Genomic DNA, 215,893 nt, shown 5'->3' with positions numbered 1-215,893 from the left:
GTGCGAGATCGTGTGTATTTGCTTGGTTTCCGCACAAAATCAGTCCGCTGAAAGTCTAAAATTCCACATTCAGTATTCCCAACCTAACACACATAACAATATCCTTCTCCTTACCGTTTAAGTGACATATTGATTTTAATGCTTTAGGCTTTTAATATATTATTTTTAGAGACGTTCAATATAGTAATAATTATAAATTGGAAACTTACCACTGCAATTTCACCTAAATTGCACTGTTAATTATTGTTTTTAAATATTTGCAAACATTAAGTAAACTCTACAACTCCACTAAAGTTACTGCATTCCTGATGTCAAAGATATTTTCCATTTCTAAACATCTCCTTGACCGGCAAAATTAAACTTGCCGATGTTATTACTGCAATATGTTATATAAATAATAATGTTAAAATATTAAAATGAAAAATAAATCATTACATAACCTTACCGTTTGTTTTAAGTTCGCATTTATAGACTGGGGAAAAAAAAAGACAGACGTATATCACGGCCTGCTGGAGTATAGTAAACACAGAAAACATTTTAAAGCAACAATGTTGAAGATAGATATTTTTGTTTTGCAAAATTGCCGTCATTGAACAGAAACCAAGATGGAGATTTCATTGCAACTAATTGGAAATTCCTCTTTCAGGTATGTAATAAACGATCTCTGCACAAAATAATGTACGATACACGAGCGGTATGTTTTCTTTCAATTCTCGGAAATTAAAAAAAAATCAACTACGTTTCGCTTTTTCAAACTTTTCCTCGAACATGAAAACTTCAACATACCGCTCTTGTAACGCATATTACTATTCCAGTAGGCTTACTATACTAGGCGGTCGATTTCACCACACTTGTATAACTTTAATTGCCACTTAAAATCCTTTTAATTGACACTTAGGGGAACAATGAATTTAATCCACATAAATTGGAGTTTAATCTGTCATTAAACTACGTTAAAGTTAATTGGTCAATATTTTGTTATTTAAATAATTAATCCTACATTAACAACAACAATTTTTATCATGGCGAGGAGAATGATGCACTTGATATTCGAAAATGGTGATTTCTCATCAAGACGTGAGAGGATAACTTTCGAAAGAGAAGATTATTTTAATACAATGGACGAAAAAGATTTGCAAATGCGGTTTAAGAAAAGCAAAACTTACGCATAGGACAGACAGGCAGATCATTTTAAACACGTTACAAAGAACACATCACAGCCATAACAAAATTACAAACCACCTCCACATATGCAGAACACATCACAAATGCCAACCACACCTACAGAGACATCAGCACAGACATGGAAATACTGCACATCCAACCAAAAAGCCAGAATCTCAACACACTAGAACAATATGAAATATACAGACACATGAAAACACACAGCTCAATTTCAAAACACATACACTCTTTGACTCTACACTACGAACGCACCCTCACAGGAAATAAGAAGTCCAACAACGACCAGTTCTGAAGATGATCCAAAATAGGTCGAAACACGTTAACAAGGTATGTTAAAATTTAACACAAGAAAGTTCTTATCATACATATTCCGAAGTGATACTTACTTACTTACAAATGGCTTTTAAGGAACCCGAAGGTTCACTGCCGCCCTCACATAAGCCCGCCAGCGGTCCCTATCCTGTGCAAGATTAATCCAGTCTCTATCATCATATCCCACCTCCCTCAAATCCATTTTAATATTATCCTCCCATCTACGTCTCGGCCTCCCTAAAGGTCTTTTTCCCTCCGGTCTCCCAACTAACACTCTATATGCATTTCTGGATTCGCCCATACGTGCTACATGCCCTGCCCATCTCAAACGTCTGGATTTAATGTTCCTAATTATGTCAGGTGAAGAATACAATGCGTGCAGTTCTGTGTTGTGTAACTTTCTCCATTCTCCTGTAACTTCATCCCGCTTAGCCCCAAATATTTTCCTAAGCACCTTATTCTCAAACACCCTGAACCTATGTTCCTCTCTCAGAGTGAGAGTCCAAGTTTCACAACCATACAGAAGAACCGGTAATATAACTGTTTTATAAATTCTAACTTTCAGATTTTTGGACAGCAGACTGGATGATAAGAGCTTCTCAACCGAATAATAACACGCATTTCCCATATATTCCGAAGTGATACAGTGTTAAAAGTTGTGTAGTCAAGATGTAAAAACATAAGCATAGTATATTTTGAATAGTTTAGCAAGCGATTCAAAATTTCCAACTGGTAGCTAAGTACTTCATAATATTATTTAAATAATATAATTGTTGAAGAAATGTTTAATCAGAATTTCAGTGATGTCCAAAGAGAATTCGCTTCCAGCTACACGTAAACAATCCTATGTGAATTAGTTATTCGCAAGCTTGCCTTGTTCTTGAGGTATTTCATAAGTGAGAAAGTTTTTTTCACTTAGATACGTCAGACGTTTGAGAGAAACAATCCGCAGTATTTGAAGCCTTTTATATCTACTGCTCCCCAAAGGCTATGTATGAAGTTCTCCTTTTAAAACATCGCTGAGGACTGGAGATGTATCAACTGAAGTTCCACAGGAACAGTCATATTATTCTCTTGAATAATTTTTATTTTTCTGATTAAGTCCACAATGGATTTGAATGGGTTATACAACATGAAATACGAGAAAGCCTGTCAGGTTTCTAACATAATATAATGGATAAATAGAAACACTATTTGTTCCGGCACTTACAACAAAGTTTGGATTGAAACCACAAACTCAGGAGCATTCGTGCTCGAGAACACATTTTAACTCCCTTGACGAAGGCACGAAATGTCATTAAAAGAGCACCAGGTTGAGAACGCCTGATTTAGCGGAAAGGACTGGACACTGCTGAAGATTATGTTGATCCATTTCTTCCTCAAGACTGCATAATGGACAAAATGGTGAAGAAACGATTCCAGTTTTGTTAGTTTTTACAAACAGCCATGCCCTGTGAGTAATAGAAAGGATTCAACAGCACGTTTCCTTGGATACTCAGGAATTATATTTTATTGCACCTTGAGACACTCCCATCTTTTATTATTTGAAATTTAATGGAAAAGGTGCGATACTAAATCTTGATATTTTGATAATTTGCAATTCATGTTGGAAAATGTTCAGCTAACCCTCGTGTTATAACATATATCAAAATATGATTAATTATTATTCAGTCAATATGGCTTAAGCATTGAATTACATATAAAAGAAAAAACATATGAGAAAAAATATTGATGTGTTACATCCTATTTAATCTTGATACAAACGTTTTCACCCCTAATGGGGCATCTTCAGGTACAAATATAAGTACCATCTAAAATAAATTACAATACAAGCTTTACATTTGAAACTGCCTTGACTAGAATAAAATATGACATAGTGACAATATTATCTATACCAACATTAAATGTCCTGCCAAAATATTAAAAACAAATTTATTTTAAAACAATGTGAATGTGCTTAGCTATACGAAGTAGATCCCCTTGTATGGTATCTCAAATGTATTGTGTTGTCAATAGAATCATTAAAAATACTAAAACTATACAAATTAAAATCTAATATTATCAAATGTGGAGTCATAAAGCATGTATAACTAATTTCGTGGAGCAATTGGAATTCTCGTAAAATGTTCAATGTCCTCGTATCTGAAAACAAACATATATCTGTGATAGATGATCTACTTCGTATAGCTAAGCACATTCACATTGTTTTAAAATAAATTTGTTTTTAATATTCTAATGTTGATATAGATAATATTGTCACTATGTCATATTTTATTCTAGTCAAGGCAGTTTCAAATGTAAAGCTTGTATTGTAATTGATTTTATGCTCGACCATGCCGAAATGTAGTAATTATACACCTGGTAGTAGCCCTTTAATGCACCTCATTAAAGTACACCTATTCATTAAAGTTCAGATGTTCAGCCAATGACAAATAACTTTTGTACCGTTATAAAATCGCAGGTATCGATTATTCTCGGATATGCAATCGAAAGACAATTAACGAAAAGTCACGGAGGCTGGAAATCCAATACTGTTGCAGAAGGTTATGTTCTGTTACTATAATAATTAGCGTTAATTGTAAATAATATTCAAATAAATTCCATTTGCCATCTCGTTTTTCAATTCTAAATCAATTTCCAGGTTATATCAAGACTAATCTTCATCTTATTCTCTATCAAGGTCAATGACATTCGGCCTCGGAAAAAATCAATACCTTCGCGTCTGCGCACATCTCACAATTAAGATCAGTTCGCTACTGACTTACATAACCATAACATAACTTTTGAATAATTTCAAGTTAGAAATATGGTCGAGCATAAAAAGTCGTATGAAACTCGCCTATAATGGTAATTAAGACGCTCGTATGAAAATTATGAAACTCGCTTGCGCTCGTTTCATAAACAAACATACTTGCGTCTTAATTATTACCATTATAGGCTCGTTGCATAATGTACTATTAGATGATATCTATATTTGTACCTGAAGATGCCCCATTAGGTGCGAAAATGTGTGTATCAAGATTAAATAGGATGTAACACATCAATATTTTCTTTCATATGTTTTTTTTCATGAGTAATTCAATGCTTAAGCCATATTGACTGAATAATGATTAATCATATTTTGATATATGTTATTGATATTTTGAGTTGATTAATCTGTTAACTGTTTTTATTGCTTTATTTTTACTACATTTTTATCAACTGGGATGGTTATCTGTCACCTAAGTGAAATGAAGGTGATAATGCCACCGAAATGAGACCAGGTTTCAACCAACATTTGCTCTTATTGGGTTGAAAGAAAACCCTGAAAAAAACCCTCAACCACGTAACTTGTCCCAACCAGGATTTGAACCCGGGCTCGCTCGTTTCACGGTCAGGCATGTTAACTGTTACTCCACAGCGGTGGACTTTATTAATTGTTGAAAATAATACAGTTGATAGAGTTTTGTAAGATTTTACTTCCTTCTTAGCAAAGCGGTCAACATCTTCATTACAAAATAAATTAAAGGTGGCTAGTAATAAAAGTGAATATAAATAAGAGTGGACATAAATACGAGTGTACATAAAGAAAAATGGACGTAAATTAGTGTCGACATAAATAAATGTGGACATAAATAATTCTGGACATAATTAAGACTGGAAATAAATAAGACCGAACATAAGACCGTTTTGGGGGTCAAAAAGGTATTCACTCATTCATAATGTTCTGTCCAAGGGCAGATCTTTCACTGCAAAACCCAGCGTTCTCCAGTCTTTCCTATTTTCTACCTTCCTCTTTGTCTCTTTATATGATCCATATATCTTAATGTCGTCTATCATCTGTCTCGAACTCTTCTCCCGTTCACCATTCCTTCCAGTGCAACCTTCAGAACGCAGTTTCTTCTCAGTCAGTGACCCAACCAATTCCTTTTCCTCTTTCTGAAAAGTTTATTGTTGTTTAGTCAACTGTCCGAAGACAGGTCTGATCCTCATAAGTGATACCAAGAGGGCACCACTTGTGAGGCAACTAGGTCAGGAGATAATGAGGTAGGGTGACCAATTCCTTTCCCCCTCCACTGCATATATCGTCGACTAGCTACATATTACACTAATCAGACTTCAGATGCGTATAAACAATTGTTCTTCCTCCAACACATATCATCAAGTGAGATGTACTGCCTGAATATACAGATGTAATGTACCCAAAATTGTACAATTAAAAAGTGAACATAAATAAAAATGGACTTAAACGTGTGTGGATCTAGTTACATGGACATGGTATCAATGAACATATACTAGAACTTTACTGAGAATGGAACCGTCCCAGATCATGGTGCTCGAATTTAATGAAAATGCATATTTAAGCTAATTTTCTTTCGTTAAGAAATGTGGTGATAGTCGTTCGCTTCGCTTTTTACTCGTTTACGAAATATAATGACTTGAAAATCCATGCTACTTATGCCGCTTCTTGCGCGCAATCGGACCCTCATAGCTCCGCAACACCGTATCACAGCTCCCGCATTAATGCTCTGTCAATTTTTTTTTCTCTTAACTCACATTAATACAGTAGAAGTGCATGGCATGTCACTCACACGTACACCGCCCAAATCCTTAGGTATGCAGTTGAAAGTCTAGGAACACGCCGTACATATGCTTTCAAGAACCGAAAGGGGACTTCAAGAACCGAAAGGGGAATTTGGACCTAAAGTAAAACAACGTGTAGACAAAGATAAGTCAGTTAATGTCGTGATCGATGCAAGCAGTTCCGATAAACTGTCAAAAAATCACGTCAGAATATGGTTAAGAGATGTATATCTTCCGGATGTTAAGACAGTCACACTACTACTTCTGACATTATATTTACTGATGAAGAAGTAAACAACACTTTACATGTTAAGACAATTAAAACACAAATTATCCCTCCAAAAACTACAAGATTTGTGTAACTCTTGGATGTTTATTTTTTTGGGCAATATAAAATTGTAATTCGGAGACAAGAAGACTATTTCAGACAAAATTATCTGTGAAAACAATCCAGATACATTCCTACATTCCACGAAAGGGGCTTCATAATGACATTACATTCTGTTGTGTATCACTAGTTTTATTCTCCTGTCCTCAAAGACATTCCAATATTGGCCTACGCGTGGTAGAGGTGTGGATATGTGACGGAGAAACATGCGAGAAAGTTTGATAACGTTCTTGCAACAATGTTGCATGTTGGAAACTGTGTGTTTGTTACAGAAGAAATCAGGCTATACTGTTCAATGGCTCTTTGTCCTACCATTTCATTTCGAATCCACACACTATCATATTTAAGGTGAGTCACAAAGTTAATAAATATTTTAAATTCAAATTGAATTTATTTTTCTGCAAGATTACTTTATTAATCTGAGTTAAGACAAAAAAGAAAATAGACTAGAGCATTAATGCGTGAGCTGTGATGCGGTGTCGTGGAACTATGAGGATCAGAGTGCGCGCAAGAAGCGGTATAAGTAGCACTTTATTTCGATTTTAACATTTTAAAATTGGAGCAGATATATAAATATACATTATTAATCTTATTTCACAACTTACTTACAAATGGCTTTTAAGGAACCCGAAGGTTCATTGCCGCCCTCACATAAGCCCGCCAGCGGTCCCTATCCTGAGCAAGATTAATCCAGTCCCTATCATCATATCCCACCTCCCTGAAATCCACTTTAATATTATCCTCCCATCTACGTCTCGGCCTCCCTAAAGGTCTTTTTCCCTCCGGTCTCCCAACTAACACTCTATATGCATTCCTGGACTCGCCCATACGTGCTACATGCCCTGCCCATCTCAAACGTCTGGATTTTGTGTTCCTAATTATGTCAGGTGAAGAATACAATGCGTGCAGTTCTGCGTTGTGTAACTTTCTCCATTCTCCTGTAACTTCATCCCTCTTAGCCCCAAATATTTTCCTAAGCACCTTTTTCTCAAACACCTTAACCTATGTTCCTCTCTCAAAGTGAGACTCCAAGTTTCACAACCATATAGAACAATCGGTAATATAACTGTTTTATAAATACTAACTTTCAGATTTTTTGACAGCAGACTGGATGGTAAAAGCTTCTCAACCGAATAATAACGCGCATTTCCCATATTTATTCTGTGTTTAATTTCCACCCGCGTGTCATTTATATTTGTTACTGTTGCTTCAAGATATTTGAATTTTTCCACACCTTCGAAGGATAAATCTCCAAATTTTTATATTTCCATTTCGTACAATATTCTCGTCACGAGACATAATCATATGCTTAGTCTTTTCGGGATTTACTTCCAAACCGATCGCTCTACTTGCTTCAAGTAAAATTTCCGTGTTTTCCGTAATCGTTTGTGGATTTTCTCCTAACATATTCACGTCATCCGCATAGACAAGAAGCTGATGTAACCCGTTCAATTCCAAACCCTGCCTGTTTTCCTGAACTTTCCTAATGGCCATAGGAAACTTTCTAATTTTCTAACTTTCCTAATTCCTTTCCTTTCAAGGAGGCCATAGAGATCAAGCTGGAGAAAAACAACTTTAACAGAGACAGTGGACTCCAGCTCAGTCAGGCATGGACACCGGCCTTAGACCAACTCAGGCCCTCTTACAATCAAGGTCATGAAGATCACGGACCGAGGACGGCAACCGATTCCAACCGGCGGAACAGGGCTCGCCGCCCGCCAAACTTCACGCAGTAATCCCGGGAGGGGCGGAGCTTACGAGCGATGACAATTCCCGGCCCCGGATTGGCCGATCCGCCAACCAATCCCGTTTCACCTGAGACAGCCACATCTATATAACCTTTCGACTTTCTGTTCGGACATCACTTCCCTGAAGATGGCTGCAGAGATAGCAGTCGAAAGCTTGGAGTATTCCAAAATCTTAACTCGGCTGATATCCCGCGAAAACATATTAGCGAACCAACGCCGAGAAAGCCTCAAATCATACATACTTTCCTAATGGCATATTCTAAAGCGAAGTTAAAAAGTAAAGGTGATAGTGCATCTCCCTGCTTTAGCCTGCAGTGAATTGGAAAGCATCAGATAGAAACTGACCTATACGGACTCTGCTGTATGTTTCACTGAGACACATTTTAATTAATCGAACTAGTTTCTTGGGAATGCCAAATTCAATAAGAATATCATATAATACTTCTCTCTTAACCGAGTCATATGCCTTTTTGAAATCTATGAATAAGTGATGTACTGTACCCTTATACTCCCATTTTTTTTTTCCATTATCTGTCGAATACAAAAAATCTGATCAATAGTCGATCTATTACGCCTAAAACCACACTGATGATCCCCAATAATTTCATCTACGTACGGAGTTAATAATCTTCTTTCATAAGAACAAGAAAAATTTCAACACATATTGGCATAATTATAATACGAGAAGAAACATATATTTCATTTTAGAGAATCCAAAAGTTCAACGGTTGCTGGTGTGAAACATGGCTTCAACTATGGCTTAAAACTTTACAACAAATTAATTTCTGAGTAACCTGTTTTAGCTGGCATAAGTATGATTAAATTTAAACTAAAATTAAATAAATTATTAAGAGAACTTAACACAGAGTTAGATAATTAATTGGTAAATATTAGTCTTATATTATTATACTTGTGAATATTGGTTATAAACATTTTCAATTGTGATTGTTCTTTATCATGTAAGATTTTGTTTTTGTGATGTGTGCTATTTTATTGCTTATATTAATTAGTTTATTTTGTCTTCTTTCTGCTTATCTACAGGTCAGTTTATTCCCGACCACGAGCATTTGCTCATACGGGGGTAAATCCCTTAATTTGTATTTCTGTTTAATAGTTTCTTAATGTATCTTTTTAATGTAAATAAATAAATAAATAAATTGTTCTTGTTAAACAAACAGTTCGAAAAAAGTGTTTTTTATGTATCTACGTACATTATTAGATTTCAGGAAGTTACATGTCAGCACTTTTACCTCAAATACACTCAGGGACAAAAAAAACCGGACACTTCTATATTTGCTTGTATTTTGTTACCAATTATTTCAAAATGAAACAAAACCCATTTAAACAAAATAATGTTTCATTTAGCACCTTATACGACAACATTTGAAAAAAAATCTCTGATGAGAAAATTTACAAAAAAATACAAAGGGCGTATAACTATGGCATCGTTTGGTCTAACTGTTTTTTTTCATTTTATGGTGCCTTAAACATTAAAAACTCTTTTTTTAGTAACGGGTATTACCCCGTCTGGCTTGAATAACTGCATCCATACGTCTTGGCATGCTCTCAATTTGGTTAACAATGTCTTCTTGAGGAATAAATTCCCATTCTTCGCCAAGTGCTCGCCTCAACTCTTGTAACGATTCTGGTCTCGGTCGTCTATTCTTAACACGCCGTCCCAGCATGTCCCACACGTGTTCAATTGGGTTCATGTCTGGACTCCTTGCTGGCCATGGAAGAACATGGATTCCCACTTCTTGGAGATAATCTCCAACCGCATGGGCAATATGCGGCCGTGCATTATCATGCATTAAAACAAAATTATCGTCTACAAATTGGCCAAATGGCACAACATGATCAGCCAAACATTCATTTATATACCTATCAGCTGTTAGTCTTCCATTTTCAACAAAAACCAACTCTGTACGAGCATCCGTACACACTCCTGCCCAAACCATCACTCCACCACCTCCATATGGCACATTTTCGGAAATGCAACACTATGAAAATCGTTCTCCTCTCCTTCTCCATACTCTTTCACGTCCATCAGGTTAGCACAGTTTGAAACGGGACTCATCGGTGAACAGAACACAGTTCCACTGTCCATTTCTCCAGTCCCTGTGATCATTTGCAAAACGCAGTCGTTCAACTCGATGCATCTTGAGAAGTCTGGGACCAGTTGCAGGTATACTTGATATCAGTCCACTTGCTTTCAACCTCCTTCTAACTGTTTTGGCCGAAATTGGGCGTCCATGCATGTTAACAAATTGCTGGGCTACACTAGTAGCTGGCAGGTTGTGCTCCCTAAGAACTCTCAACACCATATACCTGTCTTCATTTGGATTTGTAGCTCTTGGACGACCCGAACCTGGTCTTCTGGTATATTCTAGGGTCTCTCTATACCGTTTTATGGCATCATGGGTTGTGCTTCTAGCCATATTCATAACATTTGCAATGTAACGTACACTGCGTCCATCATCGTAAAGGGCTACAGCTCGAGCCACATCTTCAGGTCGCATCTTGTTTTAAGACAAATGTTACAACCCCACTTAAACTCAGAAAAATAAAGAAATAACGAATGATAACGATAATGAAGCACAAAATGGTTGAGACAAAATTGTTATAGCTGAGACTCCGAAAGGAAAATTGGAATATTTGGTTGTAAAGGCTTGTTTATAAAACAAAAAACAATCAGCAATGTATACACGTCTCCATAACAACAGATGGCTACCATAATATTGTATGAGAAGATAATGTTTTGCAAAATACCAGCAAATATTAAAGTGTCCGGTTTTTTTTGTCCCTGAGTGTATATACAATAGTTAAAACAAGCAAATACAAATAAATAAAAATTTAGCATTGGTATAATTTCATGATAGTACATGGGAATTTTCGATCAGTCCTTAAATTCAAAATATTGAAAAACATTCAGTCAAAATTTAAATTCCTCAGTCAGATTCATATCTACAACCCAAACAATTGAAGTTCTTTCGGTAAAGTTTGAAAATGTCATTCTCCTTGACTGCTGCTTTGGTCCCTTATGGTCCTTGTCGAACTTTCCAAGAAAAAGAAGAGGTTTCTCTCTAGCAGTTTTCCTTTCTTTAAGGGGAGAGGATGGTATTTTTGGTGAAGAATGAGTAAATTTAAAAAAACAAAATCTTTAAAATACCCTCTGATATGTGTGGAATGCATAGCGTAACATTTTGTGGGTATTTGTGCCGTTATTGGATGTTGAGTCGCCATTTTTAAACTTCCTGCGTTATGGATTTTTAAATCACTCGCTCACTTTTATTGTTGTTTCCGGTAAATTAAATTTTCAAAATTTTTTTTTCCTTTAAAATACCCTTTGATGTGTGTGGAATGCATTGCATAACATTTTGTGGGTATTTGTGCCCTTATCGGATGTTGAGACGTCATTTTTAAACTTCCTGCGCTATGGATTTTTAAATCACACGCCCGTTTTACGGTTTTCAGTAATTTTTTTTTATGCTACATTGCCAGAGAAAATGGATATAATTTCTGAACTATTAAAAATACATGCATGAAATATAGGACACACATTCTTCAGACTATTAGGAAACTTTTCTCTGTAACAGAATTTTGTTACTTGATTTCATTTAAAAAAATACGTCCGTTTGTTTGCAAGAAAGGAAATCAGAAAATTGTTATTCAATTTTAATTGTTTATTTCACAAACGTAGGGATTAATATCACAATTCTGTTACAGACAGTTTGTAGAACATGCTTTTGCAAATACATTGCAAAAAATTGTTTGAATCTATCTTTAAAAACGGTTTAGATATATCGGTTTTAGTACAATCCTGCATTGGGTATATTTTTTTCAAATTTGGGCCCCCAAATAATTTTTTTTCAAAATAATTTTATTTGGTTGAGTTGCCGCAGCTATGAGCTCTACATACAAAAAATTAATATTTTACACCAAATAGGAAAAAAGTTTTAAAAAATACCATCCTCTCCCCTTAAGACACAATCATCTGCCTCTTTCATTTATCTTTTACATTGCATTTTCTTTCCACATTTGTCTCTGCGATTATTTGACACCTACAACATGCACGACATACACAATATATATCAGATGCTATGAATAAACACAAAAAATTTTGCACGTTTAATGTATTTGATATTTCTTCCACTAGAGAGTGTTGTTATATCACAGACAAAATTTAAAGAGAAAACAATTGCCTCGTGGAATGGGAAAAACGCTAAGAAAATAACCTCTCAAGATTAGGCTCTGTTACAAATCAGTGCGATAAGCATATATTTTTCCCCCCAAGTACTTAACATTGAAAACAATTTGGACCACAAAACACAACAAAGACTCTTCATTTAACAAAGGAAAAGTGTGATATACAGGATGATTCAGACCACCCGTAACAGTCACTTATTTCGAAAACTAGTGCATGAAAATTTTTGAGACAAAAATATTTATAACTAAGCCACATGTGAACTTTCACTTGAGCTTGATTTCATCAATCAGCTCTAACAGGAAGTAGGGTCAGTGGCGTATCACTTTAAAATTTCAAATGGCAGTCGGGGTCAAATAAGGTACCATTTGATAGAGCTCTTCAAAACAAACAACTTTCATAGGAAACGTTTTTATTAATTCCTATTCATTCAATGAGAAAACGTACGAAAAGGCAATGAGTGATTCGGACCACACTTAAGTCATTTATTTCGGAATCTAGTGCATTAAAATTTTCGAGACAAAAATATTTATCACTAAACCACATGTGAACTTTCACTTGAGCTTGATTTCATTAATCAGCTCTAACAGGAAGTAGGGCCAGTGGCGTATCACTTTAAAATTTCAAATGGGAGTCGGGTCAAATAAGGTACCATTTGATAGAGCTCTTCAAAACAAACAACTTTCAAAGGAAACGTTTTTATCAATTCCTATTTTTTCAATGAGAAAACGCACAAAAAGACAATGTCATGAATATTGAGAAATGTTACAAGACGAAAATGTAAACAAGACAATCAATGTTGACATGTTACTGAAAGGCTTGACAATTCCATTAATTTTTTATAAATTTTCAAACTATCTGCCGTTCTGAGCAGCACACACCTGTACTCTTCTTCTGACACTGTCAGTGACTCCTAATACTTAGGCGTGGTCAAGTGACTGGCAGAGTGGGAATTAATTAAAACGTTTCCTATGAAAGTTGTTTGTTTTGAAAAGCTCTATCAAAAGGTGTCCTGTTTGACCCGACTCCCATTTGAAATGTTAAAGTGATACGCCACTGACCCTACTTTGTTAGACCTGATTGATGAAATCAAGTTCTAGTGAAAGTTCATATGTGGTTTAGTCATAAATACTTTTGTCTCAAAATTTTCATGCACTAGTTTCCGAAATAAATGACTTACGGGTGATCCGAATCACTTCGTACGTTTTCTCATTGAAAAAATAGAAATTAATAAAAATGTTTCCTATGAAAGTTGTTTGTTTTGAAGAGCTCTATCAAATAGTACCTTATTTGACACCGACTCCCATTTGAATTTTAAATTAATACGCCACTGACCCTACTTCCTGTTAGAGCTGATTCATGAAATCAAGCTCAAGTGAAAGTTCACATGTGGTTTAGTTATAAATATTTTTGTCTCCAAAATTTCCATGCACTAGTTTCCGAAATAAATTACTGTTACGGGTGGTCTGAATCACCCTGTATTCACTCACAGATTCAAAGCTGTAGGTAGATCTCACAACTCTTCAAGTAGTTTCCAAAAAAATCCGCTCACCTTACTTCAAGAGCGTAATAAACAAAATCTGTGTTATAGTACATTTTCTGCCATTTATACTACTGGGTGTTCATTTCAAAGTGTGTCATGACGTCACTGTTGTTAGGTCACCGATTTGAAGCGAGTTTCAGTTTATATGTTAGAGAAGTTGCCTATTATTTAAGGCGTTCTTCAATCTGAACTTGAGAACGTGTACGGTATAACTTGAACGTCGTAGCAACAGATGGCGGTCTGTACGGTCTGTGTGCTACCATAACCTCTTTCGAACTGTGTTTTGCGCCGGCAAGTCGTACGCAGGGTATTTGTTATCATCGGTTGCGTACGGTAACATTCCACAACACAAATCAAATGCTCCGTGTCCATGTTGACCGTCGAAGTTAATGTAAAGAAATACGTAAGTAATCGTCTTAACCCTCTCCCCATATCCCGACAGTACGTATTTCCAAACAGTTCACATTCCTGCCACTACTGGCGTTACCGTACGTATCGGCACGTAGTCTTCAGAATGAACGCCGTACTTGCTAGCCAACTTCTCTGCCTCTTAGATTATACACCTGAGCTGCGGAAGTGTAGGAAGATTGAATTCTCTAGGCTCATCAACTAGCCACATGACGGCATACAGCGAGCCAAGACACATTTTGAACTGAACACCCAGTATATCTTCAGAATTAAATTTGTCGCGGATATAATTTCGTGGTAAATTTAAAAAGAAATATCACAAAATTAGCCGAGTTTGCCCTAGATAATAAATGCTTACAAACTGCATCGTACTATCTCTCTTATTTTTATTGTAGTAAATTAGAAGTACCAAGAGAACTTCGTGGTCTCATTATGTGTCCTAGTTTAAATAGAAATGAAAATTTAAGAATTTAAGATTAATAAAAATCTATGCACGTACGTATTTCTCTCTCTCCTTTTAAATTACTAGTTTATCATGTTTTCCAACTTTCTACTCTAACATATTATCTTTAATATTTATTACTTAGATGAATTGTCGTGTCTCTCATAACGTGACAACAAAATATAGGTTCCATACTTTACCTGCTAGTTTACGTAAAAAAAAAAAAAAAAAAAAAAAAAAAAAAAAAAAAAAAAAAAAACTACAAGTCTGATGTTATAAGAGGCTTTGAAACAGAATAATACGTATTGTATACATGAAAGATTATTGTACGCGTAATTCTTAAGTTGTAGCTATAAAAGAAATGTTGGGAACATTTGGAAGAAATGTTTCTGTATTTCGAAAAATAAAGTGTCAAGATATTCGTAAAGCGATTGGTGAAAAATGTTTTTCTGTTAAAAGCAATCGATGTACACTACTTCTAAGAAATTGCAAGAAGAATGTTCAGTCATGTAATGTATCACGATATAACAGTAACCAGATCAGGTATGTGGATAATCTTATTTAAATACGGACAAACTACTTTATTTATTTTATCCTTGCATCTATTCCAGCATTACTTGAGTCACAATTGTTGGACAATACTATAAAATGAATCAACATTGTCAAATCTTATTATACAGAGTGGCTAGTAGTGTTTGTCGCCGACAGAACGTGCATTCTTGCTATGAGGGTTCAAATGCATTGCGGAGTGAAATAGACACCGTGAGGCCCTGAGTCACGCCAGTCAGTTAGTTTAGACTTTACTAGAGAGTCCACGTGCAAGTTCTGTGTTAAAATGTTTGTCACTGTGCATTTGTTTTGAACTTTTTTAGTTGTGTTACAAAGTTATGTGTTAAAATTGTTACCATTGAGCGTGTTACATTATTCATTGTTGTTAGCGTGATCAGATTGGCATCGATAAAAAGAGGATACAAAGATTAAAAAAAAGAAGAACATTGTTCGAAAAAAGAGGACAGAAAGTATGTACTCAGATTTAGACTTAGGCCTATATTATACTTTAAACTACGTCAATATATATTTTATTACAAAATATATATATGATAAAACCAGAGTCCACCAGATCGCGGAAATAGTTCTGGTCCTTAGAGAAATCTTCCCAGGTAACCAGAACTTGATCCCAGAACTGATCTGGATTTTGAGGTGGGATGTCTCGATATTTGTCAATCCTCTTTTTCATGCTTTTCTGTGAACCGTCTTTGAACGTTTATGGCGGTGTGCGCGGGGTGATTATCCTGCTGGAAAATTAAATTTCCATCGGAAAGAAAACGATTATAAATTCCAAGAATCCAGCTCTTTCGCTTCTGTTTTAAAGCCATTGCAAACATATCTTATCGCTAGCTATAATATAATTCTAATAAATGAAAGTTAATATATCAATTATGATAAAACTTAATAATGATTTTGCAGTTAGCTACATATGGAAGTTAAGAAACTATAATATTAAAGAGGACAGATAATATGTATTTAGATTTAGGCTTAAACCTTTATTATACTTTAAACTGCGTCAAAATATATTTTATTACAAAATAATTATGATAACAGTTAATAATATAAAATGATTTTACAGTTAGCTGCATATGAAAGCAACGACCATAACAAGTAGGAGCAAATAGAGTTATGATCGTTGGCAAAGAGTATATGCTATCGATGCTGCTACCATACAGGCAAATTGCTTGAAAAAGGCGTCAAATCAGATAATTTCAAAATATCAGGCATACAAGTTACGAAAAGGAGGACATTTCTTGATTTTTTTTAATCCCATCGGACCCTGGACAAAGGCCTAATAAGGAGGACATGTCCGAACAAAAGAGGACATCTGGGAACCTTAATTGTTGTTTGTGCCATGACATACGTATAGTCCTCATCCTCCTCACCATCATCATCATCATCATCATCATCATCACTCTCACCCTCACCACCGTCATCATCATCGTCATCAGTCAAGAAACTTGTCCCTATCTCATTGTCCTCTCAGTATTCTTCTAATAGGGCTCCGTTTTCCTGTTGGTTAGTATTTCGAAATTAAGTTCAGTAGACTAACCTCACTTTAGCAATTTTGTTTTTACATGTAGACTTCATCTATTCCTGAAAAGGTGGATTTTATATAAAAAAAAACTGGATCAAATTTAAGATCCAATAATATTTCTGTGTTTGTTTTCTTATCCTGCCGTAGCCTATGTATTTTGCTGTTAGCTTTATGAATTTAATTTCTGCTGCAGTGATACGGGATGTCTGTTTTTTCCCCCTTTTTCATGGCACCGGTCTTACATCCGTACACTGGTTTAGGTATTACCAATGTGTTATACAGGGTGTTTCCAGGTTAGTGTTACAAACTTTCAGAAATGATGGGGAAGGGCACATGCATCAATTTGAGATAATGAACCCTGGTTCGGAAATGACTGAGCCGAAAGTTATAAGCAAAAATAGTTGTGTGGAAATGGAATTGTAATTTAGCATTACGTGCCCTCCTTCCCTTAACCTTTGGAACAGTTGTGGAAAGATGGTATAGGTCGGATGTCTCCTACGTGGGTACTGGTGTCGATACAATCTGTGAGCTTGTCTACTGTTCCCATTGGCTCATCCGTATTCGAAAATCATGTCTGCATATTCCGCTTTCGTGTACTCCTCCATTTCACTAGGACTTTTCGACTGGACACTGCAACTTGTACACATACACTGCTGTCTACAGACGTGCATATCAGGACCGACAATGTCCGTTACACATTACGCTATCTGCATTGCTTTAGTGTAGTTTTCTGCCATCATCCCTCAGACAGCGCACTGAATGGAATACTGTAAGTAGACAACATAAACAACGTCAGATGAATACAGTATGTGTAAGATGTGCAGATAAAATACACATAAATAAGGTGTACAGAGGAATAAAATTATTTCATTTCCACACAACTATTTTTGCTTGTAACTTTTGACTGTCATTTCCAAACCAGGGTTCCTTATCTCAAATTGATATACTAGGGCTGGATAAAAAGCAATGGCAACAGTTCGATATTTCTGACATGGCTTTATTCACAGGGGTACAACATTTACGTACCTTTTATACAGTCGGCCCCGTTATTTATTACCTTTTGCCAAATGTTTGGAAGGCGTCGTACACCATTAGCGCGTCCATCTTTGTTGATGTTCCGTATTGACCGCCCTATAGCACGGATAAGTTCATCTCTGGTATTGTACCAGGTCCCTCGCAGTGGTTCTTTCACTTTGCTGAAAAGATCGTAATCGCATGGACTCATATCGGGTGAGTACGATGGATGTTCCAGAATATCCCTTTGCCAGCGGCGCAAGAGGTCCTTGACGGCAGCAGCGGTGTGACTCCTTGCATTATCATGAAGAATGATGGGATCCTGTATCTCCAAGTGTCGTCGTTTTCTCCTGAGGGCTGGACGAAGGTGGTGCTGCAGGAACCTGCAGTACTAGTCCGAGTTTGCCGTCTGCCTTGGAGGTACAGCGTGGTCAGTATTACCCCATCAATGTCATACGCCACAATGAACATCACCTTCACAGCACTTTGTGTAGGGCGCACTTTCTTCGGACGAGAAGACCCTGGATGCTTCCATTCATTTGATTGACATTTCAAGTTTGGTTGGTTCGTATGAGCCAGCCCAGCTTTCGTCCATAGCGACGATTCGTCCAAGAAAGTCGTCATCTTTCCTTTGGTACCGGTCCAACAAGGCCTGTGCGACAGCATAGCGGTGCCATTGTTAAATCTCGGAAATTTCATGAGGTATCCAACGCCCTGTAATTTTGTGGTAATCCAGAATGTCTTGCAGAATGTGGAGCACAGTTTTGTGACATACTCAGACTTCCGCTCCTAACTCACGCGCAGTCCATCGGCGATCAGCATCCAACAGGGAAGCAAGGAGTTGAACTGTGTTTCCCTCCACGCGGGGTCGTCCTGTACGGAGGTTGTCCTGAAAGGCATTCCTGCCTTCCCGGAACGCTTTAACCCATCGTGCCACTGTGCGATATGGCAACGCTGCATCGGCACATGCTTCACACAGTCCCTGAAAACATTCTTGTGGACTACGACCTCGTGTCACTTTATTTTGATCCAGGAAAGTTGCTCTAGTTTTGTAAACGTGGACTTAGGGCGCTCGCACTATCCCTATGAAAGTCAACGTTCTACACACTGCAGTAGATTGACAGAGTACTGTCGCCGCTGGTTGCACTAACTCATCTAACAGTCCTTGTTCATGTCCACACAGCTGGCATCTCTCGAATGCACCATCGTCACGTGACAGCAGTGTTGCCATGACTTTTTATCAAACCTATATATGTGCCCTTCGCCATCATCCCTGAAAGTTTGTAACACTAGCCCGGAAATACCCTGTATGTTTTCAATCTTGTTTATTTCTGGACTTGGGAGGGTTTTAAGACATTATTTATTAGTCAGTTTATTTAAAAAAAAAAAACTTTATGGGTCTTGGAAGCAATATCCTTTTCATTCTGATAACTGAAGATATTGGACATCCCAGGTAATTAAAAGTATTTATCTACTCCTATTGCTTCTTATTTATTACCGTTTTGCTCCTGATTGGGTCTCTTTTTTTAAGGTAATTGTTTTAGTTTTAGTATTGGATATGCTTAATTCATATTTCGTTGTATGTAATTAATTGTAATTATATACAGTACAGTATAGATTCTTTCAATGTGTCTACTAAATCTACTATTACGACTTGATTCTCAGCATATAAAATACCCTAAGGGAATAATGTCATATAACATACTCTAACAAGAGAATAATGTTTCGAATGGTAACAATATTAATGAACATCTGAAAATCAATTACGTACATTTTCAGCATTAAATTTAACTCAATGCTGTAAACACGTTCCTTACCAGATATTGATCCTAATGTAGGAGCACAATAATTATCTGCCAGTCTACATATATTGGCATTCACTCAAAGGAACCCACAGGTGAAATTCCTAAATCATGCAATTGTCAAGCAAATTTGTCCAAAGTTTTACCACAGACTATTTCAATACTATGATGTGCATACACAAGATTTCATGTTTACTGTCTACTGTATAATAGATTTTGAAAAAACTACTTTTACGCAAATTAGCTAAATAATCCACACGACGGAGGATTAATCGTTTTGTCAAATAAAAATACTGTGACTTCAAGCACATCATAATAAAAACGTCATTACGGATTTTTGTACCATCCTTATTGCTTCAAAAAAAAAAATTCTGAACTTTAAATATTTTTTCTTACATATATTTTTCTTTTTTGTATTTGTTTACAGTAATCTCACTAGAGGTTTTGATTTATCTAGAGAAAATTAGAACTCGAGTGGGATTTAATTGACTAATTTACAAGATTAGAAGAAAGTGGCCTATATAAAGATTAAAAGAAATAAACTACTCTAATATAATAAAATATTAATTGACGTACTAAAATACTAAACTGTACTGAAAATGTATTATTGTACCATCTCATCATTACAAATATTCCGTTAGATGACAGTAGTGTGTTATGAACAACTGTTCTCTTGTTACTAGTTGTGTCAACTATATACTCTTCATTGAGCTCTACGGACGATTACTAGTCAAGAAGGCTTTGTTGATTCAGTTTCATTTTTATTAAAACAGTTGCATTGCACTTCAATTATCAATATATATTAAACAATCTCTGATACGTGACTATCCATAATCTCATACAGCAGTAATCTAAATAATACAGGGCTCCTACAAAAGACCTTTCAGGTTTCGAACATATGTAATTTACGTTCTATGAATCTGAGGGGCATGAAAATAGTACCAATGGAAAGAGAAACTCAAAAACTGTTCCGGGTATCGATCCCGGGACCTTTGTCTGAGCACATCAATGCTCTACCGACTGAGCTACCCGGGAACTTCACCTGACACCGTATCAATTTTTCCCTTTATATCCACATATCTCGAATGGGTTGACAAGACACTAGAAACCCAATCGAGTGCAAAATATATGAAGAGTCCACTGCAAGAATGATGGATGTCACTTTCTTATCGAAAATAAACCAAGACTGTCAACGCATAGCTTAAGACATATAGAATGTACATACAGAGTTTTATGGCTTTAACACTGATAGTCATTGTCCAGTAATGATCGGAAAATCACAGTTAAGCTTTGAGCGCTAAGCATTTCAAACTTTCAATTGCTTCTCCTGCAAAATGTATTCCAAATGACATCCATCATTCTTGCAGTGGACTCTTCATATACAGGGACATCATTTTATTTTTACTAACATTTTTAATATTAACCTGGCTATACCTTTCTATTAACGATTGAAACAGGAAACACCGTTTGCTACCCCTTCCACGACTGGAGTTCGATGATACTGGCGTAAAATACAAATCACTCTACTAGGTACAGGAGGGAGGAAAAGTAGTTCATCCATTTATGAAAACTAGGAAATATCGAAATTTTGAGTTTGATAATTTTCATTAGGTTTTTGTTTAATCAAAATACAGTACTATATTAACAATAAGTGTTTTTACTCACGAATTGAGCTGTCCATTCGGACGTATTAATTATGCAGTGTATATTGTACTGTTACAGCACATTAGCGTACAATATATAGAAAGAAGTTAAATTGAAAAATAATCATAATATTGATATTTCAACACATTTTTGAAAATGGTGGCCGTTCATTTCGATACAGGCTTCAGTTCTTTTGTGCATATTATCGCACTATAGACTATTGTACCTAATTCCAATTACCAGTTTCGTCCTTCGTACGAGTAACTCATGTTGAAATAATTCTGTACCTACTCTATAAAAGAGTACCTTACATACTGTAAATTTAATCTTCACTTCTGCCCGATCCGAAAAGATAAAACTACTCAGAAATGCTATCTACTGTCCGTCCAAGAGGTTTTGTCGCAGGGTCGTAGAAAGGGGGGGGGATCACGTTACAGTTAATTACTTAACGAGGCCCTTTTATTCAAGTTATTTTAAACACTTATATTATTACGTAGACGTCCAATTCCTAACAGAAATTAATGTTTTCAGAAAAGAGCTAAGAAAGCCCAGCTACTAGACTTTACAGAGAGGCGAACAGAAGCAGGTGAGGGAAACCGGGATGCGACGTAGGCAAATGGACGACAGTGCCTGTACGAAAATATGATTCAATATTGAAAGCTCTTTCGTCACTGGAAAACGCGAACATATTTCTGAAACGTACTATACTCAGTAACTCAGTACTGCTTACGCGCCCTCGGCTCTGTGTCGTGAACGGTTGGAAGTTTACCAGTAGAAGGGGTGGGCGTGAAGTACATTCAAAAACTCAGGTAAAATAAAAATTGAAGTAAAAATAAAATGATGTCCCTGTATATACGTTGCTGTAGATACGTTATCAGAAAACCACAATTTCAAGTCTCACAGAGTTTGTGTGCACTCTATGTTGGTTTCTGGCGTCTTGGCAGCCCACTCGAGGTATGTGGATATAAAGGGAAAAATTGAGACGGTGTCAGGTGAAGTTCCTGGGTAGGTCAGTCGGTAGAGCGTTGGCGCGCTCAGCTAAAGGTCCCGGGTTCGATACCCGACCCCGGAATAAGTTTTCCTTTGAAATTATTCAAGTCTGCTGCACAGGGAGCTTTACCTGAAAGCTAGATTTGCAGAAACTCAGAAAGTTTAGTTCCTTACCTTGAAGATGTTCAATGTGTCCCTCCTTGGTAACACGGCACACATCAAGCCTATAGTCAAGTTCCACGTAGGTACGCGGATTTTCCGACCTTCAGATTCTCGAGGTTACATCATCTGTTCACCTTACTTCGTCAGAAAACACCACGGAACGAATAAATTCATCATCGTTTTCAATTAACGTCTGCATACTTATGCATAAATTTCTTCGTAGCACTTTGTCCTCTGGTTTTAGGGCTTGCAACATAGTCGGTACGGATGAAATCACAACCGCTTGCGAAGAATCTTGCCTTAACATCAGTGTATTTACGGATTGTAAGCCCACTGGGTGGATCTGCATCAAACTTTGTTCGGTAATACCGTTGCACATTAATAACCGACTGGTTCAGATGAAAATCAAGCACACAAAGAAATCTTTTCTATCCTCTATAGGAGCCATTTCTCCTCAACAATGAACAAATTTGTTTATATGCGCTTTTATGAGACAGTTTTACCAACTAGGAAAACAATGTTGCCACAACTAAACTTTTTGAGTTTCTCTTTCCATTGGTGCTATTTTCATGTACCTTAAATTCATAGAACGTAAATTTACATGTATTCGTGACCGGAGAGGTCTTTTGTAGGAGCCCTGTGTAAACAAGATAAATGATAGAAAAGTTTTAATTGATGATGAAATAAACATGAATTATTTTAAAATGTAGGCTACAATAATTATTATTGAAAGTACAATGTTGGCAAACAAAGAAACAAATACTAGGGAGGTGATAAAAGCAAATGTTAGAGGGGTGACAAAAATTGTAGGATAAGTAGCCATGATTGGTTGAAACTCGTCGTTCCGTACCGTTTTATTGGTCAAAAACAATATGACGTAGTAAAAGTGCAATAGTCACATTAATAAATTAAAATAATAAAAAATATGTGGAATTTTTTTCTTCATATTTTCTGAAGTTATGTCGAAAATTTGAAGAAAATTTAATAAAGATTGCATCATGTGGAAAATTTAGAATGCGGTACAAAATGTAAGAAAAACTAAATGCGGAAAAAATGTATTTAACGTGTAAAAAAAAATAAATGCGAAAAAAAAAATATTTAGAGGGTTACATAAAACGTGCTAACGAACATTTAAAAGGTTACGTGACTTTTTAAAAATGCGTCTCAGATAAAAAAAAAAAAGCATTACGAATTATGAAACTTTAAAGTCCATTCATATTTATAAACAAACACAAAAACATTTATTCTACAAAGATTTTTGGCAAATTTTACCAGTGTATTCCCTCAAGTCATTAATTAATTTATATTAATCATAACAATTGTTTGTATATTTCAGTCAATCAAGAATTGAATCTTTCTACGACCCATCAGCGACAGTAATGAATGAAAGTGAACGAAAAGAATTTATGGTTGTTTTTGAAGATATTTTAGGAGACATGGTAATAAAACAAGATGATCAATACACTTCCGATGTTGTTGATCGGTTTCAAAAAGTGAGTTCAAGCTTCACGATTGTAGGTAATATATTGTCGTATTTTAAACTTTGATTTTCAAATTATTACTATTACTATCATTATTACTGTTATTACTATCATATTATTATTATTATTATTATTATTATTATTATTATTATTATTATTATTATTGGGTAGTAAGAATAAAGCTTACGTATTTTTTCAAGGTTTATACTTATGAGTATGAGCACTTCCTGTGATTATATACTCGTAATCACTAGAACATACTCATTTTCGTAAGAATAAAGACATTCTACCTAACGCAAATATATACTCATCTCTACAGGCTTCTTGATCGTTTAAAAGTTAGTATATACTCATGTTACCTATCTCTTTGACCACATCGTACCGTGATGCTCAGTTTTTTTATAGACTTTCACATGCTATCTGCATGTTGTAGTGGTTTATGTTTTGTTTTTTGTAAATTTTAATAATGGATAAATAAATAAATAAATAAATTAATAAATTAATTAATTAATTAAATAAATAAAATTAATTAATCAAGTAAATACATAAGTAAACAAATTAAATAAATTAAATAAATAAGTAAATTAAATAAATAAAGAGATAAATAAATAAAATAAAATAAATAAATTAAATAAATGAATAAATAAATAAATAAATAAGTAAATAAATATGAAAGAGAGAGTGAATCAGATAAGTGACGTTAATAAAGCAGGAAACAATAAAATACTACTGGGAAGTCGTCATTACGGGATGTTGGATAGAGATTACAATCTATTTCTAGAATTCCAGTTATGCTAATTGTATTTTTTATTATGGAGCAGTTATATATAATTTTAAAGTTACAAGTAATTGCATTTTGCAATTCAAATTTTACAAAATAAACTGTAATTGTTAATTATATTTAACAATAAACTACAACCTAATCTTATAATTTGATAGCCATTCATATACTTATAGGTTATGTTTTTTTTATGAAGAACAAATACGTATTTAGCCAATTTCACATTCACTTTTGTGAACCGTTAAAGGCTTCTGAAGTTCACGTCTTTTTCTATATTTTTCCATGAGGCACTACAACGTTCATAAATTATGCCATTTCTTTTTAATTTAACTTCAAACTGAACACAAATCAATAAATACTCAGAATTGAGCCTTCTACAAACCATACTCAGAATAACATGAGAACGAACTTATAAATATGAGAATATACTAGCTTTTATTCTTATCAAGCATGAGTATATATTCTGTACAAGATGGACGCTTGAGTATATTCTACTATGCTTCCATGTTATGAGTATGTAATCAAAAATGAGTAGGTACTCAAATGTTTTTATTCTTACTAACAAGAGTATTTACTAAAAAAAGTCCAGTATATACTATATACTCATGTTTATTCTTACCACCGATTAAATAGAACTATCATTTTTAAATATAACTATAAATGATTGGAATGACATACCTGCAACGGTCTTTGAGGGCCGTCCTTCTTTAAGGAGATTCAAGAATAACTTCAACGTTGCGCATAAAGTGTACAATAAATTAAAATTAAGGTGACATTTATTTTTTTAAGGTGACGTGTATTTATTTAGCCTGACGAGTTACTCCCTTGGTTTGAATTGTAAATTATTTAAAAATAGTTGGTATGAAGGTCTTAGACTAGAAATGTTTAGTTTAAATATAATTCTGTTTATAAGTTAAATATTGTTTTATTTAACGACGCTCGCAACTGCAGAGGTTATATCAGCGTCGCCGGATGTGCCGGAATTTTGTCCCACAGGAGTTCTTTTACATGCCAGTAAATCTACTGACATGAGCCTGTCGCATTTAAGCACACTTAAATGCCATCGACCTGGCCCGGGATCGAACTGTTTATAAGTATGAATAAGGGTGTAATTGTTTGTCTTATTTGAACTGTTGTATTGGTGAAGCGTGGTGAGTCAGTGAAGTTATGGTTTTACAGTGCAGTGAATAGTTTCGATCAGTGATAATTTATAGTGTCAATGAAATGTGTTCTATAGTGTCTGTGAAATGTGTTCTAAAATGTCAGTGAAATGTGTCATAGTACCAGTACAGTGAGCGAGATGGGATTAAAGTGAAAGATTATTATCAGTACCAGTAGGGCCTATATATATGTAGGTTGTAATGTAAAATTAGGTTCACGTATTAATTAGGTTATTTGATGTGTTATTATTAATTGTATTATTGCGTATAATTGTATTGTGTATTGTAATTTTATTGTATATTATTTTTATAGTTTGTACGACTGCCACCGGGTGCTTGCCCACTTGCAGTGTAAATAAATAAATAAATTATTATTATTATTATTATTATTATTATATTCTTTTCAGATAGTCAAATACACTATCCCTGGACAAAAATTCACTCGAGCAGCAGCATTGATGAAAGCATACAGAACTCTAGCTTCGGAACAAGAACGAACACCAGAGAACATTCGATTGTCAATCATAATGGCTCTCTGTGTACAAATGGTTGGTAAACATTTATCATACTTATGAACTAAAGGAAATAACTTTTCTGAGACAGTATCAGGAGTGTAGCAATCTCTGTGGGCAGGAAGGTAATATTTCCAGTGTTCCTTTCCCAGGTTTACGAGATGGATATAAAATATCTAAGCTCAAGGTATCCTTGGAAGAAACCGGATGTACACTGACGTTCAAAAAGGTATCCGACCTACGATTTTTTGATCGTGTAAGCGAACTTTCTAACAACGGGATAAAAGGTAAAAAGGTAAAGGTATCCCCGTAACATGCCATGAAGGCACTTGGGGGGCATGGAGGTAGAGCCCCTTGCTTTCCATGACCTCGGCACTAGAATGAGGTGGTGTGGTCGGCACCACGCTCTGATCGCCTTTTACCCCCGGGAAGGACCCGGTACTCAATTTTATAGGAGGCTGAGCGAACCTCGGGACCGTTCTGAAAGTTTTGGCAACGAGAAAAAATCCTGTCACTACCTGGGATCGAACCCCGGATCTTCCAGTCCGTAGCCAGCTGCTCTACCAACTGAGCTAGCCGGCCGCCAACAACGGGATAAGTCGGATATTAAAAATTGACAAACTTTGAAAGAGTTCCGCTGCTTCTAAATAGGTGGCACCATTATTGAGAGACGTTAAAAAGTGTCAGGGAAAATGAATATGTAGGTTAAGCATACACTATTCTTCTAATAGACAATATCAGCGGTTTCCACCCAAACTCAGTGTTGTTTTGAAATGAATATAGTGAAATAAAACATTTGATTTTTATAACACGGGTATATTTATCTACGATTTGCAAAACTATTATCTTCGCCATATATTCATAGAAGTAATAACTAAATAATCCACACTTACACCAACAAATTTTCAATCACTATCGATTAGTAGTGTCATATCTTTGAACGTCAGTGTACCTGTAATTTATAAGCGAATAGATCAAAGCGGTGAATTGAACATTGGTATAGATGTTGCTAGTTTAATTGATTGCGAATAAAGCCACGAATTTTGTTTGGTAATCCAGTATGTTCCTGCCTATAATGTCTGTAGCCTACACACTTTATTCATACTTCTTAATTTCAATTCAGGAATCCGCCCCTGAGCACGAGTTCTACTCTTTCAGGGGCGAGCTATAGTTTTTCTGTATATATTATATTTTATGTTACAATTATTATAAAAATAAATAAATAAACAAATAAATAAAACTAATTGAATGAATGAATCAATAAATAAATAATTAAATACATACTTAAATAAAGAAATAAATAAATTAATTAATTAATTTCAGCTCAGTCACTTACACCCATAGCAAATGTGAAGTTCTACAACGTATTAAAAAGTTTCTATGATTGGTTTTTTTTAGTTGGTTATTTAACGGCGCTATATCAACTACTAGATTAATTAGCGTCGACGGAATTTGTGATAGCGACGTGATATTTGGCGAGATGAGCCGAGGATTCGACATACATTAGGCCTATCTGACATTTACCTTACGGTTGGAAAAAACCTCGGAAAAAGCCTCAGGTAATCACCTCAAACGGGAATCGAACTCACGCCCGGACGTAACTCCGTACCGGCAGGCAAGTGCCACAGTCGACTGAGCTACGCCGGTGGCCCCCCTCTATGATTGTTTCGTGTTGTTAATTTGCACATGTCAGAAGTCCGAAGAGTTGTTGGAATCTAATTAACACCATGAGGGCACCATTCAAGAGGCAACTCAGATAGGAGATAATGGAAGAGGGTGGCTAGTTTCTTTCCCCCTTCATCGCATACTCGCTGACTGTTGACGTATTACACCAACCATGGGGAAAAATGGCTGCGAAGGGCCACTGCACTCAAAGCCGCCTTACCCCACTCCACCGGCCCTCTCCTCCGCCTGGTGCTTCTCTAGACACGCTTCATTCAGTGGCGGGTATGGCTTCGATCTCGGGACGTCAGTTTCAGGAAGAGCGGCAGAAAGAATTTTTTGTTACTTACAAAAAGAAGAAAGTCTGTTGCTTAATATGCGAGTTTAAAATTGCGCATATAAAACGCTTGAATATTAAACGCCACTTTAATCGGAAGCATAAAGCGGACTTCGGTGATCTTACAAGTATTTATTTACAATTTTAAAAGCTATTTTCGTAATATTTGTGGAAAGATACAAAACAAGATGTTTATGGTATTTTCAGGATTTAGATAGTTATTATTTTATTAAGTATCTGGAACTGAACTTATTTAAAACTTTGAGTGCATATTAGGCCTACTTGATGCGTTCTCTTTCCAAGAAAGATTTTCAGAAGTAACTGTAATGGACATGGAGATGTTTCTGTTCAATAATCCATTTGTATTTGATGTTACCCAAGCATCAGAGCCACTATAGAGATGCAAAAGAGCACGCCACTAAAGTGTTTAGGAAAAAATTGATTAGATCTCTTTAAATACCTACCAGAGGAGCAATTCCATAATCTGCGCGCATTTTCAATGCGTATGGTATCTATGTTTGGCTCAAATTACTGTTGTGAGCTGTTTTTTCTTTTCAAAATGAATATGACCAAAAGTATCTCCAGGTCTAGAATCACAGACATGAGTTTAGTTTCAGTATTGTGGTTGAGTTGTTCTATTTTAGAGCCAAATATATCCTATCCTTTTTAGTTAATAACAAGAAATTTCGAGGGCAATCAACAACAAAAAAAATGAAAACCAGCAGTATAGGCCTACAGTAGTATTTCGTTTCATTCATATCTCATATATTTTGTTTAATATGTTTTAAAGTTAAATTACAGTGGGGCTTAGTTTTACTTTCTTTAGTATTTATAAAAAGAAGCAATTGATTTTGTTGATCATTATATTGTGTTTAATATGTTTTCAAGTTGAATGACAATGGAGCTTAGTTACTTTATTGGTTTTAAAAAGAAACAATTTATTATGTTGATCATTGTATCTTTTAATATATTGTGCAGTTAAATGACAATGGAGCTTTGCTTTTTTCTTTATTGTTTTTAAAAAAGAAATACTTCATTATGTCGATCACAAGGCAGTTCAAGAATTTTTCTTGCACATGATAAAGGAATAGTTATACAATTGAAAAATATATAATTTGCCTAATGACAGTAGGTGGCCGTCATAATTTATTATTGTATGATACGTGTACTTCCTATAAACAAAATACTGTAAAGGTTTTGAAACAAGAAATAAGAGCGGAGAAATTACTGATGCGCAAGGTGTGTCGAATCCACCACTGCACTTGCCTTAGCAAAACAGCTGCTTTACTCCTCGCCTGTCAATCAAACGAATGAGGGACGAGTAGGAATGTTCCCTCCCTACTTTGCTTATAGTCCCCATCAGGGGCGGTTATTCAGGTGAAGTAGGTGAAGTACTACTTCACCTATTTATGTGTAAAACGCAATTTTATCTCGTGTTAATAATTAATTCTAGTTACTACCGGTACCGTATTTCTAAAATAAGTTTTTTTTTTCAGTCGTTCTGAACAGTGTTTAGTTGTATAAATTGTACCTGTAACCGTCCGCTGAATAGAGTAATGTCAACTGTTACGAGCGCCGAGCGGTGTCTATTGGAACTTACAATACTGTTGAGGTGAAATTATTTTGGCTCCCATTCTCATACAGCACTTGGTTTCCATGGTAACGTGACGTCACGCACTAAAGAAAGATTGTAGGCTATGAGTGAAATGCGTTTCTGAGTCTTTCAGTTACGGAGAATTGTCAGATTTGTAGGAAGAGTAACCAGTTTGCAGATCTATCAGTACTAATAATAGAGAAGGGTTGAAGATGGTCTCCAAGGCCAGGGGCTATTGTTCAAGGGCTGTGAAATTTTACAGTATGTACTACCTGACTCGAGAACAGTATTCTCATTCTCTGTGTCTTAGCAGCCATCCCTGCAGTGGTAAATTAGCTGGCTCTATGTTATTTTATCAGGAATACACCCCACATGCATTCGTCAAGTTTAAAAGTTGTTTTCATGAGCTCGCCAGTTTTGTTCCAGCTCTTGTATTTCAAAGTTTAACGCGCGCGTAAATGTACACATGTAGTTTAATATTGAGTACGTATTATATTAACTTATTTAATATATTTAGGGTATATTAGTGATAAGTGTATATTGTGTATTAATCCTACATGTAAGTATATATTATATGTTTAATCACTATAGCTATCATACAAATACGAGTACCAGCACATAGAAAATGTTGATAAATGAGTGCGAAATATTTATCCCGAAAATGACACAGTTTGTAATTTATTAGAAATGTTGTTTTGTAGACTTAAATATGAGGATAAAAAGATGTTTTAAATTCTTGACGATCTACAGTTCCATTATTTTCTTTGTTTTAAAAAGTGCTAAGAAAATAGAGAAGTTGTATAAAATAACTTTAAAAATTCTTCCGATGAAAGAAGCTTTTCTGTTTGAAAATATTGAAAATTTCACTCGGAATGTTACATCACAGGAGAGACTTTCATCATTAGCTCCATAGCTTTGCATAGAGATATACTGTCCACCGTCAGTTAAACTCAGACATTTTATGAAGATATCATCGACGGTTTGCTGCTTTAAAAGATGGGAGGAGTTACTTTGTATGCAAGAAATTGGGTGAGTCCTGAATAAATTAGTTTTCCTGCTTGCATGTGTTCTAAAACTATTAAAATTGTACGTAGTTTACGAATAGTAGGCCTACTCATTATATTGGTGAAACTGTTCATGCATTTGTTTATGTGAAAAGCACTTCACCTATTTTCTTGGCGGCGAGCCGCTACTGGTCCCCATAGCTGTATTACATTAATCAGATTCAGATGTTTTCAAACAATTTATTGTTCTTCCTCTGACACACATCGTCAAGTGAAATGTACTGCCTGATAATACTTGTAGCGGAGACGGTAAATTCTCTCTCCAGGTCGATAAATTAGGTACGTAAATTACCTCCTGTTTACATGAGTTACGGTACTAGTCGACACAGCGGAAAAGCGTACGGCTTGGAAGCTCTCATGTCGTTATGTTTATACAGGGACGTCATTTTATTTTTACTTCAATTTTTATTGTACCTGAGTTTTTGAATGTGCTTCACTCTCAACCCTTCTACTAATGAAGTTACAACTGTCCTCCACACAGAATCAAGGCCTCATATAGTAAACAGCACTGAATTAGTGAGTATAGTACGTTCCAGAAATATGTTCGCGTTTTTCCAGTGATGAAAGAGCTTTCAATATTGAGTCATATTTTCGCACAGGTAGGGCTTACTGTCAGTTTGCCTACGTCGCATCCCGGTTTTCCCCCACCTGCTTCTGCTCGCCCCTCTGTAAAAGCTGGGCTGTCTTAGCTTTTTTCTGAAAACATTAATTTCTGTTAGGAATTGGACATCTACGTAATATTATACAACTATTTAAAATAAGTTAAATAAAAGGGCCTCGTTAAGTAATTAACTATCACGTGATTTCCCCTCTTTCTACGATCCTGCAGCATAACCACTTGGACGGACAGTAGATAGCATGTCTGAGTAATTTTATCTGTGCGGGTCGGGTAGAAGTGAAGATTGAATTTACAGTACGTAAGGCACTCTTTTATAGAGTAGGTACAGAATTATTTCAACATGAGTTACTAGTACGAAGGACGAAACTGGCAATTGGAATTAGATGCAATAGTCTATAGTGCGATAATGTGCACAAAAGAACTGAAGCCTGTATCGAAATGAACGGCCATCATTTTCAAAAATGTGTTTAAATATTAATATTATGATTATTTTTCAATTTAACTTCTTTCTCTATATTGTATGCTAATGTACTGTAGACAGTATACTGTACACTGCATAATGAATACGTTCACATGGATAACTCAGTTCGTGAGTAAAAACACTTATTCTTAATACAGTACTGTATTTTGATTAAACAAAAACCTAATGAAAATTATCGAACTCAAAATCGCGATATTTCCTAGTTTACGTAAATGGATTAACTACTTTTTTTCCCTCCTATACCTAGTAAAGTGATGTGTTTGTGTTTTACGCCAGTATCATCGAACTCCAGTCGTGGAAGGGGATAGCAAACTGTGTTTCCGGTTCTCTAAAGGTATAGCCAGGTTAATATTAAAAATGTTAGTAAAAATAAAATGATGTCCCTGTATATTCTCCTGCAGAAATAAGTGTATAGTCCGCACCATATACAAACTGGAACACATAAGTGGATCCGTAAAAATGTTTGCAAAGCTATACACATTGTTAATGAGTCTATTATTATCACCATTATTATCATTGCCATTATTTTTATTATTAATAATTATGATTATTAGCAGGCTTAGGATCCGAGACAACTTAATAATGAAGTTACAGTGCAACGGAGTACAGGTGGAGTGAGGTCGTGAGTTGAGTTTTGTTTACCTGTACGTTAGTATACAATCCGGTTCGTGATCAGTTGTACAGTATTCTTCCGTCTCTCCCTACGAAACGAACTCAGGCCATCACAGTGCATTTTAAATTAATAGTGATGTTTTTTCGAACTACAGTAGTTGCAATTATGTACAATGTACAGGGACATCATTTTATTTTTACTTCAATTTTTATTGTACCTGAGTTTTTTAATGTACTTCACTCCCACCCCTTCTACTAAGGAAGTTCCAACTCCACACAGAAACAAGACCGCAGATAGTAAGCAGTACTGAGTTAGTGAGTATAGTACGTTCCAGAAATATGTTCGCGTTTTCCAGTGACGAAAGAGCTTTCAATATTGAATCATATTTTCGCACAGGTACTGTCCGTTTGCCTACGTCGCATCCCGATTTCCCCCACCTGCTTCTGCTCGCCCCTCTGTAATAGCTGGGCTGTCTTAGCTCTTTTCTGAAAACATTAATTTCTCTTAGGAATTGGAAGTTTACGTAATATTATACAGCTGTTTAATTTAACTTAAATAAAAGGGCCTCGTTAAGTAATTAACTGTCACGTGATTTCCTCCCTTTCTACAATCCTGCGGCATAACCACTTGGACGGACAACAGATAGCATGTCTGAGTAATTTTATATTTTCGGGTCGGGCAGAAGTGAAGATTGAATTTACAGTACGTAGAGTAGGTACAGAATTATTTCAACATGAGTTACTAGTACGAAGGACGAAACTGGCAATTGGAATTAGATGCAATAGTCTATAGTGCGATAATATGCACAAAAGAACTGAAGCCTGTATCGAAATGAACGGCCACCATTTTCAAAATTGTGTTTAAATATTCATATTATGATTATTTTTCAATTTAACTTCATTCTCTATATTGTACGCTAATGTGCTGTAGACAGTATAATATACACTGCATAATGAATACGTTCGCATGGATAACTCAGTTCGTGAGTAAAAACACTTATTCTTAATACAGTACTGTACTTTGATTAAAGACAAACCTAATGAAAATTATCAAACTCAAAATCGCGATATTTCCTACAGTCGAGCCGTTCTTATTTCCGGCAGCGAATCACACGACAGCTTCTGGTCAGCTGACACGCTGCTTCACTGGCAGTGGTTGTCGTCAAGGTTATGCAGACGACATACCGCTTCCCGCTCACGGTGGATGTTACTGTGTTGTCAAGTCTACCTTTGTACTCTTAACGAAGTTTTAGCACATGTGTAGTCTTAAACATCGAACGAAAAATTATTTCCTACGATAAATAATTAGTAATATATGAATATATAGTATTATATATTATTGTTATTGTTGATCCTAGCATCCCAGGACACAGAAGACTTACCATGCTGTGCTATAATTGGTTTTTACGACCATTTGAAGTAACGATTTTCGTAAATACAGAAACAATATTAGAAATTACTAAAATGGGACAAAGCTCTAAAATATAATAAATAAACATTTTTTATGTGAATGAATAACTAAAACCACACATCCTGTAAATTAAGTAAAATATGTTAGCATTAAAAATTTTGTCATGATAAGTCATTGCTACATAAAAAAATTACACGAAGAACCTTGCCTAACGGTATTGTTCAATTTAGAGGTGCTACGCCTAGATCGCTACAATCATTGTTAGTACTGCCGCCGCCATAGTTCTCAGTTTATTTTCTTCTTTGCCGGATTGTCCGTACTTCTCTGTCGTTATTTGAGAAACCGTGAACTTGTTCACATCACACGCATCAGCTGTTCATTGCATCACTTGCATTAAAGGCAATAAACTACTCTTATATTACGTTCATTTTCGAAATAATCTCCAATGCTAAGAATCATTTCTCTGCTTTGCGAATTGATGGTCTTCCGACTCCTCCGCGGCATTGTGATGCTGAAAACTCAGCGATAACACAGCACTAACAACAATACCGACTGATTGTTCGACAACCAGCTATTAGAACTGCGTTCGTTCACTATTGGCTTGACAGAGATTTAGCAACACCGCTATTGCCTACCTTCTTCGCGCCAAAAGTCGAGAAGGCGTGGCCACGCCGGAAATAAGAACGGATCGACTGTAGTTTACGTAAATGTATGAACTACTTTTCTTCCTTCCTATACCTAGTAGAGTGATTTGTGTTTTACGCCAGTATCATCGAACTCCAGTCTTGGAGGGGGGAGCAAGCGGTGTTTCCGGTTCTCTAAAGGTATAGACAGGTTAATATTAAAGATGTTAGTAAAAATAAAATGATGTCCCTGTACATGGTTGTTCATTGTAACGCTAACGCCTTCAACGTCCATGAGGGAATTGAAAACTTGTGAGGTATCTATCCTTCTTCATTTTCCACAGTCACTAGATTGTACTATTAACAGTAGAATATAAGGCAGCACATTGCCGTCGTTGTTTACATTCACAGTATGTCTGTCTACTATGTTCAAGGAACTCTACAGTCAAATACATTGGTTGCTAAAGTGTCCCGGATTCTAAGCCTGATTATTAGAGTCTGTTTCTTTACTTTGTTTGGAACTTTAAAACATACGGTACTGATTATAACACTTAAACGTAACCTAGTAAACATACTAAATAACGAAATCTGCTTATTCAACTCATTCAACCATATATCCTGTGGAAATGTTGGCGGTGTCAAAAGCTACACTAATGTCAGTAAGCCACTGATGCATAGGCTACTACTTTTTAATGAGTTGCGTGTTGGAGGTCTGTTGTCTTTATTATTATTATTATTATTATTATTATTATTATTATTATTATTATTATTATTATTGTAGGCCATCTACCCCGGAAAAATGCTGGCCATCTCTCCTTTTTTTACGGGAGAGATGGCCATACCGCGTAATAAAAACTGGCTGCAGTGAAGAGAACAAATACAGTCAAGATAGAATGTTTAAATATGCCTTACCTCTTTAATAATGATTCCAGCAAATTTCCTCACAAAATGCAGTATTTCTCTATTGTTATTTCAGAAGGTGAAAAATTATTGCTTGCTCACAGATTCACGAACGGCTACAAAACGCGAAAATAATAACCTTCCTTTTTCGCAGGTGCAACAATCACTTCGTTTAATTAACATCTGGCGGCAAACCGATTTTCATTGGAAACAGATGATTAGAATAAAAAATAAGAGCGGTTGGTCGTCTCACCCGCATGGCTATCTCCGCGGAATTACCCTACTACTTTTTAATGAGTTGCGTGTTGGAGGTCTGTTGTCTTGATTATTATTATTATTATTATTATTATTATTATTATTATTATTATTATTATTATTATTGTAGGCCATCTATCCCGGAAAAATGCTGGCCATCTCTCCTTTTTTTACGGGAGAGATGGCCATACCGCGTAATAAAAACTGGCAGCAGTGAAGAGAACAAATACAGTTAAGATAGAATGTTTAAATATGCCTTATCTCTTTAATAATGATTCCAGCAAATTTCCTCACAAAATGCAGTATTTCTCTATTGTTATTTCAGAAGGTGAAAAATTATTGCTTGCTCACAGATTCACGAACGGCTACAAAACGCGGAAATAATAACCTTCCGTTTTCGCAGGTGCAACAATCACTTCGTTTAATTAACATCTGGCGGCAAACCGATTTTCATTCGAAACAGATGATTAGAATAAAAATAAGAGCGGTTGGTCGTCTCACTCGCATGGCTATCTCCACCGGAATTACCCTACTACTTTTTAATAAGTTGCATGTTGGAGGTCTGTTGTCTTGATTATTATTATTATTATTATTATTATTATTATTATTATTATTATTATTATAAACATTATCCATAACTTCAATGTTCCGCACAGTCGATCCTGTGATTAACTATGTAGTTAATCATTTTCCATAATTTTCAATATTCATTATGATAGTCACCGTAATTTAATTTGGCATGTTACATTTGTTTCTTTGTTTGCCAACATTTCAAACTGCAAATTCTTTACGGTACTATAAAACATGCTTTGCGATCGTCATTTGTTTACAGCATAGACAGCAGTGGCGTATACTGGTTAAAGGGTTTGGGCTACCATTGACCCTATTATTACACAAAATATATTTTAAAATCCCTATAATCAAATTCCTTACATATTTATGTGAATTCCAGACGTCTTGATTGGAACGAAAATACGTTGATGACTTCGTCCTTGAAATTACAGTTGGGCCACTTGCAAAGTTTCTGTAGAAATGACTTTTCAATGGATATTAGTGCCAAGCCGGATAAACGTTCTTGTGTGTGAGTTGATCTACAGTAGGATTTTATTCTCTTCAACGCAGAAAATGTTCTTTCTACCGATGCTGACTTAGCTGGTATTGTCACAATTAATGTTGCCAATTTAAGGACTTCAGGAATAACTTGGTTCAGCTGGTTTTCATATATGGCAGATAATATTTCATGGATAGGTTTGTTCGAAAAATCAAAGACTTCTGCTGAATATATTACACTTAATTCATTTTTCAAACGTACTTGATCAAAGTGACTGTTATAGGACTGAAATAATTTGTTTAGTGCCTCATTCGGGAAGTTTTCTCTATAAGCAGAAAATTTTTGAGAATCTAGAAGATGTGTGAACTGAAGCTTTCCATAATCAGAAAATCTGTCAGTAATTTCCATGTGCATACGATCTAGTATGCTGTAGTACAGCTGCCTGTATTTCAATTCATCATCTCCTTTTCTTCGCTTTAATGGTGGTTCCATTGTATTGGCTGTAGAATTTTCATTTTCCATATTACTCCGTATGGACGGAAACCCACTACGTCTGAACTCGAATATAGTATTTTTTAACTTTGATACCTCTTGCAAGCAGTATGCTATGTCTAGACTTTTTGTCTGAAGAATATTGTAGAGCACATCTGTATGTGCGAACACTCTAGCATAGACTTCAAGAAGAAATATATTCTGAAACTGTGTGAAAAAATTCAAATATCCTTGAGCCTGCACATTTACAGCATCATCCCAGTTTTCTTCAGAGTCATTACAAATGATATTTTTAAAGAAAGCAGTCCGTTTTTCTCTGTATTCCTTTACTGTATTTACAAGCCGAGATGTAAAATTCAATCTACTTTTGGGAGTTTCTTGTTCATAAATTCCTTGAGTTTTCTGATCTTTTAGGAGATGATGAGAAAAATGCAGCTAAACCCGACAGTGTTTTGAAAAAAAAAATGCGGCATTCTGGAATGGATGAAGTAGTTTGTTGCAAAACTAAATTGAGAACATGGCTGTAACAATAAACAAATAGTGCTTGAGGATACTTTTCTTGAACTTTTGTTTTTAAGCCATTAATATTTCCCGCCATAACTGAAGCACCATCGTATGTCTGTGCAATTAACTTATTGCCGACATTGTATTCTGCTATAACACCTTCCACATGCTGAAACAAAGCAGCAGCAGTTTTGTCCGAACTGACATTTGTGAATCCTATAAACCGTTCTTGAACATTGGCAGTACTGTCTTAAAACAGTGGACAATTGACTCTGATTAGAGCAGTCACTTGTTTCATCAACAACAATGGCCACAAAAGGTTTTATGTTCTTTATCATAACCCCACTTATAGCAAATATTAAGTCATTCTGAATTGCGAGAGAAGTACCACGAAATACTGTTGAACTCTCAAGATGATTGGCCAGTAAATGGTCAAATTCACTTAAGGAACTTAAATATTCAATACAATTTCCTATAATGTCTGATTCCACACTCTCGTTATGACCCCGAAAAGCCAATTCTTGTTTTCCTAGAAAGCAAACTGCGTTAATAAGATGCAGTAAAATCTCCCGATTTTTTTTTCACAAGAGCACTGTGTTGGTTGATGTGTAGAGCTTTTCGCTTATCTAGCTGTAAATCAATTCTTGTCTTCCCAAAATTTGCAAAGTTCATGCTACTACAAATATGAGCTTTTGATTTGTCGTATTCTAGGACCGCCGTTCGAAGGGAGTTCATATTAGAAAACCCCTCTTTTGACCACACATTAGTTTCGCGACTAAATAACAAACATGGCCAGCAAAATAGTTTAGACAGTTTAGAAGTACCACACGACCAATTCCACTTACCATATGATGTTGAAGTGAAATGGCGTGTGTACTCTCGCTGTTTTTCTTTTACGTCCATGGACAAATTTAACTCAGGAGTTGGTCTTTCCATTTTCACAATTTCAACTTTCTCGTTGTTATGTACGACGGTTAAAAGGCACTTTTAATAAACCTTCTATTACACAGTCATTTTCAACACAAACCTCTCCAGAAACTTGTTCTGCCATATTTTTCACAATATCACTTAATTGGGAAATTAAAAACTTAATAATTCACAATTAATATAACTCTTAGACACTCGAACAAATCACAGATTTAAAATAATGCACTGCAAGAACACAATCACATTCAATTGCTAGCGTACTAAGCGTATTGCTGCTTCGCGCCTGCGAAGAAACCGATCATGAGAGCGGCAACTCGCCCGCCTACAGTGCACGATGGAAACAGGAGGGAGCGGGGGGGACGGGCAGTTGTGCGAAGGACAGCGTGAGCGAAACTGTCACAGGCTACCTCACGTAGCAAGCGGTTTCTCCAGCGATGCCGCCTTGACAACTTGTTTCTTTTCGAGAGCAGAGAGCGCATATAAATCTAACAATTACTTTAATTTTAATTACTATGGTAAAACTAATAATACAAAATTATTACATTATGTTATATTATAAACTTTTTCTTTTGTAATTTCCTTGGGCTACCGCCGGTAGCCCCGGTAGTCCGCAAAATACGCCCCTGATAGACAGTCAACTGAAAATGGCGCCTCCGTCCAAACGTTTTGGTGAAGCTAACATTAGTGAATTATTTCGAGCAACAGTAAAGGCCAGACGTGTTTTTGTATCGCTCCCAGAGTGTCATAAAAGTGAAAATGGTTAGGAAGCAAACAGGGAACAACAAAAGTGACGCGTCAACATCCGAGAAAAAAAAAAGTGGCGGACGATCATAGTGTTGTCATCACTACTATGAAGAAAATGTTTGAGGAGTTTAAAGCTTTCATTAACGCGGAAGTGAGTGACCTGAAGAAATCTGTAGAATTTATTTCGAATAAATTTGATGTCTTTAGCGGGGAGCTGAAGTCAGCAAAAGAAGAAATCAAGAATCTAACGAAGGAGAACGAATTGTTGAAGCAGGAGATAGGTGAACTACAACAGTACTCACGTAGCGACAATGTCATTGTTTTTGGAGTGCCAGAAGCTCCAAATGAAAACGTATATGAAGTGATAGACAATGTGTCACTAGCCATTGGAGGCAGTCAATACGTCCCGGATATCAGTGTAGCGCATCGACTGCCATCCAAGCCAGGTAAACCCCGACCCATTGTCATCCGTTTCATGAGGAGAAGCAGCAACGACGAGCACAGAATGCATATAGTAGACATGAACAGCTTGGAGGTGAAGCCGCTTTTGTAGACCGTCGCCATTATGGTGCTACCAAAACATTGGGCTCCCGGTTAGCACATGGACAGTTGATTGTGATGTTGCATCGTTGTTTTAATTAATAAATGAAGTAATTTCAATATGCCTACATGTACTGCGTATGGCTGCACAAACAGGTTTTCAAAAAAATTCCTGGAATAACTTTTCACAGGTAAATATGCATGTGTGAAATGTACTTATTACCGGTAGATAATGAATGATTTAGCCTAGGTTAGTCGGTTAGATTCGTATTGTTCACGTATTTGTTTGATTAAGAGAAAGGATTAGTGTATTGATATTATTGTAATTAATTTTCATAATCACTAAATCAGACACGCTTTGTAGACTTAGCATTTACGAGCGAAGCTAACCTAACAACCCAAGTTGGAAGTTTATGTCGCGTGCTATAGAAAATGGGTGTACCGAGGTTTCTCTTCAACCGAATGCACGTATTCGTTTGATGAAAAAGAAATGTAGTGTATTAATATTATTGTAATTAATTTTTATAATCACGAAATCAGATATGCTTTGCAGACTTAGCATTTACGAGCGAAGCTAACCTAACAACCCATGTTGGAAGTTTGTATCGAGTGCTATAGAAAATGGGTGTACCGAGGTCTCTCTTAAACCGAATGCACGTATTCGTTTGATGAAGAAAAAGAAATAGTGTATTAATATTATTGTAATTAATTTTTATAATCACGAAATCAGACTTATGCTTTGCAGACTTAGTAGCTTCATTAACTCGGTCGTGAACTAACTTGACCCACTTGGTAATAAAACTTCACTTTTGTTCGCCGTTATAATCTAATTATATACTATAAACGAAGAGCCTATCAAATATTATATGGTTAAGAGCATTCCACTTTTTCTCTAAACAAAATCGGGACATCTATACGAAATACAGGCAAAAGGAAGAGAATGATAATTTGCGTTAAGAAGCAAGTTGCATTATTAAATCGAAGCAAATGGATCAACCTATAAAAGTAATTATTATAGGGCAGCATTTTTATTGGACTAGTAGCAAAATAAGGTCAAACTGTTAACGTCCTTTTTTTATCATTATTGTTTGTTTAACCTTCCAGATTACCTATTAAATACCATACTGCAATTTGAAGAGCTGTCAATTTAAATAACCTGTATATATATGTGATTTATCGATGACAGTTTTGTAATTTTTGCTAAAAATACGTGCCTAGCGATTCTGTATTACGAAACAAACAAGAAAGTGTGAGTCCTCCAGGAAATTAGGAACATATGGAATTCTTATTATCATAAGATCTTCTGTAACGTAATAGCTATTTTGCAATGTTTTGGTAGCAACAAGATGGCGTCAGGTCCATCAAAGCTGCTTCACTCCGTCCAATGGTATTAAGATGCTAGTGTCTACTCCATGTATTCTGTGCTCGTTGAGGAGCAAGGATGAATGGTTGCAGTGCTACAAGAACGAGGAGCGAAAGGACAACAACGGACCCGGCATACTACTACAGAAGCTGAACGAGAATCTACCTACCGGAAGGTTCTCAGCAGGGGATCATTTAACAGCCGCGACTAAAATCTGCTGAATAGCGCAAGAGATGCCGCCAGGAACAAAGGGTACCAATTCGTCTGGACAAGGGATGGGAAAGTACTGGTTCGCAGAGATGAAAGAAGTCCGGTTATTAAGATAAGTAGTACATATGACATAAATAACCTGTAAAATCTTGCACATTATTCCAAACATTTACTTTATAGTATTTTCTTAATGCTAACTAACAATGGAACACAATAATATTATAAATAAACTTAACCAGCACTACCACGAAAACAACAACGCCACAGAAAATTTCGAAGACCTCTCTCTCTGCAACAGTTATATTAGCACTAGTCTATCTTACTTACTTACTTACAAATGGCTTTTAAGTAACCCGAAGGTTCATTGCCGCCCTCACATAAGCCCGCCAGCGGTCCCTATCCTGTGCAAGATTAATCCAGTCTCTATCATCATACCCCACCTCCCTCAAATCCATTTTAATATTATCCTGCCATCTACGTCTCGGCCTCCCTAAAGGTCTTTTTCCCTCCGGTCTCCCAACTAACACTCTATATGCATTTCTGGATTCGCCCATACGTGCTACATGCCCTGCCCATCTCAAACGTCTGGATTTAATGTTCCTAATTATGTCAGGTGAAGAATACAATGCGTGCAGTTCTGTGTTGTGTAACTTTCTCCATTCTCCTGTAACTTCATCCCGCTTAGCCCCAAATATTTTCCTAAGCACCTTATTCTCAAACACCCTTAACCTATGTTCCTCTCTCAAAGTGAGAGTCCAAGTTACACAACCATAAAGAACAACCAGTAATATAACTGTTTTATAAATTCTAACTTTCAGATTTCTGGACAGCAGACTGGATGGTAAGAGCTTCTCAACCGAATAATAACACGCATTTCCCATATTTATTCTGCGTTTAATTTCCTCCCGAGTGTCATTTATATTTGTTACTGTTGCTCCAAGATATTTGAATTTTTCCACCTCTTCGAAGGATAAATCTCCAATTTTTATATTTCCATTTCGTACAATATTCTGGTCACGAGACATAATCATATACTTTGTCTTTTCGGGATTTACTTCCAAACCGATCGCTCTACTTGCTTCAAGTAAAATTTCCGTGTTTTCCCTAATCGTTTGTGTATTTTCTCCTAACATATTCACGTCATCCGCATAGACAAGAAGCTGATGTAACCCGTTCAATTCCAAACCCTGCCTGTTATCCTGAACTTTCCTAATGGCATATTCTAGAGCGAAGTTAAAAAGTAAAGGTGATAGTGCATCTCCCTGCTTTAGCCCGCAGTGAATTGGAAAGGTTAGATCACATTTAAAAATTCTTCATCTAAATATTCGTAGTATAAATAAAAATTATGATGAATTTTGTGTATTACTAGAAAATTTCACTTTCTTTTTCGATATAATAGTTCTTACTGAAGCCTGGATCGATCATGATAACGGTTTTGACTTACATGACTATAAAAATACGTTAAAATAAATAAATATAATAAATGTGATGGAATAGTGGTATATGTAGATGTAGAATTTAATCACTGTAACTCTATTCATTTTGACTTTTCTATAGGCAATATTCCATTTTCTCTAACAGCAATTTACAGATCTCCAAATAACTGCAAAATTGATTTCCTGGATAGCTTTGAACAATCTCTGTATGAACTAAAAGACGTTAAAAATCATATTATTTTAGGTGAAATTAATATTCAAATCTTAGAACACAATTTACTGTAGATAACTCTGGCAACAGATATTTGAATATTATGCATGAATATGGTTTTTTGAAATACTTAAATGCTCCTACTCGATATAATGCATGCCTTGATCATATATTCTTCAAAACATCTATTAACTTAGATTTCAAATCTGGAGTATATAATAGTGCAATTACAGACCTTTATATGGTATTTGGACTAGTCACTTTCACTACTAAAAATATTATTAGGGATCCCATAATAAATTCACATAATAATTGCAAGCAACATGTTAATTAAAAAGACTTGGTCTCAAATATTAGCTCAGAGACCTGGGAAACTGTTTTTGATTGCCAAAACGCTGAAGTTAGTTTTCAAAATTTTTACAAAATACTCCGCGATCTAATAACTAAATATACCTTTCATACTTGTAATAATGTACCAAGTAAATATAAAATAATAAAACCCTGGATCACTTCGGGTATTGTTAAATCAATCCGCACAAGAGACAGACTAGCCAAAAAAGTAAAACGTGATCCTTTGAATGAAGATTTATCAAAAAAATATAAAACTTACAGAAATATCTTAACTTGCGTTATAAGAAATATGAAAGTTAGTTACTACTCAAAGAAATTTATCAACAATAGGAATGACCCCAAAAGATTTTGGCAGACTATTAACGAAGCTACTAACGTTTCAACAAATAAAAGCTGCAGTATTATGGAAATAGTAAATAAAGATGGCTTAATTATTAAGAATCATTATGATATTGCAAACGAATTTAATGCTCATTTTACAAACATAGGACACAATATAGCATCAAAAATAAACAAAAACACAAGACTCTCTTCTTCCTTTTCTTATCCATCATCATCATCATCATCATCATCATCATCATCATCATCATCACCATCACCATCACCATCACCATCATCATCACCACCATCATCATCACCATCATCAATGTTCATGTTTCCCGTAAGTGATAAAGAAATTATAACTATTGCTAAAACTTAAAAAAATAATGTGGCTCCGGTGTTGATGGTATCACTACTAGAACACTCAAAATGATTTTTGAACCTATATCGAAACCACTAACCCATGTCTTTAATTTGTGCCTATCACAAGGTGTATTTCCAACTGATCTTAAATGTGCTGTAGTAATACCTATATACAAATCTGGTGACAGAAACAATCTCAGTAACTACAAACCCATCTCACTCTTACCAAGTCTCTCTAAACTATTAGAAAAATGTATTAAAAGCAGGCTAATTAATTTCTTAGAAAAAAAACAGTCTATTAAGTCAAAAGCAGTTTGGCTTCCGTACTAACATGAGCACGGACGACGCTATTATGAACGTAACATCAAGGATTATCAAAGAATTAGACTCGGGTAAAAAATGTTTAGGAATTTTTCTAGATATTCAAAAAGCCTTCGATACTGTAGACCATAATATACTCACTTCTAAACTTTATGCCTACGGTATTAAAGGAATCGCTTTAAATTTATTTAAGTCATACTTAAGCAACAGATTACAATTAACGAAATTTAACGACCGACACAGTGAAATTCGTAATATAAATATAGGTGTGCCACAAGGTACAGTTTTAGGCCCACCACTACTTTTATATATACATCAATGACTTGCTAAATATTGATATAGGAAACACATCTGGAGATATATTTGCATATGCCGATGATACAGCCGTAATTTTTAGTGGATCGAATTGGAATGATGCCTACCTAAATGCTAATAGAGGTATAAGTATAATTAAGAAATGGTTAGATGAAAATTTACTCTCATTGAATATTTCAAAAACAACTGCAGTTCCTTTTACATTAACGGCTTCTAGTCTGAGAGAAATCAAACTCGATAAGGACAGGAATTTAAAAATACACAATTGCAGTAACATAAACTTGATTGATTGCAATTGCTCTACCTTGACAGAATCCACGCAAGTAAAATACTTAAGTGTTGTCATTGATCAACATTTAAGATGGAATAAACATGACGTAACATATTTATGTAATAGGTTACGGAAAACAATTCACAAATTTGTAACCCTTCGTGCATATATGCCTATCTATGTTCTCGGTGTTGTTTATCTAGCATTGTTTCAATCTGTCATTCAATACGGAATAATAGGATGGGGTGGAATGACAAAGACTATCTTAACTCCATTAATATTACTACAAAAACGTATCATCAAAATTTGTCTGCATAAACCACTGGATTATCCGACAAAATTTATTTATACTGAATTCCAAGTACCTACTAAAAATTGAGCAAATATATAAACATACATTACTAACTTATTTTCACAAAAATCGAATGAATTTTATAACTGAAAAACATATACATAACATCAGAAGAAATGTCCTAACTCTTTTGGCAGAACCTAAATGCCACACTACAGCTGGATTAAGACACAGTAGGAATTATGGACCAAGACTATACAATTCAGTATTGAAAAATAATCCAGACCTAAGCAATTTACACATTCTTAAGTTTAAAAATAAAGTGAAAATGTTTGTATGATATTTGATAAATTTTATTATTATTATTATTATTATTATTATTATTATTATTATTTTTATAAGTGTTACTAGCATTATATGGTACTAATTTTTATTGTATTTATCTGATGCATGTAACTTATAAGATAAAACATTGTAATAAATATAAATTAGATCATTTTTTTAATTAATAACAGTGTATATCTTCAATAAATGATTCTTTAGCATCGCCACAGATACACTTGAATGTACTTGTCTCTATATCTTGTCACTAGAAAGCTATTGAAATTTATATTTTCCCCGCCATTCATAAAATATTTTGATACGATATCTCTTGCACAAAAGGAAAGATCTATAACTGAAACTTGATTAATATAATTCAGTATTATTCGTATTTATCCTGGTAATAATGAACAGTTTGACTCGTAGACATTTTGTTTTTGCAGCATTAACTTCCCATGATTGTACGAGAAGATTCGAAGCGAACGGCTGTTACATAGACTTTCAGCTCCCCCCTACTACCATTAATGCACAACACAATGTCAATATGGCGGTTGCTGTCGTCTGCGATACAACGAACTTTTCTGTTGATTTTCGAGTTCGTCATTTTTTCCGGTTTTATTATATGCTTATTTAAGTTGTGTTAACTCTCGCTAGTGGTTTTATATTTTATTTTATCCGTCTTAGTATTTATTTTATTATTGTAAATATATTTGTTTTATCACTGTTATTATTATTATTATTATTATTATTATTAATGAATTATTTTGTATTACTATCTTTGTATCATTTCTGTCACGATTATTCTATTATTATTATTATTATTATTATTATTATTATTATTATTATTTATATCATCAGCATTATTATTTGAACCCTGTAAAATTTATGTTGACTACTGGACTGTACCCGAGCACGAGCATATGCTCATTTCGGGTATTCATATGTATTCAATTCAAATGTAAATTGTAAATAAATTTGAAAAATTGAAATTTGAAATTTGAAAATTTGAATTTCAATAAGTCAATTAATATTTTATTGTATTAGAGTACTTTAGTTCTTCTAATCTTTGTATACTTTCTTCTAAGCGTGTAATAGCAAATTAAATCCCACTCGAGTTTTGATTTTCTCTAGATCATACCTGCACAAACAGCGCGCGCTCTTTCGGAGCGGGAGAGCGGTGTTTACCGCTCGCCGAAACGGAGAGGAAGATACGTCAGAATGACATAGACTTGCTGTAGGTAGAGGAGAGGGAAACGACCACTCGGTTATCTAGTGGAGTGCAGTGTGTAAGCCTATTCTCAGTAACTGTTTCACGTTGCTTATCTACTGCTACAGTACAGTATGGAGGAATCTAAAAGACGGAACATAACATTTTAACATTTAACGATTTACAGCTCGAACTTATTGGTCTTCATGTGACCTAAGGGCTAAAGATCGTTTGAATAATACTACTAGCCTGGCTGAGTTTTACAAGATTAAACATTAGCAATAATATCCACGACTACGCAGGCTGGCTGTGAAAATGATGCTGTTTGCCTCAACATTTATATTTGTGAGCAACTGTTTTCTATAATCAACTTTAATAAAGGCAGGCATCGAACATCTGTAACTGATGTTTCATTACGATCAGTAGGTTACTGTTCTTTCAGCTGCCAACAACATAAAACCTCGTTTTGATGTACTGATAAATAAAAATATAACAAAATGATATTGTACATTTAAGTAGCTATAGAATTTCTATTATTCCTGTAAAATAAATTTTTTATTTATTAATTAATAATAGTCCAAGATAGTTTTGCAAAAACTGAACGGGAATTCATTTCATAAACACTCGTAATAGTACTTCCTTTTGTGTACATTTTGTACGAGATCACCCCTTCTTCCAATCCACCCTTATACAGAGCGCAGCTAATATCTGCATTCCGCTCATGAACTGTGAGCCGGCTCGGAGATCGCAAACCTTGTGCAGGCCTGCTCTAGATAAATCAAAACCTGTAGTGAGATTACTGTTGATAATTATAGCCTAAGTTTTTGGATAATCAGGTTAAGTATGAATCATGTCGTATTTATTTACAGATGGAATCAAGTTTTCAGATAATAGACGATATAATGGTTGGTTCTACAATGAAAAAAACTCGACCTCCTTGGTGCTGTTTTAGTAACATTGGAGAGGCTGCCGTATATGATGCAGATCTCGTAGAGGGTGGAGTATATGAAATACTGAAAAAATACTTCAGTGATAAGCCATATTATTTGGACACGATTGAATTGTTTCATGACGTAAGTTACACTTGAAATATTTTAAATACAGAAAGAGTGATTAAAGAAAGTGTTATATTTTTAAGGTCATTAATTTCAACTCGCAACATATTGTGAATATTGATTAATATAGGCAGAATTTGTGTAAAAACAGCATACATTATGTAGGCTATGTAATATCTTGAAATGTACAGAATCCAGAAGAATTGCGATTCCTTGTTTCGAAAATAAATAACCTTTGTTATTTACATACGTACCTAAATACCCAAAGTTACAAAATTTTCTCAGAATTATAGATTAAAATTTAGGTATGTCAACACTCAATGTTCATTAATGTTGCTTTCTCCAGGAGTTTTATTACTCTAGCTATGATTTTTGGTTGAAAGGTTGAATTATGGCAAGAATTTATATTTCGATTGCACTTATTCTATTTCACCCAACATGTTATATAACCTACAATTATTACCATTTAATACGAGAAAAATTCGTACTGGCACCGGGAATCGAACCCAGCTCTGCGCGCTGAGCGCTCTTTCCAACTGAGCTATGCCGGAACACGATCCACAGCGCCGGCCGAACCCGGTGCCGGTACGAATTTTTCTCGTATTAAATGGTAATAATACACATTGGCTACTTCATAGTAGACGTGTAATATTCAATGAGGTGGGCGAGACCTCATACTTAATGAATATTGATGTTATATACAAATTATTAAATTTTCAGGTTACGTTCAAAGATGCTCTTGGTCAAACGTTGGACATCAATGTCGCAGCGAAAGGCTCTGGAAAAGTTCCCGATTTAAGCACATACACTATGGAGCGTTACCGTACTATAGTAAAATATAAAATATGCAATTTTGAATGTTGTTTTCCGTTTACCCTCGCTATGTATATGGTATGTATTGATTCCAATATATTTGTTGAAGTTTATTATTAAACCTAGGTCGACCAATCTGCCAAAATAGTTTTTGCCTTCCTTTTTACTGTACATCGTAATGTCCATGTTTCTGCTCCATACAATGCAACACTCTACACAAAGCACTTCACTAGTCTCTTCCTTAGTTCTTTTTATAGAGGTCCGTAGAAGTTGCTTCTTTTTCTATTAAAAGGTTCCTCTACCATTGCTATCCTCCTTTTGACTTCCTGGCTGCAGCTCGTGTTACTGCTTATAGGAATATGAGACTCATTAACAATAGAAATTTAAGAAAATGAAAACGTAAAATGTAGATGTGGCTTACATATTATAATGTATCAGTACTGACAAAAAATCAGAAATTTAATAAATCTTTAATACATTATAGGTGGTCTTAATTTATAGCAGGACGAAACCACGATAAAATGAGTTATTCCAGGAAAAATAAAACTAAATGTGCTATGATATGAGTGACATAGATAATTCTTTTATAAATTTGGTTTCTGAATAACTTTTCTGTACTGAAAAACAGCTGAATTTCTTCACTCAACCAGTAATTTGAAGATGCTCAACATTTCAACAATTAATAGTCAGATAATATGAAATATGTTTCTCGCTATTGGGATATTAAATAACAAATTTCTTCTACATGTATTCGGTGGCGAATATAACAATTGGAATGACTGAGTATTTCAGCGCAATCAACATTATAAAATTTGTTAATATTCTTCTTAGAAATATAATTCAGTCAGTGGGTTTTTCTGTCATTGAACGTACGCAAACCAAAAACTGATTTCAATAATCTAGTTGGATATTGGAACGGACGATCTAATTTGGATGTATCAACTCAATTGAATGATTGTTTTTGAAAGGCATGTTGGTCCGACAAGTTAACAAGTAAATGAAGATAAATATCACAGGTCCTACATTAAATGATTTTTGTTCTTGCAACAAGGATACCAAATTAATGAAGGACATTTCAACTTGCTCTTAAGTGATTATCAGGTACAATAAAAACAAAACCTTGCGTCGATAATTTCGAATTATAAATCCCAGTGAATTGTAAACAATATTAATAATTGTTATAATGTGAGTTTTGAAAGTTAAATTATTGTCCAATTCTGTACCTAAATCTTTTATTCTTGAAATAGTTTTAATCCAATAGCTACCGGCACTAAAAGTATTAAAATGTAGCAGTGCATAATTTTAACTATACAGGGTGTTTCAGAAATACTTTGACAAACTTTGGGGGCATGTTCCTCACAACAAAACAATAAAAAATGGTTATATAAGCATATGTCCGAAAATCCTTAGTTTTTTAGTTATTAATGAAAGAACATAATGAAAAATCTGCTAGATATTGTCACCTTGGCAGCAAGTATTGCAACCTGAATTGATTAAAGCAGCAACATTTGCTACCAAGCTGACAATATCTAACAGATGTTTCAGTATGTTCTTTCATTAATAACTAAAACACAAAAGATTTTCGGACATATGTTTATATCAACTTTTTTTCTTGTTTTGGTGTGGGGAACATGCCCCCAAGATTTGTCAAATATTTTTTGAAACACACTGTATAATTTTCTTCAGGCAGGTTTGAAGAATGAAGAATTACTTCGCCAGGGTAAAAACATTTTAATGGAGATCGGTCAATTTGCACAAGTACAGGCAAGTAATTATTTACTTTATTATAACACTTTACTAAAGCATGTAAGCCTACACCTACAGGTAATCATCATTTTAACACCTCTCTAACCAGAAGAACAAAGATGACAAAATGGGAATTATTTATTTATTTATTTATTTATTCTGGTGTAGTTAAGGCCATCAGGCCTTCTCTTCCACAACACCAGGAATACAAATACAATAACAGAAATAAAAAGGAAAAAAAAACACTATAAACGAAGTAAAGTCACACAAAAATATACACAGGTTGCAGTCACACAAACTTTAAATGAGTGATTAAGTATAATTAATTGTATCCTAATTAACTAACATAAACAAGAAACTTGCGATTTTAATCTGGATTAAAAAAAACACAAATCAACACTTCTAGCAATATCTAAAAAGCATTAAACAAGACAAAATTTTTCAATTTAATTTTGAATTGTGATAAAGTCCGGCAGTCCCTGACATCATTAGGTAGCAAATTCCAGAGACAATAGGAATCCAGGGAATCAATAGGGAAAGAAGAGGAACGTTTTGTTTCAGCGGTTATTCATCAACATCGTATCAAATGGAATGAGTATATTTATGCTTTTTTTTTACTGTGTATACTTTAACTATTTTATTAGACAAAATTACTGTATTTGCTAAACAAAACTAACACTGAAAACTACGTCAATGAAAACACAACTCAACTGACTTTTTAACTGTAACAATCAAGACTGAAAATTAAGGTGATTTAAATTTCCACCAATCAAGATTGATTGGCAGATCACCAAACTTCGAGGACAGAACTACCTTAAATGATCTTAGAAAGCATGGTGAAAAAGATATTCAGATAGTCAATATAATATAATATAATATAATATAATATAATATAATATAATTATAATATAATTATAATATAATTATAATATAATAATAATATTATAATATAATTATAATATAATAATAATATTATAATATAATTATAATATAATAATAATATTATAATATAATTATAATATAATAATAATATTATAATATAATTATAATATAATAATAATATTATAATATAATTATAATATAATAATAATAATATAATAATAATAATAATAATAATAATAATAATAATAATAATAATAATAATAATAATAATAATAATATAATAATATAATAATAATATAATATAATATAATATAGTTTTATTTGAAGTTCAGTCTAATTGACATATCACAAGTTTAAAATCAATGACATTTACATGTGTAAATGATCATTGTGTATTATGAAAATTAAAGCAAACGTTTTCGCCCTTCGGGCATCATCAGGCATTTTACATACAATATATTGTACATTTTTTTATGTCTTTGTTGTGGAATGTGTACAAACTGATTAAACACAACCTTTATATAATAATTAAACAACTATTTATGATTGACTTATGTTGTTAATTTAAATTATAACATTAAGACCAACAGTTCAGCCACAATTTTATTACATATTAAATTTTATACCTGTATTTTACGTTTTAGATCGTTAAGCAACATAAGTCAATCATAAATAGTTGTTTAATTATTATATAAAGGTTGTGTTTAATCAGTTTGTACACATTCCACAACAAAGACATAAAAAAATGTACAATATACATATTGCATGTAAAATGCCTGATGATGCCCGAAGGGCGAAAACGCTTGCTTTAATTTTAATAATACACAATGATCATTTACATATGTAAATGCCATTGATTTTAAACTTGTGATCTGTCAATTAAACTGAACTTCAAATAAAACTATATTATGTTATATTACCTTAAATGAATTTGAGTTACTAAAAAGTAATGTCAAATTGAAATATGATATTATATCAAATATATTTAGTGTAAAAAAATCTCAAATCTCCGGTGGGACATCCTCGAATTCTGGGGGGGGGGAGAGAAAGGAGAGAAAACTCCCCCCCCCCCCGGGCACCCCTTGAATTTATCACTGCACAAGAATGTTAAGTTATAGTAGTAGGTAATCATATTCCGAAATATTGAAAGTATCACCATTTGAATTTTGAAAATTATACTACTTTTGTTATTTTTATTTCCAAAGGATGACTACTTGGACTGCTTCGGAGATCCAGCTGTCACCGGCAAGATCGGCACCGACATTGAAACAAGGAAATGCACTTGGTTAATAGCCACAGCGATGCAACGAGCCACTCCTGAACAGAAGGCTGTATTAGAGGTGAGGTTCGACTTCATTTTATGAACTTAATACCTCAATTAAGAATTATTTGCGCCTTGTGCATTTAAAATCCACACTGTTCTTAATGTAAGACAGGCGTACCTATGTAAGTGCCGATGTGTCTCCTGATACAGCGCAGAATTTTCTTATTTCAACTTTTATGGAGGATGAAAACGGAATGAGATGGTAGGGTCGGTACTAGAGATGAACAAATCTAACTGCCGCTCTCGCTCGCTGTCTCCTTTGCACTTGTCTTTCGAGTCTCGTATCGTAACTCTCGTGCGCTTCGAGTCTCGCTCATCGTTCTCGAAATAGCATTTGGTCGGCGTGGAAAGATTTCGTAACTTTGAATAACATACATCATTGAAATAAATAGCATTAGAGATGTTTAAATGATACAAAAATACAAAACAAAACAGTATCATAGTTATCAAAATGTTCTGGTTGTATTATCAGATATTGCCTATGGTGACATTAATAAAAAGAAAATCCCAAATAAAATTGAATTTCTAAGAAACATAAAACATAACAATGATTATTAGAAGAGAAAAATTCGTTCCGGTGCCGGGGATCGAACCTGGGTCCTTGGTTCTACGTACCAAATTCTCTAACCATTATGGATCGAACTTCAGAGTAGCTCAGTGGTTAGAGCACTTGGTACGTAGAATCAAAGATCCGGGTTCGATCTCCGGTGTCGGAATGAATTTTTCTTGTCTAATTCTTCTATGTTACCATAACACATATTATATTCTGTAGGACCAAAATTTAACCTTTACATAGTTTCTTCTCCCAACAGTGCATAATACTGTGAAATCCCAGCCACCAAGTCACTCAATTGAGTGTGCTCCTTGTGTAATGGCAGTTGACTTAATATACATGTCAATATATATGTCAAACTTGGAGTCTGGCCAGAAAGGAAAAAACACTAGAGGAGAGGTGATATGGATCAAACTTCGGCGTAGCTCAGTGGTTAGAGCACTTTGTATGTAGAACTAAGGACCCGGGTTCGAACCCGGTATCGGAACGAATTTTTCTCTTCTAATAACCATTGTTACCATATATTAGATACATTCTGTAGGGCCAAAAATTAATCTTTACGTAGATAGAACATAATGTTAAATAAAGCGTTAGTATTTTTATTTGAGATTCTACACTTGATCTCAAACATAAGAAAAAAATTCCTAGCCTTTTAATAAGGATCTAGTAATTAAATAAAGATTGGTGAACGGATTATTATACACTGAAAGGTAGAGATGATGTTTCAAATAGGTTACTTGATTGTTTATAAGTATATAACACTTGCCAAAACAGATAAAAGTTCAGTCTGGTATACACAACTGTGACGATTCAAGAATTCTTCACGTTCGAGAGCTGACCCCTCCCGATGTCTTGAAAGTTCGCTTAAGGGGTTAGGTACAGCTTACAGCAGCAAATTTTTGGAAATATTCAAAATTTTTGCCCTCCATTACTGTATTGGTATGTGTAAAACACTGTCCTTCTGCTATATGAAAAAAAAAATGTTTAAGATTTAAAAAATCATTTATATATATATATATATATATATATATATATATATATATATATATATTCTTTTACAAATTCGAAATGGTGGCAGTTCACTGTGCAGTGATGAAGCGTTCCTTCATAATTCATGAACTTGTTAACTTTTCATGTTCTCTCTCTTTTATTTTATTACTGAAACTCATGTTTGCAATATCATACTCTTTCAACTACATTTCTTAATAATTTTATTCATTTTGTGTTAGAAGAAAGTACTGATATTTGATCATTCTGTAAATGAATTATTTCTTTTATCAGACAATCTATCAAAGATAGAGATGTGATCTTGCATCATATTGTACATATGATATTGTGACAGCGACGTGAGATTCGAACTCACGACCAGCGTCCCGCAAGAGAGAAGATCGCGCGGAGCACTTTGGGACGGCGCGCGGCGGAGAGAAGAGAGGGGGTGTATTACGTCAAAGCGACGAGAGTGCGCGCGCATCTGGTGCTGGTAGAGAGGAGAGGGCTCTGGATTTTTCTGGAGTGCAATCTCTGGAGACGCGTCGAACTTTCGAGGCTACGTCGCTGTGATTATAAAAGAAGAAACGCCAGCGAACTCGAGCAGTTTTCAGTTTATTCAGCCATTCAGTGAGTAAGCCAGAGCAATCAAGCAAGCCAGTCTTGTGTACTGGAGTTCGACTCGAGTGTGCGTCCGCAACTGTATCAGCATCCGAAGGCCTGAGTTCGAGTGCAGTGGACTGCAGTTGGAGGGACCTGAGTTCGAGTGCAGTGGACCGCAGTTGGAGGGACCTGAGTTCGAGTACAGTGAACTGTCTCTGAAGATCTGTGGTTCGAGATACTGTGAACTCGAGTGACTGAGCTAGAAGAACTGTGAACTGAGAACGTATAGTTCCGATTTGTAAATATTAGTTAAGATTAACAGTTCACTGTTGTTCGTAATAGTCCAAGTAAATTGTCATTGCCGTAAGTGGAGTGCTATAACGGATACTGTGTTGAGTGAAAATCCAATTGTTGACGAGAGCGTTTAAGGTGAATTGTAGAAAGGAATTATTGTTGGAAGAATAAAATCCTATTGTTGAGAGGAAATAAACTCACATTGGTGTCAGAATCGGGACATTATCGACAATGGAGAACCTACAGCAGATCCTGCAAGCCATTGCAGAAATGAAAGCAGAAATGAACATGCACATCAGTGAGGTTAAGAACGACATAAGTGAAGTGAAAACGGAGATGAAAAGTGATATAAGTGAGTGAAAACAGAGATGAAAAGTGACATAAGCGGAGTGAAAGATGACGTCACTACGCAAATTGAAAGCGTTTCGGCCTACGTAGATGGAATTGTCGCCATCGTGAAAGACGAACTTAAGGCCGATTTGGATAAACTAAACCAGAATTTTACAACTATAAACGAGACAGTAGCCGAGTTGAGACAGGATGTAGACCATTTTGACGGCAAAATTCGCGCTCTCGAACGTCGTCAAGAGGAAACGAGTGTGCTGATGGACCAACATGCTGTAGAAAACAAGCACATCCTCGCGTTGCTGGGTCGCCAGGCTAGAGAACAGAAACAGATAATTGCCGAGGAAGTTCAACGGGCCGTGGAAAGATCGACGACAGAATTGAGGACCTTATTTAGTGGCCATGTGGAACCATCGCCCTCAGCCAGACATTGCAACGTCAAGACGCCGAAGTTCGACGGTACGACGTCTTGGGCGATATTCCGTCGCCAGTTCGAGGCCACGGCGGCACATAATGAGTGGACGCCAGTGGAGAAGACTACTCAGCTGTTGACCGCGCTTCAGGGGCAGGCGTCGGAGATTCTTCACAGCGTTCCAGAAGATGGGACAGCCGCTGAGATAATGGCGGCCTTGGAGGGACGTTATGGTGACCATCAACTTGCTGCAGCATTCAGGACCCAACTGAAAACGAGGGTCCAACAGTCAGGCGAGTCCCTGCAAGAATTCGCGATGGCGGTGGAACAACTTGCCCATAAGGTCCTCAGGGGCCTGCCTACTGACTTCATCGCTGGAGAGGCGGCCTACACCTTCGGCAGCGGAGTTCGAGACCCGGAAATAAGACAACAGCTACTCTTAGCAGAGCATCGCACCACCAACGCAGCTCTGGCAGCGGCCCTCAGGATGGAAGCAGCAAAGTTGACGGCGAATGTCTCGGCCTCGCACCGGATTAGGAGCGTCGCGGCGGCCGACGTCGAGGAGAGTCAACCGAAGTCACCTCAGCGACGAAGACGAGGAGTGCCCACTGCTGGTCCTGCGGCGAACCTGGACACCTGAGGAGGGACTGTGACCGATCTGGTCACAAACAGGAAAACTAAAAAGGGCCGATGCGATGAGGGGCACGTCGGCGCCGTCATCAGTGCATAAATACACACAAAAAATTCCATCACAGAATGTTGGATAGTTTTTGAGTTATGTGGAAAATGCTTCATCACTGCACAGTGAAATTAATTTTGAAAAAAAAAAAAAAAAATGTAAATAACTTTTTTAAATCGTAAAAATATTTTTTCATACAGCAGAAGAACAGTGTTTTACACATACCGGTACCACATTGTACAAGATACAATAATGGAGGGAAAAAATGTTAAATATTTAAAAAATTTTACTGCTGTAAGCTGTACCTAACCCCTTAGGCAGTCAACGACGTGGGAAATACTGTCGTGCAGGTTTTCGGCTTTGCGGACGCTGTTACTTTTGCTCTCTCGATCGTTGTTCAACTCTAGTCGGTATATGTTGAAGAAAAGGTGTACAGAAAGTTCTTGGGTGCTTACAGACGGCAAAATTGTAAAGCCGCCACTGGTGTTATACACATTACACAAGCAGGGAAATAAGCTGCGCTGGAGTTTTTCTCTAGTTCGGCTAATCTTACGTCAACATATATTTTAATGTAAGAGTTCTGAATTGTGCATCAGATGTACCTATAGGGCATTCAGTATCTCGTGAAACTTACCTGCGCGTCAGGGGAAGAAGAATGTGGACTGATAAGCTTCCCTCCCTCGCTACGCTTCTACTCGTAGCAAGCGCGCTCACTTACCTCCACCAAGGTTCTTACTATGTGCTACGGCGCACCCAACCATTTGGTTTCACGGGATAACGAATTATCTATTCCCATCCTACAGGTACCCCATTTCAGAAAAAGCGTAAATATTCAGACTAACAGAGTCCTAAGAAATATGGATCATTATGATTTACTCATACGGTCTTACTAATAAAATCTCTTATACAGACGTTTAACTGTCTTATACAATGAGTAGCTCGATTATAAGTCGTGTGTAAATTCCTTACTAATAATCACTACATACGTCTTGTATAACAGCATAACTGTTACACAGCTACGTCATTGTTTCGTCATTACTTTGTTACGAAAGGTAATAGAATATCTGAGGTACTCTACTGCATCCGGTAGAACTCTCTAGTGTGCCGTGTTAAGTATCGATAGTACAACTGGCTCTGATCGATTACCACACTATATTTTGGTCAAAGAGTACAAGCTATAGCAATATTATTATAATTATTTTATGTTCTTTGGTTTGTTCTTCTGTGGTTACAAGGCAACCATAATCATAAAATGACAGTCGATACGAACAGCTGTTAGAAGGGCGGCCATTTTTTCTCTATACAGAACTCTTAAACAAGCGGTTTTGTGTATATAACTACTGCAAAGCAGTGCCCATGTATAGTTACAGGCTGTTTATACATCCACGCTTATGCATGGTTTATTAGTAACGTTTTCTGTCTCAACTGTGCATAAGTCTCGTATAAGAACTATACACGGTTTATTAGTAAGACCGATATTGCATAATTACCCTATTTGATTCTATGTCATTTATTTTCAGAACGTTACACTTCATTTTCTTCAGATAACAAAAAAATACTATTACAATTATGCTGGTTTAATTTCACATTGTATTAAAATCCAGTTTTCTTATTTTTTATCAGGATTGTTATGGCTGTAAGGATCCACTCAAAGTCGCGAAAGTGAAGGAAGTTTATGAAGAACTTGATTTACATTCTGCTTTCAATACTTTTGTGCAAGACAGAAAGGTTGTAATCAGCAGTCTCATCCACCAACTTCCAAATGAGCTACCGAAGCAGCTTTTCTACGACTTCATGCTGATGTTGAGAATGTAAAAGAAAAGTCTGTTGAAGACGATTTGTGCTAATGATACTGTTGTGATACAGAGTCTTCAAATAGACGTTCATCCGTGAGTGTGCGGCCGCGCGTACCGGTTTGAAGCACGCTGTTTGCCGGCAGAGTTGGCTAATCATAGTCCCTTAAGTCAAGAGCATAGACTGCTCGTTCAAATTACAATAACCTTTGTCATAGACGATGTTACAAATGATGTCCTTGTGCTGCCACATATCTCTCACACCTTTTAAGAAAATTTTTATTAACACGCATTAGTTCTTCTTCTGAAATTGTTGCAATTTCCCTTCTTATATTGTCTTTCAGTTATTCCGTACTACAGAGTAACAAAAGTTTCTGGTACAGTGAAAAGTTTAGTTTTTTTTTTTTCAAATATTTGATGGTAAATGTCACATTTTCAGCCAAATTAACAGTAAAGGATTGCATCACACTACAATCAAGTAGTACCAACTCCTACACCATAAAATTTGGTCATGGTTCCTGAGAAAATGGAAATGAATAGAGAATAATTTTAACATACTGTTACAGAAACTTTTGTTACACTCTGTATAAGTGAACTACAGAATATGTTACGCTTTGAAAAGCATTAGTTTTTAATTAAGAATAAAAATAGAAGAAATAAAAAATACTACCTATTTACTTGTAGTTTAAAGTAACTCCTGAGTATCCAATACCATCATCTTCTGAAGAGCCGATTTTATTAATTATGAACCTATCTGTTACTCTGTTCCTGATACAGAATCAGAAGTCTGGAACCATATAAATATCTTCCATATGCTTGATTTTCGATTACTGTAGGTGTTACCAGTATTTGTAAGACCAAATGCTCTACCAGTGATACATTCGATTCTAGCACTCAGCTATCTCAAAAACCGCCATTTTGGATGTAACTTTGAAGTTTTAAATGGAAAGAGGGTCATGTAGGTACTCAAAATCATGTGAAATTTTCTGAAAGAAAATGGTGCAATTCGTTTTGAGATATCTCTAATCGTTTTCAAATTATTTAAAGATAACCGTCATAATGACACAAACATTAGTTACTGCAACTACAGATATTTTGTACATGGTACAGTACTAAGTAGGCTTTATGCAATTCTGGTAATTAACTTTTCCTGCTTTACTCTTTGATTAACCTGTGACAGTTTCAATGCATTGTTGTGATTATTTGAAGCTTTCCTATAACAAATTTCTTGATTTTCGTAATGGAATTATCGAAAGAGGGAAGAATTGATATCAGTCTTCATTCTGGTGGATTAAGCCACATAAATGTTGCAGCAAACAGTTCCCTGAACATTGGATTGGTCTGCGTGGACCAGCAGACTGGTCGGACAGGTCTCCAGATTTAATACCTCTTGATTTTTTTCTTTTGGAGTTATATAAAGAGCTTGATATATGAAGAGACAATTGACAATGTGGAACTTCTAAAGAACCGTATCATTGAAGCCTGTTCTAAAGTCACCCCGGAAATGCTACAAAATGTTCCCTCCACATTCTCACATTATAAGTTGGACATTAATAATTTCGGGTAGTATTCTCTGAGAAAAGATTCTACACGTTAACTTTAGGCAGACAGACATGTGCTATACTTGAAAATGTCGAAACAAAAGTCTCAGTTATACCGAAACACTTCTCCCTGAAGACAAAACAATATTCGGAGACTTAATAAGAGTGAAGAAGAACGGGAGAATCGTTTACAAAATAATTATGTAAACATATCAGCCGTTCGAGCAAGAGAAACTAGCATCGAACGCTTTGAGCGACTTGCCAATAAGAAAGTTTGAACTTACCATGCTCGAGAAACAGAAATCAGCGCTGAACGTTCTCAGAGAATTAACGAACGAGTTCTTTTCCTGAGATTCAAGTGCCCCCACAACCAATTAAAACTTGCTTATAGAAGTACATCCATTACCAACACACGTTTTAAACAATAGGAAGACAGTACAACACTTTATTCCAAATGATATCGTTTGGTGACGAAGCCTTCTTCCAGCTGAGCGTAACAACCATCAGTTCTTATAAAATTCTGTTTCAGAACATAGTACAAAGCTTAAAAGTAGAATAAATTGAACAACTTCAGAAAGAATTGTATGGTAATAACAGCTACATTCAAAGTTCTAAGTAGAACTTTGAAAATAATTCAACAACAAACATCTTATAATTTATAATAAGGTAATTATTCACTAATAATAACAAAACTATATTTGAAAATATAATAGATTTAAGCCAATGAAATTTATTTGTAAAAAGTGCAGCGAAGTGCAAGGATATAGATAGTAAATTATATTTTTCGAAATAATCAAACAAATATAACACCATTCCGAAAAATCTCTGTAAAGTGGAGGGAAAAATACAAGCTGAAGAGAGATCTTCAAGATGCCATCGTCATCACCATAATAAAATTTTCTGTAGCGATATTTCGCCACCATCTTTATGGTGTACAATCAATTTAAATTCTATTAGGTTCTATTTTTTTCTTATGTCTTAATGTCTTTTGTTTGAAACCTGGTTATATAATTTTTCATTTTAAATTTTATTGTGAGCCATTCTGTGTCGCAGAGCAAACCCAATTTTTTTAAATTTATTTAACCTGGTAGAGATAAGGCCATTAGGCCTTCTCTTCCCCTCTACCAAGGGATTACAACTACAATATAAAAATACAATTACAATTATAATTACAATTAATATTGAATTTACAAATACAATAAAAATCAAAGTACTAGAAGAATTAACAGACTAATAAAAGCTAGACAGTTCATTGTAAAAATTAAGAAGAGAGAAAAATATTGGGTCAGACCAATAAATTAAATTAAATCTATAAAAATCTATAGGGTCTCACTACCAGTTGCCACCGGGTTGTTTTCATAGGTAGTGTAAAGCAAGCAATCGCATGTTTAGTACTACCGGTGTACTTATTCGGCGAAAGAGAGGAAGATATAGATGCCCGCGAGCTCGACCATTTACACGGCGGGCGACGTACTCATAGTGAGCTGATGCTGACGTGACTGCTCTAAGGGCATGTTAAAGTCGTATGCACAGAATCGCTATTATTAACATAGGCCTAACTGTTCTTCGCGCCAGGATAACTGCAGTGATTGACAGTGATCAATGATGGGCTGGAGAATTCCCGATAAAAGGTAGAATATCGGGTTTAGATAATAAGATCTTTCGGTGCACATATTGAAATCCAGTGAGGTATACATAAACTTTTAGGACTGAGTAACAAATAGTTAAAAACTGCATTTTCCCTCTATTTAATTTCCATTGTAATTAATTTTAGTGTTCAAATAGTGTGGACTCCCTGTACATGTCCTAGTTAAACAGGACTGAGAAGTTAAGAAATTACGACTGCACAAATCTTTATCTATTTTTTTTTAATTACTAGTCGAAATGTTTCACAACTTTCCACACTTGCATAAATATAATATTCGTTATCTAGCCTGGAGATATCGTACTTCTTATGACGTGATCAAAAATATGCTTTCCACATTTTATCTATTTTACTGCATATCATAGATAACAGCAGTTCTGGTGTTATAAAAAGCTCAAACAGAATGCTAGATCAGTCGGATATTGTAGGCAATACTGTAGGTTAATAGTGGTTGTGTACACAATTCCCAAGTTATAGCAACAAAAGAAATGTTGAGGACATTTGGAAGAAGTTTATCTATATTTGGAAAGATACAATTTCAAAATATTGGTGGAAAATGCTATTCTGTTAAAAGCAATCAGTGTACGCTACATGGAAGAAATTATAATAAGAATGTGTTCACAAGTATTATGTCACGACGTAATGGTCACATCAGGTACGTAGTAAATAGTGTTATTAATATGGATATACTACTCTTATAATTGTATCCTTGGCTCTATGCTATCATGACTTTGATAACTATTTTAATGATGACCAATATGGTTAAGTGAGATATGGTCCACTTTGCAATAGGTCCTCGCTACGAAAATGTCCAACGTTTAGAAATGTCCATATAAAAAATTCGTCCATGCCATAAAATGTCCTTACCTGAAAAGGTCCACTGTCAGCAAGTCCTCTTCTTGAAAATGTCCTACACTTAAAAATGTCCAGAAATAAATTCGTCCATTTCTCTAAAATGTCCGACAAGGAAAACTACAAGGAAAGTGCCGAGAAATTTATTGTCATTTCAATTATGTTATACATATTACTTATTACAAAAGATACATCTATTGTTCATCTTGAGGGTCACTATATAATTTCAAATGGTTTGATATCACTCTAAGATATCGAAAAATTTCATTTCTATCTTTGTAATCTTGGTAATTAACGACAATGTTGAAAATTCTCGTTTGATTATTAAAGATATACCGGTACCGTTTATTTACTGGCCGCTTAATATTTGTATGCCCACCAAGGAAGGACCTGGGTTACTAAATGTTCTGTTTCCGCTTACTGTTGTTGCAAATGGCTAATGAATCTCCAAATGTTCAAGTGATATGCCTCCACAAGTCGTTGGAATTGAGAGTGGAATCCCATCAGATTATTACAGTTAGTAACTCATCTCTGTTGAACAACTTTGTATGTGGACCTTTTTGTACGGACCTTTTCGTATGACGGGCTTTATAAAATGGTGGACCACATAGATGTTGGGCATTTTCACTTCTTGGACAAATTGTATGTAGGACTTTAAATGTTGGACTATTTAGTTTGTGGACATTTTTATGTGGACCTTTTGTACTTGTGGACATTTTGTTATGGACCTTATAACCTGGAAGCACCAATATAACTCGTTGCACTGATGATAGCTGATTTCGAGAGAGACGTACGATACGATCCAGTGTTTATGCTTTAGTTCGCCTTCTGGCCGCCGGCAATCATTCGTGCAACGAGTAATACTAGAGTAGAGTCAGGTTTGACCTTGATGAAGGACTCAACATTGAGAAGTCATATACAAAGTCATTAAGCTACGCAATAGAAAGCAAACCAGCAGCGTACCAACATCCATCGATTCTCTCGTTAATTAAAAATGATTACTGTGCCATGTAAGACCATTATGCAGTATTTCAATTGCATTTTATAGAAAAAATTCCGTCGTATTAAGGATACTATGTGATTTTTTTAGTTAATTAGTATCAACTACTAGATTATTTAGCGTCGATGAGATTGGTGATAGCGAGATGAGGCCGAGGATTCGCCATTAAATACCTCGCATTCACCTTACGGTTGGGTAAAACCTCGGAAAAACCCAACCAGGTAATCAGCCCAAGCGGGGATCGAGCCCGTGCCCGAGCGCAACTTCAGACCGGCAGGCAAGCGCCTTAACCGACCGAGCCACACCAGTGACTCACTGGGTGGTAATTCAGTAGTATTTTATAGACAAAATTGTGCCACATTAAGAATACTGGGTAGTAATTCAGTTGTATTTACTGAAAAGAATTGTGCCACATAAGCCATTAGATAGTAATTCAATTGTATTTTATAGAAAAAATTGTGTCGTATTAAAAAAAATTGGGTGATAATTCAGTAGTATTTTATAGGAAAAATTGTGCAGTATTAAGAACTCTGAGTAGTAATTCAGTTGTATTTTCTACAAAAAAAAAAGTTGTGCCACATTAAGGACACTGGGGAGTAACTGAGTTGTATTTTCTAGGAAAATTGTACCATATTAAGGACACTGGGGAGTAATTGAGTTGTATTTTCTAGGAAAATTGTACCATATTAAGGACACTGGGGAGTAATTGAGTTGTATTTTCTGGCAAAATTGTACCATATTAAGGACACTGGGGAGTAACTGAGTTGTATTTTCTAGGAAAATTGCACCATATTAAGGACACTGGGGAGTAATTGAGTTGTATTTTCTGGAAAAATTGTACCATATTAAGGACACTGGGAGTAATTGAGTTGTATTTTCTAGGAAAATTGTACCATATTAAGGCCACTGGGGAGTAATTGAATTGTATTTTCTAGGAAAGTTGTACCATATTAAGGACACTGGGGAGTAATTGAGTTGTATTTTCTAGAAAAATTGTACCATATTAAGGACACTGGGGAGTAATTGAATTGTATTTTCTAGGAAAATTGTACCATATTAAGGACACTGCGGAGTAATTGAGTTGTATTTTCTAGAAAAAAATACCATATTAAGGACACTGGGGAGTAATTGAGTTGTATTTTCTAGGAAAATTGTACCATATTAAGGACACTGGGGAGTAATTGAATTGTATTTTCTAGAAGAATTGTACCATATTAAGGACACTGGGGAGTAGCCTAATTGAATTGTATTTTCTAGGAAAATTGTACCATATTAAGGACACTGGGGAGTAATTGAATTTTATTTTCTAGAAAAATTGTACCATATTAAGGACACTGGGGAGTAATTGAATTCTATTTTCTAGAAAAATTGTACCATATTAAGAATACTGGGGAGTAATTGAGTTGTATTTTCTAGGAAAATTGTACCATATTAAGGACACTGGGGAGTAATTGAATTGTATTTTCTAGGAAAATTGAACCATATTAAGGACACTGGGGAGTAATTGAGTTATATTTTCTGGAATGAATTGTGCCATATCAGGCCATTAGACAGTAATTCAATAATTGTATTCTCTAGAAAAAATTGTGTCTTATTAATGACATTGGGTACTAATTCAGTTTTATTTTCTATAAAAAAAATTGTGTCACATTAAGGACACTGCGGAGTAACTGAGTTGTATTTTCTGGAAATAATTTTGCCATATAAGGCCATTAGGCAGTGACTCAATTGTATATTCTAGAAAAAAATTGTGTCGTATTAAGGGCATTAGGTGGTAATTCAATAGTATTTTATGAAAAAAAAAAAATTGTGCCATATTAAGAAAATTGGGTAGTAATTAAGTTGCATTTTCTATAAAAAGAATTGTACCACATTAAGGACACTGGGTAATAATTGAGCTGTATATTCTGGAAATAATTGTGACATACAAGGCCATTAGGCATTTTCTAGAAAAAAAAAATGTGTCGTATTAAGGACATTGGGTGGTATTTCAGTAGTATTTTATAGAAAAAAATTGTGCCATATTATGGACACTGGATATGACTGTTTCGAGCGCTTGTAAATTAAAACATTTAAATCTTTTTATTTGTATTACTACTAGACGTAAATAACTGCGCGTATTGTATTCTTTACTCGACATAATTAGGAACATTAAATCCAGACGTTTGAGATCGGCAGGGCGTGTAACACATGTGGGTGAATCGAGAAATACATAGAGAGTGTTAGTTGGAAGACCTGAGAGGAAAAACACCTTTGTGGAGAGCGAGATGTAGACCGGAAGATATTAAAACGGAGTTGAGGGAGATGGGGCATGATGCTAGGGACTGGATTAATCTTGCTCAGGATAGGGACCGATGACGGGCTTATGTGAGGGGAGCAATGAACATCCGGTTCTCTAAAAGCTGTTTGTAAGTAAGAAAACTTTATCACACCATAAAGCAATTCAACAATCATTTAATGTATACTGTTGTTTAGTCAACTGTCCGAAGACAGGTCTGAACCTCACAAGTAATACCAAGAAGGCACCACTTATGAGGCAACTAGGCCAGGAGATAATAGGGTAGGGTGGCCAGCTTCTTTCCCCCTCCAATGCATACATCGCCCACTAGCTATATATTATACTAGTCAGCCTTCAGATGCTAATGTATATTGTAAGCAATATTTTTTTACAGGTTAATTTATAATTTTTTTTTCAGTTTGCACATATTGAGGTGTACATTTGTCAGGAACTATTTATCATGCCTTAATGGAACTTTTACTGTAAATTTTCAAAGACAAATTATTGTTCTACACCGTGGTTACAAATTGTTGGACAAATCTGCTTTACAGGGAGCTCTACCTGAAAAACTAGATTTGCATAATATATACGTTACTGGAGGCACGTTAACAGAAAACCACAATTCCAAGTCACACAGAGTTTGTGTGCACTCGATGTGGGTCTCTGGCGTCTCGTCAGGCCACGCGAGTTGTGCGGATATAAAGGGAAAAATTGAGACTGTGTCGGGTGGAGTTCCTGGGTAGTTCAGTTGGTGGAGCGCTGGTACGTTCAACCAGAGGTCCCGTGATTGATACACGGCCCCGAAACAATTTTTCCCTTGAAATTATTCAAATCTGCTTTACAGGGAGCTTTACCTGAAGAACTAGATTTGCATAAATTATTGGACGAATTCATAAGGCTACATTTTCACAAATATTGAACATAAATATATGATCTTATAAGCATCTGAAAGTTTGAATTTTATACTGACCTTAGATGCATTCGATGTGAGCCCCACGTGTAATACAGCAGACGTCCTGCCGATGACTGTGATTCCATTCTTGCCAAACCCTCTAAAACATGTCTTGTGTGACGTTCCTGATAGCTGTGCTAATGCGCCTTCTCAATTTGGCCAACGTCACTGGAAGTGTACATATGTAAACACTGTCCTTGACGAAATTCCACAGAAAGAAATCACACACTGTGAAATCCTGTGAACATGTTCAGAAGGTGCTGTCTGCGTCCGTTGCACGACCAATCCATCGACCTGGCAGGTATTGATTTAGGTACCTCCGGACCTCCGTATGCCAATGTGGAGGGGTTCCATCTTGTTGGAAAATGAACCCCTGTTCCTCCTCGTCCGCGAGTTGTAACAATAGCCAATCTTCCTAAATCAACACCTATCAGGTCGATGGATTGGTCCTGCAACGGACTCAGACAGCACCTTCTGCAATCGCCACCCCGTTCAACGGATTTCACAGTGTGATTTCTTTCTGTGGGGTGTGACAACATTCACATACCTCCTCTTGAGAAGGCGCATTACAACAGCAATCAGGAACGTCACACAAGACATGCTTGGGAGGGTTTAGCAAGAATGTGATCACCGTCTGGATGTCTGCCGTATTACACTTGGGGTTCACATAGAGTATATCTAAGGTTAGTATGAACTTCAAACTTCCCTCTTTAAAATGGTAGTAAGATCATTTATTTATGTTCAATATTGGTGAAAATATAACCTTCTGAAATCGTCCAATAATTTGTAACCACTGTGTATAATTTGTAGCTAAAATTATAAGTCAATATAATTTAGTCTATTTTAAAATTATTATTTGTATTATAAAATGTTAACGGTTCCTGAACAAGATTATAATTATTTTTTCCTTCACAACTAATATGTATCAATTTGAAGGAATTTATGCTTAAATTGTCAGAAATGTTGTTTACCATAATAATATAAAAAATGACAGAAATCAAAAAGTGTCTCAGATAAGACACACCTAAATATGTGCAAATAAAACATCTCAAATTCAGCCCCTGAAAGAAGTGTCTATTTTCTCCATAAATAAACCTGCAAAAAGTGCTTACTTGAGCAATGAATAATGATTCTTAAATTGTTTTGTATTCTAATAAAGTTTCATTTACTTATCTTTAGTGGTATTAAAAGTGCAAATGTTAAAGATATTCTAATTTACAAGCGGCCGAAGCAGCTTTCTATCTACCTAGAGTCCTTGAAAATGCAATATTTTGCATTCTACTTAAGATAGGCAAGTTTTTTAAAATAGAAAGAAAACTTTTTTTATATAGGGTGGCCTACTTAACTCTTTCACCTCCGATGGCGTGTGAAATATTTCTGATATACACAAACCGACAAATACAAGTTAAATTACATCGACGGGGACATCTGATACAAGTAATGTGCTTTTTTGTACATGAAGTAATTTTCAATATATTATTAGAGTCAACATTCTTTTTTTTTTTTTAAATGAGAACCAACTATGTTTTATGTTGCAAATGTTGCGTTAGCTCTGTATAATAACAACTGGCTACTTCACTGACTGTTTTATTGTCACAGGTAAGAGTAAACATAAACAAGGATCGAACAGAGGGAGGACAATTTCAATTAAATCACATTCACAATGTACTCTACATTTCAATACTATGGAAATGTTGCACATGGTGAAGTGAGACATGCAAGTACCATGCAATAAAAAATAAACAATTATTCTCATAAAACAAAACACAAAATCTCCGCTGTGCAATCACAATCAATGTATGCAATCAAATGCCTAGGAATGTTCGATAGGTTAAATTGATTCACGTTTAAAACATTCATACCATTAGGTAATTGTACAATACACTACTGCGTGTTCAGTTCAAAGTGTGTCATGGCTCGCCGTATGCCGTCATGTGGCTAGCCGATGAGCCTAGAGAATTCAATCTTCCTACACTTCCGCAGAGGCGTATTACCTATGTGCCAGAGAAGTTGCCTAGCAAGTACAGCGTTCATTTTGAAGAGAATGTACCAATAGCACGGTAACGCCAGTAGTGGCAGGAATGTGAACTGTTTAGAAACACGTATTGAGCTGAGTTTTCTACTTACTGTCGGGATATGTGGAGAGATTTAAGACGATTACTTACGTATTTGTTGACATTAACTTGGACGGTCAACATGGACACGGAGCACTTTATTTGTGTTGTGGAATGTTGCGATACGTAACCGATGATAACAAATACCCTGCGTACGACTTGCCCGCGCAAAACACAATTCCTAAGAGGTTATGGTAGCACACAGACCGTACAGGCCGCCATCTGTTGCTACGACGTTCAAGTTATACCGTACACGTTCTCAAGTTCAGATTGAACGCCTTAAATAATAGGCAACTTCTCTGACATGAAAAGGTGAAACTCGCTTCAAATCGCTGACTCACTTTGAAATGAACATCCAGTAGTAAAGTGTAGCTTAACGTAAACCTTCTAGAGAGCTATTGGAACCACTTCGCCGATGTCTTATCGTTCAATTGTGCAGTAAAAAACTGAAGAAATAAGGATTGTATTGGGTAGTGTACAGTACTATGAGTGTGTTCGATCTTCAATTACGTAAACATTATGAACTAGACATAAAGAAGGGAGCGTCGCACATCGTTTATGTTTACTCTTACCGGTGATATTCAGTCAGTACTAAGCGACCAAGGTAAGAATGAGGAACTCCGTGCTCGCTGCGTATGTTTACTGCTGGAGTGTCGTCACATCCAATGCCTAGGGTTTCAATCTGGTCGCAATACCGCATGTAGGACGACGTGTGTTTCGTAGCCAAGCGCGGAGCATTATTTATAATGCCATAGGGCCGTATTCATAGACATTCTTAGCGCGGGCTTTCGGTGGATGATCAGCGAACTAACGTTTTTCGTATTCATAAATCAGTGTCAGCGATGTGATATCTTATGAATCCTGTTTAGCCCGCTCGTAGCCCGGGCTAGCGAAATGTCTATGAATAGCACCCATAAAGTTTTGTGATGAAGAAAAGACAACTGGTCTATTCCTACCTCTATCGAAGACAACAGTGTGTGCTGCAGATATTGTGAAGTTAAATTAGGAAACAATTAGTAGGATTAGAAAGGAAGGTAAAGAATGTGAGGGCAAGGGTGTAGAAATATCGACACTAAAGTCCACACCTGTGGAGTAACGGTCAGCGCGTCTGGCCGCGAAAGTAGGTGGCCCGGGTTCGATCCCCGGCCGGGGCAAGTTACTTGGATGAGGCTTTTTCCGGGGTTTTCCCTCAACCCAAGATGAGCAAATGCTGGGTAACTTTCGGTGCTGGACCCCGGACTCATTTCACCGGCATTATCACCTTCATCTCATTCAGACGCTAAATAACCCAAGTTGTTGATAAAGCGTCGTAAAATAACCTAATAAAATAAATAAAAAAATCGACACTAAACAAAGTTAGACGACCACCTGCAAATAAGGTTAAATTAGGCGACATGGACAAATGTATCACAAGAAGAGAAGTTCATAAATATTATGGTCTCTACAAAGAGCTTCCAACATTAGGAAAGCTGCATAAATTTTGTAAGAGAGAGATAGGTTTTAAAAGGTGCAAGGAAACTTTACGAAAACTCATACTATCCATAGGGTTTTCATTAAAAAAATGTAAATATAAAAGGAAATATCTAACAGAACGCTCTGATATAGTAGCCCGTTATTTACCTGAACGAAATATGGTTCCATACTGTTCACAAATGTTAGCAAAACGTAAACGTGTCTGTTTATACAAATAGCAGTGCAGGTCAACGACTTATAGTAGCCCATGCTGGTGGTAGTGATGGTTTTATACCGGGTGCTTTCTCATATATGATGTCCGGAGTCCGGTCACTTTAAAATGCTAAGGTAAGAAATGTATATCAAATGCAATACCGTATAAAATACAGTACGTACTTTAGTTTACGTTACTTTCGATTCATGTTCCCTCCTTTACGAACACGATGTTGTGGTGTGTTTTCTGCATAGATTCCTGTGTGTATAAATATGGTAAAATAAAACTAAACAATAAAGTTAACTATATATACGAACATATAACATATAAAGCGTGTTAATAATAATGAAACCAGAGCGCAGTTCAGCATGTGCTTCATTTTGCTTCTGATGCGGACTTTACAACACGGCCTGTGTTGTGAAGCGAATCGCAGCGCCACCAAACAAAACGGATCCCGCCTTGGTCGTGTAGTAAAGTAGCCAGTTGTTATTAGACAATGCTAACGCAACATTTGCAATACAAGACATAGTTGGTTCCTATTTAAAAAAGAAAGTTGACTGTAATATGTTGAACATTATTTCATGTAGGCCTACAAGAAATACATTACGTGCATGAGATGTTCCCTTCAATGTAATTTAACTTATAATTGTCGGTTTGGATATATATGAAATATTTCACACGCTATCGAAGGTGAAAGAGTAAAGTGGGCCATTCTGTATAATATATAGTCACGTGAATGCAAGAACTAGGCAACTCGAAATTTGCATTTTTTAGTTACCTCTTTTATAGCATAGCAAAAATCGCACAGAATGTAATGCAAGAACTTGGTAACTAATCGAACGATACCAGCGACATCTATTTTCCAATATAACAAATAGGTAAAAGAAAACAAGACATATTCCTTAGTGCCATAAATAAATAAATAGGCAATGTCACAAAATATGAAAAATCAAGTTACCTAGTTCTTGCATTCAGGTGACACTTATCAAATACTAATCTGTTTTTTGCCGAAGACCAGGTTATAATTACAGACAAAAGATAATCTACAGAGTGTAATTCATGAATAAATTTTATTTAATAGCAAAAAGTTAGTTCGGAGGTCGGAGGCAAAATGGCCTTTGGGGAGGCCAAGACGTAGATGGGAGGATAATATTAAAATGGATTTGAGGGAGATGGGATATGATGATAGAGAGTGAATTAATCTTGCACAGGATATGGAGCGATGGCGGGCTTATGTGAGGGCGGCAATGAACCTCCGGGTTCCTTAAAAGCTGTTTTGTAAGTAAGTAAGTAAGCAAAAAGTCACAGCCTTCAAATATCAGTAGACAAGACTAAAACATAAGCATCACAGGAAAATAAATAGCCTTCTCCAGACGAGCAAAACTTTTAACAGCAGACACTCCTGTAGAACAAGTTAGTGATTTTAAATACCTTGGTTATATTTTAAGTTAGAATAATTGTAAAGACATTGATTTTAAAATAAAAAAAATCCTACGTTTGTTTGATACAATTTGACACTGCAAGGCCAATATTGAAACAATTTTAAGATTCTATAAAGTGATAGCAGTATTTACAATCCCCTATGGAACAGAGTTTTGGACCCTGACACAACACAAACAGAGAATACAGACAGCAGAGATGAAGTTTCTCAGGTCGATTCTAGGATATTCAAGGACTGATCGAATAAAACATGAAGACGTCCATTCAAGTTACTAAGTTTACACTAATCACAGTAATAATTGTATATTTCAGTGCGCTGGCAACACTAGAGCCTTCCTACGTTCCACCGGCGGCAATAATGAATGAAACTGAACGAAAAGAGTTTATGGTTGTTTTTGAAGATGTTGTACGTGATCTAGTAACAAGAGAGGATGTTCAAGACAGTTTTGAAGCTCCTGATTGGCTTGGAAAAGTGAGTTTAAGTTTCGTAGATGTAAAATGTATTTTTGGGTGTGGGTCATTCGTCTCTCGTGGTCAGTTTCTACAGACACATTCCCTCCCTGTCGAGTAAAGTTTAAAGATAATAACAACCAATTTCCCTCCCTATCACATTTTATTTAGAAATAAAAAAACAGCTCTATTTCTTCCCGTTCTGAAGTCCAGTCCTCTTCCGACCAATTCCAATAAATATGTAAGATCACATTATCATTCAGTAATATTGATCATTTTGTACTGTGTATAAAGATTTCAGAAACCGCGACAATTTCAGGTGATTTCAAGTTCGAATTTAAATTTTGAATATTCATTCACTAAAAGTAAGAAAGCAGTTTCATATACAGGGCATATCAAAAGTCCGTTAACACTCTCAATATTTTATTATACAAAAACTACTAATGATAGCACTTTCAAACACTTTACTTTTACTTTTGAGGGTTTCTCCACTATTTAGCGGTTACCCTGTATTCCCATTCGCCAATCTTCCCGGTCAAGCCATTCATCTCCTTCCAGAGACCTGTCACTCATCAATCTATGGATCTGTCCTCTCCAGGTTGTTCTTGGCCTACCCCGCTTCCTTCTACCATGAGGTGACCATTCCAAAAGAGTTTTAGGCCACCTACTTTCCTCCATTCTTCTGACATGTCCATACCATTGAAGAGTTCGTCTCTCAATTCTGTCCATCACTGTCTCCTCCATATCCATCATCCGTCTCACTTCTTCATTTCTCCTTCTTTCTAATCTGGAAACTCTGGCACTACGTCGTATTCCGTCCATTTCCACTGCCAAAATCTTACATTTTTTACTTTCTACCAATGTCCACCCCTCTGCGCCATATGTCATTATACTTTCCACAACCGCCGTCAAAATCCTCTTCTTGGTGTCATTCAATATCGTCCTACTCCACAGTACTCCATTCAGCATCCTTATGGCTTTTCTTGCTTGCACCAATCTACTGTCTATTTCGGAGTTACAACTCCCTAAATCATCAATATGTGACCCCAAATATTTAAATTTTTGAACAGCTCTAATAGTTCCTTGGTGTAAGGAGATGTCTCTTCCGTTTCCACCTACTACAAGATATTCAGTTTTTTTCATATTTACTTGCAATCCACCTGCTTCAAATGAATCCAGGAGTTTTCTCATCATATATTTCACATCCTCACGAGATTGAACCATTATCACTTGATCATCTGCAAATATTAATGAATGTATTGTGCCACCTTGAACTGGTATTCCCATTCCTTCACAAGACTGATTCCATTGTTCTAATATATGTTGTATATATATTTTAAAAAGAGTAGGAGACATGCTACAACCTTGCCTCAGTCCTTTATTCGTTCTGAATGGTGTAGACAATCTCTTCCCCACTTTAATAGATGCCTGACACTGCTGGTACATCCGTCGGATGAGCGAAATAATTGGTAAATCAATACCAATACCCTCCATTGCATCCCAAAGTTTGATAATAGGCACTGAGTCATAGGCCTTTTCTAAATCAACAAATATTAAATGAATTTCTTGGCACTTTGCATATGATTTTTCAGTTATCTGTGTCAGACTAAAAATGTGATCCATACATGATTTTCCTTTAGTGAAGCCTGCTTGATCCTCCGACATTTTCCCTTCTATAATGTGTTCAAGCCTGTTTGTAATAATATTACTAAAAACTCTACTAATAGACGACATGACACTAATTCCTCTGTAATTTCCAGGATCTTTACGGTTTCTTTTCTTATATATAGGTGTTATATATGACATACACCAATCCTTTGGTATCTCATCACCTTCCAAAATCTGATTAAACAATTTACACACACACGTCAGTTTAAAGTCAAACTCTCAAAGTTCGTTTTACACCTTACAGAGATTCAATGTGTGAACCACGAGTGACTCGGCAGATGTCCAAACGATAATCAAACTCTTCCCATACCCTTTTCAACATATCCTCTGTGACCGTGGGGCAGCTTCTCGAATTCTGGTTATTAGTTCCTCTAAATCACGTGGCAAAGGCGGTACAAACACACGGTCCTTTAGGTACCCCCATAGAAAAAAGTCACATGCAGTCATATCGGGTGACCTCGGTGGCCATGTCATGAAACATCTGCCCCTTACTCCAGCACGTCCTATCCAACGATCAGACATCTCCGTATTCAGGTAAGCACGAACTGCATTTTGGAAATGTGGCGAGTTTTCTTGCCAGCTACAACAACAGGCAGAAGACGACGATGACTTATTCAGCCGCTTAATTTTCAGCGACGAAGCGACATTCCATACGAGTGGGAAAATTAATAAGCACAACTGTCGTGTTTGGGGTACACAGAAACCTCACAGAATCATTGAACATGAGCGTGATTCACCAAAGGTGAATATTTTCTGCGCGTTGTCGCAACGAAAACTGTACGGACCTTTCTTCTTCATTGAGGCTACTGTGACTGGACATTCATATCTGGACATGTTGGAGCAATTGTTGGTGCCTCAACTTAGACGAGATCTCGATGACGATTTCATCTTTCAGCAAGATGGGGCTCCGCAACATTTCCATAATGCAGTTCGTGCTTACCTGAATACGGAGATGTCTGATCGTTGGATAGGACGTGCTGGAGTAAGAGACATTTTCATGACATGGCCACCAAGGTCACCGGATATGACTGCAGGTGACTTTTTTCTATGTGGGTAACTAAAGGACCGTGTGTTTGTACCGCCTTTCCACGTGATTTAGAGGAACTAAAAACCAGAATTCGAGAAGCTGCCGCCACGGTCACAGAGGATATGTTGAAAAGGGTATGGGAAGAGTTTGATTATCGTTTGGACATCTGCCGAGTCACTCGTGGTTCACACATTGAATCTCTGTAAGGTGTAAAACGAACTTTGAGAGTTTGAATTTAAACTGACGTGTGTTTGAAAGTGCTATCATTAGTAGTTTTTGTGTAATAAAATATTGAAAGTGTTACCGGACTTTTGATATGCCCTGTATAATAAATGTTGTTGCTTCCGAGCTCTATTAATGTAAGGTGATACTATAAGCTATGACGTCTCGGTACTAATGAACTGCCACAAGAGTGCAGTATCATCGATGTCGTGTAACCTGTACAGTTTCAAGAAGGCATTGGACATAAAATCATTTATTGCATTGGAGCAGTTCCTACCATGACTGAACTAGTGGAAGTTTTAAGTGAGGGCAATAATTTAATTTTATATAACGAAGTTAAATACAGTTTTCAAATGGCATTGAAGGGTGGTTTGCAAAAATGGACTACTAGAAAATTATAAAATTTAATTTGAACTTCTCATTCCGCAGTCTTCAAGTGGGAAGGAAAGTTGTATTTCTTTTGCACAAAAGCAACAGTGCTGTCATGTACCAGTGTTTACAATTGAAGGGATTTTTTTTTATAAACAACCATAGTCCAAAAACATACATTTTCAGAAGAAACAAAAAAACTATTCTGGCGTGGCTGTTCTTGATACTTCAAGTATGAAACTCATCATGACATTTCTTTTAAGGTGTTGTGGAAACTTGAGAAAACTGAAGTACATTTGTAACTTAAACTGGCTCATAGAAATATATGTAAATATAGATAACTGTGGACAACGGTTGTTTTAAGAAGAAAAAAAAATACTCTGTTGTGGCTGAAGTGTGCCTCTCTTTTGATCTTCCTTTTCTTTATTATATTCTGCTTCCTCTCCTTTCGTTTCTTCCACGATGTTACTTTTTCATCTGAAAATGACTCCATAACTATGACAATAATTTAAGTACAAAAGTGTTTTTCTCTGAGGTGGCTTTTGCCGCGTACGTAAGAATCAGTACTGCCAATCTACTAGTTTAAAATTGTATAGACAAATATTTCAAGATGATATGAATGGTATATTTGTAAATGCTACCATCGTCCTGGCTGGACAATGACTGTTTTCACAAAAAAAAAAATCTTTGGACTATGGTTGTTTTACGAAAAAAATCACCGAAAATTTCCACTCCTATAACCTAGGCCTGTGGTGTTTTTTCCCCCAACAAGTAATTCAGCAGGTGGCCGCAACAATACGCTCACCACATGCTTAATATCTCAAATCTGCATTTTTTTGGCAATTTTTTTTTTTCAAAAACCCTTCAATTTAAATCCGGAGGGAAATGGTGCATGACCTCCGTGAACTTGACTTCAGATGGGACGGAACAGAGCTGTACCTTCTTTTGAGAGGGAATCGGCGTACGTATTTAGGAGGCAATCGAGCAACTCCGGTATATTCTCGTATTTTCAAACATTGCTCTTTCAATGGATTTGTATTTTTTTAAGTTGGTTATTTAACTACTACATTATTTAGAGTCGATGGAGCTGGTGTTAGCGAGATGGTATTTGGGGAAATGAGGCCGAGAATTCGCCTTAGATTACCTGATATCCGCCTTACGGTTGGGGAAAACGTCGGAAAAAATCCAAACAGACAATCAGCTCCAGCAAGAATCGAACCCGCGCTCGAGCAAAGCTCCTGATCAGAAGGCAAGCGTCTCTGCCGACTGAGATACGTCGGTGCCTTTTGTTTGTAGCTAATACCTGGCTGAAAGTGTAATTGTGATATGGGGTAAAATTGTATTTGGTAAGTTATATATATTTTTAAAATTAGAAAAGAACTTGAAGGTGATTTTGATAAAAAAATATATGCGTTGTATTGGAGTATTATTCATTAGAAGAATGTTTCATATCATTACAAATCATCATCATCATCATCATTATTATCATTATTATTATTATTATTATTATTATTATTATTATTATTATTATTATCATTATTATTATTGAATGTTTTTTTTAGGTAGTCGAATACAATGTTCCTGGAGGAAAACTGACACGAGGAAATGCATTTCTGAAAGCATACAGAACTCTAGCTTCAGAACAAGAACGGACACCAGAAAATATTCGATTGTCAATCATAATGGCTCTATGTGTGCAAATGGTTGGTAAACATTTATCATATTCATATCAGTATTTCTGAACTATGGTATAGGACTCTTCTGAGATAGCACCGTTTTGGACAGTAGCGATCTTTTTAGGCTGAAAGGTAATATTTTTGATAACGACCCTTTCCCAAGTTGACGAAGTGGGTATATCTAAGTTTAAGGTATGGTAAATATAAACCGGATATTTCTGCATATGCGAAAGGTTGAAAGAGGTGAAATGAGTGTTCTTGAAGTTGTTAATTTTAATTTCTAAAGATTAAAATATTCTTACTAAATATGAAATAATGTTACTATTACTGAGGCAAGAGACTTTTGTTACTACAATTATATTGATATATTATAAAATTTCAGATAATAGGGGTTAAGTGAAGAGATCGGTGAAATTTTGGTCATTTTTAATCAAAAATCTTATTTTCGTTTTCTTGTGAAAAATAAATCAGCAATCTCCTATTTGCATCTTGAGCAAGTTTCAATGATATGTGGCGCTCGAAAGTATAAAAATTACGTAATATATAAATGGCTGTACCCTTGAATTTTAATTCCATGCAAATTTTACAAGTTCTTTTCTCACACTTTTTTTTTTCAGCACATTTCGTCAGGTTCGAAGTGTAAAGGCTCTTAAACTTTTGACGCTAGGAACATGGCATTTTTACAGAATATTCTATACACTGTGGTTAACAAAATAGCTCGTGCGTTTTTATGATTAAATGAATACTTTTTAAAATAAAAAATTAAATATTTATAGTGGCAATGGAAAATTTATATCTTTAAGTATGCAGTGGTTATAAAAATGTTTTCTCCTTTTGTAGTAAAGATGTAGGAAAACTAATGCGAGATCTTTTTTTCTAAATATGCCACTGGTCTTGCAAAATAATTTCAAGACATTTTACTTAAAAAATGAGCTACACATTTCATTTTGAAATATGCAAAGTTTTCATAATATTTTTATTAACAACTCATGAACTAACTGGCTTATATAAAAGAAACTTCACCGCATTATTATCTATCACACCGTGATTATGTATACAAAAAATCAAGGACGTAGTTTGAAAAGTGTAGAAAATAGAAATTTCACCTATCACCCCCTTAACTAAATCTAGAAAGCATACATTTTATCTTTCAACGCTCGCTTATGGGATCAGAGTCGGCACTAAGTACCTGCGCGTGCTGACATTCAAAGACAAGCATAGTCTCTGATAAGACTATAGTCCGTTATTATGAAGCAGTGTTGAGTTTCCGATACATTTGATATTGTGTGCAGTGTTGAGTTTAATTTCTCCGTTTGTGTCTGTTGCTTCAGTCATGGTTCGGAGATGCAATGCAGAACAACGAATTTTTATTTTCTATACTTACTTACTTACTTACTGGCTTTTAAGGAACCCGGAGGTTCATTGCCGCCCTCACATAAGCCCGCCAATGGTCCCTATCCTGAGCAAGATTAATCCAGTCTCTACCATCATATCCCACCTCCCTCAAATCCATTTTAATATTATCTTCCCACCTACGTCTCGGCCTCCCCAAAGGTATTTTTCTCTCTGGTCTCCCAACTAACACTCTATATGCATTTCTGGATTCACCCATACGTGATACATGTCCTGCCCATCTCAAACATCTGGATTTTATGTTCCTAATTATGTCAGGTGAAGAATACAATGCGTGCAGCTCTGCGTTGTGTAACTTTCTCCATTCTCCTGTAACTTCATCCCTCTTAGCCCCAAATATTTTCCTAAGAACCTTATTCTCAAACACCCTAATCTCTGTTCCTCTCTCAAAGTGAGAGTCCAAGTTTCACAACCATACAGAACAACCGGTAATATAACTGTTTTATAAATTCTGTCAGATTTTTTGACAGAAGACTAGACGACAAAAGCTTCTCAACCGAATAATAACACGCATTTCCCAAATTTTTTCTTCTGCGTTTAATTTCCTCCCGAGTGTCATTTATATTTGTTACTGTTGCTCCAAGATATTTGAATTTTTCCACCTCTTCGAAAAATAAATCTCCAATTTTTATAGTTCCATTTCGTACAATATTCTGGTCACGAGACATAATCATATACTTAGTCTTTTCGGGATTTACTTCCAACCCTATCGCTTTACTTGCTTCAACTAGAATTTCCGCGTTTTCCCTAATCGTTTGCGATTTTTCTCCTAGCATATTCACGTCATCCGCATAGACAAGAAGCTGATGTAACCCATTCAACTCCAAACCCTGTCTATTATCCTGAACTTTTCTAATGGCATATTCTAGAGCGAAGGTAAAAAGTAAAGGTGATAGTGCATCTCCCTGCTTTAGCCCGCAGTGAATTGGAAAAGCATCAGATAGAAACTGGCCTATACGGACACTGCTGTAAGTTTCACTAAGATACATTTTAATTTATCGAACTAGTTTCTTGGGAATACCAAATTCAATAAGAATATCATATAAAACTTCTCTCTTAACCGAGTCATACGCCTTTTTGAAATCTATGAATAACTGATGTACTGTACCCTTATACTCCCATTTTTTCTCCAATATCTGTCGAATACAAAAAATCTGATCAATAGTCGATCTATTACGCCTAAAACCACACTGATGATCCCCAATAATTTCATCTACATATGGAGTTAATCTTCTCAAAAGGATATTCGACAAAATTTTATACGACGTCAACAAAAGTGATATTCCTCGAACGTTCCTACAGTTAGTCTTGTCCCCCTTCTTAAAAATAGGTACGATTATCGACTCATTCCATTGTTCTGGTACAATTTCCTTTTCCCAAATTGCGAGTACAAGTTTATAAATTTCGATAGATAATGCCCTTCCACCCTCTTGTATTAATTCTGCTGGAATTTGATCAATACCTGGAGACTTGTACTTTTTCAGATTTTCTATCGCAATTTCAACTTCAGAAAGTGTAGGTTCCGGTATGAATGGTTCAGCAGTTTGTATTTGAATTTCGTCCTGATCATTTCTACAACTTAAAAAAAGGAAAGAATCACCTGCTCAGCGTCGTAGAGAATAAATCGAAGAGTGTGGTACCAAGACTCGCTCAGCCCATTTGGTCAGTTTTATGATTTGTACATATATATGATTTTTTGAGACATATCATTATTAGAGGGTGGAACCGGGATACTTTAGCAATCAATGTACGCAAGCACTGATATAGCTTTTACACACTCGGTACTGGACACACACTGCGGACATAAACAAAGGTAGTACAGTCTGGTTGTAATTAAAAATAAAGTACATGAATACATACCTTAAACATGCAAGGTTCCGTCGTCTTTGGATTCGTTCCCGGCACTACAATGAACAACAAAATAAATCCAAAGATTTGCGAACTTTATATTTTGAGGATGTCACAGGATGTCAATAGTGAATGCAAATAATACGACTGGTGTTTCGACATTGCACTTGTGCACGTTACCAAATACAGTAGAGCGTCTCGTTTAGGCACAGTGAAAACTAAAGAACGTACAGGTAACGTGTGGGAGAGGGCGAGCCGTACGATAAACATGAGGGATGCACAAGGTTTTATTTACAACATTTATGGCGGAGCATTAATTGAAATTATATTTTCCAAAAACACACAAAGCAAAAGAACACAAATTGCATAACTTTATCATGCACACATTTTAACAAACAACAAATTGTAACGTTGAAATAATTCAATATAATAAATCAAATTTTTCTATTTGTATGATGTTGTATAAATGACACTCGGGAGGAAATTAAACGCAGAATAAATATGGGAAATGCATGTTATTATTCGGTTGAGAAGCTCTTATCATCCAGTCTGCTGTCCAAAAATCTGAAAGTTAGAATTTATAAAACAGTTATATTACCGGTTGTTCTGTATGGTTGTGAAACTTGGACTCTCACTCTGAGAGAGGAACATAGGTTCACGGTGTTTGAGAATAAGGTGCTTAGGAAAATATTTGGGGCTAAGAGGGATGAAGTTACAGGAGAATGGAGAAAGTTACACAACACAGAACTGCACGCATTGTATTCTTCACCTGACATAATTAGGAACATTAAATCCAGACGTTTGAGATGGGCAGGGCATGTAGCACGTATGGGCGAATCCAGAAATGCATATAGAGTGTTAGTTGGGAGACCGGAGGGAAAAAGACCTTTAGGGAGGCCGAGACGTGAATGGGAGGATAATATTCAAATGGATTTGAGGGAGGTGGGGTATGATGATAGAGACTGGATTAATCTTGCACAGGATAGGGACCAATGGCGGGCTTATGTGAGGGCGGCAATGAACCTTCGGGTTCCTTAAAAGCCATTTGTAAGTAAGTAAGTATGATGTTGCTTTCAAGCAGCATTTTTTACGGTCATACATTTCATTCTCTGTATGACTAACATAATATCACCGTCTTCTGTGGCCGAATTAACAAAACTACAGTATATTGGTCTGAAGTGACGACACTATTTCCTAAACATAATAATTATCCCTTCTCAAAATTCAATTTATTCAGATACAGTACAGAAGACGGTGATTTGTTAGTCATACAGAGAATGAAATTCATGACCGTAAAAATGCTGCTTGAAAGCAACATCATATAAGTAGCAAAATTTGATTTGTTATGTTGAATTATTTCAACATTACAATTCCTTGTTTGTTAAAATGTGTATATGATAACGTTATGCAATTTGTGTTCTTTTCTTTTGTGTGTTTTTGGAAAGTATAATGTCAATTAATGTTAATTAATGTAATTAATTGTAACTAAAACCTTGTGCATCCCTCGTGTTTATCGCACGGATCGATCTCCCCCACACGTTACCTGCACTTTGTTTACGTTTTCACTGTGCCTAAACAAGACGCTCTACTATACACATATACACTGTGACAAACAACCTCGACACTGACGTCAGACAACTGTTCACTATGACTGCGCACAGTACTCTGCTGGCTTAGGTTCGGTTCCTACATCGCGCAACGGGACTGCTGACAGGTCATTTTGCGTTCTTAAGGGTATATGTACGTGAACGACCACAAATATTATCAGAAAATGCCGGCTCTAAATTTCCAAAATTTTATAAGAAAATGAACTCACAGTTGGACAAAAATTACAAGGTACCACAACAAGACTTATTAGAACTTAAATATCTGATAAAAGTATAAAAAAGGTTACTAATAATATTTTTCGAATCAGTTTTATCAGAATATGGGGGGGGGGGGTGATATTCTGCAGTTACATCATTTGGTAACCGTAACATTGTTGTTGTCTCTCTGACACCTTAAATATTATTCCTGCATGTAATAAACACTTATTTCTGAAAAGTAGACTACTCTCAGACATGTAGAGTTGTTTATTTTAATACAATTAATTTTTTATTGGCCTATATAACATATATTAAAATTTACATAATGTTTCGTGACCTAATTTTTCTATTTTTAAATAAATGGGCATTATTGTAGTCTATCTTTTGCTTAAGTGCATGTTAAATCAGCGTACAAAATTTCAGAATTCTATCTCTAATGGTTGTGGAGTTATGAAATAACATGTGTGAAAATTTTCAAATTTTGGAAAATTTAATTTAAAGTGAAAAGTAAACTCAAAAAAATACTATTAGTGACTTTTTTATACTTTTATCAGATATTTAAGTTCTAATAAGACTTGTTGTGGTACCTTGTAATTTTTGTCCAATTGTGAGTTCATTTCCTTATAAAATTTTGGAAATTTAGAGCCTGTATTTTCTGATAATATTTGTGGTCGTTCACGAACATATACACTTAACAAACTGCACCTAAGAGAGTAACGTCACATGTCTAAGCTCCGTTGTGCATCAACCTATTGCCGCCGTAAAGGTATCCCAAGCCCGCCGTATATTTATTACTAGCCGTACCCGTGCGCTCCGCTGCACCCGTTAGAAATAAATATAAAGTAATTACATAATTAAAATAGGACATTTGATCCAGGGAACATTCGTATTTGATAGAAGGATAAATCGTTTTTAATACGTTACTTAATTTAAATTGCATCCAAATAATTAAAATGCGATCATTTTGGTCCAGAGACACTCATTTGGTGCAATGACAATTCTTTTAACATGTTTCTTAATTTTTATTACATGCAACCATAGTTTAATGAAGATTGACATAATTTAGATTTAATGTGTATATTTTATTTTACTTGTTATAGGTTTCCATTGAATTATGGAAATAACTTAATTTTAACCCTTGTTTTCTACGTATTCAGTAAATGGCGCTTGGCTCACTATGGTTCTGAACCCTTCAAATAACTTAAATTATATTATATAATATTACATATTATATTATATTATATTATATTATATTATATTATATTATATTATATTATATTATATTATATTATATTATATTATATTATATATTATATTATATTACATCAGAAGTTACTTTAATAACATTATAGCATTATGTCCATCTGGAGAAACTACACTTTCCAATGGTGAAATAATAATTAATTATACAAATCGGTTAATTTAGCTTCCGATATTACTTCATACAAACACAGAAACATTCTCTGTAGGCTATCTTTCATAGCTTTCGATTGTTGCTGTCCAAGGCCACTTATAGACGAAGTCATTTGTTTTGCAATTCATTACAGGGCCTTAAATGGCAGTTATTTTAATTTTAAAATCCATTTATCTCATTAAATATCAGTCCTATCAACATTTTTCAAGAAATAAAACTTATCGCAAATTATTTGTAAAGAAACTTTTGTTATGTAACATTTTTCATAAAAATCAAAATAAAGCTTCACTGACAGGAACGCGTTTCACTTACTCAACACACTTCACTGACACAACATAATTCTTCACCGATAGAACACTTCAATAACAAAATAAGAATTACACCCTTTAAATATTGTGTATAATTATCGTATGTTAGTAAAGTCCTTAAGCCTATTTTAAATACACTTTTGGTTGTTGGTAAAGCCTTTAGTAAGTCTGCAGGTAAAGCAGTCCAGTCCCTGATAGTATGATTGAGAAAAGAAAACTTTCCAGTGTCCGTCCTCTGTCTTCTTTCCATCAATTTATATTAGTGGTCGTTCCTTGAAGAGTAATTTGGCGGCTGCAACCTATTTTTTATTTCTCTCCAGGCAGGCTCACCTCTGTATGTTTTGAACAGTGCGCATAATCGAATTCGCGTTCTCCTGTCCGTGATATGATATCGGTGCTCTATCAAAACAATCGCCGCGAAAATCTCTCACGAAATAAACGAGATCAGCCGTATATCAGCACGTACTGCTACTAAATTACTAAAAACAGAAGAAATAACCAACATTTTGTAAGCAGAGTTGCAACGTGTGAATCAAAATGTGTTTAAACACTGACTATTATCTTGCACCGAATGGGGAACACTCTCAATATCTCGTTTATTCTAGACTTAAAATATAGACCCATAAACGAGTGCTCACGGACCGAGTATGGGCAGTTGCGCTGTACACGGCCGCCTCCACTCTACTTCCGCTAGTGTGGAAGGATAAAACGTATGCACTCTATATTATTTATTTGAATAAATCTTTAGATGGCACGTGGCTTTTAATTACAGATGGAATCAAGTCTTCAAATGTTGGACGATCTAATGGATGGTTCTACAATGAGGAACAACAAACTTTGTTGGTACAATGTAAATAACATTGGGGCGACTGCTGCAAATGATGCAACGCTTGTGAATTATGCAGTGTATCAGATACTGAAAAAATACTTCCATGATAAACCATATTACTTGGACACGATTGAATTGTTCCACGACGTAAGTTACATTGTGTTAAATATACATAACGAGAGCGCTTAAAGAATATGATAGACTTTTACGATTAAGGTATTAATTTCTGCTGGTAATTATGAATACTGATTAATAGATACGGAAATTATATAGAAAACATATATATCATTTTCTGAAATACAGGCTGTACATAAATTGGTGTGTCAAGTATTTTGGGGATGTATTCCTAACAATAAAACATTGAAAAACTTTCATATAAACATGGTTCTGAAAATGCTTAGTTTCAGAGCTGGTAAGCAATTTGTAGTTACATTCAGTCCTGAAGAATAGTCAACTCAAGCTGCTTTCATATTGCAACTTTTTGTTTGAAACAGGCAACGGAATGTTTTTCCTTCGTTTGATTGTCATCTCATTGATCCCTATTTCTTACATCTAACACAGCCAGAAATCGACAATTTCTCATGAAAAATTGCACCATTTAATGAATGATGTACAGTAGTGGCAAAAAAAACCGGACCGATGGAATAATTAAAGTCCCCGAATTGAGCCACTGCGCATGTCACGCCCGCATTCACAAGGTAGCGAGTAATCTATTGAAATTGATGTAGTTCCGACTGCTGACGTAGCCCATTTCGAAAGCCATTAGAAAATAAGCTGGTAAAATTCATGTTCTGGGAATAATAAGTTAATTAAGTGCCTGAGCCATTCAATGAAGATGAAAACAGTAACCAGCTGCGTGGCTTTTGTTCAACTGCACAGGTGGTTTCGGGTCCAAGGAATATGCACCGACGCTCTGGAGTGAACAAGGCTCTGAAATCAGCTACAAGAGTCGGCCCGTTTTTTTTTTTTGCCACTACTGTACATCTTGAAGGTATTCATCGAATGGAGTTGCTGAAAGATGATTATCCAGTTCAATTCAGTCTGAGAGTTAATCATTTTAATCGCCATTTTCCGCAAAGATATATTGGTCGAAGGGGATCCACTGAATGGCCTGCCCGATCGCCGGATTTCAATCCAATGAATTTTTATCTTTGAGGGCATTTTAAGTTGTTTATGCAACTCCTATACCTAATGTTGATGTTCTTATAACGCTTACACCAAATGGGTCTGAACAAATACGAAACATTCCAGGCGTTTTCAACAGAGCACGCCAAAGAATGGAGCGCACAAGATCAGGGGAAGTATCGAAGCAGGAGGAGGGCACTTTGAGAAATTTTTATAATAATTTTTTGTAGTATGAGCTTGGTTTTTTTTACCAGCAAAGTAACAATCATTTTCAGGATCATGTTTATATGAAAGTTTTTCAATATTTTGTTGTTAGGAATACGTTCGCAAAGTGTTTAACACCAATTTGTATACAACATTTATACAGAGTAGAAAAAAATGAATTTTCTTTTTCGAAAATAAAGAAACCTTTCTATTCATTTATATCAAAATTTCCAAAGTTGCACATTTCACATTAAGAAATACACATTACAAATAAGGATTTGGCAACATTCAGTATTTCTTATTAATTCTTTTCTCATAATTCTGTTCGAGCAAATTGTAAAATTCTGACAAATATTTATGTTTGGATTACACTTATTTAAATTATAAATTCTTAAATTTTCAGATTACACTCAAAGCTATTCTTGGTCAAGTTTTGGACGTGAATGCTGCAGCGAAAGGTGCTGGAGAGGTTTCCAATTTAAACACATATACAATGGAGCGTTACCGTGCTATAGTAAAATATAAAAGCTGCTATTTAGCATGCTGCTTCCCATTCACCCTCGCTATGTACATGGTATGTATCATTAACATAAAACAAATTTGTAAAATTTTATTACTAATCTTATTGCGACTCACATGTTGAAATTGTCTTCTGTCTGCCTATATAAATTTAATTTCGTCTAAGTCAAATGATATACTAACGAACCTATAATCTGTAATAGATTGTACAGGGAAGGAATAAATAAAATACAATACAACATTAAACAATTTTACCACATTCAGAGCACATTTAAAATAACAGGCCTACAAGTGCTGTATTTAGGACAACATTGGGATTGCAAAGTTACTAAAATTCAAAATTCCATTATGCAAAATGTGCAATTATGAAAGAAACTCTGAACATCGTACTACATCAACAGACTTATTCTGGATTGTAACGTTGTATTTATCGGTTCATAACAGGGTTTAAGTTAGAAAATAAATAATTGTGCGAAAATGCACAAATGAAAAGTTATATTTTTGCAAATTGCGAAAAGCTTGTGGAATATTATAAATAATTGTTCAGAAAGATAAAATTAATAACGTATGCAGAAACAAAGAGTTATGTAATTTTTTTCTTAGAGTTTTATTACGTTGAATCCATCTTACTAAACGCTAGATATACTTATGTAAGTAAATCATTACACGTAGGTATGTTTAGAATCAATTATTGCTCAATTTACATCACATGGGTACTCTAAACATTGAAATTCTTTACTAGTAGACCTTTTAAGATTTATTGTTAGCAGAGTGCTAACTCTTTTTACTGAAAGACGGTTTCTAATTCCAGTTTTTACAAGATTCATGCAACTAAATTCTCGCTCACAATTTAATAATAATAATAATAATAATAATAATAATAATAATAATAATAATAATAATAATGATTTATTTAACCTGGCAGAGTTAAGGCCATATGGCCTTCTCTAACACTCAACCAGGAGTAAAACTGCGTTACAAAAAACACTACAAATTTACAAAGTACACTACAATTTTACACACAAAACTGAATAAGATAATAATAATAAAATATAAACAACAAGTAAGCAGAAATCAGACATAATATATAACATACAGAAAGAAAGGAAAAAAACATAATAAATTGTGAACAGCAGGTCAAAATAAATGACACATACAAAGTATAAAATAATAAGACAATAATAATAATAATAATAATAATAATAATAATAATAATAATAATAATAAAACAGTGCAGTAGAAAGCATACAATGAACACAATATTTTAGGTACATACAGTAAGGAAAATTATGATTATATATATAGCTCAACTTATCACATTATAGATATACCATTATCGGAAAATATGAAAACAAAAATATAAAATAAGTTAAATATCACTAGAACATAAACAAGTGAATACGTGGAAACAATTTACAGTAGCCTATGCGATGGAATTATATAAATCAATTAGAAGAAATTGTTCACTTAACTTACATGAATTCCACCAACGCTTTGAAATCAATTCCTGAACATGTATTGCTCAATACCTTTTTTGAACATTGCTCATGCCATTAGGAATTCATTTAAATTCAGATTAGTTCAAACATCTCTGATTTCAATTTCTATATTACCATCTTCGTTTCTGAAGTCCAATGTCGTCGCATTTTTGCACATTTACATTGAAAGTTTGTTGCATTTTCTAGTAGTCGAATAGCAAAATGCGAGAAATGCGACTGTGGCTTAAACCCTGGTTCATAATCCGTCAACAGTACCGTAAGTAGGCCTACTGATGTAGAGTTGCAATGGTTCACGTAAGTCTTGTAACAAAAGTTATATTTTGATCCCCTCAGTTGTCACAACCTTAAAAGCGCGTATCCACTGTCTCATCATTATAGTCCTGCATTTGGTTACCTAAAGCCTCCAAGCGATCCACAGTATTGTAGACTATGTACTGTATCTATGGAGTATAGGTCGGCGGCACTCGACCCTATTACACAGTTCAGGTCTGCTTCCAGTGAACATGTGAAAACAAAACAGAGCTGAGCGCTTGGAGATCAATGCTCTAATACAGGCCTGCAGAACTGTAGCTCTCGAGAGCAACTGCTTTCCTCCCCTCTTTTACCCCACCCACCTTTTCTACCAGTGCGGTCACGGCGTTTTACTGTCATCCTCTGAGGAGTTTAGGGCTGAGAGGAATGCGGTTCCGACTAGTATAGCGCGGTACTGGAGTGGGAGGGGACAGTGACAGCGGTAGTCTGGAAGGAAGTACAATCATAATGAAAATATTCGCCCAATTTACGAGAGCAGTATGCCTATTAGTTTTCTAACGTATATTTGGTGAGATAGATATACAAGTATTGTAGAAAATTTATTTATTTATTTATTTATTTATTTATTTATTTATTTATTCTGGTGAAGTTAAGGCCATCACACCACCAGAAATACAAATACAATAAAATGAATAAAAAATCATAATACAACTACAATAATATAAATGAAAAGAAGAATCATTCTATAAAATTTGGTGATTAGTAGAATTGAATTAAATTTGTAAAGTAATCAATTTAAATATACTGTACTGCTGAACTCACTTGAGAAGTAAAACTACTTGATTTGTATTTTAAGATATTACCAACAAATGATTTTCGTATGACATTACAGGAATCTGTTTTTCACGATACCAATCACACATATTCTAAAATTCCAATAGAATAAAACCAAAAACTTTTCCACAGTATGTCTCCTTAAAAATTACTTGTAACAGTGAAATATTTAACATGAGTAATTCATATAATATTAACATAGCTAACATCAGGGAGATGTTTGAGCAAAAATTGCAACAATATATTTAATATATTAATAACAAACTCATGTAGACCTAGGTAAACATTATGTATATGAAATATTCACATACTACTACAAACTGAAGACTGCATATTTTTGGACGATTAATACTTCCCACTCCGCTCGGCTCGGCTTGGCTGTAGCAACAAAAGAATCTACCTGCAACCTCCCAACACCGATGGCAAGAATACCTCAGGTCCCAGCACTAAACTCGTCGGAGGAAGACAGTAGTTACGCTCGGCTGCATCAACATTCATTCTCGGGGCGGAAGTCTATCATCCCCAATAGAAATGGAGTGAGGCTGACGTCATAGTTCCCCTACTTTGCGAGTTCTGCAGGTCTGCTCTAATAGAAGAATTTGGTAGCGAACACTTCATTAGGAAAGAAGAAAATGTATCTTGTCAAAAAAAGGAGACATTTTTCAATTGAAACATTTAAAATGTTTACAATCATTCATCGCACTGGCCATCTGCTTGGCTCAATCGGTTAAGGCGCTTGTCTGCCGATCTGAAGTTGCGTTCGGGCGCGGGTTCGATCCCCGCTTGGGATGATTACCTGGTTGGGTTTTTTCCGAGGTTTTTCCCAACCGTAAGGTGAATATCAGGTAATCTAGGGCGAATCTTCGGCCTCATCTCGCCAAATACCATCTCACTATCACCAGTCTAATCGACGCTAAATAACCTAGTAGTTGATACAGCGTCGTTAAATAACCAACTAAAAAAGTGATTGCAATGTGTAGAGACTCAAAGCACGCACTCATAATTCGTTTTATTTTAAGTTTGTGCCGAAATTTATGTTTTTTCATTTCTTAATTTCAACCTTTAATTAAATATAAAGTACCTTAATGCGTTTTTTTTGTCAAGGTTATTTATTCACGCTTTAAGATCTGTGGTCATATCACTTGTTTTAGGATCTGTGGATATACCAGTATGCCGTTTTTACTATTGTTGAGTTCCTGTTTCTATTGTGTTGTAGATAGCTTTGTTCATGTAACTGATTATAGATTTTTTATTAATATTTATAATATTGGTAATTGCCGTAATCGTGGCATGTAAATTTCCAATCCGGCATTTGTCTTTGTGGCTGAGAAAAACCATGAAAAAACCCAGTCAGATTGGTCGACTACGGAATTTGAACCCGGGACCTCTCGAATGCGAGTCTCAAACACTACCAAGTGTTCTTAATGCGTTTTACTTACTGTAAAAATCAGACGTAGACTAATTTCGGGCAGCATGTAGTCATGGCGACCAAGAATTTTTATAATTATTGTACATGAATATTGTTTATCGAGTTCAATTTTTTTAAGAGTTCGATTTCTTTTATGTCACTACAACAAATACAAAAAATTAACAAAAGCGGTTGTAGGAATAAATTCGAATATATTTCTTAGATTAATATTGTTACAAATTTTGTTGCGAATCTCAAGATATTGTCACAACATAGCTTCAGTGGAGAGCACCGAACGCCTCAGAGTGTGTGCATAGAGATTTAATATTGCTGAATATTTTTCAGTAAATGTATCATATTAGCTCGAATGGTTTTTTCATTGCATGCGTGGGCAAAATGTGGTGGGTTCCAAAAATAAAGGAGCTGGGTCTCTACTTCCACAGCAATATCTAATGCAAATGTCAATTTTTCTTCAAAATAATGAAATATGCTATACATATTGCTTTTCTGTTTATATTATATTTTATGTTACAAATTATGAGCAAAATAAATAAATAAATAAATAAATAAATAAATAAATAAATAAATAAATAAATAAGTAAATAAATAAATAAATAAATAAATAAATAAAATTTAACTATTATTAGGTTTATAATCGAAGTCGCACTGTAACTCTGAAACAATCCAATGAAAGATATTTAACTATTAAAATCTTGATCTTTTCTTTAAATTCTGTCGACAATATACAGAACGTTCGTCAACGGGTGGGGCCAGGAAAGCGTCCTGCCTGCGGTGTTGCTTGCGAGAATCGTCTATCGGTAAGCTTCCGCTTTCTGTACTATACTCTGTAGTCCGCACCTGTGGAGTAACGGTCAGCGCGCCGGGTTCGAATCCTGGTCGGGGCAAGTTACCTACCTGGTTGAGGTTTTTTTCCGGGGTTTTCCCTCAACCCAATACGAGCAAATGCTGGGTAACTTTCGGTGCTGGACCCCGGACTCATTTCACCGGCATTATCACCTTCATATCATTGAGACGCTAAATAACCTAGATGTTGATACAGCGTCGTAAAATAACCCAATAAAAAAATAAAAAAATAAAAACTATACTCTGTAGGGTTTTAATTTTAAAAGTTTAGCAGCAGTAAAGACTGATGTTTTTGAAACACTAACTTCCTGTGAAACACGTCTTAGAGATTTATTAGGAGAGCGTGTAAATTATGCACTGATTTCATCAATTTTTTCCTCCCGTCAATACTCTTCGTTTTCGCTTAATTTGTTAACAAGACGTCTAACAGTTTCTCTACCCTGAATTGGAGCACCCGGATATTTCACTTCAAATTGCCTACGCACCTCTCTACATGACTCTGTTTTCACATATGCATCATACATAAAAACTCTCTGTTCAAGCGTGAATTTTGCGTTTTGCATTGTTAACAAATTTTACACACACGCTGAATATTTAAGCAACTGTGTCAAGAAACTGCACTGTACGTATTAAATACTGCAACATCTGGCTCACAACTGATAACTTGTCGACCTTGATTGTCGAGCGTGTCTCAACAACTGCGCGCACAAAGCGGCGTATCAGTACATGCCGCTTTCCTGGCCCCACTCGTAGGCGAACGCTCTGTATATTTCGAACTTAAGAAAGCAGTATCGATATAACGTGATCAATTTTAACATGGAACGTTTTACTACATACCACTCGAGAGAAAATGTAAAAAAATAACAACATTGCCCCTTATGTGTGTTGCGTTAATGCCACCCGCAATTCATTTGTTAGTTACGTAATTTCAGTGTTCATTCGTATTGTACACAAAATGTACGTACACACAGAGAGGCAATGGTTTTCATACAGACGCTACTGAAACATATCTAATGTAACAAATTATAATTTTACATAATTTTCTTCAGGCAGGTTTGAAGAATGAGGAATTACTACGCCAGGGTAACAACATTTTAATGGAGATCGGTCAATTTGCACAAGTGCAGGTAAGTGATAACTAGAGTCCAGTGTTTGGTTACCTAGAGCAGGCCTGCACAAACAGCTCTCAACGAGCGCGCGCGCTCCTTCGGAGCGGGAGAGCGGTGTTTACCGCTCGCCGAAACGGAGAGGAAGATACGTCAGAATGACATAGACTTGCTATGGGTAGAGGAGAGGAAAACGACCACTCAGTTATCTAGTGGAGTGCAGTGTGTAGGCCTATTCTCAGTAACTGTTTCACGTTGCTTACCTACTGCTACAGTACAGTATGGAGGAATCTAAAAGACGGAACATAACATTTAACGATTTACAGCTCGAACTTATTGATCTTCAATGTGACCTAAGGGCTAAAGATCGTTTGAATAATACTACTAGCCTGGTTGAGTTTTACAAGATTAAACATTAGCAATTATATCCACGACTACACAGGCTGGCTGTGAAAATGATTGCTATGTTTGGCTCAACATTTATATTTGTGAGCAACTGTTTTCTATAATCAACTTTAATAAAGGCAGACATCGAACATCTGTAACTGACGTTTCATTACGATCATTAGGCTACTGTTCCTTTCAGCTGCCAACGGCATAAAACCTCGTTTCGATGTACTGATAAATAAAAATATAACAAAATGATATTTTACATTTAAGTAGCTATAGAATTTCTATTACTTCCGTAAAATAAATATTTCGTTATTAATAAATAATAGTCCAAGATAATTTTGCAAACACTGAATGGGAATTCATTTCATAAGCACTCTTACTAGTACTGTATTTACTTTTGTGTACATTTTGTACGAGATTCACCCCTTCTTCCAGTCCACCCTTATACAGAGCGCAGCTAATATCTGCATTCCGCTCACGAGCTGTGAGCCGGCTCGGAGAGCGCAAACCTTGTGCAGGCCTGAGCTAGAGGCTCCGAGCATACCGCAACAGTGTAGGTATGTATGGAGTATAGCGCGGAGTATACACTTCAGGTCATGCCAAAACAAACAGAGCAGTGTTCTAATAGAAGGATTTCGTAGTGAGCACTTCTTTAGGAAAGAGGAAAATGTATTTTATCAGACAGAAGGAGAAATTTTTCATTTGAAAAACTTAAAATTTTTACAGTCACTCGTAATGTGTAGGGCAGTCATGACATGACATGATACCCAAAGGCGAAAGCGCGCGCTTTAGAGCCCAGGAGAGGCTGAGCGCTTTACAGTGGAAGAGAAACAGACAGACGAAAGAGATAGTACAGGGACATCATTTTATTTTTACTAACATTTCTAATATTAACCTGGCTATACCTTTGGATCAACGATTAAGAACCGGAAACACCGTTTACTACCTCCTTCCACGACTGGAGTTCGATGATACTGGCGTAATATACAAACAAATCCCTTTACTAGGTATAGGAGGGAAGAAAAGTAGTTCATCCATTTACGTAAACTTGGAAATATTGCGATTTTGAGTTTGATAATTTTCAATACGTTTTTGTTTAATCAAAATACAGTACAGTATTAACAATGAGTGCTTTTACTCACGAATGTCCACACCTGTGGAGTTAACGGTCAGCGCGTCTGGCCGCGAAACCAGGTGGCCCGGGTTCGAATCCCGGTCGGGACAAGTTACCTGGTTGAGGTTTTTTCCGGGGTTTTCCCCCTCAACCTAATACGAGCAAATGCTGGGTAACTTTCGGTGCTGGACCCCGGACTCATTTCACCGGTATTATCACCTTCATTTCATTCAGACGCTAAATAACCTAGATGTTGACACAGCGTCGTAAAATAACCCAATAAAATAAAAAATAAATACTCACGAATTGAGCTTTCCATGCGGACGTATTCATTATGCAGTGTATATTATACTGTCTACTGCGTACACTATAGATAATGAAGTTAAATTGAAAAATAATCATAATATGGATATTTAAACACATTTTTGAAAATGGTGGCCATTCATTTCGATACAGGCTTCAGTTCTAATGTGCATATTATCGCACCTATGGATTTTTTAGTAGATTATTTTACGACGCTTATCAACAGCTTAGTTTATTTAGCGTCTGAATGAGATGAAGGTGATAATTCCGGCGAAATGAGTCCGGGATCCAGCACCGAAAGTTACCCAGCATTTGCTCATCTTGGGTTGAGGGAAAACCCCGGAAAAAACCTCAACCAGGTAACTTGCCCCGACCGGGAATCGAATCCGGGCCACCTGGTTTCGCGGCCAGACGCGCTGACCGTTACTCCACAGGTGTGGACTCACACTATGGACTATTGTACGTAATTCCAATTACCAGGTTCGTATCAGTAACTCATGTTGAAATAATTCTGTATCTACTCTATAAAAGAGACCTTACGTACTGTAAATTCAATCTTCACTTCTGCCCGAGTCGAAAAGATAAAATTACTCAGACATGCTATCTACTGTTCGTCCAAGTGGTTACGTCGCAGCGTCTGAGAAAGGGAGGAAATCACGTGACAGTTAATTACTTAACGAGGCCCTTTTATTTAAGTTATTTTAATCGATTGTATGGGTATAATATTACGTAGACGTCCAATTCCTAACAGAAATTAATGTTCTCAGAAAAGAGCTAAGACAGCCCAACCACTAGCATTTACAGAGAGGGGAATAGAAGCAGGTGGGGGAAACCGGGATGCGACGTAGGCAAATGGGAAATGATGCAATATTGAAAGCTCTTTCGTCACTGGAAAACGCGAACATATTTTTGGAACGTACTGTTTACTATGATCGTAAACGCTACTATGACTATATGCGGTCTTGGATCTGTGTGGAGGACGGTTCATCTTCATTAGTAGAAGGGGTGGGAGTGAAGTACATTCAAAAACTCAGGTACAATAAAAATTGAAGTAAAAATAAAATGATGTCCCTGTATATGCCGCTTGGTTGAGCTATATACAGGGATGGCCAGCACTGATTCAATGGATAATGGGAAGAGAACTTATTAAAACTGCATCCATGTTAATTTTTATATTTTTATGAGAAGCATAAATGCATTATAAGAATGTAAGCTTTAATTTTAGTGCTCATTTTTCACAAGTTTGCTTTTTTATTCAAAATGTATATTTTCTCAACTTTTTTTTTACAGAAAAGTGAAATTTTCAGATATGTTTATTTAGTAGCCTTACAGGTACTGAAACAATATTTTCCTAAATATATCGTAAATACGTAATACTGAAGATAGCGTATTGAAAATTTTAAAAATATTCGTATGGAAAATATTTGTAAGGAAATTAATTAACAAAGCAACACTGTTACATCATAAGTAAAAGATTATGTGCCCATGTGTTGCAATAATGAAGGATGGTAGGGAATAGTCCTAAGGGTGTTGATGGTTAGGTCGGTGCTGCGTAGGTGGGATGTGTAAGTAGTGCTGCTTATGATTAGGTTTTCTCCGGAGCGGTTGTTTGCGCTCTTTCAATCGAAGACCTCCGGTTACCTCCGATTAATGCCGCGCAGGTTGTATATGTGCTGTGGTGCAGACATACACTTTCCGCTGAGCATTCCTTTAATCGGATCAGGTAGTGATTCGAGTCCGCTGACGTCCGCGTATCTTTTAAAATAAGTTCTAATTTGTTGTTGTTTAATCTCTCTTTTATGTTAATCTCTCTCTCTTTCTTCGGCTCTTTTTTTCTTGAGTTGCTTAAAGTGCTGCGTTAGCCGACAGATTTTTTTTTTTCTATTTTTGAAATTCATAGTATATGTGGAAAGACGTATTAGTTTTATGTCATTGATCAAATTAATAACATTCAATCTAACTGCAAAACTAACGCAGAAGTAAATCTTTCAGTAGCTAATGTAAACATTTATACTTTAATTCTCCTAGAAACTCTCGTTTAATCGCAAACAGGGTTTGTCAATTATTATTCTAATCGGTTTAGTTTAACGTAAAATATATTAAGGGAGCTTCAGAATGAAACAAAAGAAACGTGGGCTATCAGTGGGTTAAAGTTTACTGTCCAACATAATTTATTCAGATTCTTCACCGGACAGGATTGTGATTATTGTGTTAAAGGGTGTCAGCATTTGAACTGCCTCTTGTAAAACGCGCCACTCTTGCTCTGTAATAAAAATATAAGTCGATATCAACTTAAGGATAAATGTAATTATATTATCACCACATGTTTCTTTAGTTTCATTCAGAAATATTTTAATCCAAACAGCAAAATATAACTCAAGTCGTCTTGTAAATATTTCATATGTTTTTATTGCCTCTAAAGTTACGTTTTAGAGAAATTTGAAAACTTTTTCCTAGACTGTGAGCCTTTGGGAACAAGTTCGCGATTGTGCGGTCGCTTCAAATGGTCTAACAAATTCGAAGTTCCACCACCCTTAGAGGAAATTCGCCCACAAAGTTTACAGAGTGCGACTTTACTATTACCTTCAACTAAATTAAAGAATTTCCATGCGACGGATATCCGATTTGATGCCATTTTATTCCACTCAACTACAGTTAGTCCGTACGCGCCAGTCGTCCTTGAGCTAACTGTCGCTTCGCTCCGAACCCCGCATCCCTCCGTATGTCCCCTGTTCCACCTACGATAGTACCGGAGATCACCGGTGGAGAGCTTTATTCGTAATCTCCGATTCCTCAGCGGTAGTAGTCACTCCGATGAGCAGCACTGTGTGTAAGCATGCAACTCATCCCAGGGGATGCACAATAGGCCTTATGTTGCGGTGCATGGGAAGTTCCCCTCCCGTCCTCGTAGGAAAAAAATCCCGATTGAGTTTTGATTTTCTCTTGATAAATCGAAACCTCTAGTGAGATTACTGTAGATAGATGAGCTTTTTTTTCAAGACAGTAGCTTTTCAAATCTGGACGTAGCATTCGATACACACAGCGATATTAATTTCATGTTAAAGGACATTTCTTGTTTTTGTTTTGATAGGGGGGTTGAAAATATTAAAAAATATTTAAGTTCGTTTTGCAAGCTTAGGATATTCTTTTCATACAAGACGGGTATATGCTCTGTGAAGAAAAAGTACAGTTTCAACATTCCATTAGTAGGTACATATTTCAATTTCGTTTTCCTGCATTTTTTTTATATTAGCCAGCTGAACGCAGCTGTCTAGAAAGGGATTCAGTACTCATCTGTGACTGTCGTAATTGTTTTTACTTTCTTCAGGAAAGTATTCAAAAAGCTGTTATTTAAAATCCTACTGATTTCGAGTAAAATTAGTGTTGTGTGCAATTTTACAGAGATTCGTATTTTTGGAACGAGATCAAGAATCGGTGCGACAGTGGGGGTCGCAAACAAAGTCTCGCCCTAAAGCGGATAGCGCTTTCAGAAAGTTTGGGGACCACTGTTCTAATACATTGCTTACATACGCACCTAAGAATTTTAGCTTATGAATAGACCTCGGATTTTAGGTAAAAACCTATTTTGTTCCTCATGATCAAAGCTCGGAACTTGGGGACTTGTGTGTCGTGTGCATGACTAAGGTTACAGGTACAACGTATACGAAGCTCACGCTAAAAGCGCTCAAGGACAGTCGTGTGTACTAAGAAAGTGGTCACATCTACGCACGAGGAAACTGTGTCATGTTGAAGCCAATGACAATCAGAGAATTACAAATAAACGGTCTGTTAGAGGAATTACGAAATACGTGTTATTCGAATGGGTATTATAGAAGTTTGAAAATACATTTTTTTTTTAATTTTAGGTACAGAATTTCGTGGAGAAATTCGGAGGAGATACATTATTTTCTATGAATGGAGAGTTTATATTTTGTAAGTTGTGCCACACACAAACTAAAGGCTGGAAACGGCATTCATTGAAAGACATTGCAGTCCCGTAAATTGGTGGAAAATTTGTCCATAACCATGGATCAAGTCGTAGAGGGATCTGCCCTAGTAGTGAGACACAAACTGAAAATTATTTTCGAGAAAAATTTAGGATGTACTTATCTTTCTCAGATACTGCTGAAAATCGAACAAAACAGTGACAGTTAAAACATTTATTTTAAGTTTGCTCCCGTCATTTCATGTGACGTGGAAATAAGTTTTTCTCGTTTCAAATCATGTTTAACTCACTGACGAAGAAGTTATGGGTTCGAAAATCTTCGAATGTAAGTAGCCATACACTGTAATATAATGTACAGAGCAGAACAGTAAATTTGATATATTGCTAATGTTTATTTTTATTATATATGCTATAAAATTACGTGTTTCAACCTACTACAATACTATCAATATGTTGATTCAGTCAGAAACCACTTTTATAGCAGACCTGACAGTACCTCCGTGCTGGAAGCGGGAGTTTGTTGACATTGAAGTCCGTCATTTAGCCACGTGCAAAGACACAAGTACCCAAGTTCCGAGCTTTGCTCATGATATATACAAAATAAAAGTTGTATATATACGAATTATGGAAATATATGTATGAAAATGGTGGTCCTATACAACCTAAAAATACCTAATTTCACGTTAGAAGCTGTTTTTACTTAATTTTACCTTTTCCAATTTCTACAGTTGGTAATATGGAAACGCTGTGTAATTCTGTATGCCAGCCGTGCCTTGACAACAATCGCAGCATAGTTCGTTGGGGGGAGGATGCAGTGAGCATTACTTCAGCTAAAGAACTTCTGCAGGACCCAACAATTGCCCGGGATACTGCAGTCATCGAATCACATTATGTATTTCTGGTCCCCATTATTAATGCTCTTAGAGTCTTCAGGCAAACCGGTCTACATGCAACTGGAATTGATAGAAGAGGTGACAGAAAAAATCAACTTGGTTCCTGGTTATCTTGGTGAAAAAGTTTCTGAAAAACTCAAATCAGTGCTTCAAAAAAACCCAGGACTGACAGTTCTCCGCACATTTGCTGACATCTTGGCTGGCAAAACACCTGAACACGAATGTGCTGTTCCCTTGCATCTAATACCAACATTTAAATATGCTCTGGTGTCATCAGTTGATGTGGAACGCTCATTTTCGGCATATAAGGTGAAGTTATCTGAGAAGCGATGCAGTTTCTCAATGGAAAACTTAGAAAAGGTGTTAGTTGTTTACCCTAGCTCTAATTATGGACATGTACAATGAAATAATGCCAAATGTTTCGGCTAATTTGTAATGGGAAATGAAATAATGTCATTTTTTGTTCACCTATTTTTGTAATTTTAGAACCTATTTTGATTTGTGATAGAACCTATTTTAGGTACCTAATTTAAGATTTTTAGGACCTAAAAGTCCGAGGTCTACTTATGAGTAATCATGTGGTATTCGGAAATGTAGAGAAGATTTACCACCTTGTATTTTGAAAATTATACTACTTTTGTTATTTGTATTTCCAAAGGACGACTACTTGGACTGCTTCGGAGATCCAGCTGTCACCGGCAAGATCGGCACCGACATTGAAACAAGGAAATGCACTTGGTTAATAGCCACAGCAATGCAGCGAGCCACTCCTGAACAGAAAGCCGTATTAGAGGTGAGGTTAAAACTTATTTTATTAATAAATACTGAAACCAATAATTAATTACACCTTGGGTATTCAAATCCATGTTGTTCTTCACTCAAAACCAAGCTAGGTGGCTCACGGGACTTCCATTCGGGAGGACTGCGGTTAAAATCCCCGGACCGACAAATCTGACTGTAGTTTTCTCGTACTTTTCCACAGTTATTTAGGCAAATACCAGGTTGGAAATTTCAATGCCGCGGTCCATTTCCTTTCCTCTTCCCCGTAGAAAAAGAATTTCGATTTCATATCATATCATTCATCTCACCATCTCATTCCACTGGCATATTCAGTCTCTGGGTTCTGAGCCTATCGCAATATCTCTGATAGAATTCATTCCTTAAGAGTACTTCCGAGGGCGCTTCGGCAGCTTAGAAGGACTGTCGAAATGGACCCTGTGCTGTTTGGTCACCTTGGCAGTATGAATTTAAGGCGGAGGTTGTAGGGAGTCCATTGGGTGAGCGGATGAGGGATCTCATGCGGCCGGTGGGCTGGTACACCTCATCCTCATTCATCCCATAACTCGGGGTGCACAATAGGCCACTGTCTAACCGACGTGCTGAAGGGTCGTCCCTAGCTACTGCTACTCAAGGCAGAGATGGCTATCACTTAACGTAAGCTCATTACATGAAACGAAGCAACCTTCATTACGTAACCAGTTAAAGCGCCGATCTTAAGTCATTCTAATGACTTACTGTTGAACACAAAGTTGGGCAGTTAACCTATATAAAATAAATTCGCACGTCTTTCATTTTACGGGAAAGTAATTAGTGAACAGACACTTGAATTCTCTATTCAACTGAATACAAGTTATCTAAAACGAAAATAGACTATATTTTGGAAATCACATGAAACATTTCCAGACTTTAGATTTCACGAAGTTTCGAAAGGTTCCCCATCTCCCAATGGCTGGGTACGTTGAAAAATCTTTATTGACTTCCCAATATTGGTCTCATTCAGAAGTGCTGAATGCCATCGGTCTAGCTCAGTTGGCTAAGGATCTTGCCGGGTTCGATTCCCGTTTTGGCTGATTACCTGGTTGGTATTTTCCGAGGTTTTGCCCAACCATAAGGCAAATGTCAGGTAGTGTATAGCGAATTCTGGGCTCGTTTCGTCAAATACCACCACGCTATCACAAATCCTATTGTCGTTAAATAACCTCGTAGTTGTTACATCGCCGTTAAATAATAACCACGTAAAATAGTGCTGAATAGCAATGGGCAACTATTAAAGTGAACAGATAAGTGCTTCACAACGGTATAGTTTGTCTGTTGAACAGCTACCTGCTTCACAATAGTATAGTTTGTTGAACAGACAAGTGCTTTACAACAGTGTAACATTCCAAGAACGACATATATACGGTATATATGATAAGTGGTGCCCATGTTTGAGCGGACACATCTCCATTTACTGCCTGTGAAGCACTTGAGAGTCCCCAACTATTTTATGGTTTGGGAGCTGACCTTCTCAACCTCTCAAACTGTTGTTGCCAGGGTAATTTATTAATATTATTACCTTCTTGAATCGCTACAAGAAAGCATCTGACACTGATTGCTTCTCTATGGTTTAATAAGAGGGTTAGAAAATGTCGTCAATAGTAGGACTGTAAACATTCTTACAAATAATTAATTAAAATTCCAAGAGGTTATCACTAGGCCTACATTGGTTTAATATCGCAGTGTATTAATATCTAGTATCTTATTTTTATTTCCAGGATTGTTATGGATGCAAGGATCCACTTAAAGTAGCAAAAGTTAAGGAAGTGTATGAAGAACTTGATTTACATTCAGCTTGTACTACTTTTGTACAAGACAGAAAGAAAGCAGTCAGAAATCTCATTGACCAACTTCCAAATGAACTGCCGAAACAGCTTTTCTACGATTTTATGGAGATGTTAAGAATGTAAAAGGAATGGTTAATACAATATTGGTTATGGCAGCGGTTTCCAACCATCACTGGTTCGAGAGGTCCGCATAATAAAGGTGTTTTCAAACTGAATTTTAACTAAGATTAAACAACTTCTTTATCTTTGCTATCGGGAAGTTGCTCTACTCTTCAGACCTAACAATCTCTTTATCTTTGCTTCTCTCCTATCAGGAATTTGCTCTACTCTTCAGACCTAACAACATCTTTACCTTTGCTTCTCTCCTATCAGGAATTTTCTCTACTCTTCAGACCTAACAATCTCTTTATCTTTGCTTCTTTCCTATCAGGAATTTGCTCTACTCTTCAGACCTAACAATCTCTTCATCTTTGCTTCTTTCCTATCAGGAATTTGCTCTACTCTTCAGACCTAACAATCTCTTTATCTTGGCTTCTTTCCTATCAGGAATTTGCTCTACTCTTCAGACCTAACAATCTCTTTATCTTTGCTTCTCTCCTATCAGGAATTTGCTCTACTCTTCAGACCTAACAATCTCTTTATCTTTGCTTCTTTCCTATCAGGAATTTGCTCTACTCTTCAGACCTAACAATCTCTTTATCTTTGCTTCTTTCCTATCAGGAATTTGCTCTACTCTTCAGACCTAACAATCTCTTTACCTTTGCTTCTTTCCTATCATGAATTTGCTCTACTCTTCAGACCTAACAATCTCTTCATCTTTGCTTCTTTCCTATCAGGAATTTGCTCTACTCTTCAGACCTAACAATCTCTTTATCTTTGCTTCTCTCCTATCATGAATTTGTTCTACTCTTCAGACCTAACAATCTCTTTACCTTTGCTTCTTTTCTATCATGAATTTGCTCTACTCTTCAGACCTAACAATCTCTTTATCTTTGCTTCTTTCCTATCATGAATTTGCTTTACTCTTCAGACCTAACAATCTCTTTATATTTGCTTCTTTCCTATCAGGAATTTGCTCTACTCTTCAGACATAACAACTTTTTCATCTTTGCTTTCAAGAATTTTCCCTACTTTTTACAGCTAACAACTTCATCTTTGTTATCAGGAAGTTTGTCTACTCTTCAGACCTAACAACTTCTTAATCTTTGCTATCAGGAACTTTCTCTACACTTAAGGTCTAACAACTTCTTTATCTTTGCTATCAGGAAGTTGCTCGAATCTTCAGACCTAACCTCTTTATCTTTGCTATCAGGAAGTGGCTCCAATTTTATTTTCCATGTGGCTATATGCAACCAACTGTTTCTGTTAAAACAGAACGGCTCAGTCACTTACACTTCGAAATCCCAGATCCAAGGCACTTTTTTTTTTATAAATACACCACTGGCCGTAATGGTTAGATCAAAATGGATTGCACTTTTTAAAAGGTCGCATTTATTAACGTATTTCACTCTCATTGTGTGTGGATCCATCTTTTACTGTTTAGCCGTAGCAAGCAGTTAAAAGTCTGTAAAATTAGGAAAAATATTACATTTTTTGGGGTTATGGTACGAAACTTTAAATAATGTATAATCTTATTTTGAAACTAAAATAAACATCATATTTGCTTAGATCAGTGTATATCCTTCATTTATATCCTTACATGTTGTTATAAATGCTCTATAGATATTAAGTTATTAGCATTCAAAGATGAAGATGCATCACTGTTGAGCGAAAATATCTTCGTTTGATCGAATAGTAACGTTATTTAAAGTTGGAAAAGATCCAACCAAATATTCAGTCGAAGCTGAGTTCGAATTCGTGCATGAGAGCAGCCTCGAAAGAGTGTTGAGCTTGCTAACCTCTAAGCTATGTTGGAGGCCTGCGAATAATTAAAAGATTATAATGAACTGTATTACTGGTTAAACAGATCTTTTTGCGACAGTTGATAGACTGAGAAATTGATCGCAATAATTCTAGTTACTCATTATAAAGCCTACCTGAAAATAACTCATTAGGCCTAACTTGTTTTGTGTGTTCAACGGAAGTCTTCGCGAAATTTACTCATAAGCATCGAAGTCAGTCACGAAGGTAGACATAAGATTGTCAGTAATTTCGCGTGTAAAACGCTAAACAACTGTTACACGTCACTCATGCAATACGATTGTGTAAGCAGTTTACAGTGATGGGCAGAATATGTAATTCCGTAGAAATATAATTAGTTACAATCCCCCCAGTGGTATACGATTTATATGATTACAATGGTGGCTTGGATATATAGACGATATTAAGATATGTGGATCATATGCGGAGACTAAGAGGAAAGCAGAAAATAGGAAAGATTGGAGAATGCTGGGTTTGCAGTGAAAGACCTGCCCATGGGCAGAACAATTATGTATGTAATAATAATAATAATAATAATAATATCAGTAATAACTTAGTAATAATTAATGTATAATAGGCCTATATGCCTCAGATATTATCATTAGTGTAAATGTCTCTTTCTCTCTCGATTTTAAAATTGCTAATTTTAATGATTTCCAGCTTTAGGCTCACAGGTCTTCATTATTTTCTACTTAGCATCAAAATGTACTCTCATATCGTGACTACAAAACGCACTTTACGTAAGTTATCTGTAATACTATACAACACAAATAAGTACAGTTCTAATGTTATAAAAGACTCCGAGGTTCTGTACAAGTAAATAGTTTTGTACATAATTCTTAAGCCATAAACATTGAGAGAAATGTTGGGCTCATTTGGAAGAAACATTTTTATCGTTGGGAAAACGAGGAGTCGAGATATTTCTAAACTTTTGAATGGAAAATACTATTCTGTTAATAGCAATAACTGTATATTACTTCGAAGAAATTACACTAAGAATGTCCACTCAAGTATTACTGTATCGCGACGTGACAATAGCAGCCGTATCAGGTACGTAAATGATCTGTCTTATTTAGTATAGGTAATATACCGGCTGAAAAGGGACTAAATAGGATCCTTTTGAGAGATGAATCAGAAAGACAAGTTAAACATGAAAGTCTAGCATCATTGTGGTCGACTGTAAACGGTTGTGATGGTATTCATACAAGTAAAAGCGAATAGATAGCAATATTGCTACACATGTTCTCGTAACAGTAGCGGTTGAGTCGCAAAATTATGAATGTAACTGCACGAAAGGTTCAGTAACCTAAAGGCACGGTCACACGTCGCTACTTTTGCAGCGATGCAGTACAAAAAACTGCGCAACTCTTATACTGCGACGTGTGAACAACGGTGCAACCCGAAAAGTAGCGCTGCCGAACCTGCTGCCCGCTATTTTTTCATGCTGCGCGCAGCTTAGAAGTAGCGACGTGTGAACAGGGTTCCCAGGGTTGCAGCCGCAGCATTTTCGATATCAGTTTTGTTGAAACTTTTGCTGCGGTTGCGACCAGTATTGCCACCCAAATGTGCCAATGATATTTTTATTGTTTGGATATATTTTAATGTTAGATGTGATGAAAATAAATTATTTGTAACAATTATTAAATGAACAACACTGTCTGAGTATATTTGCTGACGATATAATTCATTTTTTTTTTCTGTAGCGTATTTTTAAACAGGAGGGTTGCCAAAATTGATTACGTGAATATACCGTTGGTTATCATTTAAGTATATAGGCGTTTTTGAAAGCTTTATAGTAAAAATAATGCCAATTTCTGAATACTAGTTAGGACAGAAAAGCAAATAATAGATAAGTAAGCTTTCGCATGAGTTTCTTAATAATGCGAACATAACCACAAAATGTATATTGAGAAGTCAATACTGAGATGGGAACCTGCAGCATGACTGCGGCTGCAAAAGTAGCGCCTTGTGTGTGAACAGACTCGCAACCTCCAGTTGCAACTTTTGCAGCACTCGGGTTGCGCAGCACGAAAAGTAGCGTGGAGCGCGCTACTTTTGGCTTACGTGTGAACAAGACACGCAACTTTTGCAGCTGCAGTACAGAAGTTGCGCAGCAAAAGTAGCGACGTGTGACCGTACCTTAACGCGTCACAGGACGACGTTGGTGGCTTGCATTTTCTCCTCGCTCTAGTCTTACTTCTGAGGTACTGAATGTATTTTTTCCCCACTTCTTCCTGTCACATACTTTGTTCCTGATCTTCAATGAAATTACGACCAAACAGCCAAAGTTACGGAACAACCAATGAAGAACACATTTTTTTCACAAAACACCATATTGATATTAGGCTTTTATGTTTAACTCACTGCCCAGATTAATTTCTCGAAAGGGCCCTATTTAGTTCCCCACCATCCTTCAAAATCGATCACTTGAACGACTGCACGTACCCTTTGATCTATTCCATTCTGATTCTAAAAAAAATTATGGTTTATTTAACGACGCTCGAAACTGCCAAGGTCATATCAGCGTCGCCGGTGTGCCGGAATTTTGTCCCGCAGGAGTTCTTATACATGCCAGTAAATCTAGTAGTGACATGAGCCTTTCGCATTTAAGATACTTAAATGCCATCGACCTGCGCTGGGATCGAACCCGCAACCTCGACCACAGACGGCCAACCCTATACCGACTGCGCTACCCAGGCCGACCATTCTGATTCTAAGTGAAGATTTTTAACAGATAGTGAAGCAGAGCAAATTATCTTTGATCCCCGATGAAAAGATCAATACAGTGGAGCATTAATTGTAGGCAGTTCGATTCTAGGATGGAGCACATCGACTCAGAGTTCAGCTACCTTACAGGGTCCGCAAGAACAATGTTCACTATTTCAGGTTCTCATTGTGTATCATAATTTTACCAACAGAGAATCGAGGCAATTTCGTAAAATAGGTCGCAAAAATGTAGGAAATAGTTTGGCTATATTTTGAAAGAAATGAATTTATTGCGGTTGAATTTAAACATCTACGGTCTTACTAATAAACCGTGTATAGTTTTTATACGAGACTTATGCAGCGTTGAGACAGAAAACGTTACTAATAAACCATGCATAAGCGATGGATGTATAAACAGTCTGTAACTATGCAATGGGAATTGCTTTGCAGTAGTTGTACATACGAAACCCCTTGTTTAAGCGTTGTATATACAGAAAAATGGCCGCCCCTCTAACAGCTGTTCGTATAGATAGACTGTCATTTTATGATGATGGATGCCTTATAACCACAGAAGAACACACCAAAGAGCACAGAATAAGTAGAATATTATTGCTGTAGCTTATTCTCTTTGACCAAAATATAGTGTGTAATCGATCAGAGCCAGTTGTACTATCGTTTCTTAACACGGCACACTAGAGCGCTCTATCGGATGCAATAGAGAATCTCAGATATTCTATTACCTTTCGTAATGAAGTAATGACGAAACTATGACGTAGCTATGTAACAGTTATACTGTTACGGTCTTACTAATAAAAACTCTATATACAGACGTTTAACTGTCTTATACTTATACAATGAGTAGCTCAGTTATACGTCGTGTCTAAATTCCTTACTAATAATCACTACATACGTCGCGTATAACAGTACAACTGTTACACAGCTACGTCATAGTTTCGTCATTACTTGGTTACGAAAGGTGATAGAATATCTGAGGTTCTCTACTGCATCCGGTAGAGCGCTCTAGTGTGGCGTGTTAAGTATCGATAGTACAACTGGCTCTAATCGATTACCATACTATATTTTGGTCAAAGAGTACAAGCTACAGTAATATTATCACAGTCTAATATATACAGTCGCGCAACTTCAACACTTTTTTTGCCAACATTCGCGACACTAGCGCCAAAGCGGCAGGCAAGGCACTGGTCATAGGGGTGATACAGCCAGCACGTGATTTAAAGGGATGCGAGATGTTATAATAACGTTTCAATCATGCGTCGGAATAAAGGCAATGTGTGCAATGACGAAAATTGCAGTAACAACAAGTTTAAATCTCCGAATTTGTTGTTCCTCAGATTCCCTAAAGACCAAGAGAAAATCGTAACTCTGTCATAACCAATAATCCACGTTGTAGGTACCCTACGTATTTTGTTCGTTAAAACATTTATTATTTATCAGTTACCTATTTGTATGTCAGGAAGGACAGTTTAAATAAAAACAAAGTAAATACCTATTACATTGTATTATTTTTTGCAGAGATCATATGTGTAAATGTGTAACCATTCCGATTTTGGATAATGTATCTACAGTTTTTAATGCAAGTAATTCCATAATTTTTGCATTCGTGTTTTTTTCTTTATATTTTTCAAAAGTTGAATGTTATATAGCATTCAAGTAGGTATCATGGTGTTAATTTTGCAAGATTTCATGGAGTATAGTAATCCTTTTGCAAAATATTCACTTCTTGAATAAATCCAGACTGTGTCTTTAAATTTCTGATGTGTTGGTGTAGATTCATGTGGCAGACGTATTAGGTTCTCAAGAAATAAAAGAGCCTTTTTAAATTTAATATAAAAAGCAATCTTTTCTGTAATAATTTGCATGACTGTTATTGGTGTTGATTGTACATTCCCAGTGATTATTTGAGCCGTTCAGTGCAGAAATGGTGTAAGTCAAAATCAGGTAGAGGTTTACAGTAAAAATTCTGTAAAATACAGCGCAAAGTAGCAATTAATATATCCTTCGTGCTATTCACTGACTATTAATAGTTTAAATACATTCAATATTAACTGCCACTTTGCGCTGTATTTTACAGAATGTTTACTTTAACCCCTCATTACCCATTTATGACTTACACCACTTCTGCTCTGAAAATAAAATTAGGCCTACATTTTCTGGGTTAATTGAAGTTACAATTTTTTCAACAAAATTGTGTGTTCATTTACTTGTTTTCACCTACGTCATATTAACAGTAAGTGCATGTAAATTACGTATTATATAGGTAGGATAAGTTAAAATTAGGCATTATGTATGAAAACTGGAAATGTAATGTCAAATGCTGTAAACTTGGCATAAAAATTTAAACCATACATCAGCACTATTTGTGACTCAAAATAATGAAGGAAATACCGGTTCTTAAGAAATGGAAAAATAATTAACTTCATATTAATGTTTAAATCCTCCTCTTTTCTTTATTTTCAAGTTTATCTCAGCGGCCGAGTTTACCCCAATTTGCGGTATGCAAAATCGTTAATTTCTCAGGAAATGGGGAGAAGAGTTCACCACGCGATATGCCCTACAATTTTGAAGCTACTAATTTTTACTCTTCTCACAGGAAATACAAAGTTCCAATGATTCATAAATATATTTAGGAATGAACTGAATTAACCGACCACGCACGAACAATTATATTATTTCAAACCATGATACGTGATCAGGGCCATGATTCAGTTGTAAGGAGCAGAAAGAATTACGTTTATTCCCAGCTTCTGAAACTTGTAGATTAAGTGCGTGTGAAATTCTTCCAGGATTCTGAAGTAGTATTAATAAGAACCATATACACTTATTGTATAGCATAAAAATATAAAATAAATTACGCAAAACCCGTTTTCTGATGTGTTATCATATGTCGTGTGCACACTTTTAACTTGCCTGCCTCTAGAGGGCTACTGTCGCGCCAGCTGTCAAATGTTGGCATATTTTATACGTATAAGTTGCGTGACTGTATCTATTAGACTGTGATATTATTCTAATTATTCTGTGCTCTTTGTTTTGTTCTTCTTTGGTTACTAGGCAACCATCATCATAAAATGACAGTCGATACGAACAGCTGTTAGAGGGGCGGCCATTTTTTCTCTATATACAACGCTTAAACAAGGGGTTTCGTGTATATAACCACTACAAATCAATTCCCATTGTATAGTTACAGGCTGTTTACACGTCCATCGCTTCTGCAGGATTTATTAGTAAAGTTTTCTGTCTCAACTCTGCAAAAGTCTAGTATAAGAACTATACACGGTTTATTAGTAAGACTGTTATACACGATGTATGTAGTGATTATTAGTAAGGAATTTACACACGACTTATAAACGAGCTACTCATTGTATAAGTATAAGTATAAGAGGGTTAAACGTCTATATATAGAGTTTTTATTAGTAAGACCGCTAATAAATAAATGAACGATTATTAAAACAAGGAAAATTTTTAAACTTTTGTGACATCCTTTTCGTGGAAGAACTCTGCACTGTAGAGAATTAAAAAATACTCATAAATAAAGTAAAGTTAATGATTGCTTATGTCACTGCATAAAATACGCAGCACTTCCTTTATATATCACAGTAGGTCTACACACTGATCCTTTTGAGAGAGCAAAGAAAGAGCATAATCAATCCATTGTTTATTTCTGGTCTCTTTACTGTTTTTCTATTTTCAAGAATTGAACTGGAAATAGCATCAAAATCACTGTTGCCAGTAATACTCCTCTTCCACTTCGCTAATGTATTCTCTGATATGAACGGTCCTATAGTTAAACTTGCCACACTTTCACCTTCCTTTAGTCTCTCCATCACAGCAAACTTGGTTTTCATCGGGTACGAATTTATTTTTTCTTTTAAGTATGGTTGCGTTCAATACGAAACATCCGACTACTACCAAGAGACAACTGTACACAAATACCTCACCTTCGTTCACTCACTCCCTATCCGTACTGCCTTAAAGGAAATGGATAAACAAGATATTTTCCTGCCTAAAATTATGACTTCAATGTATTGTCAAGTCTTACACAGAGTCATTTTCTTAAGGTACGCAATAACTTATACGAAGTGCGTTTGAAAATTGCATGGCCTGACATATAGATGGAATGTAAATGTCGCCATTGTTAGAGGCCATTTTATATTAATTCAAGCACAAAAGTCATAATTTTCTGTTGACTACATTTTGTGTAGTTTAATTTTGAAGTTAGTGCTCCGAACAATTTGCTAAAAGTTGGTAATTTTCACCTTGAGTTCGGCCGTACTTCTCTCTTACCTCACCTGCGCTGCGCGACCTCGATAAGTCACATTACAGCACGCGTACGTCCTCGCCCTACCGCATGATGCCACTGCTGTTATTTCGATTATTACAGGACGAGCTACAAGTATTTCAAATCTCATCTTTTTTCATTACAACCGATCCTCCGTCATCATGCCCCGTTATCAAGTACGGAAAAAGATTTAGGCTATTCTACTTCAAAAGATAGGTGTAGAGTTACTGGTGTCTGAAATATTTGTGTGTCTGGATATAATAAAAAATGATTGAAATTGACCAAAGTCTTTGTCAAGTTAGGGACCCAGAACGTATCCCCGCTGAAGCAAGAACTCGTCTTCTCCCCTATAAAGGTAGGTCTGACCAGAAGCTTGGTCAGAGAGAAGCGATGGCCAGGTACCAGTGCGGAAGATGCCAAAACGACCGTTTTTATGCAGGCTAAAAAGTGGTATATATAGTACAATCTCTCTAGCGGGGAAATTCCAAGAAGACTGTGAAAGAGATCTTTAGGCGTACAGGGAGGGACAGGATCGTGAAACTTTCGACGTATCTGACGATATGTCGAAAAGAAGAAAGAAAAAACTGGTAATTGTACAACTTAAAATTTGCTGTACGTGACATTTGGTTGTGACTTCCAATATATTGGTAATACATACTAGAGGAATAATAGGCCTATTAAGGAGGAAATGAACTAAAAAATAGGGGCGGAGGTAAACTACACACACTTTTCAGGTATATTTTTTTTCCATATGTAATCTGCACACACAACAAAACCTAGGTGGTAGGGGTCGTATGTAAATTGCACACACAGCATGAGTCGGTTATTTTTTTAATAAACGACATATAAATCGAACGCAGTGTCAACCAATGTTACGGGTGACAAGCACAATTGACTTACACAGCTTGTGATGAAGGAGAGAGGTACTGTATGAGTAAGACTGACTTGGACGGATAGGCCTAGTTACGCAGCAGTTCAATATAAAGCATTGACCCTTGAATATAGTTGTTAAGCGCTATCCATGCTGCAGTAACGTTGTATGGAATGAGGCCAATGTCATTGGATGTAGATTCCACCTAAGTCAATTTTGGCTTCGTCAGATTAAGAAAATATGTTTTCATAAAGAAATATAAATGTGCAAATCTAGTCTTTCGGGTGAAGCTCCCTGTAAAGCAAATTTGAATAATTTCAAGGGAAAAATTGTTCCGGGGCCGGGTTCGATCCCGGGACCTCTGGTTGAACGTACCAGCGCTCTACCACTGAGCTACCAGGGAACTCCACCCGACACCGTCTCAACTTTTCCCTTTTATATCCACACAACTCGCGTGGGCTGACGAAACACCAGAGACCCACAACGAGTGCACACAATCTCTGTGTGACTTGGAATTGTATTGGAATTGGAATAATATATACGTTACTGTGTACGTTAACAGAAAACCACAATTCCAAGTCACACAGAGATTGTATGCACTCGTTGTGGGTCTCTGGCGTTTCGTCAGCCCACGCGAGTTGTGTGGATATAAAAGGGAAAAGTTGAGACGGTGTCGGGTGGAGTTCCCGGGTAGCTCAGTGGTAGAGCACTGGTACGTTCAACCAGAGGTCCCGGGATCGATACCCGGCCCCGGAACAATTTTTCCCTTGAAATTATTCAAATATAAATGTGATTCTGAAATAGGCAGATGATTAAAACTAGTATCAAGTTTACTATTTTTAAACTCACATGAGATTTCAGACTGTTTTATATCTGATTTAGTGGTCATTAAGCCACAAGATGAAAGACTAGATAACTTTTGCGACTATTTAGTAGACAGCCATGTAGACGATGATGCTACCTTTCCTCCTTCAATCTGAGCAGCTAGAACAGAAAGCTTGCAGCGTACTAGTTAATGCCTCTACGTATTTTCACAGTAGGTTCAACAAGACATTTTACTCTGCTCATCCAGATATTTATACTTTTACAAATAGGTTAATGCAGTGGCGGCTCGTGATAATATATTATGTGTGTTCACAATTTTGTGGTTCCAAAATCGAAGCGTATTTGAAATCGTACGTTTAGTCTAATATGAAATTACATGATTCCAATGTTTCACTATCGAAAAAAACCGTATATAAATTCAAAACAACATATATAAAAATAATAATAATAATAATAATAATAATAATAATAATAATAATAATAATAATAATAATGAAACTCAGTCTTTTTATTGCCAATTTTTCTAGGAACATAGGTTAAGGGTGTTTGAGAATAAGGTGCTTAGGAAAATATTTGGGGCTAAGCGGGATGAAGTTACAGGAGAATGGAGAAAGTTACACAACGCAGAACTGCACGCATTGTATTCTACACCTGACATAATTAGGAACATTAAATCCAGACGTTTGAGATGGGCAGGGCATGTAGCACGTATGGGGGAATCAAGAAATGCGTATAGAGTGTTAGTTGGGAGACCGGAGGGAAAAGGACCTTTAGGGAGGCCGAGACGTAGATGGGAAGATAATATTAAAATGGATTTGAGGGAGGTGGGATATGATGATAGAGACTGGATTAATCTTGCTCAGGATAGGGACCAATGGCGGGCTTATGTAAGGGCGGCAATGAACCTTCGGGTTCCTTAAAAGCCATTTGTAAGTAAGTAAGTAAGCCAGTTTGCCCAGTTCTTTACTGTTCAAAATTACTTGAACAGAGTTCATTGTTTACGTTTCTTAAAAATGAATACATACCACAGCCTCGTTATTTACGAACGCGTGTGTTCAGTAATATATTTTGATTCACAACACACTGATACACTATAGCCTATACCAATACTGTAATCCCACTCGCTTAGATTACTATAAATACATGCCAGTAAATATTGTTCTTAAATATTATACACTACCATATAGATACTTAAATTCATACCACCACCACAGTCAGCCAGCACGTGTTTGAAAGCCAAACTATGCTATTATGCCGACACTGAAGTATAGTAATTCACAAACTACACTCTCGTAGCAGCACTGTACACACATCCACGTAAGTAAACGTTCCTACAGTCAGATGCTGACATCTACAGGCTATTAAATTTCCTCCTCGAGATATAGCACGTGAACGATAGGCATCGATGGACCTGACATCTGTAGGATAGATACTCATCATGTTCACTTAACGCTTTGTGCTCTTGACGAGTCATAAGCGGCCAGCTAAAGACAATTTTCTCCCGCGCATGCGTGAAATTACTGTAACCATCTCGAAAAGAGCACGGCTTGTACGTGAACGGATGTTGCCAAGTTTACATAAGAAGTTTATGCAAGATGCGGGAAGTTTAAAATACTCAATTCTGATATTATACATCCCCACTACGTCAATACGGTAGAATTTCAAATAGACACATGTGAACATTCAGGGGATATCTACTGCTGCAAAAATTAAAAATAAATGCTCCTTAAGGTGGAAAGAAACTATGGAGAGAGATATAAAAGGTTTTAATAAGGGGTATATATCCCTAGTGGAATTCATTAAGCCAGCTAAATACCACCAACCAATATAAATTATTGGTTAATACGTTACTATTGTAATAGTGAGTATGTTCAAGGTAAATATGTGCCATTGTAGCTCTGTGCGCAATTTACATCCTGTTTTTATTATCTGGGTTGTTTGCGTGTGCAGATTACATATCCAAAATCGGTGTGTGCAAATTACATGTGTGTAAATTACCTTCTTTTAGGTCATATACCTGAAACGTGTGTGCAGTTTACCGCCTCCGAAAAATAGGACCGGTTGCAGAAAATGGAACCTAAAGTCGGATTTTTTTTTTGTGGTTTCAAAAGAGGATGAAATACTAAATACTGAGCATTAAAAAAATTCATGGTTCTAAGTGCCATAGTTTTTAATATATTATTTATTGAATGTTGACATTACATTATGTACTTTTCGAGAAAAATGAAATTAAAGCTTTCAATTGCTTTCTTAGCAACTATAAGAAAGATTTAGGTATTTAAGAAGCACTAAAACTACGTCCTAGTTTAGTGTGTAAGAAAGCCTACAGGTAGCGTAAGATATCAAAACGTAGAAATGCAGTTTTTACACCGCAAACTCGTTATTTTCTTCTCCTGTAAAATTTCCTTCCACGACTTTAGTTCCCTTTTCGCGCAACGGGTCACGTATTTGGCCTAAAAATGTGATTTTTTTTTATTTTACATCAAAAATTCTAAATACTGTTGTGAATTATTTCACCAAGTTTCATTTGCATTTTCCTCTTCTAACAGGAGTTTCTGCTGTCATTTTTAAAGTTGTGCGATGGGTCATGCGTACAGCTCATGCATTTTGTCAAGACACTCGCAATGTGCAGTAGGCTACGGGAACAAAGTTTCTGTGGAGGGGGCAGGAGTAGAAGGGAAGGTCGGGCGTGTGTCTACGGAATTCAAGGCAAAGGCTAACCCATTCCCCTATAATTCGTACAGACCGATTATTTAGTTCTGACAGCTCAGCGACGCGAAAGAGGGGAAGTAATAGGAGGAGTGGGGAGAGTTCCGGATTAGAGATAAGGGCGAGCAGTAGGTAATAATAACCCAAACACCCCTTAGCGTAACTAAATGGAATCGCCTGTCCCAGGCGCACATCTCCGGCGATTGTCAGAACTAAATAATCGTACTGTAAGTAGACTCATCCGATCTCGTGCGCAGCTCTGTAGGAAGAGTGAGGGAGTGTCTGGACAAAATGCATGTTGTACTCCCTCTGCAAGGTTTCTCTTCTCTTTATTTCAAAATTACTGTGGTTTTAATCAATTCTCCAACTGCTTGTTTGCACTTTGAGACAGAGAGTCCGTTTCAGATAGCACATATATTTGTCCAACTGACAGCAGAGATTCAGGATGTATGTAGAATGCATTTGAAATTTGGTGTATATTTTCTCGGTTTAAATTTTTTCTACAGTACATATTCACTTCTTCAAAATCTATCTACTACCACATTTATCGATTTTTTTTGCTGTTTCAGCGTATTTCATTATTTGATAATTGACAATCAATTTTGTACCGTATAAAGTATGATTACTTACTTACTGCCTTTTAAGGAACCCGGAGGTTCATTGCCACCCTCACATAAGCCCGCCATTGGTCCCTATCCTGAGCAAGATTAATCCATTCCCTATCATCATATCCCACCTCCCTCTAATACATTTTAATATTACCCTCCCTTCTACGTCTCGCCCTCCCTAAAGGTCTTTTTCCCTCCGGCCTCCCAACTAACACTCTATATGCATTTCTGGATTCGCCCATAGTGCTACATGCCCTCCCCATCTCAAACGTCTTGATTTAATGTCCCTAATTATGTCAGGTGAAGAATACAATGCGTGCAGTTCTGTGTTGTGTAACTTTCTCCATTCTCCTGTAACTTCATCCCTCTTAGCTCCAAATATTTTCCTAAGCACCTTATTCTCAAACACCCTTAACCTATGTTCCTCTCTCAAAGTGAGAGTCCAAGTTTCACAACCATAAAGAACAACCGGTAATATAACTGTTTTATAAATTCTAACTTTCAGATTTTTCGACAGCAGACTGGATGATAAAAGTTTCTCAACCGAATAATAACAGACATTTCCCATATTTATTCTGTGTTTAATTTCCTCCTGTGTTTAATTTATATTTTTTACCGTTGCTCCAAGATATTTGAACTTCTCCACCTCTTCAAAAGATAAATTTCCAATTTTTATATTTCCATTACGTACAATATTCTCGTCACGAGACATAATCACATACTTTGTCTTTTCGGATTTACTTCCAAACCTATCTCTTTACTTGCTTCAAGTAAAATTCCCATGTTTTCCCTAATCGTTTGTGGATTTTCTCCTAACATATTCACGTCGTCTGCATAGACAAGAAGCTGATGTAACCCGTTCAATTCTAAACCCTCTCTGTTATCCTGGACTTTCCTAATGGCATACTCTGGAGCCAAGTTAAAAAGTAAAGGTGATAGTGCATCTCCTTGCTTTAGCCTACAGTGAATTGGAAACGCATCTGACAGAAATTGACCTATACGAACTCTGCTGTACGTTTCACTGAAACACATTTTAATTAATCGAACTAGTTTCTTGGAAATACCAAATTCAATAAGAATGTATAAAGTATGATTGGTCTAAAAAATTTTAATTCCCTAATATGCATGATTTTTTTTAGAATGATGAAATTTAATAACATTTAATTCAAAACATAAATTAGAGCTTGATTAAACTAAATGCCAATTAAGTTTTACCATGTCATAGGCTACCTTGAGATAAAATTATTGTAACACAAGAAAGGAATTATATAGATATAGAAATATTAACATAAAATTAATATGTAGCCTATAATTAATAATGATATTAGTTACACTACAGCTTTGAAAATTTGCATGTTATTTCCAGAACTAGTATACAAAAAATAATTCATTTATCTTCAATAGTTTAGAAATTAGAGCGATCGGTTTGGAAGTAAATCCCGAAAAGACAAAGTATATGATTATGTCTCGTGACCAGAATATTGTACGAAATGGAAATATAAAAATTGGAGATTTAGCCTTCGAAGAGGTGGAAAAATTCAAATATCTTGGAGCAACAGTAACAAATATAAATGACACTCGGGAGGAAATTAAACGCAGAATAAATATGGGAAATGCGTGTTATTATTCGGTTGAGAAGCTCTTATCATCCAGTCTGCTGTCCAAAAATCTGAAAGTTAGAATTTATAAAACAGTTATATTACCGGTTCTTCTGTATGGTTGTGAAACTTGGACTCTCACTCTGAGAGAGGAACATAGGTTCAGGGTGTTTGAGAATAAGGTGCTTAGAAAAATATTTGGGGCTAAGCGGGATGAAGTTACAGGAGAATGGAGAAAGTTACACAACATAGAACTGCACGCATTGTATTCTTCACCTGACATAATTAGGAACATTAAATCCAGACGTTTGAGATGGGCAGGGCATGTAGCACGTATGGGCGAATCCAGAAATGCATATAGAGTGTTAGTTGGGAGGCCGGAGGGAAAAAGACCTTTAGGGAGGCCGAGACGTAGATGGGAGGATAATATTAAAATGGATTTGAGGGAGGTGGGGTATGATGATAGAGACTGGATTAATCTTGCTCAGGATAGGGACCGTTGGCGGGCTTATGTGAGGGCGGCAATGAACCTTCGGGTTCCTTAAAAGCCATTTGTAAGTAAGTAAGTAAGTAAGTTTAGAAATTACCAAATTCAATTCAGCCTCCCCTTAAATGTATTCTATACTAATAATAAATCTGTAGCCGAAATTTGTCTGGTAATTTTCGATTTTCCAAAAATAATTGGTGTTAATATGTATAATTAACCATCCCGAAACCGACATTCGCTTTTTTGAAATTTTTGTCTGTCTGTCTGTCTGTCTGTCTGTCTGTCTGTCTGTCTGTCTGTCTGTCTGTCTGTCTGTCTGTCTGTCTGTTACCTTTTCACGCGATAATGGCTGAACGGATTTCGATGAAAATTGGAATATAAATTAAGTTCGTTGTAACTTAGATTTGAGGCTATATGGCATTCAAAATACGTTATTTAAAGGGAGTGTTATAAGGGGGCCTGAATTAAATAAATCGAAATTTCTCGCTTATTATTGATTTTTGTGAAAAATGTTACATGACAGACGTTTCTTTAGAAATGATTTCCGATAAGTTTCATTCCATGCAAAATTTTGATAGGACTGATATTTAAGGATATACAAGACTTTTAAAATAACAATATAATACATTTTCGCCGCCGCCTCAGATTATAGCGTTGTTGTTCCTGCAGTAACTCCTACGTGCAAAATATAAAAAAAATGAGTAGGAAGAAAAACACACACTTATTCATTCCATGGCAATGGTACATAGGAGATCGTGAATTCTTACTTTTTCGAAAGAAAGAAATATAATTACATATCACTATATATGCTGTATCACTATTTAAGTTATTTGAAGAGTTCAGAACCATAGTGGGCCAAGCGCCATTTACTGAAGACGTAGAAAACAATAGTTAAAATTAAGTTATTACCATAATTCAATGGAAACATATAGCAAGTAATATAAAGTTTACACATTAAAACTAAATGATACGTCAATCTTCATTAAACTATGGTTGCATGTAATAACAAATAGGAAACTGTTAAAGGAATTGTCATTGCACCAAATGAGTGGTCTCTGGACCAAATTGATCGAATTGTAATTATTTAAATACAATTTAAATTAAGGAACATATTAAACCACTTATCCTTCTATCAAACATGAATGTTCCCTGGATCAAACGTCTTATTTTAATTATGTAATTACTTTATATTTATTTCTAACAGGTGCAGAAGAGCGCACGGGTACGGCTAGTATTGTAATAAAATATTAATTCAAATTTTGACATTAATTAGGTTTCATTCTACGTACTTAACAGTAAAAGTTATATTTCCAGCTTACGTCACTCATGGGACTAATGCCAATCCATCCAGCTCTGCAATCACCCAAGTCAGTTAAGTTATATTAATCAGGGTAATGGTTTGTACTTCAGGCCACTATCAACGCTGGAGACTCCACACGCTCCACCAGCGACAGTAATAAAGGAAAGTGAGCGAAAGGAGTTTATGCTTGTTTTCGAAGACATTGTACGAGATCTGGCAACAAGAGAGGATCATCAAGACAGTTTCGAAGCTGCTGATTGGTTGGGAAAAGTGAGTTTAAGTTTCATGCATGTAGAAAGTCAATGCCTAAGAGCATGTAGCTCGAACTTTATCCCATACCACAGTCTAGTATATACAGTCACGAAGCTCAATACGTATTAAATATGCAAACATTATATAGTTGCTCACCACTAGGATCGCTAATATCGCCTCATTACAGACAATGCGAAATAGTACCGGCACAGTCTATTGTTTCTAGCATCCTCAAAACTCTAGCTTCGTGACTGTATATAGTAGACTGTGCCCATACTATATCACACTCTCCTTCATTAACTGCACTTACAGAAAGTTAAGCAGCGTTATTGATAATCCTAGTGTTGAGGCTGACAGAAACGGTAACATGATCCAGTTCATCCCAAGTTTCCAAAGATTTTGTAACAAAATGAATTAACATAAGAGAGATAAATCACAGAAGAAAAATAACGATGTAAGATAAGAAGCAATTCAGTTAGTGTAAATAATAATAATAATAATAATAATAATAATAATAATAATAATAATAATAATAATAATATGGATTTCAAAAAATGTTTTCTGCTACAAGAAAAAAATTATTGACTCCAGTTAACTGAAGTGCCCTGAATCTGAATATTTATTCATATTTTCCGTATCACTTCAGGTTTTTCTGTCATTTTCAAAAGAAAAATAAAAAACGTTAATATTGGAAAAGTTCGTTTTTTTAAAATAAATTTAATGTGATAATCTAACTTATATGACTTTTATGTACTGAAGGTTGTTGAATTCGAGCCTATATTGAGATTTTCTCTATCACGCCAAGTTTTTCTGTAATTTTTGGAAGTAAGAACGAAAAACTTCAAAATTTAAACAAGAATTTCAAAAACGTCAAATGAGGTATATTTTTAAAGCATATTTTAACGCCGTAATATTACATTCGAAAATATAAAATTATTTATTAAACCTTAAATTATCAATAAAAATTATTTGATACATTTAATATAATAGTCTTATTATATTATATTACTATAATTATTAAGAAATTAATTTACATCCATTCAAATGGACAAAATTTCTCTCGAAACGTTGCGCTATTTTGGAATTCTGTTCTTTGGCGGTGCACTTTAAAAGGAAGTAATTTTATTGCAGCACTTAAGAGACTTTCTTTTCACAAAGTAAGCACACACTTAAGGCTTATACCTACCAGTTTCAAGGAATGGCATACGAATAAATGTAGAAGTAAAGTCAATTTTTTTCAAGTTTTCTAGCAAAATTAAGCAAGAAAAATGAAATTTAGGGAAACTTTGTTCATAATTTTTAATTTATGTTTTTTATAACATTTTAATGATTTCATTATGTCTAAATTACCAGCTTTAACGTAATAATAATAATAATAATAATAATAATAATAATAATAATAATAATAATATAATTTACCTAAGGATATTTACTAATTTCAGTATTTAGACGTTTTTTAATTAGGAAAACAGAACGTTATTTTTAGAAAATTGGACGTGATGAAACGAAAGTACATATGAGCTTCGTAACTATCCATAGTGGGGAACTGAAAAATATAAACAGTTTCTGTGTAGCAAAATAGTTGCATACAAGTGTAGTAATTTAATAATTAATGTATGCTATGATCGAAATGCCTTTCTTGAGAAGGTCACATTAGCAGATAGATGCAGTGCATAGTGCTTGGAAAAGTTATACAGAGTGATCCGTTTGGGTATGAATAAAATAAAAACACCGTAAAACATTTACTACTGAACTTTATTTGTTGAAACTTTGTGCACACAACAATGAAAGATGGGAGATTCCTCAGAGCTCAACATGACCCCCATTGCGCACCCTGCACAACTCATAACGGTGATGCAATTCAGCCCATGTCCGTTGTAACATAAGAGGGGTGATTTGTTCAAAAGCTTAAGTAATTTTTACTCTGAGATCATAAATGTTCCTGGGTTTCTGTGAGTAGACAATGTCTTTAATAAAACCCCACACGAAGAAGTCAGGAGGGGTTAGATCTGGAGTGTTAGGGAACCAAGCCAAGAGATAGCTGCTTCTCGTACTGAGTTTCGCCAGCGACCTCCTGCATGTTTTTAACACAGAACCCGTTTCTACAAATGTTCGATACCACAACATTATGGAATCGTATTTAGGTACATTACGCACACCATACTCATGTCGAAATTCCCTTTGAACTCTATCAACACTCTCAAATTTAGCATACCAAAGAACATATTGTGCCCGCTGTTGATTTGTAGTAGCCATTTTAATCATCTGCGATTTACATTTGTCCTTTTAGATTATGAATTGTTGATTGTCATATATGGAAACTCCCATCTTTTAATCATAATATAACCAAACTGTCATAACAACTTTATAATAATAAATTAATATTATCCATACACAAATAGATCAGACTGTAGTTTTTTCAAACTTCAGATACATGTATCTTTCCAAGTATTCATTTTTATATATCAGAATGCAGAGTTAGGCTATATCAATTTTGAAAGTCTTACAAAACACTCACATAATATATGTGTAATATATACAACGCTTTATCTTATTCTAGTAATTATTGCAATAATTTTCCTTCTTATAAGCCTATATAATACGGAGTATTAGTTGCCATAATGAAATTGTTTAACGTTCTAGCATTATGTAAGAATCCCTTTGTGACTAGGTTTTCTGCCGTATTCATTCATTTATTTTATTCCATACATCTTACATGAGCAATGAAGCTTTAAGATGTGGAACATGTCAACATTTTACAATATTACAATTACAATTTTTACAAATTTTTATAGTCTTACAATTTAGTAATTTTCTACAATTTTTACAATTTTGTACAATTTTATTACATTTTGGCGAGATGTAGTGAGATGAAATGAGGTCCGAGGATTCGCCAAAATATTACCCGGCATTTCCTTTTCGGTGGGGGAAACCTCGGAAAAACCCAACCAGGTAATCAAATCAAAGGGGGTAATCAAATCAAAGGGGTTGATGCCAAGGACTCGCCATAGACCATCCGGCTTCAGTCCCACGGCTGTAAGTGAAATGTTTGTTTCTAATCAACAAATTATTGCATATGTAAAGTAATGAGATATTTCTGACTTTCTAACAGTTTGATGAACGGTGTACCGTGCCACTAGGATAAAATAAAATAGAACTCCCGGTACCTTAATAAAATATACAGTGTTAATATTCACTTTGTTACTTGTAGCTGCAACTCTTAAACACTTTTATTATTATTATTATTATTATTATTATTATTATTATTATTATTATTATTATTATTATTATTACAGACGTGGACAAATTATTAGCAAAATTGAAGATTTTTTTTATATATTTTTACAAAATATGATTCTTCAATTTAGACTACAGTTGACATTTTTGTGTATTTACAAATAATAAGCCAAATTGAATATTTGTATTGTATATTTTTCAAAATTTAACTCCTCAATTTGGACTACATTGGATATTTTTGCATATTGACAAATTATTAGCAAAACTGAAATTTTTATTGTATATTTTTAGAAAATTCGATTCTTCAATTTGGGCTACAGTTGACATTTTGGATATTTCCAAATTATTAACAAAACTGAAGATTTTTGTTTTATATTTTTACAAAATTTGACTCTTCAATGCAGTTGACATTTTTGCTAATTTACAAATTATTAGCAGAATTGAAGATTTTTATTACATATTTTTACAAAACTTGACTCTTCAATTTAAACTACAGTTGACATTTTTGCATATTTCTGTCTACTGTAATGATGGAAATATGCAAAATTGTCAACTGTAGTTTAAATTGAAAAGTCAAATTTTGTAAACAGAATTATCATAAAAATCGTCAATTTTGATAATTATTTGTCCACGTCTGTACTATTATTATTATTATTAATTGATTATTGATATTATTTTCCAGACAGTCAAATTCAATGCTCCTGGAGGGAAAATGACACGAGGACAAGCGCTGGTGAAGGCGTACAAGGCTGTAGCTTCGGAAGAAGAACAAACAGCAGAGAACATTCGACTATCCATAGTAATGGCTCTATGTGTAGAAATGGTTGGTAAACACTTATATTGTACGTATGTGTGTATGTCTGTGTTTATGAAATTGACTTGAATTTCTGGAGGGGGCACTACGACCCAGCACTGCGACCTTTCAAGATCTATTGTGCTAACTCTCAAGCTAGGAGCGTTCCCAGATCCACACTGGCTGACTGCACTAAGGTTCGCTTTGAGCAGTTACCCTCACTCGTCCCTAGGCCAGCCCACTCCGCGCGTCGCCAGCTGGCAATGCTATGGAATGATGATGGATTGAAGAAATGTTGACGAAAAGATGTAGATGCCTAATATGACGTAACGGGAACACTCTGAGAAAAATCCTAACTACGACCTTGTCCGCCAGAAATGTCATTTTAGATTTTTACAATTTCTGTGTGTGTATGCGTGCGTATTTATTTGTATATACATATATATATATATATATATATATATATATATATATATATATACATATATACACGAGCTATTCCATCTCAAATCGACCGAAATATAGAGAAAATTGACCTTACAATTTCTAAATACAATCAAACTTTTTTTGTACTTAGAGAACTGTGATACAATGCTTTGTGCAAAGTTTGAGGCATCAGAACTTCATAGTGTTTAAATTAAAAATATTTAAATTTATCTTATTTTTCATAAAATTAGCAACTTTAAGCTGTTGTAGCTCCGAAACCCTCTCACCCAATGATCAAAATCATGGTTTATTTTGATGCTGAGAAATTAAAATTTATATTGACAGTTTATACAAACAGATTTTTTTACTTTTTATGGAAATGGAGAAATTTAGATTTTTCCTCATTAAGACGCCTTTGGCTAAGAAAAAATATTTTAAAAATATATAGTTAGATTCCGCGTTGAAAGTACAAATAAATACATATTTTTTACTGATTGTATGTTGATAAGAAAGTATTGAAAATATCAAATAAAGAAAATAAATAGTACGCGCGTGAAGTAACCAGCTGACTGTGAGACGGGAGCTAGCAGAGATAAGCAAGGCCAGGAGACAAACACGTGATGTGTCGTCTAGCAGCACATGGCTGTGCTAGCTTTATCACAGGTTTTCATAAACACAGGAGTAAAATGACGCCCAACGCTCGCTTATCTTCAGCTCTCGGCCAGTGACTGCGGTACTGCGCCGTTCAAGTCTAGGCGTGTGAAAATAATCTATTTAATACCTTCGAAACTTATTGCCGTATCACTAAGCAAACAATGGCGAATCCCTCTTAATAATGCAAAGTTTTTTTTCTATTTTCTTTTTTTTTTTTTTTTTTACATTTTTACAAATGGCCAAAAAGCCTAAACGCAAGTAAAATCAGATTATCTGTCTCTCTGTATACAATAAAAATAAAGATTACTTCTTATCATAACCTACCAAATGTCAGCTTCAAAATAAGCTCTCGTTCAATGTTCTGCAGTAAATGGTTCCAGAGTTCTGAGCGCTGAAAGAGGCTTGTTTTTATAAAATACGCAAAATTTGTCGCTCAATAATACGAAAACCGTTTGACTTTCGATAGTATATTTTTGAAAATGCACTCCCCTCAGCACCTTGTGTAAGTAGGGAAAAAATTAGAGTATAAAAAAATGCGAGGTTTTTTACTGATCGATTTCATATGGAATAGCCCATACGTATGTACACATGAACGGATGTATGCATATACTATACAGAATGAACAATAAGTATGGAATATTGCAAATGACTTCTTAAATTTTAATTTTACAAAAAATGTTTACACAAAAGCTGATGGAGATAAACCATGCATATGATAGGCCTAACAGTGTTCGAAAAAAGTTATTCAGACATACAGAATGTGATAGTAAACTTTTTTAAACGACACCCTATATTAAAATTTACGTATTCCGGAATCTCCATTATATTTTATGTATTAATGTTCCGAAATTTTACCCATTCACCTGTTTCATGTCTTTTAATTATTTATTATACTTATTTCATTGTGGTGGTAACGGTTGTGGTGATGGTAGTGGTTCTGTGGTAATGATGATATTTCATGATCATTGTCGTCCTTGGCATGATTCAGTAACACAACACAATGTTCGCAAGAAATATTCGTAAAAAACTTCAGCAATAAATTCTTGAATTTCGGTTTTAAGTTGCGTAACTTTTTTTTTTTTTGAGTTGACTTAGTTTTACCATCTTTTGTGTGAAAATGTGACAGGAATATGAAAATACTTAGGTTAGATTACTATACATGGTGGATGGTAACCTCTGCATCAAAATGTGATTTTACATGTTAAATATAACAAACCTTTCATTACACTTTCCCTTCGATGAAGTACTGTTAAGCAGGAAAAATAATAATGTTTCCCCAATGTTTGCAGCACTATATTGCGGTAATGGCCCAAGAGAAATGGCTGATTGCTATACAACAGTAGTGTCAGAGTTGTAAGCTCCGAAAACGGTTGTGGTGCTAGAGACGTCCAGTCGGAGCGTGAACTTGCTTATGTCTGTGGAAGCACCGGAGCACGCAACGAGTTATAGTGGAGCGCTCCGCTCCGTTTAGGCTGTGTCTGACAACGCTGCTATACAAGCAGATAGGTAAAAATAATCTGAACAGTTAACGTCTTCAATTTTTTTTTTTTTTTTTTTTTTTGCATATTAAACCGTTTAGCCATGAATTTAAATTGAATAATAGCGAAAATCGTTTAAATAAATCTTGCAACGCAGCGCACGTCGCGTGTTACCAACTGAGTACAGCAAAGGGAGAGGGGAAGGTAAGGAGTGCAGGCTGCGCTTGCTTAGAGTTATTGCAGTAGCCGTGATGTTGCCAAATGCTTCATAGAAACATAACGATTTTCTCTAAAACGTTGAATATTAGAGGAAAAAAAACTTACTTAGATTTTTCAAATCTTTCCTCATGATCTATTACCAGTTTCATTTTGGTGCAGAGGTTACCATCCAATCTGTAGCTATACACAAGAGAAAACTATGTAAAAACGATTTTTTTTTATTTATTACTATTAAGTTGTGAAATGATATTGTTATTACGAAAAGAAGATATGTTATTATACTTTACCACGAATGCGTTCATAATTAATTTTTGAGACGATGTGATAAATTAAAACATATTATGTAGGGTACCTTACATTGTTATGGCACGTGATATTTATTTACAGCTTCAATCCAGTTTTCACATAGTAGACGATATGATGGATGGTTCTACAGTGAGGAGAAACCGACCTTGTTGGTACCGTGTTAACAACATCGGAGCGGCTGCTGCAAATGATGCAGTACTTGTAGAGAATGGGGTATATCAAATACTGAAGAAGTACTTCAGTGATAAACCTTATTATTTGGACACGCTTGAATTGTTCCACGACGTAAGTTACACCATCGATATCTTAGATATACGTAGAGAGGGAGAGAGTTTAATTTTAAAGAAAGTGATGGATTTTTAAGGTTATTAATTAACACACTCTTTGACTCCACATTACACTACACAAACACACCCCCACAGGAAACAAAACAAAAGGCGCCAAGACCAGCAACAACCAGGTCTGAAGAAGGTCAATAACAGATCGAAACATGTTAACCAGGTACGATAGAATTTAACACAAGAAAGACATATATTAGGGCTGGATAAAAAAAGTAATGGCAACAGTTCGATATTTCTCACATGGCTTTATTCATTTACATACCTTCAATATAGCCGCCCCCCTTATTTATTACCTTTTGCCAAATGTTTGGAAGGCGTCGTACACCATCAGCGCGTCCATCTTTGTTGATGTTCCGTATTGACCGCCCTATAGCACGGATAAGTTCATCTCTGGTATTGTACCAGGTCCCTCGCAGTGGTTCTTTCACTTTGGTGAAAAGATCGTAATCGCATGGATCATATCGGGTGAGTACAGAGGATGTTCCAGAATCTCCCATTGCCAGCGGCGCAAGAGGTCCTTGACGGCAGCAGCGGTGTGACTCCTTGCATTATCATGAAGAATGATGGGATTCTGTACCACCAAGTGTCGTCGTTTTCTCCTGAGGGCTGGACGAAGGTGGTGCTGCAGGAACCTGTAGTATTCCCCTTTTACCGTATGCCTTGGAGGTACAGCGTGGTGCAGTATTACCCCATCAATGAACATCATCTTCACAACACTTTATGTAGGGCGCACAATCTTCGGACGAGAACAACCTGGATGCTTCCATTCATTTGATTGACGTTTCAAGTTTGGTTGGTTCGTCCAAGAAAGTCGTCATCTTTCCTTTGGTACCAGTCCAACAAGGCCTGTGCGACTGCATAGCGGTGCCATTGTTAAACCTCGGAAATTTCATGGGGTATCCAACGCCCTGTAATTTTGCGGTAATCCAGAATGTCTTGCAGAATGTGGAGCACAGTTTTGTGACATACTCCGACTTCCGCTGCTAACTCACGCGCAGTCCATCGGCGATCAGCATCCAACAGAGAAGCAAGGAGTTGAACTGTGTTGTCCTCCACGCGGGGTCGTCCTGTACGGAGGTTGTCCTTCCGGGAACGCTTTAACCCAGCGTTCCACTGTGCGATATGGCAACGCTGCATCGCCACATGCTTCACGCAGTCCCTGAAAACATTCTTGTGCACTACGACCTCGTGCCACTTCAATTTTGATCCAGGAACGTTGCTCTAGTTTTGTAAACGTGGTCTTAGGGAGCTCGCACTATCGCTATGAAAGTCAACGTTCTACACACTGCAGTAGATTGACAGAGTACTGTCGCCGCTGGCTGCACTAACTCATCTAACAGTCCTTGTTCATGTCCACGCAGCTGACAGCTCTCGAACGCACCATCGTCACGTGAAATTATAAATAGATATGAATTAATAGAAAAAAGTTATATAGAAGTACATACATTATCCTGAAATTTGCAGAGTGAAGAAACATTGCCTAACACGAACTTCATCATAACATTTCTTGGCGAAAATAATTGGGGGCGACGTCCCTGACTATAAGTTAAGGGAGCGGAAAGTGCCTTGCCTCTCTCAACTCAGCGCCTTTGCACTAAATATGCTTTACTTGTATTCTTTCCAATACTTGTTATACTCTAGCGATGATACTTTAATGAAAGAGTGATTTTTTATAATTATTTATTTTGGATTATACTTACTCCATTTGACTATTTAAATTTTTTCATTTTCAGATCACATTGAAAACTGCTCTTGGTCAAGTTTTAGACGTCAATGTCGCAGCGAAAGGCGCCGGAAAACTTCCCGATTTGAACATATATACAATGGAACGTTATCGTTCAATAGTGAAATATAAAACATGCTACTTTGCCTGCTGTTTTCCATTCACTCTCGCTATGTTTGTGGTATGTATTATTGTAATTTGATTACTAAATAATATACATTTTTGCTCTTATACGGAGAAGGGATCCGAAGGCTTATACTGCAGCCTGAGGTTTATTGTGCTTACCACTCATAGGCCCATGCACAGTCAACGCCAAGACTGTCCCAAGACCAAGAACAGGTCAAGACAGGTCCCAATTTTCATATGCACAGTCGCCTTCTCCATCCTGTCTTGGTCTTGAGAAAATCCTGAGACCGTGCTGAGAATATTCGCTTCGTAACAATGTTTTCATACATTTATGTCGTCATTGCTGATCACGTGATCAGTCTCCGGAAATTAGCATTGTGTGCGATCCTGTCCTGGTCTTGAGACAATCCTGAGACCGTGCTGAGAATATTCGCTTTGAAACAGAATGTTTTCATACATTTATGTCGTCATTGCTGATCATGTGATCAGTCACCGGAAATGAGCATTGTGTGCGATTGTAAACATAAAAAATGTCGGTCAAACACAAATTATATACAGCAGAGGAGAAATTATTATTAATTGATTTAGTGGGTAAGCATAAAATATTAGAAGATAAAAGGACAGATACAATTTCTTTATCCAAAAAGAAAAAAAACCTGGGAGGACGTATGTAATGCATACAACCAAGAAGCAAATGTTACGAAAGTAAGTTAAATTTCGTTTAGTTTTGTTCTTACATTGTTATTTTTTATCGAATTTCAATAATAGGAAGATCACAACCTGTCTTTGATTCTTCAGTCAGCAATAGTACCGGTAACATAAATACGGTACCATTTACGACGACGATGTCATTTGTGAATCTGTAGCATTTTTAAAACTACTCATCACAGTAAAAATTTAACGAATTTTCATTGTTTATTAAATATTTTCTTGGCAACCGTGGTTTATGTTCAATGGTATCTTAATTTGCAATCCTCAGAAACTCGACGAAACCGTCATCAGCTGTAAAATAGCCGCCATTTTTGTCCTCAAAGTTGCCTGAGATCGTCCCAAGACCGGTCATTGTCAGTCTTGGCCCAGTCTCAACGAAATCCTAAGCAAATCTCAAGCCCGTCTTGAAAACTAGACTATGCGTACAAATTCTGTGTCGCTGTCTCGAGACAATCTCAAGAGCGGTCTCCAACGCGGCTGTGCATAGGCCCTAATCTGTGACTGATTGAGTAGCCAAACGGCCGCGCTCTTGTAGAAGTACAGGACGCCGCACCGTGAATTGAACCCGGGCTATTGTATGGATGATGTTGAAGATGATATGTGAATTAATGATGGGCAAAATGAGTCCGAGGTGCAACACCGAAAGTTACCCAAAAATTCTGCTTCAATTGGTTGAGGGAAAACCCCAAAAAACTCAACCAGATAAACTGTCCCAACCAGGATTTGAACCAGGGCCCGCTTGTTTCACGGTCAGACGTACTAACTGTTACTCCACAGCGGTGGACAATTAATATGTTTAGGATGTGTTTGATTTGTTCGTTCTATTACAAACAAGAACACACCCTTCCCAACATCATGCTATCCACCGGCGTAGCTCAATCGGCTAAAGCGTTTGCCTGTCGATCCGGAGTTGCGCTCGGGCGCGGGTTCGATTCCCGCTTGGACTGATTACTTGGTTGGATATTTTCCAAGGTTTCCCCCAACGGGAAGAAGAATGTCAGCTAATCTATAGCGAATCCTCGGCATCATCTCGCTATCACCAATTCCATAGATGCTAAATAACCTAGTACAGGTCTGGGCGTTATTAACTCGATTGAGTCACTGCAGACCATCCTTTAACTCCCCACTCTACCTTATCAGATCTAGACAGTAATGTTCTGGTGTGGTACGAAGAGGCAGGAAGATCAGCAACGGGTTGTATCAGTCGGGCATCATAGCTTTTACGAACTTTAGGCTCTCGCTGGTCGCCTAAAATCCACCACTGATGCACAGAACCTTACTGCGCGTTTGTTTATAAGGCGGTGTAAGCAAAAAAACAAGGGCGAGATTTCTCAGTCCCTTTCACTTCCCCTCTTATGCCCAGGGCTGACCTAGTAGTTGATGCAGCGTCCTCTGGGCTGATCGAGCCATATTTTATCAGAGTCATCTCAGAGCCCATTGGCTAGTCTCCTAATTTGAGACAACTAATCCCTGCTTGTGACTTTCCACGGTTTTGCTAAGGTGCTAAGACAAATGATGGAATGAACCCTAAAAGGATTGGACTACGGACCTACATCTTGTCACACAAATTTCGGCATTTTTCCAAATTAAAGTCTTCTGAAATCGAAGCCTTAGCTTCCACACATTGTCTTCGGTAATCTGTGGCGAGTTTACAGTTCAAGTGCCCGGATCCCTTCTCTTGCGAGAACTGCGTCGTGAAAATTGATCTGTAAGCTTTTAGCTGTTCCTGTTATGTAGTGCTTCTCCTCCTTCATGTGGTGCCTAATAGGTTACATCCATTTTCGACTTTCTCCAACACTATCTAATGCTTCTTCAATGGAACGGCGGAACCCGGAGTGAGACAAGTGGTCAACAGGCTTGGCTCTCACATACACACCTCTTCTCAGCCCCAAATCCCTCGCTAGGACGCGTTTTCGCTTACCTTTTAAATGCTTCTCTTCCCAGTTCCCCCATTCCATCACTGGAGGATATCCCACATTGGTCTCTCCCTCATATGGCAGCTATTTTAGGTTAGGTCCATTTTCGAAATTAACCTTTAAATTTTCTCTTAAGTCCTTTCAACGAAGCGGTGAAAAAGGATGCTTTTACAACAAGCAATGATTTTACAGTTTTTACAGAATTTATTTTTCTCATCAGTCTACAGAGCGTTCATGCGAGAAAATAATCTTTCGACACACGCATTTGTTCTAAGGATACACATAATGAACTCCACTACCCTCTTCAAATTTGAGAGTTCTCCTTCAGTACTTTTAAAAAGATCCACCCACTTCATCTAAACGTTACTGTTGCAATCACTCGCCTTGAGAAATTAATAACTCACAATAACTGTTTCATAATAGACCATTTACAATGCAATGATGAAGTGCGATGTTTGTAATTTGTAATGAAGAACAGACATTGTAACTTTCCCATTTTTTCTCAGTACAGAACTCTAAAATACGGGATGGAAAGCTGTCCCGAAGACTTTTCTCGGGACAACGGGACGCATTAGCGAAAAACGGGACGATCCCGCATTTTACGGGATGTCTGGGAACCCTAGTTTAATCATTACTCATCAAGAATAAAGACTTTCACGCAATTGAAGGGATTTCAAAAATCCCTTGTCACTTTTCTTAAATTTATTTCTTATATACAAGCTGAAGTTATAAATGAAGTAATATAGTGACTAAGTGTAGTAAGATAGTAACACATACATACACATACACACATACAGTTCGAATCCCGGTCGGGGCAAGTTACCTGGTTGAGGTTTTTCCGGGGTTTTCCCTCAACCCATTACGAGCAAATGCTGAGTAACTTTCGGTGCTGGACCCCGGACTTATTTCACCGGCATTATCACCTTCATATCATTCAGACGCTAAATAACCTAGATATTGATACAGCGTCGTAAAATAACCCAATACACTCATACATTACATACATACATGCATACATACATATATACATACATAGTGCTTTTTTTCTGGAAAACAGTTTACCGGACCTCTATCACTCGATCACATTATACAACAAAAACGTAGGTTTAAAAATATTAGGCCTACAAACCTTATATTACAATAAGTTCCAAACGGAGCTCATCGATTTTAAGCATAACGGAAATTTTGCGATTTCGAGCTATACTTTCAGAATCAATAACGGAAGATGGCGGCACTAGATTGCATGAGTTACTTTTGCACCAACGGTATTAATGAGAAAATGTAAACTCTTGGACTCGGCAGTGGCGGCAATTTTAATTTTCAATTTCGCTTATAAAATGTATCTCGTTGGAATTTGTAATGGCAAAAAGTTTACCGGAACGCATTCCGGACCGTTCCGACTGAAAAAAGCAATACATACATACATACATACATACATGAATATACGTAACAATTTTTATACTGTAACTACTAAAATATCTCCAAATGCAGTAATGTATACAATTTTATTAAATTTTTTGCAGGCAGGCTTGAATAATGAAGAATTACTTCGCCAAGGTAACAACATTTTAATGGAGATTGGTCAATTTTTACAAGTTCAGGTAAGTACTAAACTTCCATTACTTTAGAAGCCTACAGGTAATCTCGTTTTCTGACAGTTTACAATAATGCCACTTGTGGAACCAGAAGAACAGAAATATAAAAAAAATCTGTATACGTGAGAAACAGAGGAGGAAGAAATAGGGAGAGCGACATCAGCACCATCTCTCTTTAATCGCTTAATCATCGAGATTATCTAAGTCACGATAAGGTAATCTTTTATATATCAGATAGCTATACCCTGAATAAACCCTCTAACTTTGTTACTGAACAAGGGATTAAGATTGTCCAAGCTAACGTAAGCATTTATACAAGAGATAACTATCGCCTCAACAAATCTTCTAAGCTGGTGACTTTCGCAGATGACATATTATTTGCAGCTGATACAACTACAGTAGTTCCAGCCAATAACTCCAACACATTCCAGTCTTCAACAGAGGCAATTCCCCTGAAAATGTGTGATTGGTTCTCGGCTAATAAACTAGTATTAAATTGTAACAAAACTGACATAATCCAATTTAAATCCTGCCCAAATTCAACCTCGCCAATTTCAAACGCAATAATTAACAATAGGCCCCTAATAGAAACAACAATCACCAAATTTCTTGGATTACAAATCGATAATGTGCTGAATTAAAAATATCATATTAAAGAAATTACACCCAAACTAAATTCAACATGTTTTGCTATTAGATATATCCAAGAGATAGTAAATATCAATACCTCAAAAACAACATACTTTGCATACGCCTACTTCCACTCGATAATGAGTTTTGGAACAATATTCTGGAGAAATTCTATAGATAGTAACAGTATATTCTTACTACGAAAAATTATTAATTAGAAATAAATTAAATTATGGTTTATTTAACGACGCTCGCAACTGCAGAGGTTATATCAGCGTCGCCGGTGTGCCGGAATTTTGTCCCGCAGGAGGTCTTTTACATGCCAGTAAATCTTCTGACATGAACCTGTCGCATTTAAACACACTTAAATGCCATCGACCTCGGCCGGGATCGAACCCGCAACCTCGAGCATAGAAGGCCAGCGCTATGCCAACTACGCTACCGAGGAAGATTAATAATTAGAATAATAATAGGTGCCAAACCTAGGGAATCGTGTAGGTTCACCTTAAAAAAAATTCAAATAATGCCCCATGGCTTATCAGTATATATTTTTTTATCATTAAACTTCCAGTTTCGCCTCGGACCGACAGGGGGGCCTTGGGGGAATTTGCCGAAGCAGGAATGGTATATGGATTCTGTCGGCAGTAGGGACCGGTCGTTAAGGGAGTCATGTGGTTAGGGTGGTGCGCGTAAGGGATCTGTAGCATGCAACTCATTCCATATGGAGGGTTAACGCAATAGATCTCAATAGGTGGCAGTGCTGGCCCATCCGTGCTCCCCGCAGTAAAATTCAATTCCATTCCTCGTATGTAATCGTAAAATATTCAAAGATAAACCACACATGTTAGGCCAATTATACAGTGTTCATAGATTTGATAAGAAACGTAAAAAATTGTATATTACAGTTATATGAACACTAATAAATATAATAAAATTATTAAAGAAATTAGTAATAGAAATGTTTCGGAGATGCTTCTCCATCCTCAGTGACTATTTACCTCGATCACCTGAACCAGCCGTCGTGGTAAATAGTCACTGAGGATGGAGAAGCATCTCCGAAACATGTCTGACTATTACTAATTTCTTTAATAATTATATTGTATTTATTAGTGTTCATATAACTGTAATATACAATTTTTTACGTTTCTAATCGCGAAAACTTTGTAACTAATTTAACAGTTCATAGCATAAATACACGTCAAAAATGACTTTCATACTCCATCGGCAAGTCAAGTCTATCGTGCTATCAAAAAGGAGTGCGTTATATGGCAGTAAACATATTTAATAGCCTCCCTGTGGATATAGAAAATCAAACTCAAAACAAAAGATTATTTAGGACCAAATTAAAGTACTAGGTAATTTCTCACGCTTTCTATCCTGTAGGTGAATTTATGACATTCATCAACGCTTCATGGATATTTCTGTCTTGTATTAAGAATCGAAACTAAACCTTTGTGTTGTACTACTAGACTCTATTATTGTAAAACTAGTCTGTAGGTCTATATATTTCAACTAGACTATGACTGTAATTAAGACTTTATAGTACCGGTACTATTAAGACTTTTTGGCATGTTCCATATTCTAGCTGTGAGGCGATGTACGAATATCATGGAATATAAATAAATACAATACAATGCTGAACTTGATTTGTAAGTCAAGTCAAGCTAACCTAATCGTATCTACAACAAATAACTAAGTTGTACAACTGCAGACCAGTGCGTGCAATAACAGCTCAAGTCGTCATACGGATTCTACACTAGATTTTACTTATCAATTCGTTGAAAACGCTTTCACTTCTTCCCCTAATATCGTGATTAGATACACATATACTGTAAGAATTTTATAATATGAATGAGTAATATCTATTGTCTAGGATAGCAATACATGTACCAAGAGAGAACTGCAGGTCCAGTAAAACATTTAATATAAATAATGCTAGGACATGTTATTACAAGTACTCTCCACTTCTTAGAATCTGTTCCTCCTATAATAAACTGAGCAATAGTGACATCTTTCAGGATAGAACCACGCTCTTGAGAGAAATAAATACTGGTAGCGTTCAAAACACTCCGTAAGTATTTTGCTAATAAATAGGTCTTAACAGGTTTGCATATTGTATTTTTGGTCTCCTTTCTTAAATTATTTCATATCAATTACAGTATCATTACTAACTCACTGCATAGGTCTAGTATCTCATCAGTTATTGTATTATTGTTACTAATCTGTGACTAGTTATTTGCATTTCATCACTGGCTTCATTACTTTGATATAATCTAAGTTTTCTTCATACTGTAAACACTTTTGTTTTTGTTTACCGAGATTTACATGTAATATTTGCTTGATATCATTTGTTGAGTAGTATTGGATTGTAACTGTTAAAGTTTAAATTAGCATTATTATATGTATTACTACTGTTATTTTTTTCTCTACTCTGTAATTACATTGTTGAGTGGATTAAATAAATAAATAAATAAATAAATAAATAAATAAATAAATAAATAACAGTCATAGGTATTGAGAAGTATTAACAATTTTTTATTTCGAAAACTATAACAATTTGTTTTTTTTTTTTTTCAAGGACGATTACTTGGACTGTTTCGAAGACTCAACAATCACTGGCAAAGTCGGCACCGACATAGAAACACGAAAATGTACTTGGTTAATAGCCACGGCAATGCAACGAGCCACTCCTCAACAGAAGGTTGTATTAGCGGTAAGGTTAAACTTCATTTTATGTAGGCCTAATACATAACAAAAAAAACTAACAGTTTCAAAAACTAGTATACAGAGGTGTGAAAATTATTAGAATAATCTTAATTTTAAAGGTTTTTTTAATAGTTCCTTCACAAATATTAATTGAATTGATGAATATTGGTATATACTACTATACTGATGTAGGATATATTTACTACTAACAATGCCGGAAAGCATTGTTGTACATTGGTATTTTTCTTATTTTACAATTGTTATGGGAATTCAGAAATTATTATATTATGTTGGCGGAATTGGAACATAAAAAATTATATGCACAAAACAGATGTATACGTTCATTTGAACCTTTACAACAATGTAAACGCAAATAAGAATTTGTTTAAAGCATTTCTTAATTAATTTTTGATGTTTCCAATTCCGCCAACATAATATAATAATTTCTGAATTCCCATAACAATTGTAAAATAAGAAAAATACCAATGTACAACAATGCTTTCCGGCATTGTTAGTAGTAAATATATCCTACATCAGTATAGTAATATTATATACCAATATTCATCAATTCAATGAATATTTGTGAAGGAACTATTAAAAAACCTTTAAAATTAAGATTATTCTAATAATTTTCACACCTCTGTAGAATGAATTTACTAAAGATGTTATTATTGGACCGACAGAATAATATGTTATAATGACAATATTTGAGGAGAAAAATTCGCTCCGGCGGATCGAATCTGGGTCCTTGATTCTACGTACCAAGCGCTCTGACCACTGAGCTACGCCGAATTCAATCCACAGCATCGGATCGAACTCTCCTCCTATAGTGTTGTTTTCCTTTTGTGGCCTGACTCCAAGTTGGGCATATACGTTGACGTTTATATTTCAAGTCAACTGCCATTATACAAGGAGCGCACTCAGCTGAGTGACTAATGGCCGGGATTCCGCAGTAAAGTTCACAGCAATCTATACAGAAACATCACTGCTAGCTAGACGAATTTACTAAAGATATTATTGGTCAACATAATAATATCTGTTATAATGACAATTAATATTTGAGGAGAAAAATGAATGAACTTATTCAACGTCATGTCCATAATATTGCATTTTTTTTTAATTTTAAGGTTTCTCTTACATAATAACTTTTTAAGCCTAATTTCTCATTTTATTCACGAGATAAAATATCGCTGTTATTGCTACAGTTTTAATGGTAAGAGTATATTACTTTACATTTTTTTTTTATTTTTGCCAGGACTGTTATGGATGCAAGGATCCACTTAAAATCGCAAGAGTGAAGGAGGTTTATGAAGAACTTGATTTACATTCAGCTTATTCTGCTTTTGTTCAAGACAGATACAAAGTTATCAATAATCTCATTGACCAACTGTCACATGATCTACCGCCACAACTTTTCTACAATTTCATGTGGATGTTAAGAAAGTAAAATGATTTGTTGTGCTAGTATTGTTTATCATGTAAACTAGTTACACTGATGATGTTGGTGTGGTTCCATGTAAATTTAAATAATATATTGTATCAAGAACTGAATCACAGCATTACGAATAGTACAGCAGACCTCAATATATGTTAATAGTCCATGCAGATACCGTACCTAACATAGGATAGACCCTACGGAAAAACAATTACACTATTTAAAATTTGAAGAAGAGCACTTTCATCGTAAAGTATTCAGGACGTAGACCAGGCATGGAAGATACTGTAGGTGCCTTGAACAGCTGCCTGAATATTAGCTCTCCTTTCCTCTTACAAGTTTTGTAGCCGTTCTGTGTATAATATACAAAATGAACCGTAAATATTGTCATTAATTTCAGGGGTTATTTTTTTAGATATTTCGAACAAAAAAGTTTAATACGATTTTGCTCATTCTTGCTTCCTTTTCCAGAAAAAAAAAAATGTTTTAATGTGAAACATTTCATAGCGTGTTTTGGGAAAGGCATTGATTTAATTTCCAATGCGCTCAATTAATTTAAGAGAGTAGTGTATTATGATAATAAATGATTGAAATAATTTTAGTTTTGTCCTTTAAGGGTATATGTACGTGAATGACCACAAATATTATAAGAAAATGCAGGCTCTAAATTTCTAAAACTTTAATAAAAATGAACTCATAACTGGATAAAAATTACAAGGTACTGTACCACAACAAGACTTACCAGAACTTAAATATCTGATAAAAGTATAAAAAAGGTTCCTAATAATATTTTTCAAACCAGTTTTATCAGAGTATGAAAAAACAAAAGAATTCTGCAGTCACGTCATTTGGTAACCATAACATTGTTATGGTCTCTCTGACGTCTTTAATATTTTGTGCGAGATCGTGCGTATTTGCTTGTTTTCCGCACAGAACCAATACGCGGTAAGTGTGAAATACCACATTCAGTATTCCCAACGTAACACACATAACAATTTCCCTCGTCTTACCGCTTAAGCGCGACATTCATTTTACTGCTTTAGTCTTTTAACATATTATTTTTAGAGACGTTTAACATAGTAATAATTATAAATTGGAAACTTACCACTGCAATTTCACCTAAATTGCAATGTTAATTATTGTTTTTAAATATTTGCAAAAATTAAGTAAAGTCTACTACTCCACGAAACTTACTGCATTCCTGATACAAGTAACATTAAGGAAGCCGTGAAAAAATCAACAAGATTCCAGATGCCGATGTTATTACTGCAATATGTTATATAAATAATATTGTTAAAATATTAAAATGAAAAATAAATCATTACATAACCTTACCGTTTGTTTTAAGTTCGCATTTATGGACTGGGGAAAAAAAAGACAGACGTATATCACGGCCTGCTGGAGTATAGTAAACACAGAAAACATTTTATGGCAACAATGTTGAAGAAAGATATTTTGGTTGTCCGAAGTTGCCGTCATTAAACAGAAACCAACATGGAGATTTCATTGCAACTAATTAGAAATTTGTCTTTCAGGTATGTAATAAACGATCTTCGCACAAAATAATGTACGATACACGAGCGGTATGTTTGTTTTCATGTCCTCGGAAATTAAAAAATCTCAACTACGTTTCGCTTTTTCAATCTTTTCCTCGAACATGAAAACGTCAACATACCGCTCTTGTAACGTATATTACCATTTTCTGCATGTAATAAACACTTATTTCTGAAAAGTAGACTATTTCAGATATGTAGAGTTGTTTATTTTAATACTGTACAATTCATTTTTTATTTGTTCTATATAAAAATATTAAAATTTACATGTTTTATGACCTAATTTTTCTATTTTCAAAGAAATGAGCATTATTGTAGTCTACGTTTTGCATAAATGCATGTTAAATCAGTGTATAAAATTTCAGAATTCTATCTCTAATGGTTGTGGCGTTATGAAATAATATGTGTGAAATTTTCAGTAAATTTAGAGTAAAAATTGATATTATCAGTATTATCAGTCACCTTTTTTTATACTTTTATCAGATACTTAAGTTCTAATGCAAATAAATCCTGAACAATGTAAAAGAAAGTTTTCACATGAAAAATGGCATTATGAGCTTCAATGAATCGAAATTGGAGGAGCAATTTTCAGAGTTTGTAATGCTATGTTGTGTTTTATAATAATTAATGAATGCTAAATCGATAAAATAATGAAATTAGTTGGATATTACCTCTATAGAAGCTATGTTACAATATAAGTGGAAACTAGACTGGAACTGTAAGTAGTTTTACAAGCAAATTCTTGAGTATAATGAACTATAAGAAGAGTCAAATCTTTAAGAAAACGTAAAAAAGATGTGTATATGGAGACCGATACGGTACTCATAAATGATATTTTAAGATAAACAATAACCAAATTTTTGTAAATCTATGTTACAAGCAATATAATATTATTATTATATCTCAATTTATATAATGCAAAGGGAATTCATAAATAATTAAAATTTAACTGAGTATTCTGCCTTTTTATTTTCTAAATTTCACAACCATATTTACAATATAATTAATTTGTTCTAACAGCATTAGTTTGATACCGTGTAATTTGCAAGATATTAAATAAACAAATGAGTCACTGGCACAGTGATTCGTAATTGGTTGGTTCTTCTGTACTCTACAATTAACAGTCACTCAATCCCCTTTAGATTCTCATAGATTATTCAATGTCATTTTCAAACTATGCATCTTGTACATATACATTAGTACAATAAGATTCACATAAGCTTAGTTGATAAAAAGCTAATATGGTCGTCTTTTCAATGTTGCCAACTGTTACTAGATATCACCAAGGCAGGTAAAGTTAATAATAATAATAATAATAATAATAATAATAATAATAATAATAATAATAATAATAATAATCTTGCTTACTTACCTATTTACCATAATTTACCTTTATGTTGAGAGATATTTCTAAAATAGTTCAATGTATAAGAGGAACAGTATATTTTCCAATAGACTTACTATACAAAGAGACGATTTCACAAAATTTACTTAACATTAATTGCCACTTAAAATCTTTTTAATTGAACAATGAATTTCACCCACACAAGTTGGAGTTTAACCTGTCATTAAACTACGTTTAAGTTAATTGGTCAATATTTGGTCATTTAAATAATTAATCCTGCATTAAAGACAACAATTTTCATCATTGCGAGGAGAATGATGGACTTGATATTTGAAAATGATTTCTCACCAAGAAAGGAGAGAATAACTTCCGAATAGACGAAAAATATTAGAAAAATGTGATATAAGCTAAATAAAACATAAGCATGGTATATTTTAAATAGTTTAGTAAGCGATTCAAAATTTCCAACTGATAGCCAAGTACTTCATAATATTATTTAAATAATATATTTGTTGAAGAAACGTTTAATCAGAATTTCAGTAATGTCCAAAGAGAATTCGCTTCTAGCTACACGTAAAAGTCCTATGTGAATTAGTTATTCGCAAGCTTGCCTTGTTCTTGAGGTATTTCATAAGTGAGAAAGTTTTTTTCACTTAGATACGTCAGACGTTTGAGAGAAACAATCCGCAGTATTTGAAGACTTTTATATCTTCTGCTCCCCAAAGGCTATGAAGTTCTCCTTTTGAAACATCGCTGAGGACTGGAGATGTATCAATTGAAGTTCCACAGGAACAGTCATATTATTCCCTTGAATTATTTTTATTTTTCTGATTAAGTCCATAATGGATTTGAATGGGTTATACAACACGAAATACGAGAAGGCCTGTCAGGTCTCTAACATAATATAATGGATGGATAGAATCACAATTTGTTCCGGCACTTACAACAAAGTTTGAATTGAAACCAGAAGAAGCTCAGGAGGATTCGTAAACGCGAGCATATTATAACTCTCTTGACGAGGGCACGAAATATCATTAAAAGAAGACCGGGTTGAGAACGCCTGATTTAGCGGAAAGGACTGGACACCGCTGAAGATGATATTGATCCATTTCTTCCTCAAGACTGCATAATGGAAAAAATGGTAAAGAAATTATTCCAGTTTTGTTAGTTTTTACAAAGAGCCACGCCCTGTAAGTAATAGAAAGGATTCAACTGCACTTTTCCTTGGATACTCAGGAATTATGTTTTGTTGCACCTTGAGACACTCCCATCTTTTATTATTTGAAATTTAATGGAAAAGGTGCGATACTAAATCTTGATATTTTGAGTTGATTAATCTGTTAACTGTTTTATTGCTTTATTTTTACGATGTTTTATCAACTGGGATGGTTCATTTCATTTAGGTGATAATGCCACCGAAATGAGACCAGGGTTCAACCCCGAAAGTTACCAGCATTTGCTCTTATTGGGTTGAAGGAAAACCCTACAAAAACCCTCAACCACGTAACTTGTCCCAACCAGGATTTGAACCCGGGCTCGCTCGTTCCACGGTCAGGCATGTTAACTGTTACTCCACAGCGGTGGACTTTATTAATTGTTGAAAATAATACAGTTGATAGGGTTTTGTGAGAATTTACTTTCCTTGTTAGCAAGGCGGTTAACAGCTTCATTACCAAATAAATAAAAGGTGGATAGTAATAAAAGTGAAAGTAAATAAGAGTGGACATAAATACGAGTGGACATAAATAGAAATGGACATAAATAGGAGTGGACATAAAGAAGAATGGACGTAAGTAAGTGTCGACATAAATAAATATGGACATAAATAATTCTGGACATAATTAAGACTGGAAATAAATAACACCGAACATAAATAAGACCGTTTTGGGGGGGCTCAAAAAGGTATTCACTCATGCATAGTGTTCTGCCCAAGGAGAGGTCTTTCACTGCAAAACCCAGTTCAGTCTTTCCTATTTTCTGCCTTCCTCTTTGTCTCTGTATATAATCCATATATTTTAATGTCGTCTATCATCTGGAATCTTCTTATGCCTCGAACTCTTCTCCCGTTCACCATTCCTTCCAGTGCATCCTTCAGTAGGCAGTTTCTTCTCAGCCAGTGACCCAGCCAATTCCTTTTCCTCTTTCTGATCAGTTTATTGTTGTTTAGTCAACTGTCCGAAGGAAGGTCTGAACCTCATAAGTGATACCAAGAAGACACCATTTCTGAGGCAACTAAGTCAGAAGATAATGGGGTAGGGTGACCAGTTCCTTTCCCCCTCCACTGCATATATCGCCGACTAGCTACATGTTACACTAATCAGACTTCAGATGCATACAAACAATTGTTCTTCCTCTGACACATATCAACTGAGATGTACTGCCTGATAATAGATGCAATGGACCCAAAATTGTACAATTAAAAAGTGAACATTAATAAAAATTGACTTAAACATGTGTGGATCTAGGTACATCCACATAGTATCAATGAACATATCGGACTATAACTTTACTGACAAAAGAACCGTCCCAGGTCATGGTGCTTGAATTTAACGGAAATGCATATTTAAGCTAATTTTCGTTCGTCAAGAAACGTGGTTATAGTCATTCGTTTCGCTTTTTCCTCGTTTAAGAAATTCAGGATCATATTCATAGACATTCTTAGCGCGGGCTTCCGGTGGATGATCATAAACCAGTGTTAGCGACATATGAATCCTGTACAAGTAATCAGTCGACAGCCGGTCTAGTTTAGCACGCTCGTAGCGCGGGCTAGCGAAATGTCTATGAATAGCACCCATAATGACATGAAAATCATTGCAACTTATACAGTTTCTTGCGCGCACTCGGGTTCTCATAGTTCTGAGACACCGTATCACGGTTCTCGCATTAATGCTCTGGTCAATTTTTTTTCTCTGAACTCACATTAATACACTCAATCGTACATCGCCCAAATCCTTAGTTATGCATCTGTAAGTCTAGGAACACGACTACATATCAGAGTGCTGCATTGGAGTTAAATCGCTCGCTTGAACTCGGTCGTATGTAGCACGCTCGACCGAGATAAGATCGGTCGTGATACGCTCGTAATAAATAGAAGCACAGTACAAGGTCATCTCACCAACATGTCTTATGTTGTATGGAAGGCGACAGATAAGATACACATATGTTTTGCTCACACGGTAAAAATAAGGCTTTATTTTCTGCGTTTATTACAAACGACTAATGGAACGTACCAAAAGAGTAACATGAAGTTATAAATAAAATAGTATGAAAAACTTCGATATACAGTTATTATTTCTAATTAATAATTATCCAATATTTGATTTACGACATATATAATATGATAGGTTCATACATAGTGTTCCGCCTATATACTGCGACAATGTAGAAACGTTTTACAAAATATTATTATATAGCAGTAAATTAATAACAATATTAGTACAGAGATAACGTCACAGAAAATATAATAAAACGAATAATCATGCTGCACAACTGTTACAGACGCGAAGATTGATACACTAATTATTAGATATTATTATTACTATTATTATTATTATTATTATTATTATTATTATTACTAGAAAACTTGATACATTTCTTGCATTATCGTGATTGTGTTCTCCGTTCATTTACATCCAATAACATCTATCAGATATGGAAAAAACAAAATCACTCCTGTGTGGAGAAAAAAGAAAAACATTTACCTACAACATTTATATTACAGTTTAAAGCAAATTTTTGTAGTTGCACTATGGAGAGGTTAGTTAAACACTGCAAAGTTTTGAAATGATAAACATCTATGATGTTACTACACAGTTCATCACTGTAACAAGAACGAATGTCTAACGCTCGGCTTATACCGTTCGAGGATTTATCGCTCGCGACAATTTTACCCATCATGCATGTGCGCTACCTATCGGATTATGCTATGAACTACTTGGCGCTCGAGCGAAAACGTCCGGTGTAGACCTCTGGTACATATGCTGTAAAAAAACCGAAAGGAAAACCCAAAGTAAAACAACGTGTAGACAAAGATAAGTCATCTAATGTCATGGTCGATTCAAGTAGTTCCGATAAACTGACAAAAAAATCACGTGTGAAGATGGTTAAGAGATTTATTTCTTCCGGATGTTAAGAAAGGCACACTACTACTTCTGGATTCCTTGAGTGGTCAGATAGATGACACTATATTTACTGATGAAGACATAAACAATACTTTATATGCTAATACAATTAAGACAAATTATCCACAGTTGCCCAACGAATTTCATAGATCCGCCAAACCATCGACAATACTTCACTCGAGTCTTCTTACCTCTTGGTAGCAATTCATGCACTACCGTCACTCTGAACGGCAGCTTAACTTTAAGAATCTTAGTAGCTTTGAACATTGTAATTTTAGAAACATTTATTGTGCAAATCTACGGGGAGATTTCTGTGGAATATGTTCTAATTCATCACATCTTGCATACGCTATTGAACTTGCAGATTGTTGAAGCTTAAGAGTCAATTCATTGTCTATGTGGTTTTGAATTGGCATGTAGAAAAAATAATAAATCGGCGGTGCAACAGCTCATTGAGAGCCAGGGCCAACAGAAGCATGTGGACTTGAGACTAACAGTCGATTGGTTGGCCCTGGCTGTACATTAGGATACATAATTAAACTGTACAGAATGAAGTTCCTCAAGTCGTGTGATTTGCAACAATTTTTGCGATAAGTGCGTAAGAATTGTGTAATTTTTAGTTAAAAATTGAAAAATAAAATCTGTACAAAGCAATTAACAACACTTTTTTGCTTCATAACACTAGTCAATTAAAGAAATGACACTTCTGAATAGTTCATTCTCGATTTGTACTATTTTGTACTATTTTTAAAGTAACTTTGAAAATATCGCGATTAGGATAAATGTTTATGACTTTTTTGCTCAGAATGACTTCGAAAATAAATTCCGTAAGTGATGATAAATCCTCGCGAATCACCCTTTACTTATATCAGATACTATGAATAAACACAAAAATGTTGTACGTTTAATGCATTTGATATTTCTTCCACTGTTGTTACAGCACAGAAAACATTTAAGGAGAAAAAAATTGCCTCGTGGAATGAGAAAAACGCTAAGAAAAAACCTCTGTTGCTTAATCAGTGCGATAAGTATCTATGGGCCCTATTCATAGACATTCTTAGCGCGGACTTTCGGTGGATGATCAGCTAACTAACGTTTTCCGTATTCATAAACCAGTGTTAACGATATGATATGATATATGATATGATATGATATGATATATGATATGAAATGATATGATATGAAATGATATGATATGATATATGATATGATATGATATATGATATGATATGATATATATGATATGATATATGATATGATATGAGATATGATATGATATATGATATGATATGATATATGATATGAATCCTGTTTAGCACGTTCGTAGCGCGGGCTAGCGAAATGTCTATGAATAGCACCCTATATATTTTACACCAAGTACTTACCATTGAAAACAATTTGGACCACAAAACACAGCAAAAAAAACTCATTTAACAAAGGAAAACGTTTGGTGTATTCACTCACAGATTCGAAGCAGTAAGTAGATCTCACAACTCTTCAGGTAGTTTCCAAAAAACACGCTCACGTCACTGCAAGAGAGCAGAGAACAAATTCTATGTTATAGTACATCTTCTACCATTTATACTATACCATTAAAATTAAATTTGTCGCTGACATAATTTCGTGGTAAATTTAAAAAGAAATATCACAAAATTACCCTAAACAAAATTTGAGCTAGATAATAAATGCTTATAAACTGCATCGTACTATCTCTTATTTTTATTGTAGCAAGTTTACAACTACGAAGAGAACTTTGTGGATCGTTACGTGTCCTAGTTTAAGTAGAAATGAAAATTTAAGAAATTAAGATTAATGCAAATCTATGTACGTACGCATTTCTCTCTCTCCTTCTAAATGACTATTTTATCATGTTTACCAACTTTGTACTCTTACTAACATATTATCTTTAATATTTATTACTTAGATTGACTGTCGTGTCTCTCATGAAGTGACAACAAAACATACGTTCGATACTTTACCTGCTGTTGACGTAACAAATTACTGCAAGTCTGATGTTATAAGAGGCTTTGAAACAGAATAATACATATTGTATACATTGTATACATGAATGGTTATTGTACACGTAATTCTTAAGTCGTAGCTATAAAAGAAATGTTGGGAACATTTGGAAGAAATGTTTCTGTATTTGGAAAAATAAAGTGCCAAGATATTCGTAAAGTGATTGGTGAAAAATTTTATTCTGTTGAAAGCAATCGATGTACACTACTTCTAAGAAATTGCAAGAAGAATGTTCAGCCATGTAATGTATCACGATATAACAGTAGCCAGATCAGGTATGTGGATAATCTTATTTAAATAAGGACACATTGCTTTATTTATTTTATTCTTGCATCTATTCCAGCATTATCTGAGTCACAATTGTTGGACGATACTATGAAAGGAATCAACATTGTCAAATCTTATTACACACAGTGGCTAGTAGTGTTTGTCGCCGACAGAACGCGGATTCTTACTATGAGGGTTCAAGAGTAATCGCGGGGTGAAATAGACACCGTGAGGCGTTGAGTCACGCCAGTCAGAAATGTTAAATGTTATGTTTTTATTTAACGACGCTCGCAACTGCAGAGGTTATATCAGCGTCGCCGGATGTGCCGGAATTTTGTCCCGCAGGAGTTCTTTTACATGCCAGTAAATCTACTGACATGAGCCTGTCGCATTTAAGCACACTTAAATGCATCGACCTGGCCCGAGATCGAACCCGCAACCTTGGGCATAGAAGGCCAGCGCTAGTCCAACTCAACAACCAGGTCGACACGCCAGTCAGTCTAGTTTAGACTTTATTAGTGAGTGGGCTTGTTAGTTGTGTGTTAAAATGTTTATCACTGTGCATTTGTTTTGAATTTTGTTAGTTGAGTTACTAAGTTATGTGTTAAAATTGTTACCATTGACCGTGTTACATTATTCATTGTTTATGCCTTGACATGAGTATAGTCCTCCTCCTCCTCCTCCTCATCATCATCATCATCATCATCATCAAACCCAATCGAGTGCATAATATATACGTTAATGTAGGTAAGTTAACAGAAAGCAACAATTTCAAGTCACACAGAGTTTGTGTGCACTTCATGTGGGTTTCCGGCGTCTTGTCAGCCCACTCGAGCTGTGTGTTTATAAAGGAAAAAATTGAGACTGTGTCGGGTGAAGTTCCTGGGTAGCTCAGTCGGTAGAGTCTTGTCACGCTCAGCCAAAGGTCCTGGGATCGTCTGATGCTTTTCAAATTCACTGCGGGCTAAAGCAAGGAGATGCACTATCACCTTTACTTTTTAACTTCGCTCTAGAATATCCCATTAGGAAAGTTCAGGATAACAGAGAGGGTTTGGAATTGAACGGGTTACATCAGCTTCTTGTCTATGCGGATGACGTGAATATGTTAGGAGAAAAGCTAGAAGTTTTAAACATTTTTTGGGTCGTCGTGTTTTTTTAACAAACTTGCCGATTTGTTGGTAGGCCTTGTAAGTTAAACTTACAACCACTGCGTGCTGGATCGCATCTTATGCCTGCTTACACTGCCTGCTCAATCAGCGCTTACAGTATTTGCGAAAAAATGAAAAAAGTTATTTTGTCGCTAGGTGGCAGGTACTGTTCACCGTTATTAAATTATCAGTATATGCAAAGTACCCTAAAATAATTTCTGTTGCGAGATCCGTAAGTACTAGAAGAGACAAGGGCTTATGAAAACGACGGCCCAGGATGTCCGGATCTTTAATATGTAGGTTTAATAATATCAATACTCAACTTTAAACTTTATTTTTTTCTAAGTGATACTACTTCCAAACACGAGTTCAATTTAACGGGTTCGTACAAATAAATACAATTATACAAGAAGGCCTATGCTTGCTTTAGGCGTTTACTACAATTATTTATTATTAAAATCAATTAACATACGTAATGAAAATAATGTCTGAAACTGATATAAAATATTTCAACAAGTTTAAACATATTTACGAAGAAATATATGCTTCCTGTAACAGAGCTAACATTATTGTAAATCATGGTTTGAATTAAAGACAATGTGATGGTAACTTCCTGCTTGTAAAATAGCAGTTTCTTCCAATCCGTGGAAATGTTGTACGGACACTAGACCTACTGTTTTATTAAATTCAGAAAGTAACTTCCCCATATATATATATATATATATATATATATAAAAAGGTTGATAAATCGCCAACGAGGTGCCATATTAGGCCTATGGTGAACTCCGTTCACCTCCATGTTATCCGTCTAGCGGGTCCGCTATTGAAATAACATGAGGTGAATGGCTGATTGGCTCTTTTATCAATGACTTCAACATAGCTTTAATATATAGTTTAACGTATCAGGTGCGAAAACTCCAAATTAACAGGATGGCACAAGAGTTACTATAATAAAACAAGGAAAATGATAAATAGTAACAATAATTTAAGCATTCCCTCCAATAACAACTTAATGTGTGTTATATCATGTTTGCGTTTTCAGCAAATATTGAATCCTTAACACAAGTCCCTCCTAACAAAATATCTCCCTCCAAAAAATACAGCGCCCTTTAGGAACATTTGAATGTTGTTCTGCGTTATGCTGTTTTGCGAGATGTAAAATGTTTGATGCTCTATATCTAAAATTTAACATTGTGTAGTTCAGTTTTTGTGTCAGAGAATGTCTCAATTATGATAACCTATATACTATATTTTACAATTACGTAAAATCTAAGACTATCATCAAGTGTACTCATGAACAAGTTGGCTGTTTGTGTCTGGAAACAAGTGAAAGATTTAGAATTTCTGGTGTAGAAAAGCTTGTGAGTACTCACACCATTCAGAGACGTACGAAAGCTAACGTTTATGAAAGATTTGAGAGGTTCCCTTGGGTAACAACTTAATGTACGTTAGGCGTACGTCGTTTTTCCGTTTCAGGCATAAATATGGTCGAATCCTTAATAACACATCTCCCTCCTGACAAAATATTATTTCCCTCTAACAAACACAGAGCCTGCTAGAAACATATGAACGTCGTTCAACGCAATGCTGATATACCAGAGCTAAAATGTGTGATGTTCTGTATCTCAGGGTTTTGTAGTTAAGTTCTTGTTCCAAAGAAAGCCTCAATTATTACAGATTATATCACTCTCAAGGACTTTGAAAAAAAAAAAGGGAATCAAGTTCATTTCGTATGAAATATAAACTGTATCATGTGAAATAATAAAAATTTTGCTACTATTCCTGGAGTAAATGAGCAGAAATATAGGCTATATGAACATAACGATAAATATGTTCTTCGGGTATTTTCTAATTTAGCCGAATCATTTGTTGTAACAGAATTCTAGACTACAGATGCATTATTCGAATTTCGATCTCACTAATGTAGAGTAAAATATTAAATGTAATAATAATAATAATAATAATAATAATAATAATAATAATAATAATAATAATAATAATAGTACTGTGAAACCTCCCCTTATGGACACCCCCAAGATACAGACACTACTCATATACGGACAGATTTTTATGTCCCAACTGAAATAATGATAAATTTAACTCTCGTTTACGGACACTCTCAGACACGGACACGGACAGCTGTTTCACAGTCCTAAAAGCTTGCTTTACCTCCTAACTGCGGACAGAATTTGGTTTTCAAAACCTAATGTATTACAAAAATGGAAAATTTAGTACAGAAATTCCTTAACATGAAAGAAGACAATAAGAGTCTCGTAGGCTACCACTAGCCCAGCCGGCTACCCCTTCTTAACTGGAGGCGGGTGGATAAACAAAGTCATAAAATTTAACATGTCTAATGGGTCCAAGGTTTCCGCGATTGTAAAATTGTATTCGACACATGATAGAGTTAGTAGGATTATTCCCTTCACTTCAATCAGTTGTTCTGTTTTAAGAGACATGGCACCAGAACGTAAAGGTTAAGTTGAAAACTGTAAATTACAGTACTGCTTAACTGTAGACCTAGAATAAAATTGAATCGGTTATTGTTGAAAGGAACTAAGTCCACTTTTTAAAGTTTTGAGATAATCGAAAAAAAACTGTTTTTTGGATAATCTATCGAAGATTTAACCAAAATATATTGTACACATACATTTCATGCAGGTAGGATGCAGGTCTCTAGAGTCTCAAACTTTAGTTTGCGGCTGATTGCTTTGTCCAACAATATGAATTTTAAACTTCAGGACGCCTTCCAAGCCGATGCTATTCTTCTTTTTATCTCTATGTCGGTGTCCTGCTTGAAGACTACATGTTGTACTAAGTACTTATATTCAGAGACGTATTGTCAGTCTACTATATACAGTCGCGAAGCTCAATATGTAGTAAAAATGCAAACATGGGTAGTTGCCCACCACTAGGATCGCTGCTATCGCCTCATCATCGCAGATCTCTCTCCTAGCAGCCGACAAAATATGTTACACTTTCGTTGTCTTGTTCTTTTGGAAAAATTAACACCTTCCTTCCATTATTGAAATATTAAATGCATAAAGTTAATTTATTATTTTAATGAAGTATATTAAATTCCACCATTAACTCGAAGATACCTGCAAGAAATAAGTTAATATAATTTTTGTTTGTGCAAAACGAACTGAAATTTACTATAATAGCTTCACTCATACAAGATTATAGCGATAATTAACTATGAAACCAATAAATATTAATTTGCATTTCTCTTTACAACAATAATAATGGAAATATGAATTAATGGAGTAACTTACGTGTACCGGTACTTGTAATGTAGGCTTACGTAGTTAACAAAGTGGGATGAGGTTAAGCAATAATAATCACACCAGAATTGGAAATAAAACGTGATCAATAAATTTTATTGTAACAGACTTTTTCTACGTCTCTAGTAAAGCAACAAATAAAAATAACAACAAAATTAACAGTTATAATTAAAAACATATCCTTTGAAGAAAAAAGTAGGCCTAAGCAATAATAATCCCACCAGAATTGAAAATAAAGCGTGATCAATAAATTTCATTAAAACAAACTTAATTTTTCTAAGTCTTTAGTAAAATAACACATAAAAATAATAACAAAATTAATAGCTACAATTAAAAATATATCCTCTGAAAAAAAAAGTAGACCTAACCTTTATTTCTCTGGAAATTTAGCAGCCCAAGTAACAGAACTTTAACCGGTATCTAATGTCCTTTCGGTTAGACTGAAACATTTCATTGTGAAATTTAAGGATATAATGTATTCTAAGTCACAAAGAACTTCAAATTAACAGTTTTGTTTCTGCACAGCATTCTTGTGGAAATCCAGGAACCTTTCTGAATATTTCGGAAACCGGAAAAAGGATAACTCTGGCCTCTTTCTCTTACTGTTGCTACAATTTATGGCACTACAAACGTCTCCTCCTTGTCCCATATTATTATTCCAATTATTATATTTTAGCCATTAACATTTTCATTATAACCAATAACGAACATTTCACAAGCACCAATGTGAAATACGCAACGAGCTAGCACTCGATAGAAATACGACACAGTCCAAAGTCGACCATGGACAGTCTATTGTTTCAAGTTGCTAACCGCTTGGAGCGCTTTATCACGAGATTTGCAAAAAAACACCTCAAGCTTCGCGACTGTATATAGTAGACTGTGGTATTGTAGTCCAGTTGTACTGAAGTTTGTTGTCCATTGTTCATTATTTTCGTTTTGTCGCTGTTCATAGTCAGACCTACTGCCTTGCTCTGGGTGTTTAGTTCGTTTACCATCTCTTGAAGTGCTTGCTCTGATCTGGCGAACAGAATGATGTCATCTGCGAAGCGTAGATTTGTTAGCCTTCTGCCATTGATGTTTATTCCCTGTTTTTTGTTCCATTTCAAGTTTCGAAAAACGTCCTCCAGTACTGGGTGAGATAGGGTCGCCCTCTTTAACTCCTCTTTCAAGGAGCACTTAAATACCATCGACCTCATAACAAATGTTCAAAATGTTCTCCTCTTGCTTCCACACACGCATGCACTCGTCGGATCATGGACTCCTTGGCAACACATAGCCATTTAGGACATAATGGGTGCATCAGCAGACTTGTATCGATAACATCATTCGATTAATATAACAAAATGAATATTATTATCGGTTGAAAACTTAAGTTGTTGAATTGTACCTCGAAACGCGTTGAACGTAAACTTTCATTGTTATGAGTTTCTGAATTGATTAACGTTGCAACACTTGCTACCAAACTGACAATATCTAACAGATGTTTCATTATGTTCTTTCATTAATAACTTAAAACTAAGGATTTTCGGACATATGTTTATATGAACGTTTCTTTCTTGTTTTGGCGTGAGACGTGAGGAATAAGCCACCAAGGTTTTTCGAAGTATTTCTGAAATATCCTGTATAGATATCAAAATATTAACATAAAATTAATATGAATAATTAATAATGGTGATATTACTTACACTACAGCTTTGGAAATTTGCATGTAATGTCCAGAACTAGTATACAAAAAATAATGAATGTATCTTTAATAGAGTTTAGAAATTACCAAATTCCAGTCAGCCCCCCCCCCGCCCCTTAAATATTGTAACAAAATATTAATTCAAATTTTGACATTAATTAGGTTCCATTCTACGTACTTAACAGTAAAAGTTGTATTTCCAGCTTACGTCACTTATGGGAATAATGCCAATCCATCAAGCTCTGCAATCACCCAAGTCAGTTAAGTTATATTAATCAGGATAATGGTTTATGTACTTCAGGCCACTATCAACGCTGGAAACTCCCTACGCTCCACCAGCGACGGTAATAAGTGAAAGTGAGCGAAAGGAGTTTATGCTCGTTTTCGAAGATATTGTACGAGATCTGGCAACACGAGAGGATCATCAAGACAGTTTCGAAGCTGCTGATTGGTTAAGAAAAGTGAGTTTAATTTTCATCCATGTAGAAAGTCAATGGCTAAGAGCATGTAGGCTTATTACACCCTCGAACTTTATCCCATACCTATCACTTTCCTTCATTAACTGCACTTACACAAAGTTAAACAGCGTTAGTAATAATCCTAGTGTTGAGGCTGACAGAAACGGTGACATAACCCAGTTCATCCTAAGTTTCCAAAGATTTCGTAACAAAATGAACTAAAATAAGAGAGATAAATCACAGAAGTAAAATAACGATGTAAGATAAAAATCAATTCAGTTAGTGTAAATAATAATAATAATAATAATAATAATAATAATAATAATAATAATACTGATATGCAATTCAAAAAATGTTTTCTGCTACAAGAGAAAACATCACTTTTTCTAGTTAACTGAAGTGTCCTGAATCAGAATTTTTATTTATATTTCCCGTATCACGTCAGGTTTTTCTGTAAATTTCAAAAGAAAAATGAAAAACGTTAATATTGGAAAAGTTCGTGATTTAAAAATAAATTTAATATGATAATCTAACTTATATGACTGCTTTTATGTACTGAAGGTTGTTGAACCCGAGCCTATATTGAGATTTTCTCTATCGCGCCAAGTTTTTATGTAATTTTTGGAAGTAAGAACGAAAAACTCCAAATTTAAACAAGAATTTCAAAAACGTCAAATGAGGTATATTTTTTCAAACATATTTTAACGCCGTAATATAACATTCGAAAATATAAAATTATTTATTAAACCTTAAATTCTTAATAAAAATTATTTGATACGTTTAATATAATAGTGTTATTATATTATATTAATTACTATAATTATTAAAAAATTAATTTACATCCATTCAAATGTCCAAAAGTCGCTCGAAACGTTGCGCTGTTTTGGAATTTTGTTCTTTGGCGGTGCACTTTAAAGGGAAGTAATTTTATTGCAGCACTTAAGAGACTTTCTTTTCACAAAATAAGCGCACACTTAAGGCTTATACCTACCAGTTTCAATGAATGACATACGAATAAATGTAAATGTAAAGTCAATTTTTTCAAGTTTCCTAGCAATAATAAGCAAGAAAAATGAAATTTAGGGATAGGCCTACTTTGTTCATAATTTTAAATTTATGTTGCTATATAACATTTTAGTGATTTCATTACGTCTAAATTATCAGCTTTAACGTAATAATAATAATAATAATAATAATAATAATAATAATAATAATAATAACAATAATAACAATGTAATTTATCTAAGGATATTTACTAATTTAAGTATTTAGACATTTTTATAAATTACGAAAACAAAACGTTATTTTTAGAAAATTGGACGTGATGAAACGAAACTACATATGGGCTTCGTAACTATCCATAGTGGGGAACTGAAAAATATAAACAGTTTCTCTGTAGCAAAATGGTTGCATACCAGTGTAGTAATTTAATAATTAATGTATGCTATGATCGAAATGCCTTTCTTGAGCAAGCCCACATTAGCAGGTAGATGCAGTGCATAGTGCTTGGAAAAGTTATACAGAGTGATCCGTTTGGGTATGAATAAAATAAAAACACCGTAAAACAATTTTACTGAACTTTATTTCATGAAACTTTGTGCATACAACACTGAAAGGTGGGAGATTCCTCAGAGCTCAATATGACCCCCATTGCGCACCCTGCACAACTCATAACGGTGATGAAATTCAGCCCATGTCCGTTGTAACATAAGAGGGATGATTTGTTCAAAAGCTTAAGTAATTTTTACTCTGAGATCATAAATGTTCCTGGGTTTCTGTGAGTAGACAATGTCTTTAACAAAACCCCACACGAAGAAGTCAGGAGGGGTTAGATCTGGAGTGTTTGGGGACCAAGCCAAGAGATAGCTGCTTCTCGTACTGGGTTTCGCCTGCGACCTCCTGCATTTTTTTTAACACAGAACCTGTTTCTGCCAATTTTTGATACCACAACATTATGGAATCTTATTTACATTACGCACACCATACTCACGTCGAAATTTCCTTTGAACTCTTAACACTCTCAAATTTAGCATACCAAAGAACACATTGTGCCCGCTGTTGATTTGTAGTAGCCATTTTAATCATCTACGATTTCCATTTGTCCTTTCAGGCTTTGCATGTTGATTGTCATATATGGAAACTCCCATCTTTTAATCATAATGTAACCAGCAAGAAATTTTTCCTACTATCATAACAGCTTTATAATAATAAATTAATATTATCCATACCCAAATAGATCAGACTGTAGTTTTTTCAAACGTTCAGATACCAGTATACTATTATATACTGTTATATGTATTGTACTTAATTTCCTTTAGTTGGTATAATTTGTTTATGTGTTTAGTTTGTAAGTGTATAGTGTAAGCTCTCTTGGAATGGCTTCCCAGTTCACCCTACACTCTCCTGTAGGAGGCCGTTGCCCTTATGGGATTTCAGGCTTTTCGTATTTCGTACTTAATTTCCCTTTTTTTTTTTTTTTTTTCGTTCCCTACACTTCTTTCTTGTGGTCTGTTTTGTTTTCACTGTGTGTGTTTGTTATGCTTTGTCCAATGAGGCAGTCCCGTTATTCGAAAAGCTGAAAGAGTGTGTGTATATATATATATATATATATATATATATATATATATATATATATATCTCCAAGTATTCATTTTTATATATCAGAATGCAGAGTTACGCTATATCGATTTTGAAGGTCTTACAGAACACGCTACTGCGATATGTGAAGTTAGCATCCGGAATGCTTTGTATATAATTTTTATTCAGCCTTTCATTTATATTGAAAATTAAGCAGTATTCCAAATAATAATAATAATTCTTTATCTTACAAGTGGCTTAAATTGGCAATTATTTGTGAGTGAGTTGTTTATGACACGATCACCTAATATAATATGCGTAATATACAACGCTTTATATTATTCTAGTAATTATTGCAATAATTTTCCTTCTTATAGGCCTACGAGTATATAATACGGATTGTTAGCTGGCCATAATGAAATTGTTCAGAGTTCTAGCATTAAATGTAAGAATTCCTTTGTGACTATGTTATCTGCCGTAAATAAGTGAAATGTTTGTTTCTAATCAACAAATTATTTCATATGTGAAGTAATGAGATATTTGTGACTTTCTAACAGTTTGATGAACGGTGTACCGTGCCACTAGGATAAAATAAAATAGAACTCCCGGTACCTTAATAAAATATACTGTTAAAACCCGTAACCTTGGATGTGGGGTATACTCGTATTCTACCCAAGCCATTTTAAAATCCTTCGTTAATTCCCAACACAGGAGCGCTACTGAGTACCTTCCTGGCCGTTGATTATTCATTGTTAGAAGTAACTGTTGTGTTCCTGTAGGTGAGTAATAATAACTTAAACCGCTTCAATTTCAGGCTCGTGTAGATTATACCCCATGTCCCAGGTAACGTTAGTTTTTCCATATTTATCTCATTTCTTCTCTAAAGATAAATATGACATTCGCATCGAAAGACTGTATGCGGGCTGATGATCCGAAGTTCAGTGGTTGGACTCAAAATACTTTGGAAGCTGAAGAAAGTGACTTTGTTGACAATTACTGTGGTATAGATCCAGTGGAGACTGCAGAAATTGTGTTTGTCACAACTACCTAAATTCAATCTAAATATTTGGTACAAGTTTTGTAAAAATGGAATTTATTCTTAGGTTAATTTATGCATTACTGTTTACGGTTCAATGTTCTGATATTCAATTTTGTTAATAATTAGATTATGTGCTTCCATTATTTGTGTATTAACAGAATGTAAAAGAGTGTCGAGGAATTTCTCAAAATACAAATTTGTTGGCAGTAAAGACTTCATTTCCACAAAAAAGTATATATTTTTTTGTTTTTAATTATGAAATATTATCTCATGTGCCTCCAAACTTAATTTCATTGCCATATGCCATATAGACTTGAAAATAGCGCCTGGTTTTTTAGAACTGGGTAAAAAAATACCCCACATCCAAGACAGTGAGACAAAAATAATATGTCCCAGGTTGCGGGCAAGATTCACTTTGTTACTTGAAAATGAAGTTTTCCTGTAGCTGCAACTCATGAAAACTATTATTATTATTATTATTATTATTATTATTATTATTATTAATAATTGATTATTGATACTATTTTCCAGACAGTCAAATTCAATGTTCCTGGAGGGAAAATGACTCGAGGACAAGCGCTGGTGAAGGCGTACAAGACTGTAGCTTCGGAAAAAGAACAAACAGCAGAGAACATTCGACTATCCATAGTAATGGCTCTATGTGTAGAAATGGTTGGTAAACACTTACATTGTACGTGTGTATGTCTGTGTTTATGAAATTGACTTGAATTTCTGGAGGGGGCACTACGACCCAGCACTGCGACCTTTCAAGATCTATTGTGCTAGCACTCAAGCTAGGAGTATTCCCAGATCCACACTGGCTGACTGCACTAAGGTTCGCTTTGAGCAGTTAACCTCACTCGTCCCTAGGCCAGCCCACTCCGCGCGTCGCCAGCTGGCAATGCTATGGAATGATTATGGATTGAACTGTTGACGAAAAGATGTAGATGCCTAATATGAAGTAACGGGAGAAGTCTGAGAAAAATCCTAACTGTGACTTTTTTATTTTGGTATGTTATTTTACGACGCTTTATCAACAGCTTAGGTTATTTAGTGTCTGAATAAGATGAAAGTGATAATGCCGGTGAAATGAGTCCGGGGTTCAACACCAGCATTTGCTCAAATTGGGTTGAGGGAAAACCCCGGAAAAAAACTTTAAGCAGGTAACCTGCCCCGACTGGAAATCGAACCCGGTCCACCTGGTTTCGCGGCTAGACGCGCTAACCGTTACTCTACAGATGTGGACAACTGTGATGTTGTCCGCCACAAATGTCACTATAGATTTCTACAATTTGTGTGTGTGTGTGTGTGTGTGTGCGTGCGTATTTAATTTGTATGCACGTATGTATACGTATGTACACATTAACTGATGTATATCTATACTATACAGAGTCAACAATAAGTATTGAATATTGCAAATGACTTCTTACATTTTAATTTTACAAAAAATGTTTATACAAAAGCTGATGGAAATAAACCATTTTATATGATAGGCCTACCAGTGTTCGAAAAAAAGTTATTCAGGCATACAGAATGTGACAGTAAACTTTTTAAATGACACCCTATATTAAAATTTACGTATTCCGAATCTCCATTAAATTTTACGTATTAATTTTTGGAAATTTTACCCATTCACCTGTTTCATGTCTTTTAACTATTTATTGAACTTCTTTCGTTGTGGTAGTGGTGGTAGTTGTGGTGATGATGATAATTCATAATCATTGTCGTCCTTGGCATAATTCAGTAACACAACATAATGTTCGCAAGAAATACTCGTAAAAAACTTCAGCAATAAATTCTTGGATTTCAGTTTTAAGTTCCATAACGTTTTTTAGTGGACTTAGTTTTACCATTTTTTTGTGTGAAAGGTGACAGGAATATGAAAATACTTAGGTTAGAGTACTATACATGGTGGATGGTAACCTCTGCATCAAAATTTAAGAAGGGATTCTACATGTTAAATATAACAGAACTTTCATTACACTTTTCCTTCGATGAAGTACTGTTAAGCAGGAAAAAGAATAATCTTTTCCCAATGTTTGCAGCACTCTATTGCGGTAATGGCCCGAGAGAAATGGCTGATTGCTATACAACAGTAGTGTCAGAGTTGTAAGCTCCGAAAACGGTTGTGGTGCTAGAGACATCCAGTCGGAGCGTGAACTTGCTTATGTCTGTGGAAGCACTGGAGCACGCAACGAGTTATAGTGGAGCGCTCCGCTCCGTTTAGGCTGTGTCTGACAACGCTGCTATACAAGCAGATAGGTAAAAATAATCTGAACAGTTAATGTCTTCAAATTCTTTTTTTTTTTTTTTTTTTTTTTTTTGCATAGTAAACCGTTTAGCCATGAATTTAAATTGAATAATAGCGAAAATCGTTTCAATAAATCTTGCAACGTAGCGCACGTCGCGTTTTACCGACTGAGTACAGCAGAGGGAGAGAGGAAGGTAAGGAGTGTAGGCCGCGCTTGCTTAGAGTTATTGCAGCATAGAAACACAACAATTTCCTCTCAAACGTTGAATATTAGAGAAAAAATCTTATTTAGATCTTTCAAATCTTTCCTCATGATCTATTACCAATTTCATTTTGGTGCAGAGGTTACCATCCAATCTGTAGCTATACACAAGAGAAAATTACGTAAAAACGATTTTTTTATTTATGAGCATTTTATAACTTCCAACGATTAAAATATTACTAGTAAGTTGTGAAAAGAACAGATGTTATTAAAGAAGAGAAAAGAAGAGATGTTATTAAACTTTGCCACGAATACGTTCATAATTAATTTTTGAAACGTGTTAAATTAAAATATATTATTAGACAGTGGATGCGGGATGACTTATCGTTGAATGTAAGTACACGTTTACTATATGTTACATTTTTTTCATTCAGACCTTTGGCTGAACAGGTTTTAAACGTAAACACACGACGTCAACATGCTACTGTATCTCCGTAGTCAGAAGGAAAAGAAAAATAACGTACTGTAGTATTGTAGTACATACCTTGCAAGGTTCAGTCCTCGTCATCATTGATGCAATTACCAGCATTGCAGTAAATGACGATATATTCTCGTAAGTTGTCGAAGCTGAATCGTCTTCGCCTATCGCTTAAACAGTTTTGTATCGAGAGAATTTCTGAAGAAAACCTCTAAAATAGGAATCATTAAATTTTTTTAGAGGAATATTTGTACTGAGCATCATGTTGCACGTGTCGTTAGACCCGCACAACTAAATGATGATGATGATGTAGATGGTTTCTCAGATTTCATTTCAACGTATTTCCTGTACGATGTACTGGTGCAATGTTTCTCTATAGCCTGAGATGTTCCGGTTTTTACTTCAATTTTACATACATCACACACGATATTGTCTTCGTTCATACATAAAATGTCACTCTCATACTAAATTGCATTTCGTATATTCTCTAAGCGAATTTAACGTTTTGATTTCGACGTTATGAATGGATCAGCACTACATTATTCAACTCGTACTAAATACTTGAGCAGGATAACACAACTGCACACAACCGGGGTTCCTTCGTTCTGTACGCTGCTGTACTCGCCAGGTACACAAAAGACGGACGGCGCGGCACGTGCCATATACTCTGATACGAAACACTTCACTTTTCCTTAAGTCATCCCGCATCCACTGTCTACATATTATGTACCTTACATTATTATGGCACGTGATATTTATTTACAGCTTCAATCTAGTTTTCACATAGTAGACGATATGATGGATGGTTCTACAGTGAGGAGAAACAGACCTTGTTGGTACCGTGTTAACAACATCGGAGCGGCTGCTGCAAATGATGCAGTACTTGTAGAGAATGGGGTATATCAAATACTGAAGAAGTACTTCAGTGATAAACCTTATTACTTGAACACGCTTGAATTGTTCCATGACGTAAGTTACACCAAAGATATTTTAGATATACGTAGAGAAAAGAGAGGGAGATAAAGAGAGAGAGAGAGTTTAATTTTAAAGAAAGTGATGGATTTTTAAGGTCATTAATTTAAATCTGAAATTATAAATAGTTATGAATTAATATACAACATTTATATACCTGTAGAAAATATATACAGTATCCAGAAATTTGCAGAGTGAAGAAATATTGGCTAACATGCAAACCGCCATAAGATTTCTTGGCGAAAATAAAGACAATTTCCTGTTTTAATTTCCACATTCCAAATCTTTCATAATTTTGTAAGAAATTTGGGTTGTGATTGAGGATATAACAACAATATATCATAGGCTCCGACTTCTTTGTAATATTTGGGAGCAGGACTCTGCACAGAAGTTCTAGAACATTTAAATTCCTGTTTGTTTCTTAAAAAAAATCCCCCTTATATACAGAGTATTTCACGAGGATTTACCACTACGTAGAGAGCTTATTTCCGAAGGCATTCTGAGCAGAAAATGTTACATAAACATGTCCTGTTCTCAATGTTTTCAGAGTTACACTAATTTGAAGTTGTTTGTAAAATACCATTAGTCTTTATTTTAAGGGTAAAAAATTATTACGAGACAGATTGAATTATTCAGGAGTATCATTTCTTTAATCAGCTAGCATCCTGAAGCTAAAAATATGTTGTGAATTCCATAGTTGCTTCGTACAGATTTTTTTTTCTCACAAAATTACATTTTTCTTACGCATTTATAACAACAATAATTGTTACAAATCACACCACTCTTGTAAATTCTTTAAGACTGTACATTAGGATGCATAATTAAACTGTAAAGAATTAAGTGATAAGTACGTAAGAATAATGTAATTTTTAGTTAAAAATTGAAAAACAAAATCTGTGCAAAGCAATTAACACATTTTTAGCTTCATAATATTAGCCAATTAAAGAAATGATACTTCTGATTAGTTTATTCTCTATCTGTAATATTATTTTACCATTAGAACTAAAGAAAAAAAGGTATTTTAGTAACAACTTCAAATAAGTGCAACTATGAAAATATTGAGATTAGGACTCATGTTTATGTGACATCTTTGTTCAGAATGTCTTCGGAAATAAGCTCCGTAAGTGACGGTAAATCCTCGTGAATCACACTGTATATTTAATAAAATAACATTACCATTAAATACGAGAAAAATTCGTACCGGCACCGGGAATCGAACCCAGGACCTCTCAGCTCTGCGCGCTGAGCGCTCTTACCAACTGAGCCATGCCGGGACACAATCCACGGCGCCGGCCGAACCCCCCTCGTAATGCTTTTTACGGCCTTACTACCTGCACTTGAGACGATACACGTCATGTATGCAGGAGCGCATATTTAAATGACATTGTGGCCATATTCAACATCAGTTCGTGACAACTGCTAACAGTTAATACATCACATCTGGTAAATTTTCTGACATCTCTTGCTGTAAACTCTCCAAGCCAAAAGGATCACATATGATGTATTAACTGTTAGCAGTTGTCACGAACTGATGTTGAATATGGCCATAAAGTCATTTAAATATGCGCTCCTGCATATATGACGTGTATCGTCTCAAGTGCAGGTAGTAAGGCCGTAAAAAGCATTACGAGGGGGGGTTCGGCCGGCACCTTGTATCGTGCAGTAGCGGACGGTGGGTTTGATAGTTGGGGAGGCCAAGACGTAAATGATGAGAATATAAAAATATAAAGCCTGTGACGTACCTCATTACAAAGCACAGAAGTTATAGGTTTAAAGAAATTAAAATTAGGTTTTCCAATTTATGTTTTAGGATTTTAAATCTTATGTTTAGGAATTTATATAATTTTACGGAAAAAAATAAACAACATACTATTAATATATCACAACGGCTTGGTAATATATTACAATTGATTAGGACACTCCAAGTCATAACCTACGAATTAGGTCTTTTTAGGTCATACTGAATTTAAGAATGTTACGCTTTGCTACATAAAACGAATAAGAAAAGCAATATTTCGAGAGTAAGGACATAGCAACAAAATTGATTCGAACCTAAGAATCCGGGGTTTGCTCATTAATATTACATACAAATCTGCATTACATTACAAATCTGCATTTGTTTCTAAACTCTCGATTACATCTCGTAACACAAAAGAATAAAATAACAAGAACACCCGCAAACAAGAGAAAATCTGACAGCATAAATGAAAACTTTTACGCAGGGAGAGAAAACTAACAACACGTGACTCAATTTTCTAAAACCACGAAGAGAGAAAGAGAGAGAGCTTCCTAATACAGCCGAAACCAACCGTGACTGCTTATAGTCAAAGACGTTTTATATTTTAACCTAGACTCACTACGAGCGCTGTTCCTCGACCAAAAATTGAACACTTTCGCGCATCTCCATCTTGAGGGTGAGTATCATGTGACTGCAATATGTTTACATCACGACTCCGCCTAATTTGAAATAACATAGAAGGTTATTCAGTATTATTGAATGTTAGGAGTAAGTGCGTATTAATTTAATCAATAGTGTGTGTGTATATATAGTGTTTATATAGTTTAAATGAATCGTTCTCCTGTGATATATGTGAAATCACAGTGTAGGCCTACTACCGGTTCTGTGATACATATGAGGCCTATACAAATAGTATTTTAATCATATTTCTTTGTTATAAGTGAAACCATCGTGTGCTCTTGTGCTGCATACAACTGTACAAAGAGCGTTCTTTTATCATTTATTTTCATCGTACTCCTATATAAATTCCGTTAAGTGGAATCATGGTGCATAGTTGTGCCGCATACAACTGTACGAATCGACGTAAGAAAGATTCGAAAATTTATTTTCACAAGTAAGTTAGTTACATATATTCTGTATTAGGATATTGTAAAATGACTGAGAACATTAGTACATATTTATTGTGTTAATAGAAGAGAATGTTTTATAGGAGTAAGCGCAAACTTTCTTTTTAGCTTTCCATTGCAAAAGCCTGAGCTTCTCATTAAATGGTTATCTGCTGTTAAACGCGATAAATTTATACCATCAATTCACCACCAGTATTGCTTTGCACAAGAAGATAGTTAGACAGCATCTCTCTAAATCAATTTTATTTATGAATCAATAAGTAAGTGCAAAATAAATCTGGTTAAGTATTTTCATACAATCTAGATATGGCCTAGTTACAATATTTTGACATTCTTGCACATATTCGATTTAATAATAACAGTTGATGCATTTCCTTGTTTATTGAAATATTTATTATTAGGCCTAAGCAAAATGCACACAGTGTGCAAGATTAAGTTAATGTCCTAACTCGATTAATTAAAGATTTCAGGAACTCCATCGGTACAGATTTGATGAACTGTGTAAATATGAATAGGCTTAATCACGAAGACAAGAATTTTTAATTGACAGTTTTAGCATAACAGCTTAATATTTGTTGTTCACAAAAATGACGATTACTGACCGACAATTCCAGTTTCTTCAATTATTTGCTGTTGTAGACCACTATAGGAATGCAGGTGATTACGTTTCACTGTTTATACTTGTTTTTATCCTTGTTACTCTTTTAGCTTATATTTGGTTGTTTTTTATGGTATAGTAATAAATCTTAGTGTCTTTTGCGGTTGCGTTGTATCAGCATTACTTTTCGTCCGCTATTTTTCACGACCGCAAGATGCACACAATGTGCAAGATTAAGTTAATGTTCTCACTCGGTTATTGAAATATATTTCAGGAAGCCCATCCTACGGATATGATGAATTATGTAAATAGAAATACCCCCAAGTCACAAAGACGACGAAGATTATTGACTGACAGTTGCAGGATTAATATCTTTGATTATTTGATGTTATACCACAAGAATGCAAGTAATTACGTTTTACTATTTATATTTTCTTTATCCTTGTTACTCTTAGGCTCATGTTTGGTTGTTTTTATGTTGTATAGTAATAAATCTTAGTTTGTTTTACGATTGCGTTCTATCAGCATTGCTTTCCGTCCGCCTCAAGATGGCGGCGAGCGATCGCTTCAATTTGGGTCCAGTCGTATCTTCTGCGCAGCTGGCAGTGTGAGGACTTGGCGGTGGGTAGGACGTCTCCAAATCGGCTCCCCTCGCGCGTTCTATCAAGTTTAAACACTCTTCTAACCAGCTAACTTATTGGTTGAACTGCTGTTGTCATGGTTACCGGGGAGTAGCGTCATATAGCCGACTCCTCTCTCCCGCTCTCGCATAGACACTGCAGGCTGCTAGATGTCGACTATACAGGTTACAGCGCTATCTGTTATTTTTCAGTACGAATTATTTGTACTATCTACAGTATAGCGAGCGGGCATCACCAACTGGATGTGGTCGACTTTACGCAACTTACTGTACATCTTAGTCGCAGTGAATAGTAAAATTAATATAAATGGAAAAATGTTCGTCATTTGCTGTAACTTGTCTGTGATCTTAATTGAGCTGAAATTATTACTGCCATATTGTGTTCTGGTAAAATATTAGGGGAGGCACGGCCTCCCTTGCCTCCCCTGAAAATCCGCCGCTGGGATCGTGTCCCGGCATGGCTCAGTTGGTAAGAGGGCTCAGCGCGCAGAGCTGAGAGGTCCTGGGTTCGATTCCGGTGCCGGTACGAATTTTTCTCGTATTTAATGGTAATGATACACATTAGCTACTTCATAGTAGCCGTGTAATATTCAATGAAGTGGGCGAGACCTCATACATAATGAATATGTGATGTAAGAAAATAACGTTTGATTTTTCATATATACCCATGGAACTTATTTAACCTCAGATGGTTGAAAATTACGGCCCGTAAGTGCACTGCCTTTTCCTTTTCACTGTTTTGCTCACGCTTCATTGATCCTTGCAGTAAGCTATTAACTTAACTGCTACTATTACAACAATTTATCATTCTGTTCCAGAGTTTTATTTTAGACAGATTTCTATATTAATAATTTATCCATTACCAATAATTATACAGTAATCACTTGTCAATTAACAAGCACATAACTTCGACGACGATGACCACAAGAAACGACTAAAGATTGTCCACAATAAACCGGAAACGGAAACAACAGGAACGAGAACGGAAATTGTTAAAATAAATGTATTTAAATGTGAGCATTCACAGTTAACGAGAAGCTTGCTTCGGGCGTCGTCCCCAATAAACGTCTCTTAACTTTCTCAACGTCAGCGCCTATGCACTAAATATGCTTTACTCGTGTTCTTTCCAGGAGGTGTGTTACACTAGCGATGATACTTTAGTGAAAGATTGATTTTTGATAATTATTTATTTTGGATTATACTTACTCCATTTGACTATTTATTTTTCTTTAATTTTCAGGTCACATTGAAAACTGCTCTTGGTCAAGTTTTAGACGTCAATGTCGCAGCGAAAGGTGCCGGAAAACTTCCCGATTTGAACATATATACAATGGAACGTTATCGTTCAATAGCAAAATATAAAACATGCTACTTTGCCTGCTGTTTTCCATTCACCCTCGCTATGTTTGTGGTACGTATTATTGTAATTTGATTACTAAATAATATATATTTTTGCTCTTATACGGAGAAGGGATCCGAAGGCTTACACTGCAGCCTGAGGCTTATTGTGCTTACCACTCCTAATCTGTGACTGATTGAGTAGCCGAACGGCCGCGCTCTTGTACAAGTACAGGACGCCGCACCGTGAATTGAACCCGGGCTATGGTATGGATGATGATGAAGATGATATGTGAATTAATGATGGGCGAAATAAGTCCGAGGTCCCACGCCGAAAGTTACCCAGCAATTCTGCTTCAATTAGTTGAGGGAAAACTCGGAAAGAAACTCAACCAGGTAAACTGTCCCAACCAGGATTTGAACCGGGTCCCGCTCGTTACACGGTCGGACGTACTAACCGTTACTCCACAGCGGTGGACAAATAATACGCTTAGGGTGTGTTTGATTTGTTCGTGCTATTACAAATAACAAGAACACACCCAACATCATGCTATCCACCGGCGTAGCTCAGTCGGCTAAGGCGTTTGCTTGTCGATCCACAGTTGCGCTCGGGCGCGGGTTCGATTCCCGCTTGGACTGATTACCTGGTTGGATATTTTCCAAGGTTTCCCCCAACGGGAAGACGAATGTCAGCTAATCTATAGCGAATCCTCGGCATCATCTCGCCATCACCAATTCCATAGACGCTAAATAACCTAGTACAGGTCTGGGCGTTATTAACTCGATTGAGTCACTGCAGACCATCCTTTAACTCCCCACTCTACCTTCTCCGATCTAGACAGTAATGTTCTGGTGTGGTACGAGCAGGTAGGAAGGTCAGCGACGGGTTGTATCAGTCGGGAATTGAAGATTTTACGAACTTTATGCTGTCGCTGGTCGCCTAAAATCCACCACTGATGCACAGAACCTTACTGCGCGTTTGTTTATAAGGCGGTGTAAGCAAAAAAACAAGGGCGAGGTTTCTCAGTCCCTTTCACTTCCCCTCTTATGCCCAGGGCTGACCTAGTAGTTGATACAGCGTCCTCTGGGCTGATCGAGCCATATTTTATCAGAGTCATCTCAGAGCCCATTGGCTAGTCTCCTAATTTGAGACAACTCATCCCTGCTTGTGACTTTACACGGTTTTGCTAAGGTGCTAAGACAAATGTTGGAATCAACTCTAAAAGGATTTAACTATGAACCTACAATCTTGTCACACAAATTTCGGCATTTTTCCAAATTGAAGTCTTCTGAAATAGAAGCTTTGGCTTCCACATATTGTTTTCGGTAATCTGTGGCTAGTTTACAGTTCAAGTGCTCGGATCCCTTCTCTTGCGAAAACTGCTTCGTGACAATTGATCTGTAGGCTTTTAGCATCTTCGGTGTTCCTATTCTGTAGTAGTGCTTCTCCTTCACGGGCTGCCTAATAGGTTACATCCACTTTCGACTTTCCCCTTCAACATTATCTAATGCTTCTTCAATGGAACGGCGGAACCCGGAGTGAGACAAGTGGTCAACAGGCTTGGCTCTCACATAAACACTTCTTCTCAGCCCCAAATCCCTCGCTAGGACGAGTTTTCGCTTACCTTTTAAATGCTTCTCTTCCCAGTTCCCCATTCCATCACTGGAGGATTTCCCACATTGTTCTCTCCCTCATATGGTATCTATTTTAGGTTAGGTCCATTTTCGAAATTAAACGTTAAATTTTCCCTTAAATCCTTTCAACGAAGCGGTGAAAAAGGATGCTTTTACAACAAGCATTCATTTTACAGTTTTTACAGAATTTATTTTTCTCATCAGTCTACAGAGCGTTCATGCGAGAAAATAATCTTTCGACACACGCATTTGTTCCAGGGATACACATAATGAACTCCACTACCCTCTTCAAATTTGAGAGTTCTCCTTCAGTACTTTTAAAAAGATCCACCCACTTCATCTAAACGTTACTGTTGCAATCACTCGCCTTGAGAAATTAATAACTCACAATAACTGTTTCATAATAGACCATTTACAATGCAATCATGAAGTGCGATGTTTGTAATTTGTAACATAGAATTGACATGGAAACTTTTTCATTTTTTCTCAGTTTAGAACTCTAAAATACGGAAAGGAAAGATGTCCCGAAGACTTTTCTCGGGACAACGGGACGCATTAGCGAAAAACGGGACGATCCCGCATTTTACGGGATGTCTGGGAACCCTAGTGTAATCATTACTCATCAAGAATAAAGACTTTCACGCAAATGAAGGGATTTCAAAAATCCCTCGTCACTTTTCTTAAATTTATTTCTTACATATAAGCTTAAGTTATAAATGAAGTAATATAGTAACTAAGTGTAGTAAGAAAGTAACACACACACATACACAAACATAAATATACGTAACGATTTTTATACTGTAACTATTAAAATATCTCCAAGTGCAATAATACATATAATTTTGTTAAATTTTCTGCAGGCAGGCTTGAATGATGAAGAATTACTTCGTCAAGGTAACAACATTTTAATGGAGATTGGTCAATTTTTACAAGTTCAGGTAAGTAATAACTTTCATTACTTTAGAAGCCTACAGGTAATCCCATTTTCTAACAGTTCACAATAATGCCACTTCTGGAACCAGAAGAACAGAAATATAAAAAAATCTGTATATGTGAGAAACAGAGGAAAGGAAATGGGGAGAGTAACATCAGCACCATCTCTGTTTAATCGCTTATTCAACGAGATTATCTAAGTCACGATAAGGTAATCTTTTTTATATGAGATGGCTATGCCCTGACTAAACACACTAGTTACTGAACTAGGAGCTAAGCTAGACCAAGCTAACGTAAGCATTTATACAAGAGATTACTATCGCCTCAACAAATCTTCTAAGCTGGTGACTTTCGCAGATGACATAACTACAGTAGTTCCAGCCAATAACTCCAACACATTCCAGTCTTCAACAGAGGCAATTCCCCTGAAAATGTGTGATTGGTTCTCGGCTAATAAACTAGTATTAAATTGTAACAAAACTAACATAATTCAATTTAAATCCTACCGAAATTCAACCTCGCAAATTTCAAACGTAATAATTAATATTAGGTCCCTAATAGAAATAATAACCACCAGATTTCTTGGCTTACAAATCGATAATGTGTTGAATTAGAAAAAAATCATATTAAGGAAATTACCCCCAAACTAAATTCAGCTGTTTTGCTTATAGATATATCCAAGAGATTGTACATATCAATACCTAAAAAACACATACTTTGCATAGGCCTATTTCCACTTGGTAATGAGGTTTGGAATAACATTCTGGGGAAATTCTACAGATAGTAACACTATATACCTACTACAACAAATTAGTAATTAAGAAATTAAATTATGGTTTATTTAACGATGCTCGCAACTACAGAGGTTATCAGAGTCGCCGGTGTGCCGGAATTTTGTTCCGCAGGAGTTCTTTTACGTGCCAGTAAGTCTACTGACATGAGCCTGTCACATTTAAACATCGACCTCGGCCGGGATCGAACCCCCAACCTCGAGCATAGAAGGTCAGCGCTATACCAACTACGCTACCGAGGAACACTAGTAATTAGAATAATAGAAGATGCCAAACCTAGGGAATCGTATAGCATCATTTTCAAAAAATTTCAAATAATGCCCATGGCTTATCAGTATATATTTTTTTTTATCATTAAACTTCCAGTTTCGCCTCGGACCGACAGGGGGCCTTCGGGGAAATTGCCGAAGCAGGAATGGTAGGATACGATTCTGTCCGCTGTAGGGACCGGTCGGTCATGTGGTTAGGGCGGTACGCGTAAGGTAGAGAGGCTACTAATATGATAGTGATACGACAAAAACACTGATCCAACACGAACTACGATAGCAACATGACAGCAAAGTGACCTGATACTCACTGGACTGATTCAGTCATACAACATATCGTCGGAGGATGAGGACGTTCTCAATCTAGTTAATTTAGCTAATATCAAATTACAGTGACAGAAAACATACATAGGAGACGATTCTGGGTGCATACTTTTTGGCATGCTAATTTAGAACAACGCGGTGCTTTTAATCTTTTCAAAGAATTAAATATACTGTATACCCAGAAAGATTTAAAATATTCTACAGAATGAGTAGAGAAATATTTAATCTGTTGGTACAGAAAGTTGGATCTGCAATTTATAAAAAGAACACTAACTTCAGGATTTCAGTCAATGCTGAAGAACGCCTTCTGATAACTATCAAGTAAATAGGCCTATATGTTTATACATCAGATAAATAATAATTGTTCGTTTCTCGTCCACATCAAAGTAAACATGTGTTTACAATATGTTTATAGGGTAGAGGGGCCAATTACCGGACAGGTCCTATTTACGGACAGTCCTACCATTTTGTCATTTTGTGCTTATACAGAATCCTTTATTCATTCCTTTAGCTAGTCAATGGAAAGCAGTAATGTTCTAGAGCTGATTGCGACACATGGGAGCGAGATAGTGTGTGAAATCCGAGCTCGAGATAGCGGAAAGTGAGCAAAGGTTATTAGAATATCTTTATATTTCGCCCTGTTATAATATTGAGCGGTAAATTATTCCGTGTAAATAAGATAAAATGATTTTGCCATAGGTTTATCATGTTTTCAATCTAGTATCTAGTATGTAGATCTAGTATCAAAAAGACATAGAAAATCTTTAATAAGTTCAATAAAGGCTATAGGCCTATTGAAATTAGGATCGTCCCTCATCTTAACCCTTGTATTACCAACTCACAACTGATACAACAAAAAGTGGAGCATGCAGCACTGTGAGCGACACAAAACAACACAGATAGTGTCGAGTTGTTGTCTGATCAGACGAGTGGGCTTCCGTTCATTTCATATTATGGGTTATACACAGGGACATCATTTTATTTTTACTTCAATTTTTATTGTACCTGAGTTTTTGAATGTACTTCACTCCCACCCCTTCTACTAAGGAAGTTCCAACTCCACACAGAACCAAGACCGCAGATAGTAAGCAGTACTGAGTTACCGAGTATAGTACGTTCCAGAAATATGTTCGCGTTTTCCAGTGACGAAAGAGCTTTCAATATTGAATCATATTTTCGCAGAGGTACTGTCCGTTTGCCTACGTCGCATCCCGATTTCCCCCACCTGCTTCTGCTCGCCCCTCTGTAATAGCTGGGCTGTCTTAGCTCTTTTCTGAAAACATTAATTTCTCTTAGGAATTGGACGTTTACGTAATATTATACAGCTGTTTAATTTAACTTAAATAAAAGGGCCTCGTTAAGTAATTACCTGTCACGTGATTTCCTCCCTTTCTACAATCCTGCGGCATAACCACTTGGACGGACAGTAGATAGCATGTCTGATTAATTTTATATTTTCGGGTCGGGCAGAAGTGAAGATTGAATTCACAGTACGTAGAGTAGGTACAGAATTATTTCAACATGAGTTACTAGTACGAAGGACGAAACTGGCAATTGGAATTAGATGCAATAGTCTATAGTGCGATAATATGCACGAAAGAACTGAAGCCTGTATCGAAATGAACGGCCACCATTTTCAAAATTGTGTTTAAATATTCATATTATGATTATTTTTCAATTTAACTTCTTTCTCTATATTGTACGCTAATGTGCTGTAGATAGTATATACTGCATAAAGAATACGTTCGCATGGTTAACTCACTTCGTGAGTAAAAACACTTATTGTTAATACAGTACTGCAGTTTTATTAAACAAAAACCTAATGAAAATTATCAAACTCAAAATTGCGATATTTCCTAGTTTACGTAAATGGATGAACTACTTTTCTTCCATCCTATACCTAGTAGAGTGATTTGTGTTTTACGCCAGTATCATCGAACTCCAGTCTTGGAGGGGGGAGCAAGCGGTGTTTCCGGTTCTCTAAAGGTATAGACAGGTTAATATTAAAAATGTTAGTAAAAATAAAATGATGTCCCTGTACAAGAACATACACGTTAGCAACAAACAAAGCAACAAATCCGTGTCGTGTTGCTGTCGCTTGTCGTTCCAGTGGGCGCTCTGCCTTAGGGATCTGTGACATACAACTCATTCCATATCGACGGTTAGCGCAATAGATCTCAATAGGTGGCAGTGCTGGGCCGTCCCTGCCCCCCGCAGTTAAATTCAATTCCATTCCTCGTATGTAATCGTGAAAACTTTGTAACTAATTCAACAGTTCATAGCATAAATACACGTCAAAATGACTTTCATACTCCATCGGCAAGTCTATCGTGCTATCAAAAAGGAGTGCGTTATATGGTAGTAAAAGTGTTTAATAGCCTCCCTATGGATATAAAAAACCAAACTCAAAACATAAGATTATTTAGGGCCAAATTAAAGTAGTAGTTAAATTCTCACGCCTTCTTATCCTGTAGGTGAATTTATGACATTCATCAACGCTTCATGGATATTTCTGTCTTGTATTAAGAATCGAAACTGAACCTTTGTGTTGTAGGCCTACTACTAGACTCTATTGTAAAACTAGTCTGTAGGTCTATATATTTCAACTGGACTATGACTGTAATTAAGACTTTATAGTACCGGAACTATTAAGAATTTTTTGGCATGTTCCATATTCTAGCTGTGAGGCGATGTACGAATATCAAAAATATAAATAAATACAGTACAATGCTGAACTTGATTTGTAAGTCAAGTCAAGCTAACCTAATCGTATCTACATCAAATAAAGTGTACAACTGCAGACCAGTGCGTGCAATAACAGCTCAAGTCGTCATATGGATTCTACACTAGATTTTACTTTATCAATCAGTTGAAAACGCCTTCACTTCTTCCCCTAATACTGTGATTACATACACAAACAGTGAAACCTGTTCAAATCGGAACCTGAATAATCCGGAATCCTGTCTATTTCGGAACAATTTATTGGTCCTGGCGAAATTTGTATATATTATGTGTAATTTTTCTTGAATAAAACGGAAACTGTCCAACGCGGAAACGGAAACTGTCTGCTACTGTTCAAAACGGAAACAATATTTTGGACACACTATATTTTGTAACTATATTTTGAAACAGCATGTAATTTCAAGGAATATACGAAATATGTAGGCCACTAAGATAAAAACAAGTTTTCTTTACAAAATTTTAGAGGTAGGAGGGTGTGTTGGCCTGTCGGTCATAAATTTTATTACCCTGTTGACTAGGCAGACGAGTCCCTTCAAAGATTTTCAATGCTTCATACCCGTATACTGTCGTAGCTAAATAGAGCGCAAGTGCAGTGATTTCCAGGTAAAAAAAAAAGTTGCATAAAATGTGGCATTAAGTGATGAAGTAAAAGTTATCGAGATAAAGGAAAATTAGAAACAAAGTCTATGTGAAATAATGTTGAAGTTCAGTTGTGGAAAACTCAGGTGTGACACTTTAAAAATTAAAGATCATAATGAGTGAGTGGCTTGCGGCCGATATTGGCGACACAAAAGGAACCAGAAAACAACTGTTTATGTGAAAATAAATGAACTGTTGTGAGAGTGAGTTCTTCATGACCTTTCAAAGAACAAGCGAATTTCTGGATCTGTTCTACAAAGCAAGCTATTGAACTGGCAAAGAAATTAAATAAACCAGAATTCAAGGCTTCTAATAGATGGCTCCTAGTCCAATTAATTAATAATGTGCAGTGATATGCAGTACAGTATTAGAGTATAGGTGTTAGATATTAAATAGAATGAGATTAGTAAACTTTAGTAATGTTTAATGACTAATGAGTGAGTTACGATAATATTTATACAGAAAATGAGATTTTAATCAAGATGATTCACCAACGTAATAAGCGACAGAAAGCTGATTTAATGTTATTAGTGTTAAATGGAATATTTTGTACTTCTTGCAATTTGCAGCAAGCCATTTTATTTTTCATGTATATGAATGACAAAATATTCCATTTTAATGTCACACCTGAATAATACGGAAACCTGTCCACAACGGAAAAAAAAATGTCACTTCCGTCTTGAACAGGTTTCACTGTATAAGAATTTTATATGAATGAGTAATAACATTATAGGTATTGAGAAGCATTAACAATTTTTTATTTCGAAAACTATAACAATTTACTTTTTTTTTTTTCCTAGGACGATTACTTGGACTGTTTCGAAGACTCAACAATCACTGGGAAAGTCAGCACCGACATAGAAACACGAAAATGTACTTGGTTAATAGTCACAGCAATGCAACGAGCCACTCCTCAACAGAAGGTTGTATTAGCGGTAAGGTTAAACTTCATTTTATGTAGGCCTAATACATAACAAAAAAAACTAACCACAATTTAAGTCACACAGAGTTAGTGTGCACTCAACGTTGGTTGCTTGACGGTTGTCAGCCCACTTTGAGGTCTGTGGATATAGAGGGAAAAAATTGGATCGGTGTCTGGTAGAGTTCCCGGGTAGCTCAGTTGGTAGAGCGTTGGTACTTTAAACCAAACGTCCCGTGTTCGATACCTGGCCTCGGAACAATTTTTCCCTCGAAATTATTCAAATCAACTTTACAGGGAGTTATACGTGAAAGCTTGATTTAAAAAGAAAACTAACCGTTTCAAAAACTAGTATAGAATGAACTTATTCAACGTCATATCCATAATATTGCATTTTTTTAATGTTAAGGTTTCTCTTACATAATAACTTTTTAAGCCTAAATGCTGGTTCACAATAAAGCTGGAACGGAAACGACAACGGGAACGAGAACGGACATATTGTTAAAATAAATGTATTTAAATGTGAGCATTCATGTGAATGATCACATTTAAATACATTTATTTTAACATTTGTTCCGTTCTCGCTGTCGTTCCAGTTCCCGGTTTATTGTGAATCAGCCTTAATTTCTCATTTAATCACGAGATAAAATATCGCTGTTATTGCTACAGTTTTAATGGTAAGAGTATATTACTTTACATTTTTTTTTATTTTTGCCAGGACTGTTATGGATGCAAGGATCCACTTAAAATCGCAAGAGTGAAGGAGGTTTACGAAGAACTTGATTTACATTCAGCTTATTCTGCTTTTGTGCAAGACAGATACAAAGTCATCAACAATCTCATTGACGAACTGTCACATGATCTACCGCCACAACTTTTCTACAATTTCATGTGGATGTTAAGAAAGTAAAATGATTTGTTGTGCTAGTATTGTTTATCATGTAAACTAGTTACACTGATGATGTTGGTGTGGTTCCATGTAAATTTAAATAATATATTGTATCAAGAACTGAATCACAGCATTACGAATAGTATAGCAGACCTGAATATATGTTAATAGTCCATGCAGATACCGTACCTAACATAGGATAGACCCTACGGAAAAATGATTACACTATTTATAATTTGAAGAAGAGCACTTTCATCGTAAAGTATTCAGGACGTAGACCAGGCATGGAAGATACTGTAGGTGCCTTGAACAGCTGCCTGAATATTAGCTCTCCTTTCCTCACTCTTACAAGTTTTGTAGCCGTTCTGTGTATAATATACAAATGAACCGTAAGTATTGTCATTAATTTCAGGGGCCATTCTTTGAGATATTTCAAACAAAAAAGTTTAATACAATTTTGCTCGTTTTTGCTTCCTTTTCGAAGAAAAAAAATGTTTTATGTGAAACATTTCGTAGCGTGTTTTGGGAAAGCTATTGATTGTATTTCCAATATGCTCAGTTAATTTAAGAGAGCTGTGTATTATGATAATAAATGATTGAAAGAATTTTAGTTTTGTCCTTTAATATTGGCGTAAAATGTAGCGTTTTCAAATTCCTTTTCATTTATGTTTATTCAATGCTTTGTTGATGTATTATCAGAAGTAGTATATGAAGAGTAAATATATAGACCTAATGGTAATTAATATCTAGGAGAAGTGAACAAAGGAAGGCATAATTTTCTATTTAATTGTTGATGTATTATCAGAAGTAGTATATGAAGAGTAAATATATAGACCTAATGGTAATTAATATCTAGGAGAAGTGAACAAAAGAAGGCATAATTTTCTGTTTAATTGTTGATGTATTATCAGAAGTAGTATATGAAGAGTAAATATATAGACCTAATGGTAATTAATATCTAGGAGAAGTGAACAAAAGAAGGCATAATTTTCTATTTAATTGTTGATGTATTATCAGAAGTAGTATATGAAGAGTAAATATATAGACCTAATGGTAATTAATATCTAGGAGAAGTGAACAAAAGAAGGCATAATTTTCTATTTAATTGTTGCTTTCTGTGAAATGTATACACTGGTAAACACTTCAACCTATACGTTGAAGGTAAGTTTTACTGAAACATTAAAATCTTCACCAAGACTTATTTCCATTTAAAGTCGCCTGAACATGGGTAATTACCAGGCTTCGTATTACTGTCACGCTGAATTTATCGAGTAATATAGCCTTGTACGGAGGGAGTTCAAATGTCTGGACCTCACTGCATAAGTGGCGGTACAGTAAGCCTACGGTGAATGTACAGGGACATCATTTTATTTTTACTAACATTTCTAATATTAACCTGGCTATACCTTTGGATTAACAGTTGAGAACCGGAAACATCGTTTGCTACCCCTTTCCACGACTGGAGTTCGATGATATTGGCGTAAAATACAAACAAATCATTACCTAGGTATAGGAGGGGGAAAAAAGTAGTTCATTCATTTACGTAAAGTAGGAAATATCGTGATTTTGAGTTTGATAATTTTCATTAGATTTTTCTTTAATCAAAATACAGTACTGTATTAACATATTAACAATAAGTGTTTTTCCTCACGAACTGAGCTATCCATTCGTACGTATTCATTATGCAGTGTACATTATACTGTCTACAGTACATTAGCGTACAATATATAGAATAAAGTTAAATTGAAAAATAATCATAATATGGATATTTAAACACAATTTTGAAAATGGTGGCCGTTCATTTCGATACAGACATTTTTTTTATTTTTATTTTTTTGCATATTATCGCACTATACACTATTGTACCTAATTCCAATTACCAGTTTCGTTCTTCGTACTAATAACTCATTTTGAAATAATTCTGTACCTACACTATGAAAGAGTACCTTACGTACTGTAAATTCAATCTTCACTTCTGCCCGATCCGAAAAGATAAAATTACTCAGACATGTCATCTACTGTCCGTCCAAGTGGTTTTGTTGCAGGGTCATAGAAAGAAGGGAAATCACGTGACAATTAACGAGGCCTTTTTTAAGTTATTTTAAACAGTTGTATAATATTACGTAGACTTCCAATTCCTAACAGAAATTTATGTTTTCAGAAAAGAGCTAAGACACCCAGCCACTAGTCTTTACAGAGGGGTGACCAGAAGCGGGTGGGGGAAACCAGGATGCCACGTAGGCAAACGAACGACAATACCTGTGCGAGAATATGATTCAATATTGAAAACTAGAAAACGCGAACATATTTCTGGAACGTACTATACTCACTAACTCAGTAGTTTGTATTTACTATTACCGTAAGACGACTTTGACTATACGATTGGTTGGAAGTTTACTAGTAGAGGGGGTGGGAGTGAAGTACATTCAAAAACTCAGGTACAATAAAACTGAAGTAAAAATAAAATGATGTCCCTGTAGAATATAATACAGCATATCATGAGGTGAAACGAGCGTTGAGCGACTTCCGCCGATTTTGGAATAGACACCGACGCACTTGAACTGCCAACATAGAAAACAAAAAATCACACTCAATCGCTTTCACCTTCATCTTGACGGGATAATAAAAGCCTAAACTAACCTAACCTAACCTTAGTGCGTCGGTGTCTGTTCCAAAATCGGCGGAAGTCGCTCAACGCTCTTTTAACCCCTTAGTCTCCTAGTGCAGTTTTTTCTATGACTGAACGAGATCACAATGAACTCATCGACATACAAACATATGTAACAATGTGCGCTTCTACATAACACAAGTCAGAACTCCTAGAGGTGTGTCTGATGTCATTAATGTACCAGGAGAAACTACTCCATCCAATATAGCTCTTGTGACAAACATGCGAAGCCTGATAATTACTGTGCAGAAAGTGATTGTTAACAACTTCAGATATTTTTAAACTGAAAAATAGATCACAATGACATGATGATGATGATGATGATGATGATGATATAACGTGCTTAGTAAGTTAAAAAAATAAGGATAATATTTATCTAAATATCAGGTCGAAACTGATTGCAATTAATTGCTTCTTATTTAAGATAGATTGAATAATCAATACTTTTTGAATGCAACCCAAATGTTATACTTAACTACTATCCTATGATGCAAATCTAACGTTGACTTGTGTCGCTGTTGCTCTCAACCACTCACGCAAATCAGAAAGAAGAAACGTTCCTTCTCGTCCCTTACATAGCATGAAAGCAGAACGAATATTCCGTGTTACTGGAAGTAGTTATTTAGTAATCGAACCGATAGACTTTCAGATTATTGTTAAAAAATCTATTATTTAAAATATCTCTACTAAATCACTTAAATATATCGTATTAAACAGCATTTTGCACAGATTCTAGAGATAAGACGCAAGTGCATGGCAAGATACATTACTATTTGTTTCTACAATCTGGTCATGACGAATAAAGTTCGCTGTCTTCTAAAGTTATTTCCGTAATGGGTGCAGTAACTAGCAATTACATGGTATGTGACAAGGTTAGTGAGTTAGTTGAGGAGATATCTAAGTGACGTGAGGCCGAGGAATATGCGAAATTCCCTCGCATACATTGTAAAATACCGGCAGTCCCTTGCTAATTACCCAGTAATGATACGTAACGTACTTTCTGACTAGACCTACTAATGGGTTAGTCCATACCAACCGAACAGCAAACATTCCTTTACTAAGTTCCTTATTCCAGCGATAGCAGTGCCCACATATCCTAAATTTAAACAGAAAAAATATTTGAATCTTCAAAACCTTACCTTAAAGCGGTGCAGAAAATAACAGATGTTCAACTCATGCCTTGCCTTCCATACTGTCCTTCTAAGTTACAATGTATTAGTTTCTTTCCGCCTATGAGAAATTCACTTTATATAAACATGCAGGAATCCACACAAAAAAAGAATCTTGACAACTGTCTAAGAAATTTCGAAACTTCACTCACTACGAACGTATAAAGCCGTGTCCAGACCCGCAACCAAACCTCATACCGTACCTGCCTCGCGTTCCTGTCTGAACTGACGTTGGGATCAGGGCGCTCTTGATTCCATCGCTTGTCTATACATCCAATACCACCCAGAGCGCTCGTCGCAGTAAGCGTGGACGTGCACAAAACCTAGACGCATAACATCCATTCATGCCGCGTCCGTGGATACGGTGCTAGCACAGTCTACTATATACAGTCACGAAGCTTGAGTTTTGAGGGTGCTAGAAACAATAGACTGTGACGGTTCTATTTTGTATTGCCTGTAATGAGGCGATATTAGCGATCCTAGTGGTGAGCAACTATCTAATGTTTGCATATTTACTACGTATTGAGCTTCGCGACTGTATATACTAGACTGTGGTCCTAGTGAGCTGGGCTTCCATCCAGGTGGCCCGGATTTGGTCCCCGGTCAGGCCTGGGTGGAATTTCTGGTGGGCAAATCGAAGAGTTTTTTCGGGGCACTCCCACTTCCCTCTATTATTCCACAAACACTTTCCACCTCCACCTCTATCATCTGCAATAGTAAAAATATACTGGGGTGATGTCTAGTGGTAGTACGAGTTACCGATCTGATCTAGGTTCTAAGGCAAGTCAGTAGATTTTTTAGTAGGTTATTTTACGACGCTGTATCAACATCTCAGGTTATTTAGCGTCTGAATGAGATGAAGGTGATAATACTGGTGAAATGAAGCACCAGAAATTACCCAGCATTTTCTCAAATTGGGTTGAGGGAAAACCCCAGAAAAAAACCTCAACCAGGTAACTTGCCCCGACCGGGATTCGAACCCGGGCCACCTGGTTTCACGGCCAGATACACTAACCGTTACTCCACAGGTGTGAACAAGTCAGTAGATGGTGGGACCTTACCTACAGGGTCCAGGAAGGATGGCCCGCCTGTCAACGTCGAATTCACAAATACTATCCGACAGACTTCGACAATAACTGTTTGGAACTTCATTTCAGCCAGCAAATTTGAACCACCATATTTATTTCTACGTTTATATAACTGTGTTTACCATTACCATCTCTATTTCCCTTTTTATTTTCTTTGCAAGCATAATGTAAATAAATCGATGGTGTTCGGGTAAAAGGAGTTAAACCATTTTTTGTGCAAATGGAGTTTTGTTCCTCAGGTGAATACACGAGTTCAATTCTACGAGTGGATGTGCAAAAAACAAAAGAATATTAACGTTTAATGTGTAGAAAATTATTTGCAATAAGGGTCCGAAGTTTAGTTTTCATTTATCTCAAACTTACTTTTCTGACTTATCTCCCTTTACCCAAACACAATCGAAATATAGGCTGCTGCAGCTACATCCATGTTTGAAAGCTGAAGTATCTGAACTGGCAGAACGCTGGTAGATCACGTGTTAAGAACTCCGTGGAAACGTTTACAGCGTAACCTGCCCCGTTTAACCTCGGAGGTTGCGGTACGACGTGGTTCGGCGAGCATGTCTGTAGAAAAATAGTACAATAGACACTATAGACAGACTATCAATAAGTTTTTATAATTTGCAGTCCGTATCGTTGTATTCTGAGTTTAATTTAATGGAAAGTAATACCTGCGAGAATAATGCTTTACCCAAAATTAATAAATTTAAAGAAAATCGATACAAAAACAGTAATATCTACATATTCACGAGAATATCATAAAGAATACGAATAAATGCCAGAATAATATATATTCATGTTATGTATAAGAATATAGGCATGAAGTATAATACTTCTATTAAATAATTATTAAAACTTAACGATACCGGTAGTCTTTTTTCCCCTTTTTTGTGTTATTTGCAGTGGTGAAGCTTAAGGGTAGGCAGGATAAGCTGAGCTTTCCCAAATATTTTCGAAGAAGGACAAGATCAATTTAGAATTGAGTTCATTAAAAACAGGAGCGTTTCCGCGTTTCGTTTACCTTTTACCGACGTAAAGCACGGCCTAGATCACTATTTCCGAACCATGCCTTCAGCCCAGCTTACCCAAAAATGTTGTCAGGCTTCGCTACTCTTATTTGAGATTTTTCTTGTAATTGTAAACATTACTTGATACGTTGTTAAGTTTAGAATTTATTGTTTAATCCATAAACAAATCGGAAGACAAAGAGAATATACAGTAACTCTTTTCAAAGGTAATATAAATTTCTAATGGGAAAGATAATAGTTTAAGATTATTCTGCTATACTTCTGTATTAGTTACAGTGTGATCCAAAAGTCCGATATAACCCACAAACTCAGGCTAAATACTAAGCAAATTATGTTAATTCAGAATACCTTAAACTCCTTACACATTCTTTGTATGTTATAAATGCGTCTTAAACATTATGCCAGGCATGTCAATTGATGCCCACAGGAGCAAGCGCGCGCTTTAGAGCCCAGGAGAGCCTGAGTGCTTTACAGCGGAAAGGAAAGAGACAGACGAAAGAAGTGGTATATGCCGCTTGGTCGAGCTATATTCAGGGATGGCCAGCACTGATTCAATAGATAAAGGGAAGAGAACTTATTAAAACTCTATCCATGTTAATTTTTAGATTTACCTGAGAAGTATAAGTGCATTATAAGAATGTAAGTTTTAATTTTAATGCTCATTTTTCACAAGTTTGATTTTCTGTATTCAAAAGAAATATTTTCTCAACTTTTCGTAAAGAAAAGTGAAATTTTCAGGTATAGGCCTATTTATTTAGTAGCCTTACAGAATGTTTTCGTAAATCTAATATACGTATTACTGAAGATAGTGTATTGAAAATTTTTAAAATATTCGCATGGAAATTGTTTGTAAGGAAATGAATTAACAAAGCATCTACTGTTACATCATAAGCAAAAGATACGTGCCCATGTGTTGTAAAAATGTCAGCTCTATAGTTTCAGCAGATTATGACAAAATAATTTAATATTCTGATGATAGGAAGTTGTTCACAAATATCACCTTAAAAGCATAATGCGATAAGAGTTTTGTTATGTAATATTAGTTACACTTAAAACAGATACAGTACCTAGGTAGCTTTGCTTTGTACTGTAATATTGTTTTGATTAGTTTATTGATTACTTTTGTAAGGCTAAAGATACCATCAATATAAATTCCAACTTATCATGTCATACTCAGTCTCTTTCTTTGGAATATCACTTTCTTTATGAATGATGTGTTTCATCCACTTAATACAGTATAATATTATAGGCCTACTACTATGGAATTTAAGTGAATATTCCTTCTTAACTCTCTATTATGTTATTAAGATTTAAAACACAAGTGCAATATTAAGAAATCAGTGTTAGTACTTTTATTTTACAGACAATATAGATAATATTAAACAGAAAGAAGCCATATAAAAATAACGACATAAAATTTCACGTTCCGTTTGAAGTTTGTGCACCACTGTTTTCTTAATCCAACAGATTGCTTATTCATATACACAACCCTTCCTCTTTCCATACTTAGCGCTTGCTGCCCGCGCACGACGTCAAGGTCAGAAAAATGCGCTTGCTTTGACATCACTGCATTATGCTAATGATAATGTTTCTTCCTTAAAATTATATCCGAAAGAGAGGTAGGCATACCATAATTACATACTAAACAGCAACTGTCCACTGTAATCCGTTCCTATGCCCCATGGTGTCCCTCAAGGCTCAATTCTTGGTCCAATATTATTTCTCCTATACATAAATGATCTCCCGTCAAATATAACTGAAGGGAAAACTGTGTTATTTGCAGATGACACAAACATAATACTGAGTGATAATAAGGAAGAGAACTTGCAAATGAAAATTAATGCAACATCAACGAAACTAGACAAGTGGCTAGCAAATAATAAGCTTAAATTAAATGTAAATAAAACTGTATATGTATCTTTCAATCAATATCCAACTGACCAGATTCACATAGTTCTTAGTAATACCATAATTAAGGAAGTAGAATGCTCTAAATTTTTAGGTATATGGATAGATTCCAGTCTAACATGGGAAAAGCATATACAACATCTAACTGAGAAGATGAGTCGCTTATGTTATGCTTTTCGAGTCCTTGCGAAGATATCATCCATGGAACTTTTAATATCAGTCTATTTTGGATATGTTCATTCAATACTATCATATGGCATTATTACTTGGGGATCTTCTCCAAAAGTGACACAAGTCCTCAAATTGCAGAAAAGAATACTCAAAATCATTAAAAAAGTTCCTATTCGGACTGAAAGTATAAAAATTTTCAGAGAACTAAAAATCTTACCTGTACCCTGCATATATATTTTAGAAACAGTGTGCTTTATTCATAAAAACATAGATTCCTTTAAAACAAATTCAACCTATCATGAGTATAACACCAGAACATCCCAAAACATACATCTGAATTAAAACAGGCTTACCAGAAGTCTTAACAGCATATCACATAGAGGCAGCAATTTATATAATAAACTTCCACAGAAAATCAAAGAACTTAACATAAGAAAATTAAAAAAAGAGGTAAAGAACATTTTATTAACACATATGTCATTCTGCACAAATGAATACCTAAATTTAAAATTTTAGAATTTAACGTTTCTTGATACTGCCCTTGACCATTTATGTTTCAGGTAACTCAGAGTTGAAGAAAAGACAGGGGAAAGCAAAAAGAAAAGATACTAGGTAGAACAGTGGAGACTGAAGATCAAGCTTGTCCTATATATATTTTTTTTTCTTTTTTTTTCTCTCTTTTTTTTGCATGTCACTTAATATTAAACTGTTAAATTTATTTAGAATTAAGTCTATTTTTGTATTATATTGTATGTTATGTCATTTTTCTTGTGTACTGACGACGCCATGAATGCTTGTAATTCTATTCGGCTAATAAAGATCTAATCTAATCTAATCTAATCTAATCTAGTAGTCAGTATGTTTGACTACGAAATTAGCGGACCCGAGTTAAAATCCTGGTTGGGTTTTTTCCTGAAGTTACTCAATCAATTCGAACTAAATGCCGGGCAATTTTCGGCATTGGATCCTCGGCCTCATTTCCCCAGCATTAATTTAAACTTCACCATCTATCTTCATTCAATAATTTCAGGTCAACACGTGATAGTACAGTATGCGCCAAAACAAACAGTACTAGCGAAATTATCGCTCATCTGCTGTCCACGTTTTCCTAGCAATGAAGTATTTATTGCATATAATAGTTTAACATATTGTGAATTCAGTATGGTGTTGATTTCTGCAATTGTAGTTCTCACAACAGAGAGAAGGTATTTATTTTCGAGCATTATTCCCGGTCATACGTAGTACTGAAATTACAAACATACAGTACTCTGAAAATCAAGGTAAGTCATTATAACAAGCAAGGCGACATAAAACTGATTCCGAATGACGGAATTTCTCGACGATAGCTAACATTGTTGTGTGATTTGGTGCCGCATTTTTAAATGGCTCTTGGTCCTGCTCTTGAACGTGGCGCAAGCTCGGCCCGTTCTGATGTATGACCGGAAATAATGCTCGACAGCAAACACCTTCTCCTCTGTTGTGAGAATCATAATTGCAGAAATCAACGCAACACTGAATTCATAATATGTCAAATTATCAGTTCACACCATAAGGTTGGAGAATGATGGGTTTCCAGTGGAAGATCTGCCTTTGGGAAAAAAAAAAAACTATGAATGAAGGAATTACGATGGCGGAAAATGGTGTTGTTGTACTTCAGAAAATTACTTTTTCGACTTTACATTAGAAAAAAAAATTTAGATAAAAGTTTTTGGGAGTCCTCTTTCACTTTTAAAAATGTCTTAGGGCCAATTATGTAAGAGTAAATCGCTTTGTAGAGTATTCGAACCTCAAATTTATGAAAGAAATAACTGAACTGGACCAGTGGATGTAAAGACACAAGCTAATTGTTATCTTTTCCATACGGTATTTACTCTCTGCTAAGAGAGTGATGCCACTTGGTTGAAAACAAGGGTATGTGATTTAAATAATCTAACACAAATAATAATTGAAAAAACACGAAGAATCTATGGTTCATTCTATTAATGCTTGAAAAAAGATATATCAGGGAAGAACTCGATACTGCGTTCAGGAGGAATACTGAAAGGCACAATGGCGTGGTGAGAGAAAATAACTTTGATTTCAACGACAGTGATCGTATTTCCAACAAAATAGAGAGAAGGGTGGTTTTTCAGTACAAACATCCAACAATTAACAGCATCCTCTTCCATATTATTGCATTATGTGAGAGTTTATTTAAGGTGACGCGCTACTGAAAATAGTCGAATTTTCGCAAATTTTATTATTCTTTTATTTTCGCTCTAGAGTTTCATGAAAATTTTATCTCATTATCTTAATTATAAGTATACTTTTATGCAATTCGTAGAAGTTGTGTTAATGTAAGAGTTATGTGTAACCAAAACTTTAAGTTTAATTATCTAAAAAAATAAAAGTTCTACATTTCCGACAAGTATTCATTTCATTTCTCAGTGTTTAAAGCTAGAGTTATGAAACTTGGCATACTTATTCATTAATATCTCTATTGCGGAATGAAGCATTTGATTGGCTGTATCCAGCAAGTTTTATTGCTAGAGAATTATATGTAAAGCATTATTATTTTTTTTATTAATGAATACTGGGAATATCACAAGTTTAATTTATCAGCATATCAATAACAACCTCATAAAATTACTTACAAAAAACACTCCCAAAAATAATATACACTTATGAAAAAAAATTAATAAATAAATAAAAAATTATTTGATTAACAATATTTTCACCGTTACAATTACACATATATAAAAACTAAATATAAACATGTACATAGAGATAAAAAATTTTACAGGAGAAAAAGTTCGTCCAAAGGGCTGGACTCTGGAAGAGTACCCAAAATGCTCATCGCATTTCCGCGTTGAATAGCGTCATGACTCCAAGGACCGAAGGTCTCCACAGCAAATGGGACAAAGATATAATTGTCTAAAAGATGAGCATATTTATTGACTTTCTTCTTGACGGCTAATTCAGCAGCAGATGCTGCGCATCTGGAGGTATTCGGCAAGTGAGATGGAGCTAGAGTGTCAACGCAAGTGGAGTCCCAAATTAAAGATTTTCCTCTAGACCATGGAATTAAGGTCAGACCATCGGGTCGTTTACAATCTGCGTGACTAATACCTGTTGGTTCCAAAAGAGACGGGATGCCACAAGAAGTCAGAGATCTTTTAATGATATCATTGAGTGATGTATGTCTGGGAATGCGACCCTTGCTCCTCGCACAGCTGAGTGTATGATGACCGTAAATATCAGCAATTCCCCTGCAAATACATTGGTGTGGCTGGCAGAGCTTACAACCGAGGCGTAAAGCTATTGCGATTTTAAAGGATGTACTATCTATTAGGGTGCCGATGTGAGGAGAAAGTTCATAATCATTAAATTAGCGCGTTGCCTTAAATAAACTCTCACATAATGCAATAATGTGGAAAAGGATGCTGTTATTGTTGAATGTTTGTACTGAAAAACCACTTGAACATTGAAGGAACTGTATTATTTTTTAAAACGGAACAAATTAGAGTAGGGCATTACTAATGCCCCATTGCATAACATGCAGTGCTACCTTCAAGAACAAATTCTATTTTTCCAAACAAAAAAAATAATTCTTTTAGAAATAGAATTTTTACGAAGAAAAAAAAAGTTTAATTTCTTAAAAAATGTTCATGAGAAAAGATTGAAATTCACAATATGTGGTTACGATATTGATATGCATATTCAATAGAAATTTTAACTCTCTAGCTAAAAAATTGTGGATTTAGAAATTTCAGTAGCACATCGCCTTAATTCTATAATCTTATTTTATATGTAATATAATAGCATTACTTTTTCATGAACATGAATTTGTTCTCAAATAAAAAAATAATGTTGTGGCTATTGAGTATTCATTATGTGAACCCCCAACATCAAATATCACGAGTCGCCACTGGTAGTAGAAGTAGAAGTAGTAATAGCAACAGCAGTAGCAACAGTACCATTGGTAATAAAAGGATTAAAAGGCAATTTTCATCCCTGTGATGAAGTGTGTTCTCTAAGCTGCAAAGAATAAAGTGAATGAATACCGGATATATTCATGATTTATTGTAAAATAAACATGATATCATTATATCAACAAGATCAGTGTCAGATGCACAGAACATACACATGATGTATATATAACACACTCCACAGAAGTGCCCAAGAAATTAACAACAACACTGCCTTATAACACAACATTTGAATCACTTTTACACATGACAGGGAGTGTTACAAGTATGCTTATTGCGTCACAATCTCTTGCCATGTTCACAGAGCTGTGGCGGCCATGCTACGTGGGACGGAGACTCACCTCAAAGTGTTGCAGACATGAAACTAGGAGAAAGTCGAGGCATTCTTTCGCCACTCTCCAATCGCTGATTATTATTACTCAAAAGGGAGGGTTTACAATTGGACGTGACATACATAAAATAGTATAACGATCGGATTTCACTCCACTTTTTAGAAACATATAGCTCGTGCTGTTCCGTAAGTTAAAATATAAATAACAGCATGCGGGTAATATTTACAGCATAGTTAGTATCTTCATCCAGTTCATTGCATGTTGAATCCATACCTTTAATATTTTAAAATGATCTTTCTCAAAAATATCAGTAAAGGTACCAGTAAATTGTTTTGGTCCAGTGGTGGTAAGATTATATACCGTAATTTAAAATTTTATCCAGTGTGCTATTTATTTATGAATATATTATTCTGTGTTGTTTCGAGTAAAGATCTTAAATCTTTATAAATTTATTTTGGGTAGATATAAGATTAATCACTGATTAACTTTATCACTCTTCACTGTGTTAATATGAGGAAATTACCTGACTGGCTAGTTTCGAAGTCATGTTCTTCATTTTCCAAAGCCAAAACTTTACTTCGAAACTGGTCAGCCAGATAATTTCCTCATATTAACAAAATAAGTTAAATTATTATAAAGTTAATCAGTGATTACGTAAGTGTTAAAATGTATATAGAACAATGAAGAATATTGTATAAGATTAATATTAACCTCAATTATAGAAAATAAAGAAAGAAATTAAACAGAAAATTTGAAAAAAAAAATTAAATACCTATCATCAAGAAATACAATAATCATAGTTGTTTATTAATTTAATTATTTTCATGTCAATTTTAAACAAGAGGACAAGATTTAGAGCTATATTTTTATTATATAATATTTTTCTTATAAAATAATTATTAACCAGCTTCAACAGTAGGCTATATGTAATTTGATACGTGATAAACAATTGAAGAGCTTTTAATATGTGATTATTATTATTATTAGGACAAAACATCTCCATTATAATTTCGTATGTTTTATTATTTTGCGTTCGCCTTTACCGATACTTTATTAATTTTCATGCAATTTTTTTTCAACGAAAACTTCAATCTGATCTTTCATTTTCTTAACAGTAAAGTGAAAGAAGAAAGAAATAATCAGAAAGGTTTGTGTTTTTTGTTCGCACAGCAGAGAGAAAGTTATTTGAAGATGAATATAGAACTTGATATTGTAGTAAAATACCGGTACTGACTTTCTTTAAATATTTGCCTCTTTAAATCTCATTCTACAGTATTTTATATGAAATCATTTTTACTGATTACTACTGAAAATAAATCATGATGTATGAACAATTAAACATCGAGGCATGTCAATGAAAGAATTACGCTGATGCTAAATGCGAGTCTAAAAGTAAAAATTAATTATGCAAATGAAACTCTATTCAAAAATTCTGTGTTGGATGTATAAAAGAGAAAGTATATGAACTGAAAGTCTTCGAGATAAATCGATCAACAATTACACACTTTTCATTTCAGGGAAAAAGTACCAGAAATTTGGGTTCACTGTGTTTTCAGTAATAGCTAACATCTAAAAATTCATGAACAATGTACACAGTTGGTAACCAATAAGTGTACATTTTCTACACAATTTACATAATCATGGAGAGCCCTCAGATTTGTGCCATAATCGTTTTGCATAGGTATATTATAATACAAAATTTAATTAAAGGCGAGCACCTAATCTATGTAGTTTTTATTTAATGAACGTGGTACAAAAAAAAATTGAGGATTCATAGGTGAAAGATGGTTTAATAAGTGTTTGAATATGAAAATAAATTGATAAATTTTACACATTTGCAAATATATCATATTTTATTTCACTAATTAAACAATAAATAAATACAATATTAACTGAAGCCAGAATTATCTTCTGCTATAAAAAATTAAAATTTATCAATACAGAAATGACAATGAACCGTAAACTGAGATATATACTTACATTACTGCGCTACTGATAGTCTTTTTTTTTTTTCTTTCAGGTTGTGCGTTTAACTAGAAATATCTTTATTACAACTATGCTCAAAGATGCTCATTTTATGAGATAAGACACAATATAAAATGAACAAACTTTGAGAAATCAAACTGTTGCGAGGAAAAATAGCATCCCACAGCTATTGAACGAATCTTAGCCACAGGATAAATGAGTGATGTTAATAAATAAATAAATTATGAACAGCCACATACCTATGTGAACATGGCAGCTTTTAACAGTAATATTCTAAGGCATATGAACCGGTAACTTAAAAAACATATTCAAGGTTATAACGTAATATAATGGCACTGTATCTCGTCGCAATATTGAGCTGGGCAGTGCCGTAATACTGATTTGTTTCACTATGAACCCATACATACAAACTAGAGTAGGAATTAATCAAGTATCTATCATTAGTACAGTGAATCTTCAGTATCCCAATGAACAGAAAGACAAAGATTCTTTCACTCAAGACCAGCAGTTAAACAGTGTTTCTAGTGTGTGTGTTGAAAGCATTTATTATAGCTTACACACTTTACAAGAATATTGTAAAAAAAAAAAAAAAAAAACAAAAGACATCAAATGCAATGATCACCGCCTGCTCGAACACATCCATGCATACGATGGCTGCTTATACTGCCTGCTCATTCAATGATCAAACATGTAACATGACCTATATATACCTATATCCACAAGCGACTTCACTGACCATTAGAAGCTGCCATCTAGCGACAATTTTTTTCTATTTAATGAGTTGCTCAGTTACAAAAGCGCTACCAGTATGTGACAGAATTAAAAATAGTTTTCAAGTTAAAATTGCAAATTAACTACTATAAGACATTGTCAGGTTAAGTTATTATTTTTGTTTTTAAAAAACTAACGAAGACCATAATATAGTTGGTGCTGCCACCTACCATTTCAGCAAAAGCATTGTTAGAATGGTCTGAGCAGGCAGAACAAGCAGCCATCAGATGCGTTGAAGCAGGCAGTGGAATGATACAAATAATTAATGTTGAATTTATATTCAATTGAGGAACAAATTTTGAATTTAAACAAAGCGTATATTAATTTGCATCGTTTATGCAATCTAGATATTTCCAATAATATTTTTCCAAAGCTGGGTCCCTATATTTTAATTATTAGCAGAAGTTATTTTACTAATAAGGCGTAGGCGTAATTTAATTCTAAAATAGGTACACAACTTCTTCTCGGATATAACAATTGACTATCAAGGACAATATTATTACAATACACTGTTGTGTGAAATGAAATAATTGCATATATCTCTAAAAAAAATTACGCATGTAACTATTAATTTCAATCGGTTATCTAATCACTGGTACCAAAGCTGGTGTAATGAGCATTTATTTATTGATGTGAGAGACAAAATGAGATGCACAGCTTGTCCTGGAATGGATTGCACAACGGTTAGAGCATGAATACTGTCAGAATAAAAAAGAAAATATGCGTAATAACATTGAAAATGTTATAAACATTAAAATGGTTATGTAATGATGACGATATGTACAGACACAGAAACAAAAATTCAGGTGGCCCAAATTTTTTTTCTGGGTCTGTACATATTTCTTCTAAAGTTCAGTAACAATTAAAGTTGGTAACTTATATAGTTACTGCTTACGCAATTTAATTTATTTACATTAATCATGTTCATAATCAAGGATTAATTTTTTTAAACAAAAGAGTTATAAATGGTTCACAATGAATTCATTAATTGTGGGATAAATTTACATTTTTGTGGTTAGTTTACCTTGTAAATTAAGTTTCATAATTTATTTTATATTCTCAACTTACTTTATTACAGTGTTTTCATAAGAGGTGCCTCGAAGTATGTGAAGTGCACATAGAAAATCAAAATAAATTCAAATTATATTTATTTCTCTGTACTCAAAATCCTACAAACTTTTTTTGGCATTAGATTATATAACTTTAATTTCTATTCAACAAAATATTTTCAGTAGAAATAACTTTATATTGGTTTTCTTAATATCCTTTGCAGTTTATGGTTTTTCGTTCCGTGAAAATAAAGACAGATGATAAATATGTATTAGGTTTAAAAAACACGGAGTAAATAATCTAAATGATGTCATCAGTGACTATTAGTAAAAACTTGTGCTTATTATGAATAGGATGCTAAATAATATTTCATCAAATCTTATGAACAAGTAATTGAAGAAGTTTTATAAAATATACACAAGCCAAAAATTAAACCTTTTCCTTAATTGATATGGGAAATTAAAATATAATCTAAAAAATTCCAATTGTCCTTGGTACCAGTACATACAACGAATTTATTTCAAGTTACATATACTCAACACCAGGTAAATAACTGTGTAGTATTTTATCGGACAGATTTTACCATGAATAATTAAATAATGAAATATTTTTATTCATAACACTGAATGAGTACCGTATCTAAGGAAAATTATGTACCACATACATTTAATTCTTATTTCAATGTTGCACAAGGCTTCTATTTGATATTATATTTCCTTTCTGCCGTTAATAATGAAAATAATGATTCATTTCTAATTAATCATGTCACAACTATACAATTTCTAATTTACATTTCACACTAGACAAGTTCTTTCGCCTCTTTTATGTTTCTGTGAGAGAAATATTTAACCATTTCTGTTCTGTTCTGTTCTGTATGGTAAAAAATTCAAATTAATATAAACTAAAAATTAGCATTTTAAAAATTGGTAATTTCGCATTTTAAACAGTAACGGTATGCATACAATGATTATCATTAATATATTTCTTTGTGCTACGAGAACAGTGAAAATTGGGGACTAAAATGCGACAGGTTAGAATCAATACCTCATTCTGAATGTTCCATATTAAAAGTGACAGTCGTTAGAGAAATTTGATATGTTATACTTTCCAGTCTCATAAATACTTGATGGCACTTTATCAGTAAGGTTAGATAGATACTGGTACCTTACCGTGCATCTTGTAAGCCTACTTATGTGGATAAAGAAAAGAAGAACATTATTCGTATTCGGTTATTGTTTTATCTGAGAAAAATCAAGCCTGAATTTAGAATATTTTTTTTAACTTTCTAAAGATATTAAGGAAATTTATTAACCCAGATAAGACTGACGTCCTATATATAGGACGGAACGTTTTATTTTTTTAACATTGCTGTGTAAGATTTTCATAGTCGGCAATCATGATACCATAATCCTTATGTGTTATAAATTGCCTCCAATTTTTTTTTCTTATATTTAGTCTGTCATAGTCATTGTTATTAACATATTTGTGTGAAACGTCCGGTGTCCTATATATAGGACGTCAGTCTTATCTGGATTAAATACCTACCGATATATATAGTGTTTAAATTTTTGCATGATGTTACGATATACAGTAATGGTTCTATACTGCATTTTATTTTTAATACCTACAGTACTGGTATTCTGAAATAGATTTACAACGTAATTTAGAGCTGTTTTATGATTTAATGTACGGTACTTAATATTATGTTTTTGGTTATTACTGTTCTGTCTCTAAAATTTTTTACTGTATAAAGCCAAATGCTGAGTCTGAAATTATTTATAGAAACAAAAATGTTAAATTAATATGATAAATGAGTAAGAAAGTTACTGAAGTAGATTAGCAAGAAAAATAATAATATGTGAATGCTAATCCTTTTTCATATTATCAATGATAAGCAATGACACAATTATACATTAAAACTTTATAAACACCTTTAACTGCATTTTAAAATTTGCAATAGAGAAGTTTCACTGTACTTTAGTATAAAATTTCAGTGACTTGCCGTGTGCATAGTACATAAATAGATAAACCATGTTTCAGGATATTCTATTCAACACTTGGCTCAAAATCTAATAAAATTAAAACAAATACCGTAAGATTGTTGCCAAATTACATTACTAAAACTATGTAACACGGCATTTTCAAAATGTCTTCAAGAGTAATGAAAGTAATAATAATAATAATAATAATAATAATAATAATAATAATAATAATAATAATAATAATAATAATAATAATAGTTATATTGACATGAGTACGCAAAACTGTTTGATAATTTATTTCATGATTGTAGTAGTTACATATCTCTCTTGTTTCCAAAGAAAAAAATTTCATTTAAACTGAAACATTAAGCACCAAAATGCACTTTTCACAATATAAAAGTCACTGTTGATTGCAGAAAATACGTGTTTTGAACATCACTACTGAAGGACATTGTTACAACATGGACGATAGTTACAAATTTAATAGCTCAAAATCAAAATCAGTTGAAATAATGAAAGAACTTCTATTAAAATATGGCGAAGTTTTAATACCAGTATAAAAAATACGTTAAAATTTTTTAAGGACACTTCATAGAAATTGCCAGCCGTTCCAGTATGCTTCACCTTACTTCAAAAGAAATTTAATTTTCTCCAGAACTATAGTAGGGGACAAACAAAATTTTCATTAATCATAAAACAGGCACTGTTGAGTTGATTGATACTCACATTAAGTAACTAGGATTATTTTCTTCGAGTTGACAATAACTGAACATTGGAGTGAAAATTATTTATTAATTTATTTTCGTCTGATACCGTTTTCTCAGAAACTATTCGTGAAAACTTAATGAAAAATTTTATACACATTGTGTATTAGTATTGTGACATTGTAGGTAAAAGTTTTGTCGACGTAAAGTCATAATGTTTGTTTTTTTTTAATTTATTAATTAACATAATCAAAATTATGATATTGATTGATTAGAACAAGATAATTGAGACTTTATATCAAAAAAGCTTTGAAATTTAGAAATCATCTCACTATTCGTGAGCTGCCACAAGGGACAAAGAGTACTTAACCATATAAATGTTTACAAGTTCAGTGAACCATTAATTTTGTTTTGACAATGAAACTCCTACAAGAACATAGCTGCAAATACATTTTGTGATTGGTGGAAATATACCTAGTTTTAGAGAGGCAAGTGTTACAAAAAAATAAAGAATGCTAATGAACTTGGTTTTATTTCGAATATAGATGATGCTTCAGGAGAGCAATTGATCCTTTCAATGCAGCTAAAGTTACAATCAGAATAATAGATGTAGGTATTCCAAGCCTCTTAAACACATCTTTCATGAAAAGAGTAGCGGTACCTCTTGCTCCAACCAGAAGTCCGATTACTTCAAGTTCTTCTAGCTGGTACTTTTGGAGGTAATATGGAATGGTAGGATTGTAGATATTCTTTTTTTCCTTATCCACTTCTGCTGGTGGCTGTTCCTCGTTTGTTGCGAAACTACTAATTAACATTGTGTATAAAATTTTTCATCAAGAGGTAACAAACAGTTTCTGAGAAAATGGTATCAGTTAAAAATAAAAATCAGAAATTTTCACTCCAGTGTTCAATTATTATCAACTCAAAGAAAACAACGCTACTTATTAATTGCAGGTATCAACCAATTCAACAAAATATGTGTTATAATAACTGGTGACATTGTTTTGTCTATCTGCCATACTTCCTAAGAAAATTCAATTTCTTTAGGGGTACCAGTACCGGTAAGGTAAAACATACTGATATGGAACAACTGGCAATCCCTATCAAGTGCCCTTAAAAAATATTGTCATGAAGTCCAGATTGTATCTATTTCTATTGTAGTTTGTGTTATAAGCAAAGTCCATCGGAAGGGAGTGGACAAGTTAACCACTAAAAATAAAGGAATAATATTAATCAACAAATTTTTAGTTTTAATACACATAGGGACAGTTCTTCAATCTGGTAAGCACAGAACCAATGGCAAGGTAACTCATTTTCAGTGCTGCTTCATTTTTCTCTCTCTGTATAATTTTTTTTTTCTTTTTCCTTCGACACTTTCAATAAATACAGCTGGACTGCAGTTTTTCCTGTAGGATTTCTTACTTTATTGACTCGATTTTCTTTTCTTACCCTTACCACATATTCACAAATACTACAATAAATGCAACTCTATAAACTCTGCCTTGCCCCTATAAATTTTGTCGAATTTTGTTATGTTCTGCATTTAAGACAAGGGAAAAAATATTGGTCTTATTTTGTAATGGAAAGAAGTAACTTTCTTTCTCCTGGCTTAGTTGCCTCACGAGTGATGCCTTATTGGTGTCACTTTCAGGTTCAAACCTGTTTTCGGGTAGTGACTAAACTACAACTGGCACTGAAGAAAGGTTTATGTTACTTATATGCTGTACACCGGTAATTGTAAAAAATATAAAAACAACTTTAGTACCGATAAAATCCTTGACCTTTTATCATTATATCTAAAGTCTCAAAGAAACCTGACACTAAATCGTAAAATGTTATAAAAACAGCTTAAGAAGTGATAAATGCACATGCATCTGAAATTTTATAGGCTACTTAGCCTATAATAATATCATAGACAGTGGTGGCAGTACAGTGTTGAAAGATTATAGATTAATACAAAATTTAATTTAATAAAATTAATGTTTCTTTGAAACTGCTGCCTTAAATCGTGAATAAGTTATACAGGTACCAGTCTGTTAAGATTAATTTTGAGACATATTTAGTTTCAAAATGCAAGTAAACAGGAGAAAAAATAACTATGTCCTCATTACATGCCATTATGTTGCAACAATGTCCTTCTGCCGAGTGATATGTTCTCCAAGTACATCTAAATGCTTCAACGCAATATCACATACTTAAAATAGCTAGGGAATGTCACAAAAATTACGTCAGGAAGCAAACAGCTCTGACTCGAGGTTACTGGCAATTCTTCCCTGAACGGTCAAAAAGAAAATAACAAGTGAACCATATTTCATAAATATATTGTTCATATGTACAGTTTTCCTACAATGCAATGTTCCCTACAATATATACACTTAACATATCTGCGCCCTCAGCACTCTGATCTTTCAAAATCGTAAAGGAGAACCGATCTGGCATTTCATTTAAAAAAATGGTGCTTGGTACCAATATGGTGCAACACACTAAAGTGAATCAATCTACCTACAATATTAAGATTTGCACCCCGCAGTTGGCCCCTTCAGTCAGTCACAGGAGGCCCGGAGGGCGGCGGGATTACGAAATTGGGGCAGTAATGCTCTCCGAGGAGTCAGGGCGCAGTTGCCATTTCGATTTATGTAGCCTATGGGTTTTACGCAATTTTAATGCATTCCGCACCAGATGTTGCCTTATAACCTTCATAATTCTATCAGAACTAACATGGTAGCCAACTAGTATTCGGTACCGATAACTCCAGAGCTTATTGTTTTTAAGAAGTTTATTATTTATTTTACTGATTATACGAGAGTCATGTTGACGGACCAAAATGCAATAATTATGTACACCTTCAATTCAAAATCTCTGAACTGTGTTCGCTTCTCATGTAACTTTAAATATAAATTTATAATTTGATTACATTTAAAAGGGGAGAATATGTATTTATTTATTAAAATTAAAGAATAAGAAATTTTATATTAAAATATTGGTCTTCCTGAATTCTTATGGCATGACATTATCCCAAACGAAGCAATGTACAACTTCTTGTTTTGGAATGTTGCTTAACAATTTGTATCATATAGTTTACATACATATTTATATCCTTTAATGAAAGGCAAGAAGATAAAAACTGATAAAATATGCGAGTCAAAACAAAACATGTACGTTGACTTAAATGTACCTATGTAAGATCTTCACTCTTAATTATAATAATGACGTCACTTCTCCAGTATCTAAATGTCGATGCTGATGCTCTCCTTGGAACACACACCCTGACTGAGATGGTTTTTATATAAGTACAACAATAAATATCTTTTTTCTTTTTTTCATTCATACAACAATGCTTGAAATCTTAGTAATAAATCTGCATGCATCTTACATTGCTGATAAAAGGAAAAGTCCAGAGACAAGTGAGGAATGGAGAGGGGTGACTACCTTCGAACACACATCATGCCTTCCAACTCAACATAGAGAAGGGTTCACAAGGAAGCAGAGAATATCTTTGGAAAGTTCATGTGGTACCACAATTTAGTCGTTTCTGTGCTTCACGAATCCAATGAGGACTATTTGGCATGATGTGGACTATAAGAGAGCTCGATAAATACCGTCTGCTCGGCTGCTTCTTCACAGTTTACACCCAACTGGAGATGCTTATTACATTACAACAAACAAAATATCACTTCAGAGCACTAACCTCTTGTATAGTCGATAAAATTCAGTAATAAATCTCTGACATTTTACAGCATATATATTCCTCTATTTCAACTCACAGTAAAGTGTTTATTTCAAATGTAATCTACAAAGTCAAACAGAGATCATTCGTACCTGTTTAATCATAATTTCTTAAAATAACTAAGTGAACTTCACTGAGAGAATTTTTCTTTAAAACTTGAACTGAAATATACGAGTTTCGAGAATAATCACCAGACACTTTCATGTGAAACAGATAAAGAATGTGTATCATTTCTTACTGTGATCAAACTTCATACATTCTTTGTCCACGGATAGCAAGAGTGCAGAATACTTTTATGGGGAGATGACTGAATATGTATTACTTACCGGTACATTGGATCTATTAATTATGTGCTTATAGTTCATTTATGTCAGAGATTACTGATGCGGTATTTAGTAAAAATTCTCCAATTTGGAACAAATACCATATTTACGTAATGGTGGTCTAATTCTAATTATCGTAACTAGCAACGATTTTGCTTAATTTGTCACTTGTTTTCTACGTAAACAACAATGTGCACAATGAAATGAACAGACATATGGTATCAAATGCATGTTTGAAGTCTGATTTGTACATTTTTTAATTTGTAGGCCTGAAGTATGAAACAGTAATAGTAGAAGTAACAAAATTGAGAGTAATCCTACTACCTACTGTATTTGGGGTAATAGTAGTATTATAGTATTGGTACTGCAGTAGTAGTAGTAGTAGTAGCAGCAGCAGGAATAGTAGTAGTAATGGTAAGTGTAGTACTAGTAGTAGTAGTAGTAGTAGTAGTAGTAGTAGTAGGAGGAGGAGGAGGAGGAGGAGGAGGAGGAAAAGTAGTAGCTTACTGGTTAACACTAGTTTCAGTAGTATGTGTAGTAATAGTAGCAGTAGTAGTAGTTTTAGTGGTGGTAGTAGTAGTTTTAGTGGTGGTGGTAGTAGTAGTAGTAGTAGTAGTAGTAGTAGTAGTAGTAGTAGTAGTAGTAGTAGTAAGTGGTTTTAATAGTACTATGTGTAGTAGTAATGGTAATTTCAGTAGTTTCAGCAGTAACATATGCATAGTAATAATGGTAGTAGTTAGCAACAATAGCAGTAGATTAACAGATATTGGTAGTAGTAGTAGTAGTAGTAGTAGTAGTAGTAGTAGTAGTAGTAGGAGGAGGAGGAAAAGTAGTAGCTTACTGGTTAACAGTAGTTTCAGTAGTATGTGTAGTAATAGTAGCAGTAGTAGTAGTTTTAGTGGTGGTAGTAGTAGTAGTAGTTGTAGTAGTAGTAGTAGTGGAAGTAAAAGTGGTTTTAATAGTACTATGTGTAGTAGTAATGGTAATTTCAGTAGTTTCAGCAGTAACATATGCATAGTAATAATGGTAGTAGTTAGCAACAATAGCAGTAGATTAACAGATTGGTAGTAGTAGTAGTAGTAGTAGTAGTAGTAGTAGTAGTAGTAGGAGGAGGAGGAGGAAAAGTAGTAGCTTACTGGTTAACAGTAGTTTCAGTAGTATGTGTAGTAATAGTAGCAGTAGTAGTAGTTTTAGTGGTGGTAGTAGTAGTAGTAGTAAGTGGTTTTAATAGTACTATGTGTAGTAGTAATGGTAATTTCAGTAGTTTCAGCAGTAACATATGCATAGTAATAATGGTAGTAGTTAGCAACAATAGCAGTAGATTAACAGATTGGTAGTAGTAGTAGTAGTAGTAGTTGCAGCAGAAGTAATAGTAGCAGTAGTAGTAAAAGGTTTAGTGGTACCTACGAGTATGTGTAGTATAGTGGTACTGGTAATAGTAGTTTTGGTAGTATGTGTAGTAATAGTAGCTGCAGTATTACTGATAGTAAGTAGTAATGTAACATTATAGTAATATTATCAGTCGTTTAGTATTAGGTAGTAATAGCAGCAGTTGACTAACAGTACTGGTGGTAGTAGTAGTAGTAATACCAGTAGTAGTAGCAGCAGCAGGAATAGTAGTAGTAATGATAAGTGTAGTAGTAGTAGTAGTAGTAGTAGTAGTAGGAGGAAAAGTAGTAGCTTACTGGTTAACAGTAGTTTCAGTAGTATGTGTAGTAATAGTAGCAGTAGTAGTAGTTTCAGTGGTAATAATAGTGGTAATGGTAATAGTAGTAGTTTTAGTAGTACCAGTATATGTAGTAGTAATACCAGTAGTAAATAGTAATGCAGCATTATAGTAGTAACAATAGTAGTTAGTAATGATAGCAGTAGTGGAAATGCTAATACGGTATAGTTTTAGTAGTATGTATAGTAGTAGTGGTAATAGCAGTAGTTTTAGTAGTATGTGCAGTAATAGTAACAGTAATAGCAGCAGCAGCAGTAGTAGTAGTAGTAGTAGTAGTAGTAGTAGTAGTAGAAGTAATAGTAGTAGTAGTAGTAGTGGTAGTAGTAGTAGTAGTAGTAGTAGAAGTAATAGTAGTAGTAGTAGTAGTAGTGGTAGTAGTAGTAGTAGTAGCGGTGGTAGTAGTAGTAGTAGTAGTAGTAGTAGTGGTAGTAGTGGTGGTAGTAGTAGTAGTAGTAGTAGTAGTAGTAGTAGTAGTAGTAATGTGGGCCTAAGTTACTAGCCTATATGACAGTCATAATTTGTGGAACTGTGATTTATATTAACTAGTGAATTTAAAATATCTCCATTTGCATTCCAACTACTGTGCAATCTGCATAAACAGACCACCACTAAATGAAGAAAGCACAAACCTTCATCTAACCATCTCCAGATGAGTGCAGTTTTAAGAAGTGCTGTGTCATACAAAATAAACACTGTTATCACGATCACAATGCACCCACCGCAGGTGTATCCACCGCCGCCACAACAGTAGCACAACGTAATTATAAAGAACTACGATACCGGAGAGCTGCGGCAAAAGAAATTGGGGAAAGCTCCGTTTCCAGTTCAGTCTTCCTGCTGATGACCATAGCAGAGGCAAACATATATAATATGTAAGAATGGATTGCATTACTAGTATGTGGATATATGTCCCCAGCTCCTGTACGAAAATGTCATGGGAATGCTCACTGATAACACAGCACCATTCCATCTTATATTGCTATCATGTTGAAGTCTGTAGTGTCTAGCCCTTGTTCCGACAGGATTGGCAACACTGATGTTGATACCGATGCACTCTGCACATGTTCATCGCCTTCACGTTTTGGCAGTATTTGGACTGATCTTTACATTCTGACACTGAAAATGAAAAATATTAAATTATCAATATCTTCGTAAGTTTGTGTGAATATGTTACAGCAAAAACCCGAAATCCATTTATACTTAGTTCTTACTAGAAGCTCTTACTATACTGATCAAAACTTGTGTTTTATAGTATGAACTAGACATCACAAGTTAATTTGGTAAAACACGGGGGTAAAGTTCAACTTCTAAGTGTTTTTTAAATTAGTCAAGGCTAAGTTTTGGTTAACAACTCGGGAAAAATTTAATCAAATATGTTTAAACTGAACAAGTATTGAGCTTATGATACTTACTGTGAATCAAAAACAAAAATAAACGAGAAATTTGAATTTTTCATCTGATTTCTAACTAAAAACAGTCTAATACAAGACAAGTTAAACTTTACAGTATGTAGCATTTTTATTACAGTAATTACATAGCATTGTGGTTTTTAGTATTTGCTAGGAAATGTCTAACTCCTAGTTTTTAGGTCACATTAAGTAAGGTGAGGTTTGTGGCTCAAGACAGGAATTCTTCATGTCGCTTAAATTATTAAACTTACGGTAACGGTATTAATAAAAACTATTGTACTTCGTACATTGTAATTTTACGTCTGTTTGTTCTAAGGATGCTGTACCAGCTACAAAATTATTCAGCATTGATACACAGGAAACAGAACTTAAAATTTATATTCGTGCTTTTATTGCTTTCTTTGTTTTACTAGAAAAATATTAACTCAAGGTTTTATAGGTTAGATTACACAAGATCATATTGGTGGTTCAGGACAAGAATTCATCGTATGTTTATAATGTTAACAGTGTAGACTAATTATTTTCTAATACGTACGAATTAAAGAAAGTTAAGGAATCCTACTGCACTTTATATACTGGCAATTGACAAATCTTTGCCATTAACTTAACCTAACCTAATTAAATCCAACCTACAGAAATTAGAAGCTAAACTTTGTTGGTATCAGTAATGGTATCGTAACATTTTTTTTTATTTTTACTAAACAGTCTTGTGGTTTTAAAATTTCAACTAGAAAGCAATAGAGCTGTGCTTTTGATCGAAATTAGGAGTTTCTAGTTCTTAGCAGTAAGATATCAATGAATTACGGGATTTTAAATGTAACAAATACACGAGCCTCTTGCAACATGCTGTACAGTATATTATGCAAGCATGCAAGGTTTCTAGCTAAGCAAGATCAGTGATGCTAGTGAATTATTTATAAAACTGAGATGCCAGTCAAGATAATGCATAGATAGTATAAAAAGAAAAAGGGTTTTCCACGTCTATAATTCAAGTGTATGTAAATAAACTACGAAAATATTATTATAAAATTTATGAGTGCTTTAACAGCATGTTGAAATACAATCTCTCCAGAATTTAAAAACTAAGGGTGCTATTCATAGACATTTCGCTAGCCAGCGCTATGAGCGTGCTAAACTAGCCCCGGTTATCGACTGATTACTTGTACAGGATTCATATCAGATCATATCGCTAACACTGGTTTAGGAATACGAAAAACGTTAGTTCGCTGATCATCTACCGGAAGCCAGCGCTAAGGATGTCTATGAATATGGCCTTAAGCGTTGAACCACAGTCTACTATATACAGTCGCGAAGCTTGAGGTGATTTTTTGCAAATCTCGTGATAAAGCGCTCCAAGCAGTTAGCAACTAGAAACAATAGACTGTCCACGGTCGACTTTGGACTGAATCGTATTTCCATCGAGTGCTAGCTCGTTGCATATTTCACATTGATGCTTGTGAAATGTTCGTTATTGGTTGTAATGAAAATGTTAATGGCTAAAATACAATAATTGGAATAATAATATTTTACTAGGGACGTAGAAAAATTAAGTTTGTTTTAATGAAATTTATTGATCATGTTTTATTTTCAATTCTGGTGGGATTATTATTGCTTAGGCCTACTTTTTTTTTTTTCAAAGGATATGTTTTTAATTATAGCTGTTAATTTTGTTGTTATTTTTATTTGTTACTTTCTTAGAGACGTAGAAAAAGTCTATTACAATAAAATTTATTAATCACGTTTTATTTCCAATTCTGGTGTGATTATTATTGCTTAACCTCAACTACGTAAGCCTACACTACAAGTACCGGTACACATACATAAGTTATTTCATATTTCCATTATTATTGTTGTAAAGGGAAATGCAAATTAATATTTATTGGTTTCATAGTTAATTATCGCTATAATCTTGAATGAGTGAAGCGATTATAGTAAATTTCAGTTCGTTTTGCACAAACAAAAATAATATTAACCTATTTCTTGCAGGTATCTTCGAGTTTATGGTGGAATTTAATATACTTTATTACCTAAATAATAAATTAACTTTATGCATTTAATATTTCAATAATGGAAGGAAGGTGTTAATTTTTCCAAAAGAACACAATGAAAGTGTAACATATTTTGTCGGCTGCTAGGAGAGAGATCTGCGATGATGAGGCGATAGTAGCGATCCTAGTGGTGGGCAACTATCCATGTTTGCATTTTTACTACATATTGAGCTTCGCGACTGTATATAGTAGACTGTGGTTGAACACTGAACTGGTAAGTACTGGTAGTTCTGAAATATTCCATAGAGTGTATTCCAACACAGAGTTGAAACAGTTGACTGTGAAAGTCTTAAATTTCACAATGATGTGTTACTTCACAATCCAATTGATAAATGAAAGCAACAATACAGTACTTCTTACAGTAATTGTAAAATTATGTTTAACTGTATGCATATCATTCCCATAATTATACTTCCATGCTCCTAGTGAGTTAGCATCTCAATTTCAAGAACTCATGTGTGAAGAGCAGGCAATGCATCTAGGTGCTACATACCATACATCCTAAGATTTGAGAAATATTACCTTAATCCTCGACACTCAGTAGTGTGAACTTGATCCATTATAGGGACAAAATAACTCAATTTTACACCAGAGGTTTGGAGAACATTAATGGTTAGTATATATGTAGAACTACAGTAATATTCTTATAAACAAATTTAAAATTACTACTGATGTGTAATTTATGTAATGTTATGGTGTTCTCAAGTTTCTAAATTGCTAAACTAGATAAGGTTAGTAATATTATACTTTACATATAATACTTACTGTACGTAATCTTAAAATAAACTTTTACATAGAATTAAATAGGCAGATGTATTTATGTATGAGTTCAATATTAAATTCTTATCAGTTCAAATTTTAAAAGCACAAAAGAAACGATAAAGATTTTCATGTATGTAGCAATGTACATGACTTAAATAAAATAGGTACTGGTATTAATTTATACACAGAACCTGATAAATCAAGTGAATATGTTGTTTAAAATAAAAATACCGGTTATATTCATTCTGGTAACAATATTATTTTTTTATTAATTAAAAGTTATTAAATAATTTTCTTGCAACATTTTTATATCAAGTAGGGATACTTCAAATCCCAAGAAGTTAACTGAAATGCTCAAATAAAAGTATGTATTGGAAAATGATAACATATGGGGATTTGAATTTTAATTTAATTCCAGCAGTGTATGTTGAATGCCCACTTTTAAATGTTCGCAATTGAATATTTTTTTTAATATGTATTCTCAAAATCTCTTTCACACACACACACATTTATGTACTCCCTACATTAACATAGACACACACGCAGCACGCACACACATTATCATATCCACACACACCCACAATCTTATACCTAACATACACCCACAAACTCATGTTCACACACATAAACAATCGCACATCCAAACACACCAACTATCTTGCATTCAAACACATCAATAATCTTACACTCATTCAGACTCCCCATCTCACATCGACACACACTGGGGTTTTCAATTCTTTTAAAGAAAATATGGGAAGCTAAGAAATCAACAAATTATTTAGTTCAATTACTAAAAAAAAACTTTATTTTACACTTTGACAGTTAGACTTAAATTATGAGTACCTGTTTTTAGGCAGATTTTTCCTCGTTAATAGTTTTCACCATCTTTAACAAATTGTAAAAATTCCCTGCATGAGAATTTCAAGTTTACTATAATTTGCAATTTTGATTTGATTAGATGTGTCACGCACTTGTTTCGAATACCTGTCCTCTTATTGTTCACGAGAGAAAATATCCTCACTATATGAGTATCACTACAGTAAAACCCTGATAAGATGCTGTTCAAGGGACCGTGTGCAAAACGCATATTAACCGGGACCGCGTATTAGGCAGGTAACTTATACTAATTTTGACTTATATACAGTATCTATTAGCATTTTTCGTTATTGAAATACATGATTCATGAAAGGTAACACAGTATTACTCCATGATGTAATTACTGTACTGTACGTCAAAGACATTTACAATATGTACTGTATTTAATTCTTTCGAAAAAAAAAGCCATTTATATTTGTTTGCCTTGTGCGTGTTCTCCAAGTCCTCATGTTTACCACACTTCAGTTTCTGCGATTATATCCTCCCGACGATGTCGCAGCTGTAGTGATTGAGTCGCGATTTTTTATTGTCGTTCTTAATGTCGATGATGGGATTCCTAATGAATCAGAGAGTCGTTCCTGAGTAAGAGTACTGTTCTCATCGTACTTTCGTAAGATTTCCAATTTTTCCGATACAGAAAGGCTTTTCGTTTAACACCCATTGTAATCACATTCACAGGCACTTCAATACACAAAAGGACAACAAACTGCCCAGCAAAAATTTCCAGAATTTTATTACGGCCGAGTGAGGAATGCTGTTTGAGAGAGAGGGTTAGCAAGAGGGTGAGGTATCGTAAATGTATGTAGGCTTTAACCACGAAGGTAAGGAGTTGAATAAGAGAGCGTAACAAGAGGGTGGGGTATACTAAGGTAAGAAGTATGAAGGTTTAAATGCGCAGATAAAGGATCGAATAGCAATACTTTTCAGGTTAATGGCACCAGTGAGTTCAATGACCAAAATGTTTCATTGCTGTTACAGTACATTGCTGAAAATTACATCGAAAATATTCCACAAAATCAGCGTATTATGCGGGACTTGAGCACAACAAACGGGGTATTTTATAAAGGCGTTATATATGAAATGTGCAGGGACTGGACAAAAAAAGGTATTACACAGGATAGCATAATAAGCAGGCAAGTCTTATCGAGGTTTTACTGTACCTGGTATGCTTAGAACAAAACTCACTACTTTTCCTAATTTGTAACATTAACACTGTTTGGTTTTAAACTAGTGAGCACTGAAACTCATTTCTAGCAAAGATACTACATTTTAATGCATCTTTTATCTTTTTATGTCCCAGTATTTTCCTTAAACCTTCTGTAAATATCTCGATTTTTCATAAAAATTCTATGGGATCCTAATTTAAGGAGAGCAGATAATTAAATTTTAATTGTTTTTTTTCTAAATTATACCGAATTTTCATTTTCTGTAAGTATAAATATAGTTGTTGCAACAACTTAAGGGGAGATTAAAGACTGAAGGAGTGTAATTTTCACATTTACATTGAAACTTCAATAACTTGGGACACACTTGAGCCACTGTAACGAAATTTTAGACATATGTGTGCATATACTGTGTAAATATGAAGCAGATTGGAGGTGTAGTTTCGATGATATTGAAATTTTCATTTTGTAATTAAAAATAATTGATCTTAAAAATATAGTAATTTTTATGCACCATTTTCTCAGAAAATATCATAGAACATTGATTCAAACTTTGCACACTTCAAAAATGACTTATAAGAAGGCAATTAACGAACAGGCAAGTATTATAGAACAGTCATACAAATAAAAAAAATTTTTGCAACTTATAAGAATTTAATATTCTTAAATTTCATACTTTTTTCAATGCATAATTAGTCACTGTTATGCAATCAATAGTCCCACATATGTAATTCTTCATCAATTTCTGTAATATATTAAGGTAAATGTGTGTGCAAAGTTTCATTCATTTTGGTTAAGTAGTTTCTGAGAAATTCGTTCATAATTGTGAAAAAATATAGTTTTCAGAAAAACTAATTTAAAAATAATTATTACAAGAAAACCTATTTTGCACCATTCTGTGTACCTTACAATCGAGATTAGTTTTGAAAAAAAAATTGGAGACCAAATTTTGAAGAAAAAAAAAAAACAAAAGGATACAGCAATTCACTGAAATGGATATCTCTCACATGAAAATATTATACATCCAACCAAAAAAACAGAAACTTAACACTCTAGAACAATATGAAATCATACAAAAACACACCCACATCACATCCTCAACACTCAACTGAATTTCAACACACACTCTTTTCGACACAATCTTGAACACATCTCACCACAACAGGAAACCAGAAGACAGCGCAGAATCTTCACTAGGCTTCGGACAATGAAGGATACCACTTCGAAACTAGTCAGCCAGGTAAATTGCAAAAGTTAACACAGTAAAGATATCATAAAGTTATTCAGTGATTACACCAACACACCCACAATCCCACATCAACCCATACCTATAAACTCAAGCTCATTTTCAACAACGTACATTCCCTATACGTCTACATCATTCAAACAAAACAGAATTTTCCCTTCCCCACACACGCACGAGAGCATATATACATGCATACAAACATACATACACTCTGTGTAAGTTGGCAGTAATTTGGTTCATCACTATTTAGTTAATTTTTTAATTGGGTTAAGATTTACTGGATAATTATGCAATTTACCAATCCTAACAAAAAAAACTACTAATACCGGTATTAATTAAGTTCCAGAAAAACTTTACAAGTTCTCACAGGAGTTAATGGTTTCATTTTCAGCAAGAATGGCTCTCATAACTAGAATAAAGTATTAGATACGTGAAAATTTACCAATAAAATTTGTCTATATAGTGTGTAAACGGTATAGAATAGCGAACATTTTACTGATGATAAGGATGGTGTTCCTGAACAAAACTTTGATAGAATTTTTTTAAATTCTCAAGTTTAAACTAAAAAACAATTATATGTTTTCAGAACAGGTAATAAAATTTAGAATTCTCCAGAAACACATTGTTAGGCCTACTTATTATTATTTTTTTTAAACCACACATAAAAGCAGCAGATTGCAATTATTTTACGATTTAGCACAACAGATATCAATAGCAGAAAACTGAAATCTAATAACTAAATAATAACTTTAATAATTAAATTAGCTCTTAATTCATTTATAAATAAATAATACGAAGGTTCTTAACTCAGAAATAAATATAACATGAAAGAGTAATATGCTACTAATAAAATTAATTCAAGTTGAATTGAAATCTACGATGTGAAAATCGTACTTGATATGAACGAAATGCATATAAAATAGCACATGAACACTAAAATTATTATTTATCATTTTCTCCATAGCAATACACACTAGTATATGATGGTATTAGCCAACAATAACATCAGATTGTTCTTTATTTTTCTGAACACGAATTTAAATTGTCTTTTGACAGGCATTCTTATTTAAACGACTATCTTTTCTGAAAATATTGACTTAGAAATTATTGTCAATTCTGAGGAAACTACTAAGATTGAAACAAACTTTATTAAGATCTTTCTTTTTATTTCGGTATGTAGAGGCCTACTGTTTCCATTCTGTATAGAGTGAATGCATCCTTAAATTTGTCACTTGTGACTATTTTCAATTTACTTGAGTAGGTTATATATTTTCCGAATCTTTTCTGTTGTTAATGTGATCATTCTTTAAGAGATTTTAACATGAAAAGTGTACAGAAGTGAATTTTTGTATCGTTTCTTTATTGCTGATGAAAAATGAGTGTCACTTGTTAAGGTAATGTACAATGAGTATTGGATTTATATAGCATGATGACTCGTGTAGGTGGGGGACTTACTCTGGGCACAGGGAGGCCCCTTGCACACCTTCATGACGGAGGGCCGTGGCTGGTCCCTGCAAGCGTTGCCCGCTGGTTTCTTGGTGCCGTACCACACGCACTGCAGGATGCGGTACTTGATGCCTTGAGTCTCGCACGGCGCCGCGCACTGCACATGCACACAAGCATGCATGCTAAGACAGACAACTGCTGATGCTAGACACTGCGCCCCCCAGAAGTAGACTGACTCCCATCAGACTCGAAGGCAAACAATACCATAATTTTTCCATTTTTATTTTAAGAGGTTGATCTACAGAGATATCTGTCCACAATGGGAAGTAAATCAATAAACTTTTTTTTAATAAACATAATTCTTTTCGTGCTATAAATCTATGATATGGGACCCCCTGTTTTTATTCCCTTCTAAAAGTGACCATGGTAAGAATTTTTATCATTCTCAAGTGGGTTTAAATTAGGGTACCAGTACCCATAATATTTGTATGAAGAAAACGGACATTTACAAAAACCTGGGACATAAAAAACTCATTAACAAAGTCCAAAAATCTTCTTTTCTTCTTCTTCTTCTTCTTCTTCTTCTTCTTCTTCTTCTACAGTCAGGGATTAGGCTAAAGCCTGTTCTGGTCTCACATTTTGTCCATCATTTTCTGGGTCGTTGTATTGAACAGCCTCCTTAGTCTGAAGTTTTTTTTTTTTTTTTTTTTTTGGGATATGATTAGATGTCATCGATCCTAAATTTAGTATCCAATTTTCTCTATAATCCAAAAATCGTTACAAAAATATAACTGGCAAATTATAATAGACTTTTACCTTTGTATTTGCAGTCAAATGACTATTTTTTGTCCTTTTATTCTGCAGACATAGATGCTTCATTGTTACCGTACTTTTCTTCTGATTTATGTATTGATGAAGAAGTAAAGTGCTGGCCTTCTGTGCCCGAGGTTGCGGGTTCAATTCCAGCCCAGATTGATGGCATTCAAGTGCGCTTAAATGTGACAGGCTCATGTCAGTAGATTTACAGGCATGTAAAAGAACTCCTGCAGGACAAAATTCCGGCACACCGGGACGTTGATATAACCTCGGCAGTTGCGAGCGTCGTTAAATAAAACATAATTTAATTAAAAACAAAACTAAGGAAAAGACACATTCCATGGCAGCATTTGACCCATGAATTTCCAAACAAAATCCTAGCAAATATATTGGCAAAGCATCATCGCAAAAAGGAAGACATTTGAGCGTCCCCCAAAAAGCTTTTGGGACAGCGGGGCATTCTCCCCCCCCCCATTGAGCGTCCCCCAAAAAGCTTTTGGGACAGTGGGGCATTCTCCTCCCCCATTGAGCGTCCCCCAAAAAGCTTTTGGGACAGCGGGGCATTCTCCCCCCCATTGAGCGTCCCCCAAAAAGCTTTTGGGGCTGCGGGGCATTCTCCCCCCCATTGAGCGTCCCCCAAAAAGCTTTTGGGACAGCAGGACATTCTTCCCCCCCATTGAGCGTCCCCCAAAAAGCTTTTGGGACAGCGGGGCATTCTCCCCCCCATTGAGCGTCCCCCAAAAAGCTTTTGGGACAGTGGGGCATTCTTCCCCCATTGAGCGTCCCCCAAAAAGCTTTTGGGACAGCGGGGCATTCTCCCCCCCATTGAGCGCCCCCCAAAAAGCTTTTGAGACAGCAGGGCATTCTCCCCTCCATTGAGCGTCCCCCAAAAAGCTTTTGGGACAGCGGGGCATTCTCCCCCCATTGAGCGTCCCCCAAAAAGCTTTTGGGACAGCGGGGCATTCTCCCCCCATTGAGCGTCCCCCAAAAAGCTTTTGGGACAGCAGGGCATTCTCCCCCCCCCATTGAGCGTCCCCCAAAAAGCTTTTGGGACAGCGTGGCATTCTCCCCCCCCCCAAAAAAAAATGGGACAAATGAACATCCTAATATAAATTTTTTAAGTTCGGTTTTGGAAAAAAGATAGGTACAGTGCAAAAATGTTCATTTCTTTTTTCATTTTAACTTGTGAATATGTTCGTTAGTTAGTTATCTTTGATCAACAAATTGTCAAGCAGAAAAGTGAACAGCAAACGAAGAGTCAGAAGACATGTCAAAAGTTACTTTTTGGATTTCAGGACTGTCGAATACGTGTATTTTTTTTTAATCTCGATATTAAATGATGTTTACATTATTTCAGTACCGGTACTTCCTCTCCCCTTCATATGAGGAACTATAAATTGTTTTAAATAAAGTCATAAACTGGATACTAAAATTTTTAGAATATCACAATTCTGTAATCTCGATACATAACAGAATGGTTATGATGTACCAGTATCCTAAAAAGTTATTGAACATAAAACACAAAATTCACTTGATCAGTATTTTCAAATGAATTATTATCCCATAAGTATACAAAATACGACCAGCATGAAACAAATATTAATTAATCAGTCTTCTTAATGTATCCAGCAGGATGCTGATAACATAGAACCGTCCACTGTAGTCTTCAGATAAAGTTCCTTTTAACAGGTGAGAGGTACTTTGTTCAGCATCCATTATAGATGTCTGTCACCCGTAACCAGAGTTGAGATATTGCAGAGCTAAGTCTTGCGTGATTGATATTGAGGATTTTAATTTGATTCTTCAAGGATTTATGGATGTGCAGTATAACAAAATGTGTTCCAAGTCTTTATTACACCATACACAAATAGGACTATCAGGTGAAATCATTGTAGATGTAACTGTATGTCAATGTGACTTGTTTTGGGTGTTGTTAAAATTTTGTTGTTGTTTTCTAATGCCAGGCGTTTGACAATAAAGTCATTTGACCTCTTGCACTCCAATATTTTTCAAAGATATTATCATGGCCAGCCACTGAAGCACAGATTTTGAGGTGTTCCGAATCCATTTCTTGGTTTGAGTTGCACAATGGGCAGTTAGGGGACTGATATATTCCAATTCTATACAGGTGTTTGGCCAAACAATCATGGCCTGTTGCCAATCTAAATGCAGCTACAGACGATTTTCGTGGTAAATCGGGAATTAACTGTGGGTTATGATGAAGAGAGTTCCATTTTTTCCCTTGAGATTGTGTTATCAAATTTTGTTTGTTGAAGTCTAAGTATGTAGATTTAATAAATCTTTTCACAGAGTAATATGTAGATTTAGTAACAGGTCTGTAAGTAGCAGTGCTGCCCTTCTTTGCTAAAGCATCTGCATTCTCGTTTCCCAGGATTCCACAATGGGATGGTATCCATTGGAATACAATTCTTTTATTGAATGATATTAATTGAGAGAGCACTTTAGTTATTTCTGCTGTTTGAGATGAAGGTGTGTGGTTAGAGACTATTGATAGAATAGCTGCTTTGGAGTCTGACAATATAACTGTATTCTTAAATTTATTGATGTGGCATAGAAGATTCCTGAGACATTCACTTATTGCAATGATTTCTCCATCAAAACTTGTTGTTCCATACCCAAGAGATCTATAAAGTGAGAAGAGACAGCACGTAACACCTGCACCGGCACCTTGTTCTCTGGAGATCAAGGATCCGTAAGTGTATATAAATGAAGCCAGTTTTGTGGAGGGTACCTAATATTAATTGTCTCTAAAGACAATTGTTGTTAAAATGTTTAAATATGTCTCGACAAGATTTTGAACTTTATCAGGTCATTTGATTTCTTTTGTATCGTCTGTGAAGTTTTGTATTTGTCAGAAGAGAACCAATTGTTGATCAACAGGTTTGTAAAATTGGAGTTGACTCAAGCAAAGGCACTTGGTTGCAAATGCTTTGTCTTCACAAATTTCTCTTTTCAGGTACACAACAATGGCTAGGTATCCATTGAAATATTATTTTCTTTCAGAGATTGTTGACTTACTCTGTTGTTTTTGTGCAGGAATAGTTGCATATGCATTATAGGCACTAACTTTGACGCGTTGAGTAAGAGGGCTTAAACTTATTCCTTTGAACAAACAATAATCAGGGGTGTATTTCAGGCCTGGCGGCGCCAAGGTGCTATTTTTCGAGACTGGGTGGTGCCAGGACACTTCTGATTTTCATATTTTCGTCAAATTTTGCAATTACAGTAAAAAGTCATATTTTATTGGTATTTGAATAATATTTTCCTGTGGAAATAGTGGTGGTGGTGGTGGTGGTGGTGGTGGTGGTGGTGGTGGTGGTGATGATGATGATGATGGCGAAAATAAAGACAACTACTGCCGTACTAAGAAATCCCAGAGCTATGGCACTTCTTTGTTTATAAATACACCATTTACAATAACCTAAAGGATGTCTGCCTGTAGAAGATGTAGTAAAACCAATGCAGCCCCACTATTTTTCACTACAACCTTTATGAAGGATATTCATGATTTTATACAATATTTATAAGAAATTTCGTTTTATTGCAATAAACAATTTGGGAGATGTATTTTGACCTACAAACATTAAAGTAGTTATTTAACGTCTTTAACAATATTTTCATTTACTGAAAGTAGCATTAAATTCAATCTTCAATTACATGAATAATTCATATTTACAGCTTTTATCAGCAAAAAGGAAATACTGTGTAAATATTAACACTTTAATTAACATTTTAAATATAAAAGGAGAACTTATTAAAGTACTGGTAAGCAATTAAGAGACACGGTATTATTTTATGGAGGAGGAACCCGAAGGCTTATAGTGCTTACCGCTTCATTCTGTGAATGATTGGGGAGCTGAGCGGCCTCGCTCTTGTACAAGTACAGCATGCTGAATTGTGAACTTAACCCAGGCTATGGTATTGATGGCAATGATGATGATGATGATTTGTGAGTTAATGATGGTGAAATCAGTCTGAGGTCCAATGCCGAGAGTTACCCAAACATTCTGCTTCAATTGGTTGAGAGAAAACTCCGGATAAAACTCCTGAGAATTCTAAATGGATTTCTGTACGGCTCAAGATCGAAATAACGAAGGTCATGACAATTATATCGATTGTAATATCTCCAATCGCGGGTATGGGATGAGATTGGAAAAAATAATGAATCAACCACGGTATATTTTTCTTAGTTTATTTAAGTTACAGAGATACTCATTTTATTTCCAGGTTCAGTTCAGAACACTACAATGAAATAATGCGCTCTAATGGTAAATAACAATAATACTTGATTATCAGTTCGGAAATGCGGACATGTGAGCGATATTATAATAAAAATCCGAACAAGGCAAACAAATTTTTTCTGGTAAGTGAGCGCCTACCTTTATTCTCCAACTCACCCACTATTTAGAATCCGGTTTCCGAATAGCTGACACTCTTTGGACACGCCTCTTGTCCCCCCTCCGCCCTAATTCACGCAAACAATACCCAGTTCACAGAAAGTTGAGAACACGATATTTCGCTGCAATTTGCACTTTTTCCCTCTGTTGCTTCTAAAGCCTTTTTGGTTTGGAGCAATTTATTTGCATGCAATGAAGATAAATTACTTCTTCAATTTGTGATGCAAATATAATAAATAGTCGACTGATTCTCAATAAAGAATGCATGCATCCTGGACCAAATACGGATAATCAAACATAATTTAATTTCCACATTTACTGCTAATAAAATTAATATTGCTCTCTTTTAAACACAAAATTTCATACCCCACTTCCAATGCTTAAGGCATTTTCCCCTCCACATGCCTCTAATTACCGCTCTCAAGTGGCCAATGTAACAATGAATATCCGTGGAAAAGTGCATAACTACCAGCAGGGGCGGATGCAAGGGGGGGGATTGAGGGGATATATCCCCCCCCCCGAAATTTTGAAAAAAATACGAAACAAGAAACAAAAATAATATTAATTTTAATTCGTGAATGTACATAGGAATTAGAGAGTTTTCCACATAAATTCTCTTTGCTAAAATGTTAAATTCCAAGAACTGCAGGAAGACAAACACAAAGTTCTTACTTCAAGACAGAGTCATGAAGAGTATTTTAGGCTTGTAATTTTCCTTCTCTTCGTAGACTATTTCATTAGTCAGCTCAAGGACAGGTTTTTAAATTATAAGGCAATCCTAAAGTTCATACAAACTTTTCTGCTTAAAAACACAGTGCGAGCATCAGATGAAGATTTAGAAACTGCTGTTCAGGCTGTAGTAAATCAGTGGCCCAATGATGTTGATGCATCGCCAGAGTCTTTCTTCAATGAATTGAGGATGTGGAGAAGAAATTTCCTTGATCAGAAAAATCTTCACCTAATACCTACTGTT

General features: G+C 35.3%; 5 protein-coding genes and 1 non-coding gene across 6 annotated transcripts in view; 4 read left to right on the top strand and 2 right to left on the bottom strand.

Moving 5' to 3' along the window:
• The first annotated feature begins 15,125 nt into the window (after positions 1–15,125).
• On the top strand, positions 15,126–59,368 carry LOC138704491 (farnesyl pyrophosphate synthase-like). The gene is made up of 8 exons (XM_069832413.1): positions 15,126–15,336; positions 23,828–23,984; positions 26,321–26,461; positions 48,093–48,296; positions 48,999–49,169; positions 50,778–50,855; positions 52,925–53,059; positions 58,540–59,368. Exons 1-8 carry the CDS (start codon positions 15,155–15,157, stop codon positions 58,729–58,731), a joined length of 1,260 nt encoding a protein of 419 aa, XP_069688514.1. The 5' UTR covers positions 15,126–15,154; the 3' UTR covers positions 58,732–59,368.
• A 2,923-nt stretch (positions 59,369–62,291) lies between these two features.
• LOC138704489 (farnesyl pyrophosphate synthase-like) lies at positions 62,292–103,956 on the top strand. Its single transcript, XM_069832411.1, has 8 exons — positions 62,292–62,550; positions 72,510–72,669; positions 77,496–77,636; positions 85,170–85,373; positions 86,959–87,129; positions 92,981–93,058; positions 100,345–100,479; positions 102,221–103,956. The coding sequence occupies exons 1-8, from the start codon at positions 62,384–62,386 to the stop codon at positions 102,410–102,412; spliced, it is 1,248 nt and encodes a 415-aa protein (XP_069688512.1). The 5' UTR covers positions 62,292–62,383; the 3' UTR covers positions 102,413–103,956.
• A 1,116-nt stretch (positions 103,957–105,072) lies between these two features.
• LOC138704490 (farnesyl pyrophosphate synthase-like) lies at positions 105,073–140,655 on the top strand. The gene is made up of 8 exons (XM_069832412.1): positions 105,073–105,259; positions 119,721–119,880; positions 123,782–123,922; positions 127,057–127,260; positions 129,050–129,220; positions 133,316–133,393; positions 136,596–136,730; positions 137,979–140,655. The coding sequence occupies exons 2-8, from the start codon at positions 119,794–119,796 to the stop codon at positions 138,168–138,170; spliced, it is 1,008 nt and encodes a 335-aa protein (XP_069688513.1). The 5' UTR covers positions 105,073–105,259; positions 119,721–119,793; the 3' UTR covers positions 138,171–140,655.
• A 17,538-nt stretch (positions 140,656–158,193) lies between these two features.
• Positions 158,194–176,683, top strand: LOC138704273 (farnesyl pyrophosphate synthase-like). The gene is made up of 6 exons (XM_069832142.1): positions 158,194–158,328; positions 161,353–161,556; positions 166,903–167,073; positions 169,496–169,573; positions 175,131–175,265; positions 175,968–176,683. The coding sequence occupies exons 1-6, from the start codon at positions 158,218–158,220 to the stop codon at positions 176,157–176,159; spliced, it is 891 nt and encodes a 296-aa protein (XP_069688243.1). The 5' UTR covers positions 158,194–158,217; the 3' UTR covers positions 176,160–176,683.
• Positions 162,758–162,833, bottom strand: TRNAC-GCA (transfer RNA cysteine (anticodon GCA)). The gene has a single exon. It is a non-coding gene; the product is annotated as a tRNA-Cys (tRNA).
• Positions 176,684–193,280: 16,597 nt separating the features above from the next.
• The window catches only part of nolo (no long nerve cord), a 600,625-nt gene continuing 578,012 nt past the window's right edge, over positions 193,281–215,893 (bottom strand). Inside the window, exons 23-24 of the mRNA XM_069832206.1 lie at positions 209,696–209,843; positions 193,281–201,852 (exon numbers count right to left, since the gene is read on the bottom strand). Coding sequence (XP_069688307.1) covers positions 201,740–201,852; positions 209,696–209,843 — 261 coding nt within the window. The 3' untranslated portion in view covers positions 193,281–201,739. The remainder of the gene's footprint in view (positions 201,853–209,695; positions 209,844–215,893) is intronic.

Source organism: Periplaneta americana, chromosome 8, assembly GCF_040183065.1.
Source record: "Periplaneta americana isolate PAMFEO1 chromosome 8, P.americana_PAMFEO1_priV1, whole genome shotgun sequence".
Lineage (NCBI taxonomy): Eukaryota > Metazoa > Arthropoda > Insecta > Blattodea > Blattidae > Periplaneta > Periplaneta americana.
This window is presented reverse-complemented; position numbering and strand designations above follow the sequence as displayed.

Excerpts from the sequence above, each read along its gene's own strand:
- LOC138704491 (XM_069832413.1), top strand. The coding sequence starts at position 15,155 with ATGTTGGGAACATTTGGAAGAAATGTTTCTGTATTTCGAAAAATAAAG. Across the intron at positions 48,297-48,998 it reads CGATTGAATTGTTTCATGAC|GTTACGTTCAAAGATGCTCT; the intron begins GTAAGTTACACT and ends TTAAATTTTCAG. Across the intron at positions 49,170-50,777 it reads TTACCCTCGCTATGTATATG|GCAGGTTTGAAGAATGAAGA; the intron begins GTATGTATTGAT and ends AATTTTCTTCAG.
- LOC138704489 (XM_069832411.1), top strand. The coding sequence starts at position 62,384 with ATGTTGAGGACATTTGGAAGAAGTTTATCTATATTTGGAAAGATACAA. Across the intron at positions 72,670-77,495 it reads CTCCTGATTGGCTTGGAAAA|GTAGTCGAATACAATGTTCC; the intron begins GTGAGTTTAAGT and ends TGTTTTTTTTAG. Across the intron at positions 85,374-86,958 it reads CGATTGAATTGTTCCACGAC|ATTACACTCAAAGCTATTCT; the intron begins GTAAGTTACATT and ends TTAAATTTTCAG.
- LOC138704490 (XM_069832412.1), top strand. The coding sequence starts at position 119,794 with ATGCTTGTTTTCGAAGACATTGTACGAGATCTGGCAACAAGAGAGGAT. Across the intron at positions 119,881-123,781 it reads CTGCTGATTGGTTGGGAAAA|ACAGTCAAATTCAATGCTCC; the intron begins GTGAGTTTAAGT and ends ATTATTTTCCAG. Across the intron at positions 133,394-136,595 it reads GTCAATTTTTACAAGTTCAG|GACGATTACTTGGACTGTTT; the intron begins GTAAGTACTAAA and ends TTTTTTTTCAAG.
- LOC138704273 (XM_069832142.1), top strand. The coding sequence starts at position 158,218 with ATGACTCGAGGACAAGCGCTGGTGAAGGCGTACAAGACTGTAGCTTCG. Across the intron at positions 169,574-175,130 it reads GTCAATTTTTACAAGTTCAG|GACGATTACTTGGACTGTTT; the intron begins GTAAGTAATAAC and ends TTTTTTTCCTAG. Across the intron at positions 175,266-175,967 it reads AACAGAAGGTTGTATTAGCG|GACTGTTATGGATGCAAGGA; the intron begins GTAAGGTTAAAC and ends TATTTTTGCCAG.